The following is a 233888-nucleotide window of genomic DNA, read 5'->3' on the forward strand; positions in this document are numbered from 1 at the left end:
ACCACAAAGTTTTTTTTTATGCTCTTCGCAATGACCTCGTGACGGTTTTAATCTTGCGCTGATTTAACTGTGGATCCATATGACCATAAGACCATAAGATATAGGAGCAGAAGAAGGCCATGCGGCACATCGAATCTGTCCCGCCATGCAATCATGGGCTGATCCAGTTCATACGGTGATCCTCACTCATCTGCCTTCTCCCCTAGCCCTTGATGACTTGACTAATCACACCCAACCACTTGGCAACAAATTCCACAGATTTTCCAGTCTGACGACAGTAACGTCTCTGCATCTCTGTTGTAAATGGACTTCCTTCAATCCTGAAGTCGTGCCCTCTTGTCCAAGGCTCCCCTACCTTGGAGGTTACACTTTAGGGTATCCTGCACAACCCCCAGACCCTTTTATTGAATTCTCTCCGGAGTTCTCACTCGCTAACTGGTTGCATTGGAAGCGGCAGATCTGCTGATCGTTGTCCTGGACCAGATATTGAGCAGGATTCCGAATACTTACGTGCCAATCGAAATTTTCTTCTGGTCTGAGTGTACACCGATGTTTAACATCCACGCTGTTCCTTTTCGTTGGGTCTGGTATATGGTCTCCATCACCTTTGATGGATCTGTGGCCATTTGTTGCCAAAAAAATCTAAAATAAAATATTGCACCACGAAATCACGGCTATGAATCTGGGGACAGTGACAGTGATCAACTGGTTAAGGAACATTTACTGGCATTTTCGTTTTTCGCAGTATTATACAATGATGTTTACTCCATTTATTTGTTTGTCATCTGTATATTAGTTGTCGTTATCTTTCACGATGCCAATGAATTTATTTAATTGCATCCTCACCTCGGTAATCCCATTCCTGGTGGTTCTCCTGACGAATGGATTAACCGTCGGGCACGTTTTAGTCACCAGCAGAGGGCGCAGGAGACTCCGGTGTGTTGACGTGGGGCAGGGTGCCAGAGAGGGTGCCGGAGATGGAGAACCGCAGGAAACCCCTCGTGCAACGAGGTGCGTAAGGACCGTATGAAATGCAAGAGAACACTTACAACAGAAAGCAGAAGGGTCAAAAGAAGGGATGATGTCACCTTAGCAGAGAAGGTGAAGAAGATTCCTCAAGGGTGCGGCTGAAATGTTAAGAGCTAAGGGACTGCAGGAGACTGATCTGGTCCTCTGGGAGATCAGAATGGTAAACGGCGTGTGCAGCCAAAAAGATGCATTTAATGTGCATCTGTATTTACTTGGGAGACGCCGAGAGAGTCTATAGAGGTAAGGCAAAACGGCACCAACTCCAAGGACAATACAAATTACAAAGGAGTTGTTTGCTGCCTTGAGGCAAATTAGGGGGATAAATCAGGGATCGTCCTCTGCTGTTTTCATCGATATCAACGATCTGAACCATAATGTGGTTAAATGCATCAGGACATTTACCGATGACGCCAAACTTAGAAGTGCGTTCGACAGCAAGGAATACAACCACGGCTTGCAGCGGAATGTGGACCCGGTGGCAAAATGGCGTCACGGATTAATGGGGTCGTAAAGCAGGCATCTGGCACGTAGGCCGAAGTACTGACCGCAGCGAGATGGGATGTTAAGCTGAAGTTATACAAGACACTGTTGGAGTCTTGAAGGGTTGAGCGCAGCTTTGGCCAGCTACTCACACGGAAAGTGTACGTAAGGTTGAAAGAGGGCAGAGGAAGTTTACAAAGATTTGGCCAGGTCTGGAAAACCTGAGATATGAGGAAAGATTTAATGGATTAAAACTGGTTCTTTAGAATATAGAGGATTGAGAGGAGATTTCATAGTGGTATACAACGTTATGAGGGGTATAGACAGGGTAAATGTAGGCAGGGTTTTCCAATAATGTCGGTAGGAACACAACCGGAGGTGATGGGTGAAGGGTGAAAGCTGAAGAAACAGAGGGGGACATGAGGTGAAACTTCTTCACTCGGTGGGTCGTGAGAACGTGGAACGAGCTACCGGCACCAGTGGCGCATGCGAACTGGATTTCAACGTTTAGGAGATAGTTTAGAAGGTGGGGGTGTGGTAGATACCGCCCCGGTGCAGGTCGATGGGAGCAGGCAGTTTAAATAGCTCGGCCGAAGGGCCTGTTTCTGTGCTATACTTTCCCCTGACACTTTAACTCTGTGACTCTGTGACTCCTTGGTCACTGATTCATAACAGTCCACGGGTTGATTAGACAAAGATCCGAAGTAAATATCAGAAGTTGTATTATTCACTCCTAAATTCGCCAAGTATATTCGCGGATATTTTTGAATAAGTTTTTGAGGTCGTTGAAGTTGCCCCGCCCCCTACACCAAACGCTCCCTCTCGCCAATCTGGGAAGAGGCCGGATTATTGATTGATTCAGACGCTTCGGGTTGTTGTTCTGAGAGACTCGGAGCTCAGGTATGTGCGTTAGCAGCGGCCTGTCCGCCCGCATTCCTCAGAACGGGGAGCGGCCTTTCTGCTGAAATCAAATCCTATCGGTTCGACGATTCACCCTCATTCCGGTGTGAACAACATCGCTTTAACATTGTATTTAACCATTTCTGCTCCAGGGAAGAGTGACCGGATCTTTAACATTGTATTTAACCATTTCTGCTCCAGGGGAGAGTGACCGGATCTTTAACATTGTATTTAACCATTTCTGCTCCAGGGAAGAGTGACCGGATCTTTAACGTGATTCAAAGTAAACTACCTGGGGTCTCGAACACGCAACTTTACCGGTCATAGTTGCTGCCCTGTCTCCAGCGAGTTTCCAGCGTTTCATTTTTACTCCAAACTCGCGTCATCTGCAGACTTCTGCTGTTTCTAAATTTAAAAAGCAAATTTTAGAAAAAAATAATTTGTAAGGAAAGATTGAATAGGTTTGAACTTTATTCCTTTGAACTAAGTGGATCGAGCGGAGATATGACAGAAGTAGAAAGAATTATGAGGGGTATAGATCGGGTAAACGCCAGCAGTTGTTTTCCACTGAGGTTGGGTGGAGCTACAACCAGAGGTCATGGGTTAAGGGTTGAAGATGAAAAGTTTAAGGGGAACATGAGGGGAAACTTCTTTACTCAGAGGGTCGTGAGAGTGCGGAACGAGCTGCCGGCTGCACATGTTACACACCAGTTCGATTTCAACCATTAAGAGATAGTTTGGATGGGAGGGGTGCGGAGGGCTTTGGCCCCGGTACAGCTCGAAGGGATTAGGCAGTTTAAGTGGCTCAGCCGAAAGGCCTGTTTTTGTGCTGTACTTTTCTATGTCACCTTGATCTCTGATGCAGAACAGAGACAACGGGTTGATTAAACGAAGATCAGAAATAATTTTCAGAAGTTTAATTTTTCACAGCTTAATTCCCCAATAAAATTCTAACAAGAAGGATATGTTCTGCAGACTTTTCAAGCTGCCCTTTCTCTGTCGTAACCATGGTAGCACACAAAATGCTGGAGGAACTCAGCAGGACCGGCAGCATCATGGAACGGAGAAATAAGTCGAGCTTTCGGGCCAAACCCTTCAGTGGAACTGGAAAGGAAGGGTGAATAGCTCAGATCATAGATTGATTTGGAAGATGCGGGTTGTTGTTCTGTGAAACTCGGAGCTCAGGGTCTGTGTGGAAGCATCTGCTGGACCCGAACATTCCTCGGAACAGGGACCGGCCTTTCTGCTGAAATCAAATCCGACCGGTTCGGCAATTCACTGTCATTCAGGTGTGAAATCATTTACTTTTATAATGTATTTAATCATTTCTGCTGCTGGGAAGACCGATAGAACCATTAATGTGCCTTTAATAAATTTACCTGGGGTCTCTAACCTGCAACATTACACGTTACAGAGCTGCGAGTGTTTGCTGCAAGTTTCCAGCATTTCATGTTCCCCTCGGACTCGCATCATCTGCAATTATTCTACAAGTATTTTCAGGATTCCTGCAAATAATCAGTCCGTGACATTCCTGAGCGCAACATTAACTTGGCTGTGTTCCCAGTTACCGTTGCCAATAGTTCTTAGATGTTTGCTGTAACCGTGAGGGTGAGGGGGAGGGAGGTTTGAAGAGTGAGCAGGCGGAGGAGGGGCAGGAGGAGTGTGTGGAAGTTGGAGAGGGGGGAGATGAAGTTGCGTCGAGAGCGGGCGGAGTGGGAAAGTGTTAAGGAGATTGGAGACATGGAGAGGGCGAGAGAGAGGGGGAAGGCAGAGAAAGAGGGGGCAGTAAAACAGCTGGAGGGAAAGGGGAGAGAAAGGAAGGGACAGATCGAGGGCGGAGAGAGAGGGAGAGTTTGAGAGGAAGGGTGTGAGGCATCGGGGGAGGGTAAGTGAGAGGGGTAGCGAGCGCGGCTGGGAGAGATGAGAAAGAGTTGGAGAGAGGGTGAGTCACGGGTAAGAAGGATAGGAGAGAGAAAGGTGGAAAAAGGGGAGAAGGGAGAGAGTGGAGGGAGACGGTTCAGCAGAATGGGAGAGATGATGATGGAGAGGGGTGTGAAGAGGGTTGGGTGAGAGAGAGGAAGGGGTGTGCACGAGGAGGCGAGTGGGAGGGGTGAGAGCGAAGTGCAGTGAGCAAGAACAGTGAGTATCCGGGAAGCATAGGAGAGAGGAATGAGTGAGATGGGCGGCAAAGAGAGAGGGGTGTGTAGGGGTACTCTTTGCATTTCGTGATCACAATGCCACCAGATTCAAAGGAAATATGGAAAAGGGTATGTGCGTGGGTTAAGATTAAAATTTGGAAAGGACAATTTTTATGGCATCAGAAATGACCTGGCCACTGTGGAATGGGACGGGCTGTGTTCTGGCAGAGGCGTTCTAATAAGTGAGCGACCTTCAACGGTGAAATTTTGAGCGTGTAATATTTGTATGTGCCTGTCACAATAAAAGGCAAGGATAACTTCTTTAGGGAACCTTTTTTTTAGAGATATTGCATCTCTGGTTACGAGATAAAAGGAGTTCCATAGTAGGTATAGGCAGATAGGCAATTATTGAGTTTACGAAATGCAAGGTAACACTTAGAAATAAATCAAGTGTGCTGAATGAATGCTTTGGGTGAAGACCAGTACTAACGGATTATACAGATTAGAATAAAAGGATTGCAATGGACAATATTGGTCCTCTGAAAGATCAGAACAGTAAACCATATATGGAGCCAAAGGAGGAGGGGGAGATGACGAGATGGAAGAGATGGATTTTCTGCATCTGTATTTACTCAGGAGACGGATACAGAGTCTGTATAAGTACTGAGGTCCTGGATCCTATGCAGATTGGAGAGGAGGTGTTTGCTTTCTTCAAGCAAATTGGGGAGGCTAAATCCCCAGGGCCTGATAAGGTCCTTCGTCAGACTGTGGGAGGCAAGTACAGAAATTGCAGGGGGCCTGGAATAGATATTTAAATCATCCTGAGCAACGGGTGAGGTAGTTCAGGGTTGGAAAATAACTAATGTTATTCCTCTGTTTCAGAAAGGGCCTAAAACTCTGTGAGAATTTCATAGGAAGGTGAGTCTGATATCAGTAGTGGGAAAGATATTGGGAGCTACTCTAAGAGATAGGATATATGAATATTTGACTGATTATGGATAGTCAGCATGGCTTCGTACGTAGTTGGTCCTGTCTTAGCAATCCTATAGATATTTTTTTTGAAGGTGTTATCATGAAAGTTGATGAAGACAAATCAGTGGTATGGTCTTCATGGACTTTAGAAGGGAATTGCCAAGGTCTCGCATGGGAGGATAGTCAAGAAGGTCCAGTCACTCGGCATTCAATAAACTGGATAAGACATTGTCCTGGTGGGAGAAACCAGAAAGCATCAGTAGATGTTACCTCTCTGACTGGAGACCTGTGGCTAGTGAAATGTTGCAGAGAACAGTGCTGGCTGGGTTGTTCTTTGTCATCGAAAGAAGCAATCTACATGACAATGTAGTTAACTGGATCAGCAGATTTGCAGATAACGCCAAGATTGGGGGTGTAGTGGACAGCGAGGAAGGTTATCATAACTTACAGCGGGAATCGGACCAGCTGCAAAAAAAGGCTAAAAAACCCCAAACGTAATTTAACGCAGACAAGTGCGAGGTGTTGCACTTTGGTAGGAACAGCCAGGGTAGGACTGAAACAGTGTACGATAGGGTACTGAGGAGTGTGGAAGAACAAAGGGATCTGGGGTCACAGTTCCATAATTCACAGAATGTAGCGTGGCAGGTAGATAGAGTTGTAAAGAAAACATTTTCAAACATTCGCCTTCATAAGTCTATGTATTGAGGACTGTAGATGGGGTGTGATGTTGAATTTGTGTAAGACTTTGGAGTACAGTGTGAAGGATTGGTCACCTACCTGCAGTAAAGATGTGAATAAGGTTGTAGGAGTACTGGGAAATTTTACCAGGATGTTGCCGGGTCTGGATGACCAGAGTCATAAGGACAGATGTAATAGGTTGGTAGATTGAGAGGAGATTTGATCGAGGTATACAAAATTATGAAGCATATCGGTAGGGTAAGCGTAAGCAAGCTTTTTTTTCCGCTTAGGGTGAGTGGGACTACAACCAGAGGGCATGGGGGAAGGGTGAAAGATGAAAAGTTTAAGAGGAACATGAGCGGAAACATCTTCACTCAGAGGGTCGTGGAATGAGCGGCCAACAAAAGTAGTGCATGTGAAGACGATATCACTGTTTAACTGGTCGTTTGGATGGTAGGGGTATGGTGGGCTATGTCTCCGGCGCTGGGTCGATAGGATTAATCATTTGGATAGTCAGTGTATAGTGGGCTTTGGCCCTGGCGCAGGCTGACGAGATCAGGCAGTTTAAATTCCTCGGCCGAAGGGCCTGTTTCTGTGCTCTATTTTTCTATGACTCTGTGACTCCTTGGTCTCCGATGCAAAATACAGACAACGGGCTGATTAAATAATGGTCCAAAATAAATATCAGAAGTTGAATTATTCACACCTAATTCCCCCCCAAAAATATTCCAACAACATAGATGAGTTTTGAAGTAGCTTCACACTACCTTGCCCACCGCCCCACACGCTCCCACTCGCCGATCTTTCGTAACCATGGTAACGCAAGATGCTGGAGGAACTCAGCAGGTCCGGCAGCATCTATGGATCTCAACAATAAATCGATGTTTCGGGCCAAGGCCCCTCAGTGGAATTGGAAAGGAATGAGGAAGAGGCCAGATCATTGAGTTGGAAGATGCGGGTTGTTTTTCTGTTTGACTCTGAGCTCAGGATCTCTATGTAAGCAGCTTCCTCTCCGTGCACATTCCTCAGAACAGGGAGCGGCCTTTCTGCTGAAATCAAATCGGACCAGATTGACAATTCACCCTCATGTGGGTGTGAAAAATGTCACTTCAATATTGTATTTACCCATTTCTGCTGCAGGACAATGCGATTAAAAACTTGAACTGCTACTGTTTTAATAAGTATTTTTCACGATGCCTTTAAACAAATCAGCCCGTGGCATTCCCAACTACGACATTCCAGAATAAGAAATTTATCAAATATCTGGAACCTGCACTATTCCCAGTCACAGTTGCCAGTAAACTTTTAAATGATGTGGATGTACAGGTGAGAGTGAGGGGAAGGAGCACAGTGATGTGGATGGTCAGGGGTGAGCAGGGGGAGGGGAAGGCCCGGGTGTGGGTGTTGAAGTTGGAGAGGGGAAAGTTGCAGATCAGTTTCACTATTTGGGGCAGGTAGAGGGAGAGAGAAGGGGAAGCGAGAGAGAAAGAGCTAGGGAGAGGTGAGGAGAGGGATAGAAGGAGTAGAGAGTGAGAGGTGAGGAGAGGGAGGGAGAGGAGTAGAGAGTGAGAGGGGAGGAGGGGGAGATAGCAGAGGACAGAGAAGGGACAGAAGGTGAGTTAGAGGAGGAGATTGTGAGAGAAAGGGAGTGAATGATGGTGAGAGGGTGAGTGAGAGAGGTAGACAGTGTGGGAGTGGAATAGGAGAGAGAGAGAAGTGGAGTTAAAGGGGGAGAGGGGAGGGAGTAAGGAGTGGCGAGAGTGCGGAATCAAAAGGTTAAGTACGATATGATAATGTGCTGATGGTGATATGACTAATATTTCAATACAATAATTATTGGTGGACAGGCAGATGAGTTACTGTAGCCATTGGACTTGTTTACAGGACGGCAGGACTGGCAGATCGGTATTCCGCGGGTCCGTTGAATTAGACGCAACAGAATGGGAGGGATTAAAGGGGGCTGGAGGCGTTTCTATCAGGGAAAATATCACGTCATTACTCAGTCAGGACGGCCTGGAGAACTCGTCCACATAGAAAATAGAACAGAACAGCACAGGAACAGACCATGTGGCCCGCAATGCAGTGCCAATGCACCTAAGAAGCAAATCAAAGCACCCAATCACTAATCTCTCAACCTACACCATGTCCATATCCCCCAATCTTCCTTACATCAATGTGCCTATCCAGAAGTCTGTTAAAAACCTCTGATGTCTTTGCCTCTACCTCCATACCAAGCAGCACATTCTCTGAATAAAGAATCTTACCCCTCACATCTTCCATGAAGCTACCCCCTCCTGCCTTCAATGCATGCCCTCTGGTATGAGACATTTCAACCCAGGGAAATTGATAACCCATGTAAACTCTACTTAAGTCACTCATAATATTTTAAACCTCTATCAGATCTCTCCTCAACTTTGAGTTCCAGTGAACAGCCCATTTATCCAGCTTCTCGTGATAGCTCATCCCTCTCTACAGGGCAGCATCCTTGTAAACCTCTTATGCACCCTCTCCAAAGCCTCGACATCCTTTCTCTAGTGGAGTGACCAGAAATGTACCAGTTCTCCAGATGTGGCCTTACTAGAGTTTTGTAAAGTTGCAGTATAATCTCCTAACTTTTGAGCTCAGTGCCTCGACGAATTTAGACAAACATTCCATGAGCCTTCTTAACCACCTTATCGACCTGTGTAGCCACTTTCAAGGAGCTATGAATTTGGATCACAGATCTCTCTGCTCAGCAATTCTGTTAAGGATCTTGCTATTAATAGTGTACTGTCTCCTTGCATTTTGCCTTACCGAAGTGCAACACCTCATATTTATCTAGGTTAAATTCCATATGCTACTTCTCAGCCCACATCTGTAACTGTTCTATATCACGTTGTATTTGTTGCCAGTCTTCTACGCGATCGACAATTCCACCTGTCTTAGTATGATCCACAGATGTACTAACTGACTCCTCTGCATTTTCATGCAGATCATTTATAAACAACACAAACAGCAGAGTTTCCGGCGCAGATGTCTGCGGAGCTCCACTAATTTCAGACCACCAGCTGGAATAAGTCTCTTCAGCTGCGACCATCTGCCATCAATGCACAAGCTAGTTCTGAATTCAAACAGCGAATTCGCTGCAGAACCCGTGCATCCTTCTCTGCTGGATGAGCTTCCCATGGCAGACTTTGTCAAATGGCTTGCTAAAGTCCATGTAAACAGCATCCAGTGCCTTACCCTCATCAATCACTCTTGTCATCTTGTCAAAAAATCTCAATCAATTTGGTAAGACACGACCTACCCCCATACATAGCCAAGCTGGTCTCCCTAATCAGGCCGTGTTTTCCAAATTCTCAGAAGTCCCATCCCAAATAATCTGTTTCAGCAACTTCACTCCATCTGACGTGAGACCCACCGGTCCATAGTTTCCAGGATTTTCCATTGTTCCCTTCATAAAGAGCGTTGCAAAATCAGCGCCTTGCCGGCCCCCCAGAACCTCGCAGAGGACAAAACATTACTGGTCAAGGGCCCAGCAATCTCATCTCTTGCCCCCTTCAATAAACTGGAGTAAACCCCATAAGGCTCTGGGGACACATTTAACTATCAAAGGTTACGGGGAACAGGCCAGGGAGTGGGGTTGAGGAGGGGTAACAAAGGATCTGTCATGTTTAAATGGCGGGCAGACTCGATGGGCCAAATTCGATAATTCTACTCCTATGTCTTCTGGTCTGATAGTCTTAATACTACTCACTAGGAGCCCAACACCTCCTCCTCCTTGACTTCGAAACGCCCTAACGCTCCATATCTTCTTTCTTCATAAATATTGAAACAGGATATTCATTAAATACCTCACTCACATTCTCTGTATCCAAGCAAATATTTCCCCTTTATCCTTGAGTAGTCCCACTGATGTCTGTACGGAAGCCCTTGGGTTTCTATAAAGGCATACCTTAATCCAAATTGCCAAGGACTGTTCATAACTCGCTTGGATTTCCTAATGCCTTTATTTAGTTGCACTTAACAAATTCTACCCCAGCTAAACCCTTACACTAAGTAGGACCCCGTTCATATTAGAGACGTTGGAATGCACCATGACAACAACCTTATTAATTTTACAAATTTTCTTAATTTGTTTACATAACTGTGCCTTCATGTTCCAGTGGTTATTAGGGGGTTTGTAGTACATTACATCCTCCCTCGTCCTCAGTTCCACCGAAATGGACTCAGTGTCAGACCACTTCATATATCTCCCGAGTGCAGCTGAGATATTGTCCCTGTTTAGTCGGCACTTCCCCTCTTTTCACTTTCACCGCCTCTTCTATCTCTTATAGAACTTCGAAAACCTGGTACATTAATCACCCATTTCTACCCATCTCTCAACCAAGGTTCAGTTATGCCTGCAGTGTCACCCTGACCCATAATGCTCCCGGTATTAAAATATACACACTTCAGGCTGTCCGATCAACCGTACCTGTTAAATTGATTTTGCTTTTCAGCATATTCCCTCAGACCTACCTTCTCGTCCGATGCTTCCCTTAATGACCTGAATCTCTCGGTCCCAGCCCCATGCAAAACTAGTTTAAACTCTCCTGAATAGCATCAGCAATCCTTCCGGACAGGATATGGGTTCCCCGTCAGTTCAGGTGCAGCCTCCCTTCTTGCACTGGTCATCCCTTCCCGACAAAAGGATCCAATGATCAAAGAACTTGAACCCTGCGACTTGCACCATCTCCTCAGCCACTGGTTCATCCGTGCAATCGCCCCATTCCTACCTGCACTTGCCATGGCACAGGGAGTAACCCGGAGATTACAACCTTGGAGGTCCTGCTCTTCATCTTCTTTCCAACTCTATGTACGCACTCTCTAGGATGTCTTTCCCTTTTTTGACTATGCCATTGGCTGCAAAATGCGCCACGATCTCTGGCTGTCTCCCTAACCCCTCCTTGAGAATGTCCTGCAGACGTTCTGATACATCATGGGTCCGAGCAGCCGGCAGGAAACTCACCCTCCTGGTGTCTCTTCTGTTGATCCTTCTCACACCTTGTGGCACAGCGGGCGACATTTTCTGCACTTTCCTTAGCACGTGACTGCTGTTTACATGAGGCCGAGTTGCTAGCTGAAGGCTCAACACAGCACGGATGGAAAGAGTGCCAGGAGCTGGCCCGATTCGAACTTGGGCCTTTACGTCCGATGCGGTTGTCACTGCACCACCGCTTCTCTGTTTCCGTCCCAATATCTACGTTCTGTCTCCCTAATTACCGAATCTAACGAGGCTGCATGACTGGAACCGAGGAATAAAGAAAAGGTACGATGGAGTTAATGGACTATAAACCACGTGTTTAGACAACCGGTTTGCAGAGAGATCGCATTATTGCAAGAAACTTAATTTGTTTAGGGTAGGAGATTTTAACTTTCCACATATGGAGTTGGAATCAAATACTGTAAAATAACTAGATATTAGAGTTTGTCAAAGGTGTTCAGGAATGTTTCCTTAATCAGTGTGTAGAAGTTCCAACGAGAGTGTCTGTGAGTGATGCTTGATCTCTAATCAGGGAATAACATAGAACATAGAATATAGAAAAGTACAGTACAGTGCAGGCCCTTCGGCCCACAATGTTGTGCCGACCCTCAAACCCTGCTCCCATATAAGCCCCCACCTTAAATTCCTCCATGAAACAGGACACGTGACACAGGCTTATGTAGGGGACCGTTTTGATTCCGGTGATCACAACCTCTTTATATTCAAAGGAAATATAGAAAATATTAGCTTTACTTCTTGTTGAGAGTTTAAATTGGAAAAAGGACAATTTTGATGGCATCAGAAAGTGTGGATTGGAACAGTTTGATTTCTGGCAAAGGTGAACTGTGTCAGTGAGAGAACATGAGAGGTGAAATACTGATTCAAAGCTTGTATGTGCCTGTCAGAACTAAAAGTAAATGTACAAGCTTTTAGGAATCTTGGTTTTCAAGAGACATTGAGCCCTGGTAAAGAGAAAAGTGGAGGTGTGTGGCATGGAGACACAGGTAGGGATAAATTAGGTACTCATGAAGAATAGGAAATTTCAGAGAACACTTAGGAAGGAAACCAAGATGGCTATAAAAAGGCACGAGGTTGACCTAGCAGGCAAGGTGATGACGAATCTTAAGGAATTATACAAATATATTAAGAACAAAGGGATTGCAAGGGACAAAATTGACCTTCTGGAGTTTCAGTATGGTAATTTAGGCCTGGAGACAAAAAGAAGATGAGGGAGTTCTTAAAGGGACTTTGTACATCTGTATTTACTCAGGAAATGTATAAAATCTGTAGAGACAAGGCGGAATCGGTCACGAACGCGACACAGATTACAGCGGAGAATGTGTTTGATGACCTGAGGCAAATTAGGGTGGATAAATCCCCAGTGACAGACAAGTTGATCCCTTGGACCCGGAGTGAAACAAGTACGGAAAATGCAGTGGCCGCAGCCGATATATTAAAATTATGTTCAGCGACAGGTGAGGTATCAGAGGATTGGGGGATTGCTATTTTTGTTTTGCTGTTTAAGAAATGTTCAAAAATATTAAGCAGGAAAAAATGGGCCGGTGCGCCTGATATCAGTAGTGGGAAAGTTATTGATAGGAGTGGATATATGAGTATTTGAACATTTGCGGACGGATTAGGGATTGTCAGCATGACGTTCTGCTTTCCAGACCGTCTTACGAGGAAAGTTGATGAAAGCAAGGCAGACGATATTATCTATTTTGCATTTGAGAAGTTCCCGCGTTGAGTGGTTGACCAAGAAAATTCATTTGTTTGGCATTCAGAGTGAGGTAATAAATGAGAGTAGAAATTGACATTGTGGGAGAAGGCAGAGAGTGCTAATAAATAGCTACCTCTCTATGTAGGCCTGTGGCTAGGAGAAAGACAGCTCCCTGTACCTGAACAGGTGAGGGACGTTTGCGCTGAAGGGTGGAGCTCAGACCCTGTCAGAACCGGTACTGGGTCAAATTCGCAGCCTGGGACTCGCTGAGTTAAACAGAGAAACTCCGCCCCGCTGGTTGCGCTGAAAGAAAAAGGAGAGACCTACACGGAAATCCGGACAGAAAGGTTAACGCAGCCTGTTTGTTTTCATCTTTAGGGTTGCTACATTGATCCCGCTCCCGCCTCCTCCCGCTGTCAGACCCGTCCTTAGCCGGTGAGAGTTAATGTTTGATGTGTGTTGCTTGAATTTCCAGCATCTGCAGAATTCCTCGTGTTGAGAGTTAGTGTGACCCGGACTGCGGCAGTCCCGCTCTACCCCGGCTCACCCGGCCCCGTCCATCTGTAATGAGCCACGGACACATCACAGCCGAGTGGCCTCGGGAGCAGCAGCTCAGACTCAGCTCTCCGTACAGGGTGAGAACACCGGTGCGCGAAGATTGTCGGTCACCCGGGTAGTCAGACTGATTTCCCGGGACCACACTGAAGGCCATCTGGTTACAACATCAGAGGTAAGTGTTGTCTGTGATTCTGTACAACTATTCAGTGTGTACAGCGAGGCTCGGCTTTGGTCAGGATCGGGAGTGAATTTAGTGGGAGAAGGGAGTCCTGACATGTTCATCTTAACGAGTCAATTACTGTCCAAATGGATTCAGAGAAGCGAGGTCTTTGCCATTAACCAGAAATACTCTCCAGGGTGGTTTCTACTGAGTGCGAGCAGAAGGCGTCTTTCACCCCAGTAATGACATGCGAAATATCCCACGGGGCAGTGACCCGTCACCGATCTCTCTGAAACAAGAGAAAGTTAGCAAATGCTGGAAATCCAAGCAACCCGCACAAAATGCTGGAGGAACTCAGCAGGCCAGACAGTATGGAAAAAACAAAAGTACAGTCAGCTTGGAGGCTACATGTAATGTTCTTTACATCGCGCCATGTAGCAGCAAGAGTTAAATGCAACATTAAACTTTCTTCACATTTGAACAACAGTGCTCGGTCGAAGCGGTTTGGATTTGATTTCAGCGGAACGGCCGCTCCCTGTTCTGAGGAATGTGCACGGACGGGAAGCTGCTTGCTCGCAAACCCTGAGCACCGAGTCTCACAGAACAACAAGCCGCACCTTCCAAATCAGTCAATCAACTGCCCGCTTCCCCTTTCCATTCCAGTCCTGTTGGAAGGACTCGGTCCGTAACGTCGACTGTTTACACCCATCCGTAGAGCTGCCTGACCTGCTGAGTTCCTCCAGCATTGTGTGTGTTGCCATGGTTACGAGAGATCCGTGTGGGGCGGTGGGCGGGCTATTTGTGAAAAAAAAACGATACACCGTATTCACATTGTCAAAATATTCTCTGGGAATTGAGGTGAGAATAATTCAGCTTCTGATATTTATTTCGGATCTTTATTTCAAAACAACCAGTTGTCTGTGCATTGGATCAGCGATCAAGGAGATATTTTTTATTTTTAAGCCACTTCTGGCGGGGGTGCATTTTGTGTTCCTACTGTTAGAATTTTTTGACGATACGACTAAACACATTGACGAAGGAAGAGCAGTAGATGTAGTGTATATACATTTCAGCAAGGCATTTGATAAGGTACCCCATTCAAAGCTTATTGAGACAGTAAGGAGGCATGGGATCCAAGGGGACATTGCTTTCTGGATCCAGAACTGGTTTGCCCAGAGAAGGCAAAGAGTGGTTGTAGACGGGTCATATCCTGCATGTAGGTCGGTGGCCCGTGTTGTGCCTCTGGGATCTGTTCTGGAAACATTACTTTTCGTGATTTTTAAAAACGACCTGAATGAGGGATGGCTTAGTAAGTTTGCTGATGGCACAAAGGTTGGGGAGTGTTGTGGAGAGTGTGGAGAGCTGTCAGACGATACAGCGGGACATTGATAGGATGCAAAACTGGGCTGAGAAGTGGTAGATGGAGTTCAACCCAGATAAGTGTTAAGTGGCTCACTTTGGTAGCTCAAACATGATGGTAAAATATAGTATTAACGGTAAGACTCTTGGCAGTGTGGAGGATCAGAGGGATCTTGGGGTCTGAGTCCATAGGACGCTCAAAGCAGCTGCGCAGGTTGACTCTGTGGTTAAGAAAGCGTACGGTTTCTTGGCCATCATGAATCGTGGAATTGAATTTCGGAGCCGGGAGGTAATGTTGCGGCTATATAGGACCCTGGTCCGACCCCACTTGGAGTACTGTGCTCACTTCTGGTCGCCTCACTACAGGAATGATGTGGAAACCATAAAAAGGGTGCAGAGGAGATTTACAAGGGTTTTGCCTGGATTGGGGAGCATGTCTTATGAGAATAGGTTGAGAGACTCGGCCTTTTCTCCTTGAAGTGATGGAGGATGAGAGGTGACCTGATAGAGGTGTATAAGATGATGAGAGGCATTGATCGTGTGGAGAGTCAGAGGTTTCTTTTCCTCTGGGCTGAAATGGTTCCACAAGAGGACACAGATTTAGGGTGCTGGGGAGGAGGTACAGAGGAGATGTCAGGGGTAAGTCTTTTACTCAGAGAGTGGTGAGTGCGTGGAATGGGCTGCCGGCAATGGTGGTGGAGGTGGATACGATAGGATCTTTTAAGAGACTTCTGTATGGGTACATGGAGCTTAGAAAAATAGAGGTCTATGTGTAACCCTAGTAATTTCTCAGGTATGGACATGTTCGGCACAACTTTGTGGGCCGAAGGGCCTGTATTGTGCTGTAGGTTTTCTACGTTTTATGTTTTCCTACGTTACGTGTTTGCACAATTGACAATTTAGACAGGTTAGGTAAAGATTAAGAAGAGCTCCAGAACAACGGCCACCTGTTTCAAAGCAAGTGTGCGAAACCAGTACAGCAAACACCTGTTCCGTTTCCAGAATTTCTAATTTCAGACGAATAGATCTGTTGGTCCTGTGTCGATTGAGGGTGTATTGAACTCTTCTCCTCAATGGCCAGTGGAAGCAAAGGCTGTGATTCTGTTGAAGGCCGAGACTCTTGATAAACAGGGGGTTACAGGGATGGACATGGGGGAATGTGGAATGAAATTTTAGATCAGATCCGCAGTGATTTCATTATCTCTATCGTTGGTTTTGAGGGGCCGTGTGGTCCAGTTATGCGTATCGGTATGTTGACTGGAAAAGCTCTGACAATTTAATTAATGTAAGCTGCTATAATGACTGCATTCGAAGGGAGATATATTTTTATTTATATGGTTGAGCTGAAAACATACATTAAATTCATGAACTATTTACATCCAACATTTTGCTTTAATTGTATGCCCCAGCTGCGTCAGGGGACGGAATTTATGAGTAACTCGGTGAGCTGGAGATCACGGTGTTGGACCGAGAGGCAAGCTCCCGATTGCATGTTAATCCTGTTGCAGACTCCGTGTGTCTTTCCACGACCCCTAGCCAAGTCCCCTCAGCACCACCAATGGTCTAAGGACCTCAGATGGCCATCAGTTGCCGGAGATCCTGCGGAGCCACCATTGGTCGGAAGCCGTTTGGACAACGGAGAGGGTTCGGCTGACCGGCCCTTTTACTATGACACGCACGACCTCCACATGAACTCCATCCATCGGACTCTGTGCGAACTTGAACAATTAACAAACATAATTCCTCTCAGCGACCAGCTCTCTGAATGATCCCCTGGCTTTTAGAGGAAGGGTTACCTATGGTTCACATTGTCACAGTGTTTTGTTTAGCAGGACTTAAAAACTGCACGAACGAGAGGTCTTCTGGTGTCTAATACACTGTGTGTAGACCCGGCAGGCAATTCTAGCCTACAGTCTCAAAATACTGAACAGCGAGACACTGCACTGATTAAACTCTCTAAGCCAGATCTGCCTAGATAGTTCTCCCCAAACAAGTGGGATTTTGTGACCAAACTCAAGACAAGCAGCACGCTGCCCACTCCAACAACCACACAGCCGAGTGAATCCCATGATTGATTTTGTCGTCGCTCTGAAACCATATTGAACGGACTTTCAGGTGTTTTAAAATACAAGTGCTCTCCCACACCGGGATTTGATGACACGTTTGTGGTACTTTACATCACACACACAGAAACAGAAAGCCAACAGCAAAATATGGGCCCTTAGAACTACCTAGGGTTAGCGATAGTCCTCTATTTTTCTGAGCTCCATGTACCTATCCAGGAGTCTCCTAAAAAACCCTATCTTTTCCGCCTCCAGCACCGTCGCCGGAATACCATTCCACGCACTCACCACTCTCTGCTTAAAAAAAACTTACCCCTGACATCGCCTCTCTACCTACTCCCAAGCACCTTAAAACTGTGCCCACTCGTGTTAGCCACTTCAGCCCTGGGGGAAAAAGAAAGCCTCTGACGAGCCACACAATCAATGCCTCTCATCATCTTATACACCTCTATCAGATTACCTCTCATCCTCCGTGGCTCCAAGGAGGAAAGCCCAGTTCAGTCAATCGCGCTGCCCGGCTGCATTGAGACGGGTTAACGGCTGAGGTACTAATCACGTCATCCCACCCCCACCGACGCTGTCAACAAAGTGTTTACAAGCTACGTTATTCCCATTGGTGAGAAGAGATGTCAATCACTGGTTACACCCAATAGCGGAGAGGCGGTGACGGTGTTACCGCCATTGAACCGCTCTTCCATTCCCGAGTCAAACTCTCCGTCAAAGCGCAACAAACCCCAAAGTAAATGTCCGCTTTCTGATTTATTTCCATTTCCCTCCGAGGGAAGTTGGGGCGTTTGTGAAGCGTCTTCTGCAGACAGAGTCTGATGTATGGCTGAGAGGTAGGAGGAGACCACTTGGCCCATCGGCTTGATGCCGGCTCCCCGGGGAGGGAGGGATCCCGGCAGAAATGGGGGGGGGGGTGGAATATGGAAACGTCTGAGCCCACGGTGGTGGCGAGCAAAGGGATTCTCCACATTGAGGGGCAAACACCGGCAGAGTGTTGACCTGTAAGTGGGGCCAATAGTCCGGGCTAAGTGGGGATTAGAGTGGTGTTGGCGGGGGGGGGGGGCGGCAAGGATGGACGGGCCCGGGATCTTATTGACTGACAGGACGGGCTGCAGGGGCCGAGTGGCCTTTTACTGGTCTTGATGTCTGTGTGTTTAAAGAGAAGGAATAACCAGACTGAAGGATTTCCGAGTGGGTGTTGTAGGGACCGGTGCTTGGAGCCCAGTTGTTTCCAAACTGTGTCAAGAATTTTGACTGACGGACCAAATTCAACATTTCTAAGTTCGTTATTGTCACAAAATGTATATTTATAAATTTATCACGTTACAAAACTCTATATTTATATATTGGTAATGATATAAAACGATATTTTATATGATATTAACAGAGATTCCGTGTGTTATCTGAACGTACTTGCCTGTGACGCTGCTACAAATCAGCGTTTCTCTGTAGCTGTACCTTCCCCTACTTGTGCACTTGAGAAAATTTCAGTTAGATTTGAGTAGTGATGATCATCTTAACACCTCGGTAGGTCAAATGGAAATAGACAGTACACTGTTAAATGCAAGACTCTTAACAGTGTTGATGAACAGAGGGATCTTGGAGTCCAAGTTCATCGTTCCCTGAAAGTAGCTACACAGATTGACACGGTGGTTAAGAAGGCAAATGGCATGGTTGTCTTTTTTAGTCAAAATATTGTATTCAAACTTCAGAAAACTCCAGTTAGACCACATCTGGAGAATTTCATACAGTTCTGGTCGCCCCATTCTGGGAAGGATGTCGGTGCTCTGGAGAGGGCGCAGAAGAGAAGTTGACACGGATATTGCCCGGATGAGAGGGCATGAGCTTGTAATGAGAGGTTGGACAAACCTGGGTTGTTTTCTCTGGAGCCGTGCAGGCTGAGATGAGACTTGATAGACATCTATAAGATTATGAGAGGCATAGATAGAGTAGATAGACAATATATTTTTACAGTGGTGGCAATGTCTAAAACCAGAGGCCATGCGTTTAAGGTGAGAGAGAGAATAGTTTGAAAGGAGATGTGAGGTGCAAGTGTTTCATACACAGAGAGTGGTGGGTCGCTGGAATGTGCTGCCTGGGGTGGTGGTAGGTCAGACACATCGGAGACTTTTCAGAGACGTTTTGATAGCCACACGAATATGAGGAAAACGGAAGAATATGCACATTTTGTAGTCAGAGTGGATTTGATTCGTTAACAATTTGATAGCAAATGTAATTAATTGAGCTATCATTGTGGGCCGAAGGGCCTGTTCCTGTGCTGTACTGTTCTATGTTCCGTGTCTATTGTCGAGAGATTTCAGCGTAACGGAGGTAAAAAGAGTGAGTGGGAACAACGGGTCAGCTGGAGCCTAACATGGGGAATGTGAGATCACCCACTTCTGTAGGAGAAACAAAAACACTGAGTGTGATTAAACGGTGAGGGTCTGAGGCGCTGTGAGTAGGGAGGGAGGTCACAAGTACATCGTATTGATTGTAAGACTCATTGGTATAAGACTGAAAATGACTTTAACAATTATTTGCGTTTTGTTGAGATTGTACTTGGAATATAGAGTAAAATGCTGCTCCATATACTAACACGGGTTATACAGACCAAGGAACAAACGGCCGGAGAAAGTCAGTGGGTCGGGCAGCATCTGTGGAGGGAAATGGGCCGTCAACATTTTGAGCTGAGACTCACACTCTGGACTGAGAGTAGATGGGAAATAGTCAGAGAAAACAGGAGAGGGGTGGGGATGGAGCAAGAGCTGGGGAGTGAGAGGTGGATCCAGGAGAGGGGGGAGGTGGAAAGGCGGAAATAGTGACAGAGGTCCGCAGATGCGTGGAGACCGAAGGGATCGAGTGAATGAGGATTGGGACGAAACGTGGCTGAGGTGGGACAGCAGCCATCATCCTGTTGATGGTTCGAGACGCCGAATGGACACCTCCTGCTGTTTGGCTCTTGATGTTTCAATGTCCCTGTCCAGTGACCCCGGGGGAATGTGAATTGATATTAGTGTTTGTAAACATAGAAATGGTTTGAATGAAACCTGCGCAATTGTTTTTTGGGTCTGAATTGTCTGTTGGACAGTAATGGGAATCGAGCCTCTGTCTCTCTGGCCCAGGAGGTGCAGGGATAGGACGGCGAAGATACAGAGAGAAAAAATAAAAATGTAGCTGATGTTAATTTGAAATGTGGAGAATGTGGCAGGTGGATCAGGCAGTGTTTGAGGATCGAGGAGCAGAGTCACGGGTTTAAATGAGAAACCCTGCACCCATCACATGATCTGTTTCCCTCTCCCTTTTTTACCGCAGATCGGCAGCATCGGCAGGATTGTTTCTGAGGCTCTGCCCCCGCTCTATGACGCAGGATCACATTGCGCATGCTCAGTCGTGGAATGGGCAGTGATTTTTGTGTGGATGGATGCGGCGGATTGTTTGTGGGATTCGGATCAGGAGAGTGACCTCGCCCCCTGGGGTGGGGAAGCAGGGGAAAGATCATTCTCTGCGGGGCGAGACCAATGAGATCCCGTAGGTGAGAATTGAGGCCGGTCCCGAGCGGTGTTGGGCAGTGATTCCCATTATTTCACTGAACAGCCTGCCTCCCCCAGCTTCCCGGACAGAACCTGCTGGGTGGGTCCGGGTTGTGGGACCTTCACACTGAACCTCCTGAGATGAGCCACCGCTCAGCCCCTGGTGCTGTGGTCCTAGGAGCGGGATCAGGTGGTCAAGCCGGGACTGAACCCATCCATTGAGATGTATCCTGGGAACTTTATCTCCATCACCTGGCCCTGTAGAGGATCCAAACTTCACCTGGATTGATACCTGAGTTCGATAATTGTTTCCATGTATCTGGGTTCCTAAAAGGATTTTTTAAACTTCACTTAACTCGTCGTGCAGAAGGTCCAACCCGGCAACCCAGGCTGTGTAATAATTTCCACACCATTAAAATGAGGAATCTGTTGATTATTGTCATATATAGAGGTTCACTGAAAATCTAGTCATGCTTACCATCCGCACACATCAATTCATTAAACAGTACATTGAGGTGATAGAAGGTAAAACAATAACATTGTTAGAAAACATTATGGGTCCAGAGAAAGCGCAATGCAGAGAGTGTCAGGTCACTTCAAGTAACACAGTGTGGTCAGCTGTCCATCTGATCACACTGGTCATATTCAGTTCTCTTATAACAACAGAATGGAAACTATCCTTGAGCCTGGTGGTTTCAGGTTTTTTCAGCTTCTCCCCGATGGGGAACGGGTGAGAAGTGCGAATGTCCCAGGTTGTGGGTATCTTTGAGTACACGGCCTGCTTAACTGCGGCAGTGGGAAGTGTAGACAGAGTCCATGGAGGGGAGGTTGGTTTCTACGATGTGCTCAGCTCTGTCTACAGCTCTCCGCAGTTCCTTGCAGTCATGGGCAGGGCAGTAGCCAGACGAAGGTGTGAAGTATCCGGATGGGATAATTTCCATGGTACGTTGATAACATTTGGTTAGGGGAGAAGGGGATATGCCAAATTTCCTGTTGTTCTATCTAGGTCATTTTAGAATCCTTTATATAGTAGTATCTACTATTAATTCAGTATCTGTTTATTGCTGCAGGACCATCCGTGATCGTCCTTGATCCCTTCTCCCATCTGGTTCCATCTCCTCATCCACTGCCCATGTTGTTCAACCTGTGTCCCCCTCTAATTTTACCGCAGATCTGCAGCATCTGCGGGTTTCATTTCGAGCACCCCCCCCCCGCCCCCCCCCCCCCACAGCACATTCTCACTGTTTCTGGATGAGCGGCAGTTTCCTTTCCATTCTGTGTTGGGATAGTCTGCGGGGGTCGGGATTGGGAGAGCACTCTCACCCCCTGGGGCACTGAGCTGAGGGAAGGACCACCAGCACAGGTCGAATTAAACGCAGCATGAGGCAGGGTAAAAGGAGCCATTACAACTTTAATTTGATTTTTACGGAATGCTGCCGAGTTACTCTTGGTCCTAATTAAATTCAGCATATGATGTAGAGCTTTGTTATTCGCTTTTTCGTTTATTTTTGGTGAGCCATTATTCAGTAACAGCCCACGAAAGAGTGTTGCATGTTGTTTTGTTTTGTTTTGTTTTGTTTTTTGTGGCTGTCTGATCTCTACCCCTCAGTGAAGAGACAAGTGACCTCAGGAGCAGATGTAACAGATTGACAGTGAGGTGGGGAGAGGGGGCGGTGGGATGGATGTTGTGAACATTGGCTGTAGGAACTGTATTGGAATGAAGAGAAAATTATTGAATACGGGCATTGCATTTCTTCAAAATATCTTCAGGATTTCACAAGCATCTTGCGAACAGTAGGTGTTTGTGCATCATTCAAAATCCAAAAGAGAAATTACTGGAAATTCTGGGAGACCTCCAGCCGCCCAGATAACCACATCTGCACCAGTTGCACCAAACTGCAACTCCTCAGAGAATGAGATAAGGAACTGGAGCTGCAGCTCGATGTCATTTGCCTCATACAGGACACTGAGGAAGTTCAAAGTAAAAATTATCAGAGTACCTTTAAAACCGTCATCCCCTCAAAACTAATCATTAAACACCACGACCTGACCTCAATACCTCCTTGTACAATTGGATCCTGGATTTCCTCACTTGTAGACCCCACTCAGTTCAGATTGGCAAAAACATCTCCTCCACAATCTCCATCAGTACAGGAGTACCACATGGATGTGTAATTAGTCTCCTGATCTACTCGATTGAAACCTGTGACTGTATGGCTAAGTACAGCTCCACAACCATATATCAGTTTGCTGATGACACCACTGCTGTGGACTGTATCAAAGAGGGTGGTGAATCAGCATACAAGAGAGAGACTGAAAACTTGACTGAGTGGTGTGATAATAACAACCTCTCACTCAATATGAATAAGTCGGCAAAAAAACTGATTGTAGAATTCAGGAGAGGGAAGCCAGAGGAACTTGAGCTAGTAATCATTGGAAGATCAGAGTTGGAGGGGGTCAGTAGCTTGAAATTCTTGGGGGGTCACTCTCAGAGGTCCTCTCCTGGACCCATCATATAAATATAATTGTGAAAAAAGTACGACAGCGCCTCTACTTCCTCAGGAGTCTGTGGAGATTCAGTACGTCATCAAAAACCATAAGACCATTAGACCATAAGACAAAGAAGCAGAAGTCGGCCATTCGGCCAATCGAGTCTGCTCTGCCATTTCATCATGAGCTCATCCACTCTCCCATTTAGTCCCACTCCCACGCCTTCTCACCATAACCTTTGATGCCCTGGCTACTCAGACACCTATCAATCTCTGCCTTAAATACAGCCAATGACTTGGCCTCCACTGCTGCCCATGGCAACAAATTCCATAGATTCAACACCTTCTGGCTAACAAAAAAATCTTCGCATTTCTGTTCTGAAAGGGCGTCCTTCAATCCTTAAGTCATGCCCTCTCGTACTAGACTCCCCCATCATGGGAAACAACTTTGTCACATTCACTCTGTCCATGCCTTACAACATTCAAAATGTTTCTATGAGGTCTCCCCTCATTCTTCAAAACTCCAAGGAATACAGTCCAAGAGCGGACAAACGTTCCTCATATGTTAACCCTCTCATTCCCGGAATCATTCTAGTGAAACTTTTCTGTACCATCCCCAACGTCAGCACATCCTTTCTTAAATAAGGAGACCAAAACTGCCCACAGTACTCCAAGTGAGGTCTCACCAGCGCCTTATAGAGCCTCAACATCACATCCCTGCTCCTATACTCTATTCCTCTAGAAATGAATGCCAACATTGCATTCGCCTTCTTCACTACCGACTCAACCTGGAGGTTAACTTTAAGGGTATCCTGTACGAGGACTCCCAAGTCCCGTTTCATCGCAGAAATTTGAATTCTCTCCCCATTTAAATAATAGTCTGCCCGTTTATTTCTTCTGCTAGAGGGCATAACCATGCACTTTCCAACATTGTATTTCATTTGCCGCTTCTTTGCCCATCCTTCCAATCTATCCAATTCTCTCTGCAGACTCTCCGCTTCCTCAGCACTACCGGCCCCTCTACCTATTTTCTTATCGTCAGCAAACTTAGCCACAAAGCCAACTATTCCATAATCCAAATCGTTGATGTGCAATGTAAAAAGAAGCGGCCCCAGCACTGATCCCTGTGGAACACCACAGGTAACCGGCAGCCAACCAGAATAGGATCCCTTTATCCCCATTCTCTGTTTCCTGCCAATCAGCCAACGCTCTATCCACGTATGTAACTTTCCTGTAATTCCATGGGCTCTTATCTTGTTAAGTAGCCTCATGTGTGGCTCCTTGTCAAAGGCCTTCTGAAAATCCAAATATACAACATCCATTGCATCTCCCTTGTCTAGCCTACTTGTAATTTCCTCAAAAAAGTGTAATAGGTTTTTCAGGCAGGATTTTCCTTTAAGGAATCCATGCTGAGCTCTGCCTATCTTGTCATATGCCTCCAGGTACTCTATAACCTTATCCTTGACAATCGACTCCAACAACTTCTCAACCACCGATGTCAAGCTAACAGATTTATAATTTCCTTTTTGCTTCCTTGCCCCCTTCTTAAGTAGCAGAGTGACATTTGCAATCTTCCACTCCTCTGGAACCAAGCCAGAAAGTATCGACTTTTGTAAGGTCATCGCTAATACCTCCACAATCACCACAACTACTTCCGTCAGAACACGAGGGTGCATTCCATCTGGTCCGGGAGATTTATCTACCTTTAGCCTATTCAGCTTCCTGAGTACTTTCTCTGTCGTAATTGTGACTGCGCACACTTCTCTTCTCTGCCACCCTTGGGTGTCGGTATACTGCTGATGTCTTCCTCAGTGAAGACTGATGCAAAATACTCGTTCAGTTCCTCTGCCATCTCCTTATCCCCCATTACAATTTCTCCACCATCATTTTCTATCGGTCCTATGTCTACTCTCACCTGTCTTTTACTCTTTATATACTTGGAAAAGCTTTTAGTATCCTCTTTGATATTATTTGCTAGCTTCCTTTCATAGTTCATCTTTTCCCTCTTCATTACCTTCTTAGTTTCCTTTTGTAAGCTTTTAAAAACTTCCCTATCCCCTGTCTTCCCACTAAGTTTTGCTTCCTTGAATGCCTTCTCCTGTGCTTTAACGTTGGCTTTAACTTCTCTTGTCAGCCACGGTTGCATCCTTTTTTCCATTCGAAAATGTCTTCTTTTTTGGAATATACCTGTCTTGCACCTTCCTCACTTCCCGCATAAACTCCAACCACTGCTGTTCTGCCGTCCTTACCGCCAGTGTCCCTTTCCAGTCAACTTTGGCCAGTTCCTTTCTCATGTCACTATAATTTCCTTTACTCCACTGAAATACTGACACATCAGATTTCGGCTTCTCCTTTTTCAAATTTCACAGTGAACTCAATCACGTTATGATCACTGCCTCCTAAGGGTTCCCTCACCTCAATCACTCTAATCACCTCCGGTTCATTACACAGTACCCAATCCAGTACAGCCGATCCCCTAGTGGGCTCAACAACAAGCTGTTCTAAAAAGCCATCTCACAGACATTCTACAAATTCTCTCTCTTGAGATCCAGTGCCGACCTGATTTTCCCAATCCACCAGCATGTTAAAATCCCCCACAATTATCATAACACTGCCCTTCTGACAAGCCTTTTGAATTTCCTGTTGTAATTTGTAGTCCACATTACTGCAGCTGTTTGGAGGCCTATAAATAACTACCATTAGGATCCTTTTACCCCTGCTATTTCTTAACTCAATCCATAAACATTCTGCACCTTCTGATCCTATATCACCTCTTTCTAATGATTTAATATCATTTCTTACTAATTCAGCCACACCTCCCCCTCTGCCTACCTTCCTATCCTTCCAATACACAGTGTATCCTTGGACGTTCAGCTCTCAGAGACATGCATCCTTTAACCATGTCTCAGTGATGGCCACAGTATCATACCTGCCAATCTGTAACTGTATGAAAAGATCATCCACCTTATTCCTTATGCTGCGTGCATTTAAGTATAACAGCATAAGACCAGTATTTGGTACTTTTCGCTTTGATTTCACTGCAACTTTATTGCACTACAGCTCATCCCAATGGCTACAAATTTGCCCCATCACCAGTCTGTCTTTCCTGACATCTTTACTGCTCACTATCTTAGATTTATTTCTTATTTCCCCTTCCTCCGCTCTATCATTCCGGTTCCCAACCCCCGCCAAATTAGTTTAAACCCTCCCTAACAGCTCTATTAAACTTTCCCGCCAGGATATTGGTCCCCTTCGGGTTCAGGTTTAACCTGTCCTTTTTGAAAAGGTCATACTTCCCCCAGAAGAGATCCCAATGATCCAAGAATCTGAAGCCCTGCCCCCTGCACCAGTCTCTCAGCCGCGCATTCATCTGCCTGATCCGACTATTCTTGCCCTCGCTAGCACGTGGCACAGGTAGCAATCCCGAGATTACTATCCTGGAGGTCCTGCTTCTCAGCTTCCTTCCTAACTCCCAGAAATCTCTCTTCAGGACTTCCTCCCTTGTCCAATCTATGTCATTGGCACCAACATGTACCAAGACAACTGGCTGCTCACCCTCTCCCTTTAGAATATTCAGGACCCGATCCGAGACATCCTGTACCCTGGCACCTGGGAGGCAACACACCACGCAGTTATCTCTATCAGGCTCACAGTATCTCCTGTCCGTTCTTCTGACTGTGGAATCCCCTACGACAACCGCATTTCTGTTCTCCCTCCTTCCCTCCTGCACAACAGCGCCAGGCTCAGTGCCAGAGACCCGGTCACCCTGGGCGTCCCCGTCAGATCCTCCCCCTCAACAGCATCTAGAACAAGATCTTTGTTGGCAAACGTTGGCAAACCTCTGCAGATGTGTGATGGAAGGTCTGATGACTGGCTGCATTATAGACTGGTCGGGGAACACCAATGCCTTTGAGCAGAAAATCCTACAAAAGTTAGTGGACTTGGCCAATATGTCACGGGTCTTAACCATTGAACACATCTAGATGAAATGTTGCTGTAGAAAGGCAGCATCTATCATCAAAGATCCTCACTGCCCAGGCAATACATTTTTCTCACTGCTGCCATCAGCTACAAAGTACAGGTGTCTCAAGACGCATACCACCAGGTTCCCGAACAGTTACTATCCTACACACATTTGGATGTGAATGTACAAGGCTTGATCAGTAAGTTCACAGATGACACAAAATTAGTAGATGGTGCTCACAGTGAAGATTATCGTAGCTTATAGGGGATCTGAATGGCAGAGGAATGGTAAATAAATTGTAAAGCCAACACAAGCAGCAACGGTTGCATACAGAGGCTGGTGATAATGTGGTGGGAAGTGCCAGAGGAAGTGGATGAGGCAGGCACAATTGTATAATTCCAGAAGCAGTTGGGATGTGTAGGTGGAGTGAAGAGGCCAGGAGGGAAATGGGCCAAACACAGGAAATTGGGACCATCTCTGTGGGCACTGTGGTTGTCATTGTCCCATTGTGCTGAAGGGTCGGTGTCTGCGCTCTGTTGCTCTGTGATTCTGTCAGTAGGATGCGCCAGATATCACTGGACAAACATACAGACGTGGTGTGGGACTTGATGTTAACAGGGAATGTTTGCTCCCTAAGCGAACTGCTGCTCTGATGCAGAGGATGGTGATACTCTCACATTTGCAAAGTAATCCTACTCTCTCTGACTCACTGTCTGCTTGTTGTGTGTAATTCAGGGCATCACCAGCAGGTGGAGCTGTCCTGCACCGCGACCAAAGTGTAAACAAGACGACAACAATCAACAATCGTCAGTCAGAATCAGAATGGCTACAGGTATGTTCACTGGGCTCTTTATAATTAAACCTCTGTCCTGTGGTGCACAATACCTCAGATGAAGAAACTTACACAGACGCTAACAGGGCAGAGAAAAGTTTCATCAAGCAGTGTCATTGATGCCACTGGTAAAGCGGCTTTGTGTAATCGATCAGTCCAACAGTCCCAGCGCAGGGACCTGACACCAATAATGGTCGAATCACTCTGCTCACCATGCAAAGCTTCACCTGAGTGAAAGGAGCCAGAGACCCTGAATCAGGTGGTTGAGAGTCAAACATACAGGAATGTGACAGCGGTGTTGTGTTGTTTGTTATGTAAAAGTCCAGGTTCAGGGTTTGTTGCACACCAGGGCCTGTTTAGAGGTGACAGACATCTCCAACTTTCATTTACACAATTCAGAGCCAGATGATTGGAGCATTTCAGGGATTTCAGAGATTGTGTGATAACACAACATTGCAGGTTTTGGAAGGGTAGCTATCAACTCCCGCCTGGTTTTCATGACTGCTGTGCGAAGGAGATGAGGCTGAGGTGTGTTTCTGAAATCTGTTTTCTGCAGCCGAGCCGAGAATAGCTGAGAATCAGGATGTAGCTCGTTGTAGATAAATGTGTGGTCTGCTTCGATGTTTTAATACCCCAATGAATGACAGGTCTGTGGACAAATGGTGAACGTGGGTCTCTCAAAAAAAAAGTTTAAGGAGCTTCGATGGCACAGGAAATATAAAACAACAGGAGACAAACATGGAATCAAAGAAAGCTATCGGGACAATGCAATGTCATTGGTGAGTAGGATTAATGTGATTCAGACGGCGTTTCCAGAGGGGAACTAAAGCGGATAACACAGAAAATGATAGGGGATCTCAGCAGATCAGGCAACATCTATGAAGGAAGATGATTTTCTCTGAGGCAGAATATGTTCTCATCCGATTAAATATTTTGTAATTGAATATTCAATCTGCAATCTCTCCAGTACTAATATAACCATCCTGTAGTATTGTTACCAGAACGCACACGCTATTCCACCTGGTCCAACCAACAGTTTATAACCTTGTCACAAGATCTTTCTGCGCCTGTATTCTGTGCTGCAGCTAATGACGGTAAACATGCTGTCGACTCCACACATTGTCTACCTGTAATCTTTGGAGTATTAAAAGTTCAAAGTTCATTGCGAATTTATAATCAAAGTACATGTATGTCACCGTAAAAAAAAACCCTGAGATTCATTTTCTTGCGGGCGAAACAGCCGACTGGATACGGAGCTGGCAAGCTGGAAGGAATCAGATGGTTAATAATAGAGGGCTAGTCAGTTTGGAGGCTTGTAACTGTGGTGTGGGTGGTTGTTGGGTCCACTGTTTGTTCTTTCAATTAAAGACTTCGTAGATAAAATTAATGTCGTTCGATAGTTTGTGGATGACGTCAAACTTGGTGGTATAGTGGGGTTATGTAAACTCACAAGGAGACTGAGTCGAACATGGAAAGTGCTCCAAGGAGTGCGTTCACTTTGTAAAGTTAAACCAGGGCAGGAGTTGTATTGTAAATTGTAAGGCCCTGAACATTGTTGTAGAACGAGGGGGACTAAGGGTACAGATGCACGATTCCCTGGAGCAGTTTATACACGTAGATAGGGCACAGAATGGATGTCATTATGATGGAAAGGGTACAGACAAGATTCCTCCAAGGGACAGGACAGTGTGCGTCTTAAGGGAAAGGTCAGTCTGCGAACCAGGGGACTGGACAGTGTGCGTATCAAGGCAATGGTCAGTCTGTGACCCAGGAGACAGGATACTGTATGTCAAAGTGTAAGGCGAGTATGTGGGGCATCCAAGGTTATGGGAAGAAGGCCGAGAAATGGGATTGAGGACGAGAAAAAAGATCAGCCATGATTGAATGGCAGAGCAGATTCGATGGGCCAAATGGCCTAAGTATGTTCCTATATCTTATGGTCTTATTGTAGCCACCCTTTGTGAATCCTTGTTTTGCTGAGCTCTAAATCAGTCTAGTATAACTTGTAATTCGTCATTTATCTCAGGCGGGAAATTAAATCGGCTGAGGAAAGCACTCAAGAGGTTTTCACGAGGCGGTTCATCGAGTGAAGATGATTGGGACACCGGAAACAATGCACCAAAGCAGGGTCAGATTGAGAACAATGTCTCAGTTGAATGTGGTCCGGCCGCAGAGGAGGGAGAGCAAATTCAGCCCAGAGACAGTGACGTCAGAGACACAGAGCAGGACCCTGGAACCAGTACAAGTGAGGCGACTGTCTGTCAGCCCAGAGACAGTGACGTCAGAGACACAGAGCAGGACCCTGGAACCAGTACAAGTGAGGCGACTGTCTGTCAGCCCAGAGACAGTGACGTCAGAGACACAGAGCAGGACCCTGGAACCAGTACAAGTGAGGCGACTGTCTGTCAGCCCAGAGACAGTGACGTCAGAGACACAGAGCAGGACCCTGGAACCAGTACAAGTGAGGCGACTGTCTGTCAGCCCAGAGACGCTGCTCAGGATCCTGGCACCGGCACAAGTAAGTCGACTGCCTCGTTAAATACAGAATTGTCAAGCCAACAGCAAGGAATCAGTGAGTAAAATCTGAGGGTGATGTGTTCACAGAATGTGGCAGGGAGGAGGGTAAATGTGAGGCCTTGTTGGAGGGATGGTCAGGGGAGAGGGGAAATGTGTGGCTGTGGTACATGTGGTGTAGTGGGGCACCCGCTATCCCACTACAGGAAATCTATTACCTCTTCCGAGGATTTCCAGGATGTGCATTAGAGGAAATGCAGCTGTCCAGATAAAAGAGCATTTCTGGGATATGAATTCAGGGAAATGTTTTCGCCAGGATGCTGAGAGCATCTCTGGGAAGCGACTCTCATTGACAGCCCCAACATTTATTCCAATCCTAAATTGAAAGAGGTGAGTGGGTGGGGTGGGAGGGCTTGGTTTCTGGTAAAGTGGTCCTTATGGTAAAATAATTCCAAGAGCATTGTTGGGTAGGTTTTTGAGGCCACTTTTGGAGAGGGGGACATATATGGCTGATACCAGTGTGGTTCCTTGTGGATAATCACTGGTCAAAGATCGTCAGCCAGGTTAACCCTCATTACCAACTGTCTGCTATGAAGAAGAAAACTATGAATCCAAAAGGCCATTTTACCACAGTTCCCAAGCATGTTAATTTTCTGTATGAGACTCCGATGTGGGACCTTGTCAAACACCCGACTAATATCCGAGTAGACAATATCCACTGTGTAACTTCATTTGTCACCTCCTGGAAGTACTCCATCCAGTTAGCAAAACACTACTTCCCCCACCCAAAGCCTTGTTTGCTGAACCCTAACCCACCGCAAAACTCTCTCTTCCATACTCCCGTGGGGCAGAAGATATCAAAGGCTGAATGTAAGAACCGCCAGCCAAAAGGACATCTCTAATTCTGCATTTTATAAGACTATTGAATGGTCACTATTCAATGTTCTTATTAGCTCTTAATAATAATGAGACAATTTTATATTTAAAATTGTAACATTGTGCATGTCATATCTAATAACCACTCACTTAGCGAACCACAATATACTTACAGAAGAGCAGAAAGAATACTGTTAATGTATGAACAGATTTAAGAAACAATTGGTAATATATTATCTAATTCTATATCAAGTCTTGGGGAAAGCAGAAATCTTTAAATTTTATATTGTCTATCAACAACCATTTGATTCTGTCCCTCATTCACGGTTAAAAGAACTTCCTAATATATACACCTGATACTTAGAACATCTGAAGCATTGGCAGACAGTAATCACCCTATTAACAACCTCAAAGGAACAACTACTGTTTTCAAAATAAATGGAGGCATTTTCCAGAGCAAAACACAACGCCTGCTATGGTTTAGTCTAGCCTTAAATCCGCTCTCTAATTTACTGAATCGGACAAAAATCGGATATTAAAGCAGGGGAAAAAAAAACAAATGAAGTATACCTTGACACATCTACTGTACAGAATGATTTGAAATTATTCACTCTTGCATCAGTAAAGCTAAAACAATTAATTCAAATAATGGAACTGATGTCCAAAGATTTAAACGTGAGCTTTAGACTAGAAAAGTACAGAACATTAAAAATTACAAGAAATATTGTAGAGCTTATAGCGTATGACAAAGCATCAGCATTCAATACAACAGATGGATGGATATGAAACATAACGATACTAAGGATATCAACAAACAAAGAAAATTGATCATCATGTGATAAAGAGAACTGTTTCAACAGAATTTCCTTCAAAGCTTAAGAAAATCTGCCAAACTGAGCTGAATAGTAACAATATAACAAAGGCAATAAACATGTTCGCTCTGCCTATATTAACGTATTCTTTTGGCATAATATCTTGGTCTGAAACCGATCTGGAAAACTTACTAAAAAAAAGGACTGAAATAACAGTCCAGTGCACTTAAATTAACATTACCTACCACAGTATGAGGAAGAGGATTAACAGACATAAACAAAAATACGCAACAGTCAGATAAAACTTCTCAGAATTAGAAACAGGCTTACTATCACAGATATATGTCGTGAGATTTATTGGCATTTATTTATATATAATTTTATACTATAGATAAATAGTATACACATCCCGCATGTCTAGTCCTATTTAGTAGATGACACTTTGGCAGCAATTACAGGCTTGACTTGTGCGGATAGGTCTCTATCAGCTTTGTGCATCTGGACACTGCAATTTTTCCCCATTCTTTCCAAAACTGCTAAAGTTCTGTCAAATTGCGTGGGAATCGTTAGTGAACAGAACATTTCAAGTCCAGCCAAAAATTTTCAGTTGGATTGAGGTCTGGACCCTTACTTAGCCTCCCCAGGACATTAACTTTGTTGTTTTTAAGCTCTTCCTCTATAGCTTTGACTTTACGCTTGGGGTTATTTTGCTGCTGAAAAAATCTTTTCCCAAGTCGCAGTTCTCCTGCAGACTACCTCAGATTTCCTTCCAGGATTTCCCTGTTTTTTGCTACATTTATTTTACCCTCTACCTTCACAAGCCTTCCAGGGCCTTCTACTTGTGCAATGTCCCCACATCATGATGCTTCATGGTAGGAATCTTGTGATTTTGACGATGTGCACCTCCTGACTGCAAGGGGGATAGATGGGGCTGAATTTGTCAGGGGTGTTCAAGAAGGATTCCTGACACAGTATGTGGACCGGCCGACGAGAGGACAGGCCATACTGGATCTAGTTCTCGGTAATGAACCTGGTCAGGTGGCAGACATCTTGGTGGGGGAGCATTTTGGTGAGAGTGACCACAACTCCCTTAGCTTCAGCATAGCTATGGAAAAGGATAAAAACAGACAAAATGGGAAAGTGCTTAACTGGGGAAGGGCTAAATATGAAGGGATGAGGCAGGAACTAGCAAGAGTAATTTGGAAACAGATGTGAAACAGGGTGAAAGCAGAGAAGTAATGTGGAGGAAGTTTAGGGACAACTTGTGCTGGGTTCAGGATAGGTTTGCCCCACTGAGACAAGGAAAAAAAGGCAGGAAAATGGAAACGTGGCTGACGAAACACATTAGACAACGCGTCAAGAGGAAGAGGGAAGCATATGTTAGATATAAGAAGCAGGAAGCAGGAGGGGCTCATGAGAAATATAGGGTAGCCAGGAAGGAGTTTAAGAAAGGACTTAGGAGAGCTCGAAAGGGGCATGAGAAGGCCTTGGCACGTAGGATTAAGGAGAACCCCAAGGCGTGCTGTGTATGTGAAGAACAAAAGGATGACAAGAATGAAGGTGGGGCCGCTAAAGGACAAAGAAGGCAACAGGTACCTGGAGGCGGAGGAGGGTGGGGAGGTCCTAAATGAATACTTTGCTTCAGTATTCCCAAGTGAAAAAGACCTTGATCAGGGTGAGGTCAAATATAACAGGCCTGTGCGCTGGGCAATGTCGACATTAAGGAAGAAGAAATGTTGGATCTTGTTAAAAACATCAAGATCGCTAAGTCCCCAGGGCCGGACGTGATATACCCCAGGTTGTTGTGGGAAGTGAGAGAAGAGATCGCTGGAACAGTAACTATCATCTTTGAATCCTCTTTGGCTGCAGGGGAGGTGCCAGAGGATTGGAGAATGGCAAATGTAGTTCTCTTGTTTCAAAAAGGTAATAGGGAGAAACCTGGGAACTATAGACCGGTGAGTCTTACGTCGGTGGTCTGCAAACTATTGGAAAGGATTCTTAATGATAGGATCTACGAGCACTTGGAGAAGTACAGTCTACTCAAGGATAGTCAACATGACTTTGTGAAGGGAAGGTCGTGCCTCACGAGCTTAATGGAGTTTTTTGAAGAGGTAACAAAAGAAATTGATGAGGGTAGGGCGGTAGATGTGGACTACATGGATTTTGGCAAGGCATCTGACAAGGTCCCCCACGAGAGACTCATCCAGAAAGTCATGAGGCATGGGATCAGTGGAACTTTGGCTGTTTGGATAAAAAAGGGCTTACAGGAAGAAAGCAGAGGGTAGTTGTGGAAGGAAAGTATTCTGCCTGGAGGTCGGTGACTAGTGGAGTGCTGCAAGGATCTGTCCTGGGACCCCTGCTCTTTGTGATTTTCATAAATGACCGGGATGAAGAGGCAGAAGGATGAGTGAGTAAGTTTGCCGATGACACGAAGATTGGAGAAGTGGCAGGAGCTGTAGGTTGTCGAAGGTCACATGAGTATATAGACAGGATGCAGAGTGGAGCAGAAAAGTGGCAGATGGAGTTCAAACCTGATAAGTGTGAGGTGATGTATGTTGGAAGGACAAACCAGAAGATTGAGTACAGGGTTAATGGTCGGTTAAGTAAGAGTGTGGATGAACAGGGGGACCTTGGGGTTCAAATCCATACATCACTCATGGTTGCTATACTGGTTGATAGGACAGTTAAGAAGGCCTGTGGGAAGCTAGGCTTCATTAATAGGGGGATTGAGTTCAAGAGTAGAGAGGTCATGTTGTAACTCTACAAATCTCTGGTGAGACCACAGTGAGAGTATTGTGTACAGTTCTGGTCACCTCATTAGAGGAAGGATGTGGAAGCTATGGAGAGGGTGCAGAGGAAATTTACCAGGTTGTTGCCTCGATTGGAAAACACGTCTATGAGGCAAGGTTAGCAGAGCTGGGACTTTTCTCTTTGGAGCATGGAAGGATCAGAGGGGACTTGATAGAGGTCTACAAGATTATGAGAGGCATAGATAGGGTGGATAGTCAGTACTTGCTTCCCAGGGCACGAATTGCAAACACCGGAGGTCATATGTACAAAGTTAAGGGAGGGAAGTTTAGGGGAGACATCAGGGGTAAGTTTTTTACACAGAGGGTTGTGGGTGCCTGGATTGACTTGCCAGGGATGGTGGTGGAGGTTAAAACATTAGGGATATTTAAGAGCATCTTGAATAGGCATATGGATGGAAGAAAAATAGAGGGTTACGGAGTAGTCTGGGTTTAGTACACTTTTTTTAGGAATATATGAGGGCCGAAAGTCCTGTACTGTGCTGTAGTATTCTAGTCTCTAGTGTGGTGTTTTGCTTACACCAAATATAGCATTTAGACTGAGCGCCAATAAGCTCAATTTTGAGTTAATCAGACCTTCGAACTTCAGGGTCTCCCAGATGCCTTCTGGCAAACTCTGGCCGAAATTTCATGTGAGTTTTCTCTTTTCAACAGTGCGTTTGTGTTTGCCACTCTCCCATAAATCTGTGACTGGTGAAGCGCCCGGGCAACAGTTATTGTCTGCGCAGTCTCTACAATCCCAGCAACTGAAGCTTGTAAATCCTCACGAGTTGTCATAGGTCTCTTGGTGGCCTCCCTCACCCGTCCTCTTATTGCACTGTTGCTCAGTTTCTGAGGACAGTTCCTCCAGGCAGATTTACAGCTGTGCCATTTTCTTTCCATTTCTTGATGATTGACTTAACTGTACTGCAAGGGATATTCAGTGACTTGGACATTTTCTTATATCCATCTCCTGACTTAAGCTTTTCAATAACCTTTTTGCGGAGCTGCTTGGTGTGTTCTTTTGTTTTCGGGTTTTTTTTTTTTTGCCAGGATACTGACTCAGCAGCAGTTGGACCTTCCAGATACAGGTGTATTTTACTACAATCGGTTGAAACAACTTGACTGCACACAGGTGTCCAAAAACAGATCTTATTTAACTAATCATGTGACTTATAAAACCAATTGGCTGCAACAGTGTTGATTTGGTGTCACATTAAAAGAGGATGAATATTTATACAATCAATTATTTTGCGTTTTATATTTGGAATTGAGTTAGATCACTTTAAATAGATGTTTTCACATTGACTTACGTAAGTATTTTATGTTGATCATTGTCAGAAAAGACACATTAAATCAAATGTCATTGAACGTTGTGAAACAATAAAACATGAAAAGAGAGAACATAGAAATCTACAGCACATTACAGGTCCTTCAGCCAGCAATGTTGTGCTGACCATGTAACCTACTCTAGAAAATGTCCAGTATTGTCCTACAGTATAATCCTCTATTTTTCTAAGGTCTGTATACGTATCTAAGAGTCTCTGAAAGGACCCTATTGTGTTCGCATCTACTATCTTGCTGGGAATGCATTCCATGCACCCACCTGTATCTGCATGATATCCCTCTGTACCTAATTCCAAGCACCTTAAAATATGACCCCTCGTGCTAGCCATTTCAGAACTTGGATAAAGCCTCTGTCTATCTACAAGATCAATGCCCCTCATCATCTTATACACCTCTATGAGGTCACCTCTCATCATCCATCGCTCCAAGAAGAAAAGGTCAATTTCACTCACCGTACTCTCATAAGGCACACTCTCCAATCCAGGCAACTGCCTTGTAAATCTCCTCTGCATTCTCTCTACGGTGTCCACATCTTTCCTGTAGTGAGGTGACCAAAACTGAACACAGTATCCAAGTGAGGTCTAACTATGGTCTTATATGGCTTTAAGCATCATGTGGATAGTCAGAGGCTTTTTTTTCCCCAGGGCTGAAATGGCTAACACGGGAGGCCACAATTTTAAGGTGCTTGGATGTAGGTACAGAGGAGATGTCAGGGGTAAGTTTTTTTTTACACACAGTGGTGAGTGCGTGGAATAGTCTGCTAGCGACGGTGGTGGACACGGATACGATAGGGTTTTTTAAGAGTCTCCTGGATAGGGACATGGAGCTTGGAAATATAGAGTGCTGTGGGTAACCCCGGGGAATATTTAAAGTAAATACATGTACGCACAGCATTCTAGGCCGAAGGGCCTGTATTATGCTTTAGGGTTTCTGTGTTTCTGTTTCTGTCTCACAGGTCTCGAAATCAATCCCACAGCTGATGAAAGCACTCACACCATACGCCTTCTGAACAACACTGTCAACCTCCACAGCAGCTTTGAGTGTCTTATGGACACAAACCCCAAGATCCCTCTGATCCGCCACACTGCCAAGAGTCTGACCATTAATACTATATTCTGTCTTGAAATTTGATACCCCTGGTCACCGTTCTGAATGCAGAATTCGAACCATCTACAACTATCTTTTGCCTTCTGTGAGCAGCCAATTCTGGATCCACAAAGCAACGTCTATTGGATCCCATGCCTCATTACTTTCTGAAGGAGCCTTGCCTGGGGAACCTTGTCAAATGCCTTCCTGAAATCCATAGGCGCCACATCCGCTGCTCTACCTTCATCAAAGTGTTTTGTTGCGTCCTCAAATAGTTCAATCAGGTCCGTAAAGCATGACCTGCCCTTGATAAAGCGAAGTTGACAATCCCTAATCAGATTATTTGTTTCCAAATGCTCATAAATCCTGCCTCTCAGAATCTTCTTTAACAACTTGCCCATCACTGAAGTAAGATTCACTGCTCTATAATTTACTGGGTTATCTCTAGACTCTTCCTTGTACAAGGGAACAATATTTGCAAACCTCCAATTCGCTAGTATTTTCCCCATCATATTGATAATGGAAAGATCATCATCAGAGGCTGAGCAATCTCCTTCCTTGCTTCCCATGGTAGCCTGGGGTATATCTCTTACAGTCCTGCGACATATCTAACTTAATACATTTCACAAGCTCCAGCACATACACTTTCTTAATGCCTATACACTCAAATACCTCAGAATATTCCGCAGGATGTGGAATTCTCCTCAGGACGGAGGAGAAGATGGCGGCGTGACGCAGCGTGCGCGGCCTCTGCGGTGAATGATATCTGTATGTGTTAAGTAGGGTACCGTGAACAATTCTGATTTGATGGAGACACGTGAAAACACGGCGGAACATCTGGAGAAACTTCTGAAACGTCCACTTCGCTGCCGCTGTAACTGTGTGGTCCGGAATCTCCGGAGGTGAAGGCCTCCTGACTTTCCCAATCCACTTTCATATTAAAATCCCCCATAATTATCTTGACATTTTCCTTCTGACACGCGTTTTCTATTTCCAGCTGCAACTTGTAGTCCACATCCCGGCTGCTGTTTGGAGGCCTGTATATAACTGCTATTAGTGTCTTTTTACCCTTGCCATTTCTTCATTCCACCCATAAGGATTCTGCCTCTTCAGATCCTATGTCCCTTCTTTCTATTGTTTTGATATTGTTACTTACCACCAGGGCCACGCCACCTCCTTTACCTACCTTCCTTTCTTTCCTATACACTGTGTATCCTTGGATATTCAGCTCCCAATCACATCCATCATTTAGTCATGACTCGGTGATGGCCACAATGTCATATCTTTTAACCTGCAGCTGTGCAGCAAGGTTATCCACTTTATTTCTAATGCTGCGTGTATTTAAGTACCGTACATTTAGATCAGTATCTGCTGCCGATTTTGCTATATTTCTATTCTGCAGCAAATTATCCTGTACATTTACCGGCCTGTCCTTCTTGCCATCTTTGCTGCACAGTATTTTTGACTTATTTCTATTTTCCTCTTCCTCGATCCTAACAGATTGGTTTCCTTCCCCTTGCCGACTTAGTTTAAACCCTCCCTAAGAGCTATATTAAACAATCCCGCCAGGATATTACTGCCTTTTGAGTTCAGGTGTAATCCATCTTTTTTTGTATAAGTCATACCTTCCCCAAAATACATCCCAATGATTCAAGAATTTGAAGCCCTGCCCCCTGCACCCGTTACTTAGCCACACATTCAGCTGCTTAATTCTGCTATTCTTAGCATCATTAGCGTGCAGCTCAGGCAGCAATCCTGATATTATTACTCGGGAGGTCCGACTTTTCAATTTTCTTCCTAGCTCCCAGTAACCTTTCTTCAGGGCCTCCTGTCTTTTTCTGTCTATGTCATTGGTACCAACATGTACCAACATGTACCATGGCCCTCTCTCCTCAGAATACTCGGGACTCGATCTGAGACATCCCGTACCTTGGCACCAGAGAGGCAACACAGAATCCGGGTATCCTTGTCCGGCTCGCAGAATCTCTTGTCCATCCCCCTTATGACGGAATCCCCTATAACTACCGTATTTCTTCTTGCTCTCTTGATTTCGGCACTGGGCAGAATGCCAGAGTCTCGTTCACTGTGGTCCTCCTCTGTCAGGTCTGCCTCTTCAACAGTATCCAAAACAATATATCGATTTCTGAGGGGGACTGTCACAGGGGTGCTATCCACTACCTCTGTATAGGTAGTACCTATCAGCTCCTCACTTTCCCTAATTAGCCAAAGGTCATCAATTTCCATCTCCAGCTCCTTAACACGGTCCTTCAGGAGCCTCATCTCAGTGCACCTGGTGCACATGTATCCTTGGGGAGGCTGCGGGTCTCCCAGGGTCCCCACACCTGGCACTCCAAGCACAACACTAATGCTAGATGCATACCTCTAATGCTACTGTTTGTATTAAATACCAGAAAACTGTAACTTACTCCGTTACTGTGAGACTCAACGGTCGAAGTCCGTTGAGCCAAAGCCCTTTCACTCTGCACCCTCTCACTCCGCAGCCCGCTCCGACACTGCCCGCAGGATATAGCGGTTTTCTTTTTGAACTGTTCGCGCTCAACCGGCTGACGTCACCCGCCTGCGCAGTCTGGCCTCTCTCCTACTCCGGGAAATAAAATGTCTTCTCGCTGGAAATCCTTAGCCTCATACCGCTGTCTTCTTGATCCGAAGAGAAAATTATGGTATTGCTTTGCACTGCTGTAACTATGTGTTATAATTATATGGTCTTGTCAGCGTTAGTCTTTGGTTTGTCCTTTTTTATGTGATATCATCTGGAGCAACATGTATCATTTCTTAGTGCATGATTTCTAAATGACAATAAACGAGGACTGAGTGTCTTCATAATCTAAGGTAATCTAATAATCTAATATTTAAAATAACCTACAGATTGAGAAACATCTGTTGAGAATGTAGCGTGAATTCTAACAAAATCAACTTGACATTGCTGGCAACCCCCAATGATATGTTATACTTGCATGACGTTCCCTCAACTCCAATGATAATTATTACAAAAGTCGATGATATGTTATTATTATTATTTAGGTGCCTTACCGTTCGGCATGGGCGATCATGTCTCTCCATCCATCACGGTCTCTGACCCTCCGAATTGTAGTTGTTGCCTCCCTTGTTTCTAACCATGATGTTAATCCAACTATAATTTTCATTCTCTGTCTGCCTCTGCTTCTTCTTCCTTCCAGCTTTCCAGTTGTACCTAAATGTTCTAATGTCTCTCTTCGCATGAAGAGTCCAAAGAACTTTGATGGTTGTTTTCTGAGTTTTTTAAAAGTAATGTACGTCTTTTTTTCGTTCTTTGCAGAACTTCTTCGTTGGTTATCCTGTCCGTATATGATATGCATCGCATTCTTCTGAGGAACCACATCTCTGCTGCATTGATTCTGTTTTCCATTGCATTTGTGATGGTCCATGACTCGCAGCCATACAGCAATATAGGGAGAATGTAGCAGCTGACAGTTCTAAGGCGGATGTCCATCATTATTTTCTTGTTCGTTAGGATGTTTCTTATTTCTGTAAATGCTGTTCGTGCCATTGCTATTCTTGCTTTTATGTCTGTTTCACATTTGCCATCAGATGTTACCCATGATCCAAGGTACTTGAAGTTGTGAACTTGTTTCAGGATTTCGTTTACCAATACGATCCCACAGTTTGGATATCAGCTTTCTTTGATATTACCATTACTTCAGCTTTCTTTTTGTTTAAGGTTAGGCCAAGTCTTTCGCTCTCTGTGTTGATGGTAGATGCTAGTTTCTTTAAATTTACTTCACTGTTTGCTATCAGTACTGAGCGGAGGTTGTTGATATTGTATCCTCCCATGCTTATTCCAGGTAGGTCTTGTATGGTTCTCATGATGATTTCACTGTACAGGGAGAACAGCTCTGGTGATAGAACACAACCCTGTCTGACTCCTCGCTTTATTGGCTGATATTCACCAATCTCGTTGTCTATCTGTATGGCTGCACTTTGTTGCCAGTAATTCTTAGATCTTTTCCGTCGATATTAACATCTTTAAGCATTTTCATGATGACCTGGAGTTTCACTGTGTGAAAGGCTTTTGTGTAGTCAATGAAACAGAAGTATAGGTCTTGAAGTCTAGGTCTTAATTTTTCTACACCAAAATCTTCTAGCGCTTCATGCAGTTTTACCAGAAAGTTATCTGGACACGATAATTTTCCCTTTCACATTTTCTTCATAGTATGTTCCACTTCTTCTTTCAGTATTGGCAACAACAGTGATATGTATCCGATCCTTTATTAGCAATTAGCAAACATACAATCGCGAAGCAATGGAACTGAAGTGTAGCCAAGTGTCAGTTCAGCGTATTTGAATGGATAATAATAAAATATATGACATCGGTCAGTTCCTAGCTGTGTATCGCATGGAACACAGCACAAATATGTAACTAATTCCCTCCGCGTTTACCAAACCCCGGCTGATGCGGATCATAAAAAAAAGCATCATAAATACACAATGCAGATAGAGAACAGATACATGACTCCGACACACAGGCTCAGCTCCGATACATGGTCTTCCACCTGAAATATTAACATACCCTCTGTCTTGTTGAATAATTCCAGCATTTTGTTTTATTTATTTAATCAACAATCAACAATCTCCTCCCTCAGTTCCCGCAGCAGCTTGGGGTATAATTCATCCAGTCCCGGCGACTTATCAAACTTAAAGACTTTCAAAAGCTCCAGCACATCCTCTTTCTTCAAGTCTATACACTCAAGCATTTCAGTCCGCTGTAAGTCACGCCCACAATTTCCAAAGTCCTTTCCACTTGTGAATACTGAAGCAAAATATTCATTAAGTACATCAGAATGTTTTAAATGATCGGCAGATTGAGAAACATCTGTTGAGAATGTGGTGGTGAATTCGAACAAAACCAAGTTGCTGTTGCTGGCGACCCCACAGGTTTGTTATATTTTCATGGCTCCCGTCAGCTACAGTGATAATTGTTACAAATGTCGGTGATATGTATTCCATTCTTTATTAGCAATCAGCAAACATGCAATCGTGAAGCGATGTAACTGAAGTGTACCCAAGTGTAAGTTCAGCATATTTGAGAGGATAATAACAAAATATATGACATCCGTCAGTCGCCAGCTGTGTACCCCATGGAACAAAGCACGAATATGTAACTGATTCCCTCCGCGTTGCTAGTTACCATAAGAAGCATCATAAATACGCCACACAGAATACAATGTAGATAGAGAACAGTACATGGCTCCGACACACAAGCTCAGTGCTGATACAGGGTCTTCCACCAAAAATATTAACACACTCTCTGTCTTGTTGAATAATTCCAGCATTTTGTTTTATTTATTTCAAAGATTTTTTGCCAAATGTTGTTTTGGATGTATGGCGCCTACATTGTGTTTAACAATGTGCCATGTAACTATTTGATAATAACCAGGTGATATGCTCAAAGAAATTTTGATGGGAGTACTGAAGATAATTATGGTCTTAAAGTCCTGCTAGAGAAACTGTAACGGTTTAGGACCAGATGTCTTGATGCTGTGGGTGGGATTGCGTTGATAGGGATGTCAGAGTGTTTCTATGTAGAAACAAATCATATATTGCTATAGGTGTCAATGCCAGGCGATGTTAAACTGAAAGGAGACGATGAGAATCAGTTCTGACTAAGATATCTGTATAATTCAGTGACAAGAGCAATAGATGTCCCATTGGTCAGCAGAAATGTTTCACCCCACACTGCTGTAATAGCTGTCCATTACTCACCACAGCGCCACCAGTGGTAGGAGGACCAAAGCAGTGGGCGCTGTCAGCTCAACCTGCCTTGCCTTTCTGTTAACACATCCCTCCCGGTCCAGGACGCAAGTTTGCTCCCTAAAAGGGAATTGCCTGCAATAAGGCGAGTAGATACCCTGGAGAATCCTGGCCCAGTGTACAATCCATGAAGACAGCGGAAATGTGCATTGTGTGACTGTGGGTGGATGGGCGCAGGTGGACCAGGCCATGCCAAGGCTTCAGTGGGCAGGCCCAAGATGTTTGGAAGTGTTTGCCTCCGTTTATAAACAAAACGGTGTTCTCCTTTAAACCCCAATTAACGTTTGACCCTTCCGTTATTTTTTTTATTTTTTTATTTTTTTTTTGTTACAGAGCAGCAAAAACTGGTCACTCCTGTCGTCAAAAAGGGTCAAGATGTGAGCAGTGGAGGAGTTCCAGTGACGTCAACATCGGGAAAGGACACGGGTATGTTAGCGTCTGCTCCTGCTCCTCTAACAGATTGTGATGGACATTAAAATAGCGAGTTACTCCAGAAGACAAGTCATTCCACAGGTGCTGAAAGTTCTGGGCAGCAAAAAGACACACAAAACATTTGCAGAACTCAACAGGTCAGGCAGCATCCATGGAGAGGAATAAACATTTTACGCTTAAGATCAGGACCACAAGGAATAGAAAGTAATGTGGCAATATCTGGAATTTTGTCCCCTTCATTTTCAGTCCCAATGAAGGGCCTTGGCCCGAAACGTTGATTGTTTATTCTCCTCTACAGATGCTGCCTGACATGCTGAGTACCTCCTGCATTTTGTGAGATATTGCAGAGATTTTCTGAGGAAGAGTTTGACCAGGCAGGCAGACAGTGACTCAGAGCAAAGCGGTCGTGATGGGCAGTACCAGGGAGTGATGGTGATGGGTTACTATATTCTCAGGAATAAACAGAGTCCTTTCCAGACAGAGAGATATACTCCTGGGACCAAGAAGGCTCAACAGATGGAACTAAACCCCCTCCTACACCCCCGATTCTCCGACCCCCTGGCCGCATCCATTCTCCTCATCCGCAGCCCCACACCTGTCTACCCCTTCCCATCTCGGATTGTGTTCCATGACCAATTTACCAATTTTAGTTTCCTGAGAGAAAGTTGCTGTCTAATGGGACGTTGATAATTTATTCAATTGTTTCCCCATTTTCCTTCACAGATCCGAGCTCAGCGATCACTGAGCTCCTGGCAAGCTGGAACAATTTCCAGCTGCTGCAGTTGACGGATTTCTACCGGGACAGGCTGGAGCAGGCGATGGAAGGAGGGGTGCACGGAGTGAGCCTGGCGTTAACGGCCGAGAATCAGTTCAGTGGAGAGGAACATCGGCTGAGTGGGAGGGAGAATGGGTTTGAATTTTCACACATCACAGGACTGATGGGTGTCGGAACTCTGACTCATCGGATATGAAATTAGATAAACAAACAGCTGGAAAATAAATACTGTACATGCAATTACAAACATGTGAGTCTGAACCAGTGATAGAAAGGGGTGAAAAGACCCCGCGGACTGGTGGGTGGCTGCTCAGTGTTCAGACTGAGTTGAGCAGGTAACAGTTGTGTGAGTTTACAGTACTAAATGGAAATATGACAGGAGGTTTCGGTTTGGGAAGACCGTGCAGCGTGACGGCAGGATGTCATTGAGAACCGGGACATCATCAGTGGGTGCCGCGGGAGCTGGAGTGTGTTCTGTTCTGGGTGGAGATGATTGTGTTACAATCTGTAACTGCAAACAGTGTGGATCGGGGAATACTGCCATGTTGTAAAGTGTAATCACTGAATAAACCTTCACTGGAAAAGGCAAAGGAAAGGCGTCAGGTGTCAGCCGGTAATCCGCTGTCATGTTGGAACAGGTTGATTAAGGAGATGAATTACGTCACCTTTTCTGCAACTTCTCTGCAACTGCTCACTGTTATAAAATCTCTCCTGACTTCTTTCTTCCTCTGCGATCATTATTTTCTGATTTTTGTTCTACACCATCAAATCCGGTGAGGAATTATTTATGGATTTGGAGCCACATCAATGAAGCGGTCACAGACCAGCCAGGATCTCATTGACTGGCAGACCAGGTTCACGGTGAATGTCCCTCCGTGTTCTCTGCACTCAGAATGTACAGTCCGTGTCCAGACAGGATCAGCACCCGTCCGGGTGACTGCTCAGTGTGATCCCGTTACAGAGCACATCATTTACTCCTCATTCTCTGTGTGAATCTGTCAGTCCCCAATATGTTCACTGTTACTCTTCACAGAAAATCTCTGATCTCGCTGATAAGGGAGAGCGGGCGGACAGTTCTAAACTCCTCCTGAGCCTGGTGATGGAGAAAGGCTCCCGCGCCCGGAGGGTGATGTGGGAAACCTTTGTCAAAATGCGGATTGGTGTTCCAAAGTTGGACAAAATACTGAAAGAAATACAGGCACATGGTGAGATAATACCAGATATTAATTTAATTTTGGATTCAAACATCACACACTTAATAATTTTACAATTTTCAATTCCTTAATTTTTTTAATCCGAGCAGGTTGTGTTCCGGTCCATCAATCCATACCGACGATTCCCGGTGAGCTGAAAGGTAAGTGAAGAAACAGTTGTTTCCACCAATGGTTGATATTGTGTAGGGCCATATTGTTGTTGAGCCATGTGAATTTGACCAGATAAATGTTTGCAACATAGCACAATGACACACATGGAAAATGTTTGCTGGAGGGAGAGCTTTCAGAGGACACTATGAGGTAGAATTCGAAGAGTTAGGGGGCGGGGTTGCTGAAAGGGATCACACCTCTCTGGGTTCTGCAACTAAAGCTCCTTCCACCGGGGTCAGAGTGGAAAATAAGATGATCTGGAAGAGTGAAAAGCTGATTTTGTTTTTCATTTTCTTTATCGTGAAACGGAAAATCAATCCCTTACAGCCGTCCAATCCCCGGAACAGCCCTCAGCCTAAATCGCTTTTCTAAATTCTCTTACATCCCACAGGTCATCATTTTTAGAGTTGGGAGTCAATTGAAGTTCACGTCAGAGAATGACAATGACGGTTTCCATTTAATGAGAAAAGCAGATAACACCCCAACTAGTCTGTTCAACGCCGGAGCAGCATATGAACCCCACTCTGTTCACACCGGCACTCCCTCAGTTCAAACAGTGATACTGTTACCCAGTTTAATTTCCAAATCAATAATCCTGGGAAGTCCATCAGGAGACGGTGTTAGTGAGGGTGAGATTCGGGACAAAATCCTCTGCTCAGTCCGCAGAAACTGACATTCATGTGTGCCGGTGTTATGTGACGGACACTGTGGAAGGGTGAGAGATGGGAATTGGGACAGGGAAACCGAGGGTTGTGGGATTCTGGGAAGGAAGCTGGAAAGGACTGAAAATACCTATAAACAATATTGCAATTAATTAAATTGTGACCGTCTGGATGAGAAGCTCACTACATCGGTAAGCACATCGTCTCAGTAAGACTGGAGCACAGAACAGCGCATGGGCTCAAGAGATTGTGAGGATTCCTAACTACAGACTGAATTGGATCACACAAATGCACATTTAACAGAGGAGAGGGCGAAGAAAACACATATTGTAAACATTATCAATATTGCATCAGCCCATATTTTATCTGATTACTCGAAGCTCTTGAACAGATACATAAGAAATCTTGGCCAGAACCATGATTCAGCCTCCATTCAGTTCCATAAACAATTTCCAAAGATGTTAATTTTCATTTGGGACCAGAATAGTTGAATCAGGAAGTTTACAAAACTCTCACGTCTCTGTCGCCTCTGTTAATGCTTTTCCAGTCCATATTTAGAGAAAAAGCCCTTCAGTTTCCCTGCACCATGGATTTGGTAAATCCCTACAAATTGCCTGCAAACTTGTTATTCACTGTTCTTCATGTTGTTTGCTAAGGAAGCAGACATGGCAGTGAAATTCCCACACATATTTCTGAATTCGAAACAAGTTCAATCCTTGGTTATTGAAGAACTTCATTTCTACCACTGTCACATTGTCTAAAGTAACCATGTCAACATCAATGTTTTCCTATTTCACCCGAATACATTGAATAGAGACCCACACACCCCTGGCGAGGTCCCGACCTATTGGACTGGCAGACCTCTTACTCATTCCCATTGAAGCTGCCTCACCTGCTGAGCTCGTGCAACTCATTTGTAAGTTGCTTTGGAGTTCCGCCAGCATTTTGGATTTCCAGCATCTTGAGCTTCTCGAGTTCACCCTTTTAAGAGTCTCTCTTCAGCTGTAGCATGGCTGCAAGTGACAGTTCCCACACTTCATCCAGACCCTGTCTTACACTAATATCTGCCTTAAGGTTCTCAATACTCGGGGCATCGCCATCCCTTTCCAAAACTAAGACAGATGACCTTATATCCAGAATGCTCTCCCACTGACACTCCAAACACTTGTCCAGCTACATTATCTTCAGTCTAGTCGATGGAAGTTGCAATTTGGGCTAATAAGGCTTATGGTAAGACAGGCTGGCAGGGCCGGCTAAATAAACATGATGGGATAGCTGGATCTGAATTGTTTAGTTCAGTGGAGAGAGTGTTGTGGGTCAGGTAGTTGGACCTTGAGAGTGCATCAGCACATGGAAGTGTGATGTTGTTGCCTTTATGAAGACTTGATTGAGAGAGACAGAATTCGCAGCTCCATCTTTCAGAATTCCCATATTTCAGATTTAAGGGCGAGGAAAAGTGGTTGGGGTAGCTTAATAACTGATCTGGGGAATTTGAAAGCTGCATTCAGAGAGGACACATTGGGGAGGTCAAGCATCTCTACAATATGGGGAGAGTTCAACCATAAGACAGATACAATCACCGATGGGTCTTTACTAAACATCTCTCAGTAGAACATCAGGAAATAGAGGAACTGATATGCAGGCAAAGTCTGGAAAGATGCAAAAACAGTGTGTTGTAGTGGGTAATTTTAATGTTCCTTCTGTTTTTGAGGATATAAAATGTTCTTCCTCATCTTTCCTTAATGCAGGAATATTTTAGGAGTTTCTCTGGCGAGATCTGCCCTTGGACAATTATGTGTATTGTCCAACGGGAGGAGAAGCTGTACTGGGATGTGAACCTCCAAGGTGCTCGGGTTTCACTGGAAGAGGTTTTCGGAGCTGTGAGCAAAACTCCAGTTCTGAGATTGTTGTGAAAAATAATAAATCTGCAGCTTGTGCACTATGGGGCTGTGGGGAATTTAAATTGGGGGACATTCAGCAGGTGACATGCATTGTGGAAGTATGGAGTGAATGTCAGGACACTGACATCAAAGATGTACGGAGGGATTTTGGTGTCAATCTCCATAGCTCCGTGAATGTGACAACACGTCAGAGAGGACATGGCCGCATATCCCCCTTCATTAGGCGGACCACTGAGTATACCGATCTTTATGTTACAACTGTGTAAAAATTTGGTAAAACTTTGACTTGTCTGCACTTGGATTATGCGAACAATTCTGTCTCCCATTACAGGAAGAATGAGGAGTCCTTGTACAGGGAGCAGGAGGTTTTACCGGAGTGCTATCAGGATTAGAAATCATCCTGCTCTTTAAGATGTTCGTTCCCTTTGCATCATAGGTCTAGAGCATCCACTGTGTACCTTTCTGTTCAGATGTTGTCAGACCTGTTGAGTATTTCCACGCATCCTCTTTAGGAGACACAAACGATCTTCTGGAGCAACCCAGTGCGTTGTGCAGCATTTGTAGTGGTTGTAGGCAGATGAAAATATTGATGTTTGATATAGAAACGCTCACTGTCCACGATGCTTGCCAAGATCTTTACAATGGCTCCCCCTGGCGTACAGGAGCTGACTGACATGCAGTAGTGTTTTATATATATATATATAATTAAACATCAGAGAGGAGCGTATTGCGGGAGATGTGATTCCCAGACCTAGTCCTTGGACAGAATGCCCACTACACTTCTTTCTCAGTTCATATGTCACATTAGCACTGGGGATTAAACTTTTCTTCCACAAGAATATGATATTTGTGGCAGTATTGGGAGGGTGCCGTTTATGGGACAGTCGGAAATCAGTAAAATATCAAGGAAATATTCACCTTCACAGCACAGTTAATTTGGAATCTGAGGACCTGCTGTTTATGTAGGCCAGGCCTCTCTGTTCTTTATCTGAGTTTTTTTTTGTCCTACATCAGGTCCGCAATAGCAATTATTTCCTTCTCCTTTACGCTTATCCATCTTGAATCTTGAATCTGTTGAGTATTTACAACACACACTCTTTAAGAGACACGAGACTGCAGATCTGTCGTCTCATACCATTTCCTTCAGGGACTCAGTGAGCTGAGCAGCATCTCTGATTCTGGAAGGGGAAAACTGCGTTTTGTGTCAAAATGCTGACTGTCTCAATTTTCTGAACAAGACATTGACATTTTCTCCACCAACCACCGACCCACAGTACACGTGCTGATCAACAACTATACTTTGTATTTTGAATCAGTGAGGGGGTGGGGAGCTGTGATTCCCCGACCTGCTCCTTTGAGAGAATGCACACTACCATTTCCTCCATCTCCATATGCCACATCAACACTGAGCTTTCAATGTTCGTGTACAGGAACAATGGCAGCTGTGACAGTAGTGAGAAGGTGTCCAGTGCGGGACAGTCCGGGGTTAGTATACAACCAGGGAAATACTCACCTTCACAGCAAAATTAATGTGGAAATGTGATGATCGGTGTTTATCTAGACCAGGACCCTGTGTCCAGTCAGGAGTCTGTTAACCCAATTTACTTTACTGTACGAACATCCATCGAAGAATTCAATTAATGCAATAGCTTTGAGCTAACCCTTGTGTGCTTAAATACTGAGTTCTGAGTTGAGGCATCTGACAGTTTGTCCACTCTCTGTTCCCATGGAAGATGTTCAGCAGAAACACAAGGAGACTCTGCGGGCACAAACTGAAACACTGAGAGTGAACACGATCCTGATGAGGGAGAAGGTGAAGGTTTTCCAGCTGGTTGATCGATACGCTGAGCTCACGGTCATTTCTACTGTCCGAGATCGGAGACTGGTGGAACATGAGCTGCTGGCAAGAGGCAGAGACCACGAGGAGTGCAGAGAGGAACATCTCCGCAGAGAGCTGGAGAAACTCCGGACTGATCAGTTGTTCCAGAGCAACTTTTCCCGGAGTAAATCCAAATCTGGGAGTTCGGCAGCAGTGGCCGGAGTCCCGGGGATCGGGAAAACAACAATGGTACAAAAGATTGTTTATGACTGGGCCACGGGGAAAATATACCAACAGTTCCAGTTTGTCTTCAGTTTCAAATTCCGAGAGCTAAACACTATCAATTGCATAATAAACCTCTCGAACCTGGTGCTGTTTTTCTATCCATACCTGAGGAATGTTCTGGAAACATTGTGGAATAATCCAGAGAGGTTGCTGTTTATATTCGATGGTTTGGATGAATTCAAGGACAAAATTGATTTTGCTGACAGTTGGAGAGACACAGAACCTCAGCACCAGTGCCTAGACCCTGAATTCCGTTGCAAAGTGTCTGACATTGTGTACAGTTTAATCCAGCACAAGCTGCTCCCAGGGTGTTCAGTGCTGGTGACCACCCGTCCCACTGCGTTACATTTATTGGAAAAGGCGAAGATCGGTATCTGGGCTGAAATCCTGGGATTTCTTGGAGAGGAACGAAAGGAATATTTCATCAGGTATTTTGAAGATCGGACGGTGGCAGAAGCTGTTTTCAAACACGTGAAGGAGAACGAGATCCTGTACACCATGAGCTACAACCCCTCCTACTGCTGGATCCTCGCTCTGGCACTGGGCCCCTTCTTCACACAAAGAGTCAGGGACCCGCAGCGAGTTCCCAAGACCATCACCCAACTGTATTCCTACTATATTTACAACATCCTGAAAAACCATGGCCGTGAGATTGAGAACCCCCGTGATGTGTTACTCAGGGTTGGTCAGATGGCCTTCAGAGGAGTATCTGAGAAGAAGATTGTGTTTACCGATGGTGATTTGATCAACTACAATCTGCAGCCTTCCCAGTTCCTGTCTGGGTTCCTGATGGAGCTTTTGGAGAGAGAGGATTCTGGCCGGTGTGTGGTGTACACATTCCCACACCTCACCATCCAAGAGTTTGCAGCTGCAGTCGCACAATTCCTGACTCTAAATCCCGGGGATATCCTGAAACTCCTCCCTGAAGCCCACAGCACGACAGATGGGCGATTTGAGGTATTTCTCCGTTTTGTTGCTGGTCTCTCCAACCCAATGACAGCTCGGGGCCTGGAGGAGTTTCTGGGTCCATTTCCTCATGAAACAACCTGCCAGGTGATTGACTGGGTGAAGGAGGAGGTTAAACGCCAGAGTGGAAACACGAAGAGTGAAGCTGGTAAAAGGAGCCTCCTGAACACATTGCACTACCTGTTTGAGTCTCAGAATCGTGGACTGGCTCAGGCCGCACTGGGATCTGTGAAAACACTTTCCTTCAGTGGAATGACGCTGACCCCGATTGACTGCGCGGTCCTGTCTCATGTCATCGGACTCTGTGATACAATAAAACACCTCGACTTGCAGAGCTGCCACATTCAGAGTGAAGGAATCCAGCGGCTGGGACCCGGGCTGCACAAGTGCCAGGAGTTGGGGTAACTCTATTAATCTCTCACTCTGAACTGTGAAACTGTCCCATTGCGTTGTTTCAATGTAAATGAATTTGGGTAAAACTGTAGTAAATCAGATTGTGTAGAATTCTGACAAGTGACCAGGGAATCGATCAGTCATTCCCCAGAAATGGGGTGGCTCTGTGATTAATTGTGAATGGATGTTGGAGGCTTCATCAAATCAGTGAACAACGGCCATTGGTTTAATGGTAGTAAATCACAGGAATGGCTGTGTTTCTCACTGCTTGTGACACGTCCATTCACAATGTTCCTGATCACTGTTACTGACACCCAGACCGACACTGACTGCAGCAGTTGGGTCAAAGCTTCACACCCTCTTCCCAGTGAGGGACAAGAGACCGCCAACGGACTGTCCCAGTGAGAGGGAGAGAATTACCATTGTGAGATTGTCCTCCCCTCCCCTTCCTCATGTGTGACTATCACCATCAGTCCAACTGTGTGACTGCGCTCACTATCAGATACCCAGACCCCATGGGTGCATATCCTTTCCCGATTGTGGGAGTAAATTCAGACACACCCCATCCGTTCAGCCTATCGCTGCATCCCGTCGTCTCGTGGGATAGCCTCCTCTGTGACCTCCCCAACCCCTTCCTCCCGTGGGGATCGCTCTTCCCTACACTCCTTCTTCCTGTGCTAACTCTGATTCGCATTCCCCTTCCTCCTATGGGGATCGCTCTTTCCTGCCCCTTCCGACTTTCATCTCAATCCCCTAACCTCCTGGTGGAGCTCTGTTACCGACCTCCCATCTCCTATACGTTCTGTGGAAATATCCCATCGACATTTTCAAATTCGCAAATCATCCTCACTGTGGGACTTTCGTCTACCCTTCAACCTTGCCCCTCCCAACATTCTCATGTCAGTAACACTTTTTTTGAACATCAGGGAGTGAGACAGAATATGTGGAGTTTGCGGGGTCACACCGACAGACTAAATTACTGACATTCGGTGAATAGCCTGGAGCTGGGCAGTGAGGGACATTGACAGTGATGGGAACTCTGATCAGTGATTTACTGAAGGGTTTAATGTTTCCTGAAATATCCGAGTGAGAGAAATTCCCTCAGACCCACAGTTTGAATCACTTTGTTCATCAATTTGTCTGTTTGTGTTTAGACTTGGGGCGAATAAACTGGGAAATTCAGGAGTGAAACTGGTGTCTGCGGCTCTGAGGAACCCGGAGTGTAAAATACGGAAACTGGGGTAAATACCAAACGGTGAGAGACTGTGTTTACAGTCACTGGGAATCTGACACTGAACATTAATGTGATCAGTAATTGTGTTACTGATAAACACGGGATTTGTACTGTCTCCTATCTCTCTGTGTCCCTCACCCTCACTCTCTCTTATCTCCAGGTTGAGGGGTGTCAGAATCTCAGATTCTGCTGTCGACGATCTCGTCTCCTCTCTCAGTGCAAACACATCACTGACGGAGCTAATCCTGAGTTTTAATCAAATGGGAGATTCAGGAGTGAAAATGTTGTCTGTTGCTCTGAGGAACCCGGGGTGTAAAATACAGACACTGGGGTAAGTACCAGACTGTGGGAGATTGTGTTTACAGTCACTGGGTGTCTGACACTGAACATTAATGTGATCAGTAATTGTGTTACTGATAAATACTGGAGATTTGTACCGTCTCCTGTCTGTCTGTGTCCTTCACCCTCACTCTCTCCCATCTCCAGGCTGGAGAGTGTCAGTCTCAGAGAATCTGGTGTCGAGGATCTCGCCTCTGCTCTCAGTGCAAACCCATCACTGACGGAGCTGAACCTGAGCAAAAATAACCTGGAAGATTCAGGAGTGAAACTGGTGTCTGCGGCTCTGAGGAACCCAGAGTGTAAAATACAGAAACTGAGGTAAGTACCAGACTGTGGGAGATTGTGTTTACAGTCACTGGGTGCCTGACACTGAACATTAATGTGATCAGTAATTGTGTTACTGATAAACACTGGGGATTTGTACCGTCTCCTGTCTCTCTCTCTGTCCTTCACCCTCACTCTTCCTCATCTCCAGGCTGGGCAATGTCGGTCTCACAGGTTCTGGTGCCGAGGATCTCGCCTCCGCTCTGACTACAAATCAATCACTGACGGTGCTGTACCTGAATGATAATAAACTGGGAGATTCAGGAGTGGAACTGCTGTCTGCAGCTCTGAGAAACCCGGAGTGTACAATACGGGAACTTGTGTAAGTACCAGACAGTGAAAGATTGTGTTTACAGTCACTGGATGTCTGACACTGAACTTTAACAAGACGATAAGTAAGGGGAGCAATATTTGAACATTTGGCCCATTGAGTGTGCTCCGCCACTCATTTATGGCTGATACTTTTTTCTCTTCCACAACCCCATTTCCTGGCCTAACCTGCTGTAACTTTTGATGTCATGGCCATTCACGAACCTGTCAATCACTGCCTTAAATACACCAAAGGAGCTGACCTCCACAGCTGCACGTGGCTACAGATTTCACAAATTCACCACTCTCTGATAAAGAAAGGAATCCGCATCCCTATTTTGAATGGACGCTCCTCCATCGTGAGGCCGTGCCTCTTATGCTAGACTGTCCCAGCACGGAGGCATCTTTTCATTTCTACTCTGTCTCGTCCTTTCAACTTTGAAACGTTTCAATGAGATCTCACCTCAGCTTTCTAAATTCCAACCAGTACGGACCAACAGCCATCAAACGTTCTTCGTATGATAACCCTGTCATTCCTGGAATCATCCTTGTGGACCTCCTCTCGACCCTTTCCAATGCCAGCAAATCTCTTCTAAGATGGAGTGCCTGTATTGGGCAGTAGGTTTTCTATGTTTCTATGAGGAGCCCAAAACTGTACACAGTAATCAAGGAGAGGGCCTTATAAAGTCTCAGCATTACATTCTGGACATCTTGAGGTGAACGCTAATGTTGCATTTGCCTTCCTCGCTACCGTCTCAAACTGCAAGTCACTCGTCAGACCACACACATCAAAGTTGCTGGTGAACGCAGCAGGCCAGGCAGCATCTCTAGGAAGAGGTACAGTCGACGTTTCGGCCCGAGACCCTTCGTCAGGACTAACTGAAGGAAGAGCTAGTAAGACATTTGAAAGTGGGAGGGGGAGGGGGAGATTCTAAATGATAGGAGAAGACAGGAGGGGGAGGGATGGAGCCAAGAGCTGGACAGGTGATTGACAAAAGAGATATGAGAAGATCATGGGACAGGAGGCCTCGGGGAAGGAAAAGGGGGAAGGGGGGAAAGCCCAGAGGATGTGCAGGGGTTATAGTGAGAGGGACAGAGGGAGAAAATATAGACAGAGTAAAAGAATGTGTGTACACAATTAAATAATGAATGGAGTACGAGGGGGAGGTGGGGCATTAGCGGAAGTTTGAGAAGTCAATGTTCATGCCGTCAGGTTGGAAGCTACCCAGACGGAATAAAAGGTGTTGTTCCTCCAACCTGAGTGTGGCTTCATCTTTACAGTAGAGGAGGCCGTGGATAGACATATCAGAATAGGAATGGGACGTGGAATTAAAAGGTGTGGCCACCGGGAGATCCTGCTTTCTCTGGCGGGCAGAGGATGTCCCCCTCTCACTTTCAAATCTCTTACTAGCTCTTCCTTCAGTCAGTCCTGACGAAGGGTCTCGGCCTGAAACGTCGACTTTACCTCTTCCTAGAGATGCTGCCTGACCTGCTGCGTTCACCAGCAACTTTGATGTGTGTGGCTTGAATTTCCAGCATCTGCAGAATTCCTCGTAGTCACCCTTCAGGATGTTCTGCACGTGGACTCCTTAGTCTCTTTGCCTCTCGGATTTTTGGATTTTCTCCTCGTTCAGAAAATAGTCCACACTTTTATTTCTACTACCAAAGTGCATGGCTATCCATTTTCCAACATTATATTTCATTTGCCACTTTCTTGCCCAGTTTCTTAATCTGTCTATGACCTTTCTTATCCTACCCACCTGCCCCTCCACCAATCTTTGTATCATCTGAAAATTTGGCAAAAACCATCTATTTCATTGTCTAAATCATTTATATACAGCATAAAATGAAGTGGTCCCAACATGGAACCCTGCGGAGCAGTAGTTACTGGCAGCCAACCAGACAAGGATCACTTTATTCCCACTCACTGTCTTCTTCCAATCAGCCAATGTTTTAACCATCTGAGTAACTTCTTTGCAATACCAAGGGATTCTAGCTTGGTAAGCATCCTCATATCTGGCACCTTGTCAAAGTCCTTCTAAAAGTCCAAACATACAACATCCACTGCAACCCCTTTATCTATCCTACGTGTAACGTCCTCAAAGAATTCCAACAGGTTTGTCAGGCAGCATTTTCCCTTCATGAAACCATGCTGACTTTGTCCTATTTTGTCCTTTGTCAGCATGTACTCCACCATCTCATCCTTAACAATCGACAATAACATCTTCCCAAACATTGAGGTCAGGCTAACTGATCTATAATTTCCTCTCTGCTGCCTTCCTCCTTTCTTAAAAAGTGGAGTGAAATTTGCAATTTTTCAGTCCTCTGACAGCATGCCAGAGTCTAATGATTCTTCAAAGATTATTTCTAATAGCGCCACAATCTCTAACGCTACCTTTTTCAGAACCCTAGGGTGCAGTTCATCTCGTCCGGGTGATATGTACCTTTATGTCTTTCAGCTTTTTGAGCAACTTCTCCCTTGTAATAGTAAATTCACCCATTTCCCTTTCTTAACACACCACAACACCTGGAACACTACTGTGAAGACTGATGTAAAATATTTATTTAATCTCCTTGTCCTACCTTTTTATTTCTCCTGTCTCATTTTCTAACAGTCCTATATCCACTCTCATCTCACCTAATTTATACACATTTGAATATGTTTCTACTATTCACGTTGATACTATTGCTAGGTCGCTTTCATATTTCTTCTGTTCCCTTCTAATGATTCTTTTTATTTGTCTCTGTAGATTTTAAAACTTCCCAATCCTCCATATTTCCAGGTTTTAAAACTTCCATTATTCAATATTCCCATTATTTTATTGCTGTGTTGTATGCCCTCACTTTTGTTTCTACATTAGCTTTGACTTCCTTTGTCAGCCACGCTGGTACTATTTTGCCAAGTGAAGCATTTCTTCACTTTTGGAATACACATGTCCTACGCCTTTCTCATATTTCAGATAAATGCACGCCATAGCTGCTCTGCGGACATCCCTGCCAACAACTCCTTCCAATTTACGTTGGCCAACTCTCTCTCATACCACTGAAGTTCCCCTTACTTCTCTGAAATGTTGCTATGTCAGACATTGCTTTCTCCCTCTCAAATTTCAGGTTGTACTCAATCATATTGTGATCACTGATTCCTAAGGGTTCTTTTACCTTAAGCTCCCTAATCGCCTCCAGTTCATTACATAACACCCAATCCAGTACAGCTGCTCCCCTCGTAGGCTCAACGACAAACTGCTCTATAAAGCAATCTGTGGCATTCAACAAACTCAATCTCTTGAGATCCGTTACCAACCAGATTTTCCCAATCGACCTGCATGTTTAAATATCCCATGACTATCATAATATTGCCCTTTTGACTCCCGTTTCTCATACCTGTTGTAATCTGTGGTCCACCTCCCAGCCACTGTTGGGAGGCCTGTATACAACTGCCTTTCAGGTCCTTTTTAACCTTGCAGTTTCTTAACTCAACCCACAAGGATTCAATATCTTCTGATCCTATGTTGCATCTTTCTACTGATTTGATGCCATTATTTACCAGTAGAGGCACGCCTCCCCTCTGACTACCTTGCTATTTCTCCGATACAACGTGTAACCTTGGACATTCAGCACCCAACTGCAACAGTCCTTCAGCCATAATTCAGTGAAGGCCACAACATAGACATAGAATAGTACAGCACTGTACAGGCCCTCCGGCCCACAATGTTGTGCCGGCCCTCAAACCCTGCCTCCCAGATAACCCCCCACCTTAAATTCCTCCATATACCTGTCTAGTACTCTCTCAAACTTCACTAATGTATCTGCCTCCACCACTGACTCAGGCAGTGCATTCCACGCACCAACTACTCTCTGAGTAAACAACCTTCCTCTAATATCCCCCTTGAAAATCCCACCCCTTAGCTTAAATCCATGTCCTCTTGTACCGAGCAGTTGTGCCTTGGGGAAGTGGCCCTGGATGTCCACTCTATCAATTCCTCTTAATATCTTGTATACGTCTATGATGTCTCCTCTTATCCTTCTTGTCTCCAAAGAGTAAAGCCCTAGCTCCCTTAATCTCTGATCACAATGCATACTCTCTAAATCAGGCATCATCCTAGTAAGTCTCCTCTGTACCCTTTTCAATGCTTTCACATCCTTCTGCAGTGAGGTGAACAGTACTGAACACAGTATTCCAAATATGGCCTAACCAGAGTTTTATAGAGCTGCATCTTTACCCCGCGACACTTAAACTCTATGCCTCGACTTATGAAAGCCAACACCCCATAAGGTTCCTTAACTACCCTATCTACCTATGAAGAAATTTTCAGGGATCTGTGGACATGTACCCCCAGATCCTTCTGCTCTTCCAGACAGCCAAGTATCCTGCCATTTACTTTGTACTCTGCCTTGGAGTTTCTACTTCCAAAGTGTACCACCTCACACCTCTCCGGGTTGTTCTCCATCTGCCACTTCTCAGCCCACTTCTGGATCCTATCAATGTCCCTATGTAATCTTCGACAATCCTCTACACTAACTACAATACCACCAACCTTTGTGTCGTCTGCAAACTTTCCAACCCACGCTTCTACCCCCACATCCAGGTCGTTAATAAAAATCACGAAAAGTAGAGGTCCCAGAACTGATCGTTGTGCGACACCACTAGTCACAACCCTACAATCAGTCTGTACTCCCTCCACCACCACAAACCTCTGCCTTCTGCAGGCAAGCCAATTCTGAATCCACCTGGCCAAACTTCCCTGGATCCCATGCCTTCTGACTTTCTGAATAAGCCTACATGTGGAACCTTGTCAAATGCCTTACTAAAATCCATGTAGATCACATCCACTGCACTACCCTCATCTATATGCCTGGTCACCTCCTCAAAGAACTCTATCAGGCTTGTTAGACACGATCTGCCCTTCACAAAGCCATGCTGACTGTCCCTGATCAGACCATGATTCTCTAAATGCCCATAGATCCTATCTCTAAGAATCTTTTCCAACAGCTTTCCCACCACAGATGTAAGGCTCACTGGCCTACAATTACCCGGGCTATCCCAACTACCTTTTTTGAACAAGGGGAAAACATTCGCCTCCCTCCAATCCTCTGGTACCATTCCCATGGACAACGAGGACATAAAGATCCTAGCCAGAGGCTCAGCAATCTCTTCTCTCGCCTCGTGGAGCAGCCGGCGGAATATTCCGTCAGGCCCCGGGGACTTATCTGTCCTAATGTATTTTAACAACTCCAACACCTCCTCTCCCTTAATATCAACATGCTCCAGAACATCAACCTCATTCATATTGTCCTCACCACCATCAAGTTCCCTCTCATTGGTGAAAACCGAAGAGAAGTATTCATTGAGGACCTCGCTCACTTCCACAGCCTCCAGGCACATCTTCCCACCTTTATCCTAATCGGTCCTACCTTCACTCCTGTCATCCTTTTTTTCTTCACATAATTGAAGAATGCCTTGGGGTTTTCCTTTACCCTACTCGCCAAGGCGTTCTCAGGCCCCCTTCTTGCTCTTCTCAGCCCCTTATTACGCTCCTTTCTTGCTGTCCTATATTCTTCAATAGACCCATCTGATCCTTGCCTCCTAAACCTCTTCTTCCACCTGACTAGATTTTCCACCTCACTTGTCGCCCATGGTTCCTTCATCCTACCACTCTTTATCTTCCTCACTGGGACGAATTTATCCCTAACATCCTGCAAGAGATCCCTAAACATCGACCACATGTCCATAGTACATTTCCCTGCAAAAACATCATCCTTATTCACACCAGCAAGTTCTAGCTTTATAGACTCATAATTTGCCCTGCCCCAATTAAAAAAATCCTGTTCTCTCTAATTCCATCCTTTTCCATGCAAATGCTAAAGGCCAGGGAGCGCTGGTCACTGTCCCCCAGATGCTCACCCACTGAGATATCTGTGACCTGACCCGGTTCGTTACCTGATACTAGATCTAGTATCGCTTTCCCCCAGTCGTCCTGTCAACATACTGTGACAGGAATCCGTCTTGGGCACATTTAACAAACTCTGCCCCGTCTAAGCCATGGTAACTAATCAAGTGCCAAAAAATGTTAGGGAAGTTAAAGTCACCCATGATAACAACCCTGTTATTTTTGCAGGTTTCCAAAATCTGCCTCCCAATCTGCTCCTCTGTATCTCCGCTGCTACCAGGGGGCCTATAGAATACTCCTAATAGAGTAACTGCTCCCTTCCTGCTTCTGATTTCCACCATACTGACTCAAAAGAGGATCCTGCTACATTACCCACCTTTTCTGTAGCTGTAATGTTATCCCTGACCAGTAATGCCACCCCTCCTCCCCTTTCCCCCCCACCCCACTCTATCCCTTTGAAAGCACTGAAATCCAGGAAAATTGAGAATCCATTCGTCTCCTGGTGCCAGCCAAGTCTCTGTAATGGCCACTACATCATAATTCCATGTTTGTATCCAAGCTCTCAGTTCATCACCTTCGTTCCTGATGCTTCTTGCATTGAAGTATACGCACTTTAGACCATCTACCTTACTACCTGTACACCATTTATTCTGCTTCTCTCTCCTCACATCCTCTCTATCTCTTAGATCTCGCTTTATTCCATGCACTTCATCCACTGCTCTATCGCTCCGGGTGCCATCCCCTTTGCAAATTACTTTAAAACCTCCCGAACCATGTTAGCAAATCTACCTGCAAGGATAGTGTTCCCTCTGGAGTTCAGGTGCAACCCATCCAATCTGTACAGTTCAGACACATAATTCCCTGAAATTGGCGTCACAGGTAGACAGGTTTGTAAAGAAGTATAGGAGTTGGGATGTTATTCTGAGGTTGTGTAAGATATCGGTGATGCCAAATTTGGAATATTGTGTGCAGTTCTTGTCACCTAACTATGGGAAGGATATCAGTAAGTTTGAAACAGTGCAAAAAAGATTTACTAGAATGTTGCTAGGTCTTCAGGAGTTGAGTTACAGGGAAAAATTGAACAGGTTAGGACTTTAAACCTTGGAACGTACAAGAATGAGGGGAGATTTGATAGAGGTTTACAAAATTATGAGGGGTATAGACAGAATAGATGCGAGCAGGCTCTTTCAACTTAGATTAGGAGAGATAAATATGAGAGAACATGGCTTTAGGGCGAAAGTTGAAAGATTTAGTGGGAACTTCTCCACTCAGAGAATGGGGAGAGTCTGGAACGAGCTGCCATCTTATGTGGTTAATGCGGGATCACTCATATTTTGAGAATAAATTGGATAGGTACATGGATGGGAGAGGTCTGGAGAGTTATGGAGTATGTGTAGGCCAATGGGACGAGTGGAATAAAGTTTCGGCACAGACTAGTAGGGTGGAATGGGCTGTTTACTGTGCTGTTGTGTTCTACGGTTATATGGAATTTATGGTGCCTTTATGAAGTGGTGAAGGGCATTCATAAGTTTGTATTTTAAAGCAAGATACTGGTACATGATATTTGCCACTTGATTGTATGTTTGTAAGTAAACCTTAAGACCATAAGACAAAGGAGCAGAGGTCGGCCATTCGGCCTATTGAGTCTGCTCTGCCATTTTATCATGAGCTGATCCATTCTCCCATGTAGTCCCACTCCCCCGGCTTCTCACCATAACCTTTGATGCCCTGGCTACTCAGATACCTATCAATCTCTGCCTTAAATACACCCAATGACATGGCCTCCACTGCTGCCCGTGGCAACAAATTCCACAGATTCACCACCCTTTGGATAAAAAAAAAATCTTCGCATCTCTGTTCTGAATGGGCGCCCGTCAATTCTTAAGTCATGCCCTCTCGTACTAGACTCCCCCATCATGGGAAACAACTTTGCCACATCCACTCTGTCCATTCCTTTTAACATTCGAAATGTTTCTATGAGGTCTCCCCTCATTCTTCTAAACTCCAAGGAATACAGTCCAAGAGCGGACAAACGTTCCTCATATGTTAACCCTCTCATTCCCGGAATCATTCTAGTGAATCTTCTCTGTACCTTTTCCAACGTCAGCACATCCTTTCTTAAATAAGGAGACCAAAACTGCCCACAGTACTCCAAGTGAGGTCTCACCAGCACCTTACAGAGACTCAACATCACATCCCTGCCCCTACATTCTATTCCTCTAGAAATGAATGCCAACATTGCATTCACCTTCTTCACCACCGACTCAACCTGGAGGTTAACTTTAAGGGTATCCTGTACGAGGACTCCCAAGTCCCGTTGCATCTCAGAACTTTGAATTCTCTCCCCATTTAAATAATAGTCTGCCCGTTTATTTCTTCCATACACTTTCCAAAATTGTATTTCATTTGCCACTTCTTCGCCCATTCTTCCAATCTATCCAAGTCTCTCTGCAGACTCTCCATTTCCTCAGCACTACCGGCCCCTCCACCTATCTTCGTATCATCAGCAAACTTAGCCACAAAGCCATCTATTCCATAATCCAAATCGTTGATGTACAATGTAAAAAGAAGCGGCCCAACACGGACCCCTGTGGAACACCACTGGTAACCGGCAGCCAACCAGAATAGGATCCCTTTATTCCCACTCTCTGTTTCCTGCCAATCTGCCAACGCTCTATCCATGTGTGTAACTTTCCAGTAATTCCATGGGCTCTCATCTTGTTAAATACCCTCATGTGTGGCACCTTATGAAAGACCTTCTGAAAATCGAAATAGAAAACATCCACTGCATCTCCCTTGTCTAGCCTACTTGTAATGTCCTCAAAAAATTGCAATAGGTTTGTCAGGCAGGATTTTCCTTTAAGGAAACCATGCTGAGTTCTGCCTATCTTGTCATATGCCTCCAGGAACTCTGTAACCTCATCGTTGACAATCGACTCCAACAACTTCCCAACCACCGACGTCAAGCTAACAGGTCTATAATTTCCTTTTTGCTTCCTTGCCCCCTTCTTAAATAGCGGAGTGACATTTGCAATCTTCCAGTCTTCCGGAACCATGCCAGAATCTATCAACCTTTGAAAGGTCATCGCTAATGCCTCCGTTTTCTCCACAGCTACTTCCTTCAGAACACAAGGGTGCATTCCATCTGGTCCGGGAGATTTATCTAACTTTAGACTATTCAGCTTCCTGAGTACTTTCTCTGTTGTAATTGTGACTGCGCACACTTCTCTTCCCTGCCACCACCGAGTGTCCGGTACACTGCTGATGTCTTCCTCAGTGAAGACTGATGCAAAATACTCTTTCAGTTCCTCTGCCATCTCCTTATCTCCCATTAAAGTTTCTTCAGCATCATTTTCTATTGGTCCTATATCTACTCTCACCTGTCTTTTACTGTTTATATACTTGGAAAAGCTTTTAGTATCCTCCTTGATATTATTTGCTAGCTTCCTTTCATAGTTCATATTTTCCCTCTTAATGACCTTCTTAGTTTCCCTTTGTAAGCTTTTAAAAACTTCCCAATCCTCTGTCTTCCCACTAATTTTTGCTTCCTTGTATGCCCTCTCCTTTGCTTTAACTTTGGCTTTGACTTCTCTTGTCAGCCACGGTTGCGTCCTTTTACCATTCGAAAATTTCTTCTTTTTTGGAATATACCTGTCTTGCACCTTCCTCACTTCTCGCATAAACTCCAGTCACTGCTGCTCTGCCGTCCTTCCCACCAGTGTCCCTTTCCAGTCAACTTTGGCCAGTTCCTCTCTCATGCCACTATAATTTCCTTTACTCCACTGAAATACCGACACATCGGATTTCGGCTTCTCTTTGTCTAATTTCACAGTGAACTCAGCCATGCTATGATCACTGCCTCCTAAGGGTTCCTTCACCTCAATCTCTCTAATCACCTCCGGTTCATTACACAATACCCAATCCAGTACAGCCGATCCCCTAGTGGGCTCAACAACAAGCTGTTCTAAAAAGCCATCTTGCAGACATTCTACAAATTCTCTCTCTTGCGATCCAGTGCCGACCTGATTTTCCCAATCCACTCGCATGTTAAAATCCCCCACAATTATCATAACACTGCCCTTCTGACAAGCCTTTTGAATTTCCTGTTGTAATTTGTAGTCCACATCACTGCAGCTGTTTGGAGGCCTATAAATAACTGCCATCAGGGTCCTTTTACCCCTGCTATTTCTTAACTCAATCCATAAAGATTCTGCACCTTCCGATCCTATATCACCTCTTTCTAATGATTTAATATCATTTCTTACCAATTAAGCCACGCCTCCCCCTCTGCCTTCTCTCCTATCCACCGTGTAATCTTCGACGTTCGGCTCCCAGAGATATGCATCCTTTAGCCACGTCTCAGTGATGGCCACAGTATCATACCTGCCATTCTTTAGCTGTACGAGAAGATCATCCACCTTATTCTTTATGCTGCGTGCACTTAAGTATAACACCTTCAGACCAGTATTTGGTACCTTTTGCTTTGATTTCACTTAAACTTTATTGCACTGCAACTCATCCGAATGGCTACAAATTTGCCCCATCACTTGCCTGTCTTTCCTGACATCTTTACTGCTCACTATATTAGATTTATTTCTGTTTTCCCCTTCCTCTGCTCTATCATTCCAGTTCCCATCCCCCTGCTAAATTAGTTTAACCGGGAAAATATTAAATAAAATCCTTAGAAATAAGTGGCATAGGGTTGGAAGCTGTAGAATCTGTGGGTAGGATTAAGGGACAGCAAATGTAAAAAGAATCCCTGATGGGAATTGTATAAAGACATCCGTTAGTCTTACGAGACCATGGATCTGCGCCTGGAAAGTCTTCACTCTTCAGGGTGCAGGCCTGGGCAAGGTTGTATGGAAGACCAACAGTTGCCCATGCTGCAAGTCTCCTCTCTCCACGACACTGATGTTGTCCAAGGGAAGGGCATTAGGACCCATACAGCTTGGCACTAGTGTCGTCGCAGAGTACTGTGTGATTAAGTGCCTTGCTCAAAGACACAACACGCTGCCTGAGCTGGGGCTCGAAATCAAGACTTTCAGATCGTTAGTCGAATGCTTTAACCATCTGGCCACGTGCCCACACAATTGTATAGAGACCTCCAAACAGCAGTAAGTATGTGTTCCACAAATTACAATGCGAGATAGAAATTGCGTGCCAAAAGGGCAATGTTACAATAGTCATGGGGAATTATCATGCTGGTGATTAGGAAAGTTAAGATGGTGTTGGTCTGAAAAGGAGGAATTCCCAGAATGCCTACAAGATTTTTTTTTAGAGCAGCTTGTGGTTGGGGAACAGCTATTCTGGATTGGGTGTTGTAATGAACCGGAATTAATCAAGTCAATTAAGTTCAAAGAGCCCTTAGGGGCAAGTGATCATAATATGATCAAACTCATTCTGACATTAGAGAAGGAGAAGGTCAAGTCAGATGTGGAATAAAGAGAATTGGAGAGGCATGAGACAAAAATATTGGTCAAATTGATTTGAAAAGAACATGGGCAGGGATGAAAACAGAGCAACAATGGCTGGAATTTCTGGAAACAATTCAGAAGGCAGAGGATGAACACATCACAAAGAGGAAGTAGTACTCTAAAGTTAAGGGGACAAAGCTATGGCTGATAAGAGAAACCAAAGACAACAAAAAACCAAAGAGAGGGCATAGAGCAAAAATTGCTAGGAAGTCAGAGGATTGGGAAGCTTTTACAAACCAACAGAATGCAACTAAAGTAATTAAGAAGGAAAAGATTGAGTACATTGGTGAGCTAGCCAGTAATATTCAAGAGGATACCAATTTTTTCTTCAAGTACATAGAGTGTAAAAGAGAGGCGGAAGTGGATAGCAAACCTCTCAAAAATGATACTAGAGAGGTAGTAATGGGGTGGGGGTGCCAGGTGATGGCAGATGAAGTGAATAAGTATTGTACATCACTCTTATCTGTCGAAGACACTGGCAGGAATATGGAAGTCCCAGATGTCAGTGTCACAAGGAGGGCGCTAGGAACAAACCCAAATGCAACACACAGACACTGATGTACTAGGAACAAGACTAGGACCAGAGTTAAGCAAGCAAGGGAACTGGAGAAGAAAGGACGCTGGACATGACACAGGCCCGGGGCGAGACAAGGATACAAGGCCTGGGCTAGGACTTGACTAGGATATTGGAACCAGGACATGGAATTATGAACTAGGAGCCTGGGCTTCGACTCAGAGCCAGGGACTGGTCAAGGACCCAGAACCTGGGTCTTGCCTCAGGCTCGAGCCCCAGAACCAGGCAAGGCCATGACATGACTGCAGGACTGGAGGCTGGGGACTTGAGGCTAGAGCTTGGAGACAGGCTTGGGGTCTTGAGGCCTGAGCAAGGTGACAAGTTTGGGGTCTTAAGGCTTGAGCTAGGGTTTTGAATCTTGAGTCTTGTGTATTTGAAGACCAGACGAGGACATGACAGGGCAAGGGTACTTCGAGGCAACTCCTGGGCAGTACGCAGGACTCAACCCGACAGAGGTATGGAACAGTAAGGAACAGAACCAACCGCAGGGTAACGGCAATCGGCCTGGCTTACCCGATGGAGGTAAGTGACAGGAAGGGGCAGGAGCACAGAGCCTTGGAATCGGAAGAGACAGGAGCACGGAACATAGAGCCGGGTCCCCTCCTTGGGAACAGGACGTAGTGCCGGGACTCATTACATAGAACGCAGAATATGACAAGACAGTTCCAAACACAAGGTACCGGCAAACGGCCGGATCTACCTAGCGAAGGCGTGGGTATAACGACAGATCCGAACACTAGGTAGCAGCAAACGGCCAGACCTACCTCGTGGAGGCGTGGACACAGAGACAGTTGAAAACAACAACAGACAGTTCCTTATCTTGCTCCAGCGATTGAACTAGACAGAGGTGCAGGCGAGGGATACAGGCGGGGTATCTAGGCTAGGTGAGCAGGCAGAGAGTCAGGCGAAGTATCCAGGCAGAGAGTCAAGGGAGGGGAACAGAACAGGCTAGCAGCCAAGCCCTGGTCTCTGGAGGTATTTATGAGTCTGCCCAAACTAGACTAATGTGCCTCAATTAGAGTGCTCAAGAGAAACGGGGTAAACAGGAAAACCTGGAACAAGGGTCAATGGACCGGACCGTGAACTGGAATGCGGACTTTGCGGACCGGACCATGACAGTCAGTGGTCAGAATGTGTAAAGTTACATTACTCGGGAGAAGGTTCTTGGGAAACAGAGATGGTCTGAAGGTGAATAGGTCACCTGGACCAGATGGTGTTCACCCCAGAGATCTGAAAGAGGTGGCTGAAGAGATGTGGGGGTATTAGCAACGATCTTTCGAGAATCGTTAAGGAAATTATATCCCAAGAAATTTTTCCCTTCACTACTCCCTCTCTCCCAGTTTTTCCTATCACCTACCACTTCTTCCACCCCTTTCACCCCCACACTTCTTCCTCTGATGTCTCATTTTTTTTTCTCTCCTGATGAAGGGGCTAGGCCCGAAACGTCAACTATTTACTATTTCCCACGCATTTATCTGCCAAATCAATCTATTTCTACCCTCACTGGCGCTTGGCACAGGCATCAGTCCAGAAATTACCAGCCTGGAGGTCCTGCTTCTCAGTTTTCTACCCAGCTCTGTAAACTCCCATTTCAGGACCTCTTTACTTTTGCTTCCTATGTCATTTGTACTAATATGTAGCAAGACATCTGGCTGCTCTCCCTTTATCTCCAGAATTTTGCGGACGCGATCTGAGACCTCCCTAAACCTGACACCTGCGAGGCAAGAAGCAATCCATGTGTCCTGTCTGTTCCACTCACTAATGAATCCCGTATCACTACCGTTCCCTTCTTTTCTCTCTTTCCCTTCTGCGCCACGGACCCATGCTCAGCGCCTGTAACTGGTCGCCGTGGCATTTCGCCGGGAGGTCAACACCCACGAAAGTATTCAAAGCGCTATACTTATTTTTGAGGGCAATGGCCACAGCTGTGCTCTGCTCTAACTGCCTATTTGCATTTCCATTCCTCTTGACAGTCACCCAGCTACTCGCCTCCTACAACTTCCGGCCGACTACTTCCCTCTAACTCTGATCAATGTGATCAGTAATTGTGTTACTGATAAACACTGGGGATTTGTACCGTCTCCTGTCTCTCTGTGTCCCTCACCCTCACTCTCTCTCATCTCCAGGCTGATTGATGTCGGTCTCACAGATTCTGGTGCCAAGGATCTCATCTCCGCTCTCAGTACAAACCCATCACTGACGGAGCTGGACCTGGGAGCAAACTCGCTCACAGACCGATCTGTCCCCGCTCTCCGCGTCCTCATACTGACCCACCCGAGTCTGAAGAAGATAGAGTAAGTGTTTGTATTAATGTTCAACGTATTAAAATATCAGCAGATCCACGGGTTTTCTGGTGATATTTGTCTGTGAGTGTTGTTGAAACATTAACCCCAGTCCCCTGTTACTAACGCTGTTGTGTAATCTGTTTATTTCATCTATATCTTTCCATATGTTTCAGCCTGGGGGACAATCAGTTCAGTGAGACCGGGAGGAAGGAACTGAGATCTCTGCAGGAACCCAGACCCGGACTGACAGTGATGGTGTGAACATCTGAATGTATGAACATCCCCGCCCGCGGGATGGGGACAATTTGCTCAGTGACTTAATTCCGCCTCTGGTCCTGCGGCACTTCGTGTCCGCGTTCGATTGCTCCCCCAATCCCCAAGTGGGGAATTACACAAGAAAAGCCCGGGTGAGCTGGGGCTCAGTCTGGGAGTCCAGTGTCCCGGGGTGGGATTATCCAGGGAGAGAATCCTTTTGCTGCCTTTGCTGAGGACGGTGCATTCGGCAGTCTGGCCGATGTAACGATGTTAAATTGACAAATACCTCGGCAGTGACCCTGGATCTGCAGCGATCTCGGACACGGCCCTGAAGTGTGATTTTATAATCATCGGTTCCCCGATGCAGAGTGACGGTGAGAAACGGGACTGATTATTCAATCTGTCACTCGTTGTCCCCGGTCAGGTAATTCTGTGTCACTATGAGTGAGACGGGAGCAGCTTATTTATTCCTGCATGTTAGTACTTCACACACTGTTTAATTTACATTTCCCATGATGAAATCAATAAATCGCTGTAAATTACTGTCTTGGTGTCGGACTTGATTCTCATTAAAGGAGAAAGAAGTGTCCTGGGGTTTACGACTGACTCTCGCACCCGGTGAAATGCAATAATGGGTCTGAGCTCCTCACACTGGTACAGCAGCGTCTCAGCTCCAGACTGAGGGATGTCAGTCTGATAGTGTCTGGTCCCCAGGATCTCTTCACTCCCATCCCCATCCTGGCTGACACACCGCTTCCTAACATCCCAGATACGCGCATTCTCCAGACCCCCACATCCCTGCGCTTTCGCAGACAGAAATGACAAAAGAGATTGGAAGCTCATATACTGATAGCGTCAGACACAGACTGAAGGTCACTCCACAGCGTCCTATCACACAATCCCGGGGACAAACACGGGGAGAAGCTTCCTACACACCATCCCAACACACACTCCGGGAGTCCGACCCACAGTGAAGTTCTCTCTGCTCCATCACATCAGTCTCTCCCGTGATCAGACACAGAGGGAATTTTCCTCCATATCTTTCCATCACACACTGAAAGGGTCAGACATTGAGAAACTCTCCCATCGCAGCACCCTACCTCAAATTCCTCGGAGCAGACACAGAAGGAAGCTCCCTCTGCACCGTCCCGTCACACACCCGGATCAGACACAGAGAGAAGCTCCCTTGTAACCATCTCATCACAAACTCCCCGGATTAGACACAGCGTGAAACTCCCTCCACACCGCCCAATCACACACTCACAGGGTTAGACAGAGATAATTCCCTCCAAGCCATCCCAGGATACACCTCAAGGGTCAGGCATTGAGACAATTTCTCCCTGCGTCATCGCATTACAAAATTCCTGCGTCAGACACAGAGTGAGACTCCCTCCACACAGTTGCATCACAAACTCCCAGGGTCAGATACAACATGGAGCTGTTCGGAATGAGTTGGGAGAAATCGTGGAAAATTTGCTATATTATGATCGTGATTTGGAGGTGGTTTGAAATGCCTATTAGATATGTGAGTGAGTGGCTGTTTTAGTGTGGAAGCTTCGTTTGGAGTTTCTCTGCCAGTTTGGACCGGATTTGTTGACGGCTGCTAACTGCGTAGCTCTCAGCTGAGGCCGCTGGCAACTCGCCAGGAAACCGGTTCGCTCCAAAAACCGGAGACAAACGTCGTTGTTTCCCCCCACCCCCCCCCCCCACCACCACCCGTCGTCGTGATTCTCGTTCGGTGTAGGAGCCGGAGCAGCGATTGAGACCTCTCATCTCTCACGGTCTCGGAGTTCTCCAGTACCGATGGAGCCTTTCCTGGCTTTGGAATTTCTTGCGCCTAGTCAGCAAGGTACTGTCGAGTACTAACTTTTCCGGCCAGTTACTCTACTCGCTCCAGGACTTTATAACCGACACCGCCGTAGATTTCTCGATTCAGACATGGTGCCAGCATGCCGGACCGGTCTCCAGGGAGTCGCAGGCCTTCGGGGAGCGCGGGGTGCAATGTATTTTGCGTCCTGGAACTACTCTGGAATAGTGTGCGGAGGCCATGGAGGACCTGGTTGGGAAAGGTGGTATTCTGGGCACCGAGAAAGAGTTCGGGAAGGCAGCGTTTTATCTGGGGAATGATGAGTTGGTGCATCGGGCTTTCAGTAGCTGCATCACTGTGGAAAACATCTTTTTACAGATGGAGATGGTGGCAGCTCCCACGCAACGCATTGTCCTCGGTCACGTTAAGCCTTTCATCCCCAACGAGGACCTGCTTCCCCCACTAGCCCGCTTGGGACAAGTAAGGTCGGAGATAACTGCCATCAGACACAAATTTAAGAGACGCACCCTCCGCACCGTAATCTCTTTCCGGCGTCAGGTATTCATGCAGCTGGAAAGGGAGGATGACGTTGAGTTCCCCTCTACCACCACTCTGCTCCATCTAGCAGAATTAGTCCTTACTCTTAATAATTTCTCCTTTGACTCCTCCCACTTCCTCCAAACTAAAGGTGTAGCTATGGGCACCCGTATGGGTCCTAGCTATGCCTGCCTTTTTGTTGGCTTTGTGGAACAATCTATGTTCCGTGCCTATTCTGGTATCTGTCCCCCACTTTTCCTTCGCTACATTGACGACTGCATTGGCGCTGCTTCCTGCACGCATGCTGAGCCCGTTGACTTCATTAACTTTGTCTCCACCTTTCACCCTGCCCCCAAGTTTACCTGGTCCATTTCCGACACATCCCTCCCCTTTCTAGATCTTTCTGTCTCTGTCTCTGGAGACAGCTTCTCCACTGATGTCTACAATAAGGGCACCGACTCTCACAGCTATCTGGAGTATTCCTCTTCTCACCCTGTCTCTTCCAAAAATGCCATCCTCTTCTTGCAATTCCTCCGTATCTGCCGCATCCGTTCTCAGGATGAGGCTTTTCATTCCAGGACAAAGGAGGTGTCCTCCTTTTTTAAAGAAAGGGGCTTCCCTTCCTCCACCATCAACTCTGCTCTCAAACGCATCTCCCCGCATTTCAAGCACATCTGCTCTCACTCCATCCTCCCGCCACCCCACTAGGAATAGGGATCCCCTTGTCCTCACCTACCACCCCGCGTTTGGGTCCAACATATAATTCTCCACAACTTCCACCACCTCCAACGGGATCCCACCACTGAGCACATCTTTCCCTCCCCTCCAGCTCTCTGCTTTCCGCAGGGATCGCTCCTTACGCGACTCCATTGTCCATTCGTCCCCCCGCCCCATCCCTCCCCCCCCCCCGATCTCCCTCCTGGCGCTTATACCTGTAAGCAGAACAAGTGCTACACATGCCCTTACACTTCCTCCCTCACCACCATTCATGGCCCCAAACAGTCCTTCCAGGTGAGGCGACACTTCACCTGTGAGTCGGCTGGGGTGATATACTGCGTCCGGTGGTCCCGATGCGGCCTTCTATATATTGGCGAGACCCGACGCAGACTGGGAGATTGTTTCGCTGAACACCTGCGCTCTGTCCGCCAGAGAAAGCAGGATCTCCCAGTGGCCACACATTTTAATTTCACATCCCATTCCTATTCTGATATGTCTACCCACGGCCTCCTCTTCTGTAAAGATTAAGCCACACTCAAGCTGGAGGAACAACACCTTATATTCCGCCTGGGTAGCCTCCAACTTGATGGTATTAACACTGACTTCTCAAACTTCCGCTAATGCCCCACCTCCCACTCGTACCCCATCCGTTATTTATTTATATACACACATTATTTTCCTCTCTCTCCTTTTTCTCCCTCTGTCTCTCTGACTATACCCCTTGCCCATCCACTGGGGTTTCTCCCCCTCCCCTTTTTCTTTCTCCCTAGACCTCCTGTCCCATGATCCTCTCATATCCCCTTTGCCAATCACCTGTCCAGCTCTTGGCTCCATCCCTCCCCCTCCTGTCTTCTCCTATCATTTTGGATCTCCCCCTCTCCCTCCCACTTTCAAATCTCGGACTATCTCTTCATTCAGTTAGTCTCGACGAAGGGTCTCGGCCCGAAACGTCGACTGTACCTCTTCCTAGCAGCAACTCTTATGTGTGTTGCTTGAAATTCCAGCATTTGTAGATTTCCTCGTGTTTGCGTTTAGATGAAAAGGACGTTGTCACTTTGCAGGAGTCTGTTATATTAGAAGATTAGTTTGCTTTAACTCATAAGGTTAAGTTTACGCTGAATAAGAGCTTCCAAGAGAGTAGCAGGGATAACCAGGGTAAACCAGAAATTAAAGCTGGTGCTAATAACAAGAGTAAGGATGAAGGGAAGCAGTTGAAGGAGAAGTATTCTGGTCTTACTTGTGTAGGGTTCTCCGTAATATTAGATGGGCTGTTAACTGTTAATTGTTTATTTCAAAATGGCTTCTTGTACTGTTAACTGCTGAGTTCACTGTAACCTCATGTTTGTGTTATTATTAGTGATAATGGAAATTGTATTCATTGGGTAACCAACGGAAGTCATGTTTTGCTATCTTGTACGTGTGTGCTGGGTGAGGAGCGCGGGCTTTTTCGGGAGGCAAGCAGAGAGGACGGACGTGTGAGGAACAGACAGCAGTTCCAGGGCGGCGGATACCGGACCTCGGGGGTTCGGAGGGTAGCCGGAGTCTCTTAAGGAAGTTGTGGAGGGAATCGGAGGCGTGAGCTCCAACGTATTAAAATATTATGTGCGCAAGACTGATAAGTTACTTACGTGGCGCCTTTTTCTTTTATTTGCTTCCACTAACCCATCACTACAAATTACTTTAAAGTATATTTCGTTACTCACATTTGGTCTATTGTGTGATATTAGGGTCGGGGCTGATATTGGTGGGGTGGGGAGGGGGTGGTGTCTCACACCGTACCCGCACCAATCGTTTACACTGATTGGCAGCGTCGAAAAGGATGCTGCCACTTTGCAGGAGTCTGCTAGATTAGCAGATAAGTTTGCTTTAACTCAAAAGGTTAAGTTCACCCAGAATAAGAGCTTCCAAAAGAGTAGCAGGGATAACCAGGGTAAACCAGAAATTAAAGCTGGGACTAGTGACGAGACTAAGGATGAAGGGAAGCAGTTGAAGGAGAAATATTCTGGTCTCTCTTGTTACTATTGTGAGAAAGCTGGTCATATGGTGGCTAATTATTCTGTCCTGAAGAAGAAAAAGGAAAAGGAGGCAGTCCCACATGCCTGTGATCAGTATGTTGAAGCACCTATAAACCCACAGGGTTCTGAACATTCTGCTGAGGCTCAGTTAAGGACTGAGAGGTCTGAATGAGTTAAGTAGGGATTCCATCATTTTATGTCAAATGGGTTTGTATCAGTAACAGAAGGGTCAACCCCGGTACCAGTGAAAATTCTTCGAGATACTGGGGCTTCTCAGTCACTTATATTAGACAGTGTTCTAAAGTTTGGTGATGAGACGAACAGTGATGAAGTAAATCTTATTAAAGACATTGGGGGTGACATGGTTTCTGTGCCATTGTACAAGGTCACTTTACAGTCAGGGTTGGTTTCGGGACCTGTTAAAATCGGATTATGCTCCAGTTTACAGGTGGAAGATGTTACTTACCAGCAGAGGTGAGGTGATTTGGCCCTGAATTTAGAGCATATTCACAAACGATAGGATATTTGTGGAGCATCTTGATAGAGTAACTCTCCTCGTCAGTTAGAGAGCTACAGAGAGGGGTCGATAAGGGATGCTCATTTCAAATGGAGTTGTGTGAAAATTCCAGGATTTTTTTTACATTTTATTTAATTTTGCTTTGTGATCAATGAGGTATCTATCTATTTGAGTGTGCAATCTTTGGGATTCACTGCCCCAAGTGTGTGAAGGCCGGTTGCCTGGGTATTTTTGAGGTGGAGATAGATAATAATTAAAGGGAATGAGGGGAATGAATGCAGGAGTTTAGATCATGCAGGGTCGTGTTGATTAATCATAAGATCATAAGACACAGCGGGAGAACTTTTCCTCTTCTCTGTTCTAAATGGAGGTCCCACTATTCTGAGGGTGTGTTCCCCTGGTCCCCGACTGCAGGAAAAATCTTCTCCACATGCACTCTTTCTCAGCTTTTCGGCATTCGAGAGTCTCCCTCGCTTTTTTCTAAATGGTCTCGGATACAAGCCCAGAGACATCAAATGCCCCTCATGCGTTAAACCTCCAGAATTAACTTTTCCCTAATGGGCACAATTGCAAGCTGTTCTAAAAGGCATCTCATTGGTATTTTCCAAATTCCCTCTCTTGAGATCAAACACCAGCCTGATTTTCATAATCTCCCTCCACCCATCCCACTCATGGACTGTTTGTCCCACTCCCATCTGGGTAGACTATGCAGCATCCTCACCAGGACGGCCAGCCTCTGGGACAGCTACTTTCCCCAAGCAGTAAGGCTGATAAATATCTCTACCCAACTTACCCACCCATTCCACACCACCAAACACCTCGACTTTATCATTTCCTGTCTCTCATCTTATGTGCAGGCACTTTATGGACATACAATCAATCCGTGCACAGTTTATAAGCTGTGGATATATGTTTTTACTGTTGTGTTTTCGTGCTGCATTGGAGCCAGAGTAATAATTAATTCAATCTCGTTTACATTTGTCTGCTGGAAATGGAATTAAACAACCTTGAATAAACATTTCAGCAGACTGCAGCGTCACATTTCTGTCTCTCAGTGTTACTGCGGCAGAGCGTCACCCGGTGACAATGGAATCCACAAATCAGGGGCTCCTGTTATTGTGGCAAATCACCACCAAGTGGCAGTGTTGTCCACAAAAGGGAGAGGTTTGCAGCGATATGGAGGGGTGCAGGGGGCTGGAAGCCAACTCTGCAAGTGGATGAAGTGCCAGTCCTGCCCCAAACCACCCTCCCCACCACCAGTCAGGGTCCCAAACAGTCCTTCCACATGAGGCAACTTTTCAACATCATCACTGTTGGGGTCATCTCCTGTTTCCAGTTTTCCAGGTGTGGCCTCCTCGACATTAGTGAGACCCGATGTAGTCTCTGCATTCTGCACTCTGTCCCAATGGGATTCTGCAGATATTGGAGATGCAAAGTCACATACACAAAATGTTGGAGGAAGTCAGGAGGTCAGGTAGCTTCTACAGAGGGGGATAAATCAAAACAGAGATTTCCTGCTGAGACCCTTCATCAGGACTGGAAGTGGGGAGAAGCCGGAATAAGATGGTGCAGGGAGTGGAAAGAGTCCAAGCTGGTAGATAATAGGTGAAGTCAGGTAAGAGTGAAGGTGAGTGGGTGGGGGAGGTGGGAGATGAAGTGAGACGCTGTGAGGTGGAAGCTGGAAAATGCAAAGGGCTGAAAAGAAGGAATCTGATAGGATCAGAGAGCGGACCATGGGGAGAAAAGGAAGTAAAAGCGGAACCAGAGGGAGACGATCCGCAGTGAAGAGAGAAGTTGGGAGACAGAATGGAGGAGACGGGCGTGTAGATTGATGAAAGGAAAAGGTGGAGGTGGAAGTTAAAGATATCGATGTTCATGCCATCGAGTTGTAAACTACCCAGATGTAGTATGTGTTGTTGCTCCTTTAACCTGAGAGTGGACTCATCGTGTTAGTGAAACCGGAAGGGAGAGTGGATTAATAACTTTCCCCTGCGATCCCTATTAAATCGATCCTCTCTCACCTTAAAGTGGTGCCCACTGGTTGTTGGTTCCACAAAAGTGGGGAAAAAGGGAAAAAAAACCATCGAAAACCTACATCACAATACAGGCACTTTGGCCCACAAAGTTGTGCCGAGCATGTCCCTACCTAAGAAATTACTAGGCTTACCCATAGCTCTCTATTTTTCTAAGATCCATGTACCTATCCAAAGGTCTCTTAAAATACCATATCGTGTCTGCTTCCACCACCGTTGCCGGCAGCACATTCCACACACTCACCAATCTTTGCGTTAAAAAAAAACTTACCCCTGACATCTCCTCTGTACCTACTCCCCAGCACCTTAAACCTGTGCCCTCTTGTAGCAGCCATTTCAGCCCTGGGAAAAAAACCTCTGACTATCCACACGATCAATACCTCTCATCAACTTATACACCTCTATCAGGTCACCTCTCATCCTCCGTTGCTCCAAGGAGAAAAGGCCGAGTTCACTCATCTGCTCACGTTCCCCATTTCTGTACCCTCAGGGTTTGGGACACCTGCATCATGTCAGCCTCAATCTCCTGCACTTCAAGGTGTGAAGTCCCAACCTGCCCAGTCTCTCTCCAGAACTCAGTCCCTCGAGTACCGGCAACATTCTCATAAATCTCTCCTGCACTCATTCCTGCTTGACGTCCTCTCTCCTACAGCAGAACGACCAAAACTGGATACAATAATCCAGGCACGGATACCGTAACAATACCCTAACCCTAATGCAACCTCACTAGCCTCTTCTTCAGAACATGAGCCACGAGATATGAGACAGAGGCTGCTCAGCCAATCGAGTCTGTTCCACCATTCCTTTGTGTCCAATTGATTATCTCTCTCAACCCCATTCTCCTGCCTTCTCCCCTTAATCCGTGAACATCCATTGAAAACACACTCAGTGACTTGGCCTCTGCTCCATCTGTGGCAATGAATTCCAAAGATTTACCACTCCCTGACTACAGAAATTCCTCCTCATCTCTGCTGTCAGTGGATGCTCTATACATTGAGGCCGTGGCCTCTGGTCCCAGACCCACACAGCGTAGGGTGCATCTTCTTCATAGCCACTCTGTCCAGGCCTTTCAATATTTGATAGGTTTCAATGAGATCCCCTCTCTTTCTTCTGGACCAGTGAGTACAGGGTCAAAGCCGTCTAACGCTCCTCATACGTTAACCCTGTCATTCCTGGAATCATTCTTGTGAACCTTCTCCGGACGCGCTCCAATACGAGCACATCTTTTTCTCAGATAAGGGGTCGGAAACTGCTCACAATACACCAACAGCAATCTGACCGATGTGTTATAAAGCTACAGTGTCACATCCTTGCTCTTATATGCGAACATTACAGTTGTCATCCTTAATCAACTCAATCTGCAAGCAAACCTTCAGGGGCTCCTGCTCACCGACTCCCAAGTACCTATTTCTGATTTTTGTATTTTCTCCCATTTATTTTTTTTCTCTCTGTCTTTATTCTTTCTACCAATTGTACATGACCGTACACTTGCATACACTGTATTTCATCTGCTACTTCATTGTCTGTTCTCCAAACCTATCAAAGTCCTTCTGCAGACTCCGGCTTTGCTCTAAACTACCTGTCCCGTACCTATCTTTGTATCAACTGCAAAGTTCATCACCCAGGTATCAATTCCGTCATCCATATCATTCAGATTTAATATGAAAACATGTGGTCTCAATACTGCCCCCTACAGAACACCATTAGTTACTGACAGCAAAACAGAATTGCCCACATTATTCTGACTCTTTCTCCCTTGTCAGTCAGGCAATCTTCAACCCATACAAGTATCTTTCCTGTAATTCCATGAGCTGTGATCTTGTTAAGCAGCCTCACATTTATTCCACATCTGACTTGAGCTTCTCCTTCTCTAATGTCAGGGTGAATTTGATCATATTTAGTCACTTGCCCCTAAGGGTTCTTTGAACGTAAGTGACCTAATTAATTCCAGTTCATTACAACACCCAATCCAGAATAGCTGATCCCCAAGTGGGCTCAACCACGAGCTGCTCTAAAAAAGCATCTTGTAGGCATTCTAGGAATTCCTCCTCTTGAGAACAACACACTTAATTTTCCTTATCACCTGCATGACAATCCTCCATGACTATTGTAACATTGCCCTTTTGGCACGCATTTTTAATCTCCCATTGTCATTTGTGGACCACATACTTACAACTGATTGGAGGTCTCTATACAATTCCCATCAGGGATCTTTGTTTTCACATTTGCTGTTCCTTAATTCTACCCACAGATTCTACACCTTCCAACCCAATGCCACCTCTTTCTAATGATTTTAATTAATATTTTACCAACAGAGCCACACAACCCCACTATTAGATTGTTCTTTCAACAAACATACAAGTATCTGGGAAACAAGAGGACCTGCAGATGCTAGGAATCTAGAGAACTACACACAAAGTGCTGGAGGAGCTCAGCATGTCAGGCAGCATCTATGGATGGGAATCAACATTTCGGGCCAAGACCCTTCATCGGGACTCTTGATACCCACCTATCTGGAATATCAACAAGCAAAGAAAATAAAAAGTAGTGTGAAATAGGGAAAACCTTTGTCAAAATTTAGTTCAAGGCTTAAAAAAAACCTGCCAAACAGAGATCAATTGTTAACAAATACAACAAAGGCAATAAACACTTTCATCAATACCGACATTGACTTTTTTTTAAAATAAAAATATCTTGGTCCCATTTCAATCAGCAAAATTTACAAAGATAACTAAGAACTGAAATGATAACTTTAGAAAAGGCTATTTACACTCAAACCCACTTAGATTGGACAGAATGAGGAAGAGAAATAACACACATGAAAAAGAAATCACACAACAGTCAGATACAACTTGAAAGTAAATATTTTCATCAAAAATGAACACAATTCAGCACTCCAGGTGTGTATATGCAATTGTGATAAGTAATACAGACCAGAAACTTAAATGAGAGGCCAACTCAGAAAAATGAATAATCACTATGGAAGAAAACATTAACCAGTGGAATGAGTACGACCCTCCATGGGAGACATCCCAACGATCTGAGCAGATGAGATGTTGACAAGGAAGCATCGAGCACCTGACTGAGAGTTGGAGACCTCTTCCCAGAAACAGAGGGGTTCCTTGCAGAAATACGGGACAAGGTGGGTAACAAAAGGAAACAAACAAATGAAAATATATGAAATACAAACCAACAATGCAGCAAGTGCAGAAAATGCCAAGAGAAACCAGACACCATCCAACACATTCCAGGATCCTGCAGCAGTTTAACTCAATCTGATTACTTACACAGGTACAATCAAGTGGCAAATATCATTCACCAAAATCTTACTTCAAAATATAATCTCATGAATGACCACCATAATTTCATTGAGGCACCATAGATTCACGCCTGATTCAGTTTCAGAGTCAAAATCTTACAAATTATATAATAATCACTACATTACTACTAACAGGACAATCAATAACCATCCAGATATAATATTACAGGATAAACAAGCAGGAACAACTCCCTCAATAGATAAAACCATTCCAAACACACATGTTCCTCGACCAGTGGAGCACCTCACCACAGGCATTGTTTGTATCATCAGTCAGACAATGGAAAGATTTTCTCTGTCAATCAGCTTCCAAATGTTGCCACTCTGTCATTCGTTGCCACATCCCGCTGCTGATTCCCTTCTCCTCATCATACATTCTTATACCGACCATCGTCCAGAGCCCCAAACTCTGCCCTGTGCGGACCAACCTCTGGTTTCTGACCCTGAGTCCATTGAACATCCAACTAATGGTTTCCCATTCTGCTTTCAGTCTTTAGAGGAGAGTAGTGTTTTCAACAACACTGTAGAAGCAGCGAAAATGGCCCATAATGTGGAAATGAGCCCTGAATAAGGAGATTAACTCCCAATGTCATTCTTTCTCAGTCCAGAGATTTGAGGGGTGAAGAACATCTCAGACAGAACTGCAGTCAGCTCAACTTCTTCAGTCTGCAGAAAATTCAAGGGAAACCTCTTCACCCACACAGTGGTGACTGGGGCCCATCCCACAGGGAGAGTGAGAGATGAACAACAGGGGAGGATTCAAAAGGGCTGTCGTGGAACTGAATCACTGGCTGGGTCCAGCAGGCCTGAGTACACTGGTTGTGTTATAAACACGCTAAGTACCAAAGACAGAGTTTAAAATAGAACTGATTAATTTGTCACAGATGCAGAATGTTAAACTCCAGTCCCATTAAAGGTGAATATGTAGCAGAAGAAACTCCTCCCATGCCCAGTGACCAGGGTGCAGACTGGGTGTGGTGAGCAGCAGCAATAATTGCAGAGTTCAGCACCGACAGTCACTCTCGAAATTGCATTCAGCAACAGTGATGGACAAATATCCAGCATGCAGCTTATTGAAACTTTCTCCCCAGTGTGAACCTGGCAGTATGTCACAAGTGTAACATGCTGTAAGGTTTCACTGCTAATGTAATGGCCTCTCTGCAATGGTTCACTGCTGAGGTAGTGGTTTCTCTGTAGCAGTAACATTTAGGTTATGACTAGAGATAACAGGGTTTTGGAGTACGGGGCTATCCAATGGGAGAAATGTTCTTTCTTGAGAGTCTGGAAGAGAGATTTTCATGGTCTTTTGCCAAGGAGGGATCAGAAGACGTGAATGGAGAGAGTGGGCCCTTTTTCTTTATTTTGTTTTCTTTACTAACCCTGTAGTCAAAATAAGAATTATAATTCTCAATTATTTAATCACATATTGTGTACTGCTTGTTATTTTGGGGTACTGATTTGTAACAGGGGACACATCGTGCAGCATCCACCCAAACGAGATTTCTTAAGATTGGCCGGGCCGGGAGCTATCGACCCCCACATTAAACTGCTAGTCGAAGTGAGAGTTACAAGGTTAGATGACTGAGTGAATCGCTTCCCACATTCACAGCGGTTGAACGGGTTTCCCCAGTGTGAACTCAATGATGCAAACCTGATTGATTTGGCTGAGAGATTCTCTTCCCAAAGTCCGAGCAGGAGATCTGCCTCTCCCCAGTGTGAACACACTGATGTCTCTGTAGTTGAGATGACCGAGTGAATCCCTTCCCACAGTCTGAGCAGGTGAACGGCCTCTACCCAGTGTGAGCTTGCTGGTATCTCTGTAGTTGAGATGACCGAGTGAATCCCTTCCCACAACCAAAGCAGGTGAACAGCCTCTACCCAGTGTGAGCTTGCTGGTGTCTCTGTAGGTGGATTAACTGAGTGAATCCTTTCCCACACTCTGAGCAGGTGAATGGTCTTTCCCCAGTGTGAACTCGCTGATGTACCTTAAGTTGAGATGACGAAGTGAATCCTTTCCCACAGTCTGAGCAGGTGAACGGCCTCTCACCAGTGTGAACTGACTGGTGTCTCAGTAACTGAGATGATGAAGTGAATCCCTTCCCACAGTCTGAGCAGGTGAAAGGCCTCTCCCCAGTGTGAACTCGCTGATGTACCTTTAGTTGTGATGACAGAATGAATCCCTTCCCACACACTGAGCAGGAGAACGGCCTCTCACCAGTGTGAACTGACTGGTGTCTCAGTAACTGAGATGACGAAGTGAATCCCTTCCCACAGTCTGAGCAGGTGAATGGCCTCTCCCCAGTGTGAACTCGCTGATGTACCTTCAGTTGAGATGACGAAGTGAATCCCTTCCCACAGTCCGAGCAGGTGAACAGCCACTCTCCAGTGTGAACTGACTGGTGTCTCAGTAACTGAGATGACGAAGTGAATCCCTTCCCACAATCTGAGCAGGTGAATGGCCTCTCTCCATTGTAAACTCTCTGATGCGCCTTCAAATTCGATGACAAAGTAAATCCCTTCCCACAGTCTGAGCAGGTGAATGGTCTCTCCCCAGTGTGAACTCGCTGATGTACCTTCAGTTGAGATGATGTAGTGAATCCCTTCCCACATTCCGAGCAGGTGAACGGCCTCTCCCTTGTGTGAACTCGCTGGTGAGCCATTAGGTCAGATGACCAAGTGAATCCCTTCCCACAGTCTGAGCAGGTGAACGGCCTCTCCCCAGTGTGAACTCGCTGGTGTGCCATTAGGGGGGATGACTGAGTGAATCCCTTCCCACAGTCTGTGCAGGTGAATGGCCACTCTCCAGTGTGAACTGACTGGTGTCTCAGTAGGTGAGATGCCTGAGTGAATCCCTTCCCACAGTTTGAGCAGGTGAACGGCCTCTCTCCAGTGTGAACTTGCTGATGTACCTTAAGCTGAGATGACTGAGTGAATCCCTTCCCACACACTGAACAAGTGAACGGCCTCTCCCCAGTGTGAACTCGCTGATGTACCTTCAGTTGAGATGACGAAGTGAATCCCTTCCCACAGTCTGAGCAGGTGAACGGCCTCTCCCCGGTGTGAACTCGCTGGTGAGCCATTAGGTTAGATGACCGAGTGAATCCCTTCCCACAGTCTGTGCAGGTGTACGGCCTCTCTCCAGTGTGAACTCGCTGATGTACCTTCAGTTGAGATGACGAAGTGAATCCTTTCCCACAGTCCGAGCAGGTGAACTGCCGCTCCCCGGTGTGAACTCGCTGGTGTGCCATTAGGTCAGATGACAGAGTGAATCCCTTCCCACAGTCTAAGCAGGTGAATGGCCTCTCTCCTGTGTAAAATGACGAGCGTGCCAGTCGGTCAGATGACCAAGTGAATCCCTCCCCACAGTCTGAGCAGGAAGGATAGTTGATTGAATCCCTTGCTCCACTTCTTAAATTTCTGGACAGAGACAGCAAAACCGGCGTATTGTGTTCGAGGTTCCCATAGACAAATTCCTTGTCATTTTTAACCTGTAAAAAGATTTACAAAATCCATCAATGGGTGAAGGACAACATTTCAGATGAGATCACGAGTTGTCACGGTTGGTCTGGCATCACTCTGTTTCAGCGAAATTCAACCCTAGTTGGAGACAGAAGTCATCTTCTAACTGGGCACAGTGCTGGTATCTGGAATGACCATCAAACTCTCTGATGCTCTTCCTGTCTCTATGAGAATGGGGCATTTCTGTCATCTCCAATCTGTGACCTGGCTCAGTTTGACTCTCTCCATTGGTATTATTCCCTGTTCCCATTGAATTCCATGGGTTCCTGGTCCCACAGTAACTGAAACACGAATAGCCGGCAGTGCATTCCACCATTCTCTGTGTGAAAAACCTACCCCTGTCATCCGCTCGTTATCTATTTACAAGCACCTTAAAACTATGTCCCCTCGTGTTAGCCATTTAGCCCTGGGAATAAACCTCTGGCTATCCACACAATCAATGTCCCTCATCATCTTATACATCTAAGAAAGGCTCTAAACATGAACAAGGAAATTATACACTGCTTTGAGGATTTGTTAGAAATATACAAAATTATGAGGGTATAGATAAGGTAAATGCGAGCAGCTTTTTCCACTGAGGCTGGGTGGGATGACAACCAGAGGTCATGGGTAAGTGGGGAAGGTGAAAATTTAACGGGAACATTTGGAAAAGCTCTTTACTGAAATGGTCGTGAGCGTGTGGAATAAGATGCCAGCACGTGGTGAATATGAGCTCGGTTTCACCATTTAAAGAAGTTTGGATGGGAGCCTTGATGGTTTGGGTATGGAGAGCGATGGTCCCAGTGCTGGTAGTTGCATTAGACAGATTAAATGATTTTTCGTCATTGACTAGATGGGCCAAATAGCCTGTTTGTGTACTGAACTTCTCCATGTTCCTATGACAGAGAAGCTGGTCAAACTTGTCTGGAAGGGAAAAGGTAGGAGTGACAATGGAGCAGCAATGGCTGGAGCTTCTGGGAGCAATTCAGGAGCCGAGTGATCGATACATCCCAAAGAAGTGGAAGCATTGGAAACGCAGGAGGACACAACTGTGGATGAAATGAGAAGCCAAAGCCAACATAAAAGCCAAAGAGAGGGCAAACAGAAGAGCAAAAACTATTGGGAAGCTTTCAGAAACCAACAGAAGACAACAAAAAAAAAGTCGGATGAGCTTGGGGGTGGAATTATGATATTGTAGTCATTAATGAGTCTTGGTAGCACCCAACAGTCTGAGGCATTTGGAGGAACAAAATATCCCGGGCCTCAATATCTCTTGAAAACCGAGGTTCCCTGCACCAGTTACCTTTCAACTTTTATTTTGGCAGGCATATACAAACTAGACACCCTCAAAATTCACGTCTGAAGGCCTCCCACTTACCAAGTACTCCTTTGTCAGAAAACGCCTGTCCCAAACCACACTTGCCAGATCCTGTCTGATACCATCAAGATTGACCTTTCTCCAATTTAGAATCTCAACCCGCGGTCCAGACCTATCTTTTCCCATATTTACTTTGAATCTTATGGCATTATGATCACTAATTTCTGTCACCAGCCCTGGATCATCAGCTCATTGCACACTTCTACGTCAGGAATTCTACGTACTGATTAAGGGCACATTTGACAAACTCTACCCCATCTAGTCCTTTTACAGTATGGAGGTCCCAGTCAATATATGGAAAGTTAAAATCACTCACTGAATCAATCTTTGTTTCTTGGCATGGTCAGCGATCTCTCTACAAATTTGTTCCTCTAAATCCCTCAGACTGTTGGTTGCAACCAATTCCCAATAATGGCTACAATATCATAATTCCCTGTCCTGAGCTCATCTGGCTTTCCTGCGATGCTTCTTGCATTGTGATATACACAGCTCAGCACATTCATCGCACCATGCTCAACCATTTGATTGCTGACTCTATCTGAGGTCTGAACAACATCTGACTGGTGTCAAGAGGACAAACTCTCCCTCATTGTCACAAAAACAAAGCTGATTGTGGATGACTGATGGAATGGAGACAGGCTAACCGCTATTGACATCAATGGATCTGGGACTGAGAGGGTGAACAGCTTTAAGTTCCTCAGCATAAACATCACCGAGGATCTCACACGGTCTGTTCATACCGGCTGTGTTGCGAAAAGAGCACAACAGCACCTCCTTCACCTCAGACGGTTGAAGAAGGCTGGGATGGTGCCCCAAATCCTAAGAACTTTCTACAGGAACAGAATTGAGAACATCCCGACTGGCTGCATCACTGCCTGGTATGGGAACTGTACTTCCCTTAATCACAGGAACCTGCAGAGAGTGGTGCAGACAGCCCAATGCATCTGTAGATGTGAACTTCCCACTATTCAGGACATTTACAGAGAAAGGTGTGCAAAAAGAGCCCAAAGGATATTGGGGACCCAATTCACAACCACAAATCACAACCATTGGATGTTCCTGCGGCTACCATCCAGGAAACGGTACCACAGCAAAAGGACCAACAGGCTCCGGGACATCATCTTCCACCAGGCCATCAGACTGATTAATTCATGCTGATACAATTGCATAACTATGTTATATTGACTGACCTATGTACAAATTATTTATTATAATTTACTATAAATTACACATTGCTGATTTAGCTGGAGACATAATGTAAAGATTTCTACTCCTCATGTATATGAAGGATGTATGTAATAAAAGTCAATTCAATTCAATTCACCCTCTCCACTATCTGTTCTGTCATTCTGGCTCCCATTCCCCCAACAACTTATTTTAACCACATCACCCCCTACCCCCACACTAGCACTAGCAAGCCTTACCACTGGGATATTAGTCCCCTCTTGTTCTGTTCCCCTAACAAACGAATCCCCTATCACCCCTTTGACTTTCCTCTGCCAGGTAAATCCCCCCAACAGTTTCTAAAGTGGATCCACCTGTTGTTGTGTGGGATGGCCACAAGAGTACTCTGCGATGGCTATTTAACCTCATTCCCCTTCCCGACTCTCACCAAGTTTCCTGTGTCCTGCACTTCAGGTGTAACTCACCTCTCTTCATGTCATATCTATCACCCCCTCCAGCTCCTGGATGATCCGGAATTCATCCGTTTCAAGTTCCAACTCCTTAAAGTGCAGGGTTACAAGCTGCAGCTGGATGCACATCTTGTAGGTGAGGGCATCAGGGACACTGGAGGTCTCCCCACCTTCCCACCAATGTCCTCCCTAATTTGCAATGACCAGTGTGCACATAAATCTTGTATTGTGCTTTTTTTTACCCAGTGTGCACAGTGAATTTTATATAGAGTGGTATTCATTTTAACAGCTATCAAATCATTGTCAATAAGAACTTTGATTTCCTCTGGGTTTGATCGAGTCCCATCTGCATTCTCACACAACCTATGTAACAGGCCTGTAACGGGTAATGAAGGATTTTCTCACCAGAGCTTTTGCACATTGTCCATATTTGGTTTGCTTGCTGAATTACGCTTCAAAAAGTCAGATTTCCAAATATCACTCCACTTCTTCCCACTTGTAAATTCTCCAGCAACTTTTGCATGGCCACAATATACACAGGTAACACCAGTTTCTGTATTGTACATAAATATTTCCCCTGAACCCTCCTGAGGAATTGAGGATATTAAAAAAATCATTTTGATCCTATGTAACCTCTGGCTGCAAGGATAACTGGGACTGTATAGGAATTTTTGAACAAGTAAACTCTGTCTTCTGCGGTTAGCTAAGACAGGCTCATTACTGGTTCTCTGCGGCTTGCAGAGAGATGCACTGAGAGCTGATAACATTATACCTTGCACCCTCTTTAGCTGATAATATTATACATTGTATCCTCATTTGAGTAAAGAGAGGAGGACTCGCCGATAAGGACAGGAATGAACATCTCTCTGTAATTAAATCAGGGCCTTGCAAAGGGAATACCTGATAAGGACTGGACAATTTATCAATCTGTAATTAAAACCTTGATTTAGTGAACTCTCTTATCTAAGTAATTAAGAATGCTGACCAATTAAATTAGCCAACATGATTAAAACTAATAATAAGGATTGGCCTGACAATGACCAGAATCAAATGCAACAAGCTTTGACATATTATTGGGACCCGGTTTTCCAAACCATATCAACCCCAACAGGAACTAGTATTAAAGGTGAACATCTTAATTAACGAGAGCTGTATAACTCATCTCCTTCTACCTTAGGCTACAAATTTATCAATCACCCCTGCTGTGGACACTTTCTGGAGGTCCAAGATCCGTATGCAGCACGACCGCTGGACTAAGTGTGTAAATGTAGGACTGGGCTATGTTGAAAAATAAATATGTGAGGTTTTCTAAAATTGACTCCTTCTACCTTAGGCCAAGAACTTATCAATCACCCCTCGTGCTCACCGCTCTACAGCTACCTCGAGTTCTGGCTATTACTAAATGTGCGGCCCACAGCCACATGTCTGACCGGGTCACTAAAGGCAACGCTTTAGCAGATTAGACAGTGAAAAGTGCAGCACAATCCTCGGTAGTTGTAGTCTCCTCGGGTTCCCGTCAAGCAACCCTCTGTGACTGAAGCAGAACGGGTTTGCCAGACATGCGGGAGGTACGTACTTTTCAGGGGGACGCCTCTGAGGAGGAGCTCAAACTGTGGTCCCAGATGGGGTGTCGGAAAGACCCCGACCCAGGTTTTCAGATCACCCCAGTGGGACAGGTTTGTGTTCCTACACAGTTTTTACCAATATTGGTCGATTATATACATAATTGTACACACCTGGAAAAGGAGGGAATGGTCGGTAACCTGTACCCTGCACACCGGGTACGACTCCCTTGACAGGTGAATCTTTCTCGTGTCTACAAGTTGATTTTATTGTATTGCCTAGAGTATATTGCTATAGATACTCCTTAGTTATTATAGATGTGTTTAGTAGATGGATTGAAGCTATTCCAACTACCAATAATACTGGTATGACTGTTGTGAAGGTATTATTATGGGAAATAATTCCCAGGTACTGAGAAACTGAGAGATACTGAGCTCTGACAATGGCCCACGCTTTGTGGTGAAAGTAGATAAAGAGACATGTAACAACATGTAACAACTTGGCTATCCAGCAACAATTCTACTGTGTACACAACCCACGGCCCACTGGCATTGTGGAAAGAGCCAATGGCACTCTGAAGAGTAAATTGGCCAAACTAACGGTGGAGACTGGACTCACTTGGTTGAAGGTTCTACCGTTAGCCCTGTTCCACATGAGGGTTACCCCACAGGGGAAAACAGGGTTGTCACCAGCTGAAATCATTTATGGACGGCCCATGAGGACACCCTGGGGACCAAGACCTTGGGTACCATTGTTCCCAGTAAGTCTACCAGCAAAATTCAATATGCATACCCTAGGGGAAGAGATGGGGAAATATACATGCAAACTAACCAAAATTTTCCAAGCATTACATTCACAGGTACGACAGGCTTACAAGGAAGAGAACTACCCCGCAGAGAGGAGTTACTATCTCACCCTAGAACCTGGGGATTTTGTCCTGATTAAGAACTGGGATCGAGGGAAACTCGAACCTCGGTGGAGAGGACCATATCAGGAGTTACTGACCACTCCCACGGCTGTGAAACTGAAGGGGCAATCTCGGTGGATACATCGAACAGACTACAAACATGTTACTAAAGGAACTGAGCAGAAGGACTCTCTCGGACTAAAGGAAGATGTATTGGTTGATAGTGGCATTTGTGTTTATGTCTTTCAGAGGGCTCACCCCAGCATCCGGGGGCCCCCGTGTTAACACCTTTCTGTCTCTGTGTCACACGTATGCCAAACAGGTAGAACTAGGTGTCTGCTGGGTTTGTGTCACAATTCCACAGCATGGTAAAACTATGATTACAATGTCAGAAATCCCGCTCAACCAGAGTGAGGAACTCTCAGCCTGGGCTTTCTCAAATAACACCCGGGGAAGAGAGGTGAGGAACTGTGGTCTAGTCAGAGATTACTGTGGCTGTCAGTGTTTTGAGGGATGGTATCTCAGGCCTCCACCAAACAGAAGTTCCTATACTGGGAAACATGCATCCTGGCCATACTTGCAGGTGCTCAGCATTGCAGAGAAGAATAACGAAGACTGAACAACTTTGGATGATCACTTTTCTCTCCTATGGAGTAGCCAGGAATTCACGAGAGATAATCAATTTGGCTACAGCACTTGAGGAGCTGGCCACAATACTGCAGGGGCCCTGACAGAAACACAGGCCCAAGGAACAAAAATATCCACTGAAATGATTGCAATTTGGCAAACAGTCCTACAGAATCGTATGGTTTTAGATTTTATCCCAGCTGAGAAAGGGGGAACCTGTGCTATTATTGACACAGAATGCTACACTTATTTCCCTAATGAGCCTACTAACATTACATCCCTCTCTGGCCGAGGAGACTGCAGCATTAAGTAGGGCAGGATTTACATGGGGTCACCAAAGGGTCGAAATGGGGGTCTTCAAAGGCCTGTTCGGTAATATGTGGGGCATGATATTGCATTATGGCCTAATAGTTGTAGATATCATTGTTATAATTACTGTTGTACACTGTTTTTACCCACTGATAAGTCAATGCTGTACTTGGTTGCTTTCTCTGTAAAACATTACTGCTTTGATCATCATGTAATGGTCAAAAGGAGATCATTGTGGACTTCAGGCATGGCGGGAGTCACACTCACGTCCCCATCTACAACAACGGATCTGTAATGGAGCGTGTATCAAGCTTCAAATTCCTTGGTGTCCACATTTCCGCAGATCTCACCTGGTCCCTGAACTCCTCCATCCTGATCAAAAAGGCGCAACTCGCCTTTATTTCCTGCGCAGCATGAAGAAAGCTCACCTCTGTCCCAGGATATTGACGGACTTTTACCGCTGTACCATTGAGAGCATACTCAACAACTGCATCTCAGTGTGGTATGGCAATTGTCCCGTATCGGACTGCAAAGCACTCCAGTGTGTGATGAAAACTGCACAGCGGATTATCGGCACCCACTTGCCCACCATTGAGAACATCTACCATAAACGCTGCCTGGGCAGGGCGAAACACATTATCAAGGATGCATCTCACCCTAACCATGGACTTTTTACTCTCCTCCCATCCAGTAGGCGCTACAGGAGCCTCCGCTCCCGCACCAGCAGGCACAGGAAGAGCTTCTTCCCTGAGGCTGTGACCCTGCTGAACCTCACATCACAGCGCTAAGCAGTATTGCACCCATATTGTACTGTCTCAGTACTTTTATATTTGTGTGCTGTAGCACTTTTTTAATTCACAGTTATTTTGTAAGTAACACTATTCTTTGCATTTCTGGTCAGATGCTAAATGCATTTCATTGGCTTTGTATTTGTACTCAGCACAATGACAATAAAGTTGAATCTAATGATAAGATATGTTAAAGGATTAACTCTTTGTTAAACAATAGCAGCCTGTTTTTCTGAAAGAAACTGCTGATGGTCAACAGATGTGCTAAGCCACGCTGAGCCACATTTCTCCTTGAGGGTGGCTAGCTGGGGTTTCAGGATGCTTATCTCCTTGTGCACTCATGTGTAGAGATAGGACAGATTCAGTCTGTTGTGTGTGTGTAAGCCATTATGACTATTTTGTAATTTGTCTTTAGCAAATAACTTTGGCTCCAGCCTGTCTTGTGTGGGGGGTATCTGGACGGATATATCTGTGGTGTAAGGGGAATTGTTAGTCAGTTAGTGGATTGGGCAGAACAGTCATACACTGTTCCTGTTTGAGCGGCTAACTGAGTAAGGCCAAAGTGCGTGGAATAAAGAGTTTGTACTTACACGGTCTCTGAGAGACTTTATCTGGATTCGACTTCCACAGAATGGGAGTGGTATTAAAGGGCTGGGCTGCTGGAAGCACATTACCAGACCTGGAGTGATTGCAGCTGGGTCTGACAGAGGCATAACTGGTTCTTCTGGGCACATTCAGTCTCACACCAACTATTTCCTGCCTTCCTTTGTACAGGTACGCAATGTCTAAAGGACCAGTGTTTGAGTAAATGAGACTCACCAAACTTTCTCCTGACTGAATCACTGGATTCTCTGAGTCAGATGGGTGCTCTCCAGTTGATGCTCTCAACCCTCGGGCTGGTTCACTTGTTGCTGTTCCCTCATCTTCAGTCGTGGTTCGCTTCCAGTTGGGGTTTTTCTTCCAATAAATCTCTCACCGCAGGTCTAACTTTAACATGAAAGACAATGAAGCACATTAACAATAAAAAGGAAAAACAAACATTTCTGCTTAATGTTACTAAGAACAAAACTCACTGAAACTTGCCCCTCACATCTCCTCTGACCTTAAATGTATTCGACTTTTCAACCTCTTTGAATCGTCTGTCCACTCCATCTGTTCCTCTCATAATCTTATAAACGTCCATCCAGTCTCAGGCCAGCCTGTTCCGCTCTGGAGAAAACAACCCAAGTTTGTCCAGCCTCTCATTACAGCTCATGCCCTCTAACCCAGGCTAACCTCTTCTGCGCCCTCTCCAAAGCCCCGTCATCCTTCCCAGAGTGGGGTGATCAGAACTGTATGAAACACTCCGGATGTGGCCTGACTGGAGTTTTATAAAGCTGCAACACAACTTCCTGACGTTTGAACTCAATGCATCAACTAATGAAGACAACCACGCCATTTGCCTTCTTAACCACCTGATCAATCTGTGCAGTCTCTCTCAGGGAGCAATGAACTTGGAGTCTAAGATCCCTCTGATCATCAACACTGTTCAGGGTTTTGCATTTAACAGCGTACTGTCTCAGACATTCAACCTACCGAGCTGCCAAGGTGATCGTCACTAATCACATCTCACTGAGTTGTCTCAGGTCCTGTTGAGTTTATTGCCAAGTGCACAAGTACGGGAAGGTACAGGAACAGAGAAACACTGACTTGCAGCAGCATCACAGGCAAGTACATTCAGATAACACACAGAACACAAATTATACGATTCTGTGTCAGTAACCATCTATAAATATGTGTTATGCCATTAACAATAAATAAAACACATTGTGCCTTGATCAGTATTGAAATATGCATTTTGTGTCAATAACAGACTTGGAAATGTTGAATTTGGCCCCTATCTCCATTCCTCCTGTCGCCCACAACCAGCTCCGTTGTTTCTGTCACCGGGAGGCAGAGGTTGTTTCCTTGAGTCGGGGTGATGACTCCTTCTCTGCCGGCTGACCTATTATTATTGGAGATGAGACCGGTCAGTCAGCGGATTTAACCTGCAGATTGGAGCTGTGGGTGGCGACACGGTCATGGGTGAACACACGGAGAGTGAAGGGGACAGGGTGTGTGTGTGTCACGGGTGAACACACGGAGAGTGAAGGGGACAGGGTGTGTGTGTGTCACGGGTGAACACACGGAGAGTGAAGGGGACAGGGTGTGTGTGTGTGTGTGTGTGTCACGGGTGAACACACGGAGAGTGAAGGGGACAGGGTGTGTGTGTGTGTGTGTGTGTCACGGGTGAACACACGGAGAGTGAAGGGGACAGGGTGTGTGTGTGTGTCACGGGTGAACACACGGAGAGTGAAGGGGACAGGGTGTGTGTGTGTGTGTGTGTGTCACGGGTGAACACACGGAGAGTGAAGGGGACAGGGTGTGTGTGTGTGTCACGGGTGAACACACGGAGAGTGAAGGGGACAGGGTGTGTGTGTGTGTGTGTGTCACGGGTGAACACACGGAGGGTGAAGGGGACAGGGTGTGTGTGTGTCACGGGTGAACACACGGAGAGTGAAGGGGACAGGGTGTGTGTGTGTGTGTGTGTCACGGGTGAACACACGGAGAGTGAAGGGGACAGGGTGTGTGTGTGTGTCACGGGTGAACACACGGAGAGTGAAGGGGACAGGGTGTGTGTGTGTGTCACGGGTGAACACACGGAGAGTGAAGGGGACAGGGTGTGTGTGTGTGTGTGTGTCACGGGTGAACACACGGAGAGTGAAGGGGGCAGGGTGTGTGTGTGTGTGTGTCACGGGTGAACACACGGAGAGTGAAGGGGACAGAGTGTGTGTGTCACGGGTGAACACACGGAGAGTGAAGGGGACAGGGTGTGTGTGTGTGTGTGAGACGGGTGAACACACGGAGAGTGAAGGGGACAAGGGTGTGTGTGTGTGTGTGTCTCACGGGTGAACACACGGAGAGTGAAGGGGACAGGGTGTGTGTGTGTGTGTCACGGGTGAACACACGGAGAGTGAAGGGGACAGGGTGTGTGTGTGTGTCACGGGTGAACACACGGAGAGTGAAGGGGACAGGGTGTGTGTGTGTGTCACGGGTGAACACACGGAGAGTGAAGGGGACAGAGTGTGTGTGTGTGTGCACGGGTGAACACACGGAGAGTGAAGGGGACAGGGTGTGTGTGTGTGTCACGGGTGAACACACGGAGACTGAAGGGGACAGGGTGTGTGTGTGTCACGGGTGAACACACGGAGAGTGAAGGGGACAGGGTGTGTGTGTGTGTGTGTGTCACGGGTGAACACACGGAGAGTGAAGGGGACCGGGTGTGTGTGTGTGTCATGGGTGAACACACGGAGAGTGAAGGGGACAGGGTGTGTGTGTGTGTGTGTGTGTCACGGGTGAACACACGGAGAGTGAAGGGGACAGGGTGTGTGTGTGTGTCACGGGTGAACACACGGAGAGTGAAGGGGACAGGGTGTGTGTGTGTGTGTGTCACGGGTGAACACACGGAGAATGAAGGGGACCGGGTGTGTGTGTGTGTCACGGGTGAACACACGGAGAGTGAAGGGGACAGGGTGTGTGTGTGTGTCACGGGTGAACACACGGAGAGTGAAGGGGACAGGGTGTGTGTGTGTGTGTGTCACGGGTGAACACACGGAGAGTGAAGGGGACAGGGTGTGTGTGTGTGTCACGGGTGAACACACGGAGAGTGAAGGGGACAGGGTGTGTGTGTGTGTGTGTCACAGGTGAACACACGGAGAGTGAAGGGGACAGGGTGTGTGTGTGTGTGTGTCACGGGTGAACACACTGAGAGTGAAGGGGACAGGGTGTATGTGTGTCACGGGTGAACACACGGAGAGTGAAGGGGACAGGGTGTGTGTGTGTGTGTCACGGGTGAACACACGGAGAGTGAAGGGGACAGGGTGTGTGTGTGTCACGGGTGAACACACGGAGAGTGAAGGGGACAGGGGGTGTGTGTGTGTCACGGGTGAACACACGGAGAGTGAAGGGGACAGGGTGTGTGTGTGTGTCACGGGTGAACACACGGAGAGTGAAGGGGACAGGGTGTGTGTGTGTGTGTCACGGGTGAACACACGGAGAGTGAAGGGGACCGGGTGTGTGTGTGTGTCATGGGTGAACACACGGAGAGTGAAGGGGACAGGGGGTGTGTGTGTGTCACGGGTGAACACACGGAGAGGGAAGGGGACAGGGTGTGTGTGTGTGTCACGGGTGAACACACGGAGAGTGAAGGGGACAGGGTGTGTGTGTGTGCCGGGTGAACACACGGAGAGTGAAGGGGACAGGGTGTGTGTGTGTGTCACGGGTGAACACACGGAGAGTGAAGGGGACAGGGTGTGTGTGTGTGTCACGGGTGAACACACGGAGAGTGAAGGGGACAGGGTGTGTGTGTCACGGGTGAACACACGGAGAGTGAAGGGGACAGGGTGTGTGTGTGTGTCACGGGTGAACACACGGAGAGTGAAGGGGACAGGGTGTGTGTGTCACGGGTGAACACACGGAGAGTGAAGGGGACAGGGTGTGTGTGTGTGTGTCACGGGTGAACACACGGAGAGTGAAGGGGACAGGGTGTGTGTGTGTCACGGGTGAACACACGGAGAGTGAAGGGGACAGGGTGTGTGTGTGTGTCACGGGTGAACACACGGAGAGTGAAGGGGACAGGGTGTGTGTGTGTGTCACGGGTCAACACAGGGAGAGTGAAGGGGACAGGGTGTGTGTGTGTGTGTCACAGGTGAACACACGGAGAGTGAAGGGGACAGGGTGTGTGTGTGTGTGTGTCACGGGTGAACACACGGAGAGTGAAGGGGACAGGGTGCGTGTGTGTGTGTCACGGGTGAACACACGGAGAGTGAAGGGGACAGGGTGTGTGTGTGTCACGGGTGGACACACGGAGAGTGAAGGGGACAGGGTGTGTGTGTGTGTCACGGGTGAACACACGGAGAGTGAAGGGGACAGGGTGTGTGTGTGTGTGTCATGGGTGAACACACGGAGAGTGAAGGGGACAGGGTGTGTGTGTGTCATGGGTGAACACACGGAGAGTGAAGGGGACAGGGTGTGTGTGTGTGTCACGGGTGAACACACGGAGAGTGAAGGGGACAGGGTGTGTGTGTGTGTGTCACGGGTGAACACACGGAGAGTGAAGGGGACAGGGTGTGTGTGTCACGGGTGAACACACGGAGAGTGAAGGGGACAGGGTGTGTGTGTGTCACGGGTGAACACACGGAGAGTGAAGGGGACCGGGTGTGTGTGTGTGTCATGGGTGAACACACGGAGAGTGAAGGGGACAGGGTGTGTGTGTGTGTGTCAGGGGTGAACACACGGAGAGTGAAGGGGACAGGGTGTGTGTGTGTCACGGGTGAACACACGGAGAGTGAAGGGGACAGGGTGTGTGTGTGTGTGTGACGGGTGAACACACGGAGAGTGAAGGGGACAGGGTGTGTGTGTGTCACGGTCACGGGTGAACACACGGAGAGTGAAGGGGACAGGGTGTGTGTGTGTCACGGGTGAACACACGGAGAGTGAAGGGGACAGGGTGTGTGTGTGTGTCACGGGTGAACACACGGAGAGTGAAGGGGACAGGGTGTGGGTGTGTGTGTCACGGGTGAACACACGGAGAGTGAAGGGGACAGGGTGTGTGTGTGTGTCACGGGTGAACACACGGAGAGTGAAGGGGACAGGGTGTGTGTGTGTGTCACGGGTGAACACACGGAGAGTGAAGGGGACAGGGTGTGTGTGTGTGTCACGGGTGAACACACGGAGAGTGAAGGGGACAGGGTGTGTGTGTGTGTCACGGGTGAACACACGGAGAGTGAAGGGGACAGGGTGTGTGTGTGTGTGTCACGGGTGAACACACGGAGAGGGAAGGGGACAGGGTGTGTATGTGTGCCGGGGGTCGGAGAGACAGAGGTGCGGGAGCCACTCTGACCACCTGCCGGACATCTGACAGGATCCAGACACGCAAGGCCGGGTGAAGGCCCAGGTCTCCGAGTTCACGCCTTCGTACGTCTCCTCCTACCTCTCGGCGATACATCAGACTCCGGCCGCAGGAGACGCTTCACAAACGCCCCCGGCTTCCCTCGGATGGAAATGGAAATAAATCAGAAAGCGGACATTTACTTTGGGGTTTGTTCCGCTTTCACGGAGAAATCGGCGCCGAAGCGGAAGACGGAACCAGCGGGGTTACCGCCCTCTCCGCTGGTCCGCTTCTGCTATTGGGTCTAACCAGTGATTGACATTCCTTTTCACCAATGGCAATAGCGCAGCTCCTGGAGCGTTGGTTTTCAGCGGTGGGGAGCTCCTACGCCGGTGGCGCTGAGGAGGAGCTCCGACACTGGTGGCGCTGTGGGGAGCTCCGACCACTGGAGGCGCTGTGGGGAGCTCCGACCACTGGAGGCGCTGTGGGGAGCTCCGACACTGGTGGCGCTGAGGGGAGCTCCGACCACTGGAGGCGCTGTGGGGAGCTCCGACCCCGGTGGCGCTGAGGAGGAGCTCCTACGCCGGTGGCGCTGTGGCGAGCTCCGACACCGGTGGCGCTGAGGGGAGCTCCGACCACTGGAGGCGCTGTGGGGAGCTCCGACCACTGGAGGCGCTGTGGGGAGCTCCGACACCGGTGGCGCTGTGGGGAGCTCCGACACCGGTGGCGCCGTGGGGAGCTCCGACACTGGTGGCACTGTGGCGAGCTCCGACACCGGAAGCGCTGAGGAGGAGCTCCGACACCGGAGGCGCTGAGGAGGAGCTCCGACACCGGAGGCGCCATGGGGAGCTCCGACCCCGGTGGCGCCGTGGGGAGCTCCGACCCCGGTGGCGCCGTGGGGAGCTCCGACCACGGGTGGTGCTGTGAGGAGCTCCGACCCCGGTGGCGCTGTGGGGAGCTCCGACCCCGGTGGCGCTGTGGGGAGCTCCGACCCCGGTGGCGCTGTGGGGAGCTCCGACCCCGGTGGCGCTGTGGGGAGCTCCGACCCCGGTGGCGCTGTGGAGGAGCTCCGACCCCGGTGGCGCTGTGGAGGAGCTCCTACGCCGGTGGCGCTGTGGCGAGCTCCGACACCGGTGGCGCTGAGGGGAGCTCCGACCACTGGAGGCGCTGTGGGGAGCTCCGACCACTGGAGGCGCTGTGGGGAGCTCCGACACCGGTGGCGCTGTGGGGAGCTCCGACACCGGTGGCGCCGTGGGGAGCTCCGACACTGGTGGCACTGTGGCGAGCTCCGACACCGGAAGCGCTGAGGAGGAGCTCCGACACCGGAGGCGCTGAGGAGGAGCTCCGACACCGGAGGCGCCATGGGGAGCTCCGACCCCGGTGGCGCCGTGGGGAGCTCCGACCCCGGTGGCGCCGTGGGGAGCTCCGACCACGGGTGGTGCTGTGAGGAGCTCCGACCCCGGTGGCGCTGTGGGGAGCTCCGACCCCGGTGGCGCTGTGGGGAGCTCCGACCCCGGTGGCGCTGTGGAGGAGCTCCGACCCCGGTGGCGCTGTGGAGGAGCTCCGCCACCGGAGGCGCTGTGGGGAGCTCCGACACTGGAGGCGCTGTGAGGAGCTCCGACACTGGTGGCGCTGTGGGGAGCTCCGACCACTGGTGGCGCCGTGGGGAGCTCCGACACTGGAGGCGCTGTGGAGGAGCTCCGACCCCGGTGGCGCTGTGGAGGAGCTCCGCCACCGGAGGCGCTGTGGGGAGCTCCGACCACTGGTGGCGCCGTGGGGAGCTCCGACACTGGAGGCGCTGTGGGGAGCTCCAGCCACTGGTGGCGCTGTGGGGAGCTCCGACACCGGTGGCGCTGTGGGGAGCTCCGACCCCGGTGGCGCTGTGGAGGAGCTCCGACACCGGTGGCGATGTGCAGACCTCCGACCACGGGTGGTGCTGCGGCGAACCTCCCGCTAAACGCAGTCGCTGTGCCGACCGCAGCCGTCGCCGGCGGTTCTCCTGTTCAGGCGGCGGTGAGGAAGGACCGATCCCGCTTTTGTGTAAGTTGGGGGCTGACTGCAGTGCGAAAGGGCCGGGACCGAGTTCTGCTGGACGGCTGGAGGCTCCGGGCTCTCCGGTCCCGCAGCCCCGATTTTAGCTTTGCACCCGAGCCCGGGTGGTGGGATCAGTTGTTGTTCCCAGGCTGGGAGAGGGTTTGGGGCGAAGGGTATCTGTCTGTGTGTGGGTAGAGGTTATGGGTGGACTGTGGGTGTGGGGTGAGTGGAGGGAAGGGTGTGGGACCGTAGTCGGGTGGGGTTGCTGTTGTGAGGAACTGGGATGATCGGACGTTCCGTGACCCGGGTCGGTCAAATAAAGTTGTCAACGGGAGGATCTGCTCCGTTGTATCGGACGCTCGGGCATCCTTTCAATGAGCAACAATCTCTTTTCAAATTCATCACTGTCTAATCTTGCTGTTAACATCGTGTTTGTTACAAAACCCCAGAGTCTGGGAACAGCTGTCACAGTCATGGGCTGTTGGTGCAGACTGGGATGGCGGTGGAGCGTCAGTGACCTCTGTATCAGAGAAGGACACGGGTTTGTACAGCCGCTTGTGAGATATAAATGTCCTTACAGTGGATTCGGATCTGGTGGGATATCTGGAGTTTGGAAGGGGAAAGGGAGAAAGGAAGGGGCTGAAGTGGGAGAGTTTTAAGCAGCGAAACATAGTCCGGGGTGGAGGAGTACAGGAGCTGTCTGAGAGATCGTTTTAATTGTTTTTTATATAATCTCACAGATGGTGACCGAGGAGAAGCTTTTTGAGGGAGGATACCCAGAGATCAGCAGGTCACACAAGGTATTAAGAGAATGACAGTGATGTGATGTCCTGTGTCATGAGTATAGACAGTCATCTCAAGTGAGGAGTGTGTGTGGAGATGCAGTTCCACTGGGATCAGGGAAGTGTCCATCTATCTGGCTGAGTGTACAATCTTTGGGATTCACTGCCCCGAGGGTGTGAAGGCTGGGTGCATCTGAGGTGGAGAGAGATAAGTATTTAAGAGAGTGAGGGGGATGGCCACGAAAGTACAGGTCAGAAACGGCCGTGTTAAACAATCATAAGATCATGAGATACAGCAGGAGAATTCCTCCTCATTTCTGGTCTAAATTGATTTCCGTCTCATCTGAGAGTCTGCCCCCTGGTCCTGGGCTCTGCACTATGGGAAACGTCCTCTCACATCCTTTCTATCTCGGGTTTTACAGTATTCAGGAACTTCCAAACTCCTGTGGGAACAGGCACAGAAACATCAAACACCATGAGCTATGATCTTGTTAGGTAGCCTCATGTGCAGCACCTTGTTAAAGACCATCTGAAAATCCGAACAAACAGCATCCACTGCCTCTCCTTTGTGTGTCCTGCCTGTTGTTTCATCAGAGAATTCCAACAGATCTGTCAGGCAAGATTTCTCCTGAAGAAAACCATGCCTACTTTGGCCGTACTGTATTGTGCACCTCCAAGTACCCTGAATCCTCATCGTTAATGGACTCCAACATCTCCCCACCTACTGAGGTCAGACTAACTGTCCTATAATTTTCTTTCTTATCCCTCCCTCCCCTCTTAAAGAACGGAGTGGCATTTGCAACTTTCTAGTTCACCATAACCATTCCCAAATCTAGTGATTCTTGAAAGATCATTACTCATTCCTTAAGAGAAACATGAGGGGGAATTTCTTCACTCAGAGGCGGTGAGGTTGTGGAATGGGGTGCCAGTGCAAGTGGCAGGTTCGATTTCAACACCTCAGAGAAGATTGGATGGGTTCATAGATGGGAGGGGGAATATGGTCCCAGTGGAAGTTGCTGGAACTCAGCAGATTGATAGGTTGGCACGGACCAGATTGGCCGAATGGCATTATTCTGTGCTGTCGTGCTCTATGTCCTTAATGTCTGCACAAACTCTTCAGCTCCCTCTTCCTGAACCCTTGGGTTTACACCATTTGGCCGGGAGTCTTATCTACCTTCAGACCTTCCAGCTTCCAAAGCACATTTTCTCCTCTGTAATAGCACCTATTCTCACTTCTGCCCCAATATTCTTGAGGTCTTGGCATTTTTGGGGGAAAAAAAGATGCAAAGTCAGGGTAAGGGATGTAGAGGGGACAGGGGAGGAAGAAGTCCAAGGTGGGAGGTCATAGGTGAAACTGGAGATGGGGAGGGGTGAAGTAATATACCCAAGGATAAAGTTTTCCTCAACGAAACCAGGATTGAGCACTCCATGCCACCGTGTGTAAAACTAATAAGAAGTACACAATACTAAAGTTAAATGAAAGCACTATCCAGAAAAATGAAGAAATGGTCACTATGGAAGATGAAGTTATCCATTCATGTCCCTCCAGAGAGACATCCCGCGATCTGAGTAGACAGATTCCGCGCAAACTGAGAAATGATTATGCTTTGCGATGCCTGCACCTCAAGTTTTACCAGCTGCAGCTGAAAAACAATAATTATTATAGGTTGACAAACTCTCTATAGACGGACGATCGCTAGACATGAAGTCTTGGTTTCTAGAACTGCACGTGGCAATGAATTCCACAGATCCACCACCCTCTGTCTAATCTCACCTTCGTTCCAGAAGGACGCCCCTCTGTTCCGAAACAGTTTCCTCTGGTCCTAGACTCTCCCACCATGGGACATACCAGTCTACTCAGGTCTTTCAACATTCGATAAGTTTCAATTATATCACCTTTCATTCTTTTGAATTTCAGTGAATACAGGCCCAGAATCATCAAATGGTCTTCACAGGACAAGACATTCAATCCTTTAGACTCTCTCCAGTCTTAGCCCATCCTTTCTAAGATAAGGGGTGCAAAACTGCTTACAATAATCTAAGTGAAGCTTCACCAATGCTTTATAAAGCCTCAACATTAAGTTCTTGCTTTTATATTCTAGTCCTCCTGAAATCGCATTTGGCCTCACTGCCACCTCAACTTATAAATTATCCTTTAGGGAATCCTGCACAAGGGCTCCTAAGTTTAGACTATTTAGAAAATAGTGTACCCCAGTATTTCTTTTCCCAACGTGCATGACTATACGCTTCCCTACACGGTATTCCATCTGCCATATTTACACCCATTCCTTGAATCGTCAAAGTCCTTTTATAGCCTTTCTGCCTGGCCTTTTATAGCCTCTTTTATAGCCTCTCTGCCCGGTCCTCCAGCTATCTTGATATCATTGGCAAACTTTCCAATAAAGCTATCAATTCTGCCATCCAAGTCCTGTGGAACATCACTAGTCACCGGCAGCCAAACAGAAAACGTCCCCTTTATTACTATCCTTTGCCAATCAGCCACTGTTTTATCCATACAATAATCTTTCATGTAATGTAATGGATTCATAACTTGTTAACTAGCCTCATGTGTGGCACCTTGTCAAAGACTTTCTGAAAATGCAGATGTACATCATTACCCGATTCTCCTTTGTCTAGCTTGCTTATAATGACTTCAATAAATTCAAAGAATTTCAACACACTTTCTAGGCAAGATTTTCCTGGAGGCAAACATGCTGAGTGCCGATTTTATCACGTGCCTCGAAATGCCCTGGAAACACATCCCCAACATCCGACTTCAATATCTACCCAACCAGTGAGGTCAGACGAACTGTACTAAAATTTCCGTTCTTCAATCTCTCTCCCTTCTTGAGTAGTGGAGATACATTTCTGAATTTGCAGTCTTCCGCAACCATACCAGACTCACTCCACTGATTCTTGAAACTTCATTGCTCATCCCTCCACAATCTCTTCGGCCACCTCTTCCAGAACTCTGGGATGTACACCATCTAGTCCAGGTGATCTATTTACCTTCAGACCTTTCTGTTTGCCAGGAACCTTCTCTCGAGTAACGACAACTTCACACATTCTGACCACTGACATCTGGACATCCAGCATCCCGCTAGTTGCATCCACAATGAAGACTGGTGTGAAATACTTATTCAGTTCAGCTGCCATCTCCTTGTCGCCCACTACTACCCAGCCCACCCTCCCCAGGCATCGTTTTCCCCCAGTCCAACATCCACTCTTGCCTCTTTTACACTTCATAGACCTGAAGAAACATTTGGTATCATCTTGTAACTTCGTATTCCATCTTTTCTTTCTTAATTACTTTTTTTTTTAGTTGCCTCTTGTTGGTTTATAAAAGCTTCCCAATCATCTAAGTTCCCACCAATTTTCACTCTGTTATATGCCCTCTCTCTGGCTTTTATGTTGGCTTTGCCTTCTCATTAGCCGTGGTTGTATGACGCTCTCTTTAGAATAGTCGTTCCTTTTTCAATGTATATATCCTGTGTCTTCCGAATTGCTTCCCGCATTTACAGCCTTTGATGCTTTACCGTCATCCCTGCCAGTGTTTTTTGTCTGTTATCAAATTTGACCAATTCCCCTCTCATTCCTCTGTATTTGTCCTTATTCCACGGTTATATTGATAGATCTCACTTTAGCTTCTCCTTCTCAAGTTTCAGTGTGAATTCAATTATATTAAGATCATTCTCTCCTCAGGGTTCTTTTACCTTAAGTGCTCTAATTCGGTTCATTGCACAACACCAAATCCAGCACAGCTGATCTCCAGCTGGGCTCAACATGGAGGTCAGTGACCAGTGATGTGCCTCAGTGATCTGTTCTGGGACACTTACTCTTGGTGATTTTTATGAATGACCTGGATGAGGAAGTGGAGGGATGGGGTAGCAAGTTTGCTGATGACACAAAGGTTGGTGGTGTTGTCAATAGTGTGCAGGGCTGTCAGAGATTACAGCGGACATTGATAGGCTGCAAAACTGGGCTGAGAAGTGGCAGATGGAGTTCAACCCAGATAAGTGTGAGATGGTTCATTTTGTTAGGTCAAGTATGATGGCAGAATGTAGTATTAATGGTAAGATCTTGACAGTGTGGAGGATCAGAGGGATCTTGGGGTCCGAGTCCACAGGATGCTCAAAGCAGCTGCACAGGTTGACTCTGTGGTTAAGAAGGCATACGGTGTATTGGCCTTCATCAATGGTGGAATTGAATTTAGGAGCCGAGAGGTAATGTTGCAGCTATATAGGACCCTGGTCAGACCCCACTGAAGAGTACTGTGCTGAGTTCTGGTCGCCTCACTACAGGAAGGATGTGAAAGCCATAGAAAGGGTGCAGAGGAGATTTACAAGGATGTTGCCTGGATTGGGGAGCATGCCTTATGAGAATAGGTTGAGTGAACTTGGCCTTTTCTCCTTGGAGCTACAGAGGATGAGAGGTGACCTGATAGAGGTGTATAAGATGACAAGAGGCACTGATCATTTAGGGCAGTCAGAGGCTTTTTCCCAGGGCTGAAATGGCTGCCACAAGAAGGCATGGGTTTAAGGTGCTTGGGAGTAGGTACTGAGGAGATGTCAGGGGTAAGTATTTTACTCAGAGAGTGGTGAGTGCATGGTATGGGCTGCCAACGATATTCCAGATAACTGTGTATCAAGAGTTCCGATGAAGGGTCTTGGCCCAAAACATTGATTCCCATCGATAGATGCTGCCTGACCTGTTGAGCTCCTCACATACATTGTCTTGTTGCTCTAAACTTCCAGCATCTGCTGTATCTCTTGTGTCCCATATACTGGTACATTTCTGGAAAGGAGACACAGGTAGGCAGAGAGGGTGCTGTGGCTGTGTTGGTAAAAAGTCAAATCAAATCAAATCATCAGAAAGGTGGCGTAGGGTTGGAAAGCAAACATTAAAAAAAAATCACCCAACAGATAGAATTTCTAAACTATCTATTTTCATCAAAAATAAACATGATTATATGAGTATAACGAGTATATATGAAAGTCTGATAAAAAAAAAAACACAGGCCAGAAAACTTAATTGAGAAGCCAACTCAGAAAAATGTATTACCACTGTGGAAGAAATAACTAACCAGTGGAATGAGTATCACCCTCCTTGGGAGGCATCCCAATGATCTGAGCAGATGAAATGGTGACAAGGAAGCATCGAGCCCCTGACTGAGAGTTGGAGACCTCTTCCCAGAAACAGAGGGATTCCTCGCAGAAATACAGGCCAAGGTGGTTAACAAAGAAAATAAATCAAAAATGCATAAAATACAAACAAGCAAGGTGATTAATGCAGAAAATGCCAAGAGAAACCAGACACAGTCCAACACATTCTGGGATCCTGCAGCAGTTGAACTCAATCGGATTACGTACACAGGTACAATCAAATAGCAAATATCATTCACTAAAACCTTGCTTTAAAATATAAACTTATGAATGACCACCGTAACTTCATAAAGGCACCATAAATTCAAGCCTGATCCGGTTTTAGAGTCAAAATCTCACAATTTATATGATAGTCAATACATTATTTCAGATAGGACAATCCATAATAACCATCCAGATATAATATTACAGGATAACCAAGCAGGAACAACTCCCTCAATAGATAAAACCATTCCCAACACACACATGTTCCTCGACCAGTGGAGCACCTCACCACAGGCATTGTTTCTGTCATCAGTCAGACAACCAAATTACTTTCTCTGTCAATCAGCTTCCAAATGTTGCTACTCTGTCACTTATTGCCACACCCCGCTGCTGATTCCCTTCTCCTCATCATACGTTCTTACCCCGACCATCGTCCAGAGCCCCAAACTCTACCCTGTGCAGACTCGCCTCTGGTTTCTGACCCTGCTCCGTTCAACATCCAACTAATGGCTTCTCATTCTGTTTTCAGTCTTGAGAGGACAGTGGCTTTTTCTAACAACCCTGGCAGCTATGTAGGATGCTGGTCAGAACCCACTTGGAGTACTGTTGTCAGTTCTGGTTGCCTCACTACAGGAAGGATGTGGAAACCACAGAAAGGGTGCAGAGGAGATGTACAAGGATGTTGCCTGGATTGGGAGGGGGGGGGACATGCTATCTGAAGACAGGTTGAGTGAACTCGGCGTTTTCTCCTTGGAGTGAAGAAGGATGAGAGGTAACCTGACAGAGGTGTATAAGATGATGCGAGGCATTGATCGTGTGGATAGCCAGGGGCTTTTTTGCCCCAGGGCTGCCACAAGAGGACACAGATTTAAGGTGCTTGGGAGTAGGTACAAAGGAGATGTCTGCGGTAAGTTTTTATGCAGAGAGTGGTGAGCGCCTGGAATGGGCTGCCGACGACAGTGGTGGAGGTGTATACGATCAGGTATTTGAAAAGACTTTTGGATTGGTACATGGAGCTTAGAAAAGCAGAGGGCTATGGGTAACCCTAGTAATTTTTAAGGTAGGGGCATGTTTGGTAAAACTTTGTGGGCTGAAGGGCCTGTATTGTGCTGTAGGTTTTCTATGTTTCTTTGTTAACCCTTCAGAAGCAGGGAAAATGACCTATAATGTGGAAATAAGAAGGTGAACTACCAATGTCATTCTTCCTCAGCCCAGGGATTTGAGGGGTGAAGAACATGTCAGCTAGAACTGCAGTCAATTTGACTTCTTCAGTCTGCAGAAAATTCAAGGGGAACCCCTTCACCCACACAGTGGTGACTGTTTGGAACCCATCACCACAGGGAGAGCAAGAGGGGAACAACAGGGGAGGATTTAAAAGGACTATCGTGGAACAGAATCACTGGCAGGGTCCAGCTGGCCTGAGTTGACTCTTTACTGTACACTAGGTGCATTATAAATTCACTAAGTACCAGAGACAAGAATTCCAACAGAACTGATTTATTTGCCTCAGATCCAGGATATTAAACAACAGTCCCATTAAAGGTGAATGTGCAGCAGAAGAAACTCCTCCCATGCCCAGTGACCAGGACGCAGAACTGGGTGTGGTGAGCAGCAGCAGTAATTGCAGAGTTCAGCACCGACAGTCACTCTCGAAATTGCATTCAGCAACGGTGATGGACAAATATCCAGCATTCAGCTTATTGAAACTTCCTCCCAGTGTGAACCCGGTAGTGTGTCACAAGGTTAAATGACTGAGTGAATCCCTTCCTACATTCACAGCAGGTGAACGGTCTCTCCCCAGTGTGAACTCAATGATGCACATTTGATGGAGATGGCTGAGAGAAACTCTTTCCAATGTCTGAACAGGTGAAAGGCCTCGATCCAATGTGAACTCGTTGGTGTCTCTGCAGGTGGAATGACCGAGTGAAACCCTTCCCGCAGTCTGAGCAGGTGAATGGCCTCTCTCAAGTGTGAACTCTCTGATGTACCTTCAGTTTAGATGATGAAAGGAATCCCTTCCCACAGTCTGAGCAGGTGAATGGCCTCTCCCCAGTGTGAACTCGCTTGTGCACCAGTAGGTCGGATGACTGAACGAATCCCTTCCCGCAGTCTGAGCAGGTGAACGGCCTCTCCCCAGTGTGAACTCGCTGATGTACCTTCAGGTTAGATGACCAAGTGAATTCCTCCCCACAGTCAGAGCAGGACTGATGATTGAGTGAATCACTTGCTCCAGTTCTTCAGTATCTGGACAGAGACAGAAAAACTGGTGTATTGTTTTGAAGATTCCTGCAGAGAGATTCCTTGTCGTTTTTAATCTGTAAAAAGATTTACAAAATCCATCAATGGGTGAAGGACATTTCAGATGAGATCACTCGAGTTGCCAAGGTGTGAACTGACTTCACACTGTTACAGTAAGGATCAACCCAAGTTGGAAGGAGAAATCATCTTCTAACTGGGCACAGTGTTGGTATCTGGAATCAAGCTCCCTGATGCTCTTCCTGTCTCAATAAGAATGGGGCATTTCTGCCATCTCAAATCTCTGACTTGGCTCAGTTTGATTCTCTCTATTGGTATTATTCCCTGTTCCCACTGAGCTGTATGGGTGCCTGGCCCCAAAGGAACTGAAACACTCTCACACAAATAGCCTTTGTTGACCTGCAGCTGGGACCTTCTTTTATGCACTGTTAATTTAAAGTGCCGCAGTTTTAATGCCATATAAAAATTTGCTGCTGAGATGAATGGTTGGTCTGTTAAAAGGAATTAGAGTGAATATTAGTATTATTTCAGGTTCTTGTCACAGTCATAGAAAAGTACAACACAGAAACAGACCCTTTGGCCCATCTAGTTTGTGCTGAACTATTTAAATGTTTTATTCCCATATCCCTACCATCCAGGTACCTACACAAACCTCTTAAATGGTGAAACTGAGCTCACATTCACCACTTCTGCTGGCTGCTCATTCCACACCTGGATGACCATCTGTGTGAAAAAGTTTCCCCTCATGTTCCCCTTAACGTTTCACCTTTCACCCTTAACCCATGGCCTCTGGTTGTAGTCCCACACCATCTCAGTGGTTAAAGCCAGCTTGCATTTACCCTATCTATAACCCTCATAATTTTGGTACAATTCCATCAAATCTTCCCTTAATCTTTTACATTCCAAGGAATAAAGTCCTGACCTGTTCAATCTTTCCTTATAACCAAGTCCTCCAGACGTAGCAATATCCTTCTGAATTTTCTCTGAACTCTTTCAACCTCTTTTACTTCTTTCCTCTAGGTAGGTGACCAAAACTGCACACAATAGTCCCAAGTTAGGCATCACCAATTTCTCATACAGAGTCAACATAGCATCCATCTCCTGTACTCAGTACATTGGCTTATGAAGGCCAATGTGCCAAAATCCTTCTTTCTCCAGCAACTTTTGCATCACCACAGTACACACAGGTAACACCAGTTTCTGTATTGTACATAAATATTTCCCCTGAACCCTCCCCCAGGTGACTGACGGTGGTGAACTCAGTGATGGCAATGCCAATGAATATGAAGGGAAGGGCAGTAGTCTGTCTCATTGGAGTCTGGCACATTTGCGATGTGAAAGCTACTTGTTGCCCAGGACAATGTGTTGGATATCATTATGGATCCAGAGAGAGTGGGTCAAAACATGTTCTCACGGGTAGAAAAGTCCAGAACAAGAGGAGGTGGAACAAGCAACAGACACAAAATGCTGGAGGAACTCAGCAGGCCAGGCAGCATCTATGGAAAAGAGTACTAATGCTGAGTTCCTCCAGCAATTTGTGTGTGTTGCTCGGATTTCCAGCATCTGCCGATTTTCTCTTGTTTGTAATTGGAGGCAGAACAAAGGTGATTTTCTCAACAGCTGATGTAAAAGATTTTGTTCCCTTTCTCCGAGTTCCCGATCCTTGCATTTAGACAGCTGGAGCTCAGCTCTGTCTGAGAGACCCATCGGTTCCCATTCCCTCATCAGCCGGAAGCCCCCTGGGGCCCTTATAGTGATCGAGAGAGAAAGGGAAGAATCGGTGTTGGAAAAAGTCCGACCAGAGAATCGTTCTTACCTGCAATCGGATGCACGCGAGGCCGGTTGTGTACTGTGCGCATGCGTGATATTCGGGAACATCGGCAACCCTGACGCCAGCGCATTCAATCGGTGAGTCAGCGACTGCGTAATTTAAACGCTGGGCTTTCTGGGTAATCACGATGCCATTAAAAGTGTCTGCAAGCACCGGTTCCATGCCCATGGATCAGTGTTTGTATGTACAAAAAACTCAGCACCTGTTTTAATGCAGACAGCAACTCCCATAAACAATATACTGAATATCAACAGGCATTCCCTGTGTTTCATGCCAAAGTAAAACCCTCTTACAATGCAGATATAAAAAACAAGAGATTCTGCAGTTGCTTGACATGTACACACACAAACACGCACGCAAAATGCTGGAGCAACATCCTGGACCGAAGTGACTGTAATGTGCTGTAGGTTCCTGTGATTCTATGTAATTCAGCGGAAGTCTCTTCTCCCAGGGAGTGGTGACTTGTTCCAACCTGTTATCACAGTGAGAGTGAGAGCTGAACGGCAGGGATAGATTTTAAAATACCTGTGCACCAACAGTTTCGCACTGGGATTCGGCCGTTCATCTGCTCCGTGTGTGCGAAATGACTCATTCACTTAATCCACTTTATGATGCTCGGGTGAGTTTACAATAAAATAGAGGCCACATTTCTGTCCGGAGTGAGCAAACAGGTTTACTCAATCATCCCAGCTGGTGCAACGCCAGCAACTTCACATCAGGGAGGAACTTCAAATCAGCTCTATGTTAAATATTTAGCCATCAAGGTAACTGAGGGACTGTTAGAAACATAGAAAATAGGTGCAGGAGTAGGCCCTTCGGCCCTTCGAGCCTGCACCGCCATTCAGTATGATCATGGCTGATCATCCAACTCAGAACCCTGTACCTGCCTTCTCTCCATACCCCCTGATCCCTTTAGCCACCAGGGCCATATCTAACTATCAATCCCCCTCTCCATTATTTAATCAGTTCAACATGACTTGCCTTTCATAAATCTATTTTTTCTGTTATTGTCACACTTTGTCGAAGTGTTAGTTCTGAGACTGATTATCATTTGCAAGGCTTTCCTACACTGAGGTTAATCTGCCTGATCTAGGATTGCTAGATTTATCCTTGCATCTCTTTTGAGCAAAAATACTGTATATCCTATTCTCTTGTCCTCAGATGCACCCCAAAGCTGTAGATGTTGGAAGATTCTGACCACAACTTCGCAGTTTCCTCACATACAATCTATCTGTACCAGATGATTTATCCACATTCAGTTCAGCTGGCATTTATGGCAAATCCTCTTTTTCAACATCTCCCCAGAACAGAGCCTCATCTTCCTTTTCTGTTACTGTCAAAATCTGCAGTTCTTGCGGCTGCTCATCCCACCCAGGACCGAACCATAGTCACTGAGCATTGGAGGAGTCAGTTCTGCTGATGTTAGCCCTAAACTAGAGTGGTGTTTAATATTATGGATCTGTGAAAGACAAATTAGTTCTGTATCAAATTCCGTGTCTCAGGTACTTACTGTCTCTACCACACTCACGATGTACAGTAGAGAGGCCACTCGGCCCATTTAGTTCCTGCCCATGTTTCTGTTCCATATCAGTATATCACAATCTATCCCTGCCATTTCCCTCTCACTCTCCCTGTGATGACAGGTTACAACATGTCACCACTCCGTGGGATAGGAGATTTCCCTTGAATGTCATAGAATCATAGAAATCTACAGCACATTACAGACCCTTTGGCCCACAGTGTTGTGCCGACCATGTAACCTACTCTAGAAACTGCTTAGAGTTACCCAACCGTATAGCCCTCTATTTTCATAAGCTCCATGTACCTTTCTAAGATTCTCTTACAAGACTTCATTGTATCCACCTCCACCACCGTCGCTGGCAGTGCATTCCACACAAACACCACTCTTTGTTTAAAAAAACTTAGCTCTGACATCTCCTCTGTACCTATTTCCAAGCAGCTTAAACCTATGCCCCATCGTGTTATCCGTTTCAACCCTGGGAAAAAGCCTTTGGCTATTCACACGACCAATGCCTCTCATCATCTTATTCACCTGCAAGAAATTTTCTGCATGCTTTTCTCCAGGCTGAATAAGACGATGAGCTCACTGTGGTTTTAACGTTCTTCAGGGCTCTGGACTAAGGTGCTGAAGCTCCTTCTTCCCTGCTCTTTTCAACGTTTTGGGTCATTTTCACTAATTTCAAAGGACTGTGTCTCAGACAGCTGGGTTGTTGCAATGTGCCTCTAAAGTCTGACAGTAGACGAGCGAGTGAATCATTGATGGAGCAGAGTCAGAAAACAAAGAGTTGTCAGCCTGATTCAGGGCTTTGGGGCTCCAGAAAGAGATGGGACTTAGAGTTTACAAGGAGGAGGAGGAAGAGAAATCAGGCCGGCAGGATATAGCTACAAATGAAAGATCAGAAACATTTTGAAACAGTTTGATTGGAAGAAAAAGGTGGTTAATTTCTGTAAATTAGTGGTGGAAATCAACAGATCAGGCAGCAAATGTGGAGTGGAATAAATAGACAACGTTTAGGACGAGCCCTTTCAGCATACCTAGACTGTGTACTCCTCTGCTTAGTTGCTGCCTGAACTGCAGAGTTCCTCTAGCATTTTGTGTGTGTGTGTGTCTCTGTACTGTATTTCCAGCAACTGCAGAATCTCTTGAGTTTTATATCTACATTTGTACGAGGATTGTACTTTGGTATTAGATACACGGTGATATTGAGTATATTTTTTACGGGAGCCGCTTTCTGCATTAAAACAGCTGCTGAATTTTCTATATGCACAAAAAAAACTGAGCTATGGAAGTGGAACTGGTGTATGCAGAAACTTTTAATGGCACCGTGATTACCCATAAAGCTGTGCGATAGAAATTTCGCCCTTGCCGAAGCACCGATCAAATGCGCAGGCGTCAGCGTTGCGACGTTGCCGAATATCACGCATGCGCGCAGTATACGGAAGGCCTCAAAAGACCGACAGCAGGTAAGAGCGCGTCCCCGGGGATAAGGGAGAAGGTGAGGGGAGACATGGAAAGGGGAGAGCGGAGTGGGAGGGACAATTGCTGTGACTCCGGGCTCCGTGACCCGCAATCCCGGGACAGTCCTGTTATCTTCCCTCTCTCTCAGCCCCACGATCCGTACACGGGCCCCGGGGAGCTTCCGGCTGATGAGGGAATGGGAACCGATGGATCTCTCAGACAGAGCTGAGCTCCAGCTGTCTAAATGCAAGGATCGGGAACTCGGAGAAAGGGAACAAAATCTTTTACATCAGCTGTTGAGAAAATCACCTTTGTTCTGCCTCCAGTCACAAACAAGAGAAAATCTGCAGAGAGGGCACAGTTTTAAGGCGCTTGGAAGCAGGTACGAAGGAGATGTCAGGGGTGTTGTGTTCTTTATACGTACCGTGGGTTACTGATAACAAACCATATTCTGCAGAACTGAACTTGTATTTAACAGCAGAAAAAAACAAGTTTTACACTGCCATGCTTCTTGATAATTCTTCATTTCTGCGCATGCTGGGAACTCTGCCCAGTCACGTCCTGACACGTGACATCACCACAAGAGGTGAGTTTTTTTTACACAGGGTGGTGAGTGCGTGGAATGGGCTGCCGGCCACTGTGATGAAGCCGGATACAATAGGGTCTTTTAAGAGGCTCCTGGATAGGTACATGGTGCTTAGAAAAATAGAGGGCTATGGGGAACTCTAGGTAATTTTTAAAGTAAGTAATGTCTGGCACAGCATTGTGGGCCGAAGGGCCTGTATTGTGCTGTATTGTATTTGTTGTATAAATGGGGAAGTCACTTACCCATGACCTCTGGTTGTCGTCTCGCCCAACATCAGTGGAAAAAGCTGCTTGCATTTACCCTATCTATACCCTCATACCTTTTTAAACTTCCAACAAATCATCAAAGCAATGTATAATATCCTTGTTTACGCTTAGAGCCTTTTTTAGATGTATAAAATGATGAGGGACATTGATCGTGTGGATAGCCAGAGGTTTTTCCCCAGGGCTGAAAAGGCTAACACGAGGGGCATAGTTTTAAGGTGCTTGGAAATAGATACCGAGGGGATGTCAGGGGTAAGTTTTTTTTACACAGAGAGTGATGGGCGGTGTGGAATGCACTGCCAGCAGTGGTGGTCGAGGCAGATACAATAGGGTCTTTTAACAGCCTCTTAGGTAGGTACATGGAGCTTAGAAAAATAGAGATCTATGTGCTAGGGAAATTCTAGGCAGTTTCTAGAGTAAGTTTCATGGTTGGCACAACATTGTGGGCTGAATGGCCTGGAATATGCTGTAGATTTCTATGTTCTATGTTGAACAGCAAAATTACTTTGGCTACCCTACAATCCTCTGATAACTCTCCCATTACTAAGGATGATTTAATTATCTCTGCTAGGGCCCCAACTATTTCTGCACTTGCCTCCCGTAGGGTCCGAGGGAGCGCCTTGTCATGCCCCGGAGATTTATCCACCCTAATCTGCCTCAGGATAGCAAACATCTCCTCTTCTTTAATCTGTACAGGGTCCACAATTTTAATGCTGCTTTTCCACACTCTCATTGACACTCTGTCCATCTCCTGATAAATGAGATAAAAAAAAATTAAGATCTCACCCATCTGCTTTCGTTCCACACGTGGATTGCTATTCCGGTCTTCCAGAGGACCAACTTTGTGCCTTGCAATCCTTTTGTTCTTAATCTATTTCTAGAATCTCTGACAATTATCCTTTATCTTTTTTGCGAGGGCAATCTCATGCTTTCTTTTAGCCATCCTGATTTATTTCTAATGTGTTCTCTTGAATTTCTTATACTCCATAAGAACCTACCTGCCTATCTCTGTGATGCAACTCCATTTTGTGCTTCACCAGGGTCTCAATATCTCTTGAAAACCAAGAGATACAGTTTCTATCTTTATCTTTTATTCTGACAAGCACATACCCACTTTGTGCTTACAAAATTTTGCTTTGAAGGCCTGAATTTACCAAGCACACCTTTGCCACAAAACAGCCTGTCCCAGGCCACAGTTGCCAGATCCTAGTGTCATAATTCCAGGTGTTGATCCATGCCCTGAACACATCCGCCTTTCCTAAGCTGCTCCTTGTATTGAAATATACAGGATTGAGCATATTCACTGCACCATGCTTAACTTTTTCATTCCTGTCTTTGTCTGAGGTCTGAACAACAACTGTCTCCACAACGTCTCCAGTATCTGTTCTGTTATTCAGGCTCCCATTCCCCCTGCAACTTTAGTTTAACCCTCCCCCACCCCCACCTCCCACCATGCAGCTCTATCAGCCCTTTGTGCTTCATCTGCCAGATCAATAAAAAGGAGGCGCATACCAGGTACGGGCAGATAGGAACAAATGGGGTACTTATGAAGTACAGGGAATTCAAGTGAACACTTATGAAAGACAAAGAAGACATGAGGTTGCCCCAGCAGACATGGTGAAGGAGAATCCACGGGGATTCTGCAGATATGTTAAGAGCAAAAAGGATTGCAAGGGGGGAAAAAAAATTAATCCTATGCAAGATCAGAACAGTAGTTCTGATCTGAGACAAAATAGATGTGGGAGATTTTTTTCTGCATCTGTATTTACACAGGAGATGGACACAGAGTCTATAGAAGTGAGGCAAAGCAGCATCAACTTCATGGACCCTGTACAGATTACAGAGGTGGAGGTGTTTGCTGTCTTAAGGCAAATTAGCGTGGATAAATCCCCAGGGCCTGACAAGTTGTTCCCTGGGACCCTGCGGCAGACAAGTGCAGAAATTGTCGGGGCACAAGGACAGATATTTAAATGATCTTTAGAGCCAGGTGAGGTACTGGAGGATTGGAGGGCAGCCAATGTTGTTCCGCTGTTCAAGGAAGGCTGTAAAAATAAACTAAGAAATTGTACATTGGTGAGCTTGACATCAGTAGTGGGAAAGTTATTGAAATGTATTTGCAGGAACCGGATATATAAGTATTTGGATAGATGTGGACTGATTAAGGATAGACAGCATGGCTTTGTGCATGGTAGGTCATGTCTAACAAATCTTATAGAGTCTCTGGAGGAAGTTATCAGGAAAGTGGATGAAGGCAAGGCAGTGGATGTTGTCTACATGGACTTTAGCAAGGCACTTGACAAAGTCTCATATGGGAGGTTGGTCAAGAAGGTTCAGTCACTCAGCATTCAAGATGAGATAGTAAATTGGATGAGACACTGTCTTTGGGAGAAGCCAGTGTGTGGTAGCAGATGGTTGCCTCTCTGACTGGAGGCCTGTGACTAGTGGTGTGCCACAGGGATCAGTGCTGGATCTGTTGTTGTTTGTCATCTATATCAGTAATCTGGATGATAGTGTGGTTAACTGGATCAGCAAATTTGTGGCTGACGCTAAGATTGGTGGTGTAGTGGTCAGCGAGGAAGAGTATCAAGGCTTGCAGTGCGATCTGGACCAGCTGGAAAAATAGTTTGAGAAATGGAAAACGGAATTTAATGCAGAGAAGTGTGAGTTGTTGCACTTTGGTATGACCTACCAAGGGAGGTCTTTCACCGTGACTGGTTGGGCACAGTGGAGAGTTGTAGAAGAAAGTGACCTGGGAATACAAGTCCTTAATTCACTGAAAGTGGTGTCACAGTAAGATAGAGACGGAAAGCAGGATTTCAGCCCATTGGCCTTCATGAACCAAAGTACTGACAATGATAGATACTTTATATTTTATTGTCGCCAAACAATTTGTACTAGAATGTACAAACATCACAGCGATATTTGATTCTGCGCTTCACACTCCCTGGATTACAAATATTAAATATTAAAATATTAAAAGTAGTTAAAATTAGTCAATATTAAAAATTTAAATTAAAAATCATAAATAGAAAATAGAAAAATGGGAAGTAAGGTAGTGGAAAAAAACCGAGAGGCAGGTCCGGATATTTGGAGGGTACGGCCCTGATCCGGGTCAGGATCCGTTCAGCATCTTATCACAGTTGGAAAGAAGCTGTTCCCAAATCTGGCCGTACCAGTCTTCAAGTTCCTGAACCTTCTCCCGGAGGGAAGAGGGACAAAAAGTGTGTTTGCTGGGTGGGTCGTGTCCTTGATTATCCTGGCAGCACTGCTCCGACAGCGTGCGGTGTAATGTAAGTCCACGGACGGAAGATTGGTTTGTGTGATGTGCTGCGCCGTGTTCACGATCTTCTGCAGCTTCTTTCGGTCTTATGGATGTTATGTTGACTTGTAGAAGATATTGGTGAGGCCTAATTTGGAGTCTTGTTTGCAGTTGTGGTCACCTACCTACAGGAAAGATGTAAAAGAGGTTGAAAGAGTTCTGCAAAAATTCACAAGGATGTTGCCAGGTCTGGAGGACTTGGGTTATAAGGAATGATTGAACAGATCAGGACTTTATTCCTTGGAATGTGGAAGATTGAGCAAAGATTTGATTGTGATAGAGGGGCACAGATGGGGTAAATGCAAGCTGGCTTTCTCCACTGAGATGGTGTGGGACTACAACCAGAGGCCATGGGTTAAGGGTGAAAAGTGAAACGTTAAGGGGAACATGAGGGGTAACTTCTTCACACAGATGGTCATCTGGGTGTGGAATGAGCAGCCAGAACAAGTGGTGCATGCGAACTCAATTTCAACATTTAAGAGGTTTCTATAGGTACCTGGATGGTAGGGGTATGGGAGTGGGTGGTTTAAATAGTTCAGCACAAACCAGATGGCCCAAAGGGCCTGTTTCTGTGTTGTAATTTTCTGTGACTGTGACAAGAACCTGAAATAATACAAAAATTCACTTTAAGTCCTTTTAACAGCTGTGCAGACCAACCATTCATCTCAGCAGGAATTTTTTTATATGGCGTTAAAACTGTGGCACTTTAAGTTAATAATACATAAAAGAAAATCCTCGCTACACATCAAGAAAGACAATTTGCGTGAGACTGTTTCAGTTACTGTGGGGCCAGGCACCCATGCTGCTCAGCAGGAACAGGGAATAATAACAATGGAGAGAGTCAAACTGAGCCAGGTCACAGATTGGAGATGGCAGAAATGCCCCATTCTTATAGAGACAGGAAGAGCATCAGAGAGTTTGATGGTCATTCCAGATACCAGCACTGTGCCCAGTTGGAAGATGATTTCTCTCTCCAACTTGGGTTGAACCTCACTGTAATAGTGTGATGCGAGAATACACTTTGACAACTCAAGTGATCTGATCTGAAATATTGTCCGACACCCGTTGATTCATTTTGTAAATCTTTTTACAGGTTAAAAATGACAAGGAATCTGTCTACGGGAATCTCGAACACAACACGCCAGTTTTGCTGTATCTGTCTGGATATTTGAGAAGTGGAGCAAGGGATTCACTCGATCATCCTTCCTGCTCAGACTGTGGGGAGGGATTCACTCAGTCATTTCAACTGAAGATATATCAGCAAGTTCACACCGGACAAGGTCATTCATTTGTTCTGTGGGTGAGAAGGCATTCAGTTGGTCATCCCACCTGTAGACACACCAGTCAGTTCACCCTGGGCAGAAATTTGGTCATCTGCTGAATTTGTGGGAAAGGATTCACTCGGTCATCCGACCTAATGGCTCACCAGCGAGATCACACCGGGGAGCGGCCGTTCACCTGCTCAGACTGTGGGAAGGGATTCATTAACTCATCTGACCTACTGAGACACCAGTCAGTTCACACTGGGGAGCGGCTGTTCACCTGCTTGGACTGTGGGAAGAGATTCACTTGCTCATCCCACCTGAAGGTTCATCAGCGAGTTCACACTGGAGAGAAGCCATTCACCTGCTCAGACTGCAGGAAGGGATTCACTTGCTCATCCCTACTGAAGGTGCATCAGAGAGTTCACACTGGGGAGAGGCCGTTCACCTGCTCCGACTGTGGGAAGGGATTCACTTCATCCTCTGTTCTACACAGACACCAGCGAGTTCACATTGGGGAGAGGCCGTTCACCTGCTCAGTGTGTGGGAAGGGATTCTTTCGATCATCCGACCTACAAGCACACTGGTCTTTTCATACTGGGGAGAGGCCGTTCATCTGCTCCGACTGCGGGAAGGGATTCACTTGCTCATCCCACCTGAAGGTACATCAGCGAGTTCACACTGGGGAGAGGCCGTTCACCTGCTCAGACTGTGGGAAGGGATTCACTTCGTCATCCCAACTGAAGGTACATCAGCGAGTTCACACTGGGGAGAGGCCGTTCACCTGCTCAGACTGTGGGGAGGGATTCACTGTGTCATCTCAACTGAAGGTACATCAGCGAGTTCACACTGGGGAGAGGCCGTTCACCTGCTCAGACTGTGGGAAGGGATTCACTTCGTCACTTGTCCTACAGAGACATCAGCGAGTTCACACTGGGGAGAGGCCGTTCACCTGCTCAGACTGCGGGAAGAGATTCCGTTGCTCATCTCAACTGAAGGTACATCAGCGAGTTCACACTGGGGAGAGGCCGTTCACCTGCTCAGACTGTGGGAAGGGATTCACTTCGTCATGTGTCCTACTCAGACACCAGCGAGTTCACACTGGGGAGAGGCCGTTCACCTGCTCAGTGTGTGGGAAGGGATTCATTCGATCATCCCGCCTACAAGCACACTGGTCTATTCACACTGGGGACAGGCCGTTCACCTGCTCCGACTGCGGGAAGGCATTCACTTGCTCATCCCACCTGAAGTTTCATCAGCGAGTTCACACTGGAGAGTGGCCCTTCTCTTGCTCAGACTGTGGAAAGGGATTCACTTGGTCATCCCAACTGAAGGTACATCAGCGAGTTCACACAGGGGAGAGGCCGTTCACCTGCTCAGTGTGTGGGAAGGGATTCACTCGGTCATCGAACCTACAGAAACACCAGCGAGCTCACACTGGGTAGAGACTGATCACCTGCTCAGACTTCGGGAAGAGATTTTCTCAGCCATCTCCACCGAATGTGCATCATTGAGTTCACACTGGGTAGAGGCCGATCACCTGCTCAGACTTCGGTAAGAGATTCTCTCAGCCATCTCTGCCGAATGTGCATCATTGAGTTCACACCAGGGAGAGGTCGTTCACCTGCTGTGAATGTGGGAAGCAATTCACTCAGTATTCTAACCTTATGTAATTCTCACTTTGGCTAGCAGCTTAATATAGGGGGTGATAGCCCCCCAGCCCGGCCAAACTTAAGAAATCTTGTTTGGGTGGAAGCTGCTTGATGTGTTCCCTGTTACATATCAGTACCCCGAAATAATAAATGGTACATAATATGCGATTAAACGATTAGGCTTTATAGTTCTTTCTTTGACTATAGGGCTAGTAAAGAAAAAATAAAGAAGAAAAAGGGCCCACTCTCTCCATTCATGTCTTCTCATCTCTCCCCGGTAAAACACCGCAAAAATTCCTCTTCCTGACGAACAAGAAAGAACATTTCTGTCATTAGATAGCCCTGCATTCAAAAACCCTGTTGTCTCTAGTCGTAACCTAAACATTGCTGTTACAGAGAAAACATTACCTCAGCAGTGAAACATTGCACAGAGGCCGTTACATTAGCTGTGAAACCTTACAGCATGTTATTTGTGACACACTGCCGGGTTCACACTGGGGAGAAAGTTTCAATAAGCTGCATGCTGGATATTTGTCCGTCACCATTGCTGAATGCAATTTCGAGAGTGACTGTCGGTGCTGAACTCTGCAATTATTGCTGCTGCTCACCACACCCAGTTCTGCACCCTGGTCACTGGGCATGGGAGGAGTTTCTTCTGCTGCATATTCACCTTTAATGGGACTGGAGTTTAACGTGGACTGGAGTGGAGAGCGGCCAGTGAAGGAGTGGAGCTTTGAGGCTTTGGCTCAAGAGATTTTGGCAGTTGGGTTGTGCAATCAAGTCAATCAAGATTTGAACAGCTCAGACCCAGCAGAAAGCAGCTGATTGGGCAATTGAAAATTGAGAAGCTCAACAAACAAGTGAAAAGAGGGGCAGCTCAAGCCAGTGAGTGAGTGGGGTCAGTGAAGGAGTGGAGCTTTGAGGCTTTGGCTCGAGAAGTTTCGGCGAGCAAAGGCAGAGGACGAGCTTGCTCCCAGTAAGGTAAGGCTGGGTATGTTTCTTTAATTATTTTGATTAACTTAGGAGTTGGTAATGGAGGCAGTAGATAGGGCAATCCAGTGCTCCGATTGTAGAATGTGGGAAGTCAGGGACAGCACAATTGTCTCTGATGACTAAACCTCAGGGATCTGTACTGGGTCCAATGTTGTTTGTCATATATATTAATTATCTGGATGATGGGGTGGTAAATTGGATTAGTAAGTATGCAGATGATACTAAGATAGGTGGAGTTGTGGATCATGAAGGAGGTTTTCAAAGCTTGCAGAGAGATTTAGACCACTTAGAAGAGTGGGCTGAAAGATGGCAGAAGGAGCTTAATGCTGATAAATGTGAGGTGCTGCATTTTGGTAGGAGTAATCAAAATAGGGCATACATGGTAAATGGTAGGGCACTGAAGAATGCAGTAGAACAGAGGGATCTAGGAGTAATGGTGCATAGTTCCCTGAAGGTGGAGTCTCGTTTGGATAGGGTGGTGAAGAAAGCTTTTGGTATGCTGGCCTTTATAAATCAGAGCATTGAGTATAGGAGTTGGGATGTAATGTTGAAATTGTACAAGGCATTGGTAAGGCCAAATTTGGAGTATTGTATACAGTTCTGGTAACCAAATTATAGGAAATATGTCAATAAAATTGAGAGAGTACGGAGGAGATTTACTAAAATGTTGCCTGGGTTTCATCTCCTAAGTTACAGCAAAAGGTTGAACAAATTAGGTCCTTATTCTTTGGAGCGTAGGAATATTGGGAGTTAGGAAAAAAGTGAAAAAGCAGGATCTCAGGGATGGTAATCTCAGGATTGCTGCCTGTGCCACGAGACAGAGGGTAGGAACTGGAAGTCATGGCAGTTGAAAGTGTGGCTGAAGAGTTGGTGCAGGGGGCAGGGGTTCAGATTTCTGGAGCATTGGGATCTCTTCTGGGGAAGGTTTGACCTGTACAACAAGGACGGGCTGCACCTGAACTGGAAAGGGACCAATATCCTGGTGGGCAGGTTTGTTGGAGCTGTTGGGGAGGGTTTAAACTAGTTTGTCAGGGGGGTGGGAATCAGAATGTGAGTGCAGAGATGAGGGTAGAAGGACAAGGGCACGATGCTGTGTGTTCTGAGTTGGTGAGGAAGGACAGGCAGGGGACAAATCATAAATGTAGCCAGTTCGAGGGGTTGAAGTGTGTGTATTTCAATGCTAGGAGTATTAGGAATAAAGGGGATGAACTTAGAGAATGGATCAGTACATGGAACTACGATGTTGTGGCCATTACTGAAACTTGGCTGGAGGAAGGGGAGGATTGGCTGATGCAGGTACCGGGGTTTAGGTGTTTTACAAGGAATAGGATGGGAGGTAGAAAAGGGGGGGAGTAACATTACTGATCAGGGATAGTATCACGCCTGTAGAAAGGGAGGATGCTGCAGAGGGAGTGTCCACTGAGTCGGTGTGGGTGGAAGTCAGAAATAGGAAGGGATCAATCACTGTGCTGGGAGTAGTCTATAGGCCCCCAAATAGCCTTCGGGACACTGAGGAGCAGATAAGCAGGCAGATTTTAGAATGGTGCAGGAAATACAGGGTTGTAGTTATGGGTGACTTCAACTTCCCTCATATTGACTGGCACCTCCTGACTGCAAGGGGGATAGACGGGGCTGAATTTGTCAGATGTGTTCAAGAAGGATTCCTGACACAGTATGGGGACTGGCTGACGAGAGGAGAGGCCATACTGGATCTAGTTCTGGGTAATGAACCTGGTCAGGTGGCAGACCTCTTGGTGGGGGAGCATTTTGGTGAGAGTGACCACAACTCCCTTAGCTTCAGCATAGCTATGGAAAAGGATAAAAACAGACAAAATGGGAAAGTGCTTAACTGAGGAAGGGCTAACTATGAATGTATGAGGCAGGAACTAGCGAGAGTAAATTGGAAACAGGTGTTCAAAGGTGAAAGCACAGAAGTAATGTGGAGGAAGTTTAGGGACTACTTGTGCTGGGTTCAGGATAGGTTTGTATCACTGAGCCAAGGAGAAAATGGTCGGAAAAGGGAACCGTGGCTGACGAAACACGTGAGGCAACTCGTCAAGTGGAAGAAGGTAGCATATGTTAGATATAAGAAGCAGTCAGAGCCCTGTTGGTCACTTTTCGATTGCTCCTACCCTGTTTACTTAATTGTTTCCTACCAGTCTTTTTTTTTTGAAACCTTATTAGAATACTTCAATACTGCTTTACTGTGGCTGGGAAAAGAACCAAAGCGTTTGCAAAAGAAAGAGAAACAGAAGATGAATCCCCAGTCACTTTGGATTCAATCAGTGACTTGCTTAAACAGCAAAAATCGGAATTCTCTGACGAGTTTGAACGGCTCAACGACAAATTGGATACAATTCAGCGAACTTTATTTGAGTATGAGAACCGAATTCAGGAGAATACTGCGAAGCTAATGACACTTGAAGAGGACATTGAAGATACAATTAAACTCTGCAAAGAGTGATCTTTATCCAATGATAAAATGCTGAAAAGGATCATCAGTCTCGAAAATAGAAACAGGAGAAGTAACATGCGAATCCTGGGTCTTGAAGAATCAATTGAAGGTGCTGACCCTACAAATTTTTTGCAAACTTTCTGAATCAGCTTTTCCCTGCTTTATTCACTTCCGAGCTGACTTAGAAGCCATTGTCCTTGGCGGCGAAACCCAGCTCGGTCGGACTAGCCTTTCATGAATTTCAAATTAAGGACCTTTTAATTTGCCATACCCAGAGAGAAGGAATGATCGATTTCCAAAATTACAAGGTTAGATTTGTGGAAGACTATTCGCCTGAAGTTTTGGCTGATTGCATGAAATATAAACAAGTTATGTTGGAGTCTTATAATAAAGGATATAAACCATCCCTTCAGTTCCCCGCACGTCTGAGTATTGTTTTGAAGAATGGATTGCGAAAAAGAATAAGTTCAGTTGAAGATGCAAAAGAGTTTCTAAAGGATGAAGTCTAACACTTATATTTCTTATTTGATCAAATTTTTTCTTCTGTTAATATGAAATTGAAATAAGGTTTTATTAAACTCATGTTTTGGCTATTCATATATTGTCTTTTGTTATATATTTTTTTGATACTTTATTTTATCCCGTTTTGAGGCTTTATTTTAATATAGCTTTCTTTGAATTTGTTTGAAGTGATCCTTTCATATTTTCGAATACTGAGTTATTTTACTTTTTATGTTGTGTCTTGGTAGGGACATAATGACCTTGCAGGACTGGAGTTTTTTTTTCTGTCAACGGGATTTTTGGGGGCCGGTACTTAGTTCTTAGCTCACTGACTGTCTATTGGTCAGCTTTCTCGCTTTGGGTAGGGGAGGGGGTAGGGCCTATTTCTCTCTGGGAGCTGTATTGGGTTGAATATATGATTGTTCGTTTGAATACCTTACTTTACCGTTTGCTTTCTAGTTTTAATAACTTATGGCTAGATCTTTTAATTACTTGTTGATTGGTATTTAAAATGGTTCAAAATATTAACCTGTTTAGTTTGAATGTGAAAGGGCTGAATTACCCCACCAAAAGGAACAAAGTGTTTGCTTATATTAAAAAATAAAAGCACCCATTATTTTTTTTTACAAGAAACACAGATACACAGCTGTGATACCTTACGTTTTTTTTTTACTGGGTGGAAGGGTATGCAATTCCACTCTTCGTTTAAGGGAAAATCACGTGGAGTTTCGATTTTTGTAGATAATACAGTTTCCTTTATTCAGCATAAAGTTGTTTCGGACCCTAATGGTCGATTTGTTATTGTATCAGGGAGTTTAGACAGTAAGTTGATTGTTTTTGCTCATGTTTATGCCCCCAACATAGATGATCCTGGATTTTTTGAACGTCTATTTTCATTTTTGCCAGATTTGTGTACTTACGCCCTTGTGATGGGACGAGACTGTAACAGCTGGTTAGATCCAGTATTAGATCGCTCATTTATTAAACCAGCCACACTTAGTATATCAGCTTTGTTTATCCAATCTTTTCTAACTAAATGTGGTATAGTTGATGCTTGGCGGTTTCTGCATCTGACGGACAGGGAGTATTCTTTTTTCTCTCATGTCTATCATTCTTATACTGGGATTGACTTTGTTTTTATTGATAGTCAAATGATTCCATTAATTCGATCAATTGAATATAAAGAGATTGCTATTTCTGACCACTCTCCTGTAATTCTATCTTTAAATCTTCCTGGTACTATCCCCATGTGTAGATTTTGGCGATTTAATTTAACTCTGTTATCCGATGAGGATTTTTAAAAAATTTATGGAGAATCAAATTACCCTTTATTTTTGAAGAAAATACGTTGGAAGAGGCGTCTAGCCTTATTATATGGGATACTTTTAAAGCATACATCCGGGATCAATTATTTCTTATACTGCAAACATCATTAGAAAAGCTAACAAAGAAAGAAATGAATTAGCCAATCAGTTAAAGCAACTGGACCATAAATATGCTTCGGTACCTGATCCTGAAACATATAAGAGACGTATTGAAACTAAAACTAAATATGATCTTCTTATAACATATCCAATTGAAAGCCAACTTTTAAAAGATACAAGACAACTTTACATTCATGGAGATAAAACTGGTAAGCTACTGGCTAATCAATTGAAGCGATTTTCAGCCAAGCAGCAAATTAAAGAAATACATAAAATTAATGGGGATATGACAACTGACCACCTTGTAATTAATGACACTTTTAGAGAATTTTATTCTAAATTGTATAGTTCTGACTCTGTTAATGATAATATTGCAAAGAATAATTTTTAGATCAATTAAATATTCCTAATCTTTCGTTAGATGATCGTAGGCAATTGGATCAACCTATTTCCCAGGATGAAATTGCTCAGGCTATTTGAGAATTGCATTCTGGGAAATCCCCAGGACCCGGTGGATTCTCTGGAGAATTTTATTAGGCTTTTTCCTCCTTGCTTCTACCACATTTATGTTCTACCATTAGAGGAAGGAAGACTACCGCAGTCTTTTTACGGAGCTTCCATTTCGCTCATTCTCAAAAAGAATATGAATCCTACTGAATGTTCTTCGTATAGACCTATCACTTTACTCAATTTTGATACTAAAATTTTATCTATAGTGTTGGCTCACAGACTTGAAGATATATCTTGTGCATGCACCGGTCGTGCATGCAGCCTGGTACAGCCGTTCCGATCTATTCTTACTTTCTTCTTCTTACTTTTTAATTTACGTTATCTTTTGTATTTTTTTTCTCACGGTAACACGTCGAAGCTGCACGCTACCTAACATGCTGGTAGAGAGAGTTTTCTTTGGGTTTTCTTTAGCACTGGAAATGGTTACATCCCGACACGCCGGACAGAAGCAAGGTCGCATTGTATATTTCATGGACCAGCAAACACCGGCCGGCTTAGCGAACAGAGCGGCGGCCACCCCTGCTGAAATCCGGAGGAAAACACACAGAGGGGGATCACAAAGCCAAGGAAAGAGGACCGGGTCGAGACAACAGAGACTTTTGGAGAAGAGTTCGGTGGGTAATACCGTTCCGGCTGACCGGAAGTGCACTGAGAGCAGTAAGCGTAAAGGAGTTCGGTGCTTACTGATCTGGCTAACAACGGATAGTGCAATCCGGGGTATATTATGATTGAGGAATGTGTTTGCAGACTGGATATTGAACTTTTTACTGTTGGACTTCGGCCACATTCCACCGTGATACAACACTTGGCAGCACGGGAGGTCGTACCTGCCTGTGGCCATCGAACATGCAGCTCCTCCCGTGGAGGGTCAGACACCCTGAGCCAATAGACTGGTCCTGGACTTATTTTCCATCTGGCATAATTTGCATTTTGGTGTTCGATTGTTGGGGCTTTTGTATTGCTATATTTACGCTCAATTCTTGGTTGGTGCGGCTGTAACGAAACCATATTTCCCTCGGGATTAATAAAGTATATCTATCCATCTATCTATCTATCTATATTGATAGGATGCAAAACTGGGCTGAGAAGAGGCAAATGGAGTTCAACCCAGATAAGTGTGAGCTGGTTCATTGTATTAGGTCAAAGATGATGGCAGAATGTAGCATTAATGGCAAGACTTGGCAGTGCGGAGGATCAGAGTCAAGTCAAGGCACTGTATATTGTCATTTCCACCATAACTGCTGGTACCGTACACAGTAAAAATGAGACAATGTTTTTCAGGACCATGGTGCTACATGAACAATACAAAAATTACACTGAACTACGTAAAAAAAAAACACACAAAATTACACGAGACTCCAGACCTACTGAGGACTGCATAAAGTGTGCAAAACAGTGCAGGCATTACAATAAATAATAAACAAGACAGTAGGTTGGTGTCAGTCCAGGCTCTGAGTATTGAGGAGTCTGAATACTTGGGGGGGAAAAAAACTGTTACATAGACTGGTCGTGAGGGCCTGAAAACTTCGGTGCCTTTTGCCAGGTGGCAGGAGGGAGAAGAGTTTGTATGAGGGGTGCATGGGGTCCTTCACAATGCTGTTTGCTTTACGGATGCAGTGGGTGGTGTAAGTGTCTCCAATGGTGGGAAGAGAGACCCCGATGATCTTCTCAGCTGACCTCAGTATCCACTGCAGGGTCTTGCGATCCGAGATGGTTTCCGAACCAGACAGTGATGTAGCTGCTCAGGATGCTCTCGATACGTCCTCTGTAGAATGTGGTGAGGACGGAGGGTGGGAGATGGACCTTCCTCAGCCTTCACAGAAAGTAAGGACACTGCTGGGCTTTCTTTGCTATGGAGCTGGTGTTAGGGACCAGGTGAGATTCTCCGCCAGGAGAATCTTGGGGTCCGAGTCCATAGGACACTCAAAGCTGCTGTGTAGGTTGACTCTGTGGTTAAGAAGGCATACGGTGCATTGGCCTTAATCAACCATGGGATTGAATTTAAAAGGCGAAGGGTAATGTAGGACTCTGGTCAGACCGCACTTGAAGTACTATGCTCAATTCTGGTCGCTTCGTTACAGGAAGGATGTGGAAACCACAGAAAGAGTGCAGAGGGGATATACAAGGATGTTGCTGGGTCTGGGGAGCATGTCTTATGAGAATAGGTTGAGTGAACTCGGCTTTTTCTTCTTGGACCGACGGAGGATGAGAGCTGACCTGATAGAGGTGTATAAGATGATGAGAGGCATTGATCGTGTGGACAGTCAGAGGCTTTTTCCCAGGGCTGAAATGGTGGCCACAAGAGGACACAGGATTAAGGTGCTGGAGATTAGGTACAGAGGAGATGTCAGGGGTAAGTTTTTTTACACAGAGAGTGGTGTGTGGAATGGGCTACAATAGGGTCTTCGAAGAGACTCCTGGACAGGTACATGGAGCTTAGAAAAACAGAGGGCTATGGGTAACCCTGGGTAATTTCTGAGGTAAGAACATGTTCGGCACAGCATTGTGGGCCGAAGGGCCTCTATACTGCTGCAGTTTTTCTATGTTTCTACTTTCTATTCACATTCCTCCGGGCTCACTGGACAGGAACACTGAAACACTAAGTGAGAATCAGCAGGAGGTGGCCATTCAGCCCCTCGAGCCATCACCAAGATGGCGGCTGCTCTCCCATCTCAGCCACATGTTTCTGCCCGATCCTCATTTCCTCGATCCCTTCAGTCTCCACACATCTGCTGGTCTCTTTTTTTTATGTGAGGACGATACTGAGTCTTCACCGGCCTCTGTGGTGGGGATTTACAGACATTCACCACCCTCAGAGTGGAGACATTTCCCCTCATCTCAGTCCCGAACAGTCCACCTCCATTTTCAGAGACTGGGATCCCTGGTTCAACCGGTAATGATGTTGTGAATTTCAATGTGTTCATCTCTCAGTCCTCGATTCTCTAAATGAAAGGGTTATCACATTTGATCTTTCTTCATATGATGACCCCACCACTCCAGGGATCAGTCTGGTGAATCTTCATTGCACTCTCTATAACAAATACTCTCAAACCTCTTTGTTAATCCTCTATGGAATTAATTTCCATCTTCTGCAGCCCCGTGTTGCCCCAACCACTCACCTCCCACCCCGTCACTATTTCCACCTTCCCACCTCCCCCTCACCTGGATCCACCTCTCACTCCCCAGCTCTTGCCCCATCCCCACCCCTCACCTCTTTTCTCGGACTATTTCCCGTCCACTCTCAGTCCAGAGGGAGGGTCTCGGCCCGAAATGTTGACGGTCCATTTCCCTCCACAGATGCTGCCCGACCCACTGAGTTCCTCCGGCAGTTTGTTCTTTGGTCTGTGTGACCCGTGTTAGTGTGGGGAGCGGGATTTTACACCATATTCCCGGTACAGTCTCAACAAAACACAAATAATTGTCACTTTGCCCGGACCATTGGCCCCGCTTGCAGGGCAACAGTCTGCCGGTGTTTGCCCCCCAATGTGGTGAATCGCCACCACCGTGGGCTCAGACATTTCCACAGATGAGCCCCTCCTGTCCCCACCGGGACAAACATCCTGTCCGCCCCCTCTCTCACCGTCTTCATCCTCTCCCTCCCCGGGGAACCGGCATCAAACCGACGGGCCGAGCGGTCTCCTCCTACCTCTCAGCGACACATCAGACTCCGGCCGCAGGAGACGCTTCACAAACGCCCCAACTTCCCTCGGAGGGAAATGGAAATAAATCAGAAAGCGGACATTTACTTTGACGGTTGTCCCGCCGTGACGGAAAGTTCGGGAGACGGAGTCAGCGGGGGTAACGCCCTCTCGGCTGGTCCGCCTCCGCTATTGGCTGGAAGCAGTGATTGACACTGCTTCGTACCAATGGGAATAGTGCAGCGCGTGACTCCTCTGTTGACAGCGGTGGGGGAGGGGCTGCTCACGTGATTAGTAGCCCGGCCGTTAAACCGACCAAGCTCGAGCTCACCAGCGCGCGGGGCACAAAAGGCCCCGGATGATCGGTTGAGGTGAGAAGGGATCTCCGGGTTGGGGGTCTCACCGGGCGGCGTTTTCAACACCGACTTCGGGTAGTTGCTGTGACTCCGGACTCCGTGACCCGCAATCCCGGGACAGTCCTGCTCTCTTCCCTCTCTCTCAGCCCCACCATCCGTACACGGGCCCCGGGGAGCTTCCGGCTGATGAGGGAATGGGAACCGATGGGTCTCTCAGACAGAGCTGAGCTCCAGCTGTCCAAATGCAAGGATCGGGAACTCGGAGAAAGGGAACAAAATCTTTTACATCAGCTGTTGTGAAAATCACCTTTGTTCTGCCTCCAGTCACAAACAAGAGAAAATCTGCAGATGCTGGAAATCCGAGCAACACACAAATTGCTGGAGGAACTCAGCATTAGTACTCTTTTCCATAGATGCTGCCTGGCCTGCTGAGTTCCCCCAGCATTTTGTGTCTGTTGCTTGTTCCACCCCCTCTTGTTCTGGACTTTCTACCTGTGAGAACATGTTTTGTCCCACTCTCTCTGGGTACATAATGATATCAGACACCTTTGTCCAGGGCAACAAGTAGCTTTCACATCACAAATGTGCCAGACTCCAATGAGACAGACTACTGCCCTTCCCTTCATATTCATTGGCATTGCCATCACTGAGTTCACCACCGTCAGTCACCTGGGGGAGGGTTCAGGGGAAATATTTATGTACAATACAGAAACTGGTGTTACCTGTGTATATTGTGGTGACGCAAAAGTTGCTGGAGAATTTGCAAGTGGGAAGAAGTGGAGTGATATTTGGAAATCTGACTTTTAAGCGTCATTTAGCAAGCAAATGACACATGGACCGTGTGCAAAAGCTCTGGCAAGAAAATCCATCATTACCTGTTACAGGCCTGCAACTTAGGTTGTGTGAGAGTGCAGATGAACTAAAACAAACCCAGAGGAGATCAAAGTTCTTATAGACAGTGATTTGACAGCTGTTAAAATGAATACCTCTCTATATAAAATTCACTGTGCACATGTGGAAAAATTGCATAATACAAGCTTTATGTGTACACTGGTCATTACAAATTTGAGGGGAGATTGGTGGGAAGGTGGGGAGACCTCCAGTGTCCCTGATGCCATGACGTACAAGATGTGCATCCAGCTGCAGCTTGTAACCCTGCAGTTTAAGGAGTTGGAACTTGAAATGGATGAATTCCAGATCATCCAGGAGTTGGGGGTGCGTTGGGATAGATATGACATGAAGAGAGGTGAGTTACACCCAAGGTGCAGGATACAGGAAACTGGGTGAGAGTCAGGAAGGGGAATGAGGTTAAATAGCCATCACAGAGTACTCTTGTGTCCATCCCACACAACAACAGGTGGAACCACTTTAGAAACTGTTGAGATTACCTGGCAGAGAAAAATCAAAGGGGTGATAGGGGATTTGTTAGTGAAGGGAACAGAACAAGAGGGGACTAATATCCCAGTGGTGAGGCTCGCTAGTGCTAGTGTGGGGAGAGGGTGATGTGGTTAAAATAAGTTGTAGAGGGGAATGGGAGCCAGAATGACAGAACAGATAGTGGAGTGGGTGAATTGAATGGAATTGACTTTATTGCATACATCCTTCATATACATGAGGAGTAGAAATCTTTACATCTCCATCTAAATGTTAAAAGTGCAGTTCACAGTAATTCATAACAGATAGTTTATACATAGGACAGTCAATATAACATAGAAATGCAATTGTATCAGCATGAATTAATCAGTCTGATGGCCTGGTAGAAGATGATGTCCCGGAGCCTGTTGGTCCTTTTGCTGTGGTACCGTTTCCTGGATGGTAGCAGCAGAAACAGTTTGTGGTTGTGGTGAATTGGCTCCCCAATATCCTTTGGGCCCCTTTTACACACCTGTCTCTGTAAATGTCCTGAATAGTGGGAAGTTCACATCTACAGACACGCTGGGCTGTCCGCACCACTCTCTGCAGGTTCCTGCGATTGAGGGAAGTACAGTTCCCATACCAGGCAGTGATGCAGCCAGTCAGGATGCTCTCAATTGTAGAAAGACCTTTGGATTTTGGGCCCCATCCCCAACTACTTCAACCGTCTGAGGTGAAAGAGGTGCTGTTGTGCTCTTTTTACAACACAGCCGGTATGTACAGACCATGTACATGAAAGATGGCAAATGGCGTTTAATGCTGGTAAGTGTGAGGTGCTACATTTTGGTAGGACTAATCAAAATAGGACATACATGGTAAATGGTAGGGCATTGAAGAATGCAGTAGAACAGAGGGATCTGGGAGTAATGGTGCATCATTCCCTGAAGGTGGAATCTCATGTCGATAGGGTGGTGAAGAAAGCTTTTGGTGTGCTGGCCTTTATAAATCAGAGTATTGAGTATAGGAGTTGGGATGTAATATTAAAATTGTACAAGGCATTGGTAAGGCCAAATTTGGAGTATTGTGTACAGTTCTGGTCACCGAATAATCGGAAAGATGTAAACAAAATAGAGAGAGTACAGAGGAGATTTACTAGAATGCTACCTGGGTTTCAGCACCTCAGTTACAGAGAAAGGTTGAACAAGTTGGGTCTTTATTTTTTGGGGCGTAGAAGGTTGAGGGGGGACTTGACAGAGGTATTTAAAATTATGAGGGGGATAGATAGAGTTGACGTGTATAGGCTTTTTCCATTGAGAGTGGGGCAGATTCAAACAAGAGGACATGAGTTGAGAGTCGGGGGCAGAAGTTTAGGGGTAACATGAGGGGAAGTTCTTTACTCAGAGAGTGGTAGCTGTGTGGAATGAGCTTCCAGTAGAATTGGTAGAGGCAGGCTCGATATTGTCATTTAAAGTAAAATTGGATAGCTGTATGGACAGGAAAGGAATGGAGGGTTATGGGCTGAGTGCAGGTCGGTGGGACTAGGGTAGAGTAAGCATTCAGCGTGGACAAGAAGGGCCGAGATGGCCTGTTTCCATGCTGTAATTGTTATATGGTTATATGTGAGATCCTTGGTGATGTTTATGCTGAGGAACTTAAAGCTGTTCACCTTCTTAACCCCAGATCCATTGATGTCAATAAGGGTTAGCCTGTCTCCATTCCTGCTGTAGTCCACAATCGGCTCCTTTGTTTTTGTGACAATGAGCGAGAGTTTGTTTTCTTGACACCAGTCAGATGTTGTTCAGACCTCAGATAGAGTCAGCAATCAAATGGTTGAGCATGGTGCGATGAATGTGCTGTGCTGTGTATATCACAATGCAAGAAGCATCACAGGAAAGCCAGATGACCTCAGGACAGGGAATTATGATATTGTAGCCATTATTAGGACTTGGTTGCACCCAACAGTCTGAGGGATTTAGAGGAACAAATTTGTAGAGAGATCACAGATCATGCCAAGAAACAAAGGTTGATTCAGTAACTGATTTTAACTTTCTATGTATTGACTGGGACTCCCATACTGTTAAAGGACTAGATGGGGTAGAGTTTGTCAAATGTGCCCTTAATCAGTAATTAGAATTCCTGACGTAGAAGTGTACAATAAGCTGTTAGGAAATGATCCAGGGCTGGTGACAGAAATTAGTGATCATATGCCATGAGACTCAAAGTAAATATGGAAAAAGAGAGGTCTGGACCACGGGTTGATTCAAAATTGGAGAAAGGTCAATTTTGATGGTATGAGAAAGGATCTGACAAGTGTGGTTTGGGACAGGCTGCTTTCTGGCAAAAGAGTACTTGGTAAGTGGGAGGCCTTCAGAAGTGAAATTTTGAGGATGTAGAGTTTGTACATGCCTGCCAAAATAAAAGTTGAAAAGTTACAGGTGCAGGGAACCTTGCTTTTCAAGAGATATTGAGGCCCGGGATATTTTGTTCCTCTAAATGCCTCAGACTGTTGGGTGCTACCAAGACCCATTAATGACTACAATATCATGATTCCACACCCTGAGCTCATTTGACTTTTTTTTAGTTGTCTGCTGTTGGTTTCTGAAAGCTTCCCAATAGTTTTCGGGTAAGTTATTGGAACATTTGTGCAGGAACCGGATATATACTGTAAGTATTTGGTTAGGTGTGGACTGATAAAGGTTAGACAGCATGGCTTTGTGCACGGTAGGTCATGTCTAACCAATCTTATAGAGTCTCTCGAGGAAGTTATCAGGAAAGTGGATGAAGGCAAGGCAGTGGATGTTGTCTACATGGACTTTAGCAAGGCACTTGACAAAGTCTCATATGGGAGGTTGGTCAAGAAGGTTCAGTCACTCAGCATTCAAGATGAGATAGTAAATTGGATGAGACACTGGCTTTGGGAGAAGCCAGAGTGTGGTAGCACATGGTTGCCTCTCTGACTGGAGGCCTGTGACTAGTGGTGTGTCATAGGGATCAGTGCTGGATCTGTTGTTGTTTGTCATTTATATCAGTAATCTGGATGATAGTGTGGTTAACTGGATCAGCAAATTTGTGAATGACACCAAGATTGGTGGTGTAGTGGACAGCGAGGAAGACTATCATGACTTGCAGTGCGATCTGGACCAGCTGGGAAAATGGTTTGAGAAGCGGAAAATTGAATTTAATGCAGACAAGTGCGAGTTGTTGCACTTTGGTATGACCTACCAAGGCAGGTTTTTCACAGTGACTGGTCGGGCACGGAGGACTGTTGTAGAAGAAAGGGACCTGGGAATACAGGTCCTTAGTTCACTGAAAGTGGTATCACAGTAAGATAGAGACGGAAAGCAGGATTTCAGTCCATTGGCCTTCATGAACCAAGGAACTGACAACAATAGATGGACGTTATGTTGACTTGTATAAGACATTGGTGAGGCCTAATTTGGAGTATTGTGTACAGTTTTGGTCACCTACCTACATGAAAGTTGTAAAAGAGGTTGAAAGAGTTCTGAGAAAATTCACAAGGATGTTGCCAGGTCTGGAGGACTTGGGTTATAAGGAAAGATTGAACAGGTCTGGAATTTATTCCTTGGAATGTGGAATACTGAGGGGCGATTTGTTTGTGATAGAGGGGCATAGATAGGGTAAAAGCAAGCTGACTTACTCCACTGGGATTGGGTGGGACTACAACAAGAGGCCATGGGTTAAGGGTGAAAGGTGAAACGTTAAGGGGAACATTAGGGGAAACTTCTTCACGCAGACGGTCATCCGGGTGTGGAATGAGCAGCCAGCACAAGTGGTGCATGCGAGCTCAATTTCAACATTTAAGAGGTTTTCATAGGTACCTGGATGGTAGGGGTATGGAAGTGGGTGGTTTAAATAGTTCAGCACAAACCAGATGGCCCAAAGGGCCTGTTTCTGTGCTGTAATTTTCTGTGACTGTGACAAGAACCTGAAATAATACAAAAATTCACTCTAAGTCCTTTTAACAGCTGTGCAGACCAACCATTCATCTCAGCAGGAATTTTTTATATGGCGTTAAAACTGTGGCACTTCAAGTTAATAATACATAAAAGAAAATCCTCGCTACACGTCAAGAAAGACAATTTGTGTGAAAGTGTTTCAGATATGATGGGGCCAGGCACCCATGCTGCTCAGCAGGACCAGGGAATAATAACAATGGAGAGAGTCAAACTGAGCCAAGTCACAGATTGGAGACGGCAGAAATGCCCCATTCTTATAGAGACAGGAAGAGCATCAGGGAATTGATGGTCATTCCAGATACCAGCACTGTGCCCAGTCAGAAGATGATTTCTTGGGTTGAACCTTACTGTAACAGTGTGATACCAGATCAAACCTTGGCAACTCAAGTAATCTCATCTGAAATGTTGTCCTACACCCACTGATGGATTTTGATGATCTTTTTACAGGTTAAAAATAAGAAGGAATTTGTCTCCAGGAATCGCAAACACGGCACACCAGTTTTGCTGTCTCTGTCTAGATATTTAAGAAGTGGAGCAAGGGATTCAATCGACCATCCTTCCTGGTCAGACTGTTGGGAGGGATTCACTCGGTCATCTGACTGACTGGCACACCCGTCATTTTACACAGTGGGAATGGATTCAATCGGTCATCTCAACTGAAGGTACATCAGCAAGTTCACACTGGACAAGGCCATTCATCTGTTCTGTGTGTGAGAAGGGACTCAGTCGGTCTTCCCACCTGTGGACACACCAGTCAGTTCACACTGGGCAGAGGCTGGTCATCTGCTGAAATTCTGGGAAAGGATTCACTTAGTTATCTGACCTAATGGCTCACCAGTGAGTTCACACCAGGGAGAAGCCGTTCACCTGCTCAGACTCTGGGAAGGGATTCACTTGGTCATCTAACCTAATGGCTCACCAGCGAGTTCACACTGGGGAGAAGCCGTTCACCTGCTCGGACTGTGGGAAGAGATTCACTGAGTCATCCACCCTACAGAGACACCAGCGAGTTCACACTGGGGAGAAGCCGTTCACCTGCTCAGACTGTGGGAAGAGATTCACTGAGTCATCCCACCTACGGGTACATCAGCGTGTTCACACTGGGGAGAAGCCTTTCACCTGCTCAGAATGTGGGAAGAGATTCACTCAGTTATCCCACCTACAGAGTCATCAGCGAGTTCACACCGGGGAGAAGTCGTTCACCTGCTCAGTCTGTGGGAAGGGATTCACTCACTCATCCAGCCTACAGAGACATCAGCAAGTTCACACTGGGGAGAAGCCGTTCACCTGCTTAGAATGTGGGAAGGGATTCACTCAGTCATCCCACCTACAGAGTCATCAGCGAGTTCACACTGGGGAGAAGCCGTTCACCTGCTTAGAATGTGGGAAGGGATTCACTCAGTTATCCCACCTACAGAGACATCAGCGTGTTCACACTGGGGAGAAGCCGTTCACCTGCTCAGTCTGTGGGAAAAGATTCACTGAGTCATCCCAACTAAGGAGACATCAACGAGTTCACACTGGGAAGAAGCCATTCACCTGCTCAGTCTGTGGGAAGAGATTCACTCAGTTATCCCACCTAAAGAGTCATCAGCGAGTTCACACTGGGGAGAAGCCGTTCACATGCTTAGAATGTGAGAAGCGATTCACTCACTCATCCACCCTACAGAGACATCAGCAAGTTCACACTGGGGAGAAGCCATTCACCTGCTCAGTCTGTGGGAAGAGATTCACTCAGTTGTCCCAACTACAGAGTCATCAGCGAGTTTACACTGGGGAGAAGCCGTTCACCTGCTTAGAATGTGGGAAAGGATTCACTCAGTCATTCAAACTATTGGCACACCAGTCAGTTCACAGTGGGGAGTGGCCATTCACCTGCTTAGAATGTGGGAAAGGATTCACTCAGTCGTCCAAACTAATGGCACACCAATCAGTTCACACTGGAGAGAGACCACTCACCTGCTCAGACTGTGGGAAGGGATTCACTTGGTCATCCCAACTACTGGCACACCAGTCAGTTCACACCGGGGAGAGGCCATTCACATGCTCAGTCTGTGAGAAGAGATTTACTCAGTCATCCTACCTACAGATTCATCAGCGAGTTCATACTGGGGAGAAACCTTTCACCTGCTCAGAATGTGGGAAGAGATTCACTCAGTCATCCACCCTACAGAGACATCAGCAAGTTCACACTGGGGAGAAGCCGTTCACCTGCTCAGTCTGTGGGAAGAGATTCACTCAGTTATCCCACCTACAGAGTCATCAGCAAGTTCACACTAGGGAGAAGCCGTTCACCTGCTCAGAATGTGGGAAAGGATTCACCCGGTCATCCGAACTACTGACACACCAGTCAGTTCACAATGGGGAGTTACTGTTGTTATGAATCACAAGGTTTCGTTTGCTGTGGAGCGAGAGAGAGAGATTAAGAAAGTGAATCAGTCTGACTTTCAGCTTGTTTACATCACTCACAGCTTGTTTAGTTTTAACTGAGGACACAGACACTCAGATTCAGATGGAGACAAAGGCGGAAAAATGGAAGGATCGAAACCAGGGAACTAGTGGCCAAGGGTCATTGTTTCGAACTTTCCTATGCCGACAAGGGTGGGTTAATTATCAACTCAGCATACATCGAATGTGTGGTTGTCACCTTGTTTGATCAATAGGAATGGATCTGATTTGGGGTATCCTGTGGAGACCACTTATGTGTTAACCCTTGCCTGGGTGTGGTGTGGAAATTCACTTGAAGACAATACCCCTTGTGACAAGTCACTTTCGGTGATAATTCGTATGTGGATGTGAAACGACAACGGATAAAATCTACAGCTACTGTTCTCTTGTTTTACCACCGTGGAACCTGTGGAATTTGACATAATTGCCTTCTCTCAACATTTACCCTGGATTACAAATATCTCTCTCTCATCACCTATTCTGTGGATGAACTGAACTTTCATAATTCACCATCTCAAGACTAAGCCTTGTTTCCCCTGAGCTCAATAGTTTGGGAGTTATATTTACACACACATATACACATAGCACGGTTAACTTTTGCTTATCTTGCTTAAGTTATGATATTATAAGTAGATACTATTAAAGATAGTGGATTTAACATCAAAACCAGACTCCAGTTGTAGTTTGTTGCTGCTGGTTTATTTCTAAAGTGTTATGGTTCATAATAAAATTGGGGCCTGCGCCTGGGATATGAACAGATTTGGGGGCGTATTGATTAATTATCGATTTCATTGGAGAAATCTCTTTTGATTTATTTGTGTGTGGAAAATCAGCAGCAATGGATGTTGATAGATGTCTGGAAGCGCCAACCTCTGAGGCACTAAAGGACACCAGAAGGATTGAGTTGTTGAGTATTGCTAAAAGGCTAAAACTTGCTAAGGTGAAATTGACAATGAGAAGGACACAGATGCAGAAGATCATAACTGAGCATTATGTATCTAAGGGTGTGTTTAAAGTGCAGGAGTTGGAGGTGTTTCCTGAAAGTAACCGAGTCAGCTTGAGCTCCAGTACAAGTTAGGAAAATTAAAGATGGAGGCTGTGGAAAGGCAGAGGCAGTTTGAGGCTGGAGAGGCAGGAAAACAGAGAGGAGAGGCGGAAGAACAGAGACGAAGCAGAAAGACAGTGGTTGTTCAAGTTGGAAAAGATAGAAAGATTGTAGCAAAGCTGTCTCACGTTAGACTCTGGTGATAAGTTTGAGGCCAGTTGAGAAGTTCAATTGGTACCTCCATTTGAAAAGGCAGAGGTTGATAAATACTTACAGCAATTTGAGACGGTTGCTCAGAGTTTAAAGTGGCCAAAAGAGGGTTGGCCTATTCTCTTACAAAGTGTAATTAAGGGGAAGGCTCAGCAAGCCTATTCTGCTTTGACAGTTGATGAAGCAACTGATTATGACACAGTGAAACAGGCTGTGCTCAAAGCTTACGAGTTGGTCCCAGAAGCGTACAGGCAAAAGTTTAGAAATTTGAGGAAATCTCTGAACCAAACTTATATGGAATTTGCTGATGAGAAGTTTGTGTGTTTTGACCGCTGGTGCCCATATAAAAATGTAAATGATGATTTTAACAGCTTGAAAGAGTTGGTTTTAATTGAAGAATTCAAAATGTGCGTTCCTGATGACATAAAGATATATTTAGATGAAAAGGATGCTGCCACTTTGCAAGAGTCTGCTAGATTAGCAGATGTGTTTGCTTTAACTCATAAGGTTAAGTTTACCCAGAATAAGACCTTCCAAAAGAGTAGCAGGGATAACCAGGGTAAACCAGAAATTAAAGCTGGGACTAGTGACAAGAGTAAGGATGAAGGGAAGCAGTTGAAGGAGAAATATTCTGGTCTTACTTGTTACTATTGTAAAAAAGCTGGTCATATGATGGCTAATTGTTCTGTCCTGAAGAAGGAAAAGGAGACAGTCCCAAATGCCTGTGATCAGTATGTTGAAGCACCTATAAACTCAAAGGGTTCTGAACATTCTGTTGAGGCTCAGTTAAGGACTGAGAGGTCTGACTGAGTTAAGAAAGGATTTGATCATTTTATGTCAGATGGGTTTGTATTAGTAATGGAAGGGTCAACACCGGTACCAGTGAAAATTCTTCGAGATACTGGGGCTTTTCAGTCACTTCCATGAGACAGCGTTCTAAAGTTTGGTGATGAGACGAACAGTGATGAGGTAAATCTTATTAAAGGCATTGGGGGCAGCATTGTTTCTGTGCCATTGCACAAGGTAACTTTACAGTCAGGGTTGGTTTTGGGACCTGTTAAGATCGGATTATGCTCCAGTTTACCAGTGGAAGATGTTACTTTGCTGTCAGGGAATGACCTGGTAGATGGTAATGTTGTTCCTGCAGTGCAGTTGCCAGCTAAGCCAACCACTGACGACCCACAGACGGATTTTAACATTTATCGCAATAACTCGAAGTACGGCTAAAAAGTCTGCCAATGCAGACGGTTCTGTGCAGCATGATTCTGATACCCATGATAGCCAAAATCAGGGTGACCAGGATTCAGCTTTTGATGACTTGTCAGGGACCTTTCAGCCTTCATTGTTTCAACAGGATTCAGGTAGTAAGTCTGATGAGGAAGATTCATCCCTGTCTAGGAAGGAGTTTATAGCAGAACAGAACCAAGACCCTGAGATTGAAGCTTTATAAGAAACATCTCTCTCAGATGATGAGATTAAGAAAATGGCAGTGGGGTATTACCTCAAGGATGGAGTGTTAATGAGGAAGTGGAGGCCACCTGCTATACCTGCGAGTGAGGAATGGGCAATTGTTCACCAAGTTGTAGTTCCTAAAGTTCATAGGACTGAAATTTTAACTTTGGCCCACAGTATGCCCTTCGGTGGCCATTTCGGAGTGAATAAAACTGTAAACAGGATTATGAAAGAAGTTTACTGGCCGAATTTGAGGAAAGATATTGTGACCTTTTGCAGAACCTGTCACACTTGTCAAGTTGTGGGTAAACCTAATCAGGTCACCCCAGTGGCCCCACTCCGGCCTATACCTGCATTCGGTGAACCCTTTTCCAAATTTATAGTGGATTGTGTTGGCCCATTGCCAAAGACTAAAGCTGTCCATCAGTATTTACTAACTATTATGTGTACTGCATCCAGATTCCCAGAGGCAATACCTCTCAGAAATATTAAAGCTAAAACTGTGACGAAGGCTCTTAACAAGTTTTTTACTTTATTTGGTTTGCCTAAAGAAATCCAGTCTGATCAAGGAAGTAATTTTACATCTAGATTATTCCAGCAGGTAGTTTATGAACTGGGACCTAAACAAATTACATCGTCTGCGTACCATCCGGAATCACAAGGGGCTTTAGAAAGATTTCATTCTACCCTCAAAACAATGATTAAGACATACTGTGTTGAAAATGGAAAACACTGGGGTGAAGGAATACATTTGCTTTTGTTCACCATAAAGGCTGATTTATACTTGTGCATTCGGGATACGCCGTATCCTACACCGTAGGCCCAATTTAATTTTTGCATAGCCCTACGCCGTAGCGAGCATGCGTAGTTGTGTCTGCATCGCTATACACTTCACCACCAAAACGCTAGTTGGCTGTGGGGTTTCTCTGACACTGTTGAGCTTCTTCGTGAGAGACATGGACGAGGAAATGCATTTCAAATATTTTTGGATGTCGGCAGGTAGATTTGACGATTTGGTTCATTGTCTCCAACCATTTATTTTGCATCAGTGTACAGACATGGTGGAGAAAAGCAACCGGAAATGCGATGCTATCAAACGAACCAATCACAGTTGTTGTTGTCTGTGTCGCCACGACGCGTGAGTTACTTTTTAGAGGAGGTGCACATCACCCAACGGCGTAGGGTGCAGTGTGTGTATGTGGTGCCTGTCGCATACATTTGACACACAAGTATAAATCAGGCTTAAGAGAGTCGGTACAGGAATCACTCACTGGGCTTTAGTCCATTTGAACTTGTATTTGGTCACAGAGTGAGGGGACCTTTGACCTTGTTAAAGGAACAGTGGATTGATGGGGATGTACATGTTAACTTGTTAGACTATGTTTTGAAGTTCAGAAATAAACTACACCAAGCCTGTCGTCTAGCAAGACAAAACTTGAAGATTTCTCAAAACAAAATGAAGTGTTGGTTTGATAAGCGGATCAAAACAAAAGAAAATACAAGGTGAGGGATAATGTGCTTGCCTTATCTCCAATGTTGACAAATCCACTTCAGGCGAAATTCAATGGACTGTATGAAATAGTCTCTCAAATTAATGATGTGAATTATGTTATTAAAACACACGACCGATGTAAACTAACACAGGTAGTACACATCAATATGATAAAGCCTTATTCTGACAAGCAGGCACCATCGGTGAGTGTTGTCAAACATATCAATCTGGCAATCCTGAGAATGAAACAATTGACTCATCTGAGACTTTTCACAAGCCAAACATGGTCCCGGTTAGACTAATGAACTCGGTTGTTCTCGAAGACATTGACAACAAGTTGGCTCATCTGCAGCCAAAGCAACAACAACAGCTGAAGGAATTAATTCTGAATTTTAAAGATTTATTTCCTGATGCTCCCAAGTAAACCACGGTCGCAGTACATGACGTAGATATTGGTCAAGCCAAACCGATTGAACAACACCCATATCGCATGAACGTAGAAAAGTGTAAATTGGCTGAGCAAGAAATTGAATATATGCTGGGAAATAGTATTATTAGGCCTTCAACATCAGATTGGAGCTCACCCTGCATTATTGTGCTCAAACCTGATGGTAGAGTTAGATTTTGCACTGATTATAGGAAGGTAAATGCAGTAACAAAAACAGATGCCTATCCTATCCCTAGGGTGGATGATTGCATTGATAAGGTTGGAAAAGCTAATTTCTTACAAAGATTGATCTGTTGAAAGGGTATTGGTGTGTTCCATTGACGGACTGAGGTAGAGAAATTTCTGCATTTGTGACACCTTCTGGGTTGTATGAATACAATGTTTCGCCATTTGGAATGAAATATGCTCCAGGAACATTCCAGAGAATGATTGATTCTGTAATTCAAGGGTTAGGACACACAGATGCCTATATTGATGACTTAGTCACAGGGAGTGACACTTGGGAAGAGCATATCTCTGTAGTAGAAGAGCTGTTTGACAGGCTTTCCAGGGCCAATCTTACAGTTGACCTAGCTAAGAGTGAATTTGGCCATGCCACTGTGATCTGTCTTGGCTGTGTTGTAGGTCAAGGCAAGTTGGCTCCTGTGCAGGCAAAATTCAGGCCATTTCTGAAGTTCCTGTTCCGACTGTGTGACGAAGGCCCGTCACTGATTACAGACGTCTCAGGGCACACTCGGTAAAACACTCAAAGGGTCATCCACACACATTATTCCCCTATGTTATTGTGGTGAGTGCAGGCATCACAATAAATCAACAGTCACAATTTTACACTCATCCCCAGCAGTAATAGGTATGAAAAAAAGAAACACACTATGTCACAGTTTTATTATCTCAGGTCAATTTATTCATATTCATCTTTCCAGTAAGTGTTTTGCCGAAGTGTCATGATAATCTGACGTCTCTCTCCTCCACAGTCACTGGGTCTGAAACAGAGCTGCTGCATAGAGCTGTCTTATATAGAGGCAGCAGCAACCTGCACAGGTGTGCCGATGGTGGAGGATACCATCTTTACCTGGGACAAGGGTTATGTTACCTAATTACTCATCTTGTGGTAAAGTTTTGGGGTTTATTTAAGTTATTTAACCTGGAAATGGTGAATCTTGTGATGAAGTCTATGTGTTTATTGTGAGAACTGGTGGTAGAGTTTCAGATTGTGTGAAATGGAAGATAATTGAGTTAATTAGCTTTTGGTTAGGGGGATTGGCTTAGCAGTTATAAACCTTGGGTTACCAAGGCCTTGGGTGTTTTTTTTGTTGTTTAGTCTGAGGGTGGTTGTTAACCAGACAGGTGACAATTGCAAGCTGTGTGTGTGTATATATATATATATATATATATATACACACACAGCTATAGTATTTTTTTAAAAAATCTTCTTGTTTTCATGTGGACATCCAAGTTTTTGTTGTTCCACTATTTTTGTAAATAAAAGCACCTCAATCTATTTTTGCCACTCAAGCCATCTTGTTATTTTTCTTAGACAGTTGACCCACAGTTTTTGTGACAGACTGGTAAGAAGGCTCTTGGAAGGTTTCTGGGAATGGTTGGATATTATCGTAAGTTCTGTAAGAACTTTGCTGATATCGCTCTTCCTCTGACTAATCTCCTGAAGAAGGGTGAAAAGTCTGTTTGGACCGAGACTTGTCAGGAAGCATTTGATCAATTGAAAGTTATTATTTGGGATTAGGCCAATCAATATAGTGTCGTCAGCAAATTTAATTAACAGATTGGAGCTGTGGGTGGCGACACAAGTCATGGGTGCACAGAGAGTAAAGGAGGGGGCCAAGGAGACAACCCTGTGGGGCATGTGTGCTGAGGGTCAGAGAGACAGAGGTGAGGGATCCCTCTCTTACCACCTGCCAGCCATCTGACAGGAAGTCCAGGATCCAGCTACACAAGGCAGGGTGAAGGCCGAGGTCTCTGAGCTTCTTCTCGATACTTCACAACTTCGTACGGCTAAGGCTCTGCCCATGACTGCAAGGAACTGCAGAGAACTTTGGTCTCATCTGGAAACATCATAGAAACAAGCCTCCCCTCTATGGACTCTTCCTACACTTCCCCTGCCTCGGGAAAGCAGGCCTTGTACTCAAAGATGCCCACAACTTTGGACATTATTGCTGCAAACCCAAACCTCCATCGGGGAAGAGATGCAAAAGCCTTAAAGCGCGTACCACCAGGCTCATGGACAGCTTCCTGTCTGCAGTTCTAGGCCAAATTAATGGTCTCCAGTCCAATAAAATGGACTCGACCTCACAATGTAACTCGACGTGACCCTGCCCCATATGTCTATCTGCACTGCACTTTCTCTGCAGCTGTAGCTCAGTACATGATAAGTCCCCATTTTAATTGTGTGGAAATATTAGACAGACTGAGCTTCTGCTTTGGAATCACAGAGGGAAAGTTAACTGAACTGATGAACACCAATAAATAGAAAAGGCTTCAATCTCGCATTACGATCTGCGGTAACTGGGATCAGGTGACCGGTAGTGGGTCTCCCAGACCAATTATCAGACTCAGGTTTAATAGCACTGGCTGATCTTATGTAATTTGTTGTCTCTACAGCAGCAACAGAATTTAATTCATAACAATAGATTTTTACCTTTGATTTAAAATAAGAATATACATATTAAATAGTTAAATTATATAAGTAATACAAAATAAAATTAAAATCTAATACTGTAAACTACTTTAATTATGTGGAACTATTTGACTGACTGGGTTGGTGCTTTGGAAATTCTGGAGTGAAGCTGAACTAAACTGTACACATTTATGAAAAGCTCAGATAAATACAAAAGGCTAAGTTCTCATATGAATGGGTCAGACACCCAGAAACATTGGCTGCCCTTCAGCAGATAAAAACAGTGGAATGAGGCCTAGTCCCAGGCCTCGGCCCAGTAGTTATGGTCTGAGGTCTGGGACTTGGTGAGAGTAAGCATTCGGCACGGACTAGAAGGGCCGAGATGGCCTGTTTCCATGCTGTAATTGTTATGTGGTTATATGGAAACATGCTGAAAATATTGCAGAATAAAACATTGTCCACCCACAACGAGAGGATGTGACAGATCCGGATCTCACTGCCTTGTCTGAACGGGCGAAAGATGAAGTTACACGTACACTCCAGCAGTGACCGGCAGATGCTGCAGATCTGCGGGAAAACGTGAACAGGAAATGGGACCATGTGCTGGTGGAGGGTCTCCCAGCTGAACCGGTGACTCTGCTCTTCGCCCCTCACACGCTGCCCGAACCATCCGCTGCATTTCCCACATCATTCCATATTTACACCAGATACATTTTTACTTCTTCCCTCCAAATCGTCCCTGTCCCTTTCCCTCCACCCCCAGGTCACAGAGTCACGGGCTCGATTCCCATCCCGGTCCAACACACAATTCAGACCCAAACCGGAAATGTGCAGGTTTCATTTAAATCTGTCCATGTTTATAAACACTCATTTCTATTCACATTCCTCCAACTTCACTGGACAGGAACACTGAAACATCAAGTGAGAAACAGCAGGAGGTGGCCATTCAGCTCCTCTAAGATGATGGCTGCTCTCCCATCTCAGCCACATGTTTCTGCCCGATCCTCATTTCCTTGATACTTTCGGTCTCCACACATCTGCTGGCCTCTGTTTTATGTGAGGACGATCACTGAGTCTTCACCGGCCTCTGTGGTGGGGATTTACAGACATTCACCATCCTCGGAGTGAAGACATTTCCCCTCATCTCAGTCCCGGACAGTCCACCCCCTTTTTCAGAAACTGGGATCCCTGGTTCAGCCTGTAATGATGTTGTGCATTTCAATGTGTTCACCTCTCAGTCCTCGATTCTCTAAATGAAAGGGTTATCACATTTGATCTTTCTTCATATGATGACCCCACCACTCCAGGGATCAGTCTGGTGAATCTTCATTGCACTCTCTATAACAAATACTCTCTAACCTCTTTGTTAATCCTCTATGGAATTAATTTCCATCTTCTGCAGCCCCGTGTTGCCCCAACCACTCACCTCCCACCCCGTCACTATTTCCACCTTCCCACCTCCCCCTCACCTGGATCCACCTCTCACTCCCCAGCTCTTGCCCCATCCCCACCCCTCACCTCTTTTCTCGGACTATTTCCCGTCCACTCTCAGTCCAGAGGGAGGGTCTCGGCCCGAAATGTTGACGGTCCATTTCCCTCCACAGATGCTGCCCGACCCACTGAGTTCCTCCGGCAGTTTGTTCTTTGGTCTGTGTGACCCGTGTTAGTGTGGGGAGCGGGATTTTACACCATATTCCCGGTACAGTCTCAACAAAACACAAATAATTGTCACTTTGCCCGGACCATTGGCCCCGCTTGCAGGGCAACAGTCTGCCGGTGTTTGCCCCCCAATGTGGTGAATCGCCACCACCGTGGGCTCAGACATTTCCACAGATGAGCCCCTCCTGTCCCCACCGGGACAAACATCCTGTCCGCCCCCTCTCTCCCCGTCTTCATCCTCTCCCTCCCCGGGGAACCGGCATCAAACCGACGGGCCGAGCGGTCTCCTCCTACCTCTCAGCGACACATCAGACTCCGGCCGCAGGAGACGCTTCACAAACGCCCCAACTTCCCTCGGAGGGAAATGGAAATAAATCAGAAAGCGGACATTTACTTTGACGGTTGTCCCGCCGTGACGGAAAGTTCGGGAGACGGAGTCAGCGGGGGTAACGCCCTCTCGGCTGCTCCGCCTCCGCTATTGGCTGAAAGCAATGATTGACATCACTTCGGACCAATGGGAACAGCGCAGCGCGTGACTCCTCTGTTGACAGTGGTGGGGGAGGGGCTGGTCACGTGATTAGTAGCCCGGCCGTTAAACCGACCAAGCTCGAGCTCACCAGCGCGCGGGGCACAAAAGGCCCCGGATGATCGGTTGAGGTGAGAAGGGATCTCCGGGTTGGGGGTCTCACCGGGCGGCGTTTTCAACACCGACTTCGGGTAGTTGCTGTGACTCCGGACTCCGTGACCCGCAATCCCGGGACAGTCCTGCTCTCTTCCCTCTCTCTCAGCCCCACCATCCGTACACGGGCCCCGGGGAGCTTCCGGCTGATGAGGGAATGGGAACCGATGGGTCTCTCAGACAGAGCTGAGCTCCAGCTGTCTAAATGCAAGGATCGGGAACCCGGAGAAAGGGAACAAAATCTTTTACATCAGCTGTTGTGAAAATCACCTTTGTTCTGCCTCCAGTCACAAACAAGAGAAAATCTGCAGATGCTGGAAATCCGAGCAACACACACAAATTGCTGGAGGAACTCAGCATTAGTACTCTTTTCCATAGATGCTGCCTGGCCTGCTGAGTTCCCCCAGCATTTTGTGTCTGTTGCTTGTTCCACCCCCTCTTGTTCTGGACTTTCTACCCGTGAGAATATGTTTTGTCCCACTCTCTCTGGGTACATAATGATATCAAACACCTTTGTCCTGGGCAACAAGTAGCTTCACATCACAAATGTGCCAGACTCCAATGAGACAGACTACTGCCCTTCCCTTCATATTCATTGGCATTGCCATCACTGAGTTCACCACCGTCAGTCACCTGGGGGAGGGTTCAGGGGAAATATTTATGTACAATACAGAAACTGGTGTTACCTGTGTGTATTGTGGTGATGCAAAAGTTGCTGGAGAATTTGCAAGTGGGAAGAAGTGGAGTGATATTTGAAAATCTGACACTTTATAGCATTATTTAGCAAGCAAATCAGATATGGACAGTGTGCAATTGCTCCAGTGAGAAAATCCTTCATTACCTGCTACAGACCTGTTACATACGTTGTGTGAGATTGCAGATCAAAATTATTACTGACAGTGATTTGCTAGCTGTTAAAATGAGTACCTCTATATATAAAATTCAGTGTGCACATGTTGTGTCGCCACTTTAAGGAGTTGGGGCCGGAAATGGATGAATTCCGTATCATCCGAGAGTCGGAGGGGGTGAGATAAAGAGAGGTGAGTTACACCCAAGGTGCAGGACGCGGGAAACTGGGTGAGAGTCGGGAAGGGGAATGAGGTTAAATAGCCATCGCAGAGTACTCTTGTGGCCATCCCCCACAACAACAGGTAGGCCATAGATAGGGTGCAGAGGAGATTTATAAGGACTTTGCCTCGACAGGCGAGCGTGACTTATGAGAATATGTTGAGTGAACTCGGCCTTTTTTCCTTGTAGTGACGGAGGATGAGAGGTGACCTGATAGAGGTGTATGAGATAATGAAAGGCATTGATTGTGTGGATAGTCTGAGGCTTTTTCCCAGGGCTGAAATGGCTAGCACGAGAGGGCATAGGTTTAAGGTGCTTGGAAGTAAATACAGAGGAGATGTCGGGGATAAGTTATTCATGCAGAGAGTGGTGAGTGCGTGGAATGGGCTGCCGGCGGCAGTGGAGGAGGCAGAAACAATAACGTATTTTAAGAGACTCCTGCATGGGTACATGGAGCTTAGAAAAGTAAAGGGCTCTGGGTAAGCCTCGGTAGCTCTAAGGTAGGGACATGTTTGGCACAGCTTTGTGGGCCGAAGAGCCTGTTTTGTGCTGTAGGTTTTCTGTGTTTTTTTATGTTCTATGTATTCTACCACTTTAGAAACTGTTGGGGGGAGGAGATTACGTGGCAGAGGAAAGTCAAAGGGGTGATAGGGGATTTGCTAGTTACGGCAACAGAACTAGAAGGGGACTGATATCCTAGTGTTAAGGCTTGCTTGTGCTAGTGTGGTGGGTGGGGGGGGGGGGTGTTAAACCAAAGTTGTAGAGGGGATGGGAGCCAGAATGCCAGGTAATAGAGAGGGTGAATTGAATTGACTTTCTTACTTACATCCTTCACATGCATGAGGAGTAAAAATCTGTGTTGCATCTCCATCTAAATGTGCAATGTGCAATTTATAGTAATTTATAATAGAACAGGACAGTCAATATAACATAGAAATACAGTTGTATCAGCATGAATTAAGCAGTGTGATGGCCTGATAGAAGAATCCTGTTGGTTCTGGCTTTTATGCTGCAGTACCGTCTCCCGGATGGTAGCAGCTTGGAGCAGTTTGTGGTTCGGGTGAGCAGGGTCCCCAATGATCCTCCGGGCCCCTTTTGCACACCTGTCCCTGTAAATGTCCTGAATCATGGGCAGTTCGCAACTACAGATGTGCTGGTCCGTACGCACCACTCTCTGCAAAGTCTGCGATTAAGAGAAGTACAGTTCTCTTACCAGGCAGTGATGCAGCCAGTCAGGATGCTCTCAACTGTGTCCCTGTAGAAAGTTCTTAGGATTTGGGGCCCCATTTCAGACTTCTTCAACTGTCTGACGTGAAAGAGGCACTGTTGTGCCTTTTTCACTACACAGCTGGTATGTACAGACCACATGAGATCCTCGGTGATGTGTATGCCGAGGAACTTAAAGCTGTTCACCCTCTCAACCCCAGATCCATTGGTGTAAATAAGGGTTAGCCTGTCTCCATTCCTTCTGTAGTCCATAATCAGCTCCTTTGTTTTTGTGGCAGTGAGGGAGAGGTTGTTTTCTTGACACCAGGCAAATGCTGTTCAGACCTCAGGGCATGGAATTGTGATCTTGTTGCCATGACTGGGACTTGTTTGCACCCAACAATCTGAGGAATTTGGAGGAACAAATTAGCAAGAGAGATCGCAGACTATGCCAATGCTTGATATACTGAATGATTTTAAATTTCCATAGATTGACGTGACTCCCAGATGTAAAAGGACTAGATGGGGTAGAGTTTGTCAGATGTGCCATTAATCAGCACATAGAATTCCCAGCATAGAAATGTGCAATAAGCTATTAGAAAATAATCCAGGGCTAGTGACAGAATATTAGTGTATGGGAACACTTTGCATCTAGTGATCATATTGCCATGAGATTCCAAGTTAACATGGAAAAAGAAAGGACTGAACCATGGGTCGAGATTCTAAATTGGAGAAAGGTCAATTCTGATGGTATCAGAATGGATCTGACAAGTGTGGACAGGCTGTTTTCTGGCAAAGGAGTACTTGGTAAGTGGGAGGTCTTCAGAAGTGAAATTCTGAGGGTGTAGAGTTTGTATGTGCCTGTCAAAATAAAAGTTGAAAGGTAACTGGTGCAGGGAACCTTGGTTTTCAAGAGATATTGAGGCCCTGGATATTTTGTTCCTTCAAATGCCTCAGACTGTTGGGTGCTACAAAGACTCATTAGTGACTACAATATCATAATTCCACATCCTGAACTCATCTCACATCTTTTTTAGTCATTTTCTGTTGCTTTCTAAAAGCTTCCCAATAGATTTTGCTCTTTTGTTTGCCCTCTCTTTGCTTTTTATGTTGGCTTTGGCTTCTCATTTCATCCACAGTTGTGTCCTCCTGCCTTTCTAATGCTTCCACTTCTTTGGGGTGTATCGATCACTCAGCTCCCGAATTGCTCCCAGAAACTCCAGCCATCGCTGCTCCATCATCAATCTTACCAGCTTCCCCTCCCAATCACGTTTGGCCAGTTCAGTACAGAAACATGCCCACTCTGGACGATCAGAATGGTAATCTGTATGAGGAGACAAAATATATGGGGGAGATTTTAAATATTATTTTTTGCATCCACATTTACTCAGGAGATGGACACAGAGTCTATAGAAGTGAGGCAAAATGGCATCAACTTCATGGACCCTGTACAGATTACAGAGGTGGAGGTGCTTGCTGTCTTAAGGCAAATTAGCGTGGATAAATCCCCAGGGCCTGACAAGTTGTTCCATGGGACTCTGCGGAAAACAAGTGCAGAAATTGTCAGGACCCAAGCACAGATATTTAAATAATCCTTAGTGACTGGTGTGGTACTGGAGGATTGGAGGACAGCCAATGTTGTTCCGCTGTTCAAGAAAGGCTCTAAAAATAAACTAGGAAGTTGTACATCAGTGAGGTTGACATCAGTAGTGGGAAAGTCATTGGAACTTACGTGCAGGAACCAGATATATAAGTATTTGGATAGATAGATTAAGGATAGGCAGCATGGCTTTGTGCATGGTAGGTCATGTCTAACCAATCTAATAGAGTCTCTCGAGGAAGTTATCAGGAAAGTGGATGAAGGCAAGGCAGTGGATGTTGTCTACATGGACTTTAGCAAGGCACTTGACAAAGTCTCATATGGGAAGTGGGTCAAGAAGGTTCGGTCACTCAGCATTCAAGATAAGATAGTAAATTGCATGAGACACTGGTTTTGGGAGAAGCCGATGGTTGCCTCTCTGACCGGAGGCCTGTGACTAGTGGTTTGCCACAGGGATCGGTGCTGGATCTGTTGTTGTTTGTCATCTAGATCAGTAATCTGGATGATAGTGTGGTTAACTGGATCAGCAGATTTCTGGATGACACTGAGATTGGGGGTGTAGTGGACAGTGAGGAAGGGTATAATGGCTTGCAGTGTGATCTGGACCAGCTGGAGAAATGCAAAATGGAATTTAATGGAGACAAGTGCGAGGTGTTGCATTTTGGTGGGACCTGGGTCTTACACAGTGAATGGTCAGGCACTGAGGATTGCTGTAGAAGAAAGGGATCTGGGAATACATGTCCATAACTCACTGAAAGTGGTGACACAGTTAAATAGGGACGGAAAGAAAGATTTTGGCATATTGGCCTTCACGAACCAAAGTACTGAGTACAGGAGATGGATGTTATGTTCACACTGCACAAGACATTGGTGAGGCCTAATTTGGAGTGTTGTGTGCAGTTTTATCACCTACCTACAGGAAAGATGTAAAAGAGGTTGAAAGAGTTCAGAGAAAATTCACAAGGATGTTGCCAGGCCTGGAGGACTTGGGTTATAAGGAAAGATTGAACAGGTCAGGGCTTTATTCCTTGGAATGTAGAAGCTCAAGGGGAGATTTGATGGAGGTGTGCCAAAATTATGAGGGTTATAGATGGGATAAATGCAAGCTGGCTTTTTCCACTGAGATGGGGTGGGACTACAACCAGAGGCCATGGGTTAAGGGTGAAAGGTGAAACATGAAGGGGAACATGAGAGGAAAATTTTTCACACAGACGGTCATCCAGGTGTGGAATGAGCAGACAGTCCAACTGGTGCATGCGAGCTCAATTTCAACGTGTAACAAGTTTGTATAGGTACCTGGATGGTAGGGGTACAGGGGTAGATAGTTTAAATAGTTCAACACAAACTAGATGGGCCAAAGGGCCTGTTTGTGTGTTGTACTTTTCTATGACTCTGTGACAAGAACATTAAATAATACTAATATTCATTTAATTCCTTTTAACAGCTGTGCAGACCAACCATTCATCTGGGCAGAAAATGTTTTCATGGCTTTAAAACTGTGGCACTTTAAACTGACAGTAGATAAAAGAAAATCCCAGCTCTACGTCAGCAAAGGGGGAAACCCATTCATCTGCTCAGACAGTGGGAATGGATTCAGTCGGTCATCTCAACTGAAGGTACATCAGCAAGTTCACACTGGGACAAGGCCATTCACCTGTTCTGTGTGTGAGAAGGGATTCAGTCGGTCTTCCCACCTGTGGACACACCGGTCAGTTCACTTCGAACAGAGGCTGGTCATCTGCTGAATTTGTGGGGAAGGATTCACTCGGTTATCTGACCTAATGGCTCACCAGCGAGTTCACACCGGGGAGCGGCCGTTCACCTGCTCAGACTGTGGGAAGGGATTCACTGTGTCATCTCAGTTACTGAGACACCAGTCAGTTCACACCGGGGAGTGGCCATTCACCTGCTCAGACTGTGGGAAGGGATTCACTCAGTCGTGTAACCTGAAGGTACATCAGAGAGTTCACACTGGAAAGAGGCCATTCACCTGCTCAGTCTGTGGGAAGGGATTCACTTGCTCATTTAATCTGAAGGTACATCAGCGAGTTCACACTGGGGAGAGGCCGTTCACCTGCTCAGACTGTGGGAAGGAATTCACTCAGTCATCTCAACTGATGGTACATCGGCGAGCTCACACTGGGGAGAGGCCGTTCACCTGCTCAGACTGTGGGAAGGGATTCACTGAGTCATATCAACTGAAGGTGCATCAACGAGTTCACTCTGGGGAGAGGCCATTCACCTGCTCAGACTGTGGGAAGGGATTTACTCAGTCATCTCAACTGAAGGTACATCGGCGAATTCACACTGGGGTGAGGCCGTACACCTGCTCAGTCTGTGGAGAGGGTTTCACAAAGTCATCTGCTGTACTGAGACACCAGTCAGTTCACACTGGGGAGAGGCCATTCACCTGCTCAGTGTGTGGGAAGGGATTCGTAGAGTCATTTGAACTGAAGGTACATCAGCGAGTTCACACTGGGGAGAGGCCGTTCACCTGCTCAGACTGTGGGAAGGGATTCATTCAGTCATCTCATCTGAAGGCACATCAGCGAGTTCACACCGGGGAGAGGCCGTTCACCTGCTCAGTCTGTGCGAAGGGATTCACTTGCTCACCTCATCTACTGAGACACCAGTCAGTTCACACCAGGGAGTGACCATTAACTTGCTCAGTCTGTGGGAAGGGATTCAATTGGTCATTTCACATACTGACACACAAGGAAATGTTCGTTCACCTGCTCTGTCTGTGGGAAGGGATTCATTCAATCATCTCAACTGAAGGAACGTCTGCGTGTCCACACTGGGGAGAGGCCGATCACCTACTGTGAATGTGGGGAAGTACTCATGGTGGACATGGACTGTGCCTTTAAATGAGAGAGAGAGAGAAACTGCTTCGTAGCGTGTTTATTTAAGCAAGGTCAGATGACTCTCCCAGAGACACACAGTGGGACACCGGTTACGGCGACCGGTCAGTGAAAGGAGGCCAGTGACAGAGGAGTCACTGGATGGAACTTTCGAGTGCCCACAAGCGAGGATTGAGGATCGATCAGGGTAATTGATCAGTGGCTATCACGGTGTGTGGAAGGGCTGACCCTGTGGAGGCTACCGGTGTGTCTACCCTTGCCTGGGAGGTAGTTTACCCTCGAAGACGGTCCCCTTAGCGATAAGCTGCGTTTGGCTAACTCAAGAGTGGATTTGGAGCCTGACGACGGAAGATCAATGGGACCTGTTTACTCGTTCTTCTCCTAGTGTGGTTTTCACCTTGGATTACAAATACCCCATTCTCTCTCTCTCTCACACCAATTGAACTGAACTTCCTTACATTACCATTGTAAGACTTTAACTCTTGTCACCCGAGCTTTAACGAGTTTGGGAATTATATTTACACACAAGTATATGCATAACACTGCTAACTTTTGATTTACCTGGTTTAAGTTACTATATTAAGTAGTTGCTAATATATAGTAGTTTTTAATATCAAAACCAGACTCCAGGTGTGCTCTATTGCTGCTGGTTCATTTAAACCGCTGCATTTACGTAACATAATTGGGGCCTGCGTCCGGGATATGAACAAATTGTTTGGGGGCTGAATTGATTGATTAATGATCGATCTGATTGGGGAAATCCCCTTTGATTTGTCTGAGTGGAAGATCAGCAGCAATGGAGGTTGATGGGTTTCTGACAAAGACAACTCCTGAAGCATTGGATGGCGCAAAGAGGGTTGTGCTGTTGGAAATCGATCAGAAATTAAAACTTCAGGTGAGCACTAAAATGAGGAAGGCTCAGATACAGACATTAATAGTGGAGTATTATGTATCTAAGGAAGTGTTTGATGGATATGTGACAGGGGAGTATTGTGTATCTAAGGAAGTGTTTGACGGAGATGTGACACTGGTGTATTATGTATCTAAGGAAGTGTTTGACGGAGATGTGACGGGAGTATTATGTATCTGAGGAAGTGTTTGACGGAAATGTGACAGCGGAGTATTATCTATCTAAGGAAGGTTTGACGGAGATGTGACAGCGGAGTATTATGTATCTGAGGAAGTGTTTGACAGAGATGTGACAGCGGAGTATTATCTATCTAAGGAAGGTTTGACGGAGATGTGTTGGAAATGTTTGCTGAAAGTAAACCTACTGAGACTGAGCTTCAGCTCCAGTTAGAAAAATTAAAGAGAGAGGCTGAGGATAAGCAAAGACAGCATGAGTTACGACTAAAACAGTTTGAGGCTGAGGAAGCGGACAAACAGAGGAAAGAGGCAGAAAGACAGAGGTGGTTCGAGGTGGAGAGATGGCCGCAAGGAGGTCCAGTGCCAGACCTTGGTGAGAGGTTTAGTGCCCGTTGAGAAGTTAAGTTGGTACCTCCATTTGATGAAGCAGAAGTTGATGAGTCCTTCTTGCATTTTGAAAAAGTGGCTCAGAATCGAAGGTGGCCGAAAGACAGCTGGGCTGTTGTGTTACAAAGTGTAATTCAGGGGAAAGCCCAGCAAGCGTATTCTGCCCTAACACTTGAAGAGGCAGCTGATTATGACTCAGTGAAAGAGGCTGTGCTCAAGCCTTATGAGTTGGTTCCGGACGCTTACAGACAAAAGTTTAGAGATTTGAGGAAATCTGGCAACCAAACATATGTGGAATTTGCCAATGAGAAGTCTGTGTACTTCAATCGTTGGTGCACCTCTGTTGGGGTAAATGAGGATATTAACAACTTGAAAGAGTTGGTTTTGATCGAAGAATTCAAAAGGTGCGTCCCTGATGACATAAAGCTGTATTTAGATGAAAAGGATGCTGCCACTTTGCAGGAGGCTGCTAGATTAGCAGATGAGCTTGTTTTGACCCACAAGGTGAAGTTTACCTCGGATGAGAGCTTCCAAGAGAGTAGCTGGGATGACCAGGGTAAACTAGAAGTGGAAGCTGGGACTGGTGATGAAAGCCTGGAAGAGGAGGCAGTTCCAGTTGCCTGGGTTCAGGTTGTTGAAGCATCTGTAAACCCGCAGGATGCTGAGCATTGTGTTGAAGCTCAGTTAAAACCTGAAATGTCTGATTTGGTTGGAAGGGAATTCAGTCCTTTTGTGAAGTCTGGATTGGTTTCAGGACCCTTGGTCTTGCTGAGGGAACAGTGGTTTGATGAGAAAGTGGGTGTTATTCTGTTAAATTGAGTTTTGGAATTTGAAAATAAACAACGGGGTTGTTTTTTCAAGTTTGTGGTTTGGAGAGACAGGGCTTGGAGATCTCTCAAAACAAAGTGGAGTGTTATTTTGACCAGGAGAGACCATCTGCGGATGTTGTCATAGGAACATACGGAACCAAAGGTCTTGGGGAATGGAACAAATGATTTGTTTGAAATTTGGGTTGAGCATCGATCCAGGGTATTGATAAGTGACTCTCACAAGCAGACACACAGTGGCAGTGGGTGGAAGCCGTTGCAGAGAAGTGGGGAGGAAGGTTTGAAACAAAGAACCGAGTGACAAGGGGTCACTGTTTGGACTCTCCCAACAGCCCACAAGGGTGGGTTTGGTTATTGATTCCAGCGAATAGGAATGTGTGATTGTCACATAGTTTGATCCACTGGAGTGGGTCTTTCTGGTTGGGGAATAACATTTGTGAATACCACTTCTGTTTTACCCTTGCCTGGGCGTGGTAGTCCACTGGAAGACGGTATCCCTGTGGTAAATCACTGCTGGAGTTACTTCGTACGTCGTGGAACTGGACAAGTGGCTATCACGTTGTGTGACTGGGGCAACCCTGTGGAATCTACCTGTGTGTGTTACCCTTGCCTGGGTGGTAGTTCCCCCCGAACACGCTACCCCTGTGATAAGCTATCTTTTGGTGATGATGCATAAGTGGATTCTGGTTGAGTAACCTGTGGTCACCACTTTGGGATGACCTGTAGCTGAATTCGGGTGTGGTGTTGTGGTAACCACTCGTGTCAAAAGGATATTCCGTGAAGATCACTGTAGGAGATACTTCGTGTGTGGATCTGGGAACGACAGAGATAAAACCTGCAGCTATTTTTATCCAGTTTATCATCGAGGAAAACAATGTAATTGCCTTCTCTTGACATTCACCTTTGGGATACAAAGGTAGGGCTCTCAGTACCATTGACCTCTGTTTCAGGACTGCCGCAGGTGAAGTTTCGCCGAAGCCTTACTTGAAGTATGTGTCTGATATGAAGAAGGAGCTGCAAAGGCTTATGAGTTGGCTGGGGAGGCAGCTGCCAAGAAGAATCGGAGAAATAAGAAGAGGTGTGACCAGAAAGTGAAGTTCTCCCAACTCCTGCCGGCAGACCGAGTCCTCGTAAGGAATTTGGGATTTCCTGGGAAGCACAGGTTGGCTGATCGCTGGTCGGGCACACCCTATCTGGTGGAGAGTCAGTTGCCCGACTTACCGTTTTCCAAGTGCAGCCCGAAGATGGGAAGGGGCCGGTCAAGATTCTCCATCGGAATCATCTGTCGCCCCTGGGGTGAGATGTACAGATGGAACGGGAGCCCCAGGTGCCGGCTACAACCAGTACTGGGACTCTGCGTCCACGTGGGATGGAGGAAGAGCCCACACCGGGAGAGACGGGCCCGCTCAGAGGAGGATGATGACTCGGACAACTGGTGCATGTGGCTGTTCGCTGAGGCCCCCATGATTGAGGGGGAGGCTCCTGGCCCTTCCCCCACTGGGTTAGACGGGGTAAGGGTGGCTACTGATGGGCCGTCAGGGGTACCACAGGGCGTTGGAGAGGATAATGTGGGGCCCGAGTGAGAGATAGAGGGTTCCGAGGTGCAGAGGGGTTTGGGTGACCGCTCGCAGGAGGGTTCGCCTCATAGTTTCCATGAGTCTCCTGTAATGTCCGAGGTGGAGGAGTTCGAGGAGGGAGTACACAGGTCACAGAGAAGTAAGGACCCCCCACATAGGTTGGCCTTGATAGCGCCCAGGGAACAGGGTGTGATCTCCACTGTTTCGGGGAGTTATGTCACTGCTTTCTGCACTTGGGTTGGGCTCTGTGTTTTGCAGGAAGGGTTGGCAAATTATCTGAGTGTCATGAGGACATGACTGAATTCTGTGGGGGGAGAATGTAGGCTCTCATTACCATTAACTGTGGTGTTAGCTGTTCAGGCTAACAGAATGGCTTCTCTGTAATGTCACTTAATGCTGTCATGGGTTTCTGTAGCCGAAATGCTTGAGTTAGATTATTTAGATTATGAGGACACTCAGTCCTCGTTTATTGTCATTTAGAAATACATGCATTAAGAAATGATACAATGTTCCTCCAGAGTGATATCACAAAAAAAAAGGACAAACCAAAGACTAACACTGACAAGACCACATAGTTATAACATATAGTTACAGCAGTGCAAAGCAATACCATAATTTGATGAAGAGCAGACCATGGGCACGGTAAAAAAAAGTCTCAAAGTTCCAATCGACTCCTGATAGCAGGCGGCAAAAGGGAGAAATTCTCCCTGCCGTAAACCTCCATGTGCTGACAACAGCCGATGCATTGGAAGCATCCGACCACAGCCAACTCTGAGCCTGTCCGAAAACTTTGAGCATCCGACCACAGCCAACTCTGAGCCTGTCCGAAAACTTTGAGCCTCCGACTTGCCCCTCCGATACAGCCTCCTGACCACCATCCTCTGCCGAGCGCTTCGACCCCACCCCGGCCACCGAGCAACAAGCAAAGCCGAGGATTCCGGGCCTTCTCCTCCAGAGATTCCAGATCACACGGTAGCAGCGGTAGTGAAGAAGGCATTTCAGAAGTTTCTCCAGATGTTCCTCCGTGCTCTCACGTCTGTCTCCATCAAATCAGGATTGTACACGGCACCCGACTTGACAGATTACAGGTATCACCACCGGAGTGGCTGCTGCACGCTGCGTCACGCCGCCATCTTCTCCTCCTCCTGCCGATACGGGTGGAACTAATCACTGGAGAATTGTTATGCTATCTTGTATGTCTGAGCTGAGTGGGAGTTCGCCATCTTTTTCGGGAGGCGAGCGAGGAGGCCGGACGTGTGAGGAGCGGACAGCGGTTCCAGGGTGACGGATACTGGAAGTCGGCGGTTCGGACGGTGGCCGAGGGCTCAAAGGGTCGTTGTGGATGGAACCGGAGGTGTGAGCTCCAACGTATTAAAACATTATGTGCACAAACTGATAAACTTACTGCTTTGGTGCCTTTAGGTTATGTGTTTCTACTAACCCATCACTAAGAAATAACAAAAACTGTAATTACTTACTGGCCTTTGGTGTATTGTCTGATATTTGTGTTGGGAGCATTACACCGTATTTACACCGAAGTATTGCACTCGTGGCAGGGCGACGGCTGTTCACCCTAGGTGAACGGGGGTAAATTGGGGCACAGACATTACACAAACATCTCTCATCAATTAACCTGAGGATTGAACTGAACTTCCTTACATAACATTGCTAACTTTTGATTTGCCTGGTTTAAGTTACTATATTAAGTAGTTACTAATAAATAGTGGTTTTTAACATTAAAAACAGACTCCAGGTCTGCTCTATTGCTGCTGGTTCATTTAACCCGTCACGGGGTACGTAACAAGCCTCTCCTTCTCTAATGTCAGGATGAATTTTATCATATTGAGATCACTTGCCCTGAAGGGTTCTTTGAACTTAAGTGACCTAATTAATTCTGGTTCATTACAACACCCAATCCAGAATAGCTGATCCCCAAGAGGGCTCAACGATGAGCTGCTCTAAAAAAGCATCTTGTTGGTATTCTAGGAATTCCTCCTCTTGAGACCAATACCATCCTCATTTTCCTAATCACCTGCATGATAATCCCCCATGTAACATTGCCCTTTTGGCATGCATTTTCTATCTCCCATTGTAATTTGTGGAAAACATACTACTGTTTGGAGGTCTCTATACAATTCCCATCAGGGATTTTTTTTTTTACATTTGCTGTTCCTTAATCCACCCACAGAGATTCTACACCTTCCAACCCTATGCCACGTCTTTCGAATGATCTTATTTAGTATTTTACCAACAGAGCCACACAACCCCACTACCAGCTTGTTCTTTCAAGAAACATATAAGTATCTGGGAAACAAGAGGACCTGCAGATGCTAGAAATCTAGAGAACTACACACAAAGTGCTGGAGGAGCTCAGCATGTCAGGCAGCATCTATGGATGGGAATCAACATTTCGGGCCAAGATGCTTCATCGGGACTCTTGATACCCACGTATTTGGAATATCAACAAGCAAAGACAATAGAAAGTAGTGTGAAATAGGGAAAACCTTTGACAAAATTTAGTCAAGGCTTAAAAAAAACCTGCCAAACCGAGATCAATTGTTAACAAATACAACAAAGGCAATAAACACTTTCATCAATACCAACATTGACTTTTTTTAATGAAAATATTTCAATCAGTAAAATTTACAAAGATAAATAAGAACTGAAATGACAACTTTAGAAAAGACTATTTACACTCAAACCCACTTAGATTAACACTACCTTGGACAGATGGAGGAAGAGAAATAACACACTTGGAAAAAAAAAATCACACAACAGTCAGATAAAACTTCGGAGTATATATTTTCACGAAAACTGAACCGGACTTAACAGTCTGTGTGTATATATGCAATTGTGATAAGAAATACAGACCAGAAACTTAAATGAGAGGCTAACTCAGAAAAATGAATCATCACTGTGGAAGAAAAGATCAACCAGATGTTGACAAGGAAGCATCAAACACCTGACTGAGAGTTGGAGATCTCTTCCCAGAAACAGAGGGGTTCCTTGCAGAAATACAGGACAAGGTGGTTAAGAAAAATAAGAAAAAAATCAAAACTATATGCAAACGTTGTACAATACAAACAAGCAAGGCAATAAATGCAGGGAATAACAAGAGAAATCAGACACAATTCAACACATTCCAGGATCCTGCAGCAGTTGAACTCAATTTGATTACAATCAAGTGGCAAATATCATTCACCAGAATCTTGCTTTAAAATACAAACTTATGAATGACCTTCATCACTTCATTAAGGCAAAATATATTCGAGCCTGATCCAGTTTTAGAGTCAAAATCTCACAAAGTATATGATAATCAATACATTATTTCAGATAGGGCAATCCATAATAACCATCCGAATATAATATTACAGGATAAACAAGCAGGAACAACTCCCTCAATAGATATAACCATTCCCACCACACACATGTGCCTCGACCAGTGGAGCACCTCACACTGGGATCTTTTTTTTTAAATTACTTTATTTACAATTTTCAATTTTACAAAGACAAAATGTATTGAAGATAAAACAATACCAAGGAAATACAGTACCAGGTGGAGCACGGACAAAACAAATTGAAAACAGAAAACAAAAAGGCTGCCAGACAATTTACAAGATTGCTTAAATAAACTTTCAGAAAAGGAGTGGACACAATAGTAACATCACGGTTTCTCTGTAGCAGAAATGTTTAGGTTATGACTGGAGATAACAGGGTTTTGGAGTGCGGGGCTATCCAATGACAGAAATGTTCTCTCTTGTGAGCCTGGAAGAGAGATTTTCGTGGTCTTTTGCTGGGGAGAGATGAGAAGACGCGAATGGAGAGAGTGGGCTCTTTTTCTTTTTTTTTGTTTTCTTTGCTAACCCTATAGCCAAAGTCAGAATTATAAAGCTCAATCGTTTAATCACATATTGTGTACTGTTTGTTATTTCAGGGAACTGATTTGTAACAGGGAAGACATCGCACAGCATCCACCCAAATGAGATTTCTTAAGCTTCGTTGGGCTGGGGGGGGCTATCACCCCCTATATTAAGCTGCTAGCTGAAGCAATAGTTACATTTGACAAGATGACTGAGTGAATCGCTTCCACATTCACAGCAGGTGAACAGCAACTCCCCAGTGTGAACCTGGTAGTGTGTCATAGGGATAGATAACTGAATGAATCCATTCCCACATTCACAGCAGGTGAATGGCCTCTCCTCAGTGCGAACTCAATGATGCAAATCTGGTTGATTTGGCTGAGAGAATCTCTTCCCAAAGTCTGAGCAGCTCATCGGCCTCTATCCAGTGTGAACTCGCTGGTGTCTCTGCAGCTGAGATGACTGAGTGAATCCCTTCTCACACACTGAGCAGATGAATGGCCACACCCCAGTGTGAACTGACCGGTGTGATTGCAGGTGAGATGACCGAGTGAATCCCTTCCCACAGTCTGAGCAGGTGAATGGCTTCTCCCCGGTGTGAACTCGCTGATGTACCTTCAGTTGGGATGAGCAAGTGCATCCCTTCCCACACACTGAGCAAGTGAATGGCCACTCCCCGGTGTGAACTGACTGGTGACTCAGTAACTGAGATGACAAAGTGAATCCCTTCCCACAATCCGAGCAGGTGAAGGGCCGCTCCCCAGTGTGAACTCGCTGGTGTGCCATTAGGGTGGATGACTGAGTGAATCCTTTCCCACAGTCCGGGCAGGTGAACAGCCTCTCCCTAGTGTGAACTGTCTTGTGTAACAGTAGGTCGGATGACTGAGTGAATCCCTTCCCACAGTCTGAGCAGGTGAATGGCCTCTCCCCAGTGTGAACTCGCTGATGTACCTTCAGTTGAGATGACCGAGTGAATCCCTTCCCACAGTCTGAGCAGGTGAACGGCCTCTCCCCAGTGTGAACTCGCTGATGTATGTTCAGTTGGGATGACTGAGTGAATCCGTTACCACAGTCTGAGCAGGTGAACGGCCTCTCCCCAGTGTGAACTCTCTGATGTACCTTCAGTTGAGATGACCGAGTGAATCCCTTCCCACAGTCTAAGCAGGTGAATGGCCACTCCCCAGTGTGAACTGGCTGATGTACCTTCAGTTCGGATGAGCAAGTGAATCCCTTCCCACAGTCTGAGCAGGTGAACGGCCTCTCTCCAGTGTGAACTCGTTGATGTAACTTCAGTTTAGATGAGCAAGTGAATCCCTTCCCGCAGTCCAAGCAGGTGAATGGCTTCTCCCCGGTGTGAATTCGCTGATGTACCTTCAGTTGGGGTGACCAAGTGAATCCCTTCCCACAGTCTGAGCAGATGAATGGCCACTCCCCAGTATGAACTGACTGGTGAGCCATTAGGTCAGATGATCGAGTGAATTCTTCCCCACAAATTCAGCAGATAACCAGCCTCCGCCCAGTGTGAACTGAATGGAGTGTCCACAGGTGGAAAGACCGACTGAATCCCTTCTCACACACGCAACAGGTGAATGGCCTTGTCCAGTGTGAACTTGCTAATGTACCTTCAGTTCAGAGGACTGGCTGAATCCATTCCCTCTGTCTGATCAGATGAATGGGTTCCTCCCTGTGTAAAATGATGGGAATGCCAGTCGGTCTGATGATCGAGAGAAACCCTCCCGACAGTCTGAGCAGGAAGGATGGTCGAGTGAATTCCTTGCTCCACTTCTTAAATATCTGGACAGAGACAGCAAAACTGGCGTGTTGTGTTCGAGATTCCAGTAGACAAATTCCTTGTCATTTTTAACCTGTAAAAAAAGATTTACAAAATCCATCAATCAGTGTTGGACAACCTTTCAGATGAGGTCACTTGAGTTGTCAAGGTCTATTCTGGCATCATATTGTTACAGTGAAGTTCAACACAAGTTGGAGAGAGAAATCATCTTGTAACAGGGCACAGAGCTGGAATCTGGAGTGACCATCAAACTCTCTGATGCTCTTTCTGTCTCTATAAGAATGGGGCATTTCTGCCATCTCCAATCTGTGACCTTGCTCAGTTTGACTCTGTCCATTGGTATTATTCCCTGTTCCCACTGAGCTGCATGGGTTCCTGGCCCCACAGTAACTGAAATACTCACACAAATAGCCGGCAGCGCATTCCATGCACCCACCACTCTCTGGGTAAAAAACTTACCCCTGGGATCCCCTAGGTTTCTATTTCCAAGCACCTTAATCTATGCCCCCTCGTGTTAGCCATTTCAGCCCTGGGAATAAACCTCTGGCTATCCACACGATCAATGCTCTCATCATCTTATACACCAAAAAAGGCTCCAAACATAAACAAGAAATTATACATTGCTTTGAGGATTTGGTAGAAGTATACAAAATTTTGAGGGTATAGATAGAGCAAATGCGAGTAGCTTTTTCCACTGAGGTTGGGTGGGATAACAACCAGAGGTCATGGGTCAGTGGGGAAGAATAAAATTTATCGGAAACATTTGGAAAAGCTCTTTACTGAAATGGCCATGAGAGTATGGAATGCACAACTGGTGAATATCAGCTCAGTTTCACCATTTAAAAGAAGTTTGGATGGGAGCCTGGATGGTAGGGGTATGGAGGGCGATGGTCCCGGTGCTGTTAGTTTCATTAGACAGATTAAATGTTCTTTCAGCTTTGACTAGATGAGCCAAATATCCTGTCTCCGTACTGAACTTCTCCATGTTTCTATGACAGAGAAGATGGCCAAACTTGTTTGGAAGGGAAAAGGTAGGAGAGAGAATGAAGCAGCAATGGCTGGAGTTTCTGGGAGCAATTCGGGAGCTGAGTGATCGATACATCCCAAAGAAGTGGAAGCAGTAGAAAGGCGGAAGGACACAACTGTGGATGAAATGAGAAGCCAAAGCCAACATAAAAGCCAAGGAGAGGGCAAACAAAAGAGCAAAAACTATTGGGAAGCTTTTAGAAACCAACAGAAAATGACTAAAAAAAAGATGGATGACCTCGGGGGTGGAATTATGATATTGTAGTCATTTAACAGTCTTGGTTGCACCCGATAGTCTGAGGCATTTAGAGGAACAAAATACCTGGGGCCTCAGTATCTCTTGAAAACCAAGGTTCCCTGCACCAGTAACCTTTTAACTTTTATTTTGGCAGGCACGTACAATCTCTGCACCATCAAAATTTCAATTCTGTAGGCCTCCCACTTACCAAGTACTCCTTTGCCAGAAAACAGCCTGTCCCAAACCACACTTGTCAGATCCTTTCTGAAACCATTAAAATTGAACTTTCTGCAAGTTAGAATCTCAACCCATGGTCCAGACCACTCTTTTTCCATATTTACTTTGAATCTCATAACATTATGATCACTAAATTCTGTCACCAGCCCTGAATCATTTCCTAACAGCTTATTGCACACTTCTACGTCGGGAATTCTACGTACTGATTAAGGGCACATTTGACAAACTCTACCCCAGCTAGTCCTTTTACAGTATGGGAGTCCCTGTCAATATATGGAAAGTTAAAATCATTTACTGAATCAACCTTTGTTTCTTAGCATGGTCTGCGATCTCTCCACAAATTTGTCCCTCAAAATCCCTCAGACCGTCGGGTGCAAACAAGTCCCAATAATGGCTGCAATATCATAATTCCCTGTCCTGAGCTCATTTGGCTTTCCTACGATGCTTCTTGCATTGTGATATACACAGCTCAGCACATTCATCGCACCATGCTCAACCATTTGATTGCTGACTCTGTCTGAGGTCTGAACAACATCTGACTGGTGTCAAGAAAACAAACTCTCCCTCATGGTCCCAAAAACAAATGAGCTGATTGTGGATGACAGGAGGAATGGAGACAGGCTAACCCCTATTGACATCAATGGATCTGGGGTTGAGAGGGTGAACAGCTTTAAGTTCCTCGGCATAAACATCACCGAGGATCTCACATGGTCTGTACATACTGGCTGTGTTGTGAAAAGAGCACAACAGCACCTCTTCCACCAGAAGCTTGGGATGGGGCCCCAAATCCAAAGAACTTCCTACTGGCACACACATTCCAATAACTTTCCCACTACTGATGTCAGGCTCACAATGTATAATTTCCTAGTTTATTTTTAGAGCCTCTCTTGAACAGTGGAACAACATTGGCTGTTCTCCAATCCTCCAGTACCTCACCTGTCACTCAGAATGATTTAAATATCTGTGCTTGTGCCCCGACAATTTCTGCACTTGTCTGCCGCAGGGTCCTAGGGAACAACTTGTCAGGCCCTGGGGATTGATCTACGCTAATTTGCCTTCAGACAGTAAACTCCTCCATCTCTGTAATCTGTACAGGGTCCATGAAGTTGATGCTGCTTTGCCTCACTTCTATAGACTCTGTGTCCATCTCCTGAGCAAAAAATCTCCCACATCTATTTTGTCTCGTCATATGGATTACCATTCTGATCTTGCAGAGTATTAATTTTTCCCTTGCAATCTTTTCACACTCAACATACCTGCAGAATCCATGAGCATTCTTCTTCACCTTGTCTGCTGAGGCAACCTGATGTCTTCTTTTATTTCTTTCATAAGTGTTCACTTGAATTTCCTGTATCTCATAAGTACCCCATTTGTTCCTATCTGCCTGTACCTGGTATGCACCTCCTTTTTATTGATCTGGGGGAGGAAAGCCAAAGGGGTGATGGAGCTGCATGGTGGGAGGTGGGGGTAGAGGGGGGGGTTAAACTAAAGTTGCAGGGGGAATGGGAGCCTGAATAACAGAACAGATAGTGGAGGGGTTATGGAGACAGATGTTGTTCAGTCCTCAGACAAATTCAGGAATGAGAAACGTTGAGCATGGTGCAGTAAATATGCTCAATCTTGTATATTTCAATACAAGGAGCAGCGTAGGAAAGGCAGATGTGTTCAGGGCATGGATCAACACCTGGAATTAAGATAATAGGATCTGGCAACTGTGGACTGGGACAGGCTGCTTTATGGAAAAGGTGTGCTTGGTAAATGGGAGGCCTTCAAAGTGAAGTTTTCAAAGTACAAAGCGGGTGTGTGTTTGTCAGAATAAAAGGTAAAGATAGAGACTGTAGGGAACCTTGGTTTTCAAGAGATATTGAGACCCTGGGGAAGCACAAAATGGAGCTGCAGAACAGGGATAGGCAGGCAGGTTCTTATGGAGTATAAGAAATGCAGGAGAACACATAAGAAATTTAAAAAAAAAAGCACAGCAGCTCTTTCACCTCAGACGGTTGAAGAAATTGGGGATGGGGCCCAAAATCCTAAAAACTTTCTACAGGGACACAATTGAGAGCATCCTGACCGGCTGCATCACTGCCTGGTATGGGAACTGTACTTCCATTAATCACAGGAACCTGCAGAGAGTGGTGCGGACAGCCCAGCACATCTGTAGATGTGAACTTCCCACTATTCAGGACATTTACAGAGACAGGAGTGTAAAAAGGGCCCAAAGGATATTGGGGACCCAATTCACCACAACCACAAACTGTTCCTGCTGCTCCCATCCAGGAAACGGTACCACAGCAAAAGGACCAACAGGCTCCGGGACATCATCTTCCACCAGGCCGTCAGATTGATTAATTCATGCTGATACAATTGCATTTCTATGTTATATTGACTGTCCTGTATTTATTATAAATGACTATAAATTACACATTGCACATTTAGACAGAGACATAATGTAAAGATTTCTACTCCTCATGTATATGAAGGATGTATGTAATAAAGTCAGTTCACCCTCCCCACTATCTGTTCTGTCATTCTGGCTCCCATTCCCCCTACAACTTATTTGAACCACATCACCCTCTCCCCACACTAGCACTAGCGAGCCTCACCACTGGGATATTAGTCCCCTCTCATCCCTTTGACTTTCCTCTGTCAGTGATCCCCCCGACAGTGTCTAAAGTGGGTCCACCTGTTGTCGTGCGGGACGGACACAAGATTACTCTGCGATGGCCATTTCACCTCATTCCCCTTCCCGACTCTCACCCAGTTTCCCGTGTCCCGCACCTGGGGTGTACCTCACCTCTCCTCATCTCACATGGGGGCAGAACAAAGGTGATTTTCTCAACAGCTGATGTCAAAGATTTTGTTCCCTCGGAGGGAAATGGAAATAAATCAGAAAGCGGACATTTACTTTGGGATTTGTTCCGCTTTGACGGAGAGAGCGACGCCAGGTTGATTCAGCGGGGTAACGCCCTCTCAGCTGGTCCGCCTCCGCTATTGGTTGTAACCAGTGATTGACATCGCTTCGCACCAATGGGAATAGCGCAGCTCCTGAATCCTCTGTTGACAGCGGTGGGGAGGGTCTAGTCACGTGATTAGTAGCCCAGCCGTTAAACCGACAAAGCTCGAGCTCTCCAGCGCGCGGGTGACGTAAGACACGGCGCACGTGAGGGCAGATCTCGGTCTGGGGAGCCCATGTGTGACGTCAGGCGCGTGCGTGCACCTGTGTGACGTCACCTGTGGGGGAGCGCTCGTATTTAGAAACACCTGAATGGACGTTTCTGATGATTTCGGTGGGACAACAACATTAATCACGGGTTTCATCACTGAATCCAGTGTTGTGAGATGGAAAGTCCCCTGTTATGTGTCCGGCTGTGCCGTGTTGTTGGTGGAGTGGGCAGCCTGGTGTTTGTCTCGATTCGGGTCACAACACCAGAATTGCCAGCGGGGTCCACACACAGTGTATTAGTCAACAGAAAACCTCCCGTCCCTGCAGTCTCTGTCTCCTGGTAAACTCAACACCCTGACCATGTGAACCATAGACACCCCTTCCTCTCAGAGTCAGGGAATCAATCAGACAGCTGATCACTGAGAGGAATTATATTTATTGGTCATTAAAGTTCACCCAGATTCGTGTGGACGGATTTGATGTGGAGTTCGGGGTGTCACGGTGAAAGGGCCGGACGGCCGAACTCTCTCCGTTGTCCAAACATCCTTCCAGGTGAGGCGACACTTCACCTGTGAATCTTCCGGGGTCGCCCGTTGTGTCCGCTGCTCCCGATGCGGCCGCCTCGACACTGGTGACACCAGACCCTCCGCAGTTGTGCGGGGTCGGGTTGTTTTTTTTTGGGGGGGGATCGATGTTATTGTTCCCTTTTGTGCGGGAGGGGTGGGTTTTGGGGGTTGATGATCGGGATGCCGTTCTTTTTGATGTAGGGGTGGGCTGGGAGTTTGATTTTTCTCTCTGATCGACTTTCATGCTCTTTCTTTGTTTCGTGGCTCTGTGGAGGAGAACAAAAACTCAGTTGTTCACGGATATTTGCTTTGACAGTAAATTAACCTTTGAACTATCCGCTCCGAGCGGGACTTCCCGGTGTCCAAACATTTTCATTCCCATTCCGATTCCCATTCCCGTCCCGACGCGTCAACCCATCGCCTCCTCTTGTGCCAAGGTGAAGCCACCTCAGGGTCCAGGATCAGCACCTTGTATTCCGTCTGAATACTCCCTCCCCAACCCGATGGCATGAATATCGATTTCTCCTTCCTTTGAACAAATCTCCCCCTCACCCCTCCCTCCCACTCCCTCTCTTCCTCTCTGACTTTTCACGTCCTCTCACCTGCTGATCACTTGTCTCTGGGTCCACTGCTCCATCCCTTTCTCCTGTTCTCCACTCTCGTCTCCTATTAGATTCTATTTTCTTCAGCTCTTGACCTTTCCCACCTACCTGGCTTCACCTATCACCTTCCAGCGAGACATTTCCTCTCCCGCCCCGATTTTATTCAGATATTTCCCCCATTGCATTTCAGTCCTGAAGGAGGGTTCAACTGGAAACATCGACTGTTGACTCTTTTCGATAGATGGTGCCCGGCCTGCTGAGTTCCGCCAGCATTTTGTTTGTGTTGCTTTGGATTTTCAGCATCTGCAGACTTTGTCGTGTTTGTGATTTACCTCTCCGTTGTCGCTCCAGCCTCCGGCTACTGGTGGCGCTGCATGGACCTTCGGCCACTGGTGGCGCTGCATGGACCTCCGGCCACTGGTGGCGCTGCATGGACCTCCGGCCACTGGTGGCGCTGCATGGACCTCCGGGCACTGGTGGCGCAGCCGCGAACCTCCTGCTAAACGCATGCGCGGTGCCGAATGCAGCTGCCGTTGGCGGTTTCCTGTTCGGGCGGCGGTGAGTGGGAACAAATCTCGGGTTTGTGTGAATCGGGGCCGGTGGATCGGGAAAGGTCCGGGCCCGGGCTCTGTCTGACGGCTGGAGCAGGGGTGCAGGGACAATCTTTTAGGTGCTGGAGCTGAACGAGGGGTGGTTGATAAGTTTCTGGCCTAAGTTAGAAGGCCTGAAGTTTACAGCTGTCGTTACATGTACGTGTAGTTCCGCTCTGTGAGTGATCATGCAGAAAGTTTGAAGCTAATAACTGTTGTGGTATTTCTGTTTCAGATAATTGAAAATTGACTGGTTTTCAAAATTGACTCCTTCCACCTTAGGCTAAGAACCTCGATCTCACACCTAGTTAGTGTAGCAGCTCATTTCATGCACTGGGTAACTTCCTTCCCCCATTCATGTAATGAGCAGGTACACAAATTGGCTGTGGCATATATAAATGAATAGGGCTTCATATAATGTCAAGCACTAAACCAAGATGAAAGAAATATATGAATTCCACAGCTCAATAGACAATAGATGCAGGAGTAGGCCATTCGGCCCTTCGAGCCAGCACCGCCATTCACTGTGATCATGGCTGATCATCCACAATCAGTATCCAGTTCCTGCCTTAACCCCATAACCTTTGATTCCGCTATCTTTAAGAGCTCTATCCATCTCTTTCTTGAAAGCAACCAGAGACTTGGCCTCCACAGCCTTTGGGGCAGAGCATTCCATATATCCACCACTCTCTGGGTGAAAAAGTTTTTCCTCAACTCCGTTCTAAATGGCCTGCTCCTTATTCTTAAACTGTGGCCTCTGGTTCTGGACTCACCCATCAGCGGGAACATGTTTCCTGCCTCCAGCATGTCCAATCCCTTAATAATTATAGATGTTTCAATTAGATCCCCTCTCAGGCTTCTAAATTCCAGAGGACACAAGCCCAGTCGCTCCAATCTTTCAACATATGACAGTCCCGCCATCCCGGGAATTAACCTTGTGAACCTACGCTGCACTCCCTCAATAGCAAGAATGTCCTTCCTCAAATTTAGAGACCAAAACTGCACACAGTACTGCAGGTGTGGTCTCACCAGGGCCCTGTACAGCTGCAGAAGGACCTCTTTGCTCTTATACTCAATTCCCCTTGTTATGAAGGCCAGCATGCCATTAGCTTTCTTCACTGCCTGCTGTACTTGCATGCTTGCTTTCAGTGACCGATGTACACAGAAATATAGTGACAGTTAAGACATTAACAAGATTATAGCCTATCAAACATCTGAACAGGGATCCAAGCCTGACTTCGAAGGACCATTACTTTCAGAACTGCATTTGGAGCCGGTTAGAAAATTTGAACGAGATGCAGGCGAAACACAGCTTTTGTTAGTTTTACTGTTATCAATGACTTGTATGTTATCCTTGTTACACTCCTCAGCTTGTTTACGGAAGAAAGAAGTTAACATTGTTTGCTTAGAAGCCACAGGGTTGTTAGTGAGAAAAATTTACTTTTGTATCAGCGAGTAATCCACGGACCACCACAGATGTAGCCTTACTGATACGACTGAGTCAGAGCAGACAGCAGGGCCCACAGCGCTTAGCAGTGTTCCTAAGCAGGTATAAAAATAACAGAAATAAAGCAAGTAAGTTTTTTACACTCTTAGCCACCGAAATTGGAACTAAGTAATCAAGTATGAAAAAAAACGTCTAATGAAGTTTTGCTAAAGCCACGAATATTTCTGAATATTAGTATCAAAAGTGGAAGGTTGGCAACTCTGCCTCGTACCGTTTCTCTCGCAGAAATGTTTGGACAGGAAGTGTATCTGTGAGTGTCGATACTCACAATATCCTCACACGTCGGGTACTACATGGTTAGACCTATACAGATTCTGTTTAGTCTTTAAATGTATAAAAAGTTAAAGAAGCTTGAATCTTTACATAAATTATTGTCGTATCTATACGAATAAAAAATATCGTATTTGGAAGTGATAAATGTTAATAGGGGAGGAGGGCAACCATTTGGGAGGTTTGGAAATGCGTTTTGTCTCGTTTATTGCCTCACTAATTTACTCTTTTTCCTATCAACACAAAGAGACAAACAGCCTCTTTCCAATCAACTACAGTTGGTGGAGCTCGGCCAAGGGGTTGATGCGCTATTAATGACAGTTGAAATGATGTAAAACTAGCTTATAGCCTAGAAATTTTTTTTCCCCATTTGCCTTGTGAAAAAAACTAAATTCACTTTATCCAGATGTAGAAGAAGATTTTGGATGATTACCTTGAATTCTTCATCAAAATCAGGCCGAAGATAAGCGAGCAGTGAATTTTTCTTTCATTATTTTGGACTTTTAACCTGGGTTTCGATGTTCATTCCTTGCTTAATACAGCTGCTACCTGGAATCCAATGGTACCCGTTGGAAAGAGCGGAAAAAGGCTCACACTTGTGTCCAGTCGTCCCTCGGCTGGAGAGAGACGGAGGATCTGTGAAATGGAGGGAGGCTACAGCAGGGCATGCTGGGAAAACAACGGGTCGAGCGAGGACAAATTTCACAAATACCTAAATAAAAAACAGTCACAGCTCCAGGATTTCACCAAAAACGATCAAATATCCTATCCTAATGTTATTAGTGGTATTTTCCCCACCAGTTACCACTCCCTATCCCAAACCCCCGCCTCTGTAAAATTCCCCCTATTTAATATGCGGCCGCTGTTAAATTCCCCGCTTGTTCATTTTGACTTTTTTTTACCGAGGTGCCGGAGTGGTGCCCCGGTGAGCTCCGGCAGCACTGCACTCCTGTTTAGATCCAAGTAAAATGGACCCGGGGATCAAGCTGCCCGGGTTTGTGAGGTGTTGAGCCAGTATTTCTGGTCTGGGATCAAATGTTTGTTTCTGGAGTTCCTCTGGAAGCAATGCTGTTAACCTGAGGAGAGAATGTGTTTGTATTCCATCCCTCACAAGGACAGGCTGTGATTAAATGGGCTGTTCTGTGTTTGCACCAGCAGAAATAGACCTGGGGGGGTTTCAGTGTTCAAACTGTGTTTGGAAATTCCTCCACGCTGTCACTTGTCTGTCAGACAGTGGAAATCAAACAGAAACTCAACTTGCTGGAGATCTGCACTAAATTCTGAACCCATTCTGACAGAAGATTGTGAACCTGAATGGTTAAATTTGTTTCTCTCCCCACAGCAGTTCCTTTCCTGTTGAGCGACTCTGGTGATTCCAGTTTCTTTCTATTAAATTCACTCTGGGATGGTTTACATTTCCTGATTGTCTGTTGTACTTGGGAATGTGTTCAGTGCAGTTGTTGCTGACAAGGTTCACATGAATAATCTCAGGAATGATCGGTTTTATGTGTGAGGAGCATTTGATGGTTATGGGGCTGTGCTCAGTGGAGTTCAGACGGGGTGGTGAAAGGGGAGGTGGTTAAGTAAACCTACTGAATGCTGAGAAGCCTGGATACAGTGGACATGGAGAGGATGTTTCCATTAGACGGAGAGTCTGTGATCTGACAGCACAGTCTCAGAATAAAGACGCTTCCCTTTAAAACTGAGATGAGAAAAATTTCTTCAGCCAAAAGATGGCTGATCTGTGGAATTTGTTGCCACAGAGGGTGGTTGGAGGCTGCCATTTGGGTATATTTAGGGCAGAGATTAATATATTCATCATTACTAAGTAGCTTCAGGGTTACAGGAGGAAGGCGGGAATATGGTGTTGGAATAAATCTCAGCCATGGTTGAGTGCTGGAGCAGACTCGATGGATCGAATCACCTAATTCTGTTCCTGCATCTTATATCTTAGCGATGACTGAACGATGACTCCTTCCTATCCCTCATCAGGTTTTGTGACGTGTCAGGGGCAGTTACAGATTTGTTCACTGAGATCATTAGATTTGTCTTCAATGTTTAGATTTCAGTGAGCAGAAATATTTTGTTCTCCTTTGTGTTGTTAACGTGCTTCATCATCTTTCATGTTAAAGTTAGACCTGCGGTGAGAGATTTATTGGAAGAAAAGCCCACAACTGGAAGAGAACCACGACTGAAGATGAGGGAACAGCAGCAAGTGACCCAGCCCGAGGACTGAGAGCACCAACTGGAGAGAACCCTTCTGACTCAGGGTTTCCATTGATTCAGTCCGGAGCAAGTTTGGTGAGTCTCATTTACTCAAACACTGGTCCTTTAGACATTACATATCTGTACAGAGTAAGGTAGGGAATAGTTATGGTGAGACTGAATGTGCCCAGAAATACCAGTTATGCCTCTGTCAGACCCAGTTACAATCACTTCTGGTCTGGTAATGTACTGTCAGTATCCCAGCTCTTTAATCTCACTCACATTCCCTCAGTGTTTGCTCATTTGAAGAACTTGCATCTTATGAAGTAGCTTTTGGTCTGTTCTGAGTGTGGAGAGGGAAGGAGGGGTGTTTATATTACTATCTTGCAAAAAGAAGTAATTGTTTGACATTACTTGCTGCAAACTCACTCCCCATACCCTGTACATTCTCAACCAGATTATTGACATAGATGACAAGTAGCAATGGGTGTAACCCTGGGGAACTCCACGAGGCGCGGGCCTGGACTCCAATAACCAGCCTCCCATCATCACCATCTGCTTCCTGCCATCTAGCTGTTCCCAGACTCTGGACTCTGTGACAAACACAATGTTAGCAGCAAGACTAGACAGAGATTAATATAAAGAGAGATTTGTTGCTTCCTGGTGCGTGGAATGCACTGCCTGAGTCAGTGGTGGAGGCAGATACACTAGTGAAGTTTAAGAGACTACTAGCCAGGTATATGGAGGAATCTAAGGTGGGGGCTTATATGGGAGGCAGGGTTTGAGGGTCGGCACAACATTGTGGGCCGAAGGGCCTGTACTGTGCTGTACTATTCTATATTCTATATCAAGACAGAAACACCTCCTCCTCCGTCATCTGTATAGGGTCCATGATCGCATTGCTGTTTCGCCTCACTGTGAAGACGCTGTATGTCTCCTGAGTAAACATAAATGCAAAAAATCCATTTTAAATCTCCCCCACCTACGTCAGCTTCATGCATTAATGCCCTCTCTGAACTTCAAGAAGACCAATTTTGCCTTTTGGTATACTTTTGTTTTGAATATATTTGATGAAGGAGTTGGTGCTCTCCTTTTCATTATCTGCTGGAGCAAACTCGTGCCGTACTTCAGCCCTCTTGATTCCCTCCTTTAGTAACTCTTGAATTATTTATACTTATCAGTACCTCATTTGTTCTTTCCTGCCTATACTTGCTATGCACTCCTTCACCAGGGTCTCAATATCTGTCAAAACCCAAGGTTCCCTAAACATGTTAGCCCTGCCTTTTATTCTGTCAGCAACATTCAAACTCTGTACTGGTCGTCATTTATGCATTCCATCTCTGTACTCTTAAAATAGCAGTTTTGAAGGCCTCACACTTACCAAGCACAGATTTGCTCGAAAACAACCTGTTCCAATCCACGTTCACCAGATCCTTTCTGATACCATTAAAATTGGCCTTTTCTCCAATTTAGAACCAGACCTACCCATTTCCATAATGATCTTTAAACTAATGGTATTATGATCACTAGATCCAAAGTATTTACCTGCACAGACCTCTGTTACCTGCCCCGTCATGTACCCTAACAGTATTTCAGTCTATAGTTATGACCTCAATATATTGATCAAGGGAACTTCCTTGAACACATTTTACCAACGATATCCCAAACAGCCCTTTAAAGTATGGGTGTCCCGGTCAATAAGTGGAAAGTTACAACTATCTAGCATCATAACCTTCTAAGTTGCCTGTGATTTCTCAAACAATTTGATCCCCCAAATCCTATTGACTATTGGGCACTCTGTAATATAATCCCATCCCTTCCTTATTGTTCAGTTTCACCCATAAGGCCTCAGTGGTTGAGCTTTCCAGTTTGTCCTGTATGAGCAATGCAGGGACATTTTCCCTAACTAGTGATGTCACTTGTCCTTCTTTAATCCCTGCCACTCAATCAAATTGTGTCTAACGCAACAGAACCCTGGAAGACTGACCTGCCAGTCCTGCACCTCCTCCAATCAAATCACATTAATGCTTGCAATACTGTAATTCAATACGCTGATCCATGCTCTAAGCTCATCAGCCTTTCCTACAATACTCCTTGCAATGAAATAATACACATTTGGGAACATTTGTTTCACCATGTTCTTTCTTTAGACTCCTGACTTTTTATGTTGGATTAACAGCATCTTTCCCACACAACCACTCCACTATCCACTCTGGTTCTTCATCCCCTTGCAGCTCAAGTTTGACACCTCACCCCATCCCGATGCAGTGTTAACAACCCTTCCCGCAAGGGTATCAGTCCCCCTCCAGTTCGGATGCAAAACGATCATGTCTGTCCAGGTCCCATCTTCCTTGGAATCATCCAAACATCTGCAGCACTCCACAATGCACCATCTCATCAGCCACACGTTAGACTGTATTATATCCTATTTCAGGCCTCACTAGCATGTGGTATGGGTGGCAATCCTGAAGACACAACCCTGGATGTTGTGCACTTTAACCTATCACCTACATCCATGAACTCACTTTGCAGCACCTCTTCACCCTTCCTGCCCTGTCATTGGTGCCGACGTGAACCTTGACCTCTGCTCACACTACCCTTAAACATGTTTCAGACTGGATGCGAGATTTCCCCGACCATGGCAACACACCATCCAGAAATCTTGTTCTCATTAATAGTGATGGCAGTCACTGCTGCTTCCCGTCACTCACGGGCCACAGTGAAGAGATATGCAAAGTATGCATTGGCTATACAGGACCCTGGTCAGACCCCACTTGAGCTCAGCTCTGGTCACTTCACTACAGGAAGGATGTGGAAACTATAGAAAGGGTGCAGAGGAGATTTACAAGGATTGGGGAGCATGCCTAATGAGAATAGGTTAAGTGAACTCAGCCTTTTCTCTTTGGAGCGGTGGAGGATGAGAGGTGACCTGATATGGGTGTATAAGATGATGAGAGGCATTGATCGTGTGGGTAGTCAGAGGCTTTTTCCCAGAGCTGAAATGGCTAGCACGAGAGGGCACACAGATTTAAGGTGCTTGTAAGTACAGAGGAGATGTTTTACGCAGAGTGGTGAGTGCATGGAACTGTGGTGGAGACGGATATGAAGGGGTGTTTTAAGAGACTTCTGGATACATGGAGCTTAGAAAACTAGAGGGCTATGGGTAACCTTAGGTAATTTCTAATGTAAGTACATGTTCAGCACAGCATTATGGGCTGAAGGGCCTGTGTTGTGCTATAGGTTTTCAATGTTTCTATGTTTCTAAAGTTCACCTGCTATTTCTTTGTCTTCCATTACTAGCTCACCAATATCATTTTCCAGTGGACCAATATCAACTCTCAACTCCATTTTTTCTTTTTATGTAACTGAACAAAAACATTTGTTATCCTGCTTGATATTATTGTCTAGTCTCACCTCATATTTCATCTTTTCCCTTCTTATAGCTTTTTTAGTTGCCTTTTGTTAGATTTTAAAAGGTTTCCAATCATCCAACTTCCCACTCACTTTTGCTTCCATATTGACACTCACTCACTCATGGACTAATCACAGGACACACAAAAGGCGAACAGTATAGATCACCAGCATTTCATCCGAAGTTGCACTGGTGATGTTGCCTAGCTGGGTAATGAAACATCTGCAAGCGAACAAGCCAGCTCGGCGAGCCACTAAACAAGATCTGGGTTATTACACAGCACCCAATCTAAGCGAGCCTTTCCCCAAGTAGGCTCAAGCACAATCGCAATAAATCCCCTCTCCTGCGACCCGACACCTTAAGTATGCTTGATTTTCCCATTCCCCTTGCATATTGAAGTTCGCCAGGACAGATGTGTCATTACCCTTATTACATGCCTTTTCCCTTTGCAACTCAAACCCACATCTTGGCGACTATTTGGAGGCCTGTATATGATTCCCATAATGTGCTTTGTTACCCCCTGTAATTTCTTATCTCCACCCACAAAGAGTCAACGTCCTCTGACTTTATGTCCCCTTTTTCTGAAGGTGTAATTCCATCTCGAAAACATAGCCAATGTCTTCCTGCCTGTCCTTTCGAAACAAAGTATATCTTTTGATGTTAAACTCCCAAACAAGATCTTCTTTCAGCCACAACTCAGTAATGGCAACAACGTCGTACCAACCAAAATCGAATTTTGCCTCTGTGGTACAATTTAACACTTGGCTGTGTCCACATTTAAACCTGCTGGCTCATCTTCAGCTCTATCATACTGGTTTCCATCGCCCTGTCATATTAGTTTAAAACACTCCCAACAGCTCCAGTAAATTCGCCTGCAAGAATATCGGACCCTGCTGGAATCCCTGCCCCTTGCTGTACTCTTCGGCCACACACTTATCTGCCACCTCATTCTATTCCTATCCCCACTGTCGGGTGGCACAGGCAGTGATCCCGACATTACTACCTTTGAGTTCCTGCTTCTCAGCTTCCTTCCTAACTCCCTGTGTTTTGTTTTCCAGACCTCTTCCCTGTTCTCTTCCTATATCATTGGTACCAATATTTATCACGACTCGTGACCTTTCCTTTTCAGGATATTATGGACGTGTCCAGTAACGTTTCGGACCCTGGCTCCTGAGAGGCAAAGTAGCATCGGTGTCTCCTTTTTGAGTCCACAGAATCGCTTACCTCTCCTGCTGACTATAGAGTCCCGTATTACTGCTGACATCTTCTTCAGATTTCTGCTGTTCTGCACAACATCTGGGAGTTGCCTGAGTTCATGTCCCAGCTCCTCGGAGCATAGGATACCGTAGAGGTGTGGTGGGGCTTATTGCCTGAGTTCACGTACTAGCTCCTCAGAGCAGAGGAGACTGTAGAGGTGTGGTGAGGGTGTATTGCCTGAGTTAATGTAACAGTTCCTCGGAGAAGAAGAGACTGTAGACTACTGCGGGGTGTGTTACATCGTGACTGGCTGAGCTTGGAAAAGGAAATGGAAATAATGTTCCTTTTCTGTGGCTCAGTACTGACAGTTTCAACCTAAAGAAGTGTCGAGAGTATCCGCTCCATTATGAGAAAGTAAAAGTCAGTAGAGCAAGTAAATTGCCCCCCGACCCCCACTGTTACCCTCTGCGGTGTTGCCCAGTTCAGCAGAAGCTGAGCAGTGAAAGCGGTGAAACCAGCCGCTCCACACAACACTCTCCTCTCCAGAATCACGTGTGCACTTGGTGCTCGCTGGAACACCGGGGAATCTGCAAACTACGAACAGAGGGGAGAGGGGAGGCTTTAACAGCGAACCTGAATCAGATCAGAAATGTTTCGGGGCCATCGTTCATCTTCAGACGCTCTTATCTCTGATCTCCCAATTTCACCCAAACAGTGTCATTAACAATTTCTTATTATTGGGGTAAATACGTGAGTGTTCAGTGTTCATCAGATCAGGCATTGACCACCTATTTCTGTCCATCCTAAGATGTTCAGCAGAAACACAAGGAGACTCTGCGGGCACAAACTGAAACACTGAGAGTGAACACGATCCTGATGAGGGAGAAGGTGAAGGTTTTCCAGCTGGTTGATCGATACGCTGAGCTCACGGTCATTTCTACTCTTCGAGATCGGAGACTGGTGGAACATGAGCTGCTGGCAAGAGGCAGAGACCACGAGGAGTGGAGAGAGGAACATCTCCGCGGACAGCTGGAGAAAATCGGGATTGCTCATCTGTTTGAGAATAGTTACTCACATAGTTTTTGGGACAAAATGAAAAGATTCTTCACACAATCAACTTCGGGATGTTCAGCAGCAGTGGCCGGAGTCCCGGGGATCGGGAAAACATTGGTTCAAAAGATTGTTTATGACTGGGTCACGGGGAAAATATACCAACAATTCCAGTTTGCCTTCAGTTTCAAATTCTGGGATTTAAACTCCATTAATTGCAGAATAAACTTGAAAGAACTGATTCTGCATCAATATCCACATTTTGGGAATGCCCTGAGAGAGGTCTGGAAGAACCCAGAGGGATTGCTGTTTATATTCGATGGATTGGATGAATTCAAGCACAGAATCGATTTTGCTGACAGTCAGAGAGATACAGAACCCAAGCACCAGTGCCCAGATCCTGAATTCAAGTGCAAGGTGTCTGACATTGTGTACAGTTTAATCCAGGGCAAGCTGCTCCCAGGGTGTTCAGTGCTGGTGACCACACGTCCCACTGCGTTACATCTATTGGAAAAGGCGAAGATCAGTGTCTGGGCTGAAATCCTGGGATTTGTAGGTGAGGAACGGAAGGAATATTTCATCAGGTATTTTGAAGATCAGACGGTAGCGGCAGCAACCCCTCCTACTGCTGGATCCTCGCTCTGGCATTGGGTCCCTTCTTCACACAAAGAGTCAGGGACCCAGAGCGAATTCCCAAGACCATCACCCAACTATATTCCTACTATATTTACAACATCCTGAAAAACCATGGTCGTGAGATTGACAGTCCCCTGATGTGTTACTCAGGGTTGGTCAGATGGCCTTCAGAGGAGTGCTCGAGAAGAAGATTGTGTTTACAGGTGGAGATTTGATCAACTACAATCTGCAGCCTTCCCAGTTCCTGATGGAGCTTTTGGAGAGAGAGGATTCTGCCCGGAGCGTGGTGTACACATTTCCCACACCTCACCATCCAAGAGTTTGTAGCTGCAGTAGCACAGTTCCTGAATCCACATCCCGGGGATATCCTGTAAAGGGATTTGGATAAAACTGTAGTGAATCAGATTGTGAAGAATTGTGACAAGTGACCAGGGGATCGGTCAGTAATTCCCCAAGGACAGGAGGGTTCTGTGGTTCCTTGTGAAGGGATGTTGGAGACTTCATCAGATCAGTGAACAACGGCCATTGGTTTAATGGTAGTAAATCACAGGAATGGCCGTGTTTCTCACTGACTGTGACACGTCCATTGACAATGTTCCTTCTCAGTTGTACAAGGCCTTGGTGAGACCGCACCTGGAGTATTGTGTGCAGTTTTGGTCCCCTAATCTGAGGAAAGACATCCTTGCCATAGAGGGAGTACAAAGAAGGTTCACCAGATTGATTCCTGGGATGGCAGGACTTTCATATGAAGAAAGAATGGATGAACTGGGCTTGTACTCGTTGGAATTTAGAAGATTGAGGGGGGATCTGATTGAAACGTATAAGATCCTAAAGGGATTGGACAGGCTAGATGCAGGAAGATTGTTCCCGATGTTGGGGAAGTCCAGAACGAGGGGTCACAGTTTGAGGATAGAGGGGAAGGCTTTTAGGACCGAGATTAGGAAAAACTTCTTCACACAGAGAGTGGTGAATCTGTGGAATTCTCTGCCACAGGAAACAGTTGAGGCCAGTTCATTGGCTATATTTAAGAGGGAGTTAGATATGGCCCTTGTGGCTACGGGGGTCAGGGGGTATGGAGGGAAGGCTGGGGCGGTGTTCTGAGTTGGATGATCAGCCATGATCATAATAAATGGCGGTGCAGGCTCGAAGGGCTGAATGGCCTACTCCTGCACCTATTTTCTATGTTTCTATGGTTCACTGTTACCAACACTGACTGCAGCAGGTGGGTCAGAGATTCACACCCCCTTCCCAGTGAGAAGGAGATAAATACCATTGTGAGATTGTCCTCCCTGCCCTTCCCCGTGTGTGACTTTTCTCACTACCAGATACCGTGAGCGCATCTCTTCTGGGCCTCTTTTCAGTCTCACCCCTCCCGTACAATCTTTTTCTGTAACCCCTCATCTTGTATGATTATCGTTTCCCCCCGAGTCCTCCTGTGAGACAACTCATCCCTATCCCCCTTCCTCCTGTGGGATCTTTTCCCCAATCCCTTCCTCCTGTTGGATGTCTTCCCCATCCCCCTTCCTCCTGTGGGATCTCGCTTCCCCATCCCCCTTCATCCTGTGGGATCTCTCTTCTCCTCCCCCTTCCTCATGTGGGATCTCTCTTCCCCATCCCCCTTCATCCTGTGGGATCTCTCTTCCCCATCCCCCTTCATCCTCTGGGATCTCTCTTCCCCATCCGCCTTCCTCCTGCTGGATCTCTCTTCCCCATCTGCCTTCCTCCCGCGAGATCTCGCTTCCTCATCCGCCTACCTCCTGCAGGTTCTATCTTCCCCATCTGCCTTCCTCCCGCGAGATCTCGCTTCCTCATCCGCCTACCTCCTGCTGGATCTCTCTTCCCCATCTGCCTTCCTCCCGCAGGATCTCGCTTCCTCATCCGCCTACCTCCTGCAGGTTCTATCTTCCTATCCTTTTGCTTGGCTGGAGTCCCACCACTATCTCCCATTGACACTTTCCCATTCACAAATCTTCCTCACTGGGGGACTTACTTCCATCCTTCAATTCTTGCAGGTAGGTTTGCTAGAGAGGCTCTAGTGGATTTAAACGAGATACAAGTGGCGAGGGGAACCAAAGTGTAGGAACAGATGTAGGGGAGAAGGAAGAAAAAGGAGATAGTAAAGTTGTTTGCACCGTTAGTGATAAACAGAGAGATAGAGGTGGAAAATTTCTTAAATGCATTTATTTTAATGCTAGGAGCATTGTAAGAAAGGTGGATGAGCCTAGAGCATGGATTGATACCTGGAAGTATGATGTTGTAGCTATTAGTGAAACATGGTTGCAGGAGGGGTTTGTTTGGCAACTAAATATTTCTGGATTTCATTGCTTCAGGTGTGCTAGAATCAGAGGGACAAGAGGGGGAGGTGTTGCTTTGCTTGTCAGAGAAAATATTACAGCAGTGCTCTGGCAGGATAGATTAGAGGGCTTGTCTAGGGAGGCTATTTGGGTGGAATTGACGAATCGGAACAGTGTAGTAACACTTATAGGGGTGTATTCTAGACCACCAAATGGGGAGCAAGAATTGAAGGAGCTAATTTGTAAGGAGATAGCAGATATTTGTAGTAAGCACACGGTTGAGAGTGTGGGAGATTTTAATTTTCCACACGTAGACTGGGAAGCCCAGACTGTAAAAGGGCTAGATGGTTTGGAGTTAGTAAAATGTGTGCAGGATAGTTTTTTGCAGCAACACATAGAGGTACCAGCTAGAGAAGGAGCAGTGCTGGATTTCCTGTTAGGGAATGAGATAGGGCAGGTGACGAAGGTATGTGTTTGGGAGCAATTCGGGTCCAGTGATCACAATGCCATTAGTTTCAATATAATTATGGAGAAGGATAGGTCTGGACCGAGGGTTGAGATTTTTGATAGGAGAAAGGCTAACTTTAAGGAGATGCGAAAGGATTTAGAAGGAGTGGATTGGGACAATTTGTTTTATGGGAAGGATGTAATAGAGAAATGGAGGTCATTTTAAGGTGAAATTTTGAGGGTACAGAATCTTTATGTTCCTGTCAGGTTGAAAGGAAAGGTTAAAAGTTTGAGAGAACCATGGTTTTCAAGGGATATTGGAAACTTGGTTTGGAAAAAGAAAGATATCTACAATAAATATAGGCAGCATGGAGTAAATGAGGTGCTCGAGGAATATAAAGAAGGTAAAAAGAATCTTGAGAAAGAAATTAGAAAAGCTAGAAGAAGATACGAGGTTGTTTTGGCAAGTAAGGTGAAAATAAATCCAAAGTAAATGCAAAGGGTTTCTACCGTTATATTAATAGCAAAAGGACAGTAAGGGATAAAATTGGTCCCTTAGAGAATCAGAGTGGGCAGCTATGTATGGAGCCAAAAGAGATGGGGGAGATTTTGACCAATTTCTTTTCTTCAGTATTCACTAAGGAGAGGATATTGAATTGTGTATGGTAAGGGAAACAAAGAGGGTAGTTATGGAAACTATGATAATTAAAGAAGAGCAAGTACTGGAGCTTTTAAGGAATATAAAAGTGGATAAGTCTCCAGGTCCTGACAGGATATTCCCTAGGACCTTAAGGGAAGTTAGTGTGGAAATAGCAGGGGCTCTGACAGAAATATTTCAAATGTCATTAGAAATGGGGATGGTGCCGGAGGATTGGAGTATTGCTATATATGGTATATATAATTATCTGGATAGACAGGGTCTGATTAGGAACAGTCAACATGGATTTGTGCATGGAAAGTAATGTTTGACAAATCTTATTGAATTTTTTGAAGAGGTTGCTAGGAAAGTTGACAAAGGTAAAGCGGTGGATGTTGTCTATATGGGCTTCAGTAAGGCCTCTGACAAGGTTCCACACGGAAGGTTAGTTAGGAAGGTTCAATCGTTAGGTATTAGTATTGAAGTAGTAAAATGGATTCAGCAGTGGCTGGATGGGAGACGCCAGAGAGTAGTGGTGGATAAATGTTTGTCAGATTGGAGGCCGGTGACTAGCGGTGTGTCTCAGGGATCTGTACTGGGTCCAGTGTTGTTTGGCATATACATTAATGATCTGGATGATGGGGTGGTAAATTGGATGAGTAAATATGCAGATGATACTAAGATAGGTAGAGTTGTGGATAATGAAGTAGGTTTTCAAAGCTTGCAGAGAGATTTAGGCCAGTTAGAAGAGTGGGCTGAAAGATGGCAGAGGGAGTTTAATGCTGATAAATGTGAGGTACAACATTTTGGTAGGACTAATCAAAATAGGACATACATGGTAAATGGTTGGGCATTGAAGAATGCTGTAGAACAGAGGGATCTGGGAATAATGGTGCATAGTTCCCTGAAGGTGGAATCTCATGTGGATAGGGTGGTGAAGAAAGCTTTTGGTTTGCTGGCCTTTATTAATCAGAGCATTGAGTATAGGAGTTGGGATGTAATGTTGAAATTGTACAAGGCATTGCTAAGGCCAAATTTGGAGTATTGTGTACAGTTCTGGTCACTGAATTATAGGAAAGATGTCAATAAAATAGAGAGAGTACAGAGAAGATTTACTAGAATGTTACCGGGGTTTCATCACCTATGTTACAGAGAAAGGTTGAACAAGTTGGGTCTTTACTCTTTGAAGCGTAGAAGGTTGAGCGGGGACTTGATAGAGGTATTTAAAATTATGAGGGGGATAGATAGAGTTGACGTGGATAGGCTTTTTCCATTGAAATTGGGGGAGATTCAAACTAGAGGACATGAGTTGAGAGTTAAAGGGCAAAAGTTTAGGGGTAACATGAGGGGGAACTTCTTTACTCAGAGAGTGGTAGCTGTGTGGAACGAGCTTCCAGCAGAAGTGGTTAAGGCAGGTTCGATGTTGTCATTTAAAGTAAAATTGGATAGCTATATGGACAGGAAAGGAATGGAGCGTTACGGGCTGAGTGCGGGTCAGTGGGACTAGGTGAGAGTAAGCATTTGGCATGGACTAGAAGGGCCGAGATGGCCTGCTTCCGTGCTGTAATTGTTATATATCGTTATATGGTTAACCCTACCCCTCTGGAGTCTCTCACATCAGAAACATTTCTCTCATCGGGAAATGAGGCAGAATATGTGGAGTTCACAGGGTCACATCGACAGACTAAATTACCGACATTCGGTGAATACCCTGGAGCTGGGCAGTGAGGGACATTGATAATGATGGGAACTCCGATCAGTGATTTACCGAAGGGTTTAATGTTTACTGAAATATTCGAGTGAGAGAAATTCCCTCAGACCCACAGTTTGAATCACTTTGTTGATCAACTTGTTTGTTTGTGTTCAGACTTGGGAGGAATAAACTGGGAGATTCAGGAGTGAAACTGGTGTCTGCGGCTCTGAGGAACCCGGAGTGTAAAATACAGAAACTGTGGTAAGTACCAGACTGTGGGAGATTGTGTTTACAGTCACTGGGTGTCTGACACTGAACATTAATGTGATCAGTAATTGTGTTGCTGATAAACACTGGGGATTTGTACCGTCTCCTGTCTCTCTGTGTCCTTCACCCTCACTCTCTCTCATCTCCAGGCTGGACAGTGTCGGTCTCACAGATTCTGGTGCCGAGGATCTCATCTCCACTCTCAGTACAAACCCATCACTGACGGAGCTAGACCTGAGTGGTAATAAACTGGGAGATTCAGGAGTGAAACTGGTGTCTGCGGCTCTGAGGAACCCGGAGTGTAAAATACAGAAACTCTGGTAAGTACAAGACTGTGGGAGATTGTGTTTACAGTCACTGAGTGTGTGACACTGAACAATAATGTGATCAGTAATTTCTTTATTAACCTTTTAATTGATTTAAAAGTATAAATACAGTAAAGAGGAGAATTAGTTCAAGTATATATATCAGTAACAATACAAACCAAGATTAAGATAGACATTGTCAAAGTCATAGATATTAAACTAGTCTAATATATAATAAAAGAAAATGAAAATAACAATTCTCCTCTTAACCAGTTTATGAAGAGAAAGGAAAAAACATTGGGTTTTAAATGAAAAGGGAAAAAAACCACTACACTATAACAAAACAAAAAAAGGGGGACTGGGCATCTCATTTTGAGGATACGACCCAAAAAGAGAGAGAGAGAAAGACTTTCTGATCAAATCTAAAACTTCGATTAAAAAAAGATCGTAAGAGTAATAAATCAAATTAAATGAAAATATTGGATAAAAGGTCACCATATTTGCTCAAATTTAAAGGATGTATCAAATGTCCGACTTCTTATTTTCTCTAAACTTAAACAGGACATAATGGAGGAGAGCCAGTAAATGACTGTAGGTGGATTAGAATCCTTCCACTCCAATAAAGTGGCTCTCCCAGCCGGTAAGGTCGAAACGGCTATCATACATCGAGCGGAAACAAGAATATTTCGTAAGCAAATTAGGTTGTAGATCCAGATCCAAGACTTTTGATAGTGTTTTAAAAACATCTCTGCAAAAGTTATCTGGCTTTATACAAGACCAATACGTATGAGTTAAAGCATCCAGCTCAATATTACATCTGTCACAAGTAGGATTAATACTGGAGAAAATATGCGCTGGTTTATCCTTTGACACATGGGCCCGATGCGCTACCTTGAACCGTATCAAGGAACGACAGGCACAAATAGATGAGTTGTTAACCAAATGAAAAGTTTTACTCCATTGATTATCTGAAAATGACTCTTGAAGAGCATTTAATTTTATCATCAGATATCATTCGTGAACTCAATAACCGTTTATAGATTAAGCTAACAACCTTTTTTGAAATGGACTCTCCAGGAGGCGCTCATGGTGTGAGGTACATTTTGGCTTCGCTCCATTCCCTTTTCTTCTTTTACCCATAACCACCCTTATTTAATCTGTTTATACCTACACTAATAGGTTTATAACACAAATATATCTTTGAACTTTGATTTTAACTCGCTGGAAATGTGAACCAGAGGACGAGAAGTTAAAAATGGGAAGGACTCCAACGGCAACGGGAAAAAAAAGATGGCGATCCTAAAGCATCTAAGCAAATACCAATAACTTTTGAAATAATGTCGAATCTTCTAGATGAAAAACTTAATCAAAGATTTGCTGTGTTTGAAGAAGTTTTGACGATGATTCAAGATGATATTAGATCGTTTAGATGTGAAATTGATCAACAGCAAACTAGAATTTCAGAACTGGATGCTGCCCGTTGGCAGAGGACAAAAGATTGAAGCCCTGGAAAAAAATCTGGCTTCAACATCCCATGTTGGAACGTTATAAATCCAAGATTATTGATCTCGAAGATCGATCCCGATGACAGAACTTGCGGATAATCGGGCTTCCCAAAGATATCGAGACGGCCGATCCTACCAAATACTTTTCTCAATTTTTAATGGATATGTTTGGTTCAGAGGTTTTGGAGGCCCCTCCATTGCTCGATCGCGTGCACCATACATTGCGCCCCAAACCTTCCAGAGAATTTAAACTGAGACCCATTATTATTCTGTTCCATTATGCTCACATGAAGGATCGTGTGGTGCGAGCTGCGCAGCGGAAAGATATGATCCAATTTCAAAGTTTCAAATTTTGCCTCGTTGAAGATTTCAGTCCTGAAGTTCTGAGGGAATGGATAGCTTTTAAACCACAGATGTCAGAATTTTATCAAAAAGGCCTTAACCAGCGTTGCTGTTTCCAGCACGTTTGAAAATAGTTCTTGCCGATAACTCTCGTCGTCTGTTTAAATCTCCGGATGAAGCTCAGTTTTCTTGACAATCAGCGTTCCTCTGCTCCGGACTAATTAACGGACTGTTGTTTATTCTCTTTGTTCTTACATGCTTGTTTTTTCAGTAGATCCAGATCCAAAACTTTTGATAGGGTTTTCAAAACATCTCTCCAAAAGCTTACAGCTTTGGATTTTTATAATCTGAGGGCTTTTGCCCTGGGTTTGTAGGGTAGGTATTTTTCATATTTTCGGATAAGTTTTCTTTCTTTACTGATTCTGTATTTTATTTATTCTTTTTTACTTTTTATTTTTCTTTCTTTGAAACTTTATAGGCCTATATCCTTGCTAAATGTGGATTCCAAGATATTTTCAAAATTACTGGCAACTAGACTGGAGAAAGTATTGCCTCCAATTATTTCTGTTGACCAGACTGGATTTATTAAAAATCATTATTCCTTCTTTAATATTAGGAGATCAATGAATATTGTTTATACTTCTTCATCCAGAACTCCAGAATGTGTCATTTCACTGGACACTGAGAAAGCTTTTGACAGAGTCGAATGGACATATTTGTTTAATTCGCTTGAGAAATTCAATTTTAGTCCGATATTTATATCTTGGATTAAACTGATATACCTTACCCCCTTCGGCATTTACCAATAATCAAAGATCTCCCTTTTTTCCAGTTATTTCCTGGTACTCGGCAGGGTTGCCCTCTTTGTCCATTATTATTTGATATTGCCCTGGAACCTTTAGCTATTGCTATTCGTGACTCTCCTAATATATTTGGCATTACCCGCAGGAATGAGATACACAAACTATCACTATATGCAGATGATTAATTATTATATATCTCTAACCCTGAGAAATCCATTCCGGCAGTGTTAGCTCTGCTTCCTCAGTTGAGTAACTTTTCCGGTTACAAATTGATTAATAAGAAGCATAAGGACTTATTGAAGTTCAATTTTTTTTCCTAAATCCTTTTTTAATACTGTTGATTCCAAAAGTTCCTCTTATATATGGCAGAATAAAAATCTCAGATTAAGTAAAAAATACTTACGTAGAACATAGACATAGAACATAGAATAGTACAGCACAGTACAGGCCCTTCGGCCCACAATGTTGTGCCGACCCTCAAACCCTGCCTCCCATGTAAGCCCCCCATCTTAGATTCCTCCATATACCTGTCTAGTAGTCTCTTAAACTTCACTAGTGTATCTGCCTCCACCACTGACTCAGGCAGTGCATTCCATGTACCAACCACTCTCTGAGTAAAATACCTTCCTCTAATATTCCCCTTGAACTTCCCACCCCTTACTTTAAAGCCATGTCCTCTTGTATTGAGCAGTGGTGCCCTGGGGAAGAGGCGCTGTCTATCCACTCTATCTATTCCTATTATCCTCTACACCTCTATCATGTCTCCTCTCACCCTCCTTCTCTCCAAAGAGTAAAGCCCTAGCTCCCTTAATCTCTGATCATAATGCATACTTTCTAAACCAGGCAGCATCCTGGTAAATCTCCTCTGTACCCTTTCCAATGCTTCCACATCCTTCCTTTCGTGAGGTGACCAGAATTGGACACAGTACTCCAAGTGTGGCCTAACCAGAGTTTTATAGAGCTGCATCATTACATAGCGATTCTTAAACTCTATCCCTCGACTTATGAAAGCTAACACCCCATAAGCTTTCTTAACTACCCTATCCACCTGTGAGGCAACTTTCAGGGATCTGTGGACATGCACCCCGAGATCCCTCTGCTCCTCCACACTACCAAGTATCCTGCCATTTACTTTGTACTCTGCTTTGGAGTTTGTCCTTCCAAACTGTACCATCTCACACTTCTCCGGGTTGAACTCCATCTGCCACTTCTCAGCCCACTTCTGCATCCTATCAATGTCTCTCTGCAATCTTTGACAATCCTCTACACTATCTACAACACCACCAACCTTTGTGTCGTCTGCAAACTTGCCAACCCACCCTTCTACCCCCACATCCAGGTCGTTAATAAAAATCACAAAAAGTAGAGGTCCCAGAACAGATCCTTGTGGGACACCACTAGTCACAATCCTCCAATCTGAATGTCCTCCCTCTACCACCACCCTCTGCCTTCTGCAGGCAAGCCAATTCTGAATCCACCTGGCCAAACTTCCCTGGATCCCATGCCTTCTAACTTTCTGAATAAGCCTACCGTGTGGATCCTTGTCAAATGTCTTACTAAAATCCATATAGATCACATCCACTGCACTACCCTCATCTATATGCCTGGTCACCTCCTCAAATAACTCTATCAGGCTTGTTAGACACGATCTGCCCTTCACAAAGCCATGCTGACTGTCCCTGATCAGACCATGATTCTCTAAATGCCTATAGATCCTATCTCTAAGAATCTTTTCCAACAGCTTTCCCACCACAGACGTAAGGCTCACTGGTCTATAATTACCCAAACTCCCTTCTACCTTTTTTGATGGGGGACATTTTGGCCAATTCCCTGCCCTCCCCTTTAATGGCTGCACGCCAGGTTTAATTCCCAACCGTTCTAACGGAACTGGCTCCAGCCTGAAGCTGTCTGTCGTTCGGAGCATTCCCACAGTGATTAATTTCCGCCTCCTGTCCAGTGGCACAGCTTCCAGTGGATGTGCGGGTTTGAGACTCCCCCACGAGACCCCGGGGAATTAGACAGGAAGAGCCCGGGGGCCGGGGTTCAGTCTGGGACACTGGTGTCCCGGGGCGGGATTATCCCGGGAGAGAATCCTTTTGCTCCCTTTGCTGAGGACGGTGCATTCGGCAGGTCTGGCTGATATAATGATGTTAAATTGACAAATACCTCGGCAGTGACCCTGGATCTGCAGCGATCTCAGACACGGCCCTGAAGTGTGATTTTATAATCATCGGTTCCCCGATGCAGAGTGACGGTGAGAAACGGGACTGATTATTCAATCTGTCACTCATTGTCACCGGTCAGTTAATTGTGTGTGATTCTGAGTGAGTTGGGAGCAGCTTATTTATCCCTGCACACGAGCAGCTCACACATTGTTTAATTTACATTTGTCATGATGAAATCAATAAACCACTGTAATTTCCTGTCTTGGTGTCGGACTCGAGTCTCACTAGAGGAGAAACAGTACCCTGGGGTAACTGCTGCCCACCGCACCCGGTGAACTGCAATAATGGTGTGAGCTCCTCACACTGGTACGGCAGCGTCTCAGCTCCAGGCTGAGGGATGTCAGTCTGATAGTGTCTGGTCCCCAGGATCTGTTCACTCCCCATCCCGGCTGACCACCGCATCCTCTCACGCCAGATACTCGCACTATCCTGATCCCCACCTTCCTGCGTGCTTTCTTGCTCTCACAGTCAAAAACAATAAAGGAGATTGGAAGCTCATATACTGTATAATATCGGAACAACGTCCACCAAGGTCGCAAACAGAAGGGAACAGAAGCAATCAACACGGGCTGAAGCTCCCTCTTTACAGACCTGGCACACAAACCCGGGGCCAGACAGAGTCAAGCTTCCTCCGCACAGACCCAGCTCACACCCCCACAATCAAAGCATCTCATAATCTTATACACCTCTATCAGGCCACCTCTCATCCTCTGTTGCTCCAAGGAGAAAAGGCCAAGTTCACTCAACCTATTCTCATAAGGCATGCTCCCCAATCCAGGCAATATCCTTGTAAATCTCCTCTGCACCCTCCCCATGGTTTCCATATCCTTCCTGTAGTGAAGCGACCAGATCTGAGCCAGTACTCCAAGTGGGGTCTGACCAGTGTCTATATAGCTGCAACATTACCTCTCGGCTCCTAAATTCAATGCCACGATTGATGAAGGCCAATATACCGTACACCTTCTTAACCACGGAGTCAACCTGCACAGCTGCTTTGAGCATCCTATGGACTCGGACCTCAAGAACCCTCTGATGCTCCACACTGCCAGGAGTCTTACCATTAACACTACCTGTAAAAGTACAATGAAGGAATAGGGAAAAAGCCTAAGAAGGTTAATGCGTACGGATAACTGCATTCTACTCTTTATTTGTTGTTTAATCTCCCCGAGGGGAGGTGCAGCATTCCGAGGGGTACTGCAATACCGGGTCGATGCACGGAGTGGACGAAGGAAGCCCCTATTCCATCTTCCTGTTCCAAAAATCAATGTAATATATGGTCCCAGATAAGGGACGCATCAGATTTTAAACTGATAAGAACTGATTTTTTTGAAAAATATACTTTATTCAGAAATATTACAAAATAAAATTATTTGCAAAAAAACATTTGTTGACCCTAAGTCCTTATAGAATAAAGTTATTTACAATAAATCATGTGTTTACTCTGTCCTTATTCAAAATAAAGATGTTTACAATAAATCATTCATTGACTCTCATTCCTTTACTGATGTTCCATTACAGTCTATACCTTTCCACATTTCCAGCCACTCCTGTAGCACGATGTTGATTCATCTATCCACACCACTGAGGAGAGGAATACTCTTCGCCACCCGACTCCTCGCACTCCCGCGCGCGGGTGACAAACCTTAAACTGTGGTCCTTCTCCACCCGGCTTTTGCGGTGGCTGCACCAAGTTTGAGTGCATCCCCCAGCACGTGATTTATAATTTAAATTTTTAATATTTACTATCGATTTGTACTCCAGGGAGCACGAAGAGCAGAATCAAATATCGCTGTGATGATTGTACGCTCTAGTATCAATTGTTTGGCAACAATAAAGTACTCCTGCAGCTGAGAATGTGCCAGTAAATCATCAATTTTCGGGCCGACCGAAGAGCGTCCTTCACCGAGTTGATGATCTGACAGCAGCACCGGATGTTGGTCTCCGTGTGCGTCCCCGGGAACAGCCCGTAGATCAGAGAGTCCTCGGTTACGCAGCTGCTGGGGTTGAAACGTGACACCGTCCCTTCTGTCATCCTCCACACCCTCTCTGCGAACTGACAGTGTGCGAAGAGGTGGGTCACAGACTCCTCCTCACTGCAGTCCTCCCGTGAGCAGTGGGGAGCGGAGACGATGTTCCAGGCGTACAGGAGGGATCTGACTGGGAGGGCCCCTCTCATCGCCAGCCAGGCAAGGTCCTGGTGACTGTTGGTGAGGTCTGGCGATGAGGCATTTTGCCAGATGAACTGGACGGTCTGCTCAAGGAACCACCCCACTGTGTCCATCTCGTCCTTCTCCTGCAGTGCCTGCAGGACATTACGTGCCGACCACTGCCTGATGACCCTGTGGTCAAAGGCGTTCTCCTGGAAGAACTTTTCTATGAAGGACAGGTATGGCAGCAACGACCAGCTGACGGGGGCGTTGCGCGGGAGTGGGGCCAGACCCATCCTTCCTAGCCCGGGTGACAGGTAGAACCTGGGCACATAGTGGTACTTGGTGCCCACATACCTGGGCTCTACACACAACCTGATGCAGCCACACACGAAGCTGGCCATCAGAATGAGGGCGACATTGGGGACATTCTTGCCCCCATTATCCAGGGACTTGTGCATGACGGTCCGTCTCACCCGCTCCACCTTGGATCCCCAGACAAATCTGAAGACAGCTCGGGTGATTTCTGAGCTGTAGGAGCGGGGGACGGGCCACACCTGCGCCAAGTACAGCAGCCCTGAGAGCACCTCACACCTGATGACCAGGTTCTTGCCCGTTATCGACAGGGAGCGCCCTCCCCACAGTCCCAGTCTCTGTTTCACCTTGGCAGTCCGCTCCTGCCAGTTCTTGTTGCACGCCTCATCCCCTCCAAACCAGATCCCCAACACCTTCACGTGGTCAGACCTGATGGCGAAGGGGATGCTGGATCGGTCGGGCCAGTTACCGAATAGCATAGCTTCGCTCTTCGTGCGGTTGACCCTGGCCTCCGACACTAGCTCAAACTGTTCGCAGATGCCAATCAACCTGCAAACTGACCTCGGATCAGAGCAGAAGAGGGTGACGTCGTCCATGTACAGGGAGGTTTTCACTTGGGTCCCTCCACTGCCTGGCAGCATCACCCCTCTTATGCCCTCATCCCTCCTGATGGCTTCGGCAAAGGGTTCAATGCAGCAGACAAACAAGACAGGGGAGAGAGGTTTCCCACCCATTGACCTGGACTGCACTACAGATGTCTGTGTCGAGCAGTCTGATCTGATTCCGGATTCCCTCCCCAAAACCAATTTTGGAGAGCACATCCGCCATGTACGTGTGCAATATCCTGTCGAAGACTTTCTCCTGGTCCAAGCTGACCAGGCAGGCGTTCACCCCCGTCCTGCACATCGGCGATGGTGTCCCTCAGCAGCGTGAGGCTGTCTGAGATCTTCCTGCCCGGTACAGCGCAGGTTTGGTCCGGGTGGATCACCTGTCCCAGAGCAGACTCGACCCTGTTGGCAATGGCCTTCAACAGGATCTTGTAGTCCACATTCAGGAGAGATGGATCTCCAATTCCTGATGTCCTCCCTTTCCCCCTTCTGCTTGTAGATGAGGGTGATCGTGCCCTTCCTCATGGACTCTGACATACTGCCGGCCAGAAGCATAGCGTTGTACACTTCCAGCAGGTCTGGGCCCATCCAGTTCCACAGAGCCGAGTACAACTTAGCCGGTAAGCCGTCGCCTCCGGGAGTCTTACCCGACCCAAAGGAATGGATGGAGCCTGTCAACTCGACCAGAGTCAGTGGCTGATCCAGACTCTCCCGCTTGCCGTCGCCTAAGACCTGCGTGATAGATGACAGGAAGTTGCGGGAGGCTGTGGATTCTGTGGCCTTTTCATCGTACAGACCGGCATAGAAGGACCTGCAGATCCTCAGTATGTCATTCTACGAGGACACGACTGAGCCGTCCTCTTCCTTAAGGTTGAGGATCACAGAGCTCCCCTTGTGCACCTTCTGGAAGAAGAAGCCTGAGCACGTCTCGTCCTGCTCCACGGTTTGGACCCTTGATCGGTAAATGATCTTGGAGGATTCAGCGGCAAGGTGCTGGGCTTTCGGGCTCTTCACCTCTCGCAGTTCCTCCCCGACATCCACCCCCTTCGACTGCAGAAGGAGGAGTTACTGCAACTCTGTCTGGAGTTTACGCAGTTCCATATAACCATATAACAATTACAGCACGGAAAGAGGCCATCTTGGCCCTTCTAGTCCACGCTGAACTCTTACTCTCACCTAGTCCCACCGACCTGCACTCAGCCCATAACCTTCCATTCCTTTCCTGTCCAATTTAACTTTAAATGACAACCTCAAACCTGCCTCGACCAGTTCCCTCTGCTCCTGGCTTGCTTTCTGGATACCCTTGCGTATGAAGAACTTCTTGATGTTCTCCTTGGTGGCTTCCCACCAGAGAACTGGGGAATCAAAGGTTTTCAAGGTTTTCCAACCCGTGTACTCCTCCTCTAGTCCTACTTGTAGCAGAAAGAGTGAAGATGTATCAATTAGTCGGCCAGGCAGCATCTCTAGGGAGAGGTACAGTCGACGTTTCAGGCCGAGACCCTTCCTTCAGTTAGTCCTGACGAGGGGTCTCGGCCTGAAACGTCGACTGTACCTCTTCCTGGAGATGCTGCCTGGCCTGCTGCGTTCACCAGCAACTTTGATGTGTGTTGCTTGAATTTCCAGCATCTGCAGAATTCCTCGTGTTTGTGCATCAGTTAGTGATCTCCAAACTGAGTTGGGTCTCACTGATGTAGAGGAGGCTACACTGGGAGGAAGAGTGATTATGAAAGAGGTGTAGGGATAGATGTAACACTTATTGTGGTTGCAGGGTGTTTGGCAGACGAGAGTCACAGCGAGAGTGATCCCTGTGATAAATGGAGACGGACGTGGAGAGGAAGATGTGCCTGGTGGTGAGATCCTGGTGGAGATAGTGGAAATTGCAGAGAATATGTTGAATGCAGAGCTTCAGTGAATGGCAGATGCAGAAAAGGTAATCCTATCGTTATTATGTCGTGGAGGGGACATGGGGAGAGGGCAGACGTGCAGGAAATGGAGGAGTTACGGGTGAGTTCTGTATTGATTGCAGTGGGCAGGAAACCCCTTTATTGATTGAAAAAAGATTTCTTGGATGTCCTAGCATGAAAAACCTCCTCATAAAATCAGATGCAGCAGAGACAAAGAAACTGAGAGAAGGGAATAGTATCCTTGAAAGTGACAGTGTGAGCAGAGTTTCCATAGGTCCATTTAATGTCAGAAAGTAACTGTTGTGGACAAGGTAACTGTGGGAGTCAGTAGGTTTGTTAAAGAGGCCAGAAGGTAATCCGTTTCTGGAGACAGAGAGAGACAGATCAGGAAAGGGGAGTGAGATCATGAAAATGGACCAAGCAAATTTGAGAGAGGGGGTGTATGTTGGTGGGAAAGTTGACAAATCTGACGACAACATGAGGAAATCTGCAGATGCTGGAATTTTAAGCAACACACATAAAAGTTGCTGGTGAACGCAGCAGGCCAGGCAGCATCTCTAGGAAGAGGTACAGTCGACGTTTCAGACCGAGACCCTTCGTCAGGGCTCACTCCAGACTAAGTCTGACGAGCTCCACACGGGAGCTGGAAACAGCATCAATGACGTCATCAATGTGGTGGAGAAAGTTTTACCTGTCTACCTTTGAACGCTCCAAAAACAGCCCAAAATTTTAAAACAACACCAAATTACTTCACTATACTCAATGCGGCACTAGCCAAAGGGCAGATTACAAATCATTTCCTTACTCAATGAGAAAGGTTCAATCTTCTTCCATGGTGTCAGGTAGTTTCTTTGCATCCCAATCGCAGTACTCTTGGCAACTCACAGCAGGCTGGTCCCAGGGTAACTCTGTAACCCAAAATCATAGTCATACTTTATTGATCCTGGGGGAAATTGGTTTTCATTACAGTTGCACCATAAATAATAATAAAACCATAAATAGTTAAATAGTAATATGTAAATTATGCAAGGAAATAAGTCCAGGACCAGCCTATTGGTTCAGGGTGTCTGACCCTCCAGGGGAGGAGTTGTAAAGTTTGATGGCCACAGGCAGGAATGACGATCTGTACTGCATCTCGGTGGAATGAGTCTCTGGCTGAATGTACTCCTGTGCCCAACCAGTACATCATGTAGTGGATGGGAGACATTGTCCAAGATAGCATGCAACTTGGACAGCATCCTCTCTTCAGACACCACCGTCAGAGAGTCCAGTTCCATCCCCACAACATCACTGGCCTTACGAATGAGTTTGTTGATTCTGTTCACACAAAATAATCTGCAGATGCTGGGGTTGTTGATTCTGTCGGTGTCTGCTACCCTCAGCCTGCTGCCTCAGAACACAACAGCAAACATGATAGCACTGGCCACCATAGACCCGTAGAACATGCATCATAAAGACCTGTGGCTAGTACATTCTGCCCAGGAGATGTGCCCTGGCACTGAAGAGCAATCTCCCTGTTCAATCACAGCTACACTACCATTTAAAAGAAAATGATTAAAATAAATTTGAGAAACTTCAGCCTTGCAAACAGCCAAGCTTTAAAGTTCCCAAACCACAGCGGGAGAAAGGCAAAGAAGTCAGAATGTTACAGTGCTGGTTATTTAACATTCTGTAATCTACAACTTAGTATTCTTCTATCACACCAATAGTGTTGAACGAATAGAGTTCACTGCATAGGGTTATTGAAACGCTAATCTGTGGCTGGTCCTGCAAAAAAAAAATTGCTCCCCAGGGATGGACGAAAGGAACTGGGATAATAATCTCACGACAGAATGGCAATCTTTTGAAATAAAATAAGTGCTGGGAATACTTGCCACTTCAGTCAGCATTTTGCAGAGAAATAGAGCAAATGTGTCAGGTTAATGGCTCTTAGAACTGATGAAAGATCACTGCCATGATTAAGAATCACATCTGAATCATTAACTGCTTCTTTCTCTACAGAATGCTGCATTACCACCAAATCCTTTTCGGCATTTTATGCCTCTTTTCCCCAGATTTCCACCTTTTTTTTTCCTCCTTGGAGACGTAGTAAGTGATACAAGCCATAGGTTGGAGAATGTTGTTAAATGCTGCATGGAGCTAGACAAACTTAGGCAAATACGGAATGTTCATAATTACTTCCGGTATTTGGCTGGTGGGATACGGCAGAAAGGCCTTCGGATGTCAGGAAAGTAGTATACCCACATTCTCCCGATTATCGCCGATTTCTTAATGGAACCAGTTCTGGTCAACAAGCTTTCTTTACCAATGAAGTCCAGCCGGACGGTTAGATTATTTTCTGTGGAAATAATCCATTGACTGCAATGCCGTTATTTGCCACATGCCAGCTCACACTTAAATATTGTCCGAGTTGCAACCCTACCCCCTCCCTTTCATCCGACTCTATCCCGTCCCTCTCCCCGACCAACTCAACTACCCATCGTCCCCCATCAAACGACCTCACTTACCCCATTTACAACCCTCTCCTTCTTCGCAATCCCCAGCCATCGCTTCCACCCGATGTTCCTAGCCACCCTCCTCCCGTTTCCGGAGGACCCCTCCCCAATCACCTGCCCCGCCAGGCTCGCCAAACGACCCGGCCGCAACTTCGCTTCTCTCGCTGCAACGCCTTCCGTAAACGTCATCACGCTTGCAATGACATCAGACGCTAGAGGGCGGGCAGAACAGCTGAGGAGGAGGAGTTTGCATACAAACCAGGGCCGCCTCTCTCATTTGGTTGGCGGAATATCCGCTATTTTACATGATCAGCTGTATTCCGAAAGAGATTTCGCGACAAGGGAGAAAAATACAACTTATGTCAAAGACTGAGCGAAATTACACCAAACCTACTTCAAAAGTTGAAGAGAGGTAGGATAAATCGGTGTCCTGTAGACAGTCGGTCCAACTTAATAGAGGGAAGACTAGCAAGATCCGAAAGGGTCCGGACATTTGTGGTATCGCTTCTCGGCCTTTTGGCTAAGATCAAGTGGAGCCACGTGGGTGGCTATAAACACGGGTATTTTACTGAGTATAATGGAAACGTATGTAAAGGATGAAAAGTTATTGAATGGTTTATTGTATATATTTATTTTTGAATAAAGTATATTTTGAAATAAAAAAAAAAAAAAAAATCTGTTCTTATCAGACCAGAAGGCGGAGGAGGAGAGTTCGCGCTGACGCAGGGGTGGATCCTAATGCTGATTGGCCTCCAATCTAACACCCCATACCAGCGACGACAGCAGTGAGTTAGAAGATGGCAGCAGCGAGCAGTACATCAGCTCGAGGCCAGGGTATCAAGAACACTGTCAGGCTGACAGTGCGAGACCGGAACGGGGGCACTGGCTTCACCCGAGAGACCTTCATCCGGAAGGTCTTGCTGGATTGCTGCGGATTTGCGCCCGATGACATCTACTGCGTCCAGGACTTCGCAGGTTTCTTCGATGTCACTTTCCGGCAGGCTGCAGGGTGGCAGAAGCTGTACCAGCAGCTTCAGCTGAAGGGGACAGAGGCGCCGCTGTCGCTGCTGAAAGCACAGCCCCTCTTTGCAACGGCTACGCAACAGGAAAGGACAATCACGGTGCACATGTTCAACCCGCACGTGCCAGTGGTAGATGTCCTTACGTTCCTCGCTCGGTATGTGGAGAGCGTAGGAACACCAGCAGACGTGAAGGACGGGCTGGGAATCTGGACCAGCAAACGGCAGGTGAAGGTGAAGCTGAGGTTGGATTCCAACGGCGGCATCATCCACCCCCCCTCCGTCTTCGCCATCGGAGGGAACCGAGGGTACATGGTGTACGCGGGACAACCCAGGGTGTGCCGAAACTGCGGCAAGGAAGGGCACATCGCAGCCCAGTGCAGGGTGGTGATGTGCAAGAACTGTAAAATGGAAGGCCACCTGACCAAAGACTGCACGCAGGCCAAGGCCTGCAACCTCTGCGGACAGGCCGGCCACCTGTACAGAGCCTGCCCGAAGCGTGGGGGCACCTACGCACAGGCGACCAGGGGAGGTGCTGGCCCTGAAAGGGCCCAGGCTGATGCGGACGTACCCGCCAGTGCTGCAGATGAGGCACCCGACAGGACGGATGACGAGACCAGGGAGGAAGGTGCAAGCACCCCAAGACCTGCCACCCCACTGCAGACCCTCCAGGACCAGGCAAACGACGAGCAGGAGTCCACGGAGGAGGGGAGAGCTGAGGCGGAAACCGAATGGAAGGTCGTGAAACGAAAAAAGACCCAAAAGGCGGCGGCCAAGCGACAGAAGGCGGAGCAACGCCAGAAAAGGGCAGAGAACCACGCAGCCCCTGGTACCCTGTCCTCTTCAGAGGAGGAAGGAGTTGGGGGAGGCCAGCAGCCCCGGCGGAAGAAGCGGCTGGCAGAACAGGTGGAGAGGAGGAGAGAGAGGGGAGAAAGTCTGCTGGCCACCCCCCAAGTACAGGAGGCGGAGAGCAGCAGACGCACAGAGCTCCGGGAATCCGGGAGCAGAGCCACGGCTGGCACCCAGCAGCCGGAAGGGGAAGCAGCCCAGGAAGTCAGCAACCCCCCGGGCCCAGACCCAGAACCAGAACGGCCACACACGGAGGAGTACTACCAGCAGTACCTGAGCCCACAGGAGGTGGAAAACTTCACAAAGGCGGTGGGGATGAAGGCTCAGGATGGCAAGAGTGAGGACGGAGAGCAGCCAAAATAAAAGACTTAACGATGGCAGACCTTAAATTGGCGTGCTTGAATGTGCGAAGTTTGAAGAGTACTGGGCGATGCGTCAGCACGCTCCAGTACCTGGACACTGTAAAGGCCGATGTGACCTTCCTCCAGGAGTGTGGACTACCACATCTCCGTAACTACCGGAGGTGGTCACGGTGGTGGAAAAAAGGTTTGTCGGTGTGGTCGGGGGGCAACGATTGTCGCGCTTCCGGCCTGGGGATTCTGCTGCGGGGAGGCAACTTCTCAATCACCCAAGCTAAAGAGGTGGTTGCGGGGCGCCTCCTGGTAGCAGACGTCAAATACCGGGGCACTCCCCTCCGGCTGATCAACGTGTACGCCTCCCCCGTGCGGAGCGAGCGGCTGGCCGTCTTCGAGCAGCTCCCACAGCTGCTGGTGACGACCCAGCCGGTCGTTCTGGCCGGAGACTTCAATTGCACCATTGATGCGGCTGGAGGACCCGGCAGTGCCAACGGCAGGCTAGACAGTACCTCTAGACTCCTGAGGGAAATGGTGAAGACAGCCAAGCTGCGCGACGCCTTTGGCACCCCCACAGGTGGAGCACAGCCGCAAGCCACCTGGACACGATCGGACGGCTCAGCCCGCTCCCGGATCGACTTCCTGTCTGAGTCCCTCACGGTCAGGTCCACCGACGTCACGCCGGTGTTCTTCTCTGACCACTGCCTTCTGAGAGCCACCTGTCACTTACGGGAGGACCAGAAGGCAGGCAGGGGGACGTGGAAGCAGAACGTAAAGCTGCTGACCCCAGAGAACATCGAGGAACTAGAGAGGGAGTACACAGGTTGGAGAACCTTGAAAGCCTTCTTTGATTCCCCGGTTCACTGGTGGGAAGCCACCAAGGAGAACATTAAGAGGTTCTTCATCCGCAAGGGTATTCCAGAAGGCAAGGCAGGAGCAGAGGGAACTGCGTAAACTCCAGACAGAGTTGCAGCAACTTCTCCTTCTGCAGTCGAAGGGGGTGGATGTCAGGGAGGAACTGCGAGAGGTGAAGGGCCGGCAAGCCCAGCACCTCGCCGCCGAATCCTCCAAGATCATCTTCCGATCAAGGGTCCAAACCGTGGAGCAGGACGAGACGTGCTCACGCTTCTTCTTCCAAAAGGTGCACAGGGGGAGCTCTGTGATCCACAACCTTAAGGAAGAGGACGGCTCAGTCGCGTCCTCGCAGACCGACATACTGAGGATCTGCAAGTCCTTCTATGCCGGTCTGTACGAGGAAAAGGCCACAGAATCCACAGCCTCCCGCAACTTCCTGTCGTCTATCACGCAGGTCTTAGACGACGGCAAGCGGGAGAGTCTGGATCGGCCACTGACCCTGGACGAGCTGACAGGCTCCATCCGTTCCTTCGGGTCGGGTAAGACTCCCGGAAGCGACGGCTTACCGGCCGAGTTGTACTCGGCTCTGTGGAACTGGATGGGCCCAGACCTGCTGGAAGTGTACAACGCTATGCTTCTGGCCGGCAGTATGTCTGAGTCCATGAGGAAGGGCATCATCACCCTCATCTACAAGCAGAAGGGGGAAAGGGAGGACATTAGGAATTGGAGACCCATCTCTCTCCTGAATGTGGACTACAAGATCCTGTCCAAGGCTATCGCCAACAGGGTCAAGTCTGCTCTGGGACAGGTGATCCACCCGGACCAAACCTGTGCTGTACCGGGCAGGAAGATCTCAGACAGCCTCGCGCTGCTGAGGGACACCATCGCCTACGTGCAGGACAGGGGGGTGGACGCCTGCCTGGTCAGCTTGGACCAGGAGAAAGCCTTCGACAGGATATCGCACACGTACATGGCGGACGTGCTCTCCAAAATGGGATTTGGGGAGGGAATCCGGAATTGGATCAGACTGCTCTACACAGACATCCGTAGTGCAGTCCAGGTCAACGGGTGGGAAACAGACAGCTTCCCCATCAGGTCTGGAGTCAGGCAGGGCTGCCCCCTCTCCCCTGTCTTGTTTGTCTGCTGCATAGAACCCTTTGTGGAAGCCATCAGGAGGGATGAGGGCATAAGAGGGGTGACGCTGCCAGGCAGTGGAGGGACCCAAGTGAAAACCTCCCTGTACATGGACGACGTCACCCTCTTCTGCTCTGATCCGAGGTCAGTTCGCAGGTTGATTGGCACCTGCGAACAGTTCGAGCTAGCGTCGGGGGCCAGGGTCAACCGCACGAAGAGCGAAGCCATGCTCTTTGGCAACTGGCCCGACCGATCCAGCGTCCCCTTCACCATCAGGTCGGACCACGTGAAGGTGTTGGGGATCTGGTTCGGAGGGGCTGAGGCGTGCAACAAGAACTGGCAGGAGCGGACTGCCAAGGTGAAACAGAAACTGGGACTGTGGGGAGGGCGCTCCCTGTCGATAACGGGCAAGAACCTGGTCATCAGGTGTGAGGTGCTCTCAGGGCTGCTGTACTTGGCGCAGGTCTGGCCCGTCCCCCGCTCCTACAGCTCGGAAATCACCCGGGCTGTCTTCAGATTCGTCTGGGGATCCCAGATGGAGCGGGTGAGACGGACCGCCATGCACAAGTCCCTGGACAACGGGGGCAAGAACGTCCCCAATGTCGCCCTCACCCTGATGGCCAGCTTCGTATGTGGCTGCATCAGGTTGTGTGTAGAGCCCAGGTATGTGGGCACCAAGTACCACTATGTGCCCAGGTTCTACTTGTCGCCCTGGCTGCGAAGGATGGGTCTGGCCCCACTCCCGCACAACGCCCCAGTCAGCTGGTCGTTGCCGGCATACCTATCCCACGTAGCAAAGTTCTTCCAGGAGAACGCCTTTGACCACAAGGCCATCAGGCAGTGGTCGGCACGAAGTGTCCTGCAGGCACTGCAGGAGAAGGACGTGATGGACACAGTGGGGTGGTTCCCTGAGCAGACTGTCCAGTTCATCTGGCAAAATGCCTCATCGCCAGATCTCACCAACAGGCACCAAGACCTCGCCTGGCTGGCGGTGAGAGGGGCCCTCCCAGTCAGAGCCCTCCTGTACGCCCGGAACGTCGTCTCCGCACCCCACTGCCCACGGGAGGACTGCAGTGAGGAGGAGTCTGTGACCCACCTCTTTGCACACTGCCAGTTCGCAAAGAGGGTGTGGAGGAGGATGGACGGGCTAGTGTCACGTTTCATCCCCAGCAGCTGCATGACAGAGGACTCTCTGATCTACGGGCTGTTCCCGGGGACGCGCACGGAGACCAACATCCGGTGCTGCTGGCAGATCATCAACTCGGTGAAAGACGCTATTTGGTCAGCCCGAAACTTGATGATCTACCAGCACATGGAGATGTCCGTGGGAGAATGCTGCCGACTGGCACACTCTCGGCTGCAGGAGTACGTGCTGAGGGACGCACTGAAACTTGGTGCAGCCACCGCAAGGGCCCGGTGGGGAAGGACCACAGTATAGGTTTCTCCACCCGTGGGAGTGGGAGGGGTCGGTGGGCGGGGAGTATACCCCTCAACAATGAGATGCTAAGCTGAACTACTGGAGTGCCACGTGGGTGGCTATAAACACGGGTATTTTACTGAGTATAATGGAAACGTATGTAAAGGATGAAAAGTTATTGAATGGTTTATTGTATATATTTATTTTTGAATAAAGTATATTTTGAAATAAAAAAAAAAATCTGTTCTTATCAGTTTAATATCTGATACGTCCCTTATCTGGGGACCATATATTAAATTGATTTTTGGAACAGGGAGATGGAATAGGGGCTTGCTCCGTCCACTCCGCGCATCGACCCGGTATTGCAGTGCCTCCGGGAACGGTGCACCTCCCCTCGGGGAAACTAACAACAAATGAAAAATAGAATCCGGTTGTCTCCATGCTTCCTGTTTCTGCCCCGTACTTTTCGCAGGCTACATTTGTTTTTAATGAGGGGACACAGCAGCTCAAAGGCAACCATGGGAAAATGGCAACAGAAACAGCACGCACACAATTTACAGCAGTCGTGGATAAAGTCAGGTCGGCAGTAAAACACACGCAGACGATTAATAACGAACGTGGGAATAAAGTACACACACACACATCCAAGGGAAAAGTCAATACGATGCCCGAGCCCCTTCACTGTACAGGCACGGCTCAATGCTATCAGGGACAATCACCAACCCTATTCAATGCACAGCTTACCAACAATTTCCTCCAGCGCTGTTCCACGGTTCTCAGCCTGGAATGAAGCAGAGTGGTCCCTCGGAAATGGCAAAGAGAGCGTCCAGCCCTTTTCATGCAGGAAGGCTGAAGTGCCCGGCCCAGGTAATTCACAGGAACGCTAACGGCTCGGTGCCGGCAGGGTTAAGCTGATTACAAGGCCGGTGGTTAGGTGTGCAGTGATGGGCGAGGAGGGGTCAATCCTTGATTGGCAGGGGGCGTGTCTTCTGACCAGGCGTGGGCAGTGCTGTCACGTGACAGTCAGCACAGTCCACCCCTCGGCAGCCTCGCCACTCGCCAGGCGTTACCGCAGTGAAAAGGAAAGGAATACATCTTACTCTATTTATAAGGTGAACGCTATATCTGACTATACAGAACTAAAGAAAGACAGACGTGCTCTTAAAAATTTGACAGACAACATAATATACACACACCGATGATAAATAACGAGAATGAGTGCAATCGCCCAGTTGCCCACCACCCCACCGCCACAAAGCTCCTTCCACAGCGTGCAGAGGTCAGGGTTGGGGATCCATGTCCATGTACAGCTGCCTGCGCGTAAAACGGGGAGGGCTTGTCTCCAGCCCTTGCCTCTGCCCCCACTGCATCTATTCAAGGAGGGTGATACCATCCCGCACGGTCCTCCCGTTAGCTGGTGTCATGAGGGGCAGGATCACTGACTATATCGGGGTGCGCGGTGGTGACCAGGTATCCTGCGACGGTACCGGTCACCCGGGTGTTTTATAAAAAATTACGGTCGCAGGCTCCCTGGTAGATGCCGTTGACCAGCGCCCACTCTCTAACAACCCGGGTGCCCTGACTGACCGTACCCCATTGCGGGCGCCGGTGTAGATCCCACTCCAGGAGGGTGGGGTATCGGACCCTCACAGCGGTCACCACCCGATCCCACAGGGTAGAGCCTACCCGGATCTTCGGCTGCGGCGCCCGTGGGGCGTTGTTGATCAGACAGGCTCCCCGGGGCGCTCGCCTCTTGATCAGAGAGGCTCATGTTGGGGCCCCCCTCATCCCACAGCCGGAGCAGCCCCGCGGCCAGGTGCTCGCAACGTGGGTCCAACTGCTCGGGCCAGTCCACCGGTTTACCGTGGTCCGCCAGGCCTCAAATCCCCCTCTCGTCGGTCCAGCCGGGAATCCTACGCTCGGTGCCTGTACTGGCCATTTTGCCCCTGTTCCAGAACACTTTCCCCACGCAGCGCCAGTGAGGAAACAGATTCTGCAGGTCTCAAAGTCAAGGGCTCTGGGCTCACAGTCTGGGTAGTGAAGGATTTTATTTACAGAAGGCAAACGGGGGAAAATGGCAACGGAAGCAACACGCGCACAACTTACAGTAGTCGGATCAGCAATAAATCACATTAAATCGCGTGGGGACAAAGTATACAACCACCCTTGACTTTGTGCAGGCGCGGCTCTTCTGCTTAGGGACAATATCCACACTCCCAACCCTATTCAAAGCACAACTCACGGACAGCACGGTGGTCCCTCGGAGGCAGCACAAAAGAGAGAGGGTCACGCACACGTGGGCTGCTTTATAGGTCTGGAAGGTCCAGCCCAGGTGATTCACAGGGAAGCCAATGGCTCGGTGCCAGCAGGGTTAAACTGATTACAAAGGCCAATTACCCGAGGCCAAGTACAAGGCTAATTAACGAGGCCAATGGTGAGGTGTGCATTGATGGGCGAGGCGGGGTCAAACCTTGATTGGCAGGTGACGTGTTTCCGGCCAGGTAAATGGGCAGAGCCGTCACGTGACGGTCCCAACCCTAACCCCCCCCCCCCCAGTCCAGATGCCAACTGCGTTTCATTGGCTTTGTATCTGGAGTCGGCACAATGACAAAGCTGCGTCCGGTCTGATCTAATCACTCAATTCAGACCCAAACAGGAAATGTGCAGGTTTCATTTAAATCCGTCCATGTTTGTAAACACTCATTTCTATTCACATTCCTCCAGCCTCACTGGACAGGAACACTGAAACATCAAGTGAGAAACAGCAGGAGGTGGCCATTCAGCCCCTCCAACCACCAACAAGCTGACGGCTGCTCTCCCATCTCAGCCACATGTTTCTGCACGATCCTCATTTCCTCGATCCCTCCGGTCTCCACACATCTGCCAGCCTCTGTTTTATGTGAGGACGATCACCGAGTCTTCACCACCCTCTGTGGTGGGGATTTACAGACATTCACCACCCTCGGAGTGGAGACATTTCCCCTCATCTCAGTCCCGGACAGTCCACCCCCTTTTTCAGAGACTGGGATCCCTGGTTCAGCCTGTAATGATGTTGTGCATTTCAATGTGTTCACCTCTCAGTCCTCGATTCTATAAATGAAAGGGTTATCACATTTGATCTTTCTTCATATGATGACCCACCACTCCAGGGATCAGTCTGGTGAATCTTCATTGCCCTCTCTATAACAAATACTCTCTAACCTCTTTGTTAATCCTCTATGGAATTAATTTCCATCTTCTGCAGCCCCGTGTTGCCCCAACCACTCACCTCCCACCCCCGTCACTATTTCCACCTTCCCACCTCCCCCTCACCTGGATCCACCTCTCACTCCCCAGCTCTTGCCCCATCCCCACCCCTCACCTCTTTTCTCGGACTATTTCCCGTCCACTCTCAGTCCAGAGGGAGGGTCTCGGCCCGAAATGTTGACGGTCCATTTCCCTCCACAGATGCTGCCCGACCCACTGAGTTCCTCCGGCAGTTTGTTCTTTGGTCTGTGTGACCCGTGTTAGTGTGGGGAGCGGGATTTTACACCATATTCCCGGTACAGTCTCAACTAAACACAAATAATTGTCACTTTGCCCGGACCATTGGCCCCGCTTGCAGGGCAACAGTCTGCCGGTGTTTGCCCCCCAATGTGGTGAATCGCCACCACCGTGGGCTCAGACATTTCCACAGATGAGCCCCTCCTGTCCCCACCGGGACAAACATCCTGTCCGCCCCCTCTCTCACCGTCTTCATCCTCTCCCTCCCCGGGGAGCCGGCATCAAACCGACGGGCCGAGCGGTCTCCTCCTACCTCTCAGCGACACATCAGACTCCGGCCGCAGGAGACGCTTCACAAACGCCCCAACTTCCCTCGGAGGGAAATGGAAATAAATCAGAAAGCGGACATTTACTTTGACGGTTGTCCCGCCGTGACGGAAAGTTCGGGAGACGGTGTCAGCGGGGGTAACGCCCTCTCGGCTGCTCCGCCTTCGCTATTGGCTGGAAGCTGTGATTGACATCGCTTCCCAGCAATGGGAATAGCGCAGCGCGTGAACCCACAGTTGACAGTGGTGGGGGGAGCTGGTCACGTGATTAGTAGCCCAGCCGTTAAACCGACCAAGCTCGAGCTCACCAGCGCGCGGGGCACAAAAGGCCCCGGATGATCGGTTGAGGTGAGAAGGGGTCTCCGGGTTGGGGGTCTCACCGGGCGGCGTTTTCAACACCGACTTCGGGTAGTTGCTGTGACTCCGGACTCCGTGACCCGCAATCCCGGGACAGTCCTGCTCTCTTCCCTCTCTCTCAGCCCCACCATCCGTACACGGGCCCCGGGGAGCTTCCGGCTGATGAGGGAATGGGAACCGATGGGTCTCTCAGACAGAGCTGAGCTCCAGCTGTCTAAATGCAAGGATCGGGAACTCGGAGAAAGGGAACAAAATCTTTTACATCAGCTGTTGTGAAAATCACCTTTGTTCTGCCTCCAGTCACAAACAAGAGAAAATCTGCAGATGCTGGAAATCCGAGCAACACACACAAATTGCTGGAGGAACTCAGCATTAGTACTCTTTTCCATAGATGCTGCCTGGCCTGCTGAGTTCCCCCAGCATTTTGTGTCTGTTGCTTGTTCCACCCCCTCTTGTTCTGGACTTTCTACCCGTGAGAACATGTTTTGTCCCACTCTCTCTGGGTAAATAATGATATCAAACACCTTTGTCCTGGGCAACAAGTAGCTTTCACATCACAAATGTGCCAGACTCCAATGCAGGCCTACTATACAGGTTGTGTGAGAGTGCAGATGAACTCAATCAAACCCAGAGGAGATCAAAGTTCTTACTGACAGTGATTTGCTAGCTGTTGAAAGGAATACCTCTCTATATAAAATTCACAGTGCACATGTTGTCACTGGGTAAAAAAATGTACAGTACAAGATTTATGTGCACACCCATCATTACAAATTAGTGGGGACATTGGTGAGAAGGTGGGGAGACCTCCAGTGTCCCTGATGCCCTCACCTACAAGATGTGCATCCAGCTGCAGCTTGTAACCCTGCACTTTACAGAGTGGGAACTTGAAATGGATGAATTTTGGATCAGCTGGGAGTTGGAGGGGGTGATAGATATGACATGAAGAGAGGTGAATTACACCCAAGGTGCAGGACACAGGAAACTGGGTGAGAGTCAGGAAGGGGAATGAGGTTAAATAGCCATCGCAGAGTACTCTTCTGTCCATCCCACACAACAACAGGTGGAACCACTTTAGAAACATTTTGGAGGAATTACCTGGCAGAGGAAAGTCAAACGGGTGATAGGGGATTCGTTAGTTAGAGGAACAAAACAAGAGGGAACCAATATCCTAGTGATAAGGCTCGCTAGTGCTAGAGTTGGGGGAGTGGGGTGATGTGGTTAAAATAAGTTGTAGGGGGAATGGGAGCCAGAATGACAGAACAGATAGTGGAGAGGCTGAATTGAATTGAATTGACTTAATGACATACATCCTTCATATACATGAGGAGTAGAAATCTTTACGTTACATCTCCATCTAAATGTGCAATGTGTAATTTATAGTAAATTATAATAAATAGTTTGTACATAGGACAGTCAATATAACATAGTTATGCAATTGTATCAGCATGAATTAATCAGTCTGATGGCCAGATAGAAGATGATGTCCCGGAGCCTGTTGGTCTTTTTGCTGTGGTACCGTTTCCTGGATGGTAGCAGCAGGAACAGTTTGGGGTTGTGGTGAATTGCATCCCCAATATCCTTTGGGCCCTTTTTACACACCTGTCTCTGTAAATGTCCTGAATAGTGGGAAGTTCACATCTACAGATGTGCTGGGCTGTCTGCACCACTCTCTGCAGGTTCCTGCGATTAAGGGAAGTACAGTTCCCATACCAGGCAGTGATGCAGCCAGTCAGGATGCTCTCAATTGTGTCCCTGTAGAAAGTTCTTAGGATTTGGCGCCCCATCCCAAACTTCTTCAACCATCTGAGGTGAAAGGGGTGCTGATGTGCTTTTTTCACAACACAGCCGGTATGTACAGACCATGTGAGATCCTTGGTGATGTTTATGCCAAGAAACTTAAAGCTGTTCACCCTCTCAACCCCAGATCCGTTGTCAATAGGGGTTAGCCTGTCTCCATTCCTCCTGTCATCCACAATCAGCTCCTTTGTCTTTGTGACAATGAGCGAGAGGTTGTTTTCTTGACACCAGTCAGATGTTGTTCGGATCTCAGATAGAGTCAGCAATCAAATGGTTGAGCATGGTGCGATGAATGTGCTGAGCTGTGTATATCACAATGCAAGGAGCATCGTAGGATAGTCAGATGAGCTCAGGACAGGGAATTATGATATAGTAGCCATTATTGGGACTTGGTTGCACCCAACAGTCTGAGGGATTTAGAGGAACAAATTTGTAGAGAGATTGCAGACCATGCCAAGAAACAAAGGTTGATTCGGTGAATGATTTTAACTTTCCATATATTGATTAGGACTCCCATACTGTAAAAGGACTAGATGGGGTAGAATTTGTCAAATGTGGCCTTAATCAGTTCGTAGAATTCCCAACATAGAAGTGTGCAATAAGCTGTTAGGAAATGATCCAGGGCTGGTGACAGAAATTAGTGATCATAATGCCATGAGATTCAAAGTAAATATGGAAAAAGAATGGTCTGAACCACGGGTTGAGATTCTAAATTGGAGAAAGGTCAATTTTGATGGTATCAGACAGGATCTGGCAAGTGTGGTTTGGGCAGGCGTTTTCTGACAAAGGAGTACTTGGTAAGTGGGAGGCCTTCAGAAGTGAAATTTTGAGGGTGTCTAGTTTGTATGTGCCTGCCAAAATAAAAGTTGGAAGGTAACTGGTGCAGGGAACCTCGGTTTTCAAGAGATATTGAAGCCCCAGATATTTTGTTCCTCCAAATGCCTCAGACTGTTGGGTGCTACAAAGACTCATTAGTGACTACAATATCATAATTCCACACCCTGAACTCATCTCACATCTTTTTTAGTCATCTTCTGTTGCTTTCTAAAAGCTTCCCAATAGATTTTGCTCTTTTGTTTGCCCTCTCTTTGCTTTTTATGTTGGCTTTGGCTTCTCATTTCATCCACGGTTGTGTCCCCCTGCCTTTCTAATGCTTCCACTTCTTTGGGATGTATCGATCACTCAGCTCCCGAATTGCTCCCAGAAACTCCAGCCATTGCTGCTCCATCATCATTCTTACCAGCTTCCCCTCCCAATCACGTTTGGCCAGTTCAGTACAGAAACATGCCCACTCTGGACGATCAGAATGGTAATCTGTATGAGGAGACAAAATATATGGGGGAGATTTTAAATATTATTTTTTGCATCCACATTTACTCAGGAGATGGACACAGAGTCTATAGAAGTGAGGCAAAATGGCATCAACTTCATGGACCCTGTACAGATTGCAGGGGTGGAGGTGTTTGCTGTCTGAAGGCAAATTAGTGTGGATAAATCCCCAGGGCCTGACAAGTTGTTCCCTGGGACTCTGCGGAAAACAAGTGCAGAAATTGTTGGGGCACAAGCACATATATTTAAATAATCCTTAGTGACTGGTGTGGTACTGGAGGATTGGAGGACAGCCAATGTTGTTCCGCTGTTCAAGAAAGGCTCTAAAAATAAAGTAGGAAATTATACGTCAATGAGCTTGACATCAGTAGTGGGAAAGTCATTGGAACGTATGTGCAGGAACCAGATATGTAAGTATTTGGATAGATAGATAAGGATAGGCAGCACGGCTTTGTGCACGGTAGGTCATGTCTATCCAATCTAATAGAGTCTCTCGAGGAAGTTGTCAGGAAAGTGGTTGAAGGCAAGGCAGTGGATGTTGTCTACATGGACTTTAGCAAGGCACTTGACAAAGTCTGATATGGGAGGTTGGTCAAGAAGGTTCAGTCACTCAGCATTCAAGATAAGATAGTAAATTGCATGAGACACTGGTTTTGGGAGAAGCCGATGGTTGCCTCTCTGACCGGAGGCCTGTGACTAGTGGTTTGCCACAGGGATCGGTGCTGGATCTGTTGTTGTTTGTCATCTAGATCAGTAATCTGGATGATAGTGTGGTTAACTGGATCAGCAGATTTCTGGATGACACTGAGATTGGGGGTGTAGTGGACAGTGAGGAAGGGTATAATGGCTTGCAGTGTGATCTGGACCAGCTGGAGAAATGCAAAATGGAATTTAATGGAGACAAGTGCGAGGTGTTGCATTTTGATAGGACCTGGGTCTTACACAGTGAACGGTCGGGCACTGAGGAGTGCTGTAGAAGAAAGGGATCTGGGAATACATGTCCATAATTCACTGAAGGTGGTATCACAGTTAAATAGGGACGGAAAGAAAGATTTTGGCATATTGGCCTTCATGAACCAAAGTACTGAGTGCAGGAGATGACTTTGTTGACTTTTTACAAGACATTGGTGAGGCCTAATTTGGAGTATTGTGTGCAGTTTTATCACCTACCTACAGGAAAGATGTAAAAGAGGTTGAAAGAGTTGTGAGAAAATTCACAAGGATGTTGCCAGGTCTGGAGGACTTGGGTTATAAGGAAAGATTGAACAGGTCAGGGCTTTATTCCTTGGAACGTAGAAGATCGAGGGGAGATTTGATGGAGGTGTGCCAAAATTATGAGGGTTATAGATGGGGTAAATGCAAGCTGGCTTTTTCCACTGAGATGGGGTGGGACTCCAACCAGAGGCCATGGATTAAGGGTGAACAGTGAAACATGAAGGGGAACATGAGGGGAATCTTTTTCACACAGACGGTCATCCAGGTGTGGAATGAGCAGACAGCCCAACTGGTGCGTGCGAGCTCAATTTCAACATGTAAGAGGTTTGTATGGGTACCTGGATGGTAGGGGTACAGGGGTAGATAGTTTACATAGTTCAACACAAACTAGATGGGCCAAAGGGCCTGTTTCTGTGTTGTACTTTTCTATGACTCTGTGACAAGAACATGAAATAATACTAATATTCATCTAATTCATTTTAACAGCTGTGCGGACCAACCATTCATCTGGGCAGAAGATGTTTTCATGGCTTTAAAACTGTGGCACTTTAAATTGACAGTAGATAAAAGAAAATCCCAGCTGTACGTCAACAAAGGGGAAACCCATTCATCTGCTCAGACAGTGGGAATGGATTCAGTCGGTCATCTCAACTGAAGGTACATCAGCAAGTTCACACTGGGACAAGGCCATTCACCTGTTCTGTGTGTGAGAAGGGATTCAGTCGGTCTTCCCACCTGTGGACAAACTGGTCAGTTCACTTCGAACAGAGGCTGATCATCTGCTGAATTTGTGGGGAAGGATTCACTCGGTTATCTGACCTAATGGTTCACCAACGAGTTCACACCGGGGAGCGGCCGTTCACCTGCTCAGACTGTGGGAAGGGATTCACTGTGTCATCTCAGTTACTGAGACACCAGTCAGTTCACACCGGGGAGTGGCCATTCACCTGCTCAGACTGTGGGAAGGGATTCACTTGCTCATTTAATCTGAAGGTACATCAGCGAGTTCACACTGGGGAGAGGCCATTCACCTGCTCAGACCGTGGGAAGGAATTCACTCAGTCATCTCAACTGATGGTACATCGGCGAGTTCACACTGGGGAGAGGCCGTACACCTGCTCAGACTGTGGGAAGGGATTTACTCAGTCATCTCAACTGAAGGTACATCAACGAGTTCACTCTGGGGTGAGGCCGTTCACCTGCTCAGTCTGTGGAGAGGATTTCACAAAGTCATCTGCTGTACTGAGACACCAGTCAGTTCACACTGGGGAGAGGCCATTCACCTGCTCAGTGTGTGGGAGGGGATTCGTAGAGTCATTTGAACTGAAGGTACATCAGCGAGTTCACACTGGGGAGAGGCCGTTCACCTGCTCAGACTGTGGGAAGGGATTCATTCAGTCATCTCATCTGAAGGCACATCAGCGAGTTCACACCGGGGAGAGACCATTCACCTGCTCAGTCTGTGGGAAGGGCTTCACTTGCTCACCTCATCTACTGAGACACCGGTCAGTTCACACTAGGGAGTGACTATTCACTTGCTCAGTCTGTGGGAAGGGATTCAGTTGGTCATTTCACATACTGACACACAAGGAAATGTTCGTTCACCTGCTCTGTCTGTGGGAAGGGATTCATTACGTCATCTCAACTGAAGGAACATCAGCGAGTCCACACTGGGGAGAGGCCGATCACCCACTCAGACTGTGGGAAGAAATTCTCTCAGCCAAATCAACCAATTGTGTATCATTTTGTTCACACCGGGGAGAGGCCGATCACCTACTGTGAATGTGGTGAAGTACTCGTGGTGGACATGGACTGTGCCTTTAAATAAGAGAGAGAGAAAAACTGTCTACAGTACTGCTAGTTGCTTCTTGGTTGCCATGGTGAGAGAGAGGCGGAGTTATGTGATGGACAGTTCGATGTTCACAGTTGCTTCTTGGTTGCCATGGTGAGAGAGAGGCGGGGTTATGTGATGGACAGTTCGATGTTCACAGTTGCTTCTTGGTTGCCATGGTGAGAGAGAGGCGGAGTTATGTGATGGACAGTTCAATGTTCACAGTTGCTTCTTGGTTGCCATGGTGAGAGAGAGGCGGAGTTATGTGATGGACAGTTCGATGTTCACAGTTGCTTCTTGGTTGCCATGGTGAGAGAGAGGCGGGGTTATGTGATGGACAGTTCGATGTTCACAGTTGCTTCTTGGTTGCCATGGTGAGAGAGAGGCGGAGTTATGTGATGGACAGTTCAATGTTCACAGTTGCTTCTTGGTTGCCATGGTGAGAGAGAGGCAGAGTTATGTGATGGACAGTTCGCTGTTTACAGTTGCTCCTTGGTTGCCATGGTGAGAGAGAGGCGGAGTTATGTGATGGACAGTTCGATGTTCACAGTTGCTTCATAGCGAGTTTATTCAAGCAAGGTCAGATGACTCTCCCAGAGACACACAGTGGGACACCGGTTACAGCGACCGGTCAGTGAAAGGAGGCCAGTGACAGAGGAGTCACTGGGTGGAACTTCCGAGTGCCCACAAGCGTGGGTTGAGGATCGATCAGGGGAATTGATCAGTGGCTATCACGGTGTGTGGAAGGGCTGACCCTGTGGAGGCTACCGGTGTGTCTACCCTCGCCTGGGTGGTAGCTCACCCTCGAAGACGGTCCCCTTAGTGATAAGCTGCGTCTGGCTAACTCGAGAGTGGATTCTGAGCCTGACGACGGAAGATCAATGGGACCTGTTTACTCGTTCTTCTCCAAGTGTGGTTTTCACCTTGGATCACAAATATCTATCTCTCTCTCTCTCTCTCTCTCTCTCACACACACACACACACACACACACACACACACACACACCAATTCCGTGGATCACAAATATCTCTCTCTCTCTCTCTCTCTCTCTCTCTCTCTCTCACACACACACACACACACACACACACACACACACACACACACACACACACACACACACACACACACACACACACACCAATTCCGTGGATTGAACTGAACTTCCTTACATTACCATCGTAAGACTTTAACTCTTGCCACCCAAGCTTTAACAAGTTTGGGAATTGTATTTACACACAAATATATGCATAACATGGCTAACTTTTGATTTACCTGGTTTAAGTTACTATATTGAGTAGTTACTAATAAATAGTGGTTTTTAATATCAAAACCAGACTCCAGGTGTGCTCTGTTGTTGCTGGTTCATTTAGACCATTGTGTGTACGTAACAGATTCATTCAGTTATCTATCCTTATGACACACTACCAGGTTCACACTGTTGAGAGGGTGTTCACCTGCTCTGAATGTGGGAAGCGATTCACTCAGTCATCTAACCTCATATAACTCTTGCCTCAGCTAGCATCTTAATATAGCTGGTGATAGCACCCCAGCCCGGCCAGACTGAAGAAATCTCGTTTGGGTGGATGCTGCGCGATGCGTCCCCTGTTACAAATAAGTACCCCGAAATAAGAAACAGTACATAATATGCGATTAAACAATTGAGGTTCATAATTTTTACTTTAACTATTGGGTTAGTGAAGTAAACAAATAAAAGAAAAAGGGTCCACTCTCTCCATTCGCATCTTCTCATTTCTCCCCGGCAAAAGACCGCAAAAATCTCTCTTCCAGACTCACATGGAAGACCATTTCTGTCATTGGATAGCCCCACACTCCAAAACCCTGTTATCTCTAGTCGTAACCTAAACATTACTGCTGCAGAGAAACCATTACCTCAGCAGTGAAACATTACAGCATGTTATACTTGTGACATACTACCGGGTTCACACTGGAGAGAAAGTTTCAATAAGCCTCATGCTGGATATTTGTTCATCGCCACTGCTGAATGCAATTTCGAGAGTGATTGTCGGTGCTGAACTCTGCAATTATTGCTGCTGCTTACCACACCCAGTTCTGCACCCTGGTCACTGGACATGGGAGGAGTTTCTTCTGCTGCATATTCACCTTTAATGGGACAGGAGTTTAATATTCTGGACCTGAGACAAATAAATCAGTTTATTTTAAACTGTCTCTGGTACTTCGTGAATTTATAACATACATAGTGTACAGCAAAGAGTCAACTCAGGCAGGCTGGACCATGCCAGTGATTCAGTTCCACGACAGTCCTTTTTAAATCTTCCCCTGTTGTTCCAAACAGTCACCACTGTGTGTGAAGAAGTTTCCGTTGAATTTTCTGCAGAATGAAGAAGTGGAGCTGACTGCAGTTCTGTCTGAGATGTTCTTTGCCCCTCTAGTCTCTGGGCTGAGGAAGAATAACATCGTTAGTTAACCTCCTTAATCATGACTCATTTCCACATTATGGGTCATTTTCCCTTTTTCTAAAGGTTTGTTAGAAAACATTACTGTCCTGTGAAGACTGAAAGCAGAATGGAAAACTATCAGTTGGATTTTCAACGAAGCAGGGTCAGAAACCAGAGGCGGGTCTGCACAGGGCAGAGTTTGGGGCTCTGAACGATGGTCGGGATAAGAACAAATGATGAGGAGAAGGGAATCAGCAGCCAGGCGTGGCAACGATGACAGAGTAGCAAGATTTGGAAGCCAATTGACAGAGAAAATAATTCGGTTGTCTGACTGCTGACACAAACAATGCCTGTGGTGAGGTGCTCCACTGGTCGAGGAACATGTGTGTGTTGGGAATGGTTTTATCTATTGAAGGAGTTGTTCCTTCTTGTTTATCCTGTAATATTATATCTAGATGGTTATTATGGATTTTCTTATTAGTAGTTATGTATTGATTATCATATAATTTGTAAGATTTTGACTCTAAAACTGAATCAGGCTTGAATTTATTGTGCCTTGATGAAGTTACAGTGGTCGTTCATGAGTTTGTATTTTAAAGCAAGATTTTGGTGAATGATATTTGCCACCCGATCGTACCTTTGTAAGTAATCAGATTGAGTTAAACTGCTGCAGGATCCCAGAATGTGTTGGATTGTGTCTGGTTTGTCTTGGCATTTTCTGCATTTATTGCCTGGTTTGTTTGCCTTTTATGTATTTTAGATATTTTGAAATGTTACCCACCTTGTCCTGTATTTCCCCAAGTAACCCCTGTTTCTGGGAAGAGGCCTCCAACTCTGAGTTGGGATCTCGAAGCTTCCCTGTCACCAGCTCGTCTGCTCAAATCATTAGGATGTCTCCCATGGAGGCTCAGACTCATTCCACTGATTAACGGTTTCTTCCATAGTGATGATTCATTTTTTTGAGTGGCCTCTCATTTCAGTTTTCTGGTCTGTATTTCTTATCAGAATTATATATACTCGCATGGAGTGCTGAATCCTGTTTATTTTTGATGAAAATATATACTTTAGAAATCTTATCAGACTGTTAGGTGATTTTTTTTTTATGTCTGTTATAGCTCTTCCACCTTCTGTCCTCAGTAGTGTAATCTAAGTGTGTTTGAGTGTAAATAGTCTTTTCTAAATTCATCATTTCAGTTCTTATTTTTCTTTGTAAAGTTTCCAGATCGGAATGGAACCAAGATATTTTGCCGAGAAATATGTTAAAATGGGAATAGTAAGAGAGTTTATTGCCTTTGTCGTATTTGTTATACCATGGACATATGGACATAGCCAACATGGGGGCATCCTTATCACGTGCCCCAGCCACTGCAGCTGACGCTGGGTGATCATGGCCTCTATACTCCTGCAGTTGGTCTTTACAAGTATTTCAGTGTGAGGTACCCGCTCACGCCAGGTAATCCCCAGAATGTGCTGGAGACAGCCGATGTGGAAGCGCTCCAAGGACTTGATGTGACGGCTGTAGGTTACCCAAGCTTCACGGCTATAAAGGAGGGTGGTGACACAGACCGCTTGGTGTATGGTGACCTTTGTGGAGGGACGAAGGCTCCTGTGCTGAAAGACTCTACGCCGAAGTCTCCTAAAGGCCGCTGATGCCTGTTTAATGCGGCTCTGGATGTCGTTGTCAATGCTGCTATCCTCAGAGAGAATGTCCTCAGATGTTTGAAAGATGGCACTACTGACAGCTTTTCAAAACCAACAGTGAAGGTAGGTAGAGTGGGTGGAACACTGGTACTCCAGTGGCAAACCACTTCCATCTTGGTGGTATTGACAGTCAGCCCCATCCTGCTGTACGTTCTCACTGCCACAGTAAGGACAGTCTGGAGATCCTCTGGAGTATGGGCCAAAAGAGCACAGTCGTCTCTTGATTCAGTTAGTGATTTGGTGGTAGGTGTTGCGCGGAGCCTCCTGATGTCAAAGAGGTTGCCATCTAATCTGATGTCCACTGCCACACCGCTGCTGTCTTCAATAAGCTTGGTAACACACAAGAGGAAGATGTTAAAGTGCATTGGTGCTAGCACACACCCCTGCCTCACCCCTGTATATACAAGGAAGGGCTTCGACTCTTGTCGTCCTATGGTCACCCGAGCAGTCATCCCATCGTGGAACTGGCAGAGGATGTTAACAAATTTATTGGGATAGCCAAACCTGAGGAGAACATCCCATAAGAGCTCTCTTTGCACAGTGTCAAATGCTTTGGAGAGGTCAACAAAGGCCATAAACAGCTCCTGATGTTGCTCCCGGCACTATTCCTGAAGCTGCCGGGCTGTGAAGATCATGTCGATTGTGCTCCTGTTCTTCCTAAATCCACACTGCGATTCAGGCAGCATTGACTCGGTGATGTTGCTGATGAGTCTCTGAAGCATCACCTTGGCCAGGAATACAAAGGTAAGCTCGCCAATAAAGAGGATACTAAATGTTTCTTTAGATGCATAAAGTGTAAAGGAGAGGTGAGAGTGCATATCGGAAAACGATGCTGGAGAGGTGGTAATAGAGGCAAGGAGCTGGCGGATGAACTGAGTAAGTGTTTTATATCAGTCTTCACTATGGAAGACACCAGCAGGATGCTGGAAGTCCAGATGTCAGTGGTCAGAAATATTTACAGGACATTACTCGGGAGCAGGTTCTTGGGAAGTCTGAAGGTAAATAGGCCACCTGGACCACATAGTGTACATCCCAGAGTTCTCAAAGAGGTGACTGAAGAGGTTGTGGAGGGATTAGTAATGATGTTTCAATAATCAATTGAATCTGGCATGGTTCTGTACGACTGAAAATTTGGAAATATCACTCCACTCTTCAAGAAGGGAGGGAGCTAGATGAACAGAACTTATAGACCAGTTAGTCTCACTTCACTCTTTGGGAAGATATTGGAGTCGGATGTTGAGGATGTATTTTCAGGGTATTTTCGGTCATTTTCAGCATGGTTTCCTCAAGGGAAAATCTTGCCTGACAAGTATGTTGAAAGTCTCTGAATTCATTGAAGAAGTAACAAGCAAGATGAACAAAGGAGAATCGGTTGATGCTGTGCACGTGAAGTTTCAGAAGGTCCTTGACAAGGTGCCACACATGAGGCTGCTTATCAGGTTATGAGCCCATGATATTACAGGAAAGATTCTTGCATGGATGAAGCAGTGGCTGATTGGCAGGAGGTAAAGAATAGTAATAAAGGGAACCTTTTCCGATTGGTTGCTGGTGACCAGTGGTGTTCCACAGGGATCTGTGTTGGGACCGATTCTTGTATATTATATGACAGTAACTTGGATGACAGAATTGACGGCTTTGTTGCAAAGATGCGGATGATACCAAGTCAGTTGGAGGGACAGGACGTTTTGAGGAAATTGAGAGGCTCAAAAGGACAGCCAGATTATGAAAAATACTTTAGTCAGAGGGTGGTAAATCTGTGGAATTTGTTGCCATGAGAGGCTGTGGAGTCTAAGTCATTGGTTGTGTTTAAGGCAGAGATAGTTAGTTTCTTGATTAGCCAGGTATTCAATGGGTATGGGATGAAAGTAGGGGAGTGGAGATGACTGGAAGAACTGGATCAGCCCATGATTGAATGGCGGAGCAGACTCGATGGGCCGAATAGCCTACTTCTGCTCCTGTATCTTATGATCTTATGGTTTGAAAGTGGTGAAGCCTTGAATTCTAATCCTGCTAAGAAATGGACACACAAGAAGTGCGTCTTTAGAATGTAACATACCTGGAGTATTGCTTTATTCCCTTTGTGTCAGATCAGCGATGCCCCATGTGTCTTACTTGTAAACAACGAAAGCATCAAGTTTGCAGAAACACTTCCATAAATGACACACTGAAAAAGATGCTTGTGGTTTTACTCAGTTCCGGAAGATGAAAGAAGCATTTGAAAAGCGTTGCACACTGGAGGCATTCGGAAAGAAAGCTACAAATGACTTTGATCGTGGTCTCATCGCTTCTCATAACATTTCCACAATGATAGCAAAAGTCTGCAAGGTCTCATACAGTTAGTGAGAGATTAATAAGGCCTGCCGTATCAGGTACACACCACTGTTCTCAAAACAGATACCAGTATTTTAAAATCGATTCCTCTGAGTATTAACTCTGTCGCACCTCAGATTGATGAAATGAGTGAAGACATTGAGTATCAGTATGCACAGAGCTAAAGAAAAACAGAATTTGGGAACCAACTGTATGAGTCAACTGCGTGAGACATCAAGGCATTGATAATGGCATATGTACAGTTCATCAAAAATGGAACAATCGATCAAGAGATTCTCGATTGTAAAAAGTTGAAAATAGATATCAACAGAGAATCAGTCCACAACGAGCTCAAAGTGAAATTGATAACAAAATTATTCTGATTAGGAACATGATTTCTTGTCCAACGGATGGAGCACCATATATGACAGGTTGCCATGCTGGTTCAGTGGAATTTATGAAAATGAAATTGTGTCTATTGTGTCATTCATCGTCAACGTCCCGCAGCTACTGTTCAGTGGGCAGGTGCTGTCAAATCTATGTTTAAAGATAAATATGAAGTTAAAGCAGAATATTTTTTCATGTTAGCATATGGTAGCCATGTTTTACACTATGGAGGCGATGGAAAGTATATTGGGCCTAAGAGGGGTGTTGGTAAGTATGTGGGTGTTGGGCTAAAAAGGTTGGCAAACACTGCTATAGAAGAAAGAGTTAGCCAACGGATGAGCATCACCGTCCATGGGTGAAATCCCCGCAATCTGAGCAGACTAGGTGTCGACGAGAAAGTGTGCCAAGACTGGCTCAAAGTTGGAGACGTCTTCCCAGAAACAGAGTGTTTCTTTGTGGCAATACAGGACCAGGTGGTTAAGACAGGACATCAAAAATGCACAATCAAAAAAAAACTAACAAATTCAAGATGATAAAAGTAGAATATGCCATGTGAAACCAGAAAATATCCTGCAGTATCCTGCAACAGTTTAATTCAATCTTACACAGGTACAATCAGGTGACAAACATCTTTCACCAAAATCTTGCTTTAACATACAAAACATTCTATACATTATTATACAGTAAATACAATCCTAATCGAGTTTTGGAGTCTCTTATGACCAATCCATTACTAGAGATGGGGCAATACCTGGTACCTGTCCGGATCTAACATTACAGGGTAATAGGGATGGTCATTCCGAACACACACAACGCATGAAAATCAATAAGCCAGAAACACCAGAAATATGCTGACTTGAATGAGGAAAATGAAAGACTGTGGTACATGAACATTGTCCCATTTGTGATTTACACGACTGGCATCATTCTAAAGTCACCACACAACAGTATTAAACAATTCGACCCGCACGACAATATCTATGTAAATCTCCAGACAGCCACAATACGCAACACCATCAGAATCGGCCGAAAGTTCCAAGCGATTGAGAAATCAGTGGGCTTCTCCGTGTCCATGTCCATACCGCAATTTTTATCAGTTTGAGCTGAGATAGAAAATAAAAATAATAATAAATATGCGATTCTACCTGAGTGAATGCAGAGGAGAGTCAACACGCAATTTGATCGGATGGAAATTTATTAAAAATCAGGAAGTGAGATGACATCATTTTCTTTGAAGCAGACTAGGCATCGGAGGTTTCCGTGAAAATTTTGGCAATTATGCAAGAGTTCTCTGGTGTTGAACATACCCCCGCAACATCTTTGTCTAATGCGACGGACAAGTGCGAGCTTTACTGTAAATTCGTGCAGTCTGTTGACATTTTTTTCCATTTCATTCTTATGCAAGAGACCAAAGTAACTAATGAGTTGCATTTTTGCCTGTTTGGTCTTGAATGTTCCCAGAGCCTGTCCACTTTATCATGACCGAAAAGGGTCTGGCGGTGGCGAGCGCGGAAATATGGTGGAAAACTAAACATTAAAGGTAGGATGAGTTTAATAATTGGTAGCAGTGGAGGTGGCGGGGTGCGGGTGTCGGAGAGTCTGTTCCTGTGCTGCGTCTCTCTCTCGGGCTCGAAACCAGATTTACTCTCCCCGCTGCCACCTTCTCCGATGATCATTGGTTCTGCAGAGTCAAGATCAGAAACATTGCGAATCCCTCCGAGAAGAGCTTAGATATGTTGTTTGTTAATTTGTTGAATAATTGACGTGAGCGGATATTTCGCTGCGCTAATGAACTGCTCTCTGAACTTGGACTGAGTTACCCCACAAATAAATGTGTTTGTACAACAGCTTAATATCATCGGCATGTCTCCGGAGTGTTGAAAAATGTATCCAGAATCGTTGTAATTATTCTGATCCAACCCGGCGATGGTGTTATAAAGGAATTCGGCAACACTCACCGACCACAGGATGATGAAGCTTCCGGAGATGGTGAGAAGTAAGATCACAGACCTCCTCCTGCTCTCCATCTCCGGGTCACTGCGGTTCTCCGCCTTGCTCTGACCCCTCAGCCCCTTACGGACGCGACTGGTCACTAAAATGTGTCTGACTGTCAGAGCGTTAAACAGGAGTATTAACACGAACGGGAGTAATGGCGTTAGGACGGTAGAAAGCCGGTCATATCCCACCCACTCGGGATCCGTACAGTAGCCCGGTATTTCAATACAGTCCCGGGGTATAATGTCGACTACTTTCAGAGGACGATATATAAAGAAGTAGGACACATTATTAAAACAGATCAGAACGCCGGTTGTTGTCAGAACCACACACGCAGTTTTCCCGGTGCAATACTTTATTTTCCGTTTCTGACAACAAATGGCGACAAACCGATCAAACGTGAAGCTGACGGTGAACCAGACAGAACAGTCTGTGGCTGCTTCTCCCAGGGCAGCGATCACACTGCACACGGGGGTGACGTCCAGGAAAGTCCCAGGGAGGTAATAATAACAGACCCGCCACAATATCACCGCAAACACGATGGTCAGTAGATCCGCCACTTCCGTGGCCACCAGGTAGCGAGTGGAGCGGGTGGAGAGGCCGCACTTTCCCCGGGACAGGATCACCATCGCCACTAAATTCACTGGGAAACAACCGAGAGAGCGAATGAATTACTGTCTGTCCACTCCGTGGGTCTCGGGGCAGGGAAATGCTGGAAATGGAGAGCAGCTCATTCCCGGAGGGTTAAAGCGCGGAAGGCGGGGATCACCGGCGCCTCAAAGGTGCCAATGCCGGGAGAAACGTTACGGTCCGGGGCGCTGACTGCACGGCGGGCAGGTTTCAGGAAGGAGGCCGGGATCGCTTTGGAAAATCAGTGTAAATCTCTGTCCATCGGATTTCTGACTGATGTGCAAAGCCGAGAAAGCCTCGGTAACTTTCTCAGCCATAGTGATTCCCGCGATCCCGTCACATCTGTTCACACTGTCCGGTACCGCTCAGCCCCGCTGTCTCCGACTTTGTCCATGGACAATTTCCAAAGCTCGTTGCAGATTTACTTCCCCTGTTCGCAGGCATCGATCTCCTCCTTGGCCTCCGCCCACACGGGCCCGGCTCGGCTCGGCTCGGCTCGCTTATTTTAAAATCCGCAGCTACTCTTCGTCGCGGTTCCTTCATACTCTGTCAGGGGTTCGGATCAGAAAGTTCCCATGTTGGTTTTATTTAATATTCTCCCTGACCCGCTCCGAATTACTGCGACGTTACTCTAAATGCTCCGGTGCTGGGTGTCCCGGAGCGGAATGTCGCCGCTAACTTACCCCGTCTGACCTGTATCGGACACCGCTGTGTCGGCTCTGAACTCCCTCTTCACCACATCGATATGGAAACAAACCCCGGGAAGCAAAAACGCACAGCCACTCTCATTTAATTTTTCCAAACCCCCGTAACTCTCGGGTTCTAATATACAGTTGGTGTCATTTTCAGGATATAAATATACATTTTTTGTCAATAAAAGACTCTGGAATGTTGATTTGGTCCCTCAGCCAAATTGTTGACTCAGTTTGGGAACAACTGGGCTCCGAGCACTGGTTCCTATAATACCAACTGGGACATCCTGCAGGCCCAAGAAGAGTCTGGTTATTCCTTGTATCTAACACACACAGACACCAGGAACAGCATTAGGCCACTCGGCCACTCTAGCACGTCCTGTCATTCAATAAGACCAGGGCCCCAAACACCACTCCCTTCCCCACTTTGCCCGGACCATTGGCCCCGCTTGCAGGGCAACAGTCTGCCGGTGTTTGCCCCCCCCCCCAATGTGGTGAATCGCCACCACCGTGGGCTCAGACATTTCCACAGATGAGCCCCTCCTGTCCCCACCGGGACAAACATCCTGTCCGCCCCCTCTCTCACCATCTTCATCCTTTCAATAACCCCCCCCTCCCTCCCCGGGGAACTGGCATCAAACCGACGGGACGAGCGGTCTCCTCCTACCTCTCAGCGATACATCAGACTCCGGCCGCAGGAGACGCTTCACAAACGCCCCCACCTTCGCTCGGAGGAAAGAGGAAATGAATCAGAAAGCGGATATTTACTTTGGAAATGGTTCCGCTTTTACTGGGAGGTCAAAACGGTGGCGAGTCACGTCTGCGAGGCGTAAACAGTGATTGAAATTGCCTCGGGCCAATGACTATAGCGCAGCGGCGGTGAGGGATCTCGTGGTCGGTAGAACCATAGAAAACTACAGCACAGAAACAGGCCATTTGGCCCTTCTTGGCTCCGCCGAACCATTTTCTGCCTAGTCCCACTGACCTGCACCCCGACCATATCCCTCCATACACCTCCCACCCATGTACCTGTCCAAGTTTTTCTTAAATGTTAAAAGTGAGCCCGCATTTACCACCTCATCTGCCAGCTCATTCCACACTCCCAACACTCTCTGTGTGAAGAAGCCTCTCCCCTCCCCCCAAATGTTCCATATATAACCATATAACTATTACAGCACGGAGACAGGCTATCTCGGCCCTTCTAGTCCGTGCCAAACTCTTAACTTATCCTAGTCCCACCGACCTGCACTCAGCCCATAACCCTCCATTCCTTTCCTGTCCATATATCTATCCAATTTAACTTTAAACAACAACATACAACCTGCCTCAACCACTTCTGCTGGAAGCTCGTTCCACACAGCTACCACTCCCTGAGTAAAGAAGTTCCCCCTTGTGTTACCCCTAAACTTTTGTCCTCTAGCTCTCAACCCATGTCCTCTTGTTTGAATCTTCCCCACTCTCAATGAAAAAAGTCTAACCACGTCAACTCTATCAATCCCCCTCATAATTTTAAACACCTCTATCAAGACCCCCTCAACCTCCTACGCTCCAAAGAATAAAGACCTAACTTCTTCAACCTTTCTCTGTAACTTCGGACTTGAAAACCAGGCAAAATTTTAGTAAACCTCCTTTGTACTCTCTTAATTTTATTAACATCTTTCCTATAATTCAGTGACCAGAACTGTACACAATACTCCAGATTTGGCCTTACCAATGTCTTATACAAATTCAACATTACATAGAAACATAGAAAATAGGTGCAGGAGTAGGCCATTCGGCCCTTGGAGCCTGTACCACCATTTATTACGATCATGGCTGATCATCCAACTCAGAACCCTGCACCAGCCTTCCCTCCATACCCCCTGACCCCCGTAGCCACAAGGGCCATATCTAACTCCCTCTTAAATATAGCCAATGAACTGGCCTCAACTGTTTCCTGTGGCAGAGAATTCCACAGATTCACCACTTTCTGTGTGAAGAAGTTTTTCCTAATCTCGGTCCTAAAAGGCTTCCCCTCTATCCTCAAACTGTGGCCCCTACATCCCAACTCCTATACTAAATGCTCTGATTAATAAAGGCCGGCAAACCAAAAGCTTTCTTCACCACCCTATCCACATGACATTCCATCTTCAGGGAACTATGCACCATTATTCCTAGATCCCTCTGTTCTACAGCATTCTTCAATGCCCTACCATTTACCATGTATGTCCTGTTTTGATTATTTCTACCAAAATGTAGCACCTTACATTTTTCTGCATTAAACTCCATCTGCCATCTTTCAGCCCACTCTTCTAACTGTTCGAAATCTCTCTGCAAGATTTGAAAACCTACTTCATGATCCACAACACCACCTATCTTAGTATCATCTGCATACTTACTAATCCAGTTTACCACCCCATCATCCAGATCATTAATGTATATTACAAACAACATTGGACCCAGTACAGATCCCTGAGGCACACCACCAGTCACGGGCCTCCAACCTGACAAACAGTTATCCACCACTACTCTCTGGCGTCTCCCATCCAGCCACTGCTGAATCCATTTTACTACTTCCATATTAATTCCTAACAATTGAACCTTCCTAGCTAACCTTCCATGTGGAACTTTCTCAAAGGCCTTACTGAAGTCCATATCGACAACATCCACCATTTTACCCTTGTCAACTTTCTTAGTAACCTCATCAAAAAATTCAATAAGATTTGTCAAATATGACCTTCCACGCACAAATCCATATTAACTGTTCCTAATCAGACCCTGTCTATCCAGATAATTATATATACCATCTCTAAGAATACTTTCCATCAATTTACCCACCATTGACGTCAAACTCACAGGCCGATAATTGCCAGGTTTAGTCTTAGAACCCTTCTTAAACAATGGAACCACATTTAAACTTTTTAAACTTGCCCCCTTTCACCCTTAACCCATGTTCTCTGTTTTTCTTCCCTCCTCCAGCCTCAGTGGAAAAAGCCTGCTTGAATTCACTCTATCTATACCCACCATAATTTTATATACCTCTATCAAATCTCCCCTCATTCTTCTACACTCCAGGGAATAAAGTCCTCACCTATTCAATCTTTCCCTGGAACTCCATTTCTCAAGTCCAGGCAACATCCTTATAAACCTTCTCTGCACTCTCTCAACTTTATTAATATCCTTCCTGTAATTTGGTAACCAGAACTGCACACAATACTCCAAATTCGGCCTCAGCAATGCCTTATACAACCTCATCATAACATTCCAACACTTATACTCAATACTTTGATATACAAGGGCGAATGTAGCAAAAGCTCTCTTTACGACCCTATCTGTGTCGCCACTTTTAGGGAATTTCTATCTGTATTCCCAGATCCCTCTGTTCTACTGCACTCCTCAGTGCCCTACCACTTACCTTGCATGTTCTACCTTGGTTAGTCATTCCAAAGTGCAATACCTCACACTTATCTGCATTAAACTCCATCTGCCATTTTTCAGCCCATTTTTCCAGCTGGTCCAAATCCCTCTGCAAGCTTGAAAACCTTCCTCACTGTCCACTACACTTCCAATCCTTGTATCATCAACAAATTTCCTGATCCAATTTACCACATTATCATCCAGATCATTGATATAGATGACAAATAACAATGGACCCAGCACTGATCCCTGTGGCACACCACTAGTCACAGGCCTCCACTCAGAGAAACAATCCTCTACTACGACTCTTTGGCTTCTTCCGTTGAGCCAATGTCTAATCCAATTTACCACCTCTCCATGTATACCGAGTGACTGAATTTTCCTAACTAACCTCCCATGTGGGACCTTGTCAACGGCCTTACTGAAGTCCTTGTAGACAATATCCACTGCCTTCCCTTCATCCACTTTCCTGGTAGCCTCCTCGAAAAACTCCAATAGATTGGTCAAACATGACCTACCACACTCAAAGCCATGTTGACTCTCCCTAATAAGTCCCTGTTTATCTAAATGCTTTTAGATTCTGTCTCTTAGGACTCCCTCAAATACCTTACCCACTACCGACTTCAAATTTACCAGCCTATAATTTCCTGGATTACTTTTCGATCCTTTTTAAACAACGGAACAACATGAACCACTCTCCAATCCTCCGGCACCTCAGCTGCAGACAGCGACATTTAAAATATTTCTGCCAGGGCCCCTGCAATTTCAACACTAGTGTCCTTCAAGGTCTGAGGGAATGCCCTGTCAGGTCCTGGGGATTTATCCACTTTAATTTGCCTCAAGATAGCAAGTACCTCCTCCTTTTCAATCTGTACAGTTTCCATGATCTCACTACTTGTTTCCCTTAATTCCATAGACTTCATGCCAGTTTCCTTAGTAAATACAGATGCAAAAAAAAATACATTTAAGATCTCCCCCATTTCTTTTGTTTCCACACATAGCCAACCACTCTGATATTCAAGAGGACCAATTTTATCCCTTACAGTCCTTTTACTCTTAATATACCTGTAAAAACTCTTCGGATTATCCTTCACTTTGACTGCCAAGGCAACCTAATGTCTTCTTTTATCCCTCTTGATTTCCTTTTTAAGTATTTTCTTGCACTTTTTATACTCCTCAAGCACCTTATTTACTCCCTGTTTCCTATATATGTCATACAACTCCCTCTTCTTCTTTATCAGAGTTGCAATATCCCTTGAGAATCAAGGTTCCTTATTCCTCTTCATTTTGCCTTTAATTCTGACAGGAACATACAAGCTCTGCACCCTCAAAATTTCTCCTTTGAAGGCTTCCCACTTACCGATCATATCCTTGGCAGAGAACAACCTGTCCCATCCCATGCTTTTTAGATCCTTCAAATTTGGCCTTCTTCCAGTTTAGAACCTCAACCCTAGGACCAGATCTATCTTTATCCATGATCAAGTTGAAACTAATGGTGTTATGATCACTGGAACCAAAGTGCTCCCCTACATACACTTCCATCACTTGTCCTAACTCATTTCCTAATAGGAGATCTAATATCACATCCCCTCTAGTTGGTACCTCTATATGGGAATGGGAAGTAGAGTTGAAGTGGGTGGCTACTGGGAGATACTGTCTGTTGTGGCGGATGGCAACACTTCACTTGTGACCACCATTCAGGGCCCCAAACAGTCCTTCCTAGTGAGGCAACACTTCACTTTTGAGTCTGTTGGGGTCATCTGTTGCATCCGGTGCTCCCGGTGCGGCCTCCTCTACATCGGTGAAAACCGACGCAGATTGGGGGACCGCTTCGTTGAGTACCTCTGCTCCGTCCGCCACAACAGACAGGATCTCCCGGTAGTCACCCACTTCAACTCTGCTTCCCATTCCCATTCAGATATGTCCATACATGGCCTCCCTACTGCCATGATGAGGCTAATCTCGGGTTGGAGGAGCAACACCTCATATACCATCTAGGTAGTCTCCAACCCCTTGGTATGAACATAGAATTCTCCAACTTCTGGTAATTCCCTCCCCCTCCCTTCCTCTATCCCTATGTAACTCTGCCTCTCCCCCAGCTGCCTATCACCTCCGTCATGGTTCCGTCTCCTTCTACTACCCATTGTTTTCCTGCCCATCACCTCCCTGCTTCCCCTCCCCCACCCCTTTGTCTTTCAAATTCCTGGTTTTTCAACTGAACCTACCAGCCTTCTACTTCCAACCCTCCCCCACCTCCTTTATAGGGCCTCTGTCCCTTCCCTCGTCAGTCCTGATAAAGGGTTCTGGCCCAAAATGTCGATTCATCATTTCCACGGGTGCTGCCCGACCTGCTGAGTTCCTCCAGCATGTTGTGAGTGTCAGTAGGATCTTTATTCTTTTTAAGAATTAAAGAAATAGAAGCTTCATAAAACGATTGTGGTAATCTGATTGCTTCTTTGAATATTCTAGACAACCAAGGAGAGAGAATAGAGGAAAATGTTAATTTTCTTATTTAAGATTTTAATTTTAATTTTAGTCTGATATTTACATCCTGGATTAAATTGTTATATTACACCCCTGTAGCTTTGGTTTGTACTAATAATCAAAGATCTCCCTTTTATCGTCTATCTCGGGGTACCAGGCAAGGAGGCCCTCTTAGTCCATTATGATTTAATATTGCCCTTGAACCTTTAGCAATTGCTATCTGAGACTCGCCCAACATTTTTGGTATTACTCGCAAAAATGAAATACATAAATTATCATTATATGCAGATGATTTGTTATTATATATCTCTAATCTGGAGAAATCAATTCCTGTAATTTTATATTTGTTGGCTCAATTTAGTAACTTTTCTGGTTATAAATTGAACCTTAATAAGAGTGAACTATTTCCCCTAAATAAGCAGGTTCCTATTTATGGATGTTTGCCATTTAAATTGGTTATTGACTCTTTTATATATTTAGGGGTTAAAATCACGAAAAGGCATGGAGATTTATTTAAAGTTTTTTTTTACCTTTAATTAATCAGATTAAACTTTTCTTTACTAACTGGTCACCAATGTCTTTGTCACTGATCAGTGGGATCAATGCTATCAAGATGATTATTTTGCCTAAATTTTTATATGTATTTCAATCGGCACCAATTTTTATTCCAAAATATTTCTTTGATAATGTTGATTCAAAAATTTCCTCATATATATGGCAGAACAAAAACCCTAGGTTAGGTGAAAGGCATTTACAGAAATCTAAAAAAAGTTGGGGGGGGAGGCGGTGGTGATAGATGTCATTCTGAGATAGCTTCTTTAACTCACATGTTTTGGTCATGTCCTTTGTAGAAGAAATATTGGAAAGATATTTTTGATATTATTTCAATGGTTTTGAATATAGATTTACAACCTCACCTAATTACTGCTATTTGGGGGTTACCAATGATAGAATCAAATCATTTAACCTCTTCAGCTCATCGGATGATTGCATTTCTTATTTTCATGGCTAGAAGATCCATGTTGCTGAACTGGAAAGAAATTAATCCTCCTACCACATTTCATTGGTTTTCTCAAACAATGCCGTGTTTAAATTTGGTAAAAAAAATAGAAGTGTTGTTTATGAGCCCTCTATTAAATTCGAAAAGACTTGGAGGCCATTTATTCAACATTTTCAGATGAATGTAAGTTGACCATTTCCAAACTTATATTATTTCTTTGTAATATTGGTTGAGAGGAACGGAGTGGTTGACACGAAGGTTTTCTCTTTTCTCCTTTGTTTTAGAATGTTACAAAACAGCCCCTTTTTTATACCCTGGGCCCGAAACGTCGACTGTACCTCTTCCTAGAGATGCTGCCTGGCCTGCTGCGTTCACCAGCAACTTTGATGGGTGTTGCTTGAATTTCCAGCATCTGCAGATTTCCTCGTGTGTGCATTTTTTTTTAGTTTAGTTGATTAATTCTGTTTAGATTAGTTTTTTTGGGAGGTTATTATCTTTTTTTCCTTTTTTCATGTTTTTTTTAGATTTTTTTCTTTGTTTTATATTATTCATTTGTATCCTATATGATTGGGAGTTTTATTATTTAAGTATTATCTGGCTTTATAATCACTTATGCTAATTATAACAAAGTATTCCCAATAACTTTGTACTACTACTATGTTATGTTTATTTTTATTGAACTAATAAAAAGATTGAAAAAGAAAGGAAATGGAACTAGTGCTTGCAAAAACCTTCCAAGGCACCGTAATTACCCATATTTCCCTGCGTCCAAAACGCACAGGCGTCAGCGTTCTGACGTTACGGAATATCACGCATGCGCGCAGTACACAGTTGGCCCCTCCAGCGCGGCTGCAGGTGAGCGTGAGGTGTGGGCAGCGGTGGGGAGACATGGAGAGGGGAGAGCGGAGGGGGAGGGACAATTGCTGTGATCTTCAGACACCGTGACCCGCAATCCCGGGACAGTCCTGCTCTCTTCCCTCTCTCTCAGCCCCACCATCCGTACACGGGCCCCGGGGAGCTTCCGGCTGATGAGGGAATGGGAACCGATGGGTCTCTCAGACAGAGCTGAGCTCCAGCTGTCTAAATGCAAGGATCGGGAACTCGGAGAAAGGGAACAAAATCTTTTACATCAGCTGTTGTGAAAATCACCTTTGTTCTGCCTCCAGTCACAAACCAGAGAAAATCTGCAGAGAGGGCACAGTTTTAAGGTGCTTGGAAGCAGGTACGAAGGAGATGTCAGGGGTGTTGTGTTCTTTATACGTACCGTGGGTTACTGATAACAAATCATATTCTGCAGAATTGAACTTTTATTCAACAGCAACAAAATCACGTTTTACACTGCCATGCTTCTCGATCATTCTTCATTTCTGCGCATGCTGGGAACTCTGTCCACTCACGTCCTGACACGTCATACACCACAAGGGGTGAGTTTTTTACCCAGAGTGGTGAGTACGTGGAATGGTAACCGTGATGAAGCCGGATACAATAGGGTCTTTTAAGAGGCTCCTGGATAGGTACATGGCGCGTAGAAAAAAAACAGGGCTATGGGGAACTCTAGGGAATTTCTAAAGTTAGTAATGTTTGCCACAGCATTGTGGGCCGAAGGGCCTGTATTGTGCTGTATTGTATTTGTTGTATGAATGGGGAAGTCACTTACCCATGACCTCTGGTTGTTGTCCCACCAAACATCAGTGGAAAAAGCTGCTTGCATTTACCCCATCTATACCCTCATATCTTTTTAAACTTCCAACAAATCGTCAAAGCAATGTATAATTTCCTTGTTTATGCTTAGAGCCTTTTTTAGGTGTATAAGATGATGAGGGGCATTGATCATGTGGATAGCCAGAGGTTTTTCCCCAGGGCTGAAATGGCTAACACGAGGGGCATAGTTTTAAGCTGCTTGGAAATAGATACTGAGGGGATGTCAGGGTTAAGTTTTTTTACACAGAGAGTGGTGGGTGTGTGGAATGCACTGCCAGCAGTGGTGGTCGAGCCAGATACAATAGAGTCTTTTAACAGCCTCTTAGATAGGTACACGGAGCTCAGTAAAATAGAGGTCTATGTGCTAGGGAAATTCCAGGCAGTTTCTAGAGTAAGTTTCATGGTTGGCACAACATTGTGGGCTGAATGGCCTGGAATATGCTGTAGATTTCTATGTTCTATGTTGAACAGTGAAATAACTTTGGCTATCCTACAATCCTCTGATAATCCCCCGTCACTAAGGATGATTTAATTATGTCTGCTAGGGCCCTGACAATTCCTGCACTTGCCTCCCATAGGGTCTGAGGGAGCACTTCATCATGCCCTGGAGATTTCTCCAGCCTAATATGCCTCAGGATAGCAAACATCTCCTCTTTTTTACCAGGGTCTCAATATCTCTTGAAAACCAAGGTTTCCTACAGTTTCTATCTTTACCTTTTATTCTGACAAGCACATACCCGCTTTGTACTATCAGAATTTTGCTTTGAAGGCCTCCCATTTACCAAGCACAACTTTGCCAGAAAGCAGCCTGTCCCAGTCCACAGTGGCCAGATCCTAGTATCTTAATTCCAGGTGTTGTTCTATGCCCTGACCACATCTGCCTTTGCTATGCTGCTCCTTGTATTGAAATATACAGGCCACAGCATGTTCACTGCACCATGCTCAACGTTTTTCATTCCTGGCTTTGAGGTCTGAACAACAACTGTCTCCACAACCCCTCCACTATCTGTTCTGTTATTCAGGCCCCCATTCCCCCTGCAACTTTAGTTTAACCCCCCTTACCCCACCCCACCCCACACCATGCAGCTCTATCAGCCCTTTGTGCTTCATCTCCCAGATCAATAAAAAGGAGGTGCATACCAGGTACAGGCAGATAAGAACAAATGGGGTACATATGAAATACAGGAAATTCAAGTGAACACTTATGAAAGAAATAAAAGAAGGCGTGAGGTTACCCCAGCAGACAAGGTGAAAGAGAATTCTCAAGGATTCTGCAGATATGTTAAGAGCAAAAAGATTGCAAGGTAAACAAAACTAATCTTCTGCAAGATCAGAATGGTAGTCCTAATGAAGAGACAAAATAGATGTGGAAGATTTTTTTTGCATCCATATTTACACAGGAGATGGACACAGAGTCTATAGAAGTGAGGCAAAGCAGCATCAACTTCATGGACCCTGTACAGATTACAGAGGTGGAGGTGTTTGCTGTCTGAAGGCAAATTAGCATGGATAAATCCCCAGGGCCTGACAAGTTGTTCCCTGGGACTCTGCGGAAGACAAGTGCAGAAATTGTCGGGGCCCAAGCACAGATATTTAAATGATCTTTAGAGACAGGTGAGGTACTGGAGGATTGGAGGACAGCCAATGTTGTTCCGCTGTTCAAGGAAGGCTCTAACAATAAACTAAGAAATTGTACGTTGGTGAGCTTGACATCAGCAGTGGGAAAGTTATTGGAACGTGTGTGCAGGAACTGGAGATATGCTGTAAGTATTTGGATAGGTGTGGACTGATTAAGGATAGACATTAGGGCTTTGAGCATGGTAGGTCATGTCTAACCAATCTTGTAGAGTCTCTCGAGGAAGTTATCAGGCAAGGCAGTGGATGTTATCCACATGGACTTGAGCAAGGCACTGGACAAAGTCTCATATGGGAGGTTGGTCAAGAAGGTTCAGTCACTCAGCATTCAAGATGAGACAGTAAATTGGATGAGACACTGTCTTTGGGAGAAGCCAGTGTGTGGTAGCAGATGGTTGCCTCTCTGACTGAAGGCCTGTGACTAGTGGTGTGCCACAGGGATCAGTGCTGGATCTGTTATTGTTTGTCATCTATATCAGTAATCTGGATGATCAGGAAATTTGTGGATGACACCAAGATTGGTGGTGTAGTGAACAGTGAGGAAGACTATCATGGCTGCTGTTGCGATCTGGACCAACTGGGAAAATGGTTTGAGAAATGGAAAATGGAATTTAATGCAGACAAGTGTGAGGTGTTGCACTTTGGTATGACGTACCAAGGGAGGTCTTTCACAGTGACTGGTAGGGCACTGAGGAGTTTTGTAGAAGAAAGGGATCTGGGAATACAAGTCCTCAATTCACTGATGTTGGGGGAGTCCAGAACCAGAGGCCACAATTTGAGAATAAGGGGTAGGTCATTTAGCATGGAGTTGAGGAAAAACTTTTTCAGCCAGAGAGTTGTGGATCTGTGGAATGCAGTGGAGGCCAATTCTCTGAATGCTTTCAAGAAAGAGAGAGATCTCTTAATGATAGCAGAGTCAAGGGATATGGGGAGAAGGCAGGAACGGGGTACTGATTGTGGATGATCAGCCATGATCACAGTGAATGGCGGTACCGGCTCGAAGGGCCAAATGGCCTACTCCTGCACCTATTGTCTATTGAAAATGGTGTCATGGATGTGACGGAAAGAAA

General features: G+C 46.1%; 2 protein-coding genes, 1 long non-coding RNA gene, 2 other non-coding genes and 1 pseudogene across 6 annotated transcripts; 3 read left to right on the forward strand and 3 right to left on the reverse strand.

Annotated features, from left to right (window-relative positions):
- Positions 1-27786: 27786 nt before the first annotated feature.
- LOC140208448 (NACHT, LRR and PYD domains-containing protein 3-like) lies at positions 27787-68922 on the forward strand. The gene is made up of 13 exons (XM_072277137.1): positions 27787-27883; positions 29910-30401; positions 43446-43538; positions 44268-44433; positions 45352-45524; positions 45623-45673; positions 49980-51717; positions 52864-52950; positions 53104-53274; positions 53430-53600; positions 53758-53928; positions 67978-68145; positions 68310-68922. Exons 1-13 carry the CDS (start codon positions 27874-27876, stop codon positions 68395-68397), a joined length of 3579 nt encoding a protein of 1192 aa, XP_072133238.1. The 5' UTR covers positions 27787-27873; the 3' UTR covers positions 68398-68922.
- A 9943-nt stretch (positions 68923-78865) lies between these two features.
- Positions 78866-161484, reverse strand: LOC140208430 (uncharacterized; annotated as a pseudogene).
- Positions 111172-160052, forward strand: LOC140208452 (uncharacterized). The gene is given in 6 exon segments (XM_072277139.1): positions 111172-111202; positions 116459-117525; positions 134543-134663; positions 135333-135491; positions 135576-135755; positions 151222-160052. Coding segments are annotated over 5 exon segments (2235 nt in total). The 5' UTR covers positions 111172-111202; positions 116459-116782; the 3' UTR covers positions 152254-160052.
- Positions 161485-167015: 5531 nt separating the features above from the next.
- LOC140208459 (uncharacterized) lies at positions 167016-196689 on the reverse strand. 2 transcript variants are annotated; one of them, XR_011888788.1, is made up of 3 exons: positions 196619-196689; positions 194815-194917; positions 167016-167314 (listed from the first exon to the last, which is right to left on the reverse strand). It is a non-coding gene; the product is annotated as an uncharacterized lncRNA (long non-coding RNA). The 2 variants fall into 2 exon arrangements; XR_011888787.1 differs by lacking the exon at positions 196619-196689 and adding an exon at positions 196517-196591.
- Positions 190205-190387, reverse strand: LOC140208767 (U2 spliceosomal RNA). Its single transcript, XR_011888922.1, has one exon. It is a non-coding gene; the product is annotated as a U2 spliceosomal RNA (small nuclear RNA).
- Positions 196690-202329: 5640 nt separating the features above from the next.
- On the forward strand, positions 202330-202524 carry LOC140208845 (U2 spliceosomal RNA). The gene has a single exon (XR_011888949.1). It is a non-coding gene; the product is annotated as a U2 spliceosomal RNA (small nuclear RNA).
- Positions 202525-233888: the final 31364 nt, after the last annotated feature.

This window comes from Mobula birostris, chromosome 13 (assembly GCF_030028105.1).
Source record: "Mobula birostris isolate sMobBir1 chromosome 13, sMobBir1.hap1, whole genome shotgun sequence".
Lineage (NCBI taxonomy): Eukaryota > Metazoa > Chordata > Chondrichthyes > Myliobatiformes > Myliobatidae > Mobula > Mobula birostris.

Excerpts from the sequence above, each read along its gene's own strand:
- LOC140208448 (XM_072277137.1), top strand. Across the intron at positions 44,434-45,351 it reads TTCAGTGGAGAGGAACATCG|GAAAATCTCTGATCTCGCTG; the intron begins GCTGAGTGGGAG and ends TTACTCTTCACA. Across the intron at positions 51,718-52,863 it reads CACAAGTGCCAGGAGTTGGG|ACTTGGGGCGAATAAACTGG; the intron begins GTAACTCTATTA and ends GTTTGTGTTTAG.